Source organism: Cygnus olor, chromosome 6 (assembly GCF_009769625.2).
Source record: "Cygnus olor isolate bCygOlo1 chromosome 6, bCygOlo1.pri.v2, whole genome shotgun sequence".
Taxonomy (NCBI): Eukaryota; Metazoa; Chordata; class Aves; order Anseriformes; family Anatidae; genus Cygnus; species Cygnus olor.
The window spans coordinates 25,095,021-25,344,745 of NC_049174.1; the positions used below are offsets into that span (position 1 = coordinate 25,095,021).

The window sequence follows — 249,725 nt, forward strand, 5'->3', positions numbered from 1 at the left end:
ATATCATTGATGTTAAAAATCATATGATTTAGTTTTTCTCAGTTCTAAGTTTAAAACTGATACTTGCTTGCATATTGAACTGTCACTGGAATCCTATTACATGAATTCTTAAGAATAAAAGTACTGTACAATATACTGACACCTGCCCATTGCAGTTGTATAATTTGGAACAATTTCTGAACAGAATAGCATCTGTATATTGTTGTTCAAACCTGTGCTTCATGATGAAAACAGGCTAGGTAGACATTCTTTTTTCCAGCCCATTTACCTATTCTTGACATAAAGTAGAGTCAATGAACAGTACTGGCCACATTAGAAAGAAGGGTTGAGGTCTCGGAGAAATTCCTACAGCTTGAGTCTGTGCTTATCTTCAGACCACCCACAATATGTTCTAATCTCATGCCCAAATAAATGAGGAGGGGGGCATACACAGTTAAGATGAAAACATTTGAAACTAACTTTCATTAGTCATCTTGTACAGAGAACACTGCTTTTTCATCCACGGTCTTTTTTTCCACCCTTTTATATATCAATGACAGCTTCTTCAATTTCAGTATTTCATGTCTCTGTATTGGATTCTCTTATTAGCTCTGGGTTTCAGAGGACTATTTTGGACTATGCCGAGATAGTCAGTGGAAGGACCAAGACCATGTTTTATAATGGCTTCACTAATTTAGAGAGCATAGATAATTCAGAGTTCTGGATTTAACACTTGCATGAATCACGAAGGCCTCAGAAAGTGAAATGTGCACTGTGTGGTCTGAGGCCAGTACCTAGATGTTATTCCCCATTCTAAGTAAATAATGCAAAGAAAGAATGCTAATGTTTGTCTACTGCACCTGTTGTAATAATAACAGGGTAAAATATGTTTGTATACTGATTTATGAGGCTACATTTAAAATCAGAATGTATGTGAACTCTGTGCTGAAGAACTTTAGATCTGTGCTTCATTTATATGACTGTACTTGGTTCTCTCACATCTTCCCTGGAGAGTCTTGTGGAGTTGATATTCTAGTAATTTTGTGGTAGCATTCTCTCAATCTACTATATGCCTGCTGTCATTTAGGTGTATTTTAAAGCAGAGAAACAATGGCTGAAGGAGGGAGAAACCCAAACAGGTAGGGTTCTATTTTGATCCAGAATTTGATTAAATTGTGATTGAGGGAACCTAATGGAATTTCGCTCCCCATCCTCACCCTACCTCCTCCCTCATCCCCCCCACCTCCCAAAAAACAAAAACCAGCTTTTATGATTGGCTGAATAGAATTTGGGAAGGCTGTACTAGGATGCAAGGTGAAACATTAGCTTTTCTAGATAAGAAGTTTCTTTGCTTCAACATTACACAGTAGTGATATTTGTGCTTGTTAATCTCTTTAAACAGGGTGAAAAGCTATAAGTGAGCTCTCTTATTATAATTTGTACCTTAATATTACGATATTGTACTAGTTAGCTTTCTTATACTGCGTTTCCAAGATATGAGATACTAAAAATCTTAAATGCCTACTTTTAGGCATTCATGTTAATGTATGTGTGGTATCTTGCATCTTTTGTGTCACAGCACTGTGTCCTCATTAGTGCCCGATTAACTGGCTCTTCTCTTTGCTTCTAATACAGAATCCTTATTGTTTTCTCAAGTCTACAGGTTCCTTGAAAACTTTCCTCCAGGTGCTCCTTTACCTTTCTTTTAACTCACCACCTCATATCTACCCACCTGTTTTTAAAGTTACAAACTTTAGGCTGAAGACTTTTCTCCCCTCTGGCAAGGATGAAGGTTGAAAGCTAAGGAATTTTTTTAAAAATACAACTTTGACGTATTCAGCTTTAACATCGATTTTTGTAACCTAAATAAGCAGAATGATCACTAGGTCAAATAAAATGACATAGTATAGAAACACGAATGATGCATTATAATTGAAATGCTCAGTTTCTCTTACCTGTGGAAGTAAACTTTCTGGAGAAGGGGCTGTAGCTTAGTGTGCAGTGAAATCCTCACGGGGACTGAGGCTTCTAGAGGCTGTTGTGGTGTAAAAACTAAATAGGACCTGACTTAGTCCCAGTGGTGAAACACGGGAACCTCAAAACTATTTGTCCCATTACCTGAGCAATGCTCTGTTGATACCCAGAAGTGGAGGTTGTCAGATGTAGGTGGATCAGGTAGAGGCCTGCTTCTGACCCCTACCTCCTTAGTCGTTTTCTGTCATGTGGAATTACTTTGAAACTCGTCGAGAGCCATCCTTCTCCCTCCACTTTGTTTTACAGTTGCAATTTTTTTTTGAAAAAGTGAGGTTTTTTTCCTAGTGGTTTGGAAAGACCTCCAAAAGGGGGCTTTGTGCACAGAGCAGGACCCGTCCCGCCTCACAGCGCCCTGGAGCATCCTTTCTCTGTCCATCCCCAGCCCAGTGGCCGACCAGAGTGTTCCCGAGCCCGGTGTCCCTCCAGCAGTGGCAGTGCTGTGGGACAGCCCCAAAATGGCGCACTGCTCTCCAAGGAAGGAGTTATTTATAAAAAACAGCTCCTGTCAGGGAGGGAATCGTGAGGGCAACCTGTAGCACAGCACCTGACAGGCCCGTGCCACGTCGGTGAGCATCACTGTGAGAACTGCGTGCGCTTTTTTGGGGGTGAAAACCGTTTATCCGTGCGTTTATGACAAGGGAAGAGGCCGTGAGGCAGCGCCTCGTCAGGATGGGGTGGGGGGGTGCTCACGCAGCGCCTCGCCCTCCCGCGGCACCGAAAGGGTTAAACCTCCTCCCTCCTCCCGCGTTCATTGGCGGGCCGGCCGCCGGCGGCGCCCAATGGAGGCGTGCGGCGGCGGGGGGCGCGCCAATGGGGGCCGGCGGGGGGCGGGGCGGGGGCCGGCGCGGCCGGCGCCCGGTTGAATGGGGAGTACAAAGGGGCGCGGGGCGGGCGGGCCGGGCTGTGCCCGTCCCTATCCCGGTCCCCGTCCTGGTCCCGGTCCCCATCGCGGTCCCGGCCGTGCCGCTGCGGGCGGGCGTGCCTAGCCCTCCCCTCCCTGCTTTATTTTTTTTTCTTCCCTCCCTTTTTCTCCTTTTTTTTTTTTTCTTTTTTTCTTTTTTTTTTTTTTTCCCAGCTTTGCCTGCTGTATGTGCATGAGCATTGCGGCTGCCGCCCGCCCTGCCGTGCCGCCGGGGCTGCTCCGGCCTCGCCTCGCCTCCCAGCGGCGGAGCAGCGCCGCCGCCAGCGCCAGCAGCAGCAGCAGCAGCACCACCCGTCGCGGGCAGGCTCCCCCCGGGCAGGGGATGCTCCCGCCGCCCGCCGCGGCCCCGGGAGCCCGAGCCTGAGCCTGAGCCTCGCCGCCTTCCCCGCGGGGCGGCCGCCGCCGCCGCCCGCCCGCCTGCCCCGTGCCCGGCCCCCAGCGGCGGGTGCCCGGGGCCGGCGCGGCGCGGCGAGCTGCCATGCGGCTCCCCCGCCGAGCACCGAGCCCCCTGCGGCCGCCCCGCAGCGGCTGAGGGCGCCCTGCCCCGAGGAGGGGCCCCCCGGGTCCGCTCCGTCGCCCCCCCGGCCCCCCTCCGCCGCCCCCCGGGTGTGGAAGCAGCGGGGCCGCCGATGGAGCCGGCGCTGCCCTGACGTCCCCCCTCGGGATGCCCCGGCTCTAGGGGACGCTGCGGAGACTTTGGGGTTTTTGGTTGTTTTTTTTTTTTTTTTTTCCCCTCTTTCCACATCGATTTCCCCATCGACTTCCCCATCTTTTTCTTTCCTTTGTTGTGTTTTGGGGTTTTGTCCCCTCTGGTCATCCCTTTTGGTGTGGGGGAGCCCCCTGCCCGCTGCCCCTTCCCACAGGGCATGTCCCGGTCCAACAGCGTCAGCCCCCCGGGCTTCGGTGGCCCTGCGCCCTGGGCGGGCACTGAGCAGCACCGCTCGGCCTGGGGCGAAGCAGAGGCCAGGGCCAATGGCTACTCCTACCCGCCGCCTCCGAACCGGTCCTCGGGCAAGAAGGCCTCCCGCATGGCGAGCAGGTGGCGGAGCGAGGAAGACTACGAGCCTCAGGCGAGCCGGAGCCGCGGGGAGAGTGGCTGCAGGATGATGAGCTTTAGGTCCAAATCTGCCTGGCAGGAACACGGTGACGAAAGCCGACGTCACCGGTCCCGCCACCAGCCCGGCGGTGATTCCCCCGCTGCCCCCAACAATGCCAGCCCCCGGCAGCTGGGGGAGCAGGGGGAGGTACGGCCCCGGTCCGTGGAGCTGGGGCTGGAGGAGAGACGCATCAAGGCCAAGATCGAGGAGCTGGAGGAGGAGGACGGGGACGAGGGGGGCTCCGAGGCGGCCTTCTCCATGGGCAGCTGTTGCAGCAGCCTGCTGCAGATCTTCAGGTCCAAGAAGTTCCAGTCGGAGAAACTGGAGCGCCTCTATCAGCGCTACTTCTTCCGACTCAACCAGAGCAGCCTCACCATGCTCATGGCCGTGCTGGTGCTGGTCTGCGTGGTCATGCTGATCTTCCATGCTGTGCACGGCCGCTATGAGGTATCCTACGTCGTGGTGCTCTCTCTGGCCATCCTGCTGATGGTGGTGCTGTGCATGGTGTGCAACCGCAACGACTTCCACCAGGACCACATGTGGTTGGCGTGCTACTCTGTCATCCTGGTCATCCTGGCTGTGCAAGTGGTAGGGGTTCTGCTGGTGTGGCCCAGGAGCGCCTCGGAGGGCATCTGGTGGACCGTCTTCTTCATCTACAGCATCTACACGCTACTGCCAGTGCGGATGAGGGCCGCGGTCATCAGCGGGGTGGTGCTGTCCGCCATCCACCTGGCCGTCTCCCTCAAGATCAACGCGGAGGATAAGTTCCTCCTAAAGCAGGTAGGCGAGCCCTCAGCCTGTTCATTCGTGTGCGCGCTTGGCAGCCCCGAACTGCCCTGGAAGAGCGAGGACGGTGGGTTTGGCTCTGTCCCCAGCCCCGAGTGACCTGCTACTCGCTGGGATGTTGTGCTGTCTGGCGGTACCCTCTGCCCTTTTTTTTTAATAGCTGTTTCCTCAGTGCTGGTGTCTCTAAGGCTCTGAACATTTAGGAAACCTGTCCGAGGGTTTTCCAATGCCCGCTGTTGTGGCGCACGGCCGGACAGCCCCCGGTGCCCTTCAGCTGTGTTTAGTGTCAACAGCTCTGTGCTGCATGCACCTGTGGCACGGTGTCCCGCAGGCTGCCGGGTCACCAGGAAACAAACATGTGGAAAGTCTCGTGATTTCTGTCGGGTAGAGGCTATCCTCGTGTGTAACTCCAGGGGCTAAATTCACATCAGCGCAGGGCTTGCTGAGGCATCGGGGAGCGTGCTCCAAGGAAACGTTGAATAAGCTTTTGGTTTACCAGGAAGGTGTTTGCTCTGAGATGTGCTGGAAATGTCGACGGTGAGGAAGCCCAGAGTTCATGTGCAGCTAGCAAAAAGTAAAGATGTATAAAAGCAGATGATTATTTAGCCGTGATATCATATTTAACTGGAGCAGCTCAGTTCACAGGGACAATAAGACTACTGCTGAATGCATTACGGTGCAATTTTTAATTACTATATCTGTATAAACAACAGCAATACAAGGTGCCACTCTTCTTTACAAAGCAAAGCAAGTGGCCGTGGGGGTCACACGCTACCAGCTCCATAGGCACCATGGTGATCCCAGAACCAGCAACTGAAAACGTAGCAATGTGATAATCACCAGCCCTCTAAGGAGCAGGGGTCTGAGCAAGCAGGAATCTGTCGCAGCCAGCCTGGATGCTCGTGTATTTGTTAGCACCAGGAGTTCAGTAGCCTACCGACCTGTCGCATCACACAAAATTCAGCCTCGTGCTTGCAGCACCTGCCTCTAGCCTGACCGTGAAGTTGCTTTGAGTTCCACCGATTGCAGTGTCAGGAAAAGTTCTAGGGCTTATTTCCCCCCCATCAATAAAACTTCAGTATGCTCAGGCTGTCACTACTTCGCGTACAAAATATCCCTTGAAATTATTACTGCATTCCCCCCCGCTTGCTCCCTATTCTCTTCTCCCCCCATCCCTGCCCAGTTAAGCCTGCTCGGACAGTTTCTGGCTTTGTTCTTAGCTTGTTACAGATATTTTTATAAACTGCACATGGCATATTTTTCTTATGCTTGATATAAATGGCTTTTTGTGCATTTCCAGCAGAGCATACGCTGTAAACGGGACTGTTACTGTTTTTCTGCTTGACTTGGAAAAGTTTGCTAATGCCAGAAATTGCTCACCATCACTCTGGCCCCACAAAGCCTTGTGCATGCTCTTCCCTGCATACACTGAGACTTGTTCTCTTGAATTCAGTATATTCAGAGACCGTGTTCTTACATAGGAAGGCAAAATGATGATGAAGGCCAAAAGACTTAATCTGTTACAAGTTGATTTTTGAGGGTAGTGATGAGCGCATAACGTATTTTTACTGTGGAAAGTATTGGTAACTGTGTCTTAATGGGAAGGAGCCTCATTTGATCGATTCCCTCAGTGGAGAATTTGGGATGTTTACAGCTCAGGATCGCTTATTTGCAGGTTTATTTGTAAGAGGCTGAGCACGTGAATAAATGTGAACTTGTTGAAGGTAAAAGCACGGGCAGGAGGGGATGGTGCAGTGTTCACAAATCTGTGTGCCACAGTTGTGTTCCCTTTTGTGCCAAAACTGGGCTTTACTGCAGCTTCAGAAAAGTGTTTAGTTGATGAGGAATATCTTAGGAGTCCTCTTACTTTGTTTTCAAAGACAACATCTCTCTCCACGTTGCACTTCTTCCTACTTACCCCAAGTGCCGGTCTCTATCTTACTGTGGTCTCCGCTGGCACAGCTCTGCTGAATCCAGCGGGGCTGCACAAGGCCAAGAATCAAGATTCCTTGCACATTTGCGTATGAACGTGAGCTGCTATCTCTGGCTGATAGAAAAATCTGTTCCTACAGAGCACATTGCCTCACAGCTACGAGCAGGCCTTTCTCACTGGGGCTGCGTTTGTTGCCATGGAAATGTGGCATGTTCAGCTCTGCCCCACTGAAGCACATAAGCCCTATTTTTCCCTTCAGACTCATATGGGTGAAGGTGGATGAAGGCCGGATAAAATCGAGAGGAGAGGGTTAAGTTGTCTTCAGTGGCTGCACTCCGACAGTCACATCATCCTGGGTTTTGTGGAGCAGAAGTGGATACGAATGCATCTGTGACTGCGTGACCAGATGGTTCTTTATCCATAGCATTCGCAGGAGAATGGCTGTTTGGGATGTGCGTCCCCCAACCTCTTCTTATCATGGCATTTTTAACCATAGTACTTCAGCAAGTTATTCTTTGTGAGGGCTTGTTTTCCTTTAATCTTCTCCCAGGTGCTTCCAAGCAAGGAAAAATCAGACACTCTATAATTCAAATCTCAACCAGGGTGACTCTTGCATAGACTTCTGCGTGCTTTTATGAAGCTCAGGGACCCTGTTAAAAGCCTCGCTGCTTCTCTTGAGAAAGAGGGTGAAATTCTTGGTTGTCGGTCCCTTTTGGGAGAAAGGCAACTTGCTGGATTCCCTCTCTGAGGATGCACGATTTTATTTGTCTGAATGGCCTTGCTCCTAGCACTCCTGGACTTCTCTGTCACCAGATGTTGTGGTCTGCGATGATGCTAGTCAGGCTGGTGTCTTTAAAGGCAGAGCCCTCCTCATCCGTTGCTTCAGGAAAGGATTAAGGCACACCACTGTTTCTGAATTGGTAAAGTGGCAGGAATAAAGGTAGCTGTGATTGTTCCCTCTCAGCTGAGCTGCTTTTTAACAATTCTGGGGTCAACGGACTTTGAAAGGCAGCCCTGGCTTCTGCCTGTTGACTGGAGGAGTCTGGGGCCTGCCTTTCAAATGAGCAGCCTGACTACCCCCGGCAAAAGCAGCGGGTGTATGTGTTCCCTCCATGAGTCTGATCGGGTACAGGCGATGATCCTGACTTCATGAACTAATGTTGGACTGGAACAAAACATGACGATTAGTGTGAATTATTGCATTAGTTTCAAAAGTTATCCCTGCTGAGTGAGGGGATAAGAAGAAATTGTTTGAGAACTTACCTCCAAAGACTGCTGCTGGAAGCAGAGCATACTGAATGTCTGACAGTCCTCCAACTACAAATCTTGATCACTTACAGGTTTTTGTGTACCTGGGATCAATTAATTCCAGAAGGACTGGGTTTGGATTCACTGGGGAGGGGATGACTGCATTTGTCTTCAGGTTTGTGTCCTTGTGTTATTTTGGGAAAGATGGGGGTTACAAATGTGTTTCAGTGCACACTGGTCTGTCTTCCCCTCTCTGTATTTATGCTGTATCTTTTTAGACTTTTCCATGTGGTGGTTGTGATACGTTTCTGGGCTCTGAAAGTAGTCAACTCCAAAATTCATGTGAGAAGTAAATGCCAATAAAACAGTCAAATACTTACCTGAGAAGGAAACACACTATTTATCAATACATTGTCTTGTATTCACAACAAAGTTGATAATGAGGTTTGTTCCGTGTTCCAGAAGAAACAGACCACCTAACTAATCCGCAAACTCTGCACGGACACATGGGGGGAACTTGCAGCGTATGGGTTGCAGATGCTTCACTGCGGTCATGTGAGTGGACCAGTTGCCCTCAGCACAGCAGGTCTTGAGTAAGTCCTGGCATTTCTGTCAGGCTAGGGGCTAAGGGACAGGGAGTTTCACAACGGAGTTTGTTGGGCTCTGAATCAGAGTTGAAAAGGGATGGGGATGGTGTGTGGGAGGGATGGGGGACCAGGAGTAAAGGATAAGAATGCATATACAAACATCAAACAAACCTGTGGACTGAGGTTAGATTTATTCCTGTTTTCCCATCCAAACCTGTTCTATTGTAACTTTTTGAGGTTCCTTGTTCAAGGATACAGTTAAGGCTTTGTAGTTTATTAACTCAGTGTGAGTGGGTGACTGTTAAGGTACCACAAAAACAGAAGACTGGGAAAGATGTATACAAGTTTTTTTGGGTGTGTGTTTTTTGGGTGGTTTTTTTTTTTTTGGTCTTGTGTCTGTAACCTCACTGAAAGAGAAACTGAAAACCTAAGATCTCTTTCCTCCCCAAATACTACTGCAAACCTTCTGCAAAGGCTTTCTAATAGCACAGTTGGCTGCAGCTGCCCCAGCACAGGGCTCTTGTTTTTGGCACTCCAATTCAAGGCTCCTGATGTTGAGCTCCTTGTTGCTCGGTCCCTTTCCATATGCCTCCATAATAACAACATCACATGAGTACTCCTCATCCTTCACGTCTGAGAACTGTGTATGTGTTGGCCTTTCTCCATGTCAGTCCATGTTAATGATACACGATTGATCCACAGCTGCACAGTGGCTCTCGAAACTGTGGTGTTTCAGTTTAACCATTTCTAGGAAGATGTTGGTATGAAAATGTGTCTTTTTCCTTTCCCTAGATAAACTGTCACTTCAGTAGAGCTAAAAACATCTTACTGTAATAGGGTATATTGACTTGTGGATATCTTCTAGCATCTCGTAAAGATGCTTTTCAGATGCAATTCAAATGGCATTCAATGAGAAGCTAGTCACATAGCAGGAGAAGTAGTACTGCATGTTCCAAATGAGCTGCAGCATGCGTAAGATATGTAGATAATGACTGATTTTGAGACTAACAGATTCTCAGAAGTGTTACCAAGTCACTGTATTGCATTTTCATTGTCATCTAGTGGCAGTTATTCACAAAGGAGGAGAAATGTGCTACCTCAAATGCAGGTAGATCTGTATGTCACTTTTTTATTTTTTTTAACAGTTGCATGCTGCCTCTTTTACTTTTGTTTGCCTGGAAAATAAATTTGAGTAATGCTTATTTAGGATGTGATCTTACTGTGTGCCTCGCAGCACTTAATGTCCTGTTCTGCATAAACACAGTAGAGCTGCTCGTGCAGGGAGATGTGCTCCGGCAGCACTAACAACTGAAGGCTGACTGAGCTGTGCTTGGACTGAACTTGGTAAAAATTGACCATTTGAGGCCTTTAGGTCAGGAAAAAAATGGCAACCTGAAACATTCAGTAGCTGTTGTATTGATAATTGCCTTCCCTAGTGTAATTCGCTAACAGAGGTAATTAATTTAATCCCTGAGGTATTGTATATCAATTAGTCTTTATTAGGAATATTGTCGGTATCTCTTGGGAATGACTGTGTTGCTTGAGGTTTATAGAGGCATGTCTGCTTCTCTTATCTTCTAAATTACCCTGTGGTCCTGCCACCTCCTAATCTTCCTCCCATGCTTCACTTCCCTCCTTCCCACCACCCTGAATTTTTTTTTTTCATTTCACTGTAGCATTCCCCGACACCCATAACTGCTCACGTAACAGTGTTTACCGAGGGCCATGTGCCTAATTTCTCTGCGTTCCTGGTAGGTTCGTTGTCTCAGTAAACTGACCCATTCAACTCGTTTCTCTTGGCCCTGTGGTAGCAGTCGCAGTCCCATGGCTGGCCTGGAACTTGTGCGTTGAATACGAAACTCGGTGGGGGTGATTTGGGTGCCTTGCTGTGCCAGGTGTGCTAATGCTGGCAAAAGGCTTGTCCTGCTGAGCGTCTGATGGGCTGGAAAAGTCAGGGAGTGCTAGTTTTGTTTCCTTCTGGGGAGGCAAAGATGTTTCAGCAAAACGTCAGCAGATTTCATCGAGGTGCAGGAGGCAGAAGGACAGCTTTGGGTGCTGTAACCCCACAGCGTGGCTGTTGACTTGACCTCATGCATCCTGGGCTGGGGGCTTTGGTTTGAGCCACACATGACCCTATCCGAGTCAGGACCTCTTACTGATGTGGTCTTTTGTTACTAACTGCATTCAGGTGATTTATAAACCTGACCTGCAGTGGAAACAAAATGCTGATTATCCCCATCCTAAAGACTCACTGAGGCTGGTTGTGCCCTCTCAGAGCCGGCGGCAGCGCTTCCTAAACGTCCTTACGGTGCTGCTGAGCTCCGGGGTGGAAGAGGACTGGGACTCTGCCCAGCTGCAATGTGAACTTTGGACACCAGACAGCTCTCCAGATGTGCTCTCTCTCTCAATTTGGGTTTGATTAGCTAATCTTTCAGTCATGCACCACAGCTCCCTTGGAATCTTTTATGAAAATTGAAACAATTGCTGACTTTTTTGGCCATTTCAGTAGTGGGAACAGTTACGGTCTTTTGGGAATAGCTGGGTTTGTTTTTACATTTTGGTAGTGGGCATTACTCTCATCCTCTCATCAAACCAAAAGACCTTTCCTTCTGTCCTGGCACAAGATACAATGAAAAAAATCTTCAGCAGCAGCTGAAACATTGAGAGGTGAAAATCAAAATTATTTTGACAGTAGCTTCCATGTGTGTGGTAAAGTGGTCCACCCTATAGAAGTTGGTTGCTTCTGAGTGAGAACCTGTGCTTTGAAAAGTTCCTGTCCTCCTCTTTTTTTGATTTTTTTTTTTTTTTTTTTTTCCCTGTGCAGGTGGGTGCGGTTCAGAGAAAATACCCGCTTTTGTTTGGGGAGGTGGAAGACAGGGCTCCAAGTTTTGCTACCCTTGGGCAAGGTTTATCTTGCTGTCTGCTTTATACTGTAGGATTTACACGGCACCTTGCATGGGTAATATGTACCCAGAAAATGCAATGCAGACGGAGCTAGAGCGCAGCAGTCTCCCCCCAGCCTTATAGCTGCTCCGAGATTTCATGATGTGCTATATGGCTTTTTTTCATGGCCTGCAGTGGTAGGATAGTGACAATGTGTGTGTTTGTGAGGAATGCAAAAATTCACAGCTTCTGGGAAGTGGGTGGGGTTCCTGTGTAGCTGCTGAGTGACTTTTTTTCATCTCCTGTGAGTCCTGGGTTTTGATGTGGGATGCACTCAGTGTTAGCTCCTTTACTCCTTCTGAAGTCTAGCCTAGCGATCCTAGCTTGTGATAGCTTGCATCCAGGGGATGCTCTTTCTTCTTTTTGTTTTTAAATTGGTTATACTTTAAGAAAAACCTTTTTTGTCTTTACCCGAGATGTATCCTCCTCCTGCCAGGAGTTTAAATTGATTCATTATTATGGAGTCCTTAGGCTAGGTAAAAACCCAAGGGGAAATCTCATGTGAGTGAAAAAACACAACCCCAAAGATATTAAAAAGAATAATCTAGTTATGAGGGGGTGTGAGAAAGAGACAAGAATTTTAATATTTGTCTCCTGAACTCCAAGATGTTCTCACCTTATCGTAGAAAAGCTTGAGGTTTCAAGTACTTAATGAGATCACACATAAAATGGCTGTCAGGTCAAGACAAGAGGCAAAATGCTTTTTAGCACCTGCGACTGGACCACTCCCAAGAAAATCTGTACTTGATGTTTTATGATGTTGATGAGCTGCCAGCCGCGCTGCTGGCAGGTAGAGGAATGGCATCGCTGATCAAATCTGCGGCAGAACCTAGCATGGGTTGGTCTTGCTCTGATACTCGGAGCAGTGGACTGAGCACAGTTTAAAGCTCTGCCTTTAGCTTCTGGTTTCAAGCTTGCGTTTGATGATGTGGGAAGCCCTTCTTTCTTCAAAAGCCTGGTGGTTAGACAAGTTTGAGAACTGTTTCAGCCAGACACATTCAGTTTTGCACTGCAAAGGTGATGCATTTACAAGTGAATTTAGAAGAATTCATGGGCAGCTTTGGCATCACCAACAGTATCACTCCTAGCGCCAGGCTTGGCTTGCTGATGAAAAGTAGGATTTTCCTTTCATTGTTAGCTGTAGAATGCTTCATTGTATCATCATGCTTCGTTCTGCAAATAAAATGTTTATGTGTGCTTCTCTTTATATCTATCATAAGTGATTAATGCAATTGCGATGCATCTTTTGCTCTCTTCCCTAGTCATCAAGAACACAAATCACGTTTGTGTGTTTAAGATGTTATCTGGACTGTCTGTCGTAAATAGCATCAGGCAAATCCAGTGTGCACTGTATGGTCAAAGTTTTATGGCTTCTCCTGCTGCATAGCAGCAGAGATGACAGAAGAGAAGTGTGTTTCAAAGCATCCTCAGTCCTGCCCTGGTTTTCCCCCCGTCGCCTTTAGCCAGACTGATTCTTCTGCAGTTTGATGGCTTTTCAGATGAAATGCTGAACTTTTGCATCTCTTCATGAAAAGTTTTACGCATCCATGCAACGCCCATAAAAGTTTTTACTGTGAATTGGGCTTTTATGGCACTGCAGTGCTTAGCTGCCATGCTCCCTCCTCCTGGGAAACTTTACTTCTGGGGAGCTGAGTTGAGTTGAGGATTAAAGCTGCACTACTGATTTAACATACACATTCCACTAGTATCAGAGTGCATCTTTGTAGACAGTAAACAAAGGACTGTGCTGATGCAACAGAGGAGGAATATATATGCAGAAAGTTGCTCTTCCTCCCCTCCCAGACATTAGAATTTGATCTCTTAAAGCAGCAAATTATGCAAACTGTTTATTCCTTGAACGTGTTTGCAGCTTGTATAAGACATTCTGTCTCACTTCATAGTCAAAAGAAAAGGCTATGACATTGCTTGCAAGAATCTGTCATAAAACATTTCTAATACAGACAGTTCCCTGGCTGTGTTCTCCCCTTCAGAAAAAGCCGTGGCTCCTTCCCTTTATTCCCTTCTCTAGACTAAATGTTACAAACACTGATTTCTGTGTACCTCAGAAGCTGGAAACTGAATTCTTAGAGCTAGCACTGTGGTAAGGGACTACTCAAATCAGTATTTCTAAAAACAGTAGTTTGCCAGTCAGCCCACAGATGACAGAGCTGCTCAGACATGCTTGCTGAGTGATGAATTCTTTCCATTTGCTGGGAGGTACCCGACAGCAGCTTTGTCTGTGTTCTTGCTTAATGTATGGGGATTTATGCACAGAATTACAACACAAATGGGTGGACCAAGGAATACATTATTAATGAAGATGTTTCCAACTGAATGGGATTTCTTTTTTTTCAGGCTGGTGGTTACTAGTAAGCTCACAGAGGAAAGGAGGCGATGCTGTGTGGTGCCTGCAAAGGAAGATGCTATGCATTGCCGTGGGAGACTGTGTAATTAAAATGTCATTCTAGCTCTTTAAAAGCTAACTGCAGTCTTTAAAACCGTTAAGCAGGAGGGAGGTTCCTAGTGTGGGAACGGCTGTTCTGCAGTGAGCTCGCTGATGGCGAGGCCGGGAAGGACTACCGACGCTGCTTAGCGCAGCTCGGTGACTGATTCTTCTCTTACGCTTACTGACTTCTGTTCAGATGGCATGGAAAATCATTTTAATGCAGAACGCACAGTATTTGCCAGCTGAAGAAGGAATCAGCAACAGTCTCTGAACTGAAGGTGAACCGAACCTCTGCTTCCCCCACCTTAGTAAGACAGGTTTATAACTCCCTGTGGTGGAACATATTGGGGGTATTTTCCTACTTCGGGTGGCATCGTCTGCCTGAAACATAACACAGATGGTCGTGTTAGTTTGTGAAGGGGCTCTGACATCATGCCCAGATTTCATATTGGGTAATTACGTTCTTGCCTTTGTAACTGTTGTTGAATATGGCATTTTTCTTTGCTGCATTTCTGTTCTCGACTCTTTAACAGTACATGAAAGCACCGTCATGTAGCTACTGCTCATATGTGGGGTTTACTACCGTATCTGAGAAATTTGCAAGGTTGTTGAAAAGCCAGAATAAAATGAGGGACTAGAGCTCAGGCTTGTGTCTTCTTAGTCATGTTAGTGTGCTGGAGCAAGTGCCATCCCACTGCTATGACAGATGCACTGGCAGTTTTTGAAAGCTGCAGAACTGGAGATGATATGGTTGAAGGATGCCTCTGGAGGTCAGCTACACCATCCCAATCCATCAAGACAAGACTAAGTCAGCCTAAACTGTTTGTGGCAGGTACTGATCACATATTCATCCAAAAAACACCCGTCCTTTGTATCCCTGCTTTTTGGAGTCATGAAGGTGCCGATATGCTTTTTCGGTTTTGTGCTTGTTTTAAGCAAACAAGCAAGCACAGCCCTGCATAGGCTTTGATGAGCAGGTAGTAGAGATGCCCATGATCGTAGCTCTGTGGCTGCTTGTAGCTGAAACTGGCTCTTAGCTTCCTTGTTTCGCTTTCTTTAGTTCCCACCCCACCCCAAGCCTGCCGCTCTCTCTCTGTCACAAATAGTACATTTATATGACATCTGGCACATAAATGAGGTGGTCCTGAAAGTGCTGCAATACCAGCAAAAAGCTTGATGCTCAGCTCCTCTCACAGGTGACTTCCCTTTCATCTTGTAGTCCTCCTCAGCTGGTGGAACAGGCATCCTTAGTTAACTACGTTCCTGACCTGTTAGCACTTCAGGGCTGCTCCAGGGGCTCTTAGGAGTGTGTGCTTTTTGCAGCCACTGTCGAAATACTTGAGGAAGTATTTCCTGAAAATGTTTTCATCTCTCATTGGATAAAGTTTGGAGACTGCAATTTTCCCTTCTAAACTAATGTAGATAATGATTATCTGGCTGTAGTCATGACACTGAAGGTTTGTCCAAGTAGTGATGCCCCGGAAAAGTAGCCATAGGTGGATTAGTTAAGCCACAAAAAAATACTACATAGAAACTGTTGTCCACTGCTGAAATCACCTTATTCAACTATTGTAGATGCAAATGGACCCAGTTAATTTAATTCACTTCCAGAGGGAATGCAAACTAAATAAAGTCATGCTCATTAAGAGGAGTGTTCACACAGGTTTAAATAATCTTCTTCAATTTATTTTGATGAACTTTTCTGAGCAGACAAATCTTTACCATAATTTCTCTAGGGTAAGATTGGAGCTTGTGTAAGACAGGAGTACTTAATAATATTGGCTTAGAAAATGGCATATATGAGAAACGCACAGTTAGAAGAGTGTCTCCCTCTGTGCTTGCCCCTTGGTGTGGGATCTCAGGTTGCCAAACTGTGAAGTGGCAGCCAGTGATGCTGTTCTGGGTCTCACTTTGGAGAAGCTCCCCTGGTTTCCATGAGCTCTTCCTCTGCTTAAGCCACTTACAGCCCTGCATGTACTGTTCACCCAGTGCCTTGCTGCAACGTGAGTGTATCTGCTGCGTGTAAAACCTGAGGGGCTGACAGCCCCCCTGCCAAACCTCCTGCTGGGGATGGGTGGAGAAGTGTCATGCTCCATTCAGGTGGGTGGCATGGTAACTTTGGCTTGGTGGCCAGTGGGTCAGGATGGAGTGGGAGAAAGTGACAATGTCCTTTCAGTAGAGAGGAAAAAGCCCGAAAGGTGCCTTCTGCACAAGCAGGGGTCTTAGGTAGAGCTGCAGTTTCCTGGGCTGAGTTAAAGAGCTTTTGAATCTTAATGACCAGGCTACCTACTCCTCCCTCTGTTATTGCCTGTCCCTGCCAGATCTAATAGGAATCTCACCCCTGTTCTAACCATACCCTAAATCCTTATTGCCTTGTCTAGTTTGTATTTAGCACCAGAAGAAATGAATGGGAATCTAAATGTGTTCTGCCAGTCACCAAAAATACCTTTTTCCCTCTGGCTGCTTGGGAATTGCCTTAAACTCCCCTCAGGGCTTTTCTGTATGAAGGGACAGCTAGTGACTGATTTACACTGATCAGTCTTCACCTTTCTGAAAGGCATCTGTCTTACACCAGCCACCCTGCAGTGCACACCTTTCAGAGCGGTGCTGGTGGGAGATGTCTGCAGTGTCTCTAGTCTCTCCCCAGCCTGACTCCTCTGTAGGTCCTGGGGAAAAACAATAATAAAATAAATAAATAAGAAAGAAGAAATACTGTAAAAACTTAGTGGTGAGAGGTGCATTTTCCTGTTCTTCACCCACATGGCAAAGGATTACTGAGATTTGGGTCTTGCAGAGTTTTGGTTGCATGTCCTGTAGCAGCAGTGCTTGCCAAAGAGACTATCAAACTCAGTAACTGAAACGTTTTTGCCCCCATCGTAGTTTCAGCCCAACTCAGCTGAACTTAGTTTAGTCCATTTATTTGGACTAAAATAGTCTGGGAGGTGCACATATGCACCTGAGCTGGCAGAAAGGCAGCTGGTCATCATGTAGTGAGAAAGTGATGTCAAGGAGCCAGGAGCAGACACACATGCAGCTGAAGGAGGCTGAGAATAACTGGTTGAAAGCTTCCTCTTCAGTCTCTAATAAATTTCAATGGATAATTTTATGAAAAAAAAAAAAAAAAAAGACACTGCCCCAATTCCCTCCATTTTGCTTTGGTAGGAATCGAGTGTGTGGTTGAGAGCATGACCCAACAAGCACTGTTTTGGAAGCCTCACCTACTGCATGGGATTAGAGTAGTGCCTGCTCCCTTGCATTTCACGTGAGGGCAATTAGTGCACGTGCATGGCAATTAGTGCTGCAAATGAAGTCGACACTGCTGTATTCTGCCTCTTTAATGGCTTGCTTTCCTCCTCTGCCAAAAGAGCAACCAGGCAGTCTCAAAGGAACCTGCTGCCTTCTGATATTTAATTTGCTTCAGGCTTACCTTGGCATCTGCCTCTTTCTTCTGCTGCCCAGCCTGGCCCACCTGCCTGTTCCTGCTACCAGCACTGGAGAGAAGCACTACACATTTCTGGAAAATCAGGCTGTGACTTGCACACCATGCTGCAGTCCTCCAGCCCTGTGTCTCCCCGGCGTGTTTTGTCATTCTCCATTTCTGGCCTGTTCTCAGCACAACGCTGGGGTGGTTTCTGATGAGCTGCACTGGAAGTGGTGTCACTGAGCAGGGAGACATGCAGGTGGGAAGTTGCAGAACAATTCGCCTCTTTTTCATGTAGGTATCGTGGTGATGAGGACCTTAAATTACATGTGGCATGCAGCATTCATTTGTGACATGTTACTATCTGAAGCGTACATATCCTGCAGTATAGTTGGATTGTGTATAAACTCTATCTGTATATCCATCCGTGTCTTAACTGGAACATTAAGTGCTCCAAAAGATTTTTAAAACAAGAGACTGGATGGGAAAAGGTCTGGCAAATAAACATGTGGATGAGTACCCACCAACTATAGGAAAAGCTGGGTGTTAAAATACTAGAAGAGACCTCTCAAGCTGCTGACAGTGGGAGGAGGGCATGGGAGGACAGGTGGAGCACATTAATTTGATCAGGATGTTTTGGTGCAGGCCTCCTTGTATGGCTTTCCTTATTGCAGCAGAGCACCTTGCAACATGGACCACCCATCTAGGTTTGTTTTCTGAATGCCTTACAAGTGATATCTGCACAGTGATTCCTAACATGTCTCTTAATAGGAAGCTGGTAGTTTATGAAACATTTTTTAGGTGGAAGTAGGTTTTTTCCACAGGGCAGGATTGCTCTTGGGCAGGAGTATGGAGTAATCAGCTTTGCTTTTGAGTGGATGCTGTAGGCAAGAAGAAAAAGGTTGGCGTTAGTCCCTCCAAAAGAAAAATTACCTTAGAGGACCCCTCCACTGAGGATGGCACACTGGACTAATGGTGCTTCCTTGGGAGCCTTTTTCTTCTGCTCCCCTGATGGTGGAGACAGCTCAAGTGTGGGCCAGTGTTTCTTTCTAAGTAGAACTTGCCTTCACAGGACAACAAGCAAGCTGATGCTTTCTAGATAACGTGGGTCAAGTGCTGCTTTGCTGAGGAAATGGGGAGGATTTTACTTAGCTAGTAGTAATACACAAGTTATTTCCTAACCCTCTTGTGCTGAGAACTTACACTGTTTTTCTGCTATTTCTTTAACATAAGTGAGAATCAAGCCACGATTTTATGTCCTCAGGACTGGTGGCTCAGGTGATTAAAAGCGAAGAGCTCACAAGGGTGTGCAGGCCCATCACTGTGGCTGCCATCAAGGCCAGCTCCAGAACTCCCGAAAAGCAGCTGCCAGAGGCACCCAGTGACTTTTGGGAGCAATGGGGACAGGCAGACAGAAACTGTATATAGACGTGACTGTATATGCCTGCTCTATGAAGTCGTGAACATATGGAGCAGACAGTTGTTTGGGAGGTCTTGGTGGGTGGAATATTAACCGTGGTGAAGACAATACCGGAGGAGCATGCATCCACCCTGGCACTTTGTATGCATGTCGTCATGGAATTTCCAAAGACGGCCCTAAACAAAACTGCATTATAGGGGAACAATAACGCATTGTCAGCAGTCGCCAAGGATGCTGGCCTGGCACCTCTTTCCATAACTGTGCCCTAAACTGTTTCTTGTTCACAGTGTTTCTGGGGCTGTTGCATGCACAGCTGTATGTTAGCTTCTGCCTTAAATGGTTTTATAAAACTGTGCTATAGAAAACAGTGTCTGGGCTTTGTTGGGCTATGCTGGCTTGGGGTCAGTGTCTGCATTTGGGATTGTTTAAAAATAGTTACTTTTCCTAAAACCATATTTTTTTTCAGATCACAATAACTTGTCCCAAAAGGAAAAGCATATGGATCCAAGAGATTCTGTTTGAACACCTGCGTTCATTAGTGTTTCCTTGCTTCGAGCTTGAGAGACTGTATTTTAGCTACCTTTCATGTCTGTGTGCCTGATCCAAGGTTTGTGTTCTGGTTTGATCGAGGTTTGACAAGCCCCTTGAGCAGGCAGAACCCCCTCAAAGCTGGGGCGCTCAAGGAGCGTGGTGAGAACGGTGATCTGGTCCTCCTGGATGGACATCTGTCTTGATCATAGTGGGGACATTGTACCACGTGAGAGTGGGTTTTAGTACATGTCGAGTGTCTGATGCTTGTCACAGTGAACCCATGGGATAGCTGGTTTGACCCAGATACTTTTACAGCGCAAGGGAAATGCTTATGGTTTCCTGGAGTCCTTTCCAGTCTCAGTATCTGGAGAGAAGGATACAGTCTGAAGAAGTGATCATCTTGAATTGGTTAACCTGTCAGTGTCCCCAGCTGCTCTTTCATATAGTGCTTAGGCACTCTACATGGGATGCCTCAGGCATCTGGAAGCTGAGTTAGCTATAGGCTCCCAAGCGGGTCTTCTGTAATTAGGCCTCTAAAATCACCCTAAACCACATTTTTCATTGACCAAGTGGCGTGAGTCAAGTCGTGCCTCAAGTCACTTCCACAGAATAAATGACAGTCTTGTGGATTTCTGTATTTATTACTGTTTGGTCAAACTTTCAGAGGTAGCTGCTCTTGAATAGGCATAAGCTGCCTGACCAATCTCACGTACCCCAGCAGGCCGATTACTTACGTGATCAGCAGTGCAAATAGGTGTGGTAAAGCAGAAAGGATCCTCACAGAGCCTTTGGCTAGGCTCTGAACAGCACACTTGTGCTAGGAAGGAAAGATAGAGTATACTCAGAGGCTAGGTGTCTGTCAGGTTTTGTTAAAACACATAAATATTCCAAATGGGAATACAGCTTTGAATTTGAATGCTTAGAGAGCAAAAGTGAACAAGCTCCTTGTAAAAATGCTTTGTGTGTTGGCCTGAAGAGGAAGGGCATGGTCTGTGTTGTGCAGATGAAAGGCAAGCACCGAGGGATGCTAACGGTTGGGTTCCAGCTTCTTTTTTGAATGGGTTACAGCTTCTTTGTTGAATTCTGTGCTTGCAGTCCTGCCTGTTTTCTTCACTTCTCCGCATGCCTTTTGCGCTATCCATGGCAAGAGAATGGTGTTGGCAGCGTGATGTTGAGAGAAGGTGGATCTGGGGAGTTAGTCTGCAGAACCTTGGGGAGGGTCGGACTGAAATGGACTGTGAAGGAGAGCCTGTGTGTGCGGAGAGAGCAGGCAAGGTGACGGAGGTGTCTTGTGGGGACAGAGGGCTGGAAATAAAACCAGGAAAATCAGTGGGATGGGGCCTGGAGGTGAGGAGAGGCAGCTGTGAGACATCACTTGAGGTTGTTATTTTTTGGTGTAAATTTGTTGTTATTTTGAAAGCAAGGATTGCTTTAGATCTGTACCAGTATTGTTACCCAGACCAACCACTTCTTAAATTTTCTCCTCTCTCTTGAACAAAGAAAACATTACAAAGAACTTGCAATTAAAATGAATTGTGAAGTGTTATTTGGTGCCTGCTGAGCAAAATATCATGAGCTAGCTGAATTAGCAGTCTGGGAGTGTGCTGTGTAGGATGCAGTGAGGCACAGAGCCTCGGCTGTAGCAAAGAGATGGCATACTTGGAGCATTTTGGTGCCCCCAGGCTCTGCTGCCGCCTTGGCAGTGGATATGGCAACAGGCTGGCAGGTAAGGGTTGCTTAAAATTGGCTGAAGGGGACTGCAAAGAAGAGGGGGAGGAGAGAACAAGGGGCTAGAAGAAGCAAAGACAGACTCTGAAGGTGAGACCCAGAACGTCTTGCCATGCATCTTACATAGGGGATAATGCTTTACTGAAGTTTTCTGGTATGCACACGTTGGTCCCCTGTTTCATGTGCAACTTGTCCATAACAAACAGCTCTCAGCTGGAACTGACAATAGAAAAATTGTAGGAAACTTTCACCAAACAACTCACTGGTAGGTCTGCCTCCTGTTTTGTTCCTGAGCTTTTCTGTTTTAAAAGAACCAGCTGCTGTGTAGCTGTAAACATAGCAGACTTTGCTAGCAAGTTTTATCTTTGGAGGGTCAGCATCCATCCAATGCAAACTGCTGTCAGGCTCGTTTGTCCTGCCTCCACATTGCCACCAGCACCACTCCTTCCAGGCTCAACTAAGTCTGCAGGTCACAGCTTCCCACCGCGTGGTGATGGTGTGATGCCCACGCAGAATGGCTGGAAGCAGACAGAGCCATGGATGGAGGAAGCTGGTGTGTCACACCATCCCGCGGGATGTTAGTGCAGCTCTGACGGTGAAGCAGGCTCAGCAGCTGAGTGGGTGCATTTCAGTTTCTCTTTGCAGGATATTTTACAGGGTCTACTCATCAGGAGATCTTATCTTCATCAGGCAAAGCAGAGCACTGTGCACAATCCTGCTTGTCTCTGTGTGCTTTGTCCAGTGGCACAGGTCATCCGTTAAGTGAAGAAGTGGTTTTCCTAGGGGATGGGGTCTTACGTTATAAGCATATTCTAATGTTGGACATCTTTTGATGTTGCGTATGTTCGGCTTAATACGACTTTTTTCTTATGCTTTTATTGAAGGCATATTTTACCTTTCAGAGCTTCTTCCACAAGAGAAACGTGTAGGCTGACAGGGCTAGGTGGAGAGAAAGAGAGATGCTGAGGACTGAAGGAGTAAAAACTTTGTTCATTACTGTAGGGAACACTGAGGGGGGTTGCTGGAGGAAGTGCTGATAGTGGGCATGCTGTACCAGGTGCAATTTCTTCTTAGCAGAAAAGAAATCTTCTGGCTTGGTTTAATGCACGGTATGATCCTGTATAGCCTGGCACAGCTACCGAAAGAAGCATTTGTTGTGGCAACACAGTTATCTTTGTGGCATGTGGATGCCCAAAGCTGGGAACTGACAGGATTTGAAATTACCTGGGGAAGGGGAAGGCAAGGAGGACACTTGTAAATAGTGCAGGGGAAGGCAGGACAAGTAGCAAGCTGATTAGTGCTTGTGGGGGTGAAATTGTGTGTGAGTTCAGTGTGGGTGAAACAGGCCAGAGCACAGCTCTTGAAGGGCTTATTTCTGGTTTAATGCATCCAACAAATGTGCCCTGAGCTGGACCTCATTGGAGTAAAAGAGGAGAAAGCAGCTGGCACATCTGCTGTTAACCGACTGTCCAAATCACAGGGCTGACAGCCTGCGGGGCCCAAGTCATGCCTGAGAGATGTTTTGAATCTCTCATCTCTAGCAACTCAATGTATCAATATCATCTTTGTTAAACCGATGAGGAAATTAATGCATGTTTGTAGAGACCATACCACAAGCGATATGAGGAGCAACTAGTTAATGTTTAGCGAAGTTCTTATGAAGATGAGGAGTGGTATACAAGCCCCGTTCTGACTGTCTCAAGGTTACTCTTGAAAGAAAAATGCTGTTTTAGAGGAAGCTGTTGTCACTGTGATTGCAGTAAGCCTAAAATATAGCTGTACATTCATCCATTGCCTGGCTGACTATATATAGCATTACAAGAGCATGTCGGGTAGAGATGTATATCCCTATAAGCTGGAGAGATGTAAGTCAGGTGAATGAAGCCAGGAGAAAAGCCTACCTAAAAAGCGTGCTGAGCTAAGTGACTCAGATGGCAGCATGCCCCAAAGGAAACTTTCAGTGAGGGTGATTCATTAGCAGTCAAACACTCCTTTTTGTTTTCCTGCCCTGCTATGTTTACATTTTGAAATGTATGCACATCTCACTGAAATGGCCTTGCTAGCTAAAGTGTTCTTCTAAATGGGAGAAAGGAAGATTTTGTGTTTAATGTTTGATCGGCTCTGAGGCTTGGACTACAAACAAAAGCTGTATTTAGCAGGATTCATGTATATAGTCTGTTAGGTACTGCTAACATCTTATGCTGATAGCATCATGGTGTTTTGGGCTGTGATTTAGCCCTGCCTAAGGAGACCCTGAAGTTTCAGGCCTAGATAGCTGTCTTATGTGTGCAAAAGGGGGAGACCTCGAATTGGTCAGATTCCACACACATCCCAACTTGTTTAGTGTGTGTTAAGACATCATAATACTTGTGACCCCTCCTGCATCCAGAAATCCCACTGAAAGCAAGGGAAACGTCCCACCAAGGGGGAATCCCACTGAAACCAAGGGGGTGTGCTGGTCGTGTGAGCTACATGGGCTGCTGTGACCCACGCTGTGTCCTGGGGGAGAGCTGCTGTCCCGTGCAGCAGCAGTGAAGCTCTGCTTTCTGCGTGGCACTGCTGGCTGTATGCTGTGTCATGCTTGCAAGGCTCCTGCTGGTACTGTGCAAATAGGATGAGGTTTCCTGCATCAGTGTTGTGCTGGCAACAGCCACCAGCTCCTGATTCAGTTAAATCCAGGCATGATGCGGGCAGATTGGTAGTTGTGATTTACAGGGCTCTGCTGGAATAGAAAGCCTGTTGTCTATCAACACATTGTCCAGACAGCACAATAGGGCAAGGTAAGCACTAGAAAAGCAAGGTCAAAGAGCTAACAATACCATATTGTATTGCCTGACCCTGGACAAGTGGTTTACATGCCTTGCTTCTGCTATTCTGTGTGAAACCAGAGTAGTGCTTGCTTTTGTAAAAAAAAAACAAAACGCTTTATGGTCTGTGGGTGGAAAGCATTCGTCTGAGTGTGAAGTATTTCTGTTGTAGAAAGAATTAGTCTCATTTGCCTTAGTTTCCTGTTCCCAGGCCTGGTATTCAGGGAGATCACAAATTCCTTTTGAAGATGGAAATCTCTTTGTAGGTGTTTTGAGTTTCATTCATCGCGATCCATCTGGAAATGCATTTTGGAACAATCCGTTTTGTTTGTGGCTTTGGCTGGCTTTGCATTCTCCGAATAGCAGAGTGTGGTTTGGGCTTTATAATGGGATATATGGTCTCTCTGGCTTGGTTCCAGCTCAGGCTGGGAAGGACTGAAAGGAATTACCCTTGGGTCTGTAAGGCAGACCTCTAAGGCAGTAGCAAAACACTAGGTATCTAGCAGCAAAAGCCAGACAAGCAGCCTGTGTGGGATGGTTTGGTGGTCGCAGGCAGCCAAAGACGCTGCAGAGTGCCTTTCTTGGGGAGGGTCCCAGCAGGCAGATATGGTCGGCAGTGGAGAACCAGTTACTGCTTCAAGTCGCTCTTCACAAGTGGCCTCCTGCTCCGTATTGCTGCAGTGGGTTGTCAGCTTCCATGGCATCGTTTTCTTGCTCCTGCTAGTCTGTGACCTTTCTCTGAATTCACAAGCTGTTGCCCAGTCTGCCAGACTGTATGGGAATGGCACGTGTACCTGCCAGGTGAGCCAGCACCTTTTCTTTCTAGGCAATGTGGTGCCTAAAAGAATTGCAAGAATTTAAGCCTGTTAAGCCACAAACTCTCTTAGAAGTTTTTTTTTTTTGCTCCTCAGTGGGACAGGACCAGATATTATAATTAACCTCCCCCCTACCTCCCAGCTAGCTTTCCGTTGAGCGTCTGCATTTTTAGATTCCGCCTGTCTGCGGTCCAGCCCCAAGATAGTTAAACGTAATAAATAAATAATGATAAAAATAGTCTCTGAGGACTCGGCAGGCAGCAGGCCAAGGAATCTGGGCACGCTGCCAGCAGCTCTTCCACTGGAAATCTAAAGTTAACGCAGACTACGGGCTTGCATCGCTCTGCTCAAATGATTTTTTTGGGAAAAGTCCCTCTCCCTTCCCCACCTCAAACAGTACCCAGCAGCGTGGGCTTCAGGGTTTCGATACAAACATGAACATGGAGCAAGGGTTGCGGCATCCGTGCTGCCCTGGTGAGGGCTGGAGTAGCAGCAGCAGGGGCAAGGCCTTCAGGCCTCGGCCCGGGGGAGCGGGTCAGCTGCCAGACACCAGCATAGAGGGGCCTGCCGTTCACGGGGCTGACCCTAAAGCCTGCTCGGATTATGTCCCACCCCATTACATCTTAGGGTAGGAGCTGTCACACCGCATGCGTTTGTACTCCCGTTTCCTATCATGCTGTATATCCGCAGAGTATAGCTCCGGGATCTGAGAGAGATCTACCTGCATCCTAGGCAGGCAGTTACCACTATCAGGAATATCTGGGAAATTATGTATCCTAGGAAATGCGTGCCCTGTGGTGAGGAGCAGCCTGCCAGCAGGTGGGAAGGTTTAGAGTAAAAGAGCTGGGATTCCCCTTTAAGGAGAGGCGAGGGGCCCGGAAGAGTGAAGCTTTCCAAACTTATCTGCACGCAGCAATCGGCACAGCTCCTGCAATCGCGCCCAGCACAGAGAAGTCGAAAGTACAACCCTAGACCTGTGCCTCCTCACCCTGCACTGCCGGGAACACTCCCCGCACCAGCCCTGCTTCACTCGAGCCGCTTGATAAATGTTTTAAACTGTCCAGAAGGTTCAGGCTTGCTTTTCTGTAGGCATGTCGCTAACAGAGCGATTGCAGGAGGAACTGGTAGCAGCCGGGTTCAACGCTGGCTCCCACACGCTTTAAAACCCCTAAGTGTGGGATAATCAAACATCCCCAGATTGCCACACACCTGCAGCGTGGAAATTCCAGCAAAGGCTGGTTTGGGGTATAGTGCCTTTGTTTTGCAGGCAAGGTTGGGCACGGTGTCAATTTTGTTCCTAGCTTTATCATCTGTATTAATGAAGTGTGACCTCGAGACCTGGTAAGGTAGCAAAGATAAATGCGCTTTTCAGATTTGGTGCTGTGCAAGCCAGTCCCTGTGGATGTGCCTGTTGGTGGTCTCACCTGGAGCTGGGAGCATAAAATAGCTGTTCACAGCGGGGGGGGAGTGGGCAGCAGGTGATGGAGAGGGGATACCTGAAATACCTCTGGCCCCAACCCCAGGGACAGTCTCCAGTAGCACATGATAAATAGTGAGAGGAAATCCCCTTGAAAATCTGAGACATCTGCTCCATTTCAGGCTCTCTGAACTGGGAAGCTATCACACACCAATCCTCCTGTCCAGGGCTTTGGAGTGCAGGATTCGGGCTTTCCCTGCTATCGTGAGCTGAAGAACCTCTAGAGGGGCACCGCCAAGGAAGATCTGTGATTCTATACAGGCTAGAATTATGGTTCTCTTTTATTTGCAGTTATTTTCCCCTAATTCTGCACTTTTACCTAATTCTACACTGTGCCTGCTTTTATTGATCTGCCCACTTTTTTTTATAGAAGAAGCCTGCCGGTCCATGGCAGAGGTTAAAGTGGACTCTGAGTAAGACTTCACTGCTTGGTCTTTCTGAGGCAAATGAGTCAAACTAGAGCAGCCCTAAAGAGTCAGCAACCCAAGATGTGTGGGGAGAGGCCCATAAGTAAAGGGCCTCTGGGATGCTTATACTGTCAGCTACCAAATTTAGAGAGGGAATTTCCTAGCAGTTGCAGCAAACCAGCACCACTCATGCAAAATGCAGATGCAGAAAGAAAATCAATGGCTTTAGATACATCCCTGGAGCTTCAGTACATTTGAACTCCATATCCCCTTGCAGGCTGACAAAAAGCAAGTGTTAATTTTGAGCTCTTTGTAAATGCTTTTCTAAAGGCAGAACCCTTCATTTTTGTTCTAAAGCTCGAATGTCTGCACTTTTTTTTTTTCTTTCCCTGGCACCAAATGCACCTACTACATAAGTGCAAAAGTGAGCCCTCCTTTAGGACAGTGCAGTGTTGATAGGGCTGCTTTCTAGCTGGAGCAAGTCCATGCAGCTGAGAGCTCCAAGTGTGTCTCATCTCAGAGAGACTTTGTCCACAGTAGAAATCCCTTCTTGCCCTGTCGCATTATTGGACCGATTTGTCATGGAAGTATATGAAGTTCTATAACTCTGGTCATGACCCATGACCCCAGACAATGCAGAGGGTGATGGATTTCCTTTGGTTCAGGAGCTGTCCTAGAGGAAATATTTAAATACGAATTCTCAACTGGCTAAATTACTTTTTCTGGCTGGCTCTGACTGTATGTGTTGCAGCAGCTCATTCTGGTGTTAATCTGGGCATATAGCAACCCTGGATTCAGGCACTTGTTTCATTTCAGGTAGTTAATAGGTAAGTACTTAGGTTCTGTAGCAGTGACTGCTTCACTTAATAGCTCACTGACTTCAGAGGATTTTGGATAACGCTCACAGTATACACTTACAGTCTCTATTCCCTGCATAGCTGGACTGAAATCCTTTGTGTAGGTGTGGGAGGAAGGGCTATATGGATTTTTATACCCAGATATAAATTAGTTATAGAAGTAGGAAATCACATGAGTAGTTTTGTTGATTCAGTGAAGCCTATCTAGTCTATAAGAGCCTTGAATAAAAATACCCATATATGCCTACATGCCAGGAAGGTCTGGTTCCTGCCAGGTCAGCACGCAGGGCGGTAACGGGGAGATCAGCAGTCTGTCAAGCACAAGACAAAGCAGGCAAACTAATTACATCTTGGCAAAAAAGTGTAATTAGGAAAGAAAGGCCATTGCTTAGGTGGCTGAGTGCCCGTGCCCCTGCAGTGTATCACAGTCCTCTTGGGTGGTGCTCCCTGGAGATTCCCGCTGTGGTTTGGGTCCAAGCACGGGGCCGTCACAGCAGCCCCCGCGTGAGTTCTCTCTTCGGCAGGAGACACTTGGAAGCGGGCTAAAGGAAACAGCTTGTTCCGACTTCAGCTCCCTGTGCCTGGTGAAGGTGCAGCTCCCAGAGGTGACGAAGGGCCGGCTAATCCCTGGGATAACCCCAGCAAAACCTGGGCCGCTCTGGGTGTCTTGCTCTTTACAGAACTGTGGTGATCGGCTGCTTGAGCTGCCTCCTTCACTGAGCCAGGTCACCGCTGCTGTGAAGCGAGCTTCAGAGACTGGCAAACACATTTCAGCTGCAACCGATGACCACTGCCTGTATTTCCCCTGACAGATCCCATGTTGTTTTCTTGACGGAGTTGCCACCACTTGCGCTCTTGATTCAGTTAACTTTTTGCCTTATTTCTGTGCTGTTTTTACCATCCCTCCCTCCAAGAGCATGGTCGGTTCTTCCAGCTTGTCTCTTTGCCAAGGTATTGCTGCATACATGGAGAAGGGAGTGCCTTTGCTGTGGCCCATCGCTATTTTTTGTTGTTGTTGCTTCCTGTAGCTCTGACTCCTTCCCTGTAACCAGATATTTTTGGTTGAGACATCCCCTTATCTACTTGCAGTGACAATTTTCTCTGGTTGTCCTTCTCATCCCAGTGTGTCTTCCTGATACCTCCAGCCACCACAATTTTGCATTGTTGGATTTGTTTCTCTGACCATTAGATGGTGGGTAGAGTCCATTGGAACAGGGATGACACCAGAGGTTTTATTTAAATACTTGTGGTTTAATGCCTGGAAAGAGGAACTGTGGCTTACAGTGGATGGGGACATGGGAGACACTGGTTCTCTTGCTGTCTGTCTTACATTCAGTGCAACATTCCTCAGGCATCCCTATCTGCAAGACGAGGGAAATTGTAAAACTTTTTTTCTACTAGTGAAAATATCGAGTTCTGCTGTGCTTAGGAAAAGAGTCCATTTTGTCTTATGATGCGTTGGCAGTGGTGGGAGCGATCCTTTTTTGCTTAGAAAAGTATGAGTTTTAAAGGATCTAAAACGTTGGCAGCTTGCAAAAGGCCGTTAGAATGCTGCAGCATCAAACACCTATTTTTCAGTCAGCTACGTCGTACTAATGAAATAATATCAGAGGTTCAATGAGAGCCTCTGAACATGTGCTTGAAAGCTGCAGGTAAAACTGTTTACCTTTCATTAACTTGTTTAGCTTTTACAAATCACGTGAAACATGAAAGTGTGTCTAAAGAGCAATCCTTTTAGATATGAAATAATGTTTGAGTGTTTAAAAAATAAAGTAGCTTTTAAAAATATTTATGTCGAGGTAAGCAAAAAATACTCTTGTAATCTCTTGCTTCTTTCTCTGTGTGTCAAGTTTGCTTTTGTTTTGCATTTGACTTGGCTGTTTCTACTCCAAATTTTTTTGTGTTTTGGCTCTGTTAAATACTTCCTTCTTCAATTAATCTTCACATTGTGAAAGAAGTTGCAAAGCCTACACTCATTCTGAGCATGCTGCGCAATGCTTCCGTCTCATATCAGTGCTCTTCATTTAATACTTGAGGTAGTGTTAACTTTCTTCCAGAGAAATTAAATGAAGTTTGGTAACCCAGCTTTTGCTGTCTGGAAGTTCCTAGAAGATGTTTTGATAAACGTCGTCAGCGTTTCATGAAGTCCATGTACCCTCCTCCCATTAGACTTGCTTTGCAGAGAACAAGGAGGGAACTTGTGTGAGGCGCTTCTGGCTGTGGCCATGACACTGACCGAGTTCCTTGTCCTCATTTCACTTTATTTTCCATGTTTGCATTTTGTTTTCCAAATTTATTTTCCATGTTTGTTATCCGGGAGCACTATGGACTGGTAAGAAGTGAGGTGGCAGGTTTCTCTAGAATTTCTGAACATCATTTGAATTTATTTTCTTTGTTGCTGGTGACTTGGACCCCTTTGCCATTCCACCCTCAGGTATTTGTGTATCGCCACCACCACACCGCTGCCTGTCAGTCAGAAGGAACAGTAGTGCAAAGGCAAAATCAAGAGCTAAATTTCACCTGACAGCACCTCACTGCTGGCTGTGGAGGGATAGGGAAGTGTCTGTAATTCCCCCAGGTTTGTAGGATGGCTTGTCCGCTATTGGCCTTGTGGGAGAAGTTGATAACAAGCTAATTAGTAGAAACTGCATTATTAAGAGCCTGTTATTTTTTTTCTTCCTATCTCCTGTATCAAAAATGAAATTCTGAATGATACTTATCAACGTTGTATGTCTTAGTGACCTTTGTTAGAGTGAAAGAAAGATACATGAGGAAATAAATAATTAGAGACTAAGCTAGATCGGTCTTAAAACTGGCGGAAGTCTGTGGTATCAGTAGTTTCTGGTATATTGATCAAAAGGTTCAGACACCAGATTTTCTATGTGTGTAGAGTCTGGTCTGAATGTTTTTGTATAGGATACAGGCAGATGTTAGAGTACTTATTGCAGATGCTGTGCAATAGATTTCCCTCTCAAGCCAGTATGCGTCTTGCATGGGCTTAAGAAGTAAACAGCAGAGGAGTTATTTCAGATTTACACTGATGCATTATGCAAATGTGATCTAGTCCTCTCCTGAAGTCAGTAGGAATCTTTCCATTGCCTTTGTAGGAAATCGGGCTACCCCACAGAGCAGAATATTTCCTGTTGAAATTTGCCACCCTTTACTATTTCTGTGGTTCATTAGTTTTCCCGAAGGAGTGATACGCTGCAATGGAGATGGAAATTTGGAACTCTGCTGAATGCCGTAGGTGCCATTTCCCAATTTAGAGCTCCTGTTTTTGGCTCTGTCTGTTAATGGTTGCACATGGATGTAAGTATACCTTAATTGTCCTTTCTATAATAATCTGTGCCAAAGTAGGCTGACCTGTGGGACCTTCACCTAAAACTACCTACTTAATAAGGCCTTTTTCAGATGAATGGAGCAATTTCAATCAGAAGCAAAGTACTGTCTACACAACAAAACTTACAGGCTTTGGATGGTATCTAGTTCATTTTGTTGACTTTCTGATGCAACTGGCAAATGTATTTGTTGTGGATTGTGGTATTTTAATTACTAAGATTCTTAGGACAATGGATAGGAATATTTTAACCCCCAAATATGTAAAATAAGTAAGGAAATATTGGAATAACAGGGCTATTCTTAATGGAAATCTCTCTATTAAATATCTGAATCTGTCCTGTAATGAAGATTTTTAGTGCAGTTGCATTTTTAGGCACCAAATACTGGTGGAAAAAAGAATGGTGGAAAGGTCCTTATATCTCAAGATGAAATCTGATGAACAGCTTGGGTACCTAAGTATTTGTTTGCTCCCCAGAGTGGAATAAGAAGCCCAGATTTAGGCATCTTGGGCTCCTTGTACAAAGAAAGCTGCAGGTTGATGCGGACAAGTAATTGCATGCTGTGAAGACACTTACAGAGCTTTCTGTATTTAAATACCTAATGGAGAGGTACATTTAGGCACTCGCACCAGAGCACAGCGTCCATTCTGAACCACGCACCAATATGTACTCTTTAAAACACAGTCAGGGAGAAGGCAATAACAGCCCAGTGCAGTGGCTCGGGGCAGTGGCCTCCCATCTTTTTTTTCAGCCTGTGAACTTGAGAAAATCCCTTGCTTCCATGGGAACTGTGGAAGGAGTTTAAACCTGCTGACTGCAGGCTTATGCTTTCTCTATGTCTTTCCATAGCTCATCAAGGCAAGGGTGCCTAAGAGCCAGAGCAACATCAGATTTAGTAAAATTCCTAAATCTCCTCTTCAATCACTTTTTACAGGTCTTTCAAAACAGCTTCTCGTTTGTGCAAATATCTCGCACCAGGCACTTTTTCTCATGCACAGGTTGTTTTTTAGGTATCTCTGGTTTCCAGGGAAACTAGCTAGGTTGCTGCCAGCCCAAGTTGTTAGAGGTGAACCCAGAATAACTCTTCAAAAAACAGATTTGTATTTGCATCTTTTCCTAATTCTACTACTTAGGGCAAACTCTAGAATGGATGCGCTGAACTTCATGAACTTTTTGAGATAAATATTTTTAAACTTCCTCTGCTGGAGGAGGAGCAGTTCCTAAATATCACAGTTGGCAAATTGCTGTCCTTGTGAAAGCGGGATTTGGTGTGAATTTTCTGCAAATACCTCCTTGCAATCAGTTTGAGAAATTTTATTTTGTTCTTTTAAATATTTGACTTTAGTCACAGTGCATAAATATCCATTTTAAATGGAAGTATTAAGAAAATTGTGGGAGTCTCTGCTCACGGTAAAAAGAAAAAGCATTCCACCTACATAAATAATTTAAATGTGTTTGGCTTTGAGATTTGTTAGGCTTGGCTTTTACCTGGGATTCCTAGCAGTTAAATATTTATTTTGAAGTATGATGATGGTTTGTATCAACATGGCTCTTAGCTTGTGCTCACTTGTGTGACAGCATGCAGTGCCTTTTACAGAGAGGTTTGTGTCTTCTGCACAGAAATAAAATGTTTTAAATGTACTCATAGTAATGTAGTTTCATCCATGCTAGGGAATTTGCACTGCTTTTCATGAGAGTGGTAGAGCTAGGTACACACCGTTGGGATGTTAACAAAGCTTTTATTCCAAGCTATTGACTTTTGAGTTGTTTTTGTTTCAGGAGCAACTGCGTGACCCCGTATTACATTCAAACCTTTGGTGACCCTCTCATGTGATGAGAGAAGAGATCAATGAAACTGCCAGAAAACTATTTGTCATGTCCTCGGGTTGAGAATCAGTGCAGCAAGCACTGCACATCTCGGTGTTGGTAGGGGCCATTTTCTTAGAAGACCCATTTGCTATCAGGAGAAGGCTGCTAGGATGCTTAGTGTGCTAGCTGAAACCCTCTCCTAACTGTGTTGGTTCTATTTGCGAGGTCACTGAGGTACTAGAAGAATGGAAAGTATCAGAACTAATGCTGTCTTTCCAAAATAATAAAAATAAAAAATAAAAAAGGGGGTGTGTGTTGGCTGGAGGCAGGGAGAAGTGTGGGGGAATTGTAGATCCATCAAGCTTCACCTCGCTTCCTGGAAAAATCTGCTAGAATTAATAGCACAGTGTGCAAGCAGCTGGGACATAACGGGGATATGAACAACAGCCAGAGTGGCTTTGCAGAGAACAAATGGCATCTAACCAGTCACACTTCTCTTCTGCTACAGCAGTAAGAGAAATGATAATAACAGTGATTATAATAATAACTCCCTGCGTCTTGTAGTTTGGCTTTTGACACTGTCTCATATGACAATCTCAGAAGCAAACTGCATCGAGACTGTGTTTCCCTAATATGGGGTCAAGCAGAAGAGAGAAAAGTGACTGTATATCCTAGTGCAGCTATAAAGGATTTGCCGTCAAATGGAAAGATGCGTTGTGTGAGGGTTTGTAGATGTGTTTTTTCCTGGGTCTGCTTCTACTCAATGTCTAGCAGAGGAGATATGCCTATTAAATATGTAGACAACAAAATCCTGGGAAAAACTGGAAGTGTATCTGTACTGGTGGTGATACAGCAGGCCTCTCCTCGAACCTGAGCTGTCCCAGGAACGAGCATTTCCTCTGGCTTTTATCTGTAGGGCTAGGCTGCAGTCACTGCAACCGGTTGCAGTCACTGATGAATCTCTGTTGATTTTGTCCCAGGAAAGAAGTAGAGATTTGGAGCAGAGGTTAGGCAGGCCTGCTTTCTGTCAGGAAGCGAGAGGTGACCTGGAGGTTCCTGAGCTCCTCATTCACCCTGCTCCTTCCACCCTTCACCTCTCCAGAGCAGCATGTGGCTGATCCATCCGACTTCCCATCTCGTGAGAGAGGGCACATCAAACAGGCTTATCCCTACAGGCACAGAAATACAATTGCAATAAACACTTCACACATCTGGTTCTTAACTTTTAATTTTTTTGAAGTTCCAAATTGTTTGGTTTTATTAAACAGTTGGAGTTTTTTTTTTTATCTACAGCTGGTCTGGGCAATATGCCTTAATTAAACCGATCTAAGCATCATGGCATGGGCTGCCTGAAACAATTATCATTTCTGGTCACTGACAGTCACCCTTTCTGACAGTTTGATCCTTAAAGCCATAACTTCAATGGGTACAGAAGAAACCAGTCAAATGCCATATATTTCTTCACACCTTTTATGACAAGCTAGAAATAGCTCTTTCACATGCTGACTTAATATTTGTCAATTTTCTTCAGCATTTGGGGGAAGCACAAACGACAAATACAGATGGGTAAATTAATTTTGCTCTAATTGCCTCCATTCTAATTAGCATATACGAAACAAGATATTGAAAGCAATGCAACACAACAGATTTCTAGGGCATTCTTAAGGGATGGTCTTCGGATTCACAGGCCCAGCTTACAGAGCTGGAGGTGATCTAAAGTATATAATGTTAATATGAATAATCTTGTGCTATTTTTGGTCTAGCTTGCAATGGAAATGAGGCTTAAACAGTCTTTCTCTCTTCCCTCCTTCCTTGCTATAATTTTCAAACCTGCCAGTCAGTTTCAACCAAACATGACAGAGATGCAGCAGCAGCTTCAGATGAAGTTTCATGAACTTAGGCAGGTGGGGGACAGGACGTGCCAGGTATTAGTGCCCATTCAGATAGATGACAACACTGCGATGACAACACAACTTGACCTCTGTCATTTCTGGAGAACCCTTGGAGAAGAGGATGTATCCTAACTGCAGAAAAATCTTGAATCGCCAACCTCATTAAACTTCAGAGAACCAAACCGTAAATCTATAGGAAGCCGTGTTTATTTCCCCAGTTTATGGAATTGCTGGTTAATGTCTACAGACAGCTGGCTGTACTGCAGAGTCCTCTTTCCATGTTTGCAGAGCTGGGCTTCCTTTGAAATCCAGAAATTATTTGTAGGCTGATTTCTTTGTGTCTCATGCAGTGACTCCATGAACTGTGATGGGGCTCCCAGTTGTGCTGTTAGCTCAGAGTGGTGTCCCTAGAGACACTGCTGTTAATGTCTCTGTTTTAGTGATCAAATAACTTCTGAAGAAGCTGCTGTGAAGGTATCAGAGGGATTTCTGTGTGGATCGCTTGTTCCCTCAATGCTTATATCTGTTTATTTTTTGTCCGGTCTATAAGAACTTGAGGAGAAGGTACTGTAGGTGGTGTAGAGGTATTTCTCTGAACTCTTAACGTATAATGTCACGCTATTGTGTTAAAATTGTTCCCATTTTTTTCTTTGTGCAAAAGTTGAAAGTGGTACTCCTTTTGTCTTATAGCTCTTTGTGTACCTCAGGAATGAGGTATATTGGAAACATCTGTAATAAAAATTGACATTTAATAAGTACTGAGTGTAAACTGTTTCATCTTAACAGAGGAGCCTACAGGTGGTAGCAGTTACACCTGAAATAATATATGTACCTTTGCTGCTTCTGTTAGGCTCAGAGGCGATTGTCACTGAGGTTAACGTGGTGCTCTGTCCAGCCAAGGGACATCCAGCAGTCACCAACCAAGCTGAGAACGTCAGGCTGATGGACAAGGCCTCCGCATTCACCCAGCTCAGACTCTGGCACATCTCGGAGCACAAGTCTGCTAGGTTTGCCATCCTGAGGGCCTCTGTCCCCAGACCTGTGAAGCTGTCCCGCTTGAGCCAAAATATTTGGTTTGATGGGTTTTACTTCTGGAGCAGGCACCACTAGATGGGGGCAGAAGGCCACGGTGGGTGTGTGATTTCCCTTTCTCTTCCCCCTTGGCCAACCCAAGGAACTCTTACCATTTACTCTGCTTGTGCACCGTAATCATAACATGCCTTCCTTTCTCCCAGAGAAAGGGTGGAGGGAACTACTCAAAGGAGAGAAGGAAACAGCATTAGGATGCCTTGCCTTTCTTTACTGTACGCAATTTTGCGTGGTTGAATGTGATGCAATTACCTAGAGAGCAATAAGCTTTCAACTTTGCCACCTGTAGTTGTTCAGCCTAGATTAGTTGCTGCTGAAAGTTTCTTTTCTCCTCTGATGGCTGCTTGTGGGTATAGGCTACATTTTAGCAGATAACAATTCATACAGAAGACTGATGGCAGTAATGAAAGTAAATTGTTCATACTGAGGTCCTAAAAGCTTGGCCCCTGACTTTATTGATAGAGGGAGAAAGCAGAGCATTCATGAAGTGTGGGTAAGAACCTAATAGACTGGCGACTAAACCAGAGATGAGTTTAAAGCAAACCTATATTTATGTATGAAGAAGATGATGACTGAGTGTGATAGAGAAGAAAAAGGTTGTCCCCATTTCCCAAAATTTGACTATGTTGTTCCCCTAGCTATTTAAATTAGGCATTTGGAGTATCTTTCACTACAACAAAACCAGATTTTTTTAAGCTTGGAGTATGTCTTTTTCTTTTAAGCCTGGGTGGGGCATATTTATGTACTTGCTGGTTAATATGTAAACTGAGAGGGTGCATGTTGCAAAATTTAACCTCTGTTTACAAAGTAAGGAAAAACAGATGCCGCTTTTGGGGGACAAGCAGGAAGACAAGCTAGCATTGTCCCTGTTAATCTACGTGGAAATGTATTAAAGCAGCAAAACTGGGTAGCTCATAGTGATGCTGTCTTAATGATGCTGCCTTGGCACTTGGACTTTTTCATGCTTCCAGTCAGTGGTGGATCTGGAAAGAGAGTGCTCTGGCTTCAGTTATCTCTGGCTTCAGTTGTGTGTTGCAGCTATTAGTGGCTGGTAGCTCCCCTTATTTGTGTTACTGGTGAGAACAACTAGTAAACAGCACCTTGCTAAATATTACCGATTCTGAATAAATCTTACCCACGGCGTTTTGACTTGCAAAACAGAGGCTGTTGAAGAATGTGTGAGTCAGGCAAGCTGGAAGAAAAAAAAAAAAAAGCCTTCACTTTTGAAATAGATCTGATCATACGATCTAATTAGGGCAGGTCATTCCTTTGGCTTTCTTAATTTCAATGTATGACTGGCTTTTATTTCCTAATAATCTGTCATTTTGTAAGGGTGAGGAATGTGGTAAATGGGACCTCTGAGCTGCCAGCATGGAAAACATGCAGTAGTGCAGTGAGGTGGCTCTTACATATAAGGGTACTTACACTTTCCTTTGAAATCCAGAAAAAGCACCAGCTCTAGTCCTTGCTGCAAGGTCAATGAAAGCCTAACTGACGAATGTTGTTATCCTTAAGTGTTCCCAGCACTTCCATTTGTTTTTAACTTTGATGGTAGCTTCAGCAAACTGCCTATATAACGATTCTTTGCAGTAAAAGCAGATGAAGGGCATGTCTGTCACTCACACGGAGAATTGGTGACAGTCCTACAGTTATAAACCACACAACTATTTATAGGTTTTGATGCTTTGTTTGGTTGCAGATCAAAGTCAATGCATTTTGCATTTGCTTTGTTTAGAACCGTAGAATTATTTTGTAATGCAAGACTTCAACTAAAGACCCTTCTTCACTCTTTTCTGGGTGCTCAGATGTTATGCTGTTTTTAAGGAATTCCCCGCTGTATACTCCAGCTGAGGACAGGACAATCTCCACTAGCCAGCCAAGCAATGCTCTTTTTCCAAGGTCCCTACTAATATCTTCCTGATAACAGCACTTTCTCTCCCTTTGTGAGGAAAAGGTCACAATGGTGGAAATGGTGTGTGTTTATTCTCTTGTTCCTAAGCCGTGCTCTTCTGTCGTTGTTGTTGTTGCCTCCGACAAGATGGTTGCCAAGCCACTTTGTCATCACCTCTGCATCTTGACAGAACCCAGGAGCTGTCCCAGATAACAAGAATATGTCCTTCCAGCTAAACCTGAGTGACTTGATCCAATCCCGGATTTAAGCAGGCCTGACATCTTCTGACCATGTTTATAAGCAGGGTACTTCAACAGGACTCTGCTACAGAAATAGCTACACTTCTCTTGCTAGAAAAAAAATGTTTTATTTTGGTGAAACCAGAGCTTGATGCTGATGGCATAATCAGTAATGAATCTTTGTAATGAGCTCATGCTGTTTATCTGTCTTAAGCTTCTGATATTGCATTGTGCTGCATGTTGAAAGACAACATACTAAACAGAAACTGTCTGCTGAGGCTAGTAGACTAAATTCAGTCAATATAGTTTTGCATTGCATTATGTGTATAGTCACTCTAATTGCGGGAGGAGAAGGAAGAACAATGAGTGAATATAACAAACTAGTGCCATCATTATCTTCTGTTCACATCCCTGTGCTACAGCCAATTACTTTAATGCTAATGGTAAGAGCCTCTTTTGATGCTCTTATCACTCTGCATGCAGTTCCTATGCCCTGACGACTCCCAGCAGTCCATCGAAATGCACGCTGCGTGTGCAGCTTATCGTTTGCTGAAGTCATATCCTTTCCAGTTTTCCTCCTCCTTGCATGTACAATAGTAAAATATATCCATTTTACTTGCATATGGATTCTTGGATTTGTCTGTTTGGCTATTGGTAACTTAAAGCTCTGTAAAAATGGTATTTCAGAAGCTTCCTTGTGTATCTCAATCAGGACAACACAGGGAGATGCTGCTTCCATCCTACTCAGCCACACAGCTCTACTGGTACGCTACCAGATGCTCTAGGTGATTTTATGCTCTTGTGGTTGCTCAGCCATGCTGCCTCCTTACATACAGTTGCTAATCTCAGAGCTATGAGCTGCTTTTAATGACACACTTGTTCTTAGAGATTGATTTTGCTTGGCAGCTGTGTCAAGATGTGGTGCAAATCGTCAGTGCTTACACCAAGCCCTATTTGTCCCTTTGCTTCTGCTACTACTAACAAGGGAGAAACCGTCTCTGAGATAGGACAGACACACTAAAAAGTCTAAAGAAAATCTAGGTTGTTTTTTACAGACCAATTCTTTTCAAAATCAGTGTATTTGAGACAACCATTTTGGATCCCTTGTTAAGCTTAAGTCTTTCTCTCAACAGCTTGTCAAAATTCAACATCCAGTTGAGTCAGGCTTCTAAAATTGTTTCAGGAGGTTTTAAAGAGATGATCAAATAAGAAGATTTGTACTGGCAAAATGATGAGACAAATATAAATTGAAGCAGGGCAGAGAAGAGAAAATAGTATTCAGTAATGCTTTTCAGTGTTTTTATCTTGGCATCTCATTAAGTGATGTAAATATCCATAGCAATACAGAAGAGTGGAGAGAGAGCTGCCTTTAGAAAATGAAGACGACTCATCACATGCTAGTTTATTACCATCATTCACCAGAACTGCGTGCTTCAGTCCTGATTTTTCAATAGTCTGTGCTATTGCAATAACCACGTCCCTAGAGAGGAGAGCTGGGTGAGCCTAGACTGAGCTCCAGACTATTCAGATGTTTTGTTCTTAGGAATGAGACCTTGCATCTAGATATCCCACTTCCAGGACAGTGTCTTAACCACGGGACTCTGGTGTCATATTCTGCTTTTTTTCTCCCGTGCTGTTGGACTGCACTTAGGGGGTGGCATACTCTGTGCAGACCAGCCTGACAGTGCAGTGTACTAGCCTGGGAGGTGGGTATGGCAAACTTCAGTGTTCTTTAACTGAGTAGGACATATAATATATTTTCCTGGCTGAATACTCTAAATCGTTAATTAAAGGTGATCAGGGACAGCATTTTTGTATACCAAACATCTCCTATTAGTGGGATGTAGGTGAATCCCTGTTATGGCATGAGAACCCAGGGTGCCATCTTTCTGAGATACCCAGTTCCCATCAGTGGCTGTGCCAGGAGCCTGAACGTCTGATTCTGCTCTCTGAATTGCCTGAGCCAAGGCTAAGTGCTTATCAAACACGCTGGTCTCTCTTAATGTCAAAGAGGACAGAGGAAGTCCCAGCTGGTGATTACTTACTTGACTTCACTGCCTCGTGATGTCACAGACCTCCTGAGGGAATGAGAAGTGCTCTGAAATAATCTCATGTTTAACATCAGGTGGGGAAGATCAGGAATGGCAGATGTGACATTGCAGTTTGGGCTTTAGGTATGAGTTTGCACACGAGTGTGAGCAGGCGGGCTCCGAGCACTCCAAAGAGGATGGGAAGCACGTGGTCTGAATGGAGGCTTTGTCGGTCCTCTCCCACTGAATGCCTTAGCACCTTGGTTTGTTTCATCTGTGCTTGGGGGAAAACCTGCTTCGTCGGTGGCGTGGGCAGCGTGAGCTGGCGAGTAAGAGTTGCCATAGGAAGACACCTTCCTGGGGGATGACATGGAAACTCAGGCTTTGAGTTTCAGAACAGGCTCTGGCTAAGGACCTGCCACTTGTCTCAAAACCACCTTGGGGAAAAGGAGACTGTTTTTGTTACGATAAATGCACTTAAGAAGCAGCACTTGCTTTTCTCCTACACCTGGATGTTTTAAGTGGACAACAGTCATATTCCTCTCCCAGACTATCCATCCATACTCTGAGTTATCAGTTCTCAGTGGCTGCAGTGGAAAGATTGTCCTTGGCTTACGGATGACTTCTCTGTTACCAGATGAGTTGGTGGACTGTTCTTAAAACCTGTCTTTTGCTGGGTGAAGAAATGAGGTTTGTGCAGATCCTTGTTTTGTATGAGTACCTGAAAACTTGAACTGTTAAAGCTGCACAGTCCTTTGGTAAAATTAAGGAATAAATTAGGAATAGCCAAAGTCTGTGTCTTTTGACAATGTGGTTGGCTGAGGAAAAGTTTAATCTTCAGGAACACTTGGGTGCATATGTGAATTACTATTTCTATTCAAAAATAAAATCGTGCATAATCAATGGGCAGCATTTGTGTATCAGAATGGTGTCCAACTTCCCTAGGAAATGTCATCAAATCGGATATTCAGACAATAACTTGGATAACTCCTGCTTGTTAGATAGGTGGAATTCAACTCTTTCTGGAGTATAGCATAATCTCTAATAAGAAGGAACCTGAAGTTACAAAAAGAAACAAGAAAGCTGTGTTGTTTTGACCAACAAGTGGAGGATTGTTCCTCTCCTGCCTATGGGAGTCTTTAATAAAGAAGTAGGAGTATTTGTGATGGCAGGCTGACTGTAGTGAAGCATCACAACATTTTACAGTGGAAAATGTTACTCTTGCAACTCAGTGGTGTTTGGTGAAGCTTGGAAAATAGGATGATGTGGCATTGTCTAGTCACAAGCAAAATGGAAGTCATGATTGCCCTGCTAAGTTTACCGAAGAGCAGCCTTTCTTTTGGTTTGTTGGAAACTGTTCAGGGCCATATCTTCTTCAGAGGATTCTGCAACCCAGGCAGAGCACTGAAGGGCTGCTGTTCTTGGACAAGCTTTCCCCTGTAGCAAAGCAATTCCACGCTGAAGGTATTCCTGTCTGTCTAGTGGCAGATCCAGAGTCTGTTCTCTGGCAGTGTAAAGAAGCCCCAAGCAAAGCTGCCTTGTGTTGGTCCCCGAGGCAATAGGCAGTAGATAGTGGTCTCTGTTCTGAGCATTAGACCCAGGATCTTTTAATACTTTATATTCTGCCATTGGTTTCACCTAACAGACTTTTCTTTTAGCTCACATAAAAGATGCTTGAGACTTTGTTAGCTTCGATATCTGCCTGGTAAAGTTATTATCTTACTGCATGTTGGTAATTTAGATGGCTTGTTGTGGTTGCTGAAGAACATAAATTATTCTGCAAAGCTGCCTCCATAAAAGTAAGTTACATGTGTTGGATGATTCAGAGCTTTACATGATACTAAGAGCAAGTGACATAGGAGGGGCTTGGGAAGTAATTCCTTTCTTCTGGGTTAGAATGTGTCTGGTTGACTTTAAATGATGCTGGTTCATCTTGACATCAAAGGAGGAGTCACTCTGCAGAGGAGAGAGTGGATGCTTGGCAATGCAAAGACATTTTGATCTTTTCCTGTTCCTTCCTAGCTCCAAGAACTGTATGTGCAGGCAAATGACAACACTTGGCAAGCTTGGCTATACATATCTCCGTATATTTTATTTTTACACTCTTCTTTTGTGTTCTGTGGATTGTTCATATATGGCAACCAGATCAGTGAGGAGCACGCTGTGTGACTTGTTTACAGGAAAGATATTTAAAAAAAAAAAATCTTAGACCATCCAGTTAGATCAGTCCAATACAAGTCATTAATTTGTCTGGCTCTTTAGCAGCATTTCAGTGTAGGGGCTATCTCTGTGCTAACAGTGTGCTCAAAATCCAGTGACATCTGCTCTCTTCTTTCTTTCCTCCCTGTTGTGCTGCCATAATACAATACAACATGAAAAAGGGATGTGTGCAATTATTAGAGACTTCTGCTTGAGACAGTGAAGGACAAATACTTTCTGCTGCTTGAGTTTCTCTGTTATCTTATGCTCTGAAACAGAACCTCGAATGGGTTTTCTTCTATGCTGGCACTAAACTGAATGTTCATTTTGGAATGTGTTGGGTTTTAGCCTTGTTTCCATAGGAAACAAGCATATATGATGAAGCTGTTTCTTCATGGTTTTTTTTCCTTTCCTCTTCTTTTCTCCTCTCTTTTTTAACCTGTTGTCCAGTAGCAGCCAAACTTTACAGACTGGTAGAGGTCTCGAGAATAACTGCATTACTGCAGATGAGCTTTTTCGTCTAGACACCAGAGAATCTACCCAAGACAGACCCCTGAGACGTGGTTCCAACTGTGGGAAACATCTCTTACGCTATGAGTCATTACAGAGCCCAAGATGCAGATTTGCAGAAAACTAGACTTCCTTAATTCCAGGGAATGACACATTTTGTATCCACAGGCAGCACGTCGCTGGTCGTAGCCGAGCCTTACGTTGGGGTGGCATTTCTGTGCAGCACTCCATGGGGTGAGCATCTCCTGCCAGAGACTAGACTGAAAGCCCCTGTTGCCTCCAAGGCCGGGGTCTCAGGATGGCCTCGCGCATCTGTTTGTGCTGCTTCTGTCTTGTTCAAACAAATAAATAAATCTTCCTTTAGCTGTTCTTGCTGTTGACAATCTCTAATTCTTGTTACGACATTTTTATCCTCTGGAAACAAGAAATACAGCCGAACAGTTTTTCAAAGCACAAGCAATCCTAGTTAGACTCCTAGGCTTTACAGCCTCATTTCCATGATGCATAGCCTCCAAGTGATGTCTTTTGGTCTGTTTTTCTGCCACCCCTCCTTTGATATTTTGAATAATTCCTGTGATAGTGAAGTTTTCACCAAGCCATGCTGCCTTCAAGTGTGAGGTATTTCACTGAAAAAGCAAATCTTGCAGTTCAAGTAGAAAAAAGCTGTGGGATATTTTCCCCGGCTTTTTCCTCTAACTAGTCTGTATCTACTGAATTATAAGTAGTTGGAGAGATGTTTTAATTGTACTGTGCTTCAGGCCTAAAATGCTGTGTAAACGTAAGACTTCATGAGCAAAAAAGCTGATGTTGGTGGCATGGTCTAGTAGGGTTCCCATTCGATCAGCATTGCTGGCTCACCGGGGTGCTGGCGTGATAGCAGATCTGTAAGCCAGTGATTAGTGTCTACCAAATACAGTGTAGCTGGGGCTTTAGCTCATGGTGCTGTTCAAACTTAGTATGATCCAACTTAATTTCTTTAGACCTCCCTCCTTGCGTTTCCCACTTCTCCTCTTTGCTTAATTTTGATCTCTGCCTACAGTTGCTTCATCCTCACATCCATTCCACGTTGATCAATCCATTTTCAGCTGTTCCTCCATCCTGGCCACAGTTTCCTTACACGCTAGCTGTGTGAGCTGCACAGCTGCCTCAGGATGTTCTGGCCGTAATGGGATTAAACAGCCTCTGTAGGAGCATAAGCCTCGGTGACGTAGGAACATGAATTTTGAAAGAGAAGACTAGAATGTCAAAAGTGTCTCAAATGTGAGGCTAGCAAAAGTCTGGGACATATTGGAGTTGTGCAGTGGGGAGGTTCCTTGTAGCCTGTTGCACTGTTTCCAAAACACAGACTTAGTTTTTTTCCTTTCTCAGTGAGGCAAGGAAGGTGAAGGAAAGCACACAGAAGCACTTTGCTTCAGGTGATCTTCTCTGGTTGGTAACCGTATCAAAGACATCCAAACTTGCTCAGTCCTATGATACTTTAATTATGGCATCATTCTGTTACAGAACTCCTAATAAGAGTGGGTATTTAAGAAGTCAGTCCCCCCCCTCAAGGTGAACAGAGTGGGGGAGCAGATTCTGCCTTCCAGCTTCGGTCTGCCCGGACAATGCTGACCACAGCTAAGTCAATCGCATCCCTTTTTTTGTAGGATCTTGCCAATCTCTGTTGATAGAGCTTTAGGATGAGTCATGGGGTGATGTTCTGCTCTTAGTCCTAAGAGTAGGACGGATGGATTTTTCCCTTCTGCCCTCCTGGTGAGGTCCCTAGCAAAGCTCGGCCTCACTTTCTTGCTGCCCCCTGGTTAAAATCTCCTTCGTGTTTCACTGTGCCTCAGCAGAGATGTCCTGAAACGAGAGTGAAAGAACTCGTGCTACTGCACTGCGTGTATGTGCTTGCACGTGCTCAGCGGGGTAAGCTGGTCATCCTTGCATCACTGGTACAAACAGGTGGTGTTTCTATTTCTGTCCTACCGAAGGAAAAAAAAACATTCTTGAGAAGCTTTTCCTTACCTTCTAGTGGGGAATGTGGGGCTCAGAGAGGTCTTGTGACTTCAGTGCTGGTTTTGAGACACAACAGCAGCAGGAGAAAGGCCAAGTGTCTTAACTCGTAGTTTCTCTCCACTTGTTTGCTTAGTGGTGAGCTCTGCTGCTCATTGTCAGGTTGCATGCCCTCACTTGAAATTTCATCTTGCTAATGCCTGGCGAACAGCCTTACGTTGGGACCTCTGTGCGATTGCAGCCTTCGTGACACCCTTCGTGACACCTTGCCAACTGCCTACCCACTTCTTCATAACTACTGTCCTCTCCTGGTGCACATGCAGGTGTTTATTTTCTCTGTGGCTCTGCATCATTATTCAGCTGCTGCAAGCACAGCCTCAGAAAACAGTACGTAGTCTGGTGTAGTGGGAGGACCCACCAAATTATATTATTTAAGCACGAAAAGTTTTTAAATGCGATATTCTTATGCTGGATGAGCTGGGTATTTTTCTCTAGAGTTTTTAATGACTGTATCTTTTGAAGTTTTAATGGGGAACCTGTTCTATATAACAATTAGATTGAAGTTTTCAGAGGGAGAAGGTCATGGTTTACTTAAAATGTCAACATCTAAAACACACTGACATTTTGCTTTAGTTTTTGATGAGTATCGCTTTGTGTTTCAGCTTTTGGGGATCTTTTCTTTTAATTTCAGTGTCACTGTGGCTGGCTCTCAGCCAGCTTTGGCAATTTCAAAGGAGTCATTAAGACGAGCATCCTAAAGATAATAAAATTTGAGATAAATTAATAACAACGTGGTAAAAAGTTTTTATTGCATAAGGTCTTAGAGTAGCGTATTATTTGCCAGCAGCAAAGTTGGTGCATTGTAGCTTATTCCGAATGATCTCTAATAAAAGGAATGTGAACCCCACAACTGCATGTGTAGCTTATAGGATGGATGTGTGTGGTTTATCCAGTACTTAGAAAGGAGCACCTTTAAGTAGTGCTACATCTTTGTCATCACTTCTTGAGCAAGCTAGTTTGTCCTAGTTCTGTTATATCCTGCTACCGTAAGAAAAGAGCAAAAATACAACGTTTTTCTAGAGCCTGAAGACTTCAAAAATGTTCACGTAAAACTGATTTGTATAGATGTAAAACTCGCATGTGCTATTTTGCATCCGGGTGTAAATTTTAGACATTGTTCTGACCACAGAAAGTTGGTAGTATAGAAGCCACAGTCTTAACCTGCGAAAATGTGAGGCTTCTCCATCTCAGCTTCTACAAGGTGCTGCTGGCCATGCTTAGCGAGTAATTATGGAAAAGAAAATGAGAAATGTCTAGGAGCCCACATCACTTTTTGGGGATAAATCAAACATTTATCGGTACTGCTGCTGGGAAAGAGCACTGTGCTTTGCCCTGGGGATGGCGGCGGAGGAGCAGGAGCACTCTGTGCAAGGGGAGCCCCGCATTCAGCTCCAGCATCTCACCTCATCTCGAGGCAGTGTGGGCAGGTTTCCCTGCCTGTGCCAGCATCCAGCCTTGTTCAGCAGCAGCTATCTCTGCACAGTGAAGGGAATGTGCCTGAGGATGATAACAGCTTGTTTGCATATCCAGGGAAAGCTGCACGTATTGATTGGGACCAGGTGGGAAAGCCCTGCAAAGATTAAGTCACAGTTTGTCATGGCTATCTTCAGGCTTAGAGTTTTACCTCGTATGTGGCATGTTGTGTGGCTCCAGTGATTCTTGCATAAACTGGGACGTGTACTGATGAATACTCGTGAAAAATATTCAGTCTTAATTAAAGTGGGCCCTAGGTGATAGCTAATTATTGTTGTACTCAGTAAACCATTACAATAAGGAATTACCTTTATGATAAAAGGTGCCTTTTGCTTCCAGCTTGAATATCATGTTCCTCAAATTCTGATCACTGGAGCTTGTTTTGCCTTTATCTGCATGACTAAGAGTGTTGTGGCATCAGCTCTCTTTTTTGTGCATGAACAATTGCCTCCCCATCTTGCTTTTGTTAAGCTGCATAAATGAGCTCCTTATGATCTGTTCTCAAGACCAGATCATTCTAATAATTTATTCCTGAAGCCATTCCAGTCTTTTTTCACCACATTGAAGCACGCAAGACACTCGTCAGGGGTGAGATCCTCATAGCAGAGTGGGGAATACTACATTTCCAGGAAAGTCCATATGATTTTTTTTTTATTATTAGCATTATTTTAATAAATTTCATTCTATTTTCACCCCACTTGGGGAAGATGTCACCTGCATTATCAATTCAGCATACAAACGGGTGTAATGTTGTTGTTTCGGCTGACTGCAGGTTTCTAGACAGCATTTCTTTCTCATCATGGTAAGTTGTTGTTCAATGGGAGCTCTTACAACTTGGAGAAGATACTCGATTTGCTAAACAGCATTATCTGCAGGTCCTTTTCATGCAAGGTTTTGATTCACAGGTGGTTGGGACAGCCCTTACGAGGCACAATATTGATCTTGGTGAATTTGTGGAACTGTTTAATAGTAAGTCTGTGTGGAGTTATGAGTCCTATTGGAGAGATGGAAAAAAATCCTTACAAAAAACTTACCTGTGCATACCCCAGCCTTAGAGTACTGAGCAATAAAAAGCAGTTTAATTTAGGTTTCTAACATAATGTTACAATTGTACTGCTTGGAAAATCTGTGTTAGATTTTTTTTCTGTTCTATTTCTCCCCTTTCCTCTGTTGGCTGGCTGCTGGCAGGTGGTCATTTGAGCCGTGATCTTTATCAAACATGGAAATGTGTGGGTGATTTCCTTTCCAAATGGATTCAGAAGAGAGCTTCCACCTACTCAGAAGTGACAGTCAAATACTTTTATTGGCCTTTGAGTTGCCTGAACTTGCAGCCCCTAGTGGTTTCCCGAATTGCTCTTTGAAACAAAAAGAAAGGCATTAGGATGTTTGCCTAACTAAGTGATTTGAGCAATTGAAGGTGTTTTTGTGCTTCTCCTCCCCCTCTCTGTCCTCTCCCTAAATAAAGGAGCTACTTATCCCACAAGTATATTCCAGGCTTTTAAAGATCTCTGTGGAGTAATAAGAGCCAGCGCTGCCTTTTATGTGTGAAAATAACACAGCAAACAATTGATTCTAAATTAAAGTTTGGAAGAATGAGTCAAATCCCTGTAGAAAAATAACATGTGGCTGAAAATGCTTCTTTTGTAACAAGGTGATGTCAGAATTCAGAGTTCTGAGTCAACGAAATTGTCACCGAGTCAACAAAAAGTGCCAGACAAATGTATTGCCTTACCGCTTGGTTGCCCTGCTTCCACTGGAGATGTATTCTTAAAAGCAAAGTACCACCTCCCTCCCCAATGCCGATATTTCTCTTAAAAGAAATTTGTATCTCATTCCAAGCAAGCTTCCAGGCCAGCTAATTGGAATTAATTTCCTAAAGCACAAATATAAATTTTAAAGATGGTGTTGTTCAGGAGAGGCAGGATCCTGCAGGTCTGCTGCTTATTCTGAGAACTGGGAGAAAGGTGTTTCATGTAAAGACAGGGTAAGGAGGATGTTGAGCAGATGGTAAGTGGCAATGCCTTTTTAACAGTTCTGCAAAGGAAGATTAAATCCTGGTTTTATGGGTGAGGGGGGACACAGGCATGGACAAATGAAGCCCTGCAGCAAATGAAGCTTACGTTTGAGATGCCAGATCTGTCTGGTGCTGTTAAAAATGTGTGGCTTCCACTGTTTCAACACTTGATTTTCCCAGGTTTTATTTGCCTAAAAAACTTCACAGATTTTTGACAGTTTTGTTTGTTCAGAAATCATGGTTTTCTATGAATAGGTTAATCTTTCTCCCTTATGTCCATAGTGGTTTTACTTGCTCTCCAGTCAAAATAGTTGCTTTGAAATGCAGTACTTCTTGTTTTTCTGCCGTGTCAAAATACTAGGGAAAGCTCCTGGGCAGTTGCAGAGATAGCTTCATCACACCTAGAGCTGCACAGCAGGCAGAGGATGTGGCTCTTTCAGTCTTATGGAGTTTTGCTACATCTCCATGATCTTTCTATTGCACATTTCTGTATGGAGAAGACGTCAGGATGAAAAATATGTTCCTCTGGGAGGAAGAAAAATGAACTTTCTGGCACTGAGATAGCATGCCTTTTGCTGCAAAATCTCTCCGCTCTGGATTTAGAGACTGAAATTAATGTCTTCATAATTGGCAAATAAAAATATGAACTCCTTCTTGCAACATTTTTAGATGTAAAAATACTCCTTGTATGGTCGTGCTTGTATTCATCTTCTAAGGAAACATGGAAACCTTCTCAGTGGTGAACTTGCAGCCCTCTCAGCTCTGACCGGAGGGCTGGTCAGTTCTAACCATCAAGTTCCCGGCTCGACACTGCTCTTGTAGCCACTGTTGACACATGGGTACGTGAGGAGGGCAGGCAGCACCTGCCGTCTGCTGGTAGGATGGAGAATTCAACTAAAATGCCTCCTGGGGCAGAGCCGATGGCCCTCGCTGGCAGGTGGCTGCGCTGTCCCTGAACTCCATCGCGCATCTGCTCCCAGTGCAATGTGTGAGGTGAGTCTTTTGGCCAGCAGAAGTCACAAAGCAGCCAGTCAGGCTTGCGAGGCGTTGAAAACAAGTCATACGTTTCCTTTTGCAAAGCGTTTTTAAAGCACTTCCTTCCAGGTTGGTGTTGGCTGGGCTCGCCTCAGGACAGGGTGAAGGACATGCATGCTCTACATTGTTTCACGCCTTGGTATTTTATGATACAGCACAAATCACGCTCAGTCCCTACATCCTGACTGCACCCAAAATACATCAGTTGTGGCACTGTATAGATATACACAGGTGTATTTCTCCCCTTGAAGTGACTTGAAGTACCTACAGCAGCATGTTGAGATGTTTCCCTTGCTCAAATTGCATGTTGGAGAGAACATCTGCAGGACTGGACCTTGACATAAGGCCTATGGAGATGTCAAGGACACTACAACACCCCAGTGTCAATTTATTAAAGTATGTGCTTTTCCAAAGTTCAGGCAGCTGAAACAAAAACAAATTGTAGGAAAGGAGTAGGCTGTGTCCGGGTGAATAATGAAAATGTTCTACCTCATTTTTCTTTGAGTGAAGTATACCATTGCTTGCAATTGCTAACCAGCAGTTCTTCCAGATTACAATGGGAAGGACGATGCTAAAATTATTAGCAGTGTTAGTGCAACATGTCACTGCTGCTTTGTGATTATATTTTCGTGTGCGTTTCTTTCAGGTGACAGTAGGACTTGAATTATACAAATAAGTAGTATCCTTAAGCTATAAAGCATGTGTTGTTGGTAATTTTGCTTATCAGCAGAGGACAGTTATGACTTGATTTATTACTTTAACTCAAGTTGTTTGGCAGCAATGTTGAAAGGTACTGTACACACTTGCCAAGCTCCCCGAAATTATGAGTGTTGTAAAACAAATCTCTTCGGTTGCTGAGAGAAATAATTGGAAAATGAAAAGGTCAAAATTACAGTATGAAAAGCTATGAACATATTTTAGTAGGTTTCATGTGCTTTGGTGAACATGTCATTGTGGTATTTGCTTATAAGCCATAAAACAGAACTGGTTCTGGTTGGAAATAATTCACTGTAGTCATTTTGAGAGTAGCTGGTGTATCTCTGAATTTTTATACAGTAAAGCTTTAAACACACCCAGCGGTGGTTATGGCACTGGGAACGTATGCTTCACTTCAATTCTGAATATAGAAATGGGAGAGGATGGGTAGGAAGAAAAGCACCCTCTGTTATCAATGAATATGGAATTACATGTTGGCTTCTATATGTGCTACCACAACATGTGTATCTTGGTTAAGATCTTCTGTGTTGTCCTTTCATGTGCTGCTCTGTTCTGAATTTTCGGCACTGTGCCCCTAAGTGGAGTAGGTCTTAAAGAATTAACTTGTTAACATGCAGTTGGCTCCTATTGTTTCTCCTCCAAAGCTTACAAAACTGTTTTCTCAAGAGAGCCTAGACTTGAAATTGAAGGCTGTGAAATGTGATTTCTGGCTTATGTAGAGGAATTATTTCCACAGGACGAGTCTCAGTTGAGTGGAGAAGCACTGCGGGCTTCCCTGTGCTGATCAGTAGCATATTCTGCTGGAGGTTGTACTTCTGACAAAAGAGGTTTTACAAGAACAAACCTTTAACTACTGTGCCAGAGTGGATGTCCAAGTGCTCCTCTTGCCAGTGATGCTGAAGTCACGAAGTCTAGGGGATTTACTTGGAAGTGACTTAAGATTCAGTTACTATCAAACCAACCATCAACACCCTCCAAATGCCAACAATTCTGGTCTTTGAGCCAATGCTGTAGATGTGTGCATGCAGTACTGCAGTGATACAGCTGAAATACTTGACGCAGAAAACGGTCAAATAGATCTGCAGAGATTTTCGTTTCATTCTGCTGCATGGTTTATGTGCTTTTGCTCCTTTCATTTTCCTGTCTCCAACAGGTTTGGTTGTTGAAGGCTGTTTCTAGAGGAATAAGGCAAAATTTACATTCTTTGTCATCGTTGTTTCAGCAAATACACCGTCTTTCATGCGTGGTCAGTCTTAACATAACTTCTTGTAGGCACAAAACCATCTGGTAGCAATGAAATGGACTGAAGTGATGAAGGATAGAGGGGAGTCGTTTTGACTGAAGCTGCTGGAGGGCGGCTCTTTACCTGGAAAAGCAGATAACTGACTCCTGTGACTGTCCTTCAAATGAAGCTTGAGGTTTCCTATTACTATCTCATATGTACAGCTGTAAACGGAGCATGTGTCCCCCAAGTGCTGATGGGGAACCTAAAAGGACCGAGCAGTTCCTGGGAGCCTCCTTAGTGTGGGTAAGCACATGCCAGCATGTGGAGTTGTATTGGACTATTTTTATCAAAATGATACAGGGAGATAACAGCAGTTATCAGGGAGATCAGAACATGCAGCGATTAAACTTTGGTAGGGAAAAACGCAAAGGAATACCCTATTCCACAAGACAAATTGTTTGCACTTAATGGCCTCTATGTTGCCACGATAGAGATTACAAGGAATAGATGCACACGCCCTTTTCCGTGTAAATGCATAAGATGTAAGATTCAGAGGATCAAGACGAATTACTCAGCTCTTTCTACTGGCGTTTCTTTCATTGTAAAATTCACCCAATCTGGAGAAATTTCTGAATAATGTACTGATACAGAGGAGATCTTATAACGGACTCCTCTGTCTTGCTTGACAATTTAATCAGTGCAGCAAGGTTTTTTTAGCCCCTGTTTTGTTTGTTTTTTTTTCTGCTGGTGTCTCGCTAGGTTTATATCTGCCACTTTTTACCTGGGGAAACTGTCTCAAAAGCCATTTCTAACATCATGTTTACAAAGGCTCCCTTGGAGGCACGGGGATGTTGGCAGCAGGAAAACAAGCCCGAAACATGGCTGTATCTAGAAACACACCAAACCTGAGATCCTGCCAGCGCACAAACCCACTGGATTTATTGCTTAAGAAAGGAGAATCCTGAATAGGAACAGGAACAAGCATCCGAGGAATGGACTGGCACGTTACTGCCAGGGAATGTGCAAAATCTTGTGGTATAAATTCAGTAGATTTATTTTCTCAACTGCAGTACTGGACTTGATGATTAAACTCTGTCCTCTTTTGAAATGTTATTGTTTGAAACTCTGGATGAAAAGAAAAAAAAAAAAAGCACCTCTGTCCCTACAAGCTTCCTTTCTTGCTTCCATTTTTTCATTGGGAATCTCTCTTGTTTTTACTACCAAAGAAACAAAGTGGATTTTTTCTTGTTTACTTCCTTGTGTGGTGTTATCTCCGCCTGTAGTTTTGGGAGTGTAGCTGAGCTAACTGAGCCTGCGTGGGTGAGACAGAGCATCGAAGAATCCGATACAGAGCTGTCATTTGTTTAAATAGTCCTGACTGTGCCGCAACTTGAAGTCTTTACAGCTGAAGGGGTGTGTCTGTGGAGAGAAGAGTGTGTTCCCCGAGCTTTTATAAAATCATTTTTCTGCCTCGGTGCCAAAATTCCTTTCCGAAAGGAGCTTTCCTGGTTTTCACCAGAAGAAAGTGTGAAGTTGTTGTTAATATTTTTATCAATGAAGAGAGCATGAAGATGCTGATGGAGGTGGAGCAGACAAGGACTGAGCGTGGCTCTCCAGGACTGGAGGGATCTCTGGTGGTAGATCTGCCATTGACCCCCCCTGTCATTTTGGACAAGTTACTTGAAAATCTATACCTTTTTTGATTTTACCTATTTAGATAGTGAGTTCCTCAGGCCTTGAATGATGTCAATGTGATGATGTATTAGCTAGGAAAAATTCCTAATGTTGGTTCCGTCTCTTCGTTGAACATAGTATTGATAACTAGTTAGGATCCACAGGTTACTGCAAGAAAGCAACATCAGAGAGGCAGCATTTGTGTTTCTGGAAGTGTTTTTCAGAAATACTCATTTTTGACCCTGCTCTGCTCTCACTTGAAGGCAAGAGGAGATTTGCCTTTGACCTAAATAGGAGAAGAATTAGGCCATTGGGGAGTGAATTTTAAAATGTTGCTTTTTTGCAAGGCAGAAAGAGTCCTGGTGTGCCTAGAAGACAGCTCTGTGGTGATCTATTGATGTGATGGTATCCTTTTTTTCCTCCCTTAATTTATCTCTTTCTCTTCCCCACCTCTCTAACTAGAATTCAGGGAAATATTCACTAGGTAGCTAAAACCATGGCTTTAAAGAAGCAAGCAAGAAGTACTTGGCAATGCTAATTCCACCCCTCCCCAAGCAGTAGTTGCATTAAGAGTGCAACTTCAGTAAAAGCCATCTCTCCTGTCAGTGTTCTTCTCCTGGTGGCAAAAAATAGACTACTTAAATTTATTCAGTTGGTTGAAATATCTAGTTATAACCTTTTATTGATCTTTTATGTTGCAAACTCATTATCTTGTTTACAATAGGTGAAAGTACGAGCGCATTATGTCGCAGCATGCATCTTGTCTGGTGGGTGTGATACAAGAGCCAACAGATAATCCTGGGGATTCCTAAATGTGTGTGTTTAACATAGCAGAGATGATCAGGAAGAAGTACCTGTTTCTTCACAAACTGCAATTTCTTCACACTGTTTGAAACAAAAATGAGGTGGAGCAGGATCCTTTTTGGGGGCGTGTGTGATAATCTATTTTCTGATAGAGTTTTACAGCATTGCGCAATGCTGTTACAGCTACACAAAGCTTCTTCCAGGATTTGGCAGCTGGGGCTGGAATTTATTGTAATTAATGACTTTTTCTTAATGCCTGTGACATGTATTGGACTGTCCCCTCGGGCAGCTGGAGTTAACTCAGGCGACACAGCAAGGCTGGCACACAGAGGGGCAAGGGGACCGTCTCCAGGTGTCTGTGACACAGTGTGTGCTAACACTGACCTGCAGCAACGAGCCCTGAAGCTTCAATTTCCAGACCCCCTCAGTCCTCAGGCAGCATTGCTAACCAGAATGCCAGACTTTTTGGGGGGACAGACAGGCCACCAGAGCGATGCTGGGGATCCTGCAGCGCGTCTGCACAGGGCGCTTGTGATGCCTAATCCGGCCCTAATTCACTTGCTGGGATTTGATATCCTTTTTCCATGTTGTGGAGTCATTTTCTTTCAGAGGAACACGTAAGATAAACACACTTGAAGGAAAGTGCAAGACATTGTTTGTGTTAGGGGTGTTGCCAGCAGTAATACAAGCATATCCATTTCTCTTGACAAAGTGCAGTCTCTCATGGATTTAGCCCGTTTAAAGAACATATTGGGCTGCACAAGCCATTAAAGGTGGAAATCTCATAATGCAAATGACATATGCTACTTTTTAAAGTTTTTTAAAGTTTTCTTGATAATCTTTACCTCTGAAATTTCAAGACTGGAAAGACGGGGGGAAAAAAGTTAAAATCTGGGATTACTGGAGTTTCTGTAGCTCTCTGGATTGTTATTTTGCAACAGTGTGTGCTGTGAATAACTGTCCGCTATATTCAACCAGAGCCTCATTTAATAGAGCTCTGCTCATGTCAGGGGAGTTCAGCCAAACTCATCCTTTGTGTGTTTTTAGTTAATCTGCACTAAAAGCATCCTTTTCTGTGGCCTACAGTGGGGCTGTTAGCCATTGTCCTGCTGTGCTATTTCATCCACTACTTGAATGAGTTATTGATCCACAGGCTGGCGTGACGTGATGTAATTGTCCTCAGCTCCTCCGCTCGGCCCTTACAATAGGGACCGGTCACCCTGTGCTAGGAACATGGGAAGTCCCAGGGCGGGCTCGGAAATGCTGATTCAAACCTCGCCGTGTCACCAAACATATCCAGCTAGTTAGGTAGCTGTGGCTTCCAGTAAATTTAGTCTATTGAAAACTCTTGAAGGAGAATAAATTGTGAATATTAAAAAACACAGTTTTAAAAAAAAAAAAAAAAATCCATATTAAGGATTCGCCTTCTGTAGCATCTTTAAAAAGTTTTGGTAGTCTTCTATCTGCATAGCGTACATTAAGCTGGCAACCTTTTTTTTTTTTTTTGGGGGGGGGGGGTTGGTTTGGTTTGGTTTTGAATGGACCATTAGAGTTAGTTCCAAATTTTTGAACAGTTTTAATTAAATGTTTCAGGACCTTATTTGTGGAATGGGGATAATACTTTCTTCAATGAGTATGTTAACAAAGTGTTTTGAAACAGAAACTTTCACAGAACGTAGTCATTGGAAATTAAATTCAGTTTAGTGAGCTTCAATTCTAGCAAGTTCTGAAGCATCCTGTTGTTACTTTGATCCCTGTTGCCCACTTTCCTCTCCTCTGTTGGTCATATATCCATATATATTAAGCTCTAACTTACTGCAGAAGACACTGATGTTATTTTATAATCCTGCAGCGTAATGTAAGATCCTGGCCTGGCTAATGGCTTCTCTGCAAAACACTGATTTGTATTTTACTTGCGGATAGTATTAAGGATCTCTGAAAATTAGGCTGTAAAACATCTGGCTAAATGAATTATTCAGATATGGTCTAACATATCATAAGACATGTCTCTCACTCTTTTAGTCTATCTTCTGACATAATGCTTTTCCATCTGATTTGTGCAGAAGTGTTTCTGATGGGAAGTTTGTGTGGGCTGTGTGATGGGTAGATCTCTGCTGACGGCAGGGGAGAAGGCAATCAAATGCATTAGGCATCGAGCAGTAACAGCCGATGATAATACGCCCATCGTAAAAACTGACCAGCTGTTTGCATCAGCAGTGGCATAACAACACCTCGTGATGATAAAGTGTGGGAACACACAGTCCGATGCCACGGAAAGTGCTGGAGGGATGGGTAGTAATGATTGCTGGGTTTAATCTGTGGGGCAGTTGGGATGGATATGGGGACAAAGCAGTTAACTTTGCTTGGAAAGCTATCAAAATAATGAACCCAGCAGGAGTGGTTTGGCCTTGCTGTGCAGATGTTTCATTTGCCATTTGATAAAGAAACTGCCTGCCTGTTCAAAGCAGGGATGATGCTTTCTCAAAAGAAATGAATACCAGGTCTGCTTTGAACTGATGAGCTATTGGAAGCTTCTTCAGCAGAGACTCCTTTCTGGGCGCATGGTTAACTTCACAAGACAGAGCTATAAGGAAATACATTAACGTGCAGGAAAAAATGCTCCTCAGAGTAACGCTTTACTATTTTTACCCTATGAAGATTTCCAGAAAATGCTTAGGAAAAATGAACTTTGTCAAACTTAAGGAGTCCAGAGTAGAGTGGTTAGCTTCAAAGAATATTAGCTTAAAACAGTCCTGTTCCCTGGGACATGAAAGAGATGCTCAATGGTAACTGTGACTATTGCCTTTTTAAAGAGGGTTGAAAGTGGAGGGCAAAGGCTAGTGATGGGTTTGAGTTCCCACAAATGAAAGACTGGATTAGAATCTACCCCAAGCATTTTGTATAGCCCACTGTCCAAAACATCATCGGGAAGGAAATGTATTGATAGGAGTGGTTTTCAGCTCCTGTGAGGTTCTTGGTTTTGAGCAGCTTGTTAGTCAGCTGGGCTTCAAAAGCCGAGGAAAGGTCTTGTATAGGAAGCTGGCACAGGAGGGTGAAGAAGGAAGAAAATAAGATTGTGGGAGAAAGGGAAGTCGCTTAAAAAGGACATTTGAAGACGGAGGAAGCAGAAGCTAAGCTTAGTGCAGAGAAATGGGGAAACTAGGAATATGATGAGGAGGGGAGAGTAACCTGATAAAGAGTAGGATCTTACTACTGGTTTTAACTAGCATAAATCTTGTAGTGTGCTGTCCTTTATTCAAGTTCATAAAATGGAGAAGTAGTACCTTTTCAGCTTCTTTTTGTGTATATTCAGGGAGATATTTCCTAAATAAATAACAGAATAATTGATGTCTCCTTTAAAGCCTCAAACCAGCAAGCAGGAATTTAACATTGATGTTCCCTTTTTACTGAAAGATTTGTCCGGCATGAAAATAAACAGACCAGTCCAGATTTCACAGGTATTACAAGCCTACCACTTATTTCAGCACAGATTAATCTTTTTAGATCTCTAGTACCTTGAAGGATTTTTTTCACCTCTACAAAGACAATGCCAATCCTCTTTTGGTGGCCTATATATTTGGCTGGAACTTAAACTGCATGAATGAGGCCTCTAGAGGAATGAATATATTTTAGGTATCCATTGCTTGTTGTACTGAGTTGCATCATTTATATAGAGAGAAATACTTACAGTTGTTTTGGAGGAATACAATTTTTAGATACCAAAACAACCTAGAAGTCACAAGACCTAAAAACTTTGAAGTTCTCTAAAATAAATGGTGTTCAGAAATAATTTATTAGTTCCTCACTCCTTTTGCACCTTGGTCAGTTTTATATCTTGGATTGAGTTGATTTCATGTATTCAAATATTGGAAATATTGTGCTGCTTGACAGTTTGAATGAGGATGCAAGCTTACCACCTTCTGGAGGTCAAATAGAAGACCCACAGCTGAAATCTCTTACAGTTTCTTGTGGGTCTGTGGTTTTAAAAGCGTTCTTCAAAGTGCTTTCATTTTTTATTTTTTTTTGATTGATCCACACTGCTAAGGTCAAATATCATCAATCAGTTTTGATATCAAAAGAACTTTTGAACATGAACCAGGCCCCTTTATCTTTCTCATCATAAGTGCCCATTTCTCTCTCTTGTGATGTTTGTGACTTTTAAAGATGAGAGTTTTTGTCTTTTTATTGTTTCGAAAATTATGTTTGATATATTTGAGAAATCAGTTTAACTTTCATTGAGTTGCTGCTCTACTAATCTGGTTAACCATATTTATGTGGGCAAATGACTGTAGTTATATGTTGCATGTAAATGAATTAATATTCAGTTTGGTAGTCAGGGAAAAGTTTTATTTTAAGCTTTGCTACAGAATTTTCTGTTTGACTGGATGACCTCTAGACAAGAAAAATGTTAATGTTAAAAAAAAATCCTTCGTTTCATTTAAGAAATATATTTGGAGTAGACTCATTGAGATCAATTTCTAATCCAGATTAAATCCTTAGTACAAATGTACAAATCTCTCTTTCAAGCCTTTCAGCTGGTTGAGATAGCAAAGGTTCATAGGCGACAGTCTCTGAATCTCAAATTATTCAAGGATGGTAACAATTTTGGACAGGTAAAATTCTTGAGCATATGGAAAGAAGCCTTGTTAAAGGCTCACTGGGGGCAAAACTGTCACTGTTCTGCTTAATGGGGGATTTCTAAACACCATATTGTGTCACTTGAGTGCCTCAGGACCCATACTGAAATCTGGGCTTTATATCTTCACTGTCAGCAATATCACAGAGAAAAGCTGTATATGTTTTGGCATATTTACACTTAAAATAAATGAGAAAGAGTATGATAGGCAAAGAGTGAAGTGATTTTCCTGGAGGAGCAAGCAGAGCTAACATTCAGTACTATGTGTTCAGTGCCTAGTCCAGTGCCTTATTGTGGCAGGATTTTTTAATCCAGTGGTGCTTGTGAGGTTCAGAGCCTCCTCAGTTTTGGGAGACCTCAGAAGGCTGTACTTACAGTCTGCTCCTTGTTCCTTAGAACACCTTCTCACAGCCATGGGAGAGCAGGGCTGCTGTTTGAGGGGTTTGCTTGTACTTCTTTCCAAAGGACGGATGGCAGCCAGGCTTATCACAAAAAAAAAAAAAAAAAGACTCAGTGACAGCAAAATACATCCAAGTGTGACTTCCAGGTTCTGGTAACAACTAGTTTGGGCTCAGTGGACTTGGAAACCTGATTTCAAGGTGTCCAAATTCTGTATTGAATTAGAGTGAGAATTGAATGTTTCCCTGCCTCAGGACACATAAGGTTTTCTGGGACTGTTCTTACTGTTCCTACTTTTACCCCCATTAACAATGAATTTTGGTAAGTATATAGCCCAGAAAGGCTATGCTTGAGTAGATTAAGCTTGCATGTATTTTGTCAGATTTGCATAGACAGGTGTGACTATATTCCCTGATGCACATGAATTATAATAGTTTTTAATTGTAGCTTCATGTTATACTTTGCGTAGTGAACTGAATGAGTCTGAGCATTCAGCATTGTGTTTGTAAATGCCATTTTGTTGGCTCTTTTGGATTAAATCCTTGCCCTTTGACACTACTCTAATCTCAAAGTGCTACAAAGAGCTGTAAATGCCCTAATTCCTTTTGTGGCTGCAGCAGGATCTCTCCAGCATAAAAAATTCAGAAGGCAGCGATTGTGTAGGACGTCTATAATCCATAATGCAATATGTGGTCTGAACTTTGGTGTAGCCCGTGGGACATCCTTGCAAGATTACCATAATTTGGAAAGGCTCAAAGGTCTAGGCAGCTAAAGGAGAGGGTGAGCAAGAGTGTCAACAGGTGACACACAGTCTCTTCAGTTTGTCCTGTCCTTGCACTCTGATTTCTGAGCTGCTCCTCTTTATGGGTGTGGAATGAAATCCTGCCCTTATTTCATTCCCAGAATTAAGTATAATGCTGCAAAATGCCATCAATTTCTGTCTAAAATGGTTGCGAAAGCCTTATCTGTGATAGCAGATAGAGTGCATCACTTAAAAAATTCATCCTGTGCACAGAAAAGGTAGGAGTTCATCTTGTGCTAGCAGATTTAAAATGGCTTGTATGACTTCTTCCTATTTAATTAACTTGGTGTTTAAGTGCATATGAGAAATCAAAGTGTTTTTTCTCTGACACAGGGCTTTTTTCTTTTAAGAGCTGGAATATTATTCATGTGATAAGCTGTAACAAATCTGTAATGAGAGAGATGAATATAGAACAGTTCATTACTTTCCTTTAAGAGCACCGATACTGTAGATATTTGTTAATTTAGACTGAAAAATTATTTTTGAGCTGTGTGCAGAGAAGAGCAATGCAATCAATCTTGTGCCTTTGTGCAGGGCATTCCTTTCAAAGTCAGCAGAGCGTCAACACGATACAGTTGGTGCTGGAAAGAAAGCAGGATCCAGCTATTGTGTGTCCATATCTGTATTTTTCCTTCTTCACAGGTAGCAGTTGCAGTCCCTGGAAAAGCCGCTGTATTCATCACACGTGTTGAATGTGCAGCTTGTTGCTTCTCGAAAAGACCATTTCAGTTTTTTTAATGAAAACAGTTTTTTCTTGTGCAGCCAGTGATCACATCGGGTATTGGGGACGGATTCAAAGCCTGCACTCTGTGAAACTTGTAATCTAAACAGTGGCTTGGGAATTTTAGAAGGCTCAGAAGGGCTTTCCCCAGTGAGAGTCTGTGACAAAGCTGTTCAATAATAATTAAGGGATAATGTTAGAGACCCACAGCTAATCTTGACAAGATGGTATTTTTTCCTTCGTGCTCTGTGAGCTATTTGAATGCAATTCCTTTTTCCCTTTCAAAAATTATTTTTATTAGCATTTCCAAAATATACTATACGGGAGGCTGTAAACATTACAGAATACCAATCTAGCTGTGGTTTGATACAAACTAAAATTACCATCATCAGCAATCAGCAGGGAGACCATAAAAGGGAAGCAGAGCAAGGTCGAAGGTGAGAGATGCTCCAGCCTCTGCTGAGGAGGGAGGATGTGATGGAAGGGATGAGGCACTGGGATTTCATAAGGCTCCAGTGAACGTTCGGAGGGAAGCCAGAAAGACAAAATACTAGCTCTGCTTTAAGGGGAGAATAATTCAGGTGGGATAAGCAGACAGCGTCAGGAAAGTTAAATCCTTCCATTTTTGAAGTGGACAGAATGATTTAACCTACCAGGACGGGCCTGTGGGAAGGAGTAGTTTGTCGTGAGTCATCTTTGCTTTTCCATTGACCGACCTGATCTCCTGGGCAGGCCTTCTGAGGCTGCTCCGAAGGGCAAGATGTGTGCAGGCGCCCTGTGGATGCCCAGCACCTTGGTACCCGTGGTGCTGCAGCAGGTGGGAGGCTCTGGGGGTCAGGGCTGGCTCCATGCTGCCCATGGGCCTGATCCTGCCTCCTCAGCAAAGGCAGAGCTGCAAGCCCAAGGCTCTCTAAATCTGCATGTTCTGGAGCATCTGTGAGGGCTCCACCTGCCTCTGCGAGGGGAGAAGTTCACTCACACAGGCATTTCTCCTGGGGTACCCAGGGACAAGGTATGACTGGTGACAAGTGGCGATGGAAGGTGGCACTTCTCATTGCAACAGCAGGCTCTAAGAGGTGACATCTTTCCATAGCCAAAGTTTGAGACCCTCGGATCTGAATGAAGATTTAAAGACCTCTCTTCTGGCATGGGGAGTGGGAGATTCTGTCGTCGTCTTCTTTCCTGTAAAACCAGAGCAAGTTTTTCTGCGAGGGGAAGGTGACCCAAGTAGTTGTTGCCAAAAAAAGACCACTTTGCCAAAGTAATTCTCTCAGTTCATATTCTGAAATGGGTTTTACACTTTAAGACTCTGCCTCACTCCAGAAGAAAGGCTTTGCATAGATAAACCTTCTGAGGGAGAATAACCGTAGAGATACTGAAACTGGAATAACCAAAAAGGTCACAGGAAAGCTAGAAAAGCAAAGGGAACAGGCTGAGACAGCAGTCACTAGCACGAGACACCCAGTGCTCAGTGGAACATATATTGTACCGCTGATGCTTAGACTAGTTTGTACAGTGTCTCTCAAGCATCCTGTAATACGATGATGAGAAAAAAACATAACAATCAATAACACAATTATGTCTCAGCCTGCCATAGGTAACTCGTCTTTAACTGCAATTTCATCTCTGTGTGCAGGTGTGCTCACATCCCGCTAGCTGGAGGCTCTGTCCTGGGTGCGTGATGAGCGCTCTCTCTTGACTTTGCACTGTTTGCTCACTGGATAGCTCAATGTTCTCAGAGTAGTGGATTTAAGCTCTTTTTTTTTTTTTTTTTTCTGTATATAGAGAAAGAAGAAGTAAAGAAGGGTAAGAGAAGTATTGGGAGAAGCATATATAAAATTGGACTTGAGGGATGTTTTCAGGTCATCTGTTTGCTGCTGAATGCTTACTGCTGCTCTTCCAGCCTCCTGAGAAATACGGCTACCCGAAGACCTTTTTCACTGCTGGGCTGCCTCATCACTGCTTAGTTTGTGGCTTTATTTTACTGCACCTGTCAGCCATGCGCCCACCCCTACTCCCACACACAATCACAGATACAAAACGGTTCTGCTAAACAGACCCAGATTGCGTTGCAAACAGACACACTAAAATTACAGTTCAGCACGGCGCAGATGATTTGCAGTTACGGTGCAGTGGTCTGTGATTTAGAGTTACTGTACGTGTGTGTTCCTGGAGGGATTTGAGCTGGGGAGCAGTTAGCACACATGTGCTGTCACAGGGAGCTGCGTGCATGCTGAGCTCCTGCTTACGCCAGCTGCCTGGTCCAACGGCCTTCTAGTGTTGTGCCCAGCGTGTGAGGGCAGAATGGTATACAAGCAGCTGGATCCCCATCAGTTTAACTTGCCATTTACAGCCAGAAACCCATTGCCAGACTCTGCCAACATCCCTCCTGGTCCCCATGGAAGAGCCAGGGATTCGAAGAAATAACTTTGTTTTCTGGGTGGTGTGCTCAGGTGGTTGCAGATAGTAGGATCAAACCCAAAGACACATTACAGGGAGGTTAAAGACCACAACGTTACAGAGACAGGGCTAACAACTCACGTTTACTGATGCTCTGTGGTTCCTGACAGGTTTCCAAGGTCAATAGATTAACTTCACACATTTTCTCAAGACCTAGAAGGAATTGCATCTTTAAATTGCATGTGATCGCTGTCAGTTGCAAGGTCGAACTAGCCTAGAGGAGACTTTAAAACTGCCACTGCCTGTGGATAAGGGGAGCTTATTTTTTTAGAGTTGTGAGTATCTTATTTGTTCTTGTTTTTATTTCTTTTTGATTATTATAAAATTTTGTTTATTGTAAGAAAAAATATTCTTATTATTTGTTGTATCAAACACTGATGCCAACAAAAGATAAAAAGTACAACATTTTTGTTAAATATACTCATATTCAGGTGTCCAGAGAAGACTGTCACTGATTCAATATGTTACTTTCAGTCATTAGCCAGAGCTTAAGGAAAAACATCGTTTTCCTTGGTTAAATCTGGTTCTTCTGTGCTTGCGTACTGTGCTGTAGTAATAACATGCTAGCTACGCTGACAATGAAGGCAAGTGATTGACGCTGACAACTTCTGTAGGATGGCTTATAGCAATCTGCACAAGATGTGTTGATGGTTTACTAATGTGAATAGATTTTCTTTAAACACTATAAAACCTTCTAATTAGCTTGTAAATAGAGCACTGCATTTTGAATAAGGGAAACGTTAAATAAAACATAATATTTAAACCAGATTTTATTTCTGGCAATTACCCAGGCTCCAAATATAAATTCTCTTTTTATTAAATTACATTGAGGGCCTATTATTGCTAGCCTTTGTATAGACATGTACTAAGCTATAGTCAGAGAACGACAGGCTAGAGAGAACAAGAGCAATGTGTCGAAGGAGGCAGCACTGATAGGGGATTGTTGTGAAATAGAGAAGTTTCGTTAGTATAAAGTAGTCCTCGAAGGTTATTGGCATTGCTGCTTGCATTGTGTTTACCTCTCATTATCAGTGAAATTCTGATAGAATTAATTCCCCTCCTTCCCAAATGAAGGTGGCTATAAAAACAGAATAGCTCAGATAATGCTAATTCTTATGGACCATGCCTGGCAGCTGCAGTGTGTTGGCAGCAGGGTTGCATTTGCTTTTCTTCCTCTGAGGGAGCTTGTAAACAAACAATCCTTCTAGCAGAGAGCTGGCAATACCTGTGCCCCCGAGAATTCACACGGGAAATACTTGATAGCTAAATGGGGAAGATGGAAGTAAACTGAAGAAGTCAGGTGCACAAGTACGTGTGCAAGTCTGGAACTGTAAATGTGGAGGAGGGGACCTGACACTGCTCAGGCTCATTAGATGCTAAAAAATGCTTTCAGAACAACGTGTAGTTTCGTCAGAGGTTTTCAAGAGGAAAAGTCTTAAGAGTAACTTCCAAATGTGTTTCTAACATCGCGTATAAGTAGGATTAATCCCTGTTTCGTGTAAAGCTAAGTGATCTCAGGTCATCACACAGCAATGGTAGTCCAGCCCTCAAATATAAATGTACTTTAAAAAAGCAAGGAAAACAAAGGCCTGGGAGAACCAATTAGGGCAACTGCAAGAAAAACATGAAGAAAATCTTTCCCTGTTAGACAATTGTGTTTCAGGATCTGGGTTGCCACAAGAGAACACAGAGATTGGAAACTGCTTCTGGGATTTTTTGTACCATGGAACTTTCACTGAAAGCAATAAAAGTTTGTTTTGAAGTTCTCATGTCAGAAATGCAGCCTAGTTGGCTTTGCCAATGTGTGCCAAGTGTTTCTGCAGCTAGCACACAGACACTTTCCTCCCTCATTTCTCCCACGAAGAAATGTAAAATTGGGAGAGTATGGTTTTTTGCCTGTGGTCAGTCTGGTGATTGTTCAGTGTCCAGCAGCATGGATATGGTGAGTGGAATTTGTAGATGCGAAAGACCTTTTTTCCTGTGATTGCACTTAGGCAGGTGCAGCCGTTATCCCAGTGAATGATACGGGCTGGAGTCTCTGCACACTCACCATCATTTTCTGGCGTGTCTGTGGCAGTACCTGCCAACTGCTCCACCACTAGGTCTGCAGTGCTGTTAAATAAACACTCCTGTGCTGTAGCCTGTGTGGGCTGAGCCAAAGCTTTTTTAGCTGAGCAGTCCCTTTGCAAAATTGTATGCATTCACAGCTCAGCACTTCTCACTCGTGGAGGTAACACCTGTCACTGAATTGTATGTCTAAACAGATGCTTAATTTTTCATTGGAGTAAATACTAACTTAATCCCTGTTTCAGACAGCTCCTACTTACTCTAATGCAGAATAATTTAGGGTTAATGTTACTTGCTTGATTTGAGAATGAAGCGGTTGTTCAAGTTAGGGTGAATAATTCATTTTTTGGAGTTCTTCTAAAGGGTAGATGTTAATATTGTGAAGCTGCAGCTGATGTTACAAAAGCCATTCGCATTATGAGAACAAATTGCCACTTGGCATGCTGAAAAATTAACCCAATTTACAGCATGGGTGAAGATGAACTCTCTGGCTAAAGCTATATTTAAATCACCAATGAGATAATTATATCTTGGCCTCCCAACACATCCTTATGTGGCACAGATGTGACTGCTTTTTCCTCATAAATGAATTCAGCTCTATCAACTTTTGAACAATTGTTTGTGCTCATTTTTCTAGATACCACTTTTATCTGGAAATATAACAAAAATAAATAAATAACGTGAGACATGAATACATAACGTGCCACCTAAGGATTAAGCAACAAGATAGGCAAAGTAGAACCAATGTGGACTGTTTATTCATGAAAAAAAACTGGGAGAACTGGTTCAAGTCCTATTTCCAAGCAGGATGAGTATCAGTTGTGGGTGCAACTGCTTCTGAACGTAGGAATCTAAGTGGAAACCCCACCTTTTGCTTTAAATTACCTTGCATGAAAAAGTGAGGTAGTTACGTGGATAAATTAGGGTCACTTCAGTATGATGTTAAATATAAGGCCTATGAGCTCTGTGTCTTTGTCACCGTACTTTTGAGCGTGGGGCTTTTATTTTATCCGTTTAAATTACTTGCAGGACCACACAGTGCTATCCCTGAAATTGAGCTGAGCTTTCCTGAGCAAACAAATTATCCACCAAAACAACGTCTTTGTGTTTCTAATGGAGCTGGAGCAAACACATCTCTTTTGTTCCCTTGTTTGTGCATGATCTGTGTAGAAGATGACATCGCAGAGCCAGGCATGCCTTTCGTTTGTTAAAATCCAGCCACAAACCAGGCTGCAGAAAGATCCTGGAAGTGCACACCACCCTGTATATCCTTTTGCCTCCCATCTCCATTTTGGGGGAAAAGGCAGTGCAAGTTTGATATTGCATGCCAGGTGAGAGCCGAGGGGACGCACTGGCACCCCATGGCATGGCGTCACCAGGTCCTGCCCAGGAGAGCTGAGCTGTCACTGGTGGTCACAGGATGGAAAGAGAACAAAGAGGGGCAGGGGCATCCCCAGGGAATTGTGTACTGTCCTGAATTTTCCTCTCATCTTTCTTCCCTCAACTCTTTGGTCTCACAGCTGCCCTTCCACAGGTGTCGGTAAGCTTGATGGCCTCCAGGAGTTCCTCAGTACTCAAGTCTTGCCCCTTGCTGAAACTTTCCTCTCTGGCACAAACTGGTTCATATTGAGACCACGGATTTGTCCATTTGCTGAGAAGATAAGAAATTATACTTCCCTGCAGAATGCAATAAGGTTAGACAAACAGATCATCTTCCTGTATGAAAATCAGCCCCCTTGGTTTAAGCAAGCTGGGATGCAATTGCAGGGTGAAAAAAAGCTGCTCTGTATTCATAACAGAGTCCAATCCTCCAACTTTTCAATTAAAGAGCACTTTCTATACTCTGCATACCTTCAAACGTGCCTGAGATCCTGTTGTTTAGTTCGTGCTTCCAGGCTGTGTTTGGGGAACGAGTTTTGTGGCACATCATGCATTTGCATCTATAAAAGGTAACTAATCTAAGGTTTTCTGAGAAAGCTTTGGGAAGCTGTGATGCATTAAGGTACTCTTAATCTCCACATGGTGCAACTACATAGTAGCTCTTAGTCACATGCACCTAATTAAATGCTGATTTGTTTTCTGTGTAAGTAGGAAGGTAAAATTGAGCAGAAACTGTTAGTGAACATCTTAAGCTCAAAAGGATGATGAAAACGCAGCTTGTGAGGTGGAGCTGTTGGACTGGTCACCAGATTTATTCAGTTTTATCTAAGAAGAAAAACAGCATGAGAGATCTCAGTAAATTGCATTTTCTGTTTTGTTTTGAAGTGGTGTCTTTACCTCTAAATTGACCTGAGTCTTAAAAAACGATCTGGATATCTGAAGCTAACAATAACAAAGCAATCACTTTGTCAACCTCAACAAAAGGAAAAAAAAAATCCTACTTTTGGGTAGGATTCTCATTCTCAACTTGATTATTTGGTTAGAGGTCTTTCAAAAAAGAGAAGACTTATTTCATGCAGGTCCATACCTAATTGAGTGACTGAGTGGCCAGGGAACTTACCTCCCAAACTGAAAAGCAGAGGAGGATGGACTCGGAAAAGAGTTGTTCCCTTCAGTTTTATTAATGGAGGAACAAACACAAGGGCAAAGCGGTATATGTAAGGTCACACCACAAGTCGGTGACAGAACTGAAAATGTCACGCGTTTGAGTGTCTTGGTTGCTGCTCCCTCTTGCCTTTGTGGTATAAGGAAACACCTGCCTGTGGCTGGTACATGGAACAGAACTTGCCTTAATGCCTATGCCAGACCGTATTAGAAAGATCATATTAAGGTTTCTTTCTCCTTCATTCGATGCTATGATAACTCTCCTACCTCCTCTCAGCCATAGAGCCCTGGCAATCATTCGTACAAAACTGAGTTTCGTAGTGGTGTTGACTGGTTTTAATCTCTTAGTGCTACTTAGTGACTGCAGGTTAGGAAAAGAATGAATACTCTGTGGTTACCTGTATCGCATTAGGTGTTCTCCATTAAATGCAGATACCTATTGACTGCAATTGTGGGAAAATCAGATTTCTAAGGTTTCAAGTGCTAGTTCTGAGACCTGCTATTCAGTTGGATATTGGTACAGGTTGACACTAAAGGGAATGCTTTGCAGTTCCTAGGTGCCTACCTGTGGGAAATACTGGATCCCAATTTCAGTCATGTGGCCCACTCAAACACGGGAACTTATCTAATAAATAAGGATTAAAAGCATTACTAATGGAGTGAGTTACTGGACAGATTTGGTGGCTGGGTGCCGGAAGTATTCTTTGACCTTGTGAGTGCCCTTTAACTGCTGTGTGCCCATAAAGTAGGCATAATTGCTCTATGCCCATAAAATGGGTATCGGAGCTATCTCACAAGGCTAATTAATGTTGGTAAAGTGCTCTGAGGCCGAGAGATAAAAGGGGTCATAGACTGGTGGTGCTGAATACTGACATCTGTTTATTGATAAAGTAATCTCCCTCAGTTATTGCACTCCTGTCCTATTGTCTAGGATCAGACTGTTTTTTGCTTAATTATTTGCACGTTTGCAGGTCTGGAGACAGATAGTTTGTCTGCTATAAATCACTAGTGATAATTAGTGATACTGAATAATCATTGTTTATAAGGATTCCCTGAAACTGCTTCTTTTTAGGTTTGAATTGTCCATGCGCTTAATTGCAGGCTGGCACGATGAAAAGCTTTCATTGTGATGAGCAACTGGAAGGACAAGCCATCTCTTCTTCCCTCACCAAATGGCTTAGTCAAACGTGTGACATACAGTCCTAAATACACAGGACCCCTTGTGCCATAGACAACCTCTTCCCCTCCCCAAGCACACATTTCCAAGCTTCCAGGTGAACCTTACCTGTTTCCAAATATGATTTGATGCATGTTTAAAGCAGAAGGTTGTGTGGATTTAAATACTTTGTTGATTCTTGCTCTAAGACTTGATGGCCAGAGGAGACTTGCTACTCCCCAATGCAATGAATTTGCCCTAGTTGTCTAGGGGTTCAGAAATGATTAATTTCTTACAATGATGGTCAGATGGGAGGGTTGCAGGCTCCTTCACAGGAACAAGGTGGGAATGTACAAAAAGGCCTATCAAGCTGCATTTCCTTAGCTAGCATCTTAACCCCTTTGATTTCCTCTGGAGGAGCTGTGGTTGGTGTTTAAGCTGAAATTAGATCGTTAAAATAAGAACGGTTTTCCCTGTGCTTTTTCCTCACTTCTTGCATAGCTCTTGATCTATTATATTTCTGCACCTCCAGCCAGCACCAGCCAGGATCCAGTAGTTCAAAGTGCTGCCTATTTTCCACAGCTCCCTTCGGTGGCCCCATCAGGTCTCTACTTGCATTGCTTCCAGCTCTGTAGCCATCCTGCTTCAGGGGGATGGCCAGGGGCTCAGAATCTGAAGGCAGATGTATGTCGGTGGTGCCAAAACAAGCAAACAAACAACCCCCCACCCCAAACCCACAAACCCCAAGTGCTGCAGTCATTCAAGTAACAGGATGAAGGACTCTGGCAGCTCCCATCTGTGGCCAGGAGATTGAAAGGGATCTGCAGACAACCTTTAACTCTGGACAAGCAAATTCTGCTGACGAGTGGTAAAGCTGCTACAGTTAAATGCACAGCAGAACCCAGCAGGCAATGGCAAAAAAGGCAACAGAAGGAAGAAACTGAGAGAGGCTGAGGCAAGGTGAGAGGAGGAGAAGAGGAGTAAGGGTGAGCTGGTGTCTGTCTGTTAGCAGGCAGAACTGGCAGCACTGTAGCATTTAGAACAGTAAAATTTTCTGATACCCTCAAGGGATCTGAACTAATTCTCCTAGTCTCTGATATGAACTACCAGAGGAAAAGAACCCCGCTGTACAAATAGGGAAAAATTAGTCCCAGCAGTGCCAAGCATCTAAAATTTAACCCAGCATTAATGGGAGCTGCCGGTGCTCAGCACCTCTGCAAGGCAAAACTGCATAGAGCTTCTCCAGCTCACAAAGGGCTTTGGTGGTCATGCTTGCAATAGCCCAAATCATTCTTGCTCCAGTCCATAATAGCTGTCTTCCCTTGGAGTTTCACAGACGAGTCTAACACTCCCATAAACCAATTTTTCCATTTAAACTATAGCTGCAGTAGCTGCACATTCCCATCACTGTAATACCTGAATCACAACCTTCAGCTTGCTTCCCTCCATCTCCTTTGGAAGGGAAAAGCCCTGGGTTTGTGTTTGGCACAGCTGAGGCACAGAGAAGCTGAAATGACTCACCTGGAGGCAAAGCCCAGAGTCATCCCCAGCTACTCCAGTGACTGGATTGGAATCAAACTGCTAAAATATCCCATTTGCTTAATCTATCTTCATCTGTTATAAGACATAAAGGCCTGAGAAAGCTGAAGTAAAAGAAGGCAGCCTGTCTTGCACACACCTGGCCTGCTGGCAAACCAGAGGAGTCAGGCTGTTGGTCTGTGTGCGTGTGTGCGTGCACGCTTGTGTGTGCACTTGCAAGAGGAGAGGGTGAAGTGATCAAAGCAGGAATTGTTTTAGGATCGTTCTGATCACGGTGGATGGGAGATTACAGAACTGCAGGAAGATGTGTTCCCATGGCAACCGAAAGCTGTTTTACCCAGAGGATGCTGTGCCTTTCCTATGGGCCCTTACTACAACTTCTGTGGCCAACATTAAGGGCTCATTAAATCTGAATTGTATTGATCTGGGTGCAGGGATTTTTCAACAAGAGGAGGAAGGGTAACCTGGTCTCTGCTGGCTGTAACAATGCTTGCTGCTGGAAACCACATGATTCTCTGTGGGCATTGGGGTTTTTAGCAATAGAAACGTATTTACGGTACTGTTGTGGGCTGTGCAGCTTATGCATTTCTTTTTGTTTGCTTAGAATATGAAGCAACAACTCAATCGGGGTCTTGTTTGAGCTTGGGAACTTTGCACCATCACCTTTATCTGCTTTGGCATTATGCTTTCAAAACTTCCATGAGTAAAGTAATATTTTGCTGTATATGCACCTAATATTTCAGGATCTCAGCCACAGGGGAATAAAGATTTAGCTATTAGCTTTGAGAATGAGCTCTATACCACTGTCATGCTGCGTGTCAGATAGCTACCTCCTACCTGAAAAACTCTAGGTAGTGTCGTGTCTCAGTAGCATCCTTATTCTGGAGGCTAGGAACTGGCTGCCCACATGCTTCCCTTTGCAGCCAAGGCCTTCAGCTCTAAACTCTCTCTTGAAGGACAACCATCCCTTCCCAGACCTTAAGCTCCAGGTGGAAGAGCCAGAGAAAGTGGAGCTGCCACTTCTACATGAAGAATCTACTAATGGTGCACTTGTGTATGAAGTGACCTCAGCTACAGTGGAGTTAAACTCGTCTCTAAGCAAGAAACAAGGTGGTAGGAAATATTTCCTCATTTCTGCTGGAGTGTGTCACTTCACAGAAAAGGGAATTATTCTGTTGCACAGTGTTTGAGGGGACTCACCTGGCCCAGGGAAACACAGGGTTCTCATCCCTTTTGTCAGAACTACCCATTTTCAGTTAAAATTGTTGTTCATTTCTACTGTTTGTTTGTCATTGGCTCTCACTGGGAGACAACATGCTGATTACACACCCCAAAATCATTCTTTTCCCACTGCCGAAGCACTATGCTGTGCACGGTGGGATCTGGTAGTCATTTAGGAGTGCTGAGCTGCAGGTTGCTCTGAAGCAATTCAGAATGCACAGTGAAGATGAATGCCCTCCCCTGCTAAAGCTGGGGGGGGATTTACTTTAATCAGAATTAAATACTTGGAATGCAACCTCAGTCAGGAATGAATTGTTTACAAGGATTCCTCTGGCATCTTTGGCAATGAAGTTGTTCACCTTCTGAATACATTCATTCTAGCATCTGTTTTCCTTCTGCTTTCATTTCTCTCCATCACTGCTGAGACCACATTTATAATGCGACAACTTCCAGTGTTACATTGGTCAAGATCAGTTTTAAGTTAATCTCTCAGGCATTACATCTTATTTTAGGGACTTGTGTTAGAAATCAACTATGTTAGTTCTTTTGAATTTGAATCTTCCAAATACAAGAGCTATGCTTTCATGGTGGTGATACATTTTGCTTTATTTTGTATATACTTTTCCTGTCTGAAGGTTTTGTGGAGCCTACACAAAACTAGCCTGTTTGTCTCTCTAGCCTGTCTTGGAAACGGTGACTGGGAGAAGTGGAGCGGACACTTTTGAAAAACTGAAAACTCTTACAAAGCTGTAAAAGGTTTAGTGCAAAACGCTCTCATTTCAAATCTGTCCACCTACCTGAATCTTATCTTTCCAATTTTTTTGAAAATGCAGAGGAGGAACAAATCTCACTTTGATGAAATTGCTTCATCTTGTTCCTTAACCAGCTGAGTAACTCCGTATGCTAAAACTATGCTAGGGAAATATTAAATCAGAAACAGAAAAAGAACTCAAAAAGTTGACAGTGATTTGTGCAGCCTGGTGCACACGCATTTCTGTATAGCCTTGAATTATTGATTAGATATTATTTCAGTAATTGATTTTTCTGTTTTACACTGCCCTTAGAGAAACCTGCAAGAATGAAAACATTAATTTGTATCCTCGAAAGAACCTAGTATGTCTTTACTGGCTTTTATGAGGTGATTCAGCCCTTCTACAGCACTGCTGATCTATAGAGATTCAGTGCAGTTGATTTAGTTTATGCCGATATTTATGAAAGAAGTTGGGGCCTTTCATTGTTTTTATACATTTATTTCCCCCCTCAAGCAATAGCTCTTGTGCATTTAACCAGATGTTTTTCTTGTACATTTAAACATATAAGCATTACTATAGTGTCTTGCAAAGCTTTTGTCATGGACTCAAACTTTCAAGCAGCAATAAATTTACCCAAGTGGCTTTTGAATCGTATAGAAATTCTCAGATTGAAGACAATCCAAAAGTATAGCTAGTTACTTTAAATAATCACTGTTTGTACTACTTCTGGTAATTTCTGGTCACTCTGTCTCACTATAAGGAAGGAATTAAATTTGGGTTTTAATAAGCATCAGATTCTCAAAGACAAATTAGTTCATTTTAGAAGAGCATCAGAACAGCTATACTGAATCAGAGCAAAGATCTGTCTGATCCAGTATCCTGACTCTGACCATAGCTCGGTCCTTCACTCTCTTTTCCCAAAGCATCTGCTCTTGGTCAGTGCAGAGCAGCATCCCTTCCCGGCTTCTGGCAGTCGGCTCTTTGGGTACTTCTTGAGCCAGAGGTTGTATCTGTGTCTTAATAGCCCTTGATGGACCTTTCTTCCATGAATTTTTCTAATAGCTTTTCTTATAATCCATTTATGCTTTTGGCTTTCAAAACATCCTGTGGCAATGAGTTCCACAACTTAATTATGTAGTGTATAATAAAAAAAAATAAAAAATAAAATTGGCCCCTCTTGTTTTAAACTATCTGTTTGATCATTTCATTTTGTGCCCCCTATTTCTTACATCATGCGAACAGTTGTTCCTATTCACTCTCTCTATGCTGTTCATGATTTTTGACCATAATCCTATTCTTCTCCACAGTCATCTCTCTTGCAGGCTGAAAAGTCATCCTTTGGATAATCTCTTCTTGTAAAGAAGCTGTTTTGTACCTCTGTTATTTATATCTTCCTTTTCATGTCTTTTCCTAATTCTTCCAAATCTGTTTTAGAACTGTGCATAGAACTGAAGATGTGGGCAAAACCTCAGTTATAAGGAGAGAGACGGTATTCGCTGTTCTTTTTGTAATCATCCTTGACATTGTTTTTCCCTTTTACCATCCCTGAGCATTCAGCCTGATGCTTTCAGAGAACTGTGTTATGATTCCAAGATCTCTTTCCTGAGTAATAGTGGGTAACTCTGCATTCACAAACTCAATGGGTTTTATCCATGTACAGCACGTTGCATTTACTGACACTGTATTTCCTAGCATCCCGAAGCAACTTTCTTCCTTTATGCTGTTTATAGCATTTATGCTTTCATAATGGGTGGAACTGAGCAAATCATCTGTCTGAAGGATTTTTGCCTTGGTTGTTGCCTGTTTCAAGTAAATTGCAATTGCTTCAAATTCAGATTGTGCCAGGGCTGTACAAAGCAAAGTTGAGAGATAAGGGAGAAAGGAGACAGTAGCTTGAGCAAAGAACCACACTGATCTGCTTAAACTTTTCCAGGTGCCCGAGCTATGCTGGGACTTCTTAAGCAGCCCTGCACTGTGGAAGTGTGTCTGTGCCCATATAGAAACTGGCCAGAGAGAAAAGCACTGCTCAGAGCCAGTTTTCCTATCTCAGTTGTAAAGATCACAATTAACAATAGGTAACATTTTTTAAAGATTGTGGCATATATGGGGCCATGGTACAGCCATATACATTCCTTCAATAAAAAGATTAAAAGTGAATGGAGGACTCTTCATGCCATCCTTCACAAAGCTCAGGCAGGAGATGCCAAAGGGGCAGGAAAAGTGATCTGTAAGCAGGACAAAAGGTACAGAGAGGGACCCTTCTTTCCCCGAGTGCCTGTGTTGCATCCCAGTGCTCTGGCAGGTCTTCATTGTTCTTTAGTCATTTTCTCTTTCCAGTTTCTTTTAAAACAAACCAACCAAAACTAAATACAAAGGTGAAAATCCATTTTACTGGCATATGAAATGCTGAAATTGCAGTATTCCTGAAAATGGAAAGCTTGTGTGCCGTGACTATTTGATGGAAAATATAAAGGCTGAATAGCTTTGGTGAAAATAATAATAATAATAATAAATACATTAAAAGAAAATCCAAATAATCTATTTTCTCTGAAGCACTGGCTTTCCTAGTAGTAAAGCAATAACCAGACTTGGTTCCTTAGAGGCTTGCATGACCATTAGGTATTTAGTATTGAGTAAATATTAGCTTTCATGGTCTGGTGGATTTGTGTCACTGTGTGTGATTATCATTTTTTATTAAGAGTTATCTTTAAACATCTGCGTGATAAATAACTGCAGTGTTATGTCAACTTGTATCTGTCATGTGAGCTCACACACAACCAGAAAGGCAGTCTTTCTTCCATGGCAAATGCACATGTTTTTGATGTTTTTTCTTCCCCAGAGAAACAAGCAGACTCTTGTGCTCGGCAGCTCTGTGTTTATTGTCCTGTTTCTGTATACCAGAGCCTGAAGTGAAGGGAGTGTTTAAAATTATTATTGCTATCTATTAATTTGTTTCTTCACCCATCCCCATTGTTATCCAGAAATAAAAGTTAAGACTTCTTGGGTAGGAGCAGAAGGTATAAGAGGGCGATAGTGACTGTAGGTGGGCTTGCTTGGAGACCAAAAGTAAAACTGATGAATGCATAGCTAAACCTGAAACACCCACAAAAGAGATCAGGCAAAAACGTCAGTTAAATACTGACCTGAGGAAATATCTGGCAGAGCCTTCCCTTTTACCTACCTCTCGTCATTTTCAGAGCATCCACTGAAGATAAATTTAAAATCTCTAATTCTGTTTATTGTATGATTTTCTGTGTGTGTTTGTGTGTCTGTGTGAAAGTTGGTGTTGGAAAAAATGGGAATGCTTTCATTTCCACTTTTTGGATGGAGAAAGGAGGAAAAGAAGAGCACATTTAGGCCTGACTGCATGTGAGAACAAAAACAGTTTGCTGTATCCAAGAGTCTTTTGATAGCATATTAGCCAGCTAATCCCTTGTGGATATAACTTGTATTGATCTCATTAATGGACCTCTAACAATGAAACTTCCCAGCTGCAGATGGCTTACATACAAGTGGAAAATATTCAAAAGAGATCTACCTTGTTGACTGTATTCCATTATATTTTAATGTATTATTATATATAAACATAGATGGATATTTTTGAATCCTGTAACCCTTGAATAACTAAACTGAATTTTGATAAACTGGTAGAGGAAATTATTTGTCAAGGAATGCTTTTAGATTATTTTTGAATCACTAAAATTTTAAAATAAAATTGAGAATCTTTTAAGTTTACATCTGTGAGGGATGGCACAATTAGTTTGTATTTTAGTCTAGTAAGTATTCAACATACCCTTTGAATATCATCATAATGTGAAATGGAAAAGCATATGTTGAGAACAATTGAAAGAAAAAAATCAGCATCATTTTGAACTTGAACAGGTCTATATATAGACAGTGAATCATTTCACCCACCTCTGCAAAGGAATGTGGCCACTTGCTAGCAATCTATTGCACCACTGTGCAGCAGCTCAGGGCAAGGAACGAGGAGCTTCACGGATAGATAAAATGGGGCTGCATTGCAGGTAGGGTGCAGCTGGACATTTGGCTGACACCTCTCCTTCCTGGTGAGCTCTGCTCTGCCATCGGCAGCACCTGCAGATTTTCCAGGGCACAGCTATAAATCGCTGTCAAAGATGGGTCTTTTCCAGTACCCTGAGCCTCCTGTCCTGTGCCTGCTCTGCTGCGAGTGCACAGGGAAAGCTTGCCACCTGCTAGCAGAGCACTAGCTGCAAACTTCAAGCAGAGGTTTCCCTTCCTTTGCACTGCAAGATCAAAAGCTTCCCAGTCTGAAACTCAGAGTAGATATGTATTTCTTAAAACAAAAACTAAAAGATGAAAGAAATTCTTCTAGGCCAAGACTTAATTTTGCATGTCGTGCTGACCATCATGTATTTCCTCTGAGTCAAAGTAAATTAGAAAGTTTAGAAAAACACTACTGTTGCAAAAAATAAGATTGTGTGCTCCTGGTCATGCTGATGGAAATACTGAACATGCTTTAATAGCTGATCTAGATTAGATTCACAGCTCTTCATCATTTTCCTCATATTAGGAAGAAGAAAGACTAATAACATCAGAGTTAATAAGTGGATATGAACACAGTATGGGAGAGAAAGGAAGAAAAGAGTCCTTAAGAGAGGCTTCAGAAAATATTCAGTTACGGAGGAAGTTTCTTTGGATCCAAGGGTGATTAGCTGCTGCTCCTGATCCACATATTACAAACATTCCTGTGCATTATCGTAATTCAATACAGAGGAAAGTGTCACCGGGGCAGTACTGTTGGGCACTGAAGGTTAAAGTTAACAAGATGAGCTGTGACTACATTACGGTCTGAAAGTGAATGATGGTTGGTTATTTCAGTTCAAACCACAGACTTGTAGGGAATATTTCTGCCCAAGTGAATTATGTGAAATTATTCACAAGGTTGACAATTATTAGTTGCAGACCTAATTGGAACATCATGGGAGGAATGGAAATTTTTGCAAAAGAGGCTGAGCAGTTTTGTCATTTGTATGCCAGTAAAATGCTTGCACTTTGGGGATCCAAGACTGCATATGTTTAAACGTAAATGAAGCTCTGGTAGCATTGCTGTATTTCTGTAAATAGTTTGTGAATCCCCAGAGCTTCACACTGTATTACTTTTGAATTTTTCCAGTACATTCGTGTATTACTAGAAGCAGATCAGTGCTGTGTTTTGTTCGTAGCCACGTCTGCAGCGTGTGTGCAGCAGGACTAGTAGCTGGGACTCAACTAGGCCCCGGGGTTTCTTTATGCTTTTTTTTTTTCCTGAGGAGAGCAGACGCACAAGGAGAATGTGATCCCCTCTGGGAGTGGAGCAGAACAGAGGAAACTGGAGACCTGGCAAAAGCAAAACTTGAAAGTCCCCCTGCACCTGCTGGATCTTGAGATACTGCTGGGTTGTGGTTTGAATTTCATCTTTAAAAGAGGGAGAGGATGGAAGCGAGGGGAAACCTGTTTGTAGAAAATATTTTGGGGGTTGTCTTTTGGTCTGAAGTTGTATGGTTTTTACACCTCAGGAGAGGACTGGTCAAATCCTTCCTTGTGCCTGCTTGTTTTCTCTGTAATACCCAGACGCTCCTCAGGGACATGGATCCATCTGTTTTGGGACAGGATGAGGAGGACACAAGCTCTGTATTTCTGAGAGGTGGGAGATGCATTTACCTTCAGCATAGCAGTGCACATGGGATGGGGAGTAACCAGGCCAACTCCTGGTGCTCCTCCTCCTGCCTGGCACTCTTTCTCTTAAGCAGATCTTAGAAACTAGGAAATGCTTTGACAAGCTTTCTGTTTATATTTGGCTTTTTCAGCCTGGTTTTCTGAGGAAACAAGGCTGCGTGATCACACTGTCTGTGAATTCGCCTCACTCCCTCACCAGGACAAATTTAAACTGGCTCACTGGTTTCCACCAAATTTGACAGGGCAGAAGAGGTCTCAAAGGTTACAGAGTTCCCAGAAGTTGCATAAAGGAGCATCTGGTCAGAAGAAGGAAACCCAAATTCATGCCCTACTGAGGGGAAGGTAGATGAAAATGAGGGCCAGAAGCAGCAGCTGCTGCCCAGCCTGAACGTGGTGGTGGTGGTGGCCTGGCAGCCATCACTGGGAGCCAGCCCTGGCAGGTCTCTCCTTGCCAGGATGTATGGGAAGGGAAGGAAGTTTGGGAGTACCACAGTAAGAGAAGGAAAGAGAGAGGTACATGTCGGTGCATAAATCCCTCCTTGCATGGCAAAGATGTTTTGGTTCACTCTTCAGCCAGAGACTGTGAGGCCAAGAGCTGGCTGTTTCACTTGGGACAGCAGCCAGGCTGAGACCTACATGGAGTATGTCCCAGTTGCATTTGCAGCCTTCCTCATCAGCATTTCCCATGCCTGTGGTGTCAGGCTGATCCGTGACCTGTCGGTGCCAGTGGGAACAGGGCTTTTGTGACACACCGTGCTCCAGAGGACAGCCCTGGAGACCTAGCCTAGCGTCCTGCCTCACAAATGTGGGTAAGTGCCTGTGCTCACACATGCTTTGCTTTATACAGAGCTTTTAAGAAGCTGAGTTTACTGAAAGTCAGACTTTGGTGCTTAATTCACATGAGGTGCGGCCTTGGGACATGAAGGAGATGGAGGAGAAGTGAGGTTTGTGGTCCTGCTCAGCCACCCCAGCTCCTCGCCTCCTGTCACAATTTAAATCACCAAAACCGAGCCTTCAAAGCAGGAAGTGTGTTAGAGTGGTGGAAAGTGCCCAAATCCAGACAAGCTCTAATCATTCCCCTGTGTTCACAAGATAAAAATCCTAGCTCATGCAGTGAGGTACCTGTGTCACCTAGCTACCAGTGACATAGGGTAAGTGTATGACAATAACCCAGGTACACAAGACTTCTTTATTTCTGAATTCTGCTGAGCATTGGTGGAATGCAGTTGTATCTTTGCTGTTAATCTGTTCCCGTAACATCTGCTAGAAGATAAAATATTATTCCCTAGGACACAAGACAGTCGCGTGAAAGCCCTGTTTGCATCACAGCTTCCAGCAGAGCGCACGTAAATCTCCGTCATGCGTTCCTGAAAAGCTGAACGTGACGTTCGCATTTGTTGCCTGTGACTCCCCTGGTGCTGTGAAGTTTGTTCTTGGCAGGCTACGTGCAGATGCATCCTCTTGGGGAAGGCAGATGTGTCCCAAAAAAGGCTGTGGTGGTGCAGAAGCAGGGCAAGGCTGTGAGATGGGACCACAGTTTTGTCCCAGGGCTCTCAGCCGTTTGCTCTGAACTTAGCAAAACAACTTCAGTGTGTCTTGTTCTCTAGAAGCAACGCTCCCTTGCTCTGTGTGGGGGACATGGGACCTGGAGCCAAGCACCACCACAGGGAAGCGCCTGAGCATGAGTGGCAAGGTTTCCAGGAGAGGGTGCAGTAGAAGGAAAGCGAGTTTGTAGGAAGTGTTTTGTTTGTTTGTTTGTTTGTTTTTAACAGCTGTGACTTTTAGCAGCTGCTTTCCACCAAATTCTCTCCAAATTGCAAAGACCTGGCAATTGTTTGTGACCAAAGCGATGGAGGGCATCTGTGGCCAGTGCTGCTGGTGGAATCAACATTTTCAAACTTCAGGGAAGAGAATATTTTGCTAATGCATTGCTATATACTGTTAGCCAGCCAGGAATGTCTGTTCTTCAGTTTAAGTGCTTTTCTGCAAAAATAAGCAATATGTCTTGTAAGTGAAGTGAGTAACTGAAAAGATCTTCATCTGTGATGATGCATGGGGTGTAGCATCACTGCAAATTTTTTCCCCAATCTTGTTGAACGCACAGAAAGCTTCCAGAAACAATCATTTATTTTGAAAGTACAAAGTAAAACAACTGTTACTGCAGAATCTTTACAGTTAGTGAGCATCTGCATCTCCCAGTGGCGTAACCTGAAGGTTAAGTTATGGCACTCAAAGCTGACAGATATGGGGAAACAATGACGAATTCTTCTCTGGGGCATGCTTTTTTCTATTCAGCTGTAAAATAGGAATTATATTTACCTAAGTGTTTTAGGACTTTTCTGAGATTAGACATGGGGAAAGCATTTGGAAATCATTTAATGATAGAAAGCATTGATAAAAGTTTTGTAATAAATTCTTTTTTTTTTCAGAGATTGTGGTTGATAGTAGAGTAAATCTGGCTATAAATCATCTAATACTTTGATACTCTAGTATCAAAACCCCCATGGCAATGTTGATATGGTAGCTCTACTGTACGTTGCCTCTCCAATGAGAGGTGATGTAGACTCACTTTGTACTGGCAAACTTTCTAGATTGTGCTGTGTCCATCCTTCAGCAGTCACAATGGATTCCACAACATCTGTGAGGTCACAGATTAGGGTGTACGAAAGCATTTCTAAACTCCTCTGAAGAGATTTTTGATGCAAATTTTAGAATATGAAACATCCTGAAGGTGCTACATGTATGGCATCTTCCCTCAGTGAATTGAACTGCAGTTCATGAGTAGGACTTTTTTCCTTAATGCCTAAGATCACACCAATATAACTGCAGTTGGTTTTGGTACGTTGTGTGCAAATTGTGAAAATTTGCTAGTTCAAGAAACTATAGTGTGAACTCAGCTCTTGAGAGGCACTTCTTCAAAATAATAAAATAGCACAGATAAAATGACAGTATAGGTAGGTAGGAGCCACTGTAAGTGGCTATTGCAGGAACTGGGCACCTTGCTGGATTTTGGTCCTGTTCTTTGACAGGCATATTCAGTTTGCATTCAGTTTGTATTAATTTAAGGTTTCTGTTACGCTGTTCTGTAAGGTATGTACTTATAATTCCCTTTGTTCCCTTTAGCCAAACCATGTACTGGAGAGTTTCCTCAGGAAGCTTTTCTAAGCATTTGTGTTTCAGGACAACTATAGGAATACACAGAGCTGCTGATGGCAATGGGAGTACACTGAGCGTCTGTTGTATTTGGAATAACTGTAGAGTAGCATAGTAAAAAAACAGGGACACAGCTTGAGTGATCCAAAATGAGATACAGATCTCAAGTCAGCCTATAATTCAATTTTTCTGTCAGTTCATTGTATTTCACAGTAAGAATAGACAGAAGAGAGGGAACACAAAACAGATTTACTTGTAGCTTGACGTTCTATCTGCATACAAACTAAACATGTTAAACTTGGCACACAGTGTGGATTCACTATGTTGTAGCTGCATGGCTTCATAAAAGAGTATTTACAATACATGGTTAGCATTAAATTTACCAAAGCCTCAGTCATCTGGAATATGTTCTTCTTTCCACATTAGCAATCCTGAAGTTAAATTTCCCATAAGAGTTTTGTTTCTATGCCCTATTAGTTTTATGAGCAGCAAACCAGCTATTGGAGGACTGGTTCCAATTGCTCACTCAAAAATACCTTTGCGTCAGCCTTGCAATCTTGCAGCAGTTCTCGCTGAGCTAGTTTCACCATATCACTAGATCATGTTACTCCAATTTTTTATGATATATATATATATATGTGTGTGTGTGTAACTAGTATAAACCTTGTAGTAGTCAAGGAATTTTTCCACTCCACCATAGGGCTTTTTTTTTTTTTTTAGCTATTATTAGAAATATTTAATAGCTCTGGGCAGAGCAAAGATGATCCCTGACTCCTGCAAGTAGTCCAGGCAGGAGCTGGTAGTACAAGTAGCATTCTTCTTTACTCAGGTACAGTCGGCCTTCCTTGTTACAGGTAATTTTACGATGATAGTATAAGATACAACTTCTAGCGTAGATTTTCCTCCTCCTGTTACAGGATCCTGCCCCTTCCAGAACACATTATTATTATTATTATTATTGTTATTGTTATTATTATTTTATTTCACACAAGGAGAAATTTATCTTCACTGTGATGATATTCTTCCTTTGCCAAGAAAGGAAAAGGTTCACTTTAGAGCCCTTCCACCAAAGAGTATATCAATAAATTTTGTTGTCCAGCTGATAATAATAAACAGCACATCTCTGTCCAGATAGCCTTTCCTGTTTCGTTGCATCATCTGCCTCCTCTGGGAATGTCATGCTGTTAGATGCTAAAAGGACATTAACTTCTCAACAACATGCCTACTAAATTTTAAGAGCTGAATTTAAGTATAGACTTCCCTGACTTCCTAGCTGTATTTCTGTAGGCGGATGCAAGTTTACCTCAGGGCAAGGACATACTGAGAGGCCTGTAGAAACTCCAAATAATGTGACAGGCAAGCTCTGGGTTATCTGGTGTACAGTACTTTATTCCTGCAGGTTAAGTTGATGCATTTAGCTCTGGTAGCCATTTGCCTTGATTTCTATCCTATTTGTCCTTAGTTGTATCCAAACAGAACATTCCTGCTCCTCTCCCCTCCTTCTTAAAATTTCTACCAATTTATTTTGTGGTAAATCTCCATGTTTTAGCACTGCTCCTTACAAGCTGCATGGTTAATTTTGCATGTTTTTGCCCTTAGTGTCAGAGTATTACAAGTCAGTCTTTGCTTCTGTGGCTGTCAGCTACAAGGGCTGCTCTGCATGTGGAAGATGGACTATCGTAATCCTTTATAGACAAGGCACGCAGCGAATGAACAAAGGCTTTTTTGGAGCATGTTTTGCAAGTCATTTCTCTCAATGGCAAGGTGAGTTTCTGTTCAGTTGCGCTAAAGGCCACCCCCGTTATGGCACAGAAATTGCTGGTGGCGATTGCGGATGCCAGCTATCATTGTAAATTTTCTCCACATCGGTGCGTGTTACCTCAGTGATGCTCAGGCAAATGAAACCTTTCCCCAGCTGCGGAAGATGATTAAATGCAAGGTTGTATAAAGTGCTGTCTGGAAGTGCTCCCCCTAGAAAGAGAACTTTGGGTTCACGTAGGCAATTCATGGCTAATATGGGTCACGCTTGCTGGCTGCAGCGTGGGCAGGGTTTTATTTTTCAAGTGAAATAGCACCATTCTGAGCTGTGTCATTTCAAGAGCTGAGAGTAGTATTCAGGAAGGTTGGTGTAGCTCTGAAGGCTGTTTTCTCAGCCTAATGAGTCAAGAGGGAAGGAAAGAAGTAGGTTTTTCTCGGGGAATTCAGAGCACCTACAACAAAGCTTCAAGTATGAATCACTGTCCAAAACCACATATTCTTCCAAATACACTTGCAATGTTATTTTAGCTTTTCCAAAAGAACCAGACATTGAGAGACTAACAGCAACCTGGATGTGGGCTTTGCTTTTTGCTTCTTTGTTCTTTTTTTTCTCCCTTCCCAACATCATCTCAGTTTTGTTCTTGAGGCCCTATGGAATCACAAAAATGTAATGTAGCCCTGAGAGGGACTTCAGGAAACTATCTAGCTTTATTTTTCATGTCTGCTTCCCCTTTTCTCTGGCAGAACTAAATATCCTGAGGCCAATCCTGATAGCTGTTTTCCTGTTCTTGAGCATCTTTAGTGGGGATGGTTCCACAAGTATCCCTGGCACTTGTTCCCATTCTGAAGTATTCTTACTTTGGGGAAAAAATCCCTAGTGTCTGACCTAAGGAAACCTCCTTTTCTGCAAGTGGAGCCAACTGCTTGTCTTCTGCTCTCTAAATGTGGAGAACAACTAATTGTTGTCTTTAAATATTGCTGTCATTTATGATAAGCCATTGCACTTCAGTCACTTTCCTTTTTTCCTAAACTAATGCAGATCTTTCACCCTCTCCTTTCAGTAGTTATTCCGCGTCTTTGTTTTCTAGAGAGGATTGCAACACTTTACCCTCCCACTTAGCTGGGTCTTTAATGTTCACTGTAGATTCTCAAAGACATTTGGCAGTGGTTCAAAGATTTGGGATTTGGGGTTGAATTCACTATTGGATTTTATTAGAAATGCCAGCTTGACTACATTTAAACTGCCTTATATTTTTCAGCTGCTTCTTTCCTTATTCTAGTCATTCTTAGAATGGTGTGAAGTTTCTGGTCACAACTAACCCTTTTTTTTTTTTGTGAAGACCTGGAGCCATGAAAGCATAGATTACTTCAGCCTCTCTCTGTCATGAATTATTTTCTCTTCTTTCTTATTAAGCAGCAGAGCTGTACCTTCCTTCTGATATATTAAAAGAATATTCTCTTTTCATCTTTCATGTCCCCTGGTACTTGTAATGCTCTTTTTGGTATGTAGGTTCCAATTTTGTCACAGGAGAGCTCTGCTGTTATTTTATATTTATTCTTAGCCATAAGAAGTTGTTTCCATGTCAGACTTTAACTAATTTTTAAACTGCTAATACAACAGCCATCTTCTCTACTGACCCATTGCCAGCCTCTTGCAAGTTTTCAGTGTGATTCCACTGAAGTTTCTGTTGGAGGAGTCCAACCTACTGGTTCCTGAGTTTACTAAACCCTCTTTAAGTCCATCATTCTCATTCTGTTGCTTTTACTGTTCTCCCCACACACTCTCAGAGTGTTTTCTGATAACATTAATGTCAGTCATCTTCCCTTTCTGAATTCTTGGAGGGTTTTTCCCTGTAAATCAGATTTTTTTACCTAAATTAATCTCCATTGTAATTTTCTCCAGTTTTGAAACCAAAGTCCCACCGTAAGCAATTCTCCTTCGAATAAATGGTCAAGAGGCTAATATTCATTTTATCTAAATTTAGATATTGACAATGGTGGATACCCAGTTTTGACCAGTGCTTCAAGCGGTAAGAGACAGGCACCAGCAGAGCAATGCATCTCCTCTTCGGAGGAAGAAATTCTGCTGGAGGTTTGCAGGTCTGAGGGCAGAGACAGAAGAACAGTTCATGTGGCTGAAAGCCTCTTTTTCTCCTGTGTCAGTCAGTCTAATTAGACATGTTCCCTCAGCTGGCCAACCTTGCCTTACCTTTGAGGAAGGGCTTCCTTCAGCCCACCTCCAGCAGCCTCAGCCTCTGCCCTTGCCTCTGGGAGGCTGTTGGCTGGATACCCCTGCGAGAAATTCCCTGTGCACATGGTAGCCTGGTCCAGCAGAGGAACTGCTGAAAGCGAAGGAGCTGCTGCTGTAAACTGCGGGACTGAAAACCTGGGCAAAACCTTCTGCCGTTGTCCAGGCAAGGAGAGCGGCCGGTGTTAACCAGCTGCTCTAGTTTACCTAAAGTAGGAGCTAAGTGGTGTTTAAAATGTTAGCTAATTCCTTTCCTAAGCACGCCTGGTCTGGTTTGTTTAGACAAGACTGGCCAATGTCTCCCTTCATTGGAAATGATTAGTCACAACTCAGAAAAACTCATAAACTCAGTTTCTCATAAACTCCTCTTGGTCCCAGAGGGGATCCTCAAACCTTGGTCCAGAACAGGTGGATGGTGCTTACAATTACCCTTTTAATCTTTTCATGTCAGTTTTGTGGGTTTGGCTTCAGTAGGAATTGTGCATTTTCACTGCCCCTCGATGTTATTTCAGGGTCCTTCACTGTGTAGCTGATGTATGAGAGAACTTCTGAGGGAACTGAAATGTTCAGACATCTCACTGCAGTTTTGGAAGATTTTCAGGCAGCTGGCTTCTTCAGCACCTTCCAAATAACTTACACAGAGAGATTGCTGTTTCCCGGAAGGCTGGTGCTTGTTTTGCTTGAGTTTATATTACTGCATGGGCTGGAGCACATGAAAAATGGAATTTGGGGCCCTAAACCAATGTGGGACCATGGCAGAACATATATGATTGCAGGGAGGGACCTGCCCAAGAACTTCACATTTAAACACTCAGCTAAAAGTTTGGAGTTTTTCAGATTTGCACAAGGATTTGGTTTATTCTACACCTGGTTTGCCATCAGCCTAAATCTCTAGTTTCCTGCTTTTCCACAGCTTCACACAAAAGTAAACACATTATTTTTAGACCAACAATAATTTCCTTATTTTCCTTTAACTTTGAAAAATAGGTAGCGCAGCCTTGACTTGAAACTTTCATCCTCAAAGTATATATCCCCTCTATGTCATGTCTTTCGTTAAACTAACTTTCTTCCTTTCTTCCTTTCCCTTTTTCTTTTTCTTTTGCTTTTTTCACCTTTGACTGAACATTTATCAAGTGGAGTTGTATGTCACCAGCTAGACTGAGCTGGGTCAATAGGGAATGCCTACCTGCAGCATTCTTAATTTTAAGTAAAACTGAAACCCAAAAATGAAATTCTGTTGAAACTGTGAAGTCTTGCTTATGTTGTGTCCTGTGAGCAGAGAACCAGCCTGGGATGCCAGCTAGGTGGGTTTCGTTTCAGTGGTTGCTATTGGCCTGTTGCACCACTACAGGCAACTTTCTTCCCAAACTTTCTTCTTTCATTCCAAAAATGGGGCAAGAGGGGAAACTGTGAAAAGAGCGAAGTGCTCAGAAGCCTTTCTTTGGAAAAGCACTATGTGCAAAACTGGTTATTTACAGTGATATGTCTTTCAATGCCAAAATCAGTAGTTGACTGCAATTTTCCTAAGTCAAAGTCTGCATGTAGTTAAGAGCTCACCACCTTATAGTGAACTCTCGCAGGACTTAAACTTTTTTCTTGACAACAACAGAAACATGAATTTTGGGAGGAGTGGGGGAAATGTTTCCCTGACCCCTACCTTCCTAGCTTACTTGGAAGTGTTTGTGAGATGCTGATGAGAATGTTTCAATAAGTTTATGAACATCCCAAGTCATGCCAAATCTGAATGCCTCTCTCTAATTTTTCCCTGCAGCTGCCTCAGCAGGATTTTTGCCTTCTTTTCATCCATCTTTCAGCAAGTGTATTGTGCAAGAGTATGTAAATATCTTTACAGAGAGGGTAGCACAAACTGCACACATGGTACTGTTTAGGCAACTGAGACAGATGGTGCGAGTGTAGTTACAATGAAAACAATTCCTTAAACATGGGTGGGGGAACATTGCACGTCTCTTTGCTCATGTGGAAGCTCTAGCAAGACCTGAGCCTGGGATCGCGGTAATCCCTCAGCTCGGGGCATTGCTGGCAGAAAATTGCGTTATGCAGTTCCAGGTAGCTCAAGTCCCGTACTATTTCCCACCTCAGCAAGGATGCAAGATGAAGAGGTAGTGCTGTCTTGGCTGCTTTTCATTCACATCCCTTCCTATTGTTGGGCTGGCAATAGGCATTTTTATTTACCCTTTCCCAAATGAAAACATGAAACAATGGTGGGATTTGTTTCTCAGGCCTCAGATCCTCTGTTAGTTGACTGCAGTGCTACAAAACACTTTCTGCACTGCAGATGCATGCTGCTTTATGCCCTCTACATGCCTGCGTGAACACCAAGAACCCCTTTTGGAAACAGGAACTGACACCAAAGCTTGCCAAGTCAGACTCCCCTGTAGCATGAGATGGGTTGTGTCCTCCCCATCACTGCCCGCCTCATCCCCTCACACTATTTTCCTACCTTTCTGTAGCAATGCATTTAATCTGGGGGCTTGGCAATGGGGAAACAGCTGGGGCAAAAGGAAAAGCAGAGAGGGCACGCACCTAGTGGTGATTGTGGTAAATCTGCGCCCAGGCTTTTGTTCGATAGCTCTCCAAGCTGCTCGTCTAGCCCTGGCAGGGTTCCTTGGCTGCCAGGTTTTGGGATGCAGAGGCTCCTCACAGCACCGCTTCGGCTTGCAGCTTCCCCACTCGCTGTCCTGCCCCGGCCGCACAAGAGCACCGCGGCCCTGGCTTCCCAGCTGCTTCCTTGCGGAGCCCCCAGATGACTGCTATGCAGAAATATGCATGACAGACAAGACCTTGCTCAGTCTAGCAGCTGTTGCTAGGGAAGGATGTGACATTTAGTGCTAGTACAGAGGGTCAATTAGATAAGAGCCCTAAGGATAATTTCTGTAATAAGGGGGTTTGGTGGTTTGGAGTCAGGGAGAGAGCTGTAGGAATTATGCAGCTACAACTAATCTGGTTGGGGTGGGATTTTTGTTGTTTTTTTTTTTTTTTTTTTAAACCTTGCCTCAGAGAGCTCACAGTTTCACCAAGACAGATGTTACCACCTTCAGATATTAAAGACATGCTTAATCTCTATGGAGACATTTGCTTCACCTAATGAAATGAGCTGCAGCAATCAATTTCATTCTGTGCCTATTGATCATGTCTGTTTTAGGGAGACAGATACAAGACAACCTTAATTAAGAGGATCTATCTCTTGTTTTAGCAGTGCTTTCCAGCAGGAAGCTTTCACATCTCATATTGTATTTTTTGATAGAAAATCTCCTTCTACTTGAACCAGGATTAAATTGAAATCAGAAGCTCGTATTTCTATCCCCTGTACAGATTTTAAAGGAACAAAATGGTCTGTATTTTTTAAGTACTTAATTCAATTTATTTAGATTTATTATCCCTCAGGAATTGGAAAATCAATAACTTCAGCTACCAGGTGCACTGTTTATTTATATATATTTTAAGGCTGCAAATGTGGGTGACATCTATCTGTTCTGAATTGAGTGGCTTTCTTTTAAATAAATAAAAAACAAAGGATTATTTTTTCTTTGGCTTTGGCTTGAGGGCAATCTCCCTTGGTCTCTTTCCTTCTTTTCCTGGCCTTATTCCAAGTGCTGGTTTCAAACTAGTCTGCCTTTAGCATAGTCATCAAGGAGAGGAGCTTCAGGAAGTCAAAGGGATGTCATCAGTGCTGTTGAGGGAGGTCTAACCCACCAGCAGTCCAATTTCTTAGGTGAGATGTTGGTGCCACTGGTATAGAACATGCTGCTTTTGCATCTGAGCTCTCAACAGAAGTTAAAACTCTGTTGTGCAGAATGATAAACCTGGGCTCAGGGAAGAGACCTCTCCAAGCTCAGCATATAGCAAAACTGGGAAGAATGCGAAACCTTGTCCTCAGTCCCCTGCACCTCCAAATATAAAAAAAAATATCTTTTTTACCTTTTTTTTTTTTTTTTTACCTTTATGTGTGAGCTGGCAGCTCAGCATTTATAGGGCTTTCTCCTTGCTTTGTTCCAAACTGGTTAAGCTGGGCACAGCGCAGAAACCTGGAGCACCTCTGGCCCACAGGTACAGCGTTTCACTAGGGTTAATGGTCCCTGACTTCGCTAGGGCGCTGAACTGCAGCGAATTCCATCGTGGTGTGCGTTGGAGTCACTTGGATGCGATGAGGCTGCGTGTGGGCGGCCTTAATCCCAGAGCGGTTCTGTAGGAGCAGTGCTTTACCCAAGTGCTCTGGGTTGAAAACTCCTCTTCTTTGCAGCACCGCCTGCCCTGCTGACTTCCCGGCACCTGCATAATGTTAAGGCTCATCCAGAACAGCATCTTCCACTCTTTCAGAGTTTTGCTCCAGGTGCTACTCAGGTCAGGGTCAAAAAGATTTTTTTATTTTTTATTTTTAATTCTGAGCTAAAGTTAGCCAAAGTAGTTTCCTTTTATGGGAAAGCTATGTATGGCAGCTGGGGAAAATGGGTCTTTAACACTTTGCAATAAACAAAGGGAATAATTTGATTCTTCAGTCTTTGAATCCCCACTTTCTGTAATGCTCATACCTCTGTTTTTGGAGAGTAGTGGTTGAAATAAGTATATGTAGAAATCATCTACTCAAAGCAACAATGCAAGTGCTTTTACTGAACTAACACTGAGAACTTTTTTATGAACAAAGATGCGTTTACGTAAGCTTATCTTTATTTACACGAAGTTCAATAAAATAAGCAATTTCAATCTATTGATATTTTCCTCCTCCTCCATTCTAGAACATAAACTTGATGTTGTTTGACTTTCTTAGACATTTTTTGCCCCTATAAGGAAGTTCAGCATCTCAAAGCAGTATGCTTTGCTTTGTTTTAGTTCTCTGCTGGATCTCTGGGTGAAGTTTGGTGTCCTTTAGATAGTGCTCAAGATTCAACACACCAGTTTGTTTATTTGTAGGAAAATGGTTGTTGCTGGACATCTGCTGCTTGTGGTTCATGCTGGAGTTAATACTGTTCCACTGCTCTGCCTGATTTAGTAATAAATACAGTTTGACCTACATGACTTTGAGAAATGGGACCTATCCAGGACCTTACTGAGAGTGGTATGAAATATTATATGGAGATCTGCACTGGATTTCTAAGTCTTGTGATGATGGATATTGTGAAGCCAGCAAGAGACTGCTGTAATTCAGGGTTCTTACTTCTCTTACTTCTCTTACTGCTATTTTTCTATGCAGACATTTGGTTGTCACAAAAAACAAACTTTAATGATTCATTAGTTTCGTGATTCAGCCAGTCCCTGTTGGTTCAGTTTAGACTGTACAGATTAAAGGGTCTCAAAGTAAGACCCATTCAGTTGGTCTCAGACAGCTGGGCTGCACAGGAAAGTGTTCTCCAGAATGCTTAGTTTGAGGGAGGGGAACTCCCTGGGGCTTTTCTAATAAACTGAGAGATCTTCTAAGGGCCTGCTGGTGAGACAGGAGCCCATTGTTCTTCCCCATCCCCTCCCTCTGTCTTTGAGCTCATAATTACAATACAAGTAAAGCAAACAAAAAAGCCGTGATTCATACACGAAGGCTTTGGAGAGATGTGTTTGATATCCTCTGAGATATTGATGCTTATATTGTCTTATACATAACAGATTGGAAAATGGTAGTTCTGGCACGTGTCGAAAAGGCAAGGTAGATTTATTCATAGAATTGTATAATGGGAGATGTTAGACCTGGTTAAGTACCGACTTAGATTATCGCTTTCAACCTACTTGGATTTCTACTGGAATTTTGCTTGGAGATCACGCTCTTCACTTCTTCCTCTCTGTTCTCTGTGTAGTTGAGCTGTCTTAGCCTTTTCCAGTGTGTTTGTCTAATGGCATCAGGTTGAGTGTATGTGTACTACATTTCTGTACTGAGAGCAGCAGTTCCTGTACTGATATCTCTGCAAAGCCTTTGGGATAATGGCTTTCTGCTGTTGTGAAATGTTTTCTTGTTTTATTACTGCAGTGATAACATCCTGCATTGCTTTTTCAGTAGCAGTATTGCACCCAAGAGGCAAAGGGTTCATGCTTTAGGAGCACTACTAATTAACACTGGTCTTCTCTTCCTCTTTAAAGTAAGGAAGCAGCATCACTGTTTGATAAACATGAATTTGTGGACGAGTTAAAATTTCCCTTGTAGAATCATCAGAAAAGCTATAGCAGTAAGGGATTCAACCCAGAAGGCAGTCTGTCATTGTATCTATTCATTCCAAAGGGCAGAAAACCTCTTCTTAAATTAATGAATTAGTTACAATAATATTCACTCATAAACAGCCTTAAGTGTCAAGGGTTTGCTGGTAATTCCAGTGACCTTGTTACACGGAGGCAACAAACTTACCTTTCCATCCTGAGGTGTAGGAATCTGGTAGATAGCAGCAGGGAAAGGAAAGACTTTTGTCCTTCTTAGTAGAAAGCATCAAATCTTTCTGTAGTTCACTTTCATTGCACAGAACAAGATAACTTTAAATTCATGGAAAGAGTTTGTTTTGAATGTGGCTAAGTATCCCGTACTGAAATAAGTGGTGAGCATTTAATAATTTTGAGGTTGGTGGCCAAACATGTTACATTACCCCTTAGTATGCAGTCACAAAGTAGAGTGTGCAAAGGCATTTGACTTGTGAACTCTGCTTACAATCGAGATGTTATTGCAACTTCAGCTTCCTAACTTGCTGTTTAATGGTTAAATAATGAGAGTGGCATTTGGTTATTGCAATACTGCATTGATTTTTAACCACAGGTTTACTTAAATGGTAATGATTCAGCTTTCCTTTTGAGGAGACTTAGCAGAAAGACCTTGTTCTTTGAGGAAAAATGCAAGTAAGTGGGCATTTTCAGGGCATCTCCATAGCACTGTTTCTGGAAACAAAGCAAAGGAAGCAGCATATGGTATTAAATCTGCAGACTGTTTGACAGTAACCAGTCCCAGGTACTTCAGAGGTCAATTTACAGAACCCAGAAGAAAGCAGTTAATCTGCCCAAGGAAGTTGCTGCTCTTAAAGCCAATAGCTTGGAGGTTAACATAAACTCCGAAGTGTTAGACACGTAACGCCTCCACTGCTCGCCCTTGCTGTCCTTACAGGACAGTGTTTCTGGACAATCTGACTGTTCTGAGCTTGGTCCAGTTTTCCCTCGAACCCTGATCAGACTTCGGCTTCAATAGTGTCATTAATACTTTGCAATTTTGCAAGCCTTACTGAGGATCTGGTAAACTTCTGAATAACCCATTTCACTTGAATTATGAGATAGAATAGAGGATTCTTATATATGTTCTGCTGATTGTTTGCGATTGTACATACTTCTGTCAATCACCTCTTTAGGTTAAGCAGGTCCAGTCTTTCAACATAATTTTGTGAGAAACCCTTCTGCCCTCATGCTTTTTGTCACTGTCATCTGTTTCTGAATCATTTTCAGTTCCTCAGGATCTTATAATGGAGGGAAAACTTTGGGATGCAGTCTTCTAGACGAAGGGGAGACACTGACTTGTGGAAGCTTTTGCTACAATTGTATGGAAAGGGAAAGGAAGCACTTATTAATCAGAAGGCATATGGGTTTCCTTATCCATAGTCCTGTCCTTAAACCCTCGCTATAAAATTCACATTTCAGATGCTCTGTGATTAAATACAAAGATCCCAGTGAAGCAGAGTCCTGTCAGAACGCAAATTGCAGGACGAAGATTGCTTTAAGTAGATAAATGACTTCTGGCCTATGAAGGCTTAGGTGTCTGAAGAGATTGCATTTTAGCACTGAACAAAACCAGTGTTATAAACGATGTAGTTAGGAAGACGAGTGTGTTTTTCACTGTAACATGAAACTGGCACATGAAAAACAGCCTGAACATTTAAACTAATAGAGTCATTCTTATTTTCCATGTGTGTCTTATTGTTTCACATCTGTTATGTTTGTGTAATTGACTTTTGTAGTAACTCCGTAATACAAGTAAATTGTCACCAACAAAGCAGATGGGATGAAATTCCTTTTGAATAATGTAATTAAAAAAAATGAGTACAACGTAGGAAGGAGCTAGTACGTTGCTCTCTCTCATAGAGCAGGAACTCATCATCCATGCCAGCCTCTGTTGGCAAAGCACGTGGGTGCTTTTTCTCTTCTTAAGCATTTGATTGTTCTGCTTGGTTTTTCTCTTGATTTTGTTTTAAAAAGCTTCATATGGATGATGATGTTTGAAATTACAGCTATCTCACTGAAATTGGTGGGAGTTTTGGCCTCTTTGAGAACACTGCCGAATTCCATAGTTATACAAGCAAGTGTGCATTTTCCTCTTAATTAGGAAATAAGTGTTTCTAATAAATAAAATGATTTGAGAATTTACTCAGTCTGTTTCATTCTTCTAGCACAAGCCAACTGAAATGTATAATCCTCAGACGTGCTAATTGATGCACCACGTTTATAAGAAACTGTGTCATTTAAAAAGTCGTGCTTATAAGATAATAATTAAAACAGCAAGTTGGAGGGATTAAGTATTTGCTCGTGTCATTTTTGACCTGTCTAAATTATTATGTAACATCTCTGGAGTTTGAGATTTCCCAGTTTCCCTAGCCAATCTATTTCAGTACTTAATTATTTTCACTTTTAAAAAGTTGTGTTTGGTACTTGGAAAAAAAAAAAAACAAAAAAAACCTAATGATGATAATTTCCTTTTTATTGTTTGCAATTAACTTCTTGTCTTGGCTAACACAGATATGAAGAACAGATGATTTTCCTTATGATTTTGCAGTAAACCTTCATGTCCCTCTTGCTTCCCTTCTCTTAATCAAGCACCCATAGTATGTACCTACTTACCTGTAGTCATCCTTGTTGTTCCCCTCTTGGAGCAGTGGATGGCAAGTGCTGGGTAGAGTAACAGCATTGCTCCGTGTGGTATGCAGATCATATTCCTGCTTGAATACCTGTCGCAGAATTCCTGTTGTTTTCTTAATACTTGAACTTCATCTCATCTCAACTTCATCTCCACGCACTTTATCTCAACACTTACATGTGATGAAAGTGTTAAATAGGAGTCAACTGTGTCATGTTGTTATGCTTAAAAGGGGGAAAGATGTTGAGCTTGAGTGTGTAAACAGGGAACAAATATTTTCCTAATTTAAACGCTATTTCTAACATTACAATTTTGCTGTGGTTCATATGGGGATCACTAGTAATTACTGACCTTCTCCTATTTAAGTGATAGTTGCCTGTGGCCACTGAGATAAATCAAAGAAACTGCTCATAATTTTGCAAGTGGTTGATTTATCTTGTTGCCTTCTGGTAAAAGCTGAATACTAGGCTTAGCCAGTCTCTTTCAAAGGAAAATCAAATGAGGTTGCAAGTAGAGTGGGAACAATGAAGGAATAAAGAGCTGGTAGGGAAGAAAGCTAGCAAAAATTGTAGCAAACTATCTTTGCGTTGTGTTTTATTAGTTCTGAATTGATTAATAATAATTATAAATAACTGTCTCACAGGGTCTCGTAGTAATGTGGTTTTGTTTACTCTTAATGGGGTGGAGTTAAGCGATGCTTTCAGCAGTGATCTGTGAGTTGTTTTCAGCACATTTTAATGCTTGGCCTAAAAATCTGGATCTTGATTTTGTTGAGCATCAGAAGATTTTTGTGATGTCATTTGTGGTATCTCAGTATTTATGATGTTTTTGAGATATATTAAACAGGAGTTTACAGACCCAGAAGGTACCTAGGCCTTAGTTGATTGACTTCACTGAATTGGAGAGAATGATAGAAACTTAAGATAAAGACTTTTTAATCCGAAGAGAGATCAACTATAAAACTGCATATAAGTGTTGCTATTGAAGAGATGAGGAAAAGCCATTTCCATCCTTCTGGTCAATTGGATCTTTCCATTTGTGGCCATCTGCTGACATCTAGCATATTCCAATCCACAGCTTAATTTAAGCAATCATTGTCATCTTACACAAACCTGCAAACTGTTGGATGCTCTGTCATATGACACTGTCCAAGCAGGAGATGGGGCTGTTGCAGAAGACCTTACAGTTTGCTTCTGTTGAACAGCAGGACAGTGCTGGCTGGTGGAATTATCTTGTAGGCAAATGCGTTATTCCTTTAACTAGTCTTGGGAGTTAACGTAATTGAGTTCAGCTAATGTTCGTAGGATCCAAGTGTCAAAAAGGAATAGATAATAGTTAATAGTCATGTGTTCAGAGTAACTGAAATGTCTTAGGTAAGTTATTTTTATAACATGCCTAAGAAATACAAATGTCAGGTACAGTCCTAATCTTTTTATGGTTTTATAACTCAAGATGCTGAAGACAACTCTGAGTGTCACCATTTCTATCATAAGATTAGTTAATTCTAGGTGATGCAGAAGAAAATGGGACTATTTGTATAGAAAACACAATGAGAACTGGTCTTTTTTTGTGTGTAATGTCAACAAAGAGAAGCATTCTGTGCTATGGCCATAAGGATCTGAAAAATATAAAAAATTAATGAATAGCTGTTGAACATTTTCCTGGTAAAATGTGTGTGAGCCTTCACATTTTCAGCAAGGATAGCTGTCAGGGAGTCAGTAAAGACTGGAATTCGAGCAAAACAATAGTTTTCTTCTTTCTTGGGTCCTTGGCTGTGGAAAGTGAAGGGACAGTCCCTGATAGCTCCATTTCCTCATTCCACAAGGCATTATGGTTCCCAAGAAGAAGTGCATAGAGGATAGCATACACAGCATCCACAAACATTTTCTAGCTGAAACCCAAGGCACAGAGGCATCAGCTGTGGGATGTGACATAACTTTGTAGTCCATTCCGGGAAGCATCTGCCCAAGTGTGGGAAGCAGCAAGGAGCAGAACAAGGGGAAGCACAAAAACTTTTGCTTGAAAAGTATAACAAATAATGAGGTGAGGGAGTGGATAGGCTGAGGGTGAATAAGACAGGATTGAGCAGATAGGACAGGAAAGGTCAGCCACGAAAGAGAAGCTGAGCTTTTTTTGTGTGCAGTGTGGTGAGTGTAAGCATTTTGCTCCATTCCTAGTAAGGGCTGTCAGGCAAGCTGCAGTAGTGCTTTGGCCATAAAAGAGGCAGAATTATAATTGTTAAGCCTGAGATGGAGAAGAAGCTGAGGATCCCAGCAGGAAGCCTAGATACACAGGTGGATCTCTTAACAGCAGTGTTTGCAAACATGTCCTAGCATACACTGTCTCGACCTTACAACCTTAAGCATTATAACAAATTCAGTGCAAAGACACTTGAGCTAACTGGATGCAGTCGGGTTGAATGTCACTGACTCAGAATTAGCATGAGTTCAACCTAATAAACTCACTGCATCTTAAACTAGACTTACTATGGTGGCTTTGAACTATGCAGTGCAGGCATATTGTCTTGTGCCAGCAATAGTTCTGGATTGTTGTGTTGTTTATATGGACTTATCCACCGCCTCACAGGTGTCTTAAAAGAAGAATCAACAACTTAGGGTTTCTGTGCACTGCCATTACTAGAGTAAAACTAAAAATGTTGGTTTTGTGGCAGATGTAAAGGAGATAAATGACTACCTGATATCTGTGGAAAAAAAAGAGTCTTTCATAGTGGCTTATAACTCAGTTAATCATTTTCTTTTGCAACTTCCTAAGCATATTCACTTTAAAACATGTCACACCCACACTACAGTTTCAGGTAGAAAATTGCATAGAAAAATAGATTAACAATAAAACAGAAAGAAATGAAGATGTTCAGACCAATAAAGTTATTGCTTATAACCTTAATAATATTTGCAAATAGCGCTTCTGTATTAGATCTTGTAGAAAATTTACTGTAATGCAAATGTCCTCATTACGTCTGAAAGATGCAAGAGAAAGAAAACAAAACTATAAATGGATAATTTTAAAAAATAAGGCAGACTTCAAACTTCCCATTAAGGTATTTCTTTAGAATTTCATTAATTCATTTTTCTGTAAAAAAAAATAAAAATAAAAAAAATCCCGGTGTAAAACTATTTTGGCACATCTAATATAATATTATTTTCCTAATGAACAGCTCTTCAAATTGAAGTTCATATTGATAAGCATGTTAACTCTCATATTCTAAGCCAAAAGCCACCAAAAAAGGCTTTCTCCCTTCTTGCCTTCAGGGTGCATCTTGGAATAGAGACCGTGTGGAAGTATTGAAATAGGGCATGTTATATTGTAGATTAAGAGCAGAATTTGAAGCTGAGCTGGGCACGTGTTCAAGCTTCGTAGCACTGCTTGGTTTCAGAGTTATGTACAAATTAGAATCTATACTGCGTACTGGTAAAGCAGCCCAAGAAAAAGGAGTTCGGATCATCTTTCATCTGAGACCAAAACACTTATCAAGATCTCAGCTTCCCAATGAACAGCTGCAGGACTGAAGGCTTTCATGGTTTCTTAGGAGCTGTACAGCCCTGGGATGTGTGCAGAACACACTGTGGTTACAAACCAGGCTCAGAAGCCGAAGTAGTGTGTCGTACTGTCATTTTGTAAGGAAAAGGCTTTTAGAACCAGGCAATCTAGCGTAATTTGAAATATGTTACCACTTAAGCAACAAAGCAAAAGCAGACAGGCACTCGCAGTCCTTATTGCTGAACCCGTCTCTGAAATGAAAAGCTTCGGAATACAAAGGGAGATTTACTGAGGAAAAAATCAACTGATGTATGAATTTGAAAGAGATGAGAGAAATAACATGGCCAAAAAAAATGTCTTGCCCACAGGAGGAGTAGCAGATGTCACTTGTATTGTGGTGCAAATTTTAAGAATATGTTCAGTTTTGTCCTTGCTGCCATTCAATGAAGCAGTACGTGCTGATGGACTGACCGGGAGGTGGCTGGGCGCACGTGGTGCTGGCACACCCAAAGACAACACTTGGGCATGAAGAGGATAAGGGAGTAATCCAAGCTTCTTCTCTTGTCATGAAATAGCATCTCAGAGAATATGGGTGGGAACCCTAACTGAAGGATTACTTTAACCATAAGGCCAAGAAACAGGAAACCTTTAGGAATACTTAATTTACTAAATGAATGATTGGCACTTCAGTGGTGGGAAAGAGAATGGGAGGACTGACTGCTCTTTATCCTGTCCTAGTTTTTTGTCCCCAGGTCAGCTTAACACCTGAGGTCAGCGTCTGAAAGAATTGTGTTAGTAAGTTCAGCAGAATTTATTGTTCAATGAAGAAAATGTTGTGTATTTTAGCCTCTCACATGTAGTCTAACCAAGGTTAGCTCCTCACCAAATATGCGTCCATCCTAGGACCCCACTCATCACCAGCTTCCAGAAGATAAGCTTGTTGGGGAAAATAGGTGGTTGAACACCTAGGCTACCTTTATGCCTTTGGTCTGTCCAACTACTGGGAGGTTCAGTGAAGTTTTCAGCACCCAAAGGGTCCTGATAGCAGAGGGCACAGGCGTGACTTAAATATTGGATTGTAAGCATCATTGTTCTCTATTTCTCTGAAGATGTTTGTAAAATTACTCACTGTCATTATTAGTCCTCTTCTCTCTCCAAATTGCTGCTGTTCCTAACTGTAAGATTACTTTGACAATAATACCAAGAAACAGGAAATAAAGATTTAGGAATATTTACTTATTTTGTAAAGTAAGTGAATGATCAGGACTTCAATATTTCATATTATGAGCCATGGACGATATGCATATAATTGGGATAATGAGGTGAAGGAGACATAGCAGAAGTTGAAGATTATAGGGAATTGTAGAGGTTAATGAAGATTAAGGAAGGCTAGGGCAAAATGAGGTGAATGGATGTGGTGGCACATGAAATGAATTTTGTCACAAGCTAGGCACAGAACAAAGAGTAACAAGATTGATTTGTGTGTGTTACAGGATTTTAAATTAAGAACCATCATTTGTGGGTGGAAAAAATATTGTGGGGAATAAAAATATTTATTCCCACAGCTTCCACTGTGGGAAGCTGAATGAACATGCCTGCTCAGTGTGTAGTGGTGATCTAATAGAACATATGCCAGGACTGCAAGGAAGAGTATAGCAAACACTTCCCATTGTTGTTAGCAGGCATTTTCTGTCACTGATCCCTCCTATTTCTGCTGCATCACTATGTAGATAAGTGAAGAAAGTGAACAAAATAATGTTGATCCAAGGTTTGGAATATGTTCACTGGTAGGCCGTCCCTTTTTTCTTTATATATAGAGAAAAAAAAATGCATCAGGCCATAAATTATGGTGAGTGGTGGAGCTTAGGAGAAAGCCTTTTTCTGTATGCAGTTTATCTCCTAATTTATGTTCTGAAGAGTTTCTTGCAGGTTCTGCTGTATCTGTTACCATTCGTTATCAATTACAGGATACTGAATGCAGTAATGGTTGGTCAGATTTGCATTGATTTTTATATTGATTATCTAGTAACACAGCTTTATGATGCTGCTATTACAAGTATTTTCATACCTGATACAACACAAAATCAATCTGCCTTTTGTTGGTGTTCAGCTGCATCAGCATCGTTTCCCAGTATGAGAAGAAAGAGCAAAGATCTGGGCACTCTGTGCAACACCTGATATTGCAGGACAGAGTTAGTGACCTCTGGGACCTCAAGCTCAGCTTTGATAAAGCTCTGTTGACAAAGGAGAGGAGCTGACCAAGCAAGTGTTATGGGCTGATTTCTGCATTGCACTACGAGAGCTGTGACTTCTATGAACACATTTCTAACTTAATTCTGACCCTGTTGACACGACAGGCAAATTCCCACCAGCTTTAACAGATGAATGTTAAGTCTTGCATCTACTGCTAATCAGAGCTGAGGGAGACACCTGCTTGATGAATATATTGACGGAGAGTGGAGAGAATTCCATCCAGCTTTCCTCAGCTAATAATAAAGTGGTGTTAGAGAGAGACAGCTGGTAAGGCAGAGGTCTGTGTGATGTAGAATAGTTAAGTAACAATCACAGATCCTAGAAAAACTTGAAATCTAAGGAATAAACTAAATGAGGAAAATCAAAACTGGACCCTATCTGCATGTATTCTTTAGTCAAGAGTAAAAAAACAAACAACCCCCCCAAAAAAAAACAACACATGGGGTTTGCATTCAATGTTCTGCAAATTGTGACAAATGCTTTTGGCCTGTTTACATTGGTGCAAATACTGAAGACCCTAACAGTTCTAGGGAGAGAAACTGGCAACAAGACCAGAAGCCAATTAAGATAGCTTAGCAATGGCAAGACAATGGTTTTCAGAGGATTTTTGTAGGCAAGTTGAAAGATAACAGCAGACAATGGGCATAAGAGTAACTGATGTGAAACAATCTTATCCCCACAAACTCTGTGTTTGTGTTGGGTGGGGGCTGAGGTAATTCCTGACTAGTTCCAAGCAGACCTTATTTTTCTATTAGACTGTAAGTGTGCAGTAACAGGGACCAGGACCTTAATGTAGTGAGGACTGTGAAAACTCATAACAAAAGATCTTATCTACCCCATCAGAAGGTAAGAGATGAGTACAAAGTAGTGTTAATGCTGCATTTGTTCTTATGTTCTGAACATGCCTATGAGAGCCACTGAATTAATGTGTCAGATTTTTCTGATTTAAGGGTTTCAGTGGGAACTCGCAGAACTGAGAGAAACTGTGCTTCAAAACTCCTGATACAGATAATTTCCTTAAAAGGTTAGCTATAGAAATAGGGCCTGGCTCATGAATCCTTCAGGCTCTTTGTGTATCATCCCATATTATACAGATAGGAACTTGGGCAGAGAGATAAGAACTTTAATTCTCAAATATGTTAGTCCATTATTTGTGCAGTGCTTAATTTGAGATACAGATTACCTGAAACTCCCATGGACTGTGGGGTTCCAGCAGGAACAGAACTGACCCAGATGACTTAACGTGGAAAAATAAGATTAGGTAAAAATAACATGAAGTTCCTTCCTGAGATTTGTTTGCAAGCTTTGCTTACTAACTATTCATGCAAATTCCCACTGAAATCCATCCAAGGTTGCATTGCACGAGGCAGAGCAGAATTGCTCAGAAAAGGTAGTAAGTGATGTGAAAATCTAAGCTATATTAGAAAAAAATGTTCCTCGAGGAGAGATGAAATGTGGTGTAGCTTAATGACACTGCTTGTTTGTAAAGATTGCTTCCTGCCCTTTGGCATAAAGTAACCCCTTTGCACGTGCATTTTTCCTTGAGGAGTGGTACTTAAAAAGGCATGTCCAGTTTCCACTTCTGTAGAAATGTAGTTCTTCTTGCCGTGATTCATGACCACCTGGTTTTAATTTTTTATCCTTAGAAAGCAAGGCACGTTACTAGCTCGCTGTTACAGCTGCTTTTCTACGTAGGTAGCCTTTTTCCTCTGCTGCTACACAATGTGAGGGTAGTTTGGGCTGCAGTTCTCTCTCCTGACTCCAAGGGCTGTCTGCCATCCTTTCTTTTTGGTCTTGATGTCTTCCATAACCCAGGAAAGTTTTCCATAACCCACATGCCTTACTGCTCGTTGTGAAGCTGCCTAACTGATTTGAGACAACTCTCTCTCTTTGATACTCAGCTTTTTTCGTCCATTCCTGTCCATGGATTTTTTTGTGTTTGATTCAAATATTTGCCTCTGCCCTTTTCCCAGCCTGCCTCGGTTCTGACATTTCATCAAGTTTTCACGTCTGTTTTTGGGGATGGATTTATGTGGACTAAATGTTGACAAGATTTTGACAGGTTGGCATATTATGTTCCTTGTGTAAACATGACTGTAATGATCTCTGGCCTGTTTTAAACCAGCGTTCAGAGCTCAAGGGCTGTAAATGAAAGTGAGTCATGGTGGTCTATTGTATGTAAACAGAACAGGAGCTTGATTGATTTCCAAGATCAGTTAACGTGACTTGATTGGGAAGGGTTGCCATGGGAGAAGGAAGGTGATAACAAAAGTAAGCAGCTTGTTTCAAAGCACGATGGCAATTGTAAGCTCTCATCACATGTAGAGTAAAATCTTTAGTAGGGTATTTTTAAGCCTTACCTTAGTCGTGCAATAATGTAAACATTTGTTGGAGTTCTGCCTTGGCTGTGCGAGAAGCAATATTTGCTAGAGAAAAGGGAATAAGGGGCAGGGTCAAATCAGCTATTACTTGGCACACCACAGCCGAGATGGTGTCTGATGTACCTGCGAGCCTACCAGTCCACTCTTGTTTTTCCTTTCAGATGAATGATCTCTGAGGCAGCCAGGTTTCTGTGATCTCTCAGCAGGGGATGTGTGGCTTTATGTGTGTGAGGTTTTATGCTTGCTTTGGAAAAGGTTGGCTTTGCATGCCTTCTCTCTCATTTTGGCTAAGTCCCTAGAATAGAAATGTGTCCAGTAAATATTTAATTCCAGGGATGCTGCCAAAAGATTCCATGCTCTGTGATTGCTTCGAGGTTCGTTAGCGTGAATCAATTTTTACTGTTTCTTAGCACTAAATTTACAGAGGCAAAAAAAAAAATAAAAATGGATCTGAGCCGTAATTGAGAACACAAGGAGAGCTGCTGGCCAAGGATTTCTACAGGCACGCAGTGCGGGCAGGCTGTTGGTACCCTGCTACTTCCTAGGAAGGGCACCAGGCTTGCGAGAGCTGAGCGCGACGGCCCACCTGCCTCTGGAGCAGTGGTTCTGCTTCCCTGCTCTGTTCTGTGCTGGGTTGCAGCAGGTATGGCTTTGAAGTGTTACAAACTCCGACTTTCTCCATTGCACTGTGTCATTTGACTACCCACCTAACTGCAGCACGTCTTATTTTGCCTGCCTGAGCATATTTACATAGATAAAAATGGAGCAAGGGAAGAACAGCAGCTGCCAAGGCCTGGTTTAAGTTTAAGACCACCTAGGAACGGATTAAAGGTGAATAACTGTTTTGCCTCGGGACAATATTTGAGCAGCAGGGGAGAGAGAGAAGGGGAGAAAAGGTGAAAGGAGATATGGAGATGTGGTGGTGCAATTGCCACATCTAAATGTAAGCAACGCTGCAAGTTTTTAGCATGCTCAAATGGAGGGAGGGCTGGAAACGAGAGAAGAAACCCTAAAATAGGCAAGCAGTTGTACGTTACATTGCAAGGAGTTTTAATGGATGCATCACGTTGACAGGATGCCATAGGTCTGAAGAACAGTGAATGCAGATGGATATCTGAGAAAGCAAATTCATCTCAGTGAACTGTCAGGGTGCTCTCAACTGATTTCAGTTGTGATTTCAGTTGACGAATAGAAACCTTGGGCTTAAATCTTGTTTTGCAGTTGTGCACTCTTTCTTCTTAGAGGTAGGGTCTTACCATTTTGACAGCTCTTAAGTCATGCTAGATTTAATTTCAGCTCTGCACTCAGCCTTCATCAGTTGGAAAAGACAGAGAAGGAGAACGACTGCGATGCATGAGTCAGTCCAACAGTGACTAAGCTGCTGAAGCGATGTAGCTGTGAAAGACGAGCACAACCCTGGGCCGGATTCAGTGAAGCGCTCCCAGGAGGAGAGGAATTAGTAGCTCTGCCATGCAATGAGTGAGTGAGACCTTGCAGTGCTGGAAGTACTGCACACAGTTCTGCTTAGCCAGGTTTGGGAATTAATTACTTGACGCTAAACATGTAAAAAGAAGGACTTTCCTCTTAGCAAAGGAATGGAGGGCCTATCTTACATAGGGAAAGATTAAAAAAAAAGAAAAGTAGGTTCTTACTTACAAAAAAACTAACACTGAATATTTTAAAATATAATAATTACCCTGTTTCATATTTGTGGACAAACTGAGACAGGGAGAAGACTGAGTTAAATAGGAGGACAGCGTTCAAACCCCAGATCCCTGTCTGTGCGCAAACTCAAGGTGAAGATTAATGTTCCTACTTCTTCAAACCACGTTATTTTAGGATAACTTGGGCTGGCCCTTTCTCAAATAAGTGTCCTTAAGCTAAAGTTCCTTGGTCCTTTAGTTACAAACAGAAATGTATACCTGAGTCATCACGCCGCGGCACCCGGCTGGCCAGCAGCTAGAAGCAGAGGAATAGCAGCCGAGATCGCTGCTGTGCAGAGCACGCACTCGGGTACGTTTCAAGCTGCTTCACTCGTGCGCAGTTGCTACACAAACAAATTCATCATCTGTCAGCATCATGACAGCATGCTTGCTTGCATACTTACTCAGCAGATTTAGGACTTCTCTAGCTTTGGAACAAGGTTTTCAATTAATGTACACAACTAAATCCAAGTCCAACGTGGATTATTTAAATACAGGGCTTTTGCTTCCATTTGCCTGTCAATACAAGCGTTAACCCAGCTAGCACAGGCACCCAACTGGAGCCACTTCTGTGCTAGTTTGATGGATAGTATTTATGATCAGTAAGAGATCTGCGTAGTAGAGATGAAAAAAGATAATTAGATTCAAGAGTTGCCTACACAAATCTGTGAAAGATTGCCTGCGACACCGTGGTCCTAGTTTCTATTTCATATTCTCTCCGGGCGTGAGTGGCAGGATGCCTGTGGCACCAGCTTATCGGACCATTTTTAAGGGGACCACATGCTCCATGAAAACAGCAATATTGCATGTGCTGTTGGCAGCAGATCTCTTTCCTCCTACCCCTTCCGCTATCATCCCTCTGATTTGCTATGTTGATGTTCTTTAAAAAAAGAAAAAAACACAAAAACTGAAGTCTTAGTCAACTGAAGTCTAATAATATGTACTGTCAGAGCAGCAGCTTTTTTTTTTTTCCCTCAAGATTTGTCTTTTTAGTACTGTTTTAGGTCACGTTGTGTCATTTTACACCTGTCCAACCTTGTGTAAGGCTTTGTTGGGGTTGTACAAGGACAGGCGTGGGTGGAACTCAGTGTTTAAAACCTTGTATGGCTGTTGACAATGTGTGAGAAGGGAAGAGCCCTCTGCTTCCCAGACCCCAAATTAAGCCTGCAGGGCTGACAGCAAAGCAATTCTTGTAATGGTACATGGAGCTAATTTGTTATGAAATCAGAGAAGCAATAAATTTTGAAAAAAAAAAAAAAAAACATTCCAAGTTTAGAGTAGTCTGGAGGGAAATTACAATGTGAGCTCTGCACTCTGCTGCTGCTAGCTTGGCATCTGGTAGACCTGGGTAGCGATAGGGTATGGTGGGTTCATCCCCTCACGTTTTCCCTTCCATGATATGGGGGGCATGCAGATTTCTCCACTGCAACTTAAAATCAAGTGAATTCTTGTGTGTTTGTTTGTTTGTTTTCCCACCCAGGGTTCTCAGGTGTGCCGCTCATTCACAGCCCAGAGCTGCTAGTTAGCGTGGAGTTGCTGTGATCTTTAAAGAAGGGCAGGCTCAGCTGTTCAGACCCTGACATTTCTTGTCCCTGCAACTCAGGGTGACCTGCTCTGGGCCAGCTGCTCACCGGCAGCAGAGGAAGAGCTCCCTGGCCTCAGCCAGAGCGAACTGAGCTACATCTGTGAGATGTTTTGCAGGCAGATGTGAGCCCCTCCGAGCCAGCGAGCAGCCACGTGGCTGCATCACCCAAGCCCGGAGCTCTGTGTAGGAGGGCTCACAACTATCTCTGGGGCACCCACGTGTCGTCCCGATGGTCTGCATCATCCACAGCACTTGTTTGCTCGTTATGCCTGCGAATAGCCTGCAGATGTGCTCAGCACAGGGAGCATGTGCTTTGTGGCAGCACAGCCCTGAGCAAAGTCGGCTGCTCACTTTGCAGCTGAAGTGCAGTGAGGAGGGCTTCAGGCTGCTGAGAGGGGTTGGGCACAGGGCAGCACAGGTTTCCTGTGACCTCTGAACAGTAAGCAACTTGTCTGCAAAATCTAGGCTTCATCAGCGCTTGAGTTTTTAAGGCATTGCCCATGCCAAGCTTTTTCTATACAGGCAGCAGCTGGGAAGTGCTAGTCAAATACAGGGTTTCTGTGCTCCTCTATTCATTGCAGGGCACAATTTTATTCAGCTCTATCGCTGTTTCTGAATTAATGACCAGAAAGAAACAGAGGTCCTGCAGATAGTGTAGGCTATGGGAAATTGCAGCAGTGCTGAGATAACATAGTTGGTACCAGTACATCCTGCTCTCATGCTTTCCAAATTACTTCTGTTAAAATAAACAAATAAAACAAGAAAACTCTGCTGGCCTGGAAACCCTTAGGCACACTTAACTATTTTGTGTTGAAAAATGTAAAGAAAAATTCATTGTCTGCTTGTTATTTTTGCTGTTTCTTTTTAGAAATTGCTTTATAAAAACAACAAAACAGTTTTTATTCATTGTCATAAGCAAATGTGTCCCTGGGGAAGACGAGGCTTGCATGGGAGGAGGAAAGAGTGCTTCACGTTGCCGTTGGAAGTTGGCCTTCACGGCCAGACTGGGACTCAGCGAGCTGGTTGGGGTTTGGTGTGATAGAGGGGATTCAACACCTTCTCAGTCTTAGAGACAGGTGATGAGAAATAACAGTTCTTTATGCTGCCATAAGTGCATTGATTTCACTTCTTAGAAATTAAGGGTTTAATCTGACTAAACTCCCACTGAAGGAACTAAGCTGGCGTTTGCCCAAGGGACAGGACTGCAGGATTAAATCATGAAGGGCAGTTGCACCGTGTATGCTGCACCTTCCACAAGCCTTTCCTACCTGCCACGGGTGTGCCATGTAATAAATCGGTATTAAGCTGTTCTCTCTAGGACCAGGACTGGAGCCACATTGTGCTAGATGCTGGGAAGCTGCATGGTAAGAAACTGTGACCTGTTCTGTGAGCATCCTGATGACACGAGAAAGGATATGAAAAAAAACAATCCACAGCCAAGCTCTGGCACGTGGTGATATGAAGTGAGTAGCTGTAGGTTGTGTGGTAGGTCTGCTGCACAGGTGGAAACTGAGCTGAAGTCTCCTGTGTTGTTATTATGTGCTTCAAAAAATTATCTTTCCTTTATTATTTTTGTTCTTCTCACTTGACTGCTCCAATTTATCCCGTCAGCTCTTGTGCAGAGAATGGTATAGATGAACCAGCAAGTGTGACTGGGTTGTCCCCTTGTCCCTCAAGACTGCTTGTTCTCAATCCTCTGCTATCCTCAGTAACGTAACTAAAGGACTGCAGGTGGCTGGATATTACACTGGCAGGAATGGCAAGCATCCTTGAGTCTGTTTCTTTTGAAGTTAAGCTTTTGTGGATAGCATCTGCATTTATGCAAGATACTTTCATATCCAGGGTTGCATTCATTCCAGTTTAACCTAAAGAAGAGATAGGGCTGCTTTGAAGGCATGGGTCTGCTCAGCCAGTTTTTTCCTTAGCTTCTTTCCTCTCCCTGTGTTCCCATCTTTTTGACGGAGAATTGGGAAGGACGGTGGGCTCTTGCCTGTACTGTACCATCTCTCCAGAGAAGCAGCAGTGGCCAAGGAGGTTCAGCACGGCTGCATTGTTTTTAAGTATGCAGGAACAAGAAATCCCCCAAAGTAACTTTTATGTTTGTGCTTGCTGGGCACACCGTAATAAATTAAAAGTTCAGGAATGCCTTGTTCGTGTGCAGCCTGTACCACAACATCATCAGCAAAAGCAAGGAATCAATCTTTCATCAAAGTACATGGTAGCCATGGCGCTCAATCTCTTTTCTGGTGATGTTTTGCCCTTCCTTCCCTGTTCCCTCTAACCCTTTGTTTGCTGTATTTGAGGGGCAGCCTGCACCTTGGTCTATGGCTTTGGGTCTTGAAAGGGTTTCGTGAGGCTACATTAGGGATCAGGGAAAGCCAGCAGGTGTCTGCAGTTGAATTCAGGGAGAAGGCATAGCCTGTGCCTTGGAGCCCCTGAGCCTGTGTGTGTGATGCAGAAGCTTGGTGTCTCTTGAAGTCAGTGTGCCAGGCCATGGATTAAAGCTCTGCAGACTTAGTGGGTTGTGACAATTGCACATTGGTGAAGGCACTTTGAAAGGGCTTTCAGACATGTTTTCTGCAAGTGCTGAACTTGATCAAGAGCTGAGACTGGTAGCATGAACTGTGAAGAAAGAGGGGAGAGGGATGTAAGAAATCATCCTTTGTGGCTGGCCGTGCGCTGGTGGGATGAGATGGTTCAAACTGGGGTATACTGGTAGTACCTGTAAGACCATGTCTTGCAATCATGGGCTCTGCGCACTCATTTACTCAGGCCACAGCTCTTGTCATACATGTGGGCATTCAAACAGCCATGTTGGAAACTGCATCCCATCTTATTATTATTCTTTCTTTTAAATGTTGTAATTCATCTGAGGGTAAAGAATCACAACAGAATTTGGGACCTCAAAATCTCTGGGACTGCAGGAGTCAGCACTTAAAGGCAGCTTTGCCTCTGGTCGTGGCATCAAGTTCCTTTTGAAGCCTTTGAAGTCATCAGGGCTGGAGGGAGAAAGCGTTGTGTTGTTTCTTTAAAAAGAAACACGCTTCAGTTATATTTGCAGCTGAGTTTTTAATGGCTGAGAATTAAAGCATGTTTTATTTGGCCTTTGATTTTAGTGCATTTTTCTCCCCTTAGGGGGACTCTAAACCAAGGCACAGCTTGAAACATGGCAGACTGCAGTGCACCGACTTAGCCGTCGCCAGCATGGTCTTTGGATGCTCTGCGGAGCTCAGCGCTCACGATTTGTGCTCCTGCTCTCCCTGGTTTACTTGCCTGGCACCTCTTTGCATGTGCCGTGCCGCAGCTCACGCAGCAACAAGTAGCCTGTGGCTGACGTTGTGGCTTGGAGTGAACTGGAGTAAACTTTGTGCATTGGCCCTGGAGACCTTCATTTCTAATCAGCTCCTATTAAATTACTATGAATCTGATAAAGAGAAAGAAGCTCAGTTTAAAAAGGCGCGGATAGGCACTTAATGTGATTTAATGTATGTCTAAATAGTTTAGCTGCTTATCTGCACATCTGGCCTAAATACTTGTGCAAATCTGACCTGTACTGTATTTTAACCATATTGGCACTGGAAGGAGAGAACGTAGATGATGCAGTTAATAGGTTACAGCTTGATCCCCAGTTGTTCCTGGGATCGTCAGGCTTCTTGCTGACTGTGCTGAGTACAAAGAAAAGTACTGGGACAGTGATGGCAGTGGCTAAGCAAAGTGCTCTACACTGCAGGTTTTTCCAGCAGGATTTAGTTCTCTGCCCTGCTGTTTCCACAGAAACCACTGCAGACACAGGTATTAGTCTCCTGAGTAAATGTTTTGAATCCACCTTTAGGCTCGTCCTAATTGTTGTGCAAAACTTGTGCTGCATGTATGCCACATGAGGAGGGGTGTGAGAGCCCTCTGACCAGAGAAAATGGAGCGATCTTCTCAGCCCTACATTCGGTGCACCTTGCCTGGTGGAACCTTTAGCACACCACATCAGACGTGTGGTGTGGGCAAAAAGAAAGTCTGAGCAGCACCTTATTTTGTCCTTGTTTCATACTCCCTGCCTGACCACCAGTGTTACTACCTTTGTGTGATCAGCAGGACAACTCGGCTGACTCAGCTCACTCCAGCAAGCAAGAAGACAGGGTAAATTTAATTTATGTGTTTATGTGAATTGAAAGCAGTTTTAAAAGTATCTACAATGAAAACTTTTTAAAGTAGGGGAAGGGGGCATGTAATTTTATTATCAAAATTGGTCTTCAGAGGCTTGTGCTCATGTGGCAGATAAGCTTACGAACATCCTAGCTCCAACTTTCTGGATGATGTTTTCAGTGTCTCTGGAAAAAATTCGCAGAATTATACTATTACCTGGTTCATTGACTTTATGTGAATATAGTAGCAATCATTCTGATCCATAATCCTTTGGATACTGAGTACAAACTGCTTCATAGTTTCATTGAGATCATAAAAAATGGCCAGTGAAGTTCCTACAAGTCCTCCTCACACTTGCAGGTGGAAAGTTGTTTCATGCAGAATAGAAATAATTCTCTGATTCTTTTTATGAAGATGCCATTCTTTGGATCACAATGGATTTATTTCTTGTTATTTGAGATTTTTACAGCTGTCAAATGTTTCCAGCCCTTCATGTGTTTTGGACCTGGAATCACTTTCTCCTCTCGGAGTTCATAAAGGGAAGAGTGTATGGTTAAGGCAAATTCTTTGTCTTTCAGCATATCTGACTCCAAGTGACTTAGCAAGAATATTTTGCTTGTTTTTTCCTGCATGGCTGTTCTCACGGAGGCTGAGACAGAGAAGGAACTAGTGAATGCTTTCGTTAAAGTATTGGGCAATTTGGCTCTTGAGAAATCTGTATGCAAATCCTGGCTTTGCCTTTGGTTTCTTCTGTGACCTTGGATAAATTCTTTGCTCTCTCTGTATATATGAAACATGAGGGTAATATCTCTCTCATTTGCAAGGGCGTTATAACAATAGATCTGTAAGTATGTGAGGGGGCGTGGAGACAGTAAATGTCGTCAAACCAAACTTCTGCCATTTTATCACCACACTTCTATACTGCCGTAAAGAAGGAAGCTGAAAAACAAATGTTTTTTTTTTTTTTTACATCTCCTAAAATTCTGACAGTCCATATCTCCCATCTACTTGGTGTACTCAGAGCAGTTGGTTTTGGTTTTGCTGGGTTTTTTTAATTATCAGGGCACAGGTGACAAAGCTTGCAACATTCATTTTGCCTGAGCGTTGCCATGCTTCCTGCATGTGTTTTAACTCTTTAACCTTTTCTTTAACCTTTTCCCCTATCTGTCAATTCCCCCCCCGCCCCCCCCCAAATAAAAGCAGTGGAAAACAGTGGAACATTTCTGCTCTGTAAGGTACTTCCCCTCCCTCCCCTTGCTTTCTGTGCATGGGAAGATAGTGGCCTGCAGTGGATTCCCTGCAGCATCTGCGTTATTGCATACACATGCTTGTGACACTTTAATAGTAGCTGTCAGATAACATTAACGTATTGCTGCTACAAATAAATCAAGCAGGGCTACAAGTGAAGAAGTGAGCAAATGAGAAAGGACAGTCTCGTCCACTGCCATCAGACAAGGCCACCAGGAGCATAGTCTGCTCACTTCACCAGAGAAATTGTTGGCTATATAAAGATAAGCTCAGCAGGGACAGCCAGTCCCCAGCCAGAAGCCCTCCTTCCTGTGACTACCCAAAGAGCTCCATCTACCAGTTATTCAGAAAGTGGGGAAGAAGCCTGCTGGGATACCCTTGAAGACCCTCTCTTTTAAGTCCTGAGGACTGACCTCTTTTTGTGAGGAATGATCTCCTGAGAAAGATATGAAGTGTTTAACTGAAAATATTGTTGCTGCAGCAGGGTCCCAAATCTCAGGGTTTCTATCAGGTGGTTTAGCATGGTTGGTGTGCTAAATCCTGTGGCAGCAGAGGACACTGGTTAAAGACTAAGCAGAATACGTTGAACAGGAAAGGAACAGGCTTCACCCTGCAGCCTGAAACCCCTGTCCAGCCTCCAGACCCTCTTTCTAGGAAAAATGTACCTAGTGGAGCTAGCTAGCAGAAATCGCTGAGAGGGGATAAAAACAGGCTGAATTTCCTCCCACAGAATTATAGCCCTCATTTTTTCAGTGTCCTACCACTTAAGGATATCCGTTTTATGGCGCTCTTTACACTTTGGAGAAGTTCGTTAACTTGATACTGCTTGTAAAAGGCTTTTTTATCCACTAGTGCAGATGTTTCCAAACTCAGGAGTGCAAGTTGCACCTGGAATATTGTCCTCATACTGCTTGTAGAGATTATGGAAGTATTTCTTGCATTTGAACACTGTATTAGAAAAATCAGCCAGTGTTAACTTGCTTCCAGCTTAGATTGCTGTACACTTAATGTACTGACTTGTCAGGCTCTGCAGATACACTGGCAGTGAAAGTTTGGCTTTTGAGAGCTGGAATAACGTGGCTGGAAAATTACCGTGTTGGTTCTTCCTCTTTAATGCTTGTTGACATAGTTTGATTAGGTTGTGATAGACTACAAGGAAATATGGATTGTAAACTTAATGTATACCAGACCATTGCCTGGTTCCTGAAAAGCATTCAAGTGTCACTTTGAGTGACTCTGTGATTCAGACAAGTCCTTTGCACAGAAAGCTTAGAAAGTTTCAATAAATTTAAAAAAAGCACAAACTTCTTTCAGAAACAGTTGCTTTTACTGTGTGAAGGTGGAAAGTTATTTCTTGCAGATCCAGCTGTGCAAAGTAGCATCAGTACTTTTGTTTAATTTATACATGATTGTCATGTTCTTAAAATTCTCACTGTGACAAGTCTTTTGTATTTCCTTAAACTGGTGAAGGGTTTATTATGCTGAATTTGACAGGTTAATGATCAAGTAGGAAATCACATAACACTTGTTAGAGCAGTTTCTGATGATACAAAATTAACTCTATCCTTTCTACAGGTAAAAGCAGAAATTAAATCTAGAGTTTGCAGGTAGGGGAGAGATTGTAGCAGACAAGTACCAAGAAGACTGCATAAGATCAATACTCACACATTCCCTACTTAAGTGTTGTATTTAGTATAGAGAAAGAGATGTAAACCCTCATACAGAAGATTGTAAGTCAATACCTAACTAGTGGGATTTGGGGGGGTGTTGTGTGGGGATAGGTTGTTCTAGTGATAGATTGGCCTAATGCAGGATTTCTTGAAGCATCTTTCTCTGAAGTGTCAGGGTTGGAGTTTGCTCATCTATCAGATGGAGGGATATGTGGTGGTTTGTGTGCTAGTTTGAAAGACTGAGTCTGTTAGAAGTGGACTGCCACCCTGTATTTATTCAGTCATTAGCTTCCTTGCTGGAACCACTGTGAAGTGTTGGTTTGAAAGGAAACATTTGTGATTTGGGCATTCCCTTGATAGTATGATGAGGGAAGCGATATTGACAGCAATACTGACATGCCATTGCTAATAATAAGGATAATACTAAAAAGCAGTAAAGCAGTGATCAAAATAAAGGCAGTTGCTCTGGCCAGCATTGTTCTAGATTTGTGCTTGTCATTTTGACAGCAAAAGACCTCACAGCCTGTTTTCAGTCCTCGTATGGGTATGTATTTTAATAACATTTTTTTCCTGCTCAAGCAGAGCAAAGCCAGAACAAGCTGTTCTTCTGGATTCCTGTAGTTCATTTATTCCCAGTGGATTCCAGTGGGAAATAAAATCAACAGCCTCTCCACTTCTGAACAGTGACCCTCACTGCATTTGCTAATACCACTCAGTGTTTGTCTTCATCAAAACTCAGGATATAATTGCTAGACCAGAACATGCAGGAGAACAAGAACTGAGATTTATGAGATTCAAAAAAGTACATGAATTACATTTGATTTTGGGTGCCCAAAGACTGCACCTTACTTCAGGAGCAGCTCATTTGTTTAAACAGCTTTTAAGTATCAAACTTTTTATACAGATAGTTTCAGCTCCTAAAACCACGTCATCAAAGCATCTTAATGAGCTCGTACAAGTTATACACCTGAAAATCTTTGAGTGTGTGGGCTTAGATGCCAAAAATTGATTTCCCTCTGGGTCCAGGAGAAAAAAGATTTTTTTTTTCATCTCCTAGTTACATTTGCATTTGACTTACCTATCACTTTGTGCTGCTTAAATGGATTAGTGACTGAGTCTTGCAGCACAGGAGCTGGAGAGTATTTCCAATAAGTGTACTTTGAAAATGCACAAAATGATTTTAATTCACCTGTTGCAGAGCAATTAAAAGTGGGTTCTGTAACACACGTAGCAAGAAATAGAGGTAATAGCCAGATGACAGAAGGGAAAGGTCAGTTTAACAAAATAAAAATGGATAGGATCCCCGTCTAATATCTAGTTGAATAGAGGGTCTCCTAGAAGTGCTAAAATTGTGACTGAATCTTAACCCTCAAGGTCTGGACTGGAACTCCACTTTCTGTACGCCTTGACAAGTCAAGAAGGACTCGAATGCTCAGGCAGGTGGCGGGCCGGCAGTGGGCAGCAGCCGCCGTTTTGTCTCCTCCCGTTGCAGTGAGAAAGGGGCAAGGGGGAGCAGCGTGTTGTTGGTGCGCTGCGGTTCCTTGAATTCTGATTTTTGTGTGGTCCTCTATGGAGCTAGGAGTTGGACTTGATGATCCTTGTGGGTCCCGTCCAGCTAGGGGTATTCTGTGATTCTGTGAATTATACTCAGGTATGCAGACGACAATGTAGTTGGGGGCCTACAGATCAGAGCAAACTGTGGTGGAAGGGGAAGTATATGAAAAAAGGTATTTTCAGAAACATGATAGTTTCTTTAAAAGATAAAATAAAACCTGTATATGGAATTGTCACAACTGTTTTTCCCTTATTATTAGATTCTTCCAAATAGAAAGAAGATCGTAGGACCCTTGATTCCAACAAATAGCTAGACTGAATTTCTGTAAAGCATTCCAAGGTTTGGAAATGTGTAATATCCCTTCAATTCACTGGCTATTAATACAAACAAACAAACAAAAACAACAAAAAACAACCAGCCTCCAATTCAGTCATCTTTACTATACAGACAGAGGTAAATGATCACTTAAAGAAAAAAAAATCACGATAGTTATAAAAATTAGCAAAGATAGTTTCAGTGATTAAATAAATTCTGTTGTGTGAATAAAATACTTGTGGTGGTGCCAATATTTTATGAGTCTTACCACAAAGTGCTTGACTACTTGAGGTGAAAGGTGGAGAGAGGATTAATTAAATGTTTGTTGGTTCTCTGAAGATTCATGTAGCAATCATACTGTGGGGATGAATTATAGCACATACAGGTAACAACACATCTGTTCATTACAAGCTATTCAATGGTAGAGCTTCTCTTGCTCTGTTTTGAGAAGATCTGACATAGTAGAAATTGTAATGGGGAAACTCTGGTTGTGTCTTGTATCCTTGGGATGCCCCCAGCCCGGCCTGGCTTCAGGCCACAGCACAGTGTTGAAGCAGTATGAGTTCCTTGATCAGTGGCGATTACCACCCATTGAGCAAGTGTCAAGTGTGGGTGTTGAAAAATATTGTGGACATGCCCTTGGTACGTATTGAGAACAGAGGTAAAGGTAATAAATAGTCTATCACCGTTGTCCATTTGCCTAAAACCTTTCTCATGAAAGGACAAATTCCTATGTTGTGCATTGCCTTGTTGTGCCTTCATGTGTTGCATTCTTTATCGAGTATTCAGAAGTTTGGCATGGTGAAACAAAATAGTTTAGAGGGACCAAAGGTATTTAATTGCTTAGTGCTTACTGCTGATGAATTATTGTATGAGCTATGTCAAGGAACACTAGAGTACTCAAATAGGCACCTAACATATCTAAGATCAGGAGAGGTGTAGGCTACGTGCCTTTTTAGTCATGAGATAGCATGAAGAAATGTGTGCTGTCTGTTTGATACAACCGTTATAGACGGAGTAGTTAAAAGGGGGCTTGATTGAACATGTTCTGGGTGAAATTTAACTGTAGTTAGAATGAAGCAATTCTGCAGAGCTGAGGAAAAAAATGAGATGCCATGGCATAGGATTGTTCACCTCCCCTGAGGGAATTGCACCTGCTGTTATGAAGATGATTTTCTATGTAGGGGATCTTTGACTGCTTCCAGACACTTTACAAATAGGTATACTTGAGCACATTTTCCGTCCGCTTTCAGTCCGAGGACCAACCTTTTTCTCCTTAAAGTGGAAGCTGTTACTGCCAGGTGCATCTTTTGTTCCTTTGATACTGGAGCTGATGTTACACGCTCAAACTGAGAAGCAGAAGCAGAGCTGAGAAGGCATGCTTGCAAAAAGGCACTTCATGGTCAACCAAGTTTCTTCACTATTCAGTGTCAGGTACATTAACTTCTGCTTCTAATGATTTTGTTAAGATATTACATTCAATGGTGGACTTAGGACAATGCACTTTTTAAGTCTTTCTTTCTCTACCCTTCCCCTCTCCGAAGAAATCACCCTTCTTACAATAGTTGGGTTAAAGAAAGGAATGGGAAGTCACCCAACATTATATTCCTGTTTCTGCTGTTTTAAATCTCAAATTCCCTTCCTGAATTCCTTTGGATAGATAACTTCTGGCACTCTATTTCCTGTTGTTTAGACCTGATGTATGCATAATTGGATCAAATCATGATTAGATGCTAGCATCTGACCTGTATGCAGTGGTAGAAAACAGTGGGGAAGGTAAATACCCTCCTTGGAGTCCAAGTTCAGGTTATTTGCTTGTATCAAATAGGTATTGACAGTCCGATAAAACTCAGTGCTGATTTTCCCAACTAGTTTCTGTTTGAAAGCAGCACAGCTTGTTCTGAACTAATTAAACAGTCATTCATAGCAGAGATCTGCTGGGTGCCGATAATCAGATATACCGATATTACACTGTAAAAATGGTATTTTAAGGGCAAATTGAAGCTGTGAAGTTGGGCGTTCATGCTAGGAAATATGACATATTGCCTACTGAGCCTTGATTGAAGCTGATAAAAATTTGATTGTGAGCTGATGAATGTTATTCAGTATTTAGGTGACCTCTGTAACCTTAGTTCTGTTCCCTCACTAAGGCAGTCCCAGGACAAAAATAGTGTTTAATATCTGTGTGCTCTGCCAGCTAGGTGTTGCAACAGAGGACCATTTGGTTCTCTGCAGACCTGCCATTTGAAGGGGCTGTAAACCTAGTTTGTTATTGAGCAGAATTATTTTACAGGTGGAAAAAGCAATGGAAAAAATAGAGTTTTGAATTCAAGTTGTAAAAGAAAAATGTGTAATCATCAGAGAAAAAGTGTAAATGTTTGAGCTTCTCTTTTTTTAGTCATAAGTAAAAAAGATACATCTGAGATGGTGTATTTTGTTGCTTGTTTTTTAAGAGTTATATGATACTATTTTCTGTAACTTCTGATGAAAGCATTTTGAGAAGCTTTTCTACTATTTAGGAAAGATATATGACATTATAGTTCCCAAAAGAATAGTTGGTTTATTTTAAAGACTGTCTTGGAGACTGCAGTGGATGATAGAAGTCAATGGTAGAGAAGACCCAGTTAAATCTCTTATACATGTCTGTTCTGTTTCTGTTTTCTCCTTGGTTTGCACTGCCTATCTGGAGTTATGACTTTCTTCTTCTGTTTACTGTTATTTTACAAGCGCTGCAGCAGGATGCGTGTTAGAGCATTTGGGCCTTCTGTATACCAGCTGATGTACTCGTTATCATTGCGATCTGTCGAGGACCACCTGCTTTGCCTTTGAAGGGGTATCTCATGTTTGCTCATTATTGATTATCATAAAGCACTAAGAAGTGTTTGATGAGCTAAGATCGTGAAGATTAATTCAGCACTTTCTCTAGCTCTCTCTCTCTTAAGTTGATAGAGTTAAACTGATAAGAATAGAGAACTGGATCCAATCAAAAGCTTTTCTATCAAAAGCTACTTGGTAGCTCCCTATTGTATTTAGACCAACAAATGGTATCAGATTACAGTATTATGATTTCAGACTGCGGGCAGGGAACTGATTACATGCTAGGGCACAGAACTGATCACATGCTAAAATATTTCTCTCCATTTTATGCCATTTTTTAAATTATCATTATCTCTCGATAATTTTTTTTGTTTGTTTGTTTTCACATGGCTCTCATTTCTCAGACATAAAGGCCATAACCGCACCTCATTTTCAGCAGATAGCAAAACTTCTCTCAGCTATATTTTCCTCTTAAAGCAATTACTTGTCCAGTTACCTTCCATGTTCGAAGTATTTTTCATAAACTCATTTTGTTTTCAAGTGTACTAATAAATCTCAGAATAATACAAAATGACGAGTTGTGAAAGGCTTACTAGGCACAGGTACAGTATTCTTGGAAATTAAAAATCTATTGCAACACCAAGACATAATGTTTAAGCAGTGGAGCAACAGATGACGTTCACTGGGAAAGTAGACTGCAAACTGATTTATTCATGATCAGTATTACCCACTCCAGGGAAAGTATCTCTTTGGGATGTATAAAGACAAGTACTGTATATAATATAAAGGAAACAAGTAAGGCTATCCAATGCCATTTAAACTTCAACAGGATTGTTGTATCAGTTTTTGGATACCATACTTTTTGAGAGGCAAGTAGAGAACTACATAGTCCATAGGGTTTCTTAAGTTCCTTACTGTCCTGTTGTTACGTTACAAAAAATTCTGAAATTAAAAGAAAAAAGTCTTCCTCTTTTTTTCTCTATTTCTTCTTCAGATTAGGTTACTTTAAATATTTGTAATTCACTTTTTTTTTCAAAGTCCACTTCTATGATGTACACTATCCTCTTGGGGAGGTCAGTATGACATTAGGTCTATTTTAAGTTCACCTCAGAAAACCTATTCAGCTGCATAATCTCTGGTAATGATCTTTGGGAGAGTAAAAGTACATGCTCAATTACAGACTCAAAATTTTCCACTAGCTAAAGAAATTTGGATTTCTTTTCTTCATATCCTGCCCAATTCTCAGCAGACCCAGCTTATTTCATATGTCAGAATTCAAAGACTCTTCCAAATTGTGCATCTTGAGCAAAATTATGTTGATTTGTTTGTTTCTGTTAAGCATTTGAATTTTTACAGTATTGTAATACCGATATTTCCAGGATATCCGTCTTATACATTTGCCAGCGAGAGCAGAAGGTCCTAGCAAAAATAGCCATCAATTGTAGCATATCTCAGTTCAAGAAGCCAGCTTCTTGCCATTTCATAATGTTTAAAGAAATTAACGATGCAGTCTCATGGTGTGGGATTTGGAGAATGTTTTCAATACTTATGCCTTGAAAGTATAACTTGAATTTTTTTCCTTCAGATATTGCAAAGCAATTGAAAATGTGCCCTGCACTGCGAAAAGCACATCTAGTAGCAAAGTAACCAAGATGTTGGAACTATCAGAAAAGAATGAGGTTCATATTGGCTTATTTAAAAATACTAGTTCGGTTTGATCCTGGAATTGTGAGGCTGTGTGTTTGTGTGTATGTTTGGGGGAAAGACAGGATGGGGGACCTGAGAAGAGAATCCAAGGTGGACAGCAGTGAGAGTTACAGTACAAGTGAAGAATTGCAGGTCTAAAAGCAGAGGAAAGAGGGGCTCAATATAGTGAAATAAAGGCAGGCTAAAATATGTTGTGTAATTTGTATTACGCAGAGCTGGTTGTAAACATTGCTGTTAGGTTGTCTTCCTCTTGTCTGTATAAACAATTCTGAAGAGTCTGTTGGAGCTTCTCTCTAAAATCACTATTGTTTTTCTGTAGACCTTCGAAATTCGGTATGACAAAGCTGAAGGCCAAGGAATGTGCCTTCAAGCTGTCCATTGTGCTCAAATAAAATTTGATGAGAATTTGTCTACTTATCTTTTTTTTTTTTTTTCATTGCTGAAACTCAATCTGTATGCTCAACTGCTTATGAAGCCTGGCTGTAAGACACAGCAATGAACCTCAACTTGTATGCGTACCCCCCCCGATGCAGACACAAGCTTAGCTTAGTGTAACAGCTAGCAAAACAGCACATTGGCTTTTAAAGAAGGGTGTTCAGCTGGGATCCTCTTAAATCCCTCCTAGGTAGGCTTGTACGTTAGCAGGGGTTGTGCACGCTCTGTGCTATCTGTTAGGAGTGCTGCTCCTTTGCCGCGTGTGGTAAAAGTCACTGCTTCAGTTCAAGAGCAAAGACTTAGTGGTTCTTGGTGAGTTCTGTATATTAAAAATGTGTGTTGGGATATGGGTTTATGAGGAAGGAGCCTCGCTGGTGGGAACCTGAAGCAACAGAAGAAGGAAGGGGGTTGTCCTTAAAATGAAAACAACAGAAAATAATCCATCTGTATTCCACTCTTTCTCTCATCTTCTATTTCTTCCCACACAAACAAGCGAAACCAACCTAACTCACCACCACCCAAAAAACACACACTCAACTGCCTGGGAAATAATGATTTTTATATTTTACAGACTGTATTTAGGGCACTCATTTCTGCCTGCTGAGCAATTGGCAAATGCTCTTTTTTCCCAGATAAATAAGACTTTCATGTAACTAGATAAATATTTTTGTTTTCCGAGTGACCTGGAGGTGACGCCTGTGCTTAAATGACTGTGGAAGATAAGGGATGATGCACTGCCTGTGTCTGAGCACAGGGCTCCCAGAGATATTCCCAAAAACACTAAGGACTGGGGTGCGCCGTGTTGGGGAGGCAGAGGGATGTTGATGTTGAGGGATGTAATTTTGCTTATTTATTATGGGCATTTTTTCTCATAGCCACTGGAAGCAGCACAGGTCTTGGGAAACATGCCTCTGTGTGAAGTATGTTTGCTGGCAGCAGGCAGAGCACCCCATGCCAGGAGGATGGAGAGGGCAGGTGGTGGCAGCTGTGGAGGTGACCATGAAGAACTGGGATGGGCTGTGGAGATCTCCTCAGCTGAGATGTTGTGGGAAAATACTGGCTGCCATGTACAACCTGATCCCAACCAAAAAAAAATGCAGAAAAGCAAAGTAGGCAAAGGCCTGCTCCCACCACGGGACAAATCAAAATATGCATTTGCTTGCTGAGTTAGTGTATATTAAATGGAGTTTCATGCTTTTGTCGCTATAGTGGACTAATTTTAACAGGGCCTGATAGAAAACCTAAGCATTTGGCTTTCTTCACATCCCCTCCACCAGACAGGAAGGAAATATGATATAGGAGATAAATCAAGCACCTTTCTGGACCTTTCTGCTCACTGATTACAGCTTTCTCTAGCTGCAGAGGCAACAAGGAGAACCTTGAGAGTATAACCAGACTTCTTAATCCAACTTCTGTGCAATTCCAATTTTTTCTATTACACCCCGTGTCTTCTTTTCTCAACAGCTCTCCTGCCTTGGGAGTGGTAGGATTGGCAGGAAGTGTACCCAAAGCCAAACATGCTTAGAATCATTTGCAGGTTTTACTGGGATGTCAGGGTTTTGCTTAATTTTCTAAAGCTATAGTTATTGTCTAAATTGCCTAAGCAATCATGCATCTGGGCAAATCTTGTAGAGTTATCAAAATTATCATGATTTATATCACGTGTGAAAATGTCCACCCAATGACTGGTGAGAGTCATGCACAGAAAGACTAGGAGCTTTCATCCACTTCTGGGACCTCAAGGAGATGTACCTCGTGTCTGAAGTCCTCTTTGAAGAGCTCCTATTTCAGTGGGCCTGAGTTGGTTGCTCAAGCCTTTGACGTGAGATACCTCTGTTGATTGGAAAAAAACGCACGTCCAACACAGTGAATTCATGCACAGCACAGATGTGTTTTCACTAGGCTCAAGTCAGGTGGGCTGGCACGTTAAACTTTTCCAGAGCTGCAGGAGTCCCCCCCTCCATTTCTAGCACGTTTTGCCTCGTGGAGGCTGTCACAGCGCCTGGCGAGAGGTTGGCTTTGAAAGTGGCCAAGTGCACAGCTTGTGCTCAGCTCTCCTGCCAGTGGGCACGTGGTGAGGAGAGGCGTCTGGCTGGCGAGATGCTCAGATAAGGAGCTGGAGGAGACAGCCTAGGTGCAAAGACTTAGCAGAAGTGGCAATTTAAATAATAAGGTAAGGGTTGAATTGTTAATGGGGCAAGGGAAGGGAGAAACGTCCCTGTTCCCTGTTCGTCACACTTGGCTTGGGGCTGCCAGCTTGCTTCATCCGTTCTCCATCAATGTTCCTCACATGACAACTGGCCCTTATTCGTAGCTCACTGAGTTTGTTAAGAGTAAAGATGCATGGAAACTTGGTTGCTGTGGAGATTCAGTGAGGATGGACGATAGGACCTGGGGATCTCCTTCCCTGCTATTTTGTTCCTAGCGGAGAGCAATGCTTCCTCCCTGCCAGGTAGTGCCACCATGCAGAGGATGCTTTGCTGGGATCATGATAGAGTTCCAGGAAAATTTAGACACAGAAATACTTCTTTTAGTTGGTGTTATGCCAAGCTGTGGTCAGGACAGTGTATTCTCCTCCTCTGCACCTTATCACTCAGTAACTGAAGAAAATAGGATCTTGCTGAAATCCCAGTGGAAAAATTAATTCCAAAAAAAAAAAATAAATGCTGATGAGGAAGTAGAATTTATCAGTTTGATGTAGGAATGTTTCCTGTTGAGTTGCTTACTAAAAATACATTTGTTTGTAATATTTTTGTTCTTTAATAAAATTGTGATTAAAAGTTTTAGTTATAAACACAAATCATAAATACTGTCCTTTATGGTTCTGTATTCCATATGGCAGTGAGGATATCAGCAGGAGGGAGCACATGGAAGGTTTGCAATGACAGCAGTCAGTAAATGAATGAAAATCTTGTAGGACAGGGTGTGACGTTAAAATTAAGAAAGCAGCAGCAAACATTTGGCTGTCATCTGAAACAACTGGAAGAATTGAAAAATATCAAAATGTTAATTTTTTCCTCTGGATGAGGTATGCAATATATTATGTCTTTACCTGCAGGTATGTATTTTAAAGCTGATTTAGATATTAATTTTTTATTCTGAAGACTGAACTTACGCGGGGCAAAATAATTGTTTGTCTTTCCCCTGGGAGAAGAAGAGCATCACATATTGGGGTGGAAAGGTGAGGTGGTCACAGAAATATACAGAATGGGTAGCTTCAGTGTAGTGCTTCTATTGACTGGAATTCTTCAGCAAAGATATTCACAAGCGGCATGAGGGTTATTTCAGTGTTTTCAGCCCTGGTACCACTGCTTCACTGTCAAGAAGTAACTTTATGATGAATGTAGAATCTAGATGAAAGGTTGAAGTAGACACCTTGTGCTCCTTGTAGGCTTCCTAAATGGAAGGAATATGCAAAAAAAAGTGTCAAAAGAATTTCTACAAGGAATTTTTTTGTTCTCACCATTAACTGAGTGGATACACTGCCTATCTAGAGCATCACTCTTCAATAAATTCTGCAGATTTTGGATTGCTAAATTACGCCATGACATAGGGAAGCATTTAAATTTTCAGAGCTGGCTTCAGTAGCACTACTCATACATAAAGTGCACTTAGAGAAGTCTTTGGAAGATAGTGGCTATAATTCTGTTCTGCTTAAGATCCAAATAAGTGGTTGCTGCGCAGAAGTAGCAGTACAGAGAGGGAAGGCACCATTTAGCAACTTCAGAAAATGTGTTCTGAGACTGGTGTATTGATTTAATCTTTTGTTGTTGCTGTTATTTCAAGAACTCAGTAAAAGTACATGTCACATTTAAAATAGTAATAATAATAAAAAACTCTTCTAATTTCTTCACTAGTACTTTTCTTGTTCTTTACTGGCCAAGCATGAGGAGAGGACCACATGACTCTATTTAATTATCTTTTTAGCATAATCTACAAGTTTTCACTTTCTTAGTACTCTGTTAGTTGTAGCTTTGGGAAATGGAAGATGTTGTTGTATATCCAGCACAAATACATGAGTAATTAGATCTTGGAGCCAGCTGATGTTGTCTTTCTTTTTAATTTTCATTATGCCTTTGGCTGTGTAGCTGCTTCAGTTTTCTTGTTGTTGTTTGGTTTTAGTTTAGTTTTGGTTTATTATCCTACTAGATAGTCGTATATAAAAAGACAATACAGGGTTAATTGCTGTTCAGGGAAAGTGTTTAAAAAACAGTATCAGCTATACCTCATAATAATATTTTTTTCATGTTTGCACTTCTTATTTTTGAAGCTTTAAGTTGTATCCATATGTCCAATTCTGAATCACACACATAGGTGCTATAGAAATACAATTAGAGCTTTTGTACATCATCATATTTTTGTTCTTATATTCTGTTTCAGATACATATTAAAATTTTATAACAATTTTTCATTGTTAAAAAAAGGAACTCTCAAAAGTAAATCTAATTTCAGTGTTTGCCCCTGTAATTAATAGTTGGTCCCCTTGGTCAATTCACTATACAACCACTATAAAAAGTACTCTAGAAACTCAGTTGTTATCTGCTGTTAACCTAGCCGCTGCACCAATAATTGATTTAACAAAAGATTTCTTACTGGATAACTGTTATGAGAACTGAAAAGCAGAGGCAGAGCAGTGAAAAACTCCAGAAAGATGGGATACGTCATTTGGTTCCTCTAGGTAGTTTTCTGTGACTTTTTGGTCTCTGTGTGTCATAGAATCATAGAATGGTTTGGGTTGGAAGGGACCATAAAGATGATCTAGTCCCAATTCCCCTGCTATGGGCAGGGATGCTACCCACTAGAGCAGGTTGCTCAAAGCCCCGTCTAACCTGGCCTTAAACACTAGGCGCTTTTCTTCCCCTTGTGGCAGTTTTACTGTCCCACAGTAAAAGCTTGAAAAGAGGGTGTCTGCAAAATGGGACTTCATGAAATATCAAAATATTCTGATTTAAATGAAAAATAAATAGAAAAAAATATTGCTGTGGGGTGTTAGAAACTAGTAGAGAATGGCTCGATGCTGTAATCTCAGAACAGAAATAACCCTGAGCCTCTGAAAGAGAAGTTGACCAAAGGAGGGTAACTTGGAAAAAAAAAAAAAAAGAAAGTAAAAAGCTGTGATTATTATAATGAGCTGTGATATTCAGAGGAATATGGCCCGTATTTTCATGGTAGTAACCAGCTTTGTTTTCTCTGGCGGAGGTAAGGAACTAACAAAATTTATCTTGGTGCTATCCCTCTTAAGCATGTTGTTGTCTCTTCATTACATATTGAATAGCAGCTGGTGTTTGAAGAATAATCAAATAGAAAGTAAGGAGAAGCTGGGCGATAATGATTCAAGCTGATATTTCTTTCTGCTTGTGATGGTGTGGAGGACTCTTGGTGATCACTGAACCATCAGGGTTCCTCCTCAGTCTTGCCTGAAATGCCCAAAACATCAATTTTGTAACAATAGAGGCAGACCAGATTTAGCTCTCAATTTTGATTTTGTAATACCAGGTTTTCATAACTCCTAGAACACGTGGAACTAAACTGTTTCCATCTCTCTCTCTCTATTTTTTTCTTCCTTCCATTACCAAGGAAAAAAATATTGAAAACTGTTTCCTGCAAGAGATTCAACAAAAGCCTTACACTGCTCTGGTTGTGAGCTAAAATCAAAGTGACTGTCCACTCTGCTCTGTTGTTTGAGACTGAGGGATCTATTATTTCAGGGGAATGAAGAAGTCACGCTAATTTTTTGAGAAACCCTCCAAGTACTTTTTGTTAGATACTGAATTGCCTGTAAAGAGCTCTGCCTCAGTAACATCAGGATAATAGCGTTTCACTGCCACACACAGATGCTCTAAGAGTAAACATATTAGTTTATGAAACACTCAAATATGGCAATAGTGTGTAGGCCAGTTTAATAGCTTATCTAGGATTTATAGGTAAGTGAAGTGGTCTTTTATAAACTATTATTTTCTAAAATCAGAAGGGCAGGAAACTTCCTAGTTTAAATCTCTGGCTAGGCAGGGGAAGGAAATCAGCTCCAAAATAGCCAACTGTATTTTCCCATTGCCTTGAACAGCTCTTCAAGCACAGATTGTCTGAAATAGTTGCCATGATATGTTTTTACTTTTCAGGCCATGGAGCTTAGGGAATCAGTTTTTTAATATCTACATCATTTCTTTCCTCCTGGGACTGAAGCTGGTTACCATAGCAAAATGGCAAGGAAGCTGATAAGCTTGTAGTACCATTTGGCAAACAGGGTACAAATTTATTTTATTAAGACAGCGGACTGTGCAAAAATTGAGATTAGATATTCCTTTTTTTTTTTTTCTGCTTTAATATAGTTTAAAATACTCATGAAGAAAATTATTGAGAACACATATTGAACAAATGCTCTTGCCTACATAACAAGTGTTGCTGCAAATAGTAGGAGCTGCAGTTTTATATCTCTGCAAATTTTTGATACTCTCAACATTACACTCTGATTTCCCTCTTTCCCTCCCTATGGCATCCCTCAAAGGTGCCATACTGTGAATGAAATGAGCTTCTGTTTAACAGAATAGTTACAGGTGTCTGTCTCTTTCTACTTAAAAATTACATTGCCATGTAGTTTTTATTCCCCCTAGACAAAGCATGGTCATCTGTGCCTGTCTTATAAATCAGTCTGAGAAGTCCCTTGGATACACCCACGAAGGATATACCCACAAAGAGCTTGTCTTCAGAACTGAGCTGTTCCTTTTTTTCTGCTCAGTTAACTCCTGAGACGTTGCCTGGCATCTAAACCACCCATTGTCTGCTGTTCTGGGTGCAAGAGTTGAGTCACTATTTTGGGGAGTTTGCTTTGGTTTTGCACTACTAACTCTAAGTGAAATGAAGTCTCGGTTTCTTGGGGTTAAAAAAGAAAACAGAATATTTCCTGAAAGTCATTTGTGCTCTCATCTTTTTCCATTTTGAATATGTGATGCATGCTGTTTTATGTGCACTGACAAATTTTCCATTTACTGTAAAATTAAATAGTTCCAATAGAGAGGATTTGGGAGTCTTGCTGTAATCCAGCTGTGCAAAACATGCTACTTAGTGTTAACCCATTCGATCTCGTACTAACCATCTTGAACTTGGAGAAGTGCTGTTCCCAAGCTGCCAGTAATGCAGCTGTGAAGCAGGAATCAGAGTAATTCCCAGGAAAGCCTACTTCTGCTCCTTTTTTAAGATGTTTCTTCAAGATAATGAGCACTAGTATTTTTTAATACTTTGGAGGGATTTTTCATACTTAAAACCCCACATTTTTGCTCATTATAAGCAAAACAATGTGATGTAGCAGTGGATTAGGGTGCCTGGGCAAGATCTAGGTGGCAGCTGGCTGGTGTCTGATCAGTTTGGGGAAGAGATGTGGGACCTCAGACCTGGGAAGATTCAGACAGCCATAGAAAGAGCTGAGTAAGAAGATAATTGTAAGGGGAATATGTGAGTTTCGGGTCGGGGCTTATTGCATGTGTGTGTGTATGACCTGCGCCTTAGCCCTTTCTCTGTCCCTTGTGTGGACTCTCTGGATGGAGGGAGCAATCTGCAAGGGATGAGAAGTAGTTTCCTCCTTGGAAACCGGTTACCTGCAGATACTTGTAAGTGATACTGATGTTAACCACCCATGGGTATATATATATATACATATATATAACCTGTGGGTCACTGTGTTTTACTGTAATACCTAAGTGTGGGAACTCAGTGCAGGGATGTAGCCCAGAATGCAGCACTTTGATGCGGGAGCTTCGGGTGTTGCCATCTACTGGCAGCCATCCACCGAGAGAAGTCCCTCAGCAGTAGTTTAACGTATTGCTTCTTTTGAACTGAAAGATGGGATTTTTCTGTGTAAATCCTCTTTCAGGTCAGAGTTGTTAATAAAACAATTTCTGCTGTCCTCTCCGTATGGATGTAGTGAGTCCCAGCGGACTTTCTCTGAGACACTGTTGCTCTTCGGGATGTTAGTGTGTGACACGGGGACAGCTCCTCTCTCCTGCACAAAACGTGGTCTGGGGAGTCCTGAGCACCCACTGTGAGCTTGGGGCTTGACAGGCACCCACATGGGTGCTGCCTTTCAGAGCCTGGCCCTGTATTTTCAGGGAAGGGGTTGGTCTGGAAATTACTAGTAACAAAGGCAATGGGTATGTTTGAACTCATTGGAGAATAGGCCAAAGATTCCTATTTTTAAGAATATTGCAATTCTAACAGTCTTTTTTTTCCCCTAGAAGAGATGAGAGGTGTTCCAAATAAGTCTGTCCTCAAAGGGAGAGATGGTACAGCTTGTGCAGCTCTCCAGAAGTTGTATTTTGACCTCTGTCAAGGGAAATGTTTATATGATACTGTCAGAAGCTGTTTGAACATTATACATGAACCAAATGCTAGCAATGGGCATGTTTTTTTCCTTTTTATTAAAAAATGGTTAGGAAATAAAAGAGTTGCAACACTAGTTTTCAGCAGAAGTTATGTGATTGCTTTGTTACAAAACATAATCCATGTGGAAGCAGAAGAGCAGCATAGCTTTTCCCTTGTACTTGTCCAATCCAAATACACACCAGACTTAATAACTCTCTCTGTAGTCATGTTCATAAAAATGTTTAAAATGTACTTTTAACATAAAATTTTGTAACATAATTTTTTTAGAAGAACTATACATTCCAATTGCTCTTAAACCCTGTGAAAAAAAAACAGCATTTTCCCTTCATTATTTTAAGCACTATTTCAAAATAGTGGTTTAATGTATCTTTGGTATGTTTTCAGGCCAGATATGTAGGTACACGAGCACAGAAATATTTGTGTTCCTCTGTCAGGTCTGTCTTCACGAGTCCTAGCTGCGTCTTAGCTGACACAGTAGAAGCATTTTTAGATGGATTTTTGTCATAGTAGTTGCAAGGTACTGGATTACCAAAAGCAAGATTACAGTATTGCTAGTAGAGTTGTATTTTTACAGTGAAGCAATACACAGTGTTAAGAACGTATATTTAAGGCCATATATGGAAGTTTTGTATTTAAAAACTAGAGAAGTGAAATACACTGGAATTAAGAGCTTAAGGTTTAACCATGGCTTGGATCAGAGAGTCATGGAATGGGCTGAGTTCTAGCTGCGCTTTGTTACTGATGGCAGTTTTCCAAAATGTAATCAAGTATTTCTTTTTTTCTTTCTTTTCTCCTTTTTTTTTTTCCCTTCTGTTGCAGCTGGTCTCCAATGTTCTCATCTTCTCCTGTACAAACATTGTAGGCGTCTGTACCCACTACCCAGCAGAGGTGTCCCAAAGACAGGCTTTCCAGGAGACGAGGGAATGCATACAAGCCAGGCTGCATTCTCAAAGGGAAAACCAGCAGCAGGTAAGAGCAACAGTGGGAAATAAAAAATGAAATTGCTGAAATGGAATTAGCATGCAAATTGTTCCTGTAGGATTAGATTTGCAGGCCTCTTGCTTGATGACTGATGCAGGCAAGAATAGGCCGATAGGAGACGGCAGGCTTTTTAAAGGCTTGAAAGAGAACTCAGGGAGTATTTCCTCCCCAGTACACTGATGGATTTGTCCACAGACATCAACAAATTCTGTGGACTCTGCTCTGCAGATGAAAATTACATAGTACACAGAGAATGTGCACTGTTTTTTTGCACACATTGGAGCTGTGTGTTGAACATGGATTCAGCATACAGGCTTCAGGTGGACCCTCTTTGTGAGGACAAAGTGTGGTGTGTTTATCAGCAAAGCCACTACCAACAGGTAAGGCAGGTTTCTGAAGTGAAAGAGGTATAAATTTGGCCACAGAATATACTGTCCCTTGATGCTTCCAGAGAGAGTCCTCTTCCTGCCTGCTTGCACACCTCTGTGCACCATATAGGCCTCAAGTCAATTCTATTTTATTGAAAAGTAAGTTTCATCAACATGTCCAATGTTTGTGTGCTGCCAGTAAACAGCTTAGTTTTCAAGGGGACCGACCATATTGGCTTCCCTAATTCAGTTGTGGGTTCTGTGGCAATGAACCTCTTGTCTCCTCAGGATTAGATATGAAAGACCTTTTGGACCAGTGTGACTATTCCTTTGCTAATACACATCTCTAACCCGCAGTATGTCTTGCAGTGGTCTGTCCCGTCCAATTTGAAGGGAATCATGAAATGGGGCTTCCAGTCTTCCCTTGGGAGGTATCCTGGAGCTTGGTTGTGGTTGTGAACTTGGGGAAGAGGTCAGGGGAATGAATCGAGTGGAGCACCTTTGTATCTCTGTGGCAACACAGCTTATTTTTCCCTCATGTCCCAGCCCATCTGCATCTATGGATCCATCTTTTGGCAGCGTTTATGAGGTTCTTCTGTCTGACATACTTGCTCCTTAACCCTTACGGTTATTTTGACAATATATATATGAAAACCAAATTCACAATCACAGCTCTTTTTTCCTTTGTAACAAATGTAGTTTCAGAAAGATGAAACAAGTGGCCAATCCTCCTTTGGCACCTTGAAATGAAGGAAAGAACTGAGCCAAGAGAATACCCTATTTTATTTATTGATTACAGCTCTGTCCTCCCTGCTGAGAGGCTGCCTTTGCATGTCTCAAATGCATGTGCCGTTCTGGATTTAGGAGCTTCTGTGCCAGAAGTACCACATGAAAAATGTCCTTACAAGTGCCATAGTCTTTGGCCTTTTTTATCTCTCCCTCTTCCCCTCCCCAAAGGTACCATACCGTACAGGAGAAAGCTAGGACATCAGTAAAACACAGGTCAAAGCCAGTCACTAAGTTGTGCCCTCCAGTACATCCAGCAGGAACCGTGGATCCTGGCAGCTGGGGACTCCTAATAAGATTATTTGCTGCTACAGCCTGCACTGACATTGATTTCCAGGTTCAGTTCAGATGCATCCCTATGCATAATGCATCGAGATAATCTTGAGGTGACAGCAGATGCAAATACCGGCAGCTCAGCCCGCGTCTGTGAGAGCTGGTCTCCAAATAGGCGTGGAGGGAAAGAGCCCAGCACTCTTATCATCGTTTGCCTGTTTCTGGAGTCCTGACGATGTTCTTGTGTGCTGTTCTCTATTAAAGGCAGGCAGATTATCTCTAGCAAAGGAGTGTATATTTTCCCTTATTAAGCTTCTACTGGCATCCAAAATTAGAAAGAAAGTAAACAGAAATCCAAAGTGTCCAATCCAGAATAGACAATCCTCAATGATTTTATTACTTGAGGTAACTTAGGGCAGAATCATAACAGGAATTACTGTACCTTACACAGAATAAAGTAGTAGTGGATGAAAAAAAAATTATTCTCAATAATCTGCAAATATTTAAGATTTGAGTAAAAGAGTGGTTGTCAAGACTGCAGTTTTCCTTCTAGCATTGCTTGTCTTCTGTCTGTGAAGTCATCTTCTTCTTTACATCTCTGCGTCACTTAACTTGTGATGAATAGTGTTATTAAACCTGAGGACAAGTGGACAGATGTAGCACACTGAATATTTGTTAATGCTTTGGGGTCATCTTGGGAGAGTATGACATAAACAGTTAAAATTACTGTGTAGTATAGAGTCAGTGTACGGATGTGTGTGTTTTATATATCCACCCACGTATACATATATCCATGTGGATGTATGTAAATAGAGTAGATCTGTATTTTACTCTTTAATCTGTGCCTATTCTAGAGACTAGTGCTTCTTGGTATGCATTTGTTTAATGTATAATTCAGTGGAACTATACTCGCATCGTATTTTGAAGTGAGAATTATATATGAATTTGCTTTTGCTTTTTTTTATCAGGTCAGACTGCTGCCTTGTTAGACTTGTAAAACAGCAGTCCCAGCCACCTCACTTGTACGTAAGTGATTTTACAGTGAGGGCTGCAGTACATTCTAGTCATTACACCAAAATGAAAATTGTACTCTGGTGGAGACTTTAATTTCTGTGCTCCGTTTGAAATAAAACAAAGGGATTTTTTTTTGTTGTTTTGAAGGTCTTTTAGCGTGGCTTGTGCCTTACTAAAGCACTTGTTACAGCCTCCTCCTGGTAGTTTCAGAGGTTATTTTCAGTGATCGTGATGCTCCCAGCAAACAGGATGAAAAGAATGTCCAGCTCTGTAACACAGCTCAACCTCCTAATTAGTTGTTACATGAAGGATTGTTCCTGTTGCATGCATTCGTTTCACTTGTTAAGTCTTATTCCCAGTCGGTGATAGTTCAGAGTGGTGTTAGTCTCATGGAGATCTCAACTGTCTTGAAAATATTGGTGGTTTAATCTGGCAAATGCCTGTGGCGTCAGGAAGAGCAGGGGTGAGGGTTCTCAAGCACAAGTTATCCAGAAATCTACGTGAAAATCCCTTGGAGTACTAGTAGAAGAAGCTTACTCCCCCAAACATGTCCCTGCTTTTCAAGCAAGTAAAAAAAATCATCCTTCACTCTGGTGCGCCCACAGGGAATGTTCCAAACCTGCGGGTGCCCCTGAGCTCCCCGTTGAGCTCTGAGTTATTTAAAGGATGTGTAAAATCACACGTAGAGTAGCAGCTTTCACACATTTGAGGATGCCTATTATAATATGCAAATGACAGCAGTGTATACACCAGTTACCCTGATAAACATACAAAATGTGTTGCGCTTTTACGCTCAAGGAGTACACTAATAGCTGACAGAAGCCTGAGGACACGTGCATGATTCATAATCTTTATATATATATGTGTGTATATATATATATATACATATAAAATTTGGCAGTGTGAATGCTACCACATGCAGTATGCCAGTGAAGGTGAGAGTGCTTTAAAACACAAGTATCTTGTCAGGACTGCTGCAGTTTGGAGCTGGGGAGATAGACATCCCTCCAACACATCTTTTCCTGTGTTATTACTACCTCCTCAGGGACCGGAGGCAAGAATCAATCTCTTTAAGGTACACGTTGAGGGGAAAAATAGTAAATACTGGGCAATGCCTATAAAATGTCTCAGTGCATGCTGAGTACATATCCAGTGAATCCATCTTCATCTGGTTTTCCGAACGTTTCTCTCTCTCCTTAGAGGAAGAAATAAGTGGGGAACTTTCAGATAAAGCCAGAAATTAGAATCCAGGAATGTGTTTATAACTGAAGTGTGGGCAAGAGGTTTGGTGACGTGAGTAATTAATACAGGAATGCTGACCCCTCTGAGTCAGGGCTGCAGCTTGAGCCCAACTGCTCCCTGTGTTGTTGAGAATTAATGAGCTGTTAGATAAGGTTAGGCACCTTCGTTTATTCTACATTGTGTCTGTGTCATCAGGAAGGAAGGCCCTTTTCTTCTGCTCACTGCAGGGAAAGAAAAATAATAAAAACAAGAGCGGCGCAAGCTTTTGGGATTCTTCAGCTATTCCAGAGCACTGCTTGCAGGTTGAGCTGGAGCTGAGCCCTGAGGAGATGCTCCCCACCTTCTCCAGCCAGAGCAAAAACTTCCCCTGAACTGCAAAGGGTGTGAGTGTGAATAAAATTAAGGGATTGAATGGTCTGGGCAGAATTTATCAGGTGAGATTCCTGAAATACACAAATGTGTCCCTGGGGTGCATATTACCTGCAGGTTTAAATTCTATAGCTTTTGCATAAAATTGCCACCAAATTTAGAATAATAGCAAGCACGGGCTTTTGTGTGAGTTTTTAGAAAAATTACCAGAAAGTCATCATTTTGTCATGTAACTAATTTTTGCCTAGCATACAAAACTATATATGGAACGGCTTACAAAATGGTGTTATGAAAGTCACACTGAAGCTATTTTCAGTAAATAAAAGTGCAATTTAGTTGTTTCAAGGGAGGGTGAAGAGCAGTGAAATGCTGATGACAGAAGGTGGTTATTGGAAACACTTTTGTAGGTGAGTGGGTGGGTGTACAGGTCTTAATTCAATTGGGCACTAGGAGTGGTTTTAGGTGTAGAAGTATAACACCGCGTTGCATAGTTGGGCTAACTTCTCATGCTAGTTTTATTGGGGCATTCCTATTGACTTGTTATCTGCCAAGAACAGGTTTGTGCCTGTTGGGGGAATGTGCCTAGATGATCAGATGGGAAAGGAAGGAGTTGTAGAAGGTGCCCAAGGGTGTTGGGGTGTCAGTCCTGTAGGGCTGTGTGAAAGAGGACTTTGTGGTGGTGTGGAGAGGCTGTGGGGAAGGTCAGATGGTATCATTTAGCAGAATCATTCCAGGAATGCGTATGTGCAATTTCTGAGTTGCATGGATCCTTCATTTGCAAGAACTGGCATTAATCACAGGCCCAGTGCAGCTGGGATGAAAAATAATATTTTCCCCTCTAAAATCATTGAATTATTGTTTCAGGGTCAGGACAGAATTGCAGATGCCTTGACAGAGGGTCAACTGCTGGGTTTATGGATGTGGTTTCACTTGGTTGTACTCTTCGCTCCCCAAACTGACGACTTCATTTCTCCCCAGCGCGGAGCAAAGCGTGTTTGTTAACTGGGCAGCAGGTGTTTTAATTGCTTCATCTGTCTGACTCCACAGGAGCGGCTCCTGCTCTCTGTACTTCCTCGACATGTTGCCATGGAGATGAAAGCTGACATTAATGCCAAACAGGAAGATATGATGTTTCATAAAATCTACATCCAGAAGCATGACAATGTCAGGTAAGAAGAGCAGCCTATCTCCCAGCTGCCAGGGGAGGAGGGACCATCCCAGTACTTAGCACTTAAGGCCTGGGAACGAAGATGACAGCAGCACTTAATTCAAGATAAGTGTAAAAGCTCTAAAGTGCCACCAGTTGACTTTTGTAAGTTTGTTTATAGGACGGGAGGAGGATTGCCACATGTCTGCAACATCTTCATCTGATAAGCAGCTTTAACTGATCTCTTTCCTTAGCTTCTTTATTTTTTCTCTTTTTCCTCGATTGCATCTCGGTGGCTTTGAAAAGGTGGAATGTTTGAGTTTGGATATTTTTTTGACAGTAACAAGCACCCTTCTGATAAGCATTGAAGGGATGCAAGTCAAAGATTGACAGCGCTTTCCAGGGGGTGAGTTGCAGAGACCAGCTGAGGTTAAAATCACTTGGAGTAGTCCCTGCCAGTCTGTAATTACAAGCAGGGGGTCCATTAGTAGCAGCCCTTGGCACCTGCTCAGTCACCAGTCAGCCACCCAAGGCCGTGTCGCTCCTTGGTCTGCCTGGATGAGGGGACGAAATGGATGTCTGGTGTCTGGGAAGTGGTGCAGAATCACAGCCAGTCCGTGTTGCTGGGGCAGTCTGTCCCCATGAGCTTCGGCACATCACCAGGTTCCCTGCGTCCACTTCCCAGAGAAGAGGGAATGAACTCGTACTTGGTATTGCTGTTGATGTAGCTTGATATCTTCATGGGCTGCAATGAAAAGTAGTTTAACTTAATCTTGACACATTTTAATTCTGCTGTTGTACCTGGCCTCTTTGGGAATGACTTCTGTCTCTGCCAAGCCAGGTCCTGATGCTGTGTAACAGCTCTGTAAGTCTGTAAATACTTCTACTGAGACACGGGGCTGGGGTCGGAGAATCTCTCTCATTCCTCCCTCCCTCTTCCCTTCAAATAAGAGGTTTTCTTGTAAACTGCTTGTGTAGCCTTCTCTCTTACGTAGCTTTAAGTATGTTGGTGAATTATATTTTCTGATACTTAGTGCTCAACAAATAAAAGTGGATTTATTGCATCTCCAACATACTGCACCTGCGTAATCTCCAGTAGATGATGCAGTAAAATTTACTTAAAATTCTGAAGCATTTGAAGACTGCAGCAAATTGACATTTCCTTAGTGTTAGCAGTGGAGTAGAGCGGTAATGTACAAGCAGAAAATTGGGAAGAGGGACCTATAGGTTAGGTTTTGATTGTGACTGGGCAAAGTGATAAAGATCCCCTAGCAATACTGAAGACAAAAATGTTATCACCTGTAAAATGCTTTAATGGTTCTGTAATGAAAAATAAAGAATATACGTACAGTAATGAAGGTGAGCAGAAGAGGCCTCCCAGAGTGCCCACAGCAGAATAAGTGTTACAGTAGATGTTTTTTGTCTTTGCATCCGATTTTTCCTTAATAGCACTTGGCTTGTTCAAGTAGGTTTGTAAATTTCTCATGATAGATGGCATTTGTGTATTTTCCTAATAGAGGAATTACTTTTTTTCCCAGTACTTAAAGGTCAGCTTGACATTCAAATTGAATGCAAGTTGTTGGATATGACATGAGATTAATCAGTATGGTATTATATTCTTCCACATTAGTTTCCATATATCATTATTTGCAGGTCTAAAAGTCATTCGGTACAGTCAAATCTTAGTAAAAGTGATTATCTCTTTTGGATGATACTTCTTTGAAATTTTGTTTTAACTATATCACCAAATAAATAAAAACTAATTAAAAATAATATACTAAATTAGCAAATGCACAACAAGCATGGTATTCAATATATGCATATTTTTTTTTCTTCTTTAGTTCCTTCACTCTGCCAGACAATGGCTTCTTGTAGCCTTTACCCATATGTACTGAAAACAAAGAGAAGGTAACATAGGAACATCTCATCTTCAAATACTTTAGGGAAATGAATAACTAAGTATGAATATTGAAAAAGGAAACATGATTTGGAACAAATGACTCATTTCACACTAGGAGTTCAGCATGGAGCCTTTGCTCTTGCCTGGGTGCTCTGAAACCACCTCTGGTGGGAATTTTACTGTGGATGGTTTTGAAGCATTTACATGCACCCGGAAACACGCTGGTGGCAGGGGGTAGTGCCTCCATGATGGGGATTAATGAATTGGCTGAAGAAAAGCAAGTGCACACATTACTTTTCATGGGGAAATGCTCAAGGGGAGGTTTTTGAGATTAGAACACTCCAAGCAATTTTGTTTTGTTTTTGTCAGTATTCAAAAATGTCATAAGATCTGAGTTTTTATGAGCTAAAGGTTATTGTGTTAAGGCAATTGAGAAGCATGTGAAGTCGACGCAAGGGTGCTGTGCCCAGCCATTGAATCTGGTTTCCTGCTAATGATTTATGAGCAGAAGCATTTCCTTTCAGTTCTCAGAGGTGGGAAAGGTCCGTGTGTGTGTGCAGAGGTGTGCGTCTCCCTCCACCAGCGGCTGTATGCAACGGTTCTCGTTTCCCACTCTCCCAGGTTAGTTAAAAAGGCAGATTGTAAATGAAAGTATGACGGATGGGAAATTTTGTTCACTGCTGATTTAAACCTTTAAGTTTCTTTCATAGAACCTTGAGTTCAAGAGCTTTCATTTTTCTGGATGTTCAAGGTGCTCACTGATTTCCCAGTCTGCGTGGAGCCCCTGGGCCTGCCTGGCACTGGTGGTTTCCATCCAGCCGAATTTTGTTCTGTCCCTGTGAGCTCAGGAGGCTCAGGAGCAGAGCCATGCTCTGTTAGCCTGCCTTGACATGCTGTGTGGGAGAAGAAGTTTGCAAAATCCTGTGCCAGACGAGATTAAATATTTCAATTTTCAGGGATGATTGGGCCCGGGCTTTTGGGACCACCTCTAATTGAAATTAAAACACAAACTCAAACCACTCTACCAGCAGAAAATGTTACGCTAAAATTATGTCAAGTTGCTGTGTGGTTTTTCTTTCTATTTTGAAATGACCAGTTATTCTGTGATATGCTTGGTTTCAGATATTATATTACACACTTTTTTTCCTTAAAAAACAAAACAAAACTAACTAACATACAAACTATGTAGAAAGATCTCTCCCAGCTGCCAAGAGTAGGCCTGTAAAACACAGACATGATCCTTTCATAAGGGCAGGTCTGCCATGATATTGCTTACTATGTTACATTTATCTTAGGGGTTAGGTTATCTCTATGGGGGAAAGGTGATGTTTTTATGCAGAAGTAAAGTGGCCTGTCTGACCTGAATGGATAAAAGCAAATCTTTTTAGAACCTTATCAGGGCTTCCTGTGAATGAGTTCATAATCTCCTGCTTATTGTTATGGAAAGTAAAGTTCAGAGACTAATTTATCCACAATGAAAATATAATTTCCTGTCATTTTTGGCAGCAAAATTTGCTTCAAGACTACGTTCTGAAGAATTTAGGGTGATGAAGAAACTAAGATGAAGAGGTTTGGGGTTAATATTCTCTTTTGAGATGCAAATGAACAGAACCTTTGAATGGGGAACGAAACCATTTTCCATCCTGATTTATTGAATGAGAATTGACTTTGACAAATGGAGAACCGTAGAGCGTGACATGACCTTTCCCACGTATGTGTGTTAAATATAAAGTCTATTGTCAAATGCAATCAGGAAAGGAGTTCCCAAGACCATATGAGTAATTTTGGGTAAACAAGGTGAGTTATATAAGTAAAGCAGTTCACTTTATCATGAATGAGATTATGTCTGATAGAGAAACCTTAAAATACGCATAGATAATACTGTTTATCTGAAATGCTTCCTAGGCGGAATTTTAAATGTTTTACATTACTGTAGCTATTTATAGTGTCTTGCTGCAGTGATAGTGGCTTTAATGTTATCTAGGTTTGGCCAAATATAGTAATCTCTGTGCTATAAAAGAAAGTTTGAAGTCCTCTGTGAAGGGATCAAGCTTGGCTTTGTCATTGAAATTCCTTTGATGAACTGTTTCAAGCTTATTTTAGGGCTGGCATCCAAGCATGGTGAAAGTGACAGTTTCCTCTTTTCTACCCTTCACGTAATTCTTATGAATCATGTACTCAACAACATTAACCTGATCTCATGGTTTTCTAAACATCTTGACAACTCAAACCAAACTCTTTGCAGAAATAAAACAGTCCATTTGCTTTCGGCTTTGTAAATGAAACTCATTTTTAATTAGTCTTCTGATCAAATTACATTCTAACACCAAAAATTCTCCCCTTAAAAGTGACCAAACAGTCGCACTTTGGCTGAGTGTCAGGATATTCAGTCGGCCATGTCAGCTAAACCTCTTCATCTTATAGGTGATTTGATGTTTAATTAGTTGGTTATGAAGGGCATTAAATTCTTAGATTGCAAGATGCTATGTAATTGTATGTTATGGTTTGCAATAATTTCAACTAAACAAGCAACCTTCTCCTTCTTCCTGCCACTGTCCTTGCACACAGGACATCCAGTATGAATGTTTCTTGGGGTTAAAGGAGTTTTCAATATAAATAGCAGTATAAGGCTGGGCTCTGATTGCAGCTAGTAGGAGTGCTCCCAGAATAGAGCTGTAACGGGACATACCAGTGCCAAAGCAGTGTGCTGCTTAATGGTGTATTCTGGTTGGTGAGTACAGGCATGAGGATACTTTTCCCAACTTGCTAAAAGAAACATGCCTTTTGAAATGCCAAATGGGTTTACAATGAGGCATGTTCTCTCAAATCCAGGTCAGACATCAGATTGTCTTTGGGGGCAGTTATGCCAATTGGTTTTGTTCAGGAGCTCATCTGGATTCTGTTTTCATACTTTTTTTTTTTTTCATGAGATGTTATTGAAGCTAAGCAAAAAGCAGTTTCATTTTACCATCTTTAAAAAATAAAACTACATTGTGGAGTGTATAAATTTGTTACAGTTCTTCTCTGGATATTTTCAAAAATTCCCCAAATAACCTTGTTTCAGCCAAAGCTTTAATTTCTAGGCAAAGCCTTGTTGCCAGGGAAGGGCAGCACCAATAATTCTTATATATTTGCTATATAATTAATTTCCTTCCTCATCTTCTCCTCCGTTTTGGGAGAATGAAATATATGGTTTATGTTTGGAGATGAGGAGATCAGCATTAAGTGGGGAGAAGCCTAAAATCAGGTTTCATCCATGCTCTCCCTGCCAGTCACTGAGCTTCCATTTCCTTATGAAATGCTTTCATGGGTTGCTTGCTTGATTGGTTCCCAGCATCAAGTCCTAGCAAGAACTTTTGCTGTTTTTCTTCATATGAGGCCTATGCCCACATGTAGCAGCAAGTTATTTTTGGAGGTAGGTGGGGGGAAACTGTGTGGGTTTTGTGTGGGTTCAGGTGTCCTCCTCATTTAATTGCCATTAGTTCTGGTTCAGGTTGTAGGCTGAGAAAAGTCAGTAGGAGGGAAGTGATCAGCCTTCCCACGCCTTTCCCCAAGTGACAGCAGTGAGTTTTACTTTTTCAGGAACTCTTCTGTTTCTCTGTCAAGAGCCAGCTCTTGGGTACTTCACCTGTGTCTGCCTGGTGTGAATCTCAGCTTTTTAATTTTCCAGAAAATTTAATGATTTTTTTATAAGATAGCAGTAGTTTTTAGGAAATGTCAAAGTCCCTTTCACCCATGGGTGGTAGTGAATTACTTTGCACTTACCACTAAATGCTTGACTCTTCCTAGACAATTTGTTGTTTTTGAGAGGGAAATCAGTGTCTTTTGGAGAAAGGCATTCAAGCTAAAACATGTAAAGAAAGGAATTTTTTTATTTTACAGCCATTATTACATCTGAACTTGACATCAGAGCTATGCAATAAGCTTGGACGTTAATATTCAGGGAGGCATTTCATGCAAATATCACTCCCTCTTTTCAATATGTGTGTTGATGGTTCCGTCCTGAAAACTTTTAAGCTATAAAATAGCGCATGTTTATATATTTTATTGAATCTGCCTCTTTGCGTATGTGCACAGCAGCCTTTAAGAAGAACAAATACATGCTAACTTGCTTAAGCATTCATCTGGCTGTCTACAGATCTGTCTTTTTGAACTGGGAATACACTGTGATCTTGGTCCCTGCTGGGAACCCCTGGTGCCTATAGGGGCATGAGAGTCTTGTACCCTCCGAAGAACAAAACAGATAAATAACTGGTTGCAGGGAACCCCGCTGGATGCATTACTTAAACACATGTGTTGTAATAAAGACAACATCCCAGAAGTGCAGCGTGCCAGGTGACTGCAGATCTGCAGCCACCAGCAAGCCAGCAGCAATTAGGAAGAGCCTGTGATGTATAATTCACACCCTGCTATTCTGAGTGTACACAAGGGTCTGTGAAGTTCACAGGGTGATGGATTGAAGAGTGTTAGATGTTTTAATGATGAAATACTGTGAATAGTAATTTGGAGAGAATAATGAATGTGCCTGCAGAAGTTTACAGAGCAATATTTCAGCTCATCAAGGTTATTTGAATTCTCTTTTTTCTTCAGTAGTACTAGAAACAAATTACATTTTTTTAAAATGCAAGTTTCACTGCTGATTGCCCTGATAGTAAAAACAAATGCATTGAATGTATAGTAAACATACATATATATTATATATATGTTTATTAAGCAAATCCAACTCCAATCTTCTCTGTTCTGAAGTAACCTTGAGGGAAAAAAAAATAAAAATCATAAGAGTCATTTATGACCAAAACTTTACTTTTATAGAGGCTTGGTTATAAAGACTTTGTTAACTTTTACTTAATCACCTACTGCGTCATGTAGTTAACATGCAAAGTGGTTTTAAGAACATTGAGTTTATATAATATTTGAAGAGGTTCTTGTAAAAATCATCCTACCTTTTTGCTTCCTTCTTAAACTATAATGATTGAAAAGCAAAAATCAGTTAAGCTTCTTTGTTCTGTAATGCACTGAACTTTGCAAAACTATTTAAAGCACTCCTTTTACAGAAGCTGAAAGAGAAGCACAGTGTTCAATGGGGATGGGTTAACTTCTCTTGTCTGCTACTATGTTCACACCCCTCAACAATTGTTGCTAATGCATGCATCTGTTTTCACTGGTGTATATATCATTTTTACACTGGATAAATAATGAAGAGCCAAAAGCTGAAACCAATTAGTGGTGAAGAGCTCTTGAGAGGTCTGGTATCCTGTGATTCAAGTTAGTGCATTGCTAACTTGAGTCTGTCCTCCACTCTCTGAAAATAAGAGTGTATTCTTTAAAATTTCAAGTTTTTATTATTTTTGCTTGAAACTTAGAGGTTAAAAAGTTAGGAACAGGCTGGTACTGACTGTGTAAACTGCATGATTCCTTAATGGTGTTTCTATAAGAGACCAGGCTAAGAGCAGGTCGCTTCAGATAGACAGCTAAACAGAAATAAGAAGCAGCCCGAGGACTGCACAGAACAGCAAAGGAGAAAAAAGACCAAAGAGTCTTTTTTGAATTTCACAGGGCATTGGCTTTGTGGAATGATGGAGGTGATTTTTTAGAAATCTGAGATTTTTCTGTGTCCATTTGTGTTTCTGTTACAAAGACCTTGAAAGATGCACAAAGTTTCAAATGGTGCGATTATTAAGGATTTGCAAGAGCAAATACGTTGTGAGGAATTGGAAATTTGCAAATAATTTTCGTAAACCACAAAGAAATGCCTGCATTAGCTCTGCTTGATCAATGATCTTTTTTTAAAAGTCAGCAAAATACAGGAATATGTGTGTTTTCTTCCCCGATCCTTAGCCAGCAGGAATATTTGTCTGCTGTTGCTGAACACGTTTAGCAAGTACCTGAGGCCCTCAAAGGCACCGAAAAATTCTAAGGATGTTGCCATTCCTAGATGAATCCATTAAATACATATGAGGATACTCAGGGTTTGAAATTAGCTCCCTCAACGCCAGGTCTACAGAGCTGGCCCCCAAGACATGGTGCAACGACTCCTTGTGTTGGGTGCTCCACCACGTTCAGCTTCAATCTGTGTGACTATCAGCAAAATATTCTCTCCCACCCTCCTCTGGCAGAAACCACCCCAGTAAATGGCTGGTGACGCAGAAGGCTGGATGACCACAGCTTTGTTCAGCTGTAAGTTCATCCATAAATCCCTGTTCATCCCCTTCAGCTGCTGGAAGCACAACTTGCCCTCCCAAATGAAGAGGAAGGCTGAATGTGTGAGGCAGCTGGGATTTTTTGTTAAAAATGAGGTACAATAGAGAGAGTTTTTGTTGATCCACCAACGAAGACAGCTCACTTGTTTATTTGTTGTTGTTTTTTTTCTTTTGTGGTTGTTGTTTTGGGTGCTTTTTTTTAGCTTTAACAAGAATTCTTTGCAGAGTCTGATAAATACATCAGCACTATTTCACACTCATTGTGGGGAATGCGTTGCTAATAGGACGTTACTAGGACAACCCTCGTTCTTCTGACAAGCACTTAATTTCAGCTATCTCCGAGGCCTGGCAGCCCCATACATCAGTGCTGAATGCAGTAGCAAGTTGGAGAGAGGCATTGTGACATCCTGGGATGTGAAGGAGATGAGAGACATGTCACGGAGCTTGTGGGATATTTGTGTAGCAGGCAAAAATGACAGGAAAGACCGAAAAACCTTGGAAAGCAAGGAGCAAATTTAGCAATTGTTAGAATGGCTGGAGAAAAGGCAATGAGAAAATGGAAAAAAGCCACATACTATTTTAGATAGTGGACGGTTATGTGCCACAGTGGTGCTGGTGGAGAGCCTCCGACCCTGCAAACATGCACACCAACGTGCTGCTGCTTTCTGCAGGGGTTGTTTGCAAAGAATGAGCTAATAAGAATCAACTTGTAGAACAAAGCAAACAAAATTTTGGCTTCTGCTCAGGGGAACTGGAGCAATTCAAGTTACAGATCAGGCCACAACAGGAGCCAAATGGTGATCCATAAAAGTATAATTATTCTGTTTCATTTGGAGCCTTTTGTTCTGGATTATATTCAAAACTACTGTAAGCTCCTTTGTAAGATTTGTTTTCTTTCCAGGAAAGAGAAAAAGAGGCCTTTTGAGTTAATAGTTCTATTTTGTTTTAATTAAAAAGGAGAAAGAAACCACGTTTTCTGTGCCTTTCTTCCTTGAGAGTCTTGCCTTTTGCAGAGCAGCAGCCTGCAGGTCGCAGTTTAAGATGACAGGTCCGATGTAAGACAAAGTTGTATCATAAAACGTAAATGGTAAGTGAAAATCAGTTTTGAAGATCCAGTGCTCTTTGTCATTTACAGCTGCAAACTGAGTAAAATTTTGTTACGGAAATCAGAAGCGATTACAAATCTCTTGCAAAGCCCACAAAGCCTGAAATTGCAGCTGTGACTTTCCTGCTGAGCTCCTTTTCCTTGGAAGTGCGTAATGATGGCAGGAATAAACTGAAAATGGTGTACTCTCCCAAAGCTTAAAAACAGCTGGAAAAAAAAAAAAAAGGGAGGAAAAATAGTGTTGTCGAACAACAGTACAAAACTAAAGTTGTGTTTAAGGATGAAATGAGGGATTCTGGGGGGACCTGGGATTCTGAGAACAGCACAGGAGGGTGACAGCGTTTGCTCACACATTGTGAAATGTCATCTCTGCTGAGAATCATGCAGGGCTGCGCTTCTGTAATACAGAGTAACACCAAATAACACCAACTTCATTAGCATTTAATAGATCACTGTACTTCACTTACACCTATCCATTCCCTGGTTTATTTAAATGATTTTTTATGTGTTCTTTCATGTCTTTTTAGGTTATTTTATCTGCAGATTTAAGGATCATTTCTAGTGGAAGATCATAAAAGCTGTATTCCGTCAGTCTGTCATGTCCCGCAGCTTTTTATTTTTCTATTATAAATATGAGACCCAGAATTTCTTGGACTACTAATAACTGGACAAATTGTAAGCCATCTCACTGGATAACGTGCACTGCTGGGAAGCACCTCCTTGCATTTTTTAGGGCCTTCCACTCACAAACCCTTGTGTGAGTGTCCACGGCTACCGCTCAGTCCCATGGGGCAGGCTGCGGGTGGCTGCTTCGTTTAATTTGACTTGGTAGAGAGGCTGATGAGAGCTCAGACGTTCCTGGCTCCTGTTGCAGAAGCATCCTAATGAGCAGCCCACGAGGGCTCTGCTCCGGCCAGGCTGCAGAGGAGCAGTGCAGAGGCTGCAAGCGGGGAGCGTGCGCAAACACTCACGCTTTGTGCTGGGAGCCACTCACGATGCTGTGGCTGCAGAGGGACTCAGCGCTAAATCACAGGGTGGAAACCCAGAGAAATTAATGAATTCAGTTGATGTTCGGGGTGACAGAAAGTAAAACGCCAAAGTAGTGAGGGCCCGAAGAGACACAAGGGATGAGGCATCCCCTCCTCATCTGGGAGCGCTGAGGCTCGACCCACATGCCTGTGCTGGGTATCCAGGCTAAGTGTCCCCATGTGCAAGAGGGCATCTGAGGCCACATCTTCTAGGAGAACTGCTAACCAAATGGGGAGTCCTCATTTTCTTTTGTGAACTCTCCTTTTTTCATACAAAAGAATGAAACCCTGCAGCAGCGTCTTGAATCCCACTGTCCCATGTCACGGGGAGCACCGTAATCAGCAGGGCAGAGCGTGGTGCTGCCTGCCTCTGCCTCTAATTATTCCAAGTATTTTATACATAATGAGCAGCTGCAGCACAAGGTCCTGAGGGCAACCTTGTTTCTTATCCAATATAGCCTGTTGTCCAGTTCAGGCTAGATTCAGGCAGAGAGAAAATCAGACCTGTATTTGCTCACGTCTGTCATGCAGGGGGGTCTTAACAGACAGGTTCCTTGCTTGCCTTCTCTCTCCATGTATTTATATATAGCAGGCTTTTGCAGAATATCAAAGAATACAGGCTGCAAGTCACTGTGTGTGCTCCTGTTCCTTAAACATGTGCTGGTGTGCTGGGGAGTTTTAGCTGGCTGCAGTATGGGTTCCCAGCAAAGGTTTGGCAAGAGTCATCCAGCAGGCAGCGCAGATGTGGTAGGGATGTTCCTAAATGCGGGACACATCCTTTTCTGCTGTAGCTGCTGACTTAGCCTGAGCCCTGTCTGTATTTCTCAGTAAAAAAAAAAAAAAAGTCAACTATGCCTGTAAAATGCTAACGTGAGGCTCAGACTGAAGTGAAAATTCATCCGCTGGGGTTTTCCAGCTTCCCTAGTCCTTGATTAACCACAGAGTGTGCGAAGCAAGCAGGAGGGGCAGAGGCCAGTGTGATCCTGGGGATGATTTGCTTTTGCGTTTGACCACTGTTAACTTTTGTCCGGTCTGTTTGTAAGGACTCTGCTGACCAGCTGTTGTCAGCAGGATTTTTTTTGCAGTTGCATAAGGACTGGGAAAACAGTCTCCATCTGACTCTGCCACAGTGAATGGCTTTCAAGTTAAGCCGTGGCTGCAGTTATTGTACTCTAGCCGTGACACTATAAATAAAGTTATTAACAGCAATATGTAAATGGGTTTCTATTTTTGTCCCCTGTATTGTTTGCAAAATCTAGGGCAGTTATTCAGTAAGAATCATCTGCTGTTTAGCACTGAGCCTACCAGCATTTGATGCTGTGTGGGCTGTTGCTTTTTTTTTTTTTTTTCCTTCGCCTTTCTTTCTTTCTTTGCACTGGCTTTTAGAATCCAGCTCCTTTGCAAGTTTGTTTGTTGTGGTATATAAGAAATAGAGGAGCTGTGCTAAGCATTTTCAGGCTTCCGGAGAGTGGCTTGGTACTTAAGAATAGAGAATCATCTCTTGATATGTGAACTATAGGAGCATTAAAAACAGCTACACAAACATCAAATACCACAGCTGCTATTTGCCTTAGTGTGCATCTTGCAAATTCCAGTTTGTTCAGACATCTTCAGTTTGTGTTTCCTTCCGCTCCCCTCCCGTGGCTCCGGCTCAGGCTGGAGACGCGTGCCCCCCTCGCTGGCGCAGACCCCGCGGGAGGGCACAGTCGCGTTGTTTTAGAAACACTTCCCTACTGTCATGGCTACTCCTAACTGGAAGGGCAAATTATGCTAATCCGAGGCATCTGTTTAGGAACCTGAATGCATCTGTGCTGGGGACAGCAGCAGTATTGCCTTGCTGACTAGCAGCTACGCTGCACGGCACATCGCAAGCATGGCTAAGGCACACCGGCTGAAGACCTGCACACACCATTCAGTGTACCACACAAGGTGGCTTGTTCAAACTTCTTCCTGCTCTGCACATCTATTTAGCTCTGGCTTCCCCGAATCCCCTGCAAAGGAAGCCCCAACCTGCTTGTCCTGCACCTCATTAGCCACAATTTTGGTGCCAGCTGTGCTGGCTTGCAGACAGGCATGTGTCCTCCGAATGCCGTTCGATGCAGCGCTGAGAACAGCCATCCTAGAGCTGAGCCACCAGCAAGCTGTGTCTCCTGTTTCACTCCTAACATGCAGTGGTGATTAGTTTTATGGTATATATATCAGATGGACGTATAGCAGCGGTTTGAGGTTGTGACAGCTGCTATTGTACACTGGACGGATCCTTTCAAACGCCTGGCACTTTATTTCATTTTTTGTTCCTTAATCTTCCAGCCAAAATTGTTCCTACTCTAAAGGCTTAGAAAGTAAGCAGAAGTAAGCTAAACTGGTTTAACGTAGATGTAGAAAGAACCAGACCAGTAACTTTCCTCTTATTTTTACACTCTGGCATACATTACCATAAATATTTAATAAGTGGTCCCCAGGGTGACTTCCTATGCTATAGAAAAGATCTGGTCAGACTCTATTGATTTTATTGGTATTAGTTCAGTGGTAAACTAATAACTGTTTACAGGAACTTCATTTGGAGATGATATTTTGTGAATATTGAGAGTAGGAAGCAAATGGCTTAGTGAAATATCTTAATGCATTAACACAGAAATGAAATTTTCCAATGGAAAATGCAAGAGAAAAGCCATTTCTTTATATGCAGATCTATTATTCCAGTGATGGCAATTACAGTAATTCTCTGAAATCAAGTTAAAATTACATGCCTGCTTCATTATGAGAAGAAACAACTGATTGCAAAAATCAAGGGAGATTCGGCTGAAAGTTAAAAAGACATCCACAAGCAGTGGGCAGCCCTGCCTCACCATGCTGCCTGCTGCAGCATCTCAGGGGGAAGGCTTTGTGCAGATGTTCTTGGGATTCACGAGGTCAGGATTCACATTCCCGCTTTGCCACAGTGTTCCCGTGTGACTGACCCCTGTTATCTATCTTCTTTATATACCGTGCTGCTGTCTGGGTGAAATTGTGTGGCGTTGCTTTCGTAGTGCTGGTGAGAGAGTGGAAAGATTTGTGGGGTGCTTGCACACTGTGCTCATGGACCCACATTTGTTTTCCCTGTCTGCACACCCTTCCTCCTAAGTGCCTTTGAGGCTTGATACACACATACACATTTAGTGCCAACATTGCTGCAGGCTGTAATATGTCACATCTTGTGAGCCATGGTCTGTTTGTTTGGGTTTTACACCAACTGGAGTGGGAGTCAATCTCTTTAGTCTGTTTTCTCATTTATATTTGTAAAAAACAAATCTTTTTTTTTTTTCCATTATTTCCTCATTTTAGCCATTACCTAATGCTGGTTTGTTTGAAGACTTCATGCACTTATGAAGCCCAAGATACAGTGGTCCATTTTATTTTATGGAGAAAGAAATTGGCAGAGGCAGATAAGTGGCCACAAAGTCAAATGACAGGCAGTCAAAGATGAGACTCAAGGTGTCTTGATAGCTTGTATCTTGACCAGCATAATGAAACAAAATTGCTGTAAATGGTGTTTTTTTTTTTTTGTTTGGTTGGTTTTATTTGCATATGTAATCTAAAGGCCATAATGTAGATTTAAGACTAATTAGCAGGTACAAAATGACATCTATATGCAAAGTATTTGGAATATGAGGTCAGTTAGGGAATGAAGAGGTGCATGAAATTTAATGTTCCATGTTCAGGGATGATCTTTGCATAGAAATATGCAACTTAGTGAGCTCACCTATACTGATTGCCTCAGAAGGGGAAGTTTTTTTACTGCTGATATTGATTGCACAGTATTTCATTATATTTACATAGCTTCTCCACGGCAGCTGGAGTCTTCTGTGTCACCAGAAGGAAATGCAGCTATATGTCTGCTCAAGTGTCATTGATCTGTTGTGATGTGATAGTAGACTAATATCACACTATTAAAAAGAAAAGAAAAAAAAAAGAAAAAAAAACTTAAATTTAGATTGTAGCCCCCATAAAGTTGGGAGAAATTTGCTCATGACTTGAGCATATCTATTCATTACTGGTTCTTATCAGATAAGAAATATTAATATAGTGCACAATAACCAGATAACAGGTTCAATTTCCTGCAGGGTTTTTTCCCTTTCATTTAATTCTGAAATTACAGCCAATCCCCCTTCTCACTGAACATATCATGTGTTTTATTATTAAATTTATTATCAGTTTTGTTTATTAATTAAGAACAAGATGATCTCTCAATTAATGAGCCGAACCATTTTCTTTGGTCAGCCATTTTACCTTTCAGAACCCCTAACAAAGAATTATGTCTTAATTTAAAAGTTCTTCTCCTTTGACGTTGCATTGTTGTTTCTCAGAAAAGTGGCCATTAGGAAGCATTCATGATTAAGTTTCTCTGTATAACTTGGGTTTCTGTTTACAGTCTCACTGATGTCATTTAAAAAACACAAACACTCGATTACATTTAAAAATATAAAAATGAGGAGGCAGCAAGTCAGCTTGTGTTGGCTGTTCCAGAAAGGGTGGTAAGATTCATGTGCCTTTTCTCCAGCAATCAGTTCTCCCAACAAATGGCCGCTTCAGTGTTATCAACCTGGTAAGCTCCGAAACACGAATGGTAATTGCCTGTACAGAAAATCGCATTGCTTGTCTGTTTTCTGCTTATCTGTGAAACATTCTGAGTATTTTTGTACCTAGTCTGTGTCCTTGGAAAAAAAGCAGATTACTATAGCAAAGGCATAGTTGCTCCTTACTGATGTAAGTTATGGCATTTATATTTCAGTGCAGTGTTTTCATTATGTCATCACTTTTCAGAGGAAAAGTAGAAGACACCCCAACTTACAGACCTGGCAGAATAAATAAATCACCAAAGGACAGGATGCTGTGGAAGTTAGTGGAGGCAGTGAAGAAGTGAGGATATGTTCAAGTGACCACTGCATGCAGAATTCCTGCAGCTTTTTGGGTAGGGAGTGCAGAAGTATCATTATTTTGGTATCCATGATACCAGGGAAAAACAGAATGCGATCTTACCAGGTATGAAGAGCTCATTCTTTCAAAAACAAAGACAAAGAACTGAGTAATATGTAACAGAAAACACCCCATACTTGATTCAATACAACTTACTCCATCTCTATCCCTTATGCCTAACCCAATATTTCAAGATACACATGTGAAACTGTTAACTGTCCATGCCAGAACTTAATACTCTGTTGCCTTCTCTGACAACTGACTCACTGATTGCTGGCACACAGCCTCTATGCAATAGAGCATGCTTTATTTAATATTTAAGTTTTGAGTTTTTTCTTTTTCCTGTTGCACTGCTTCTACAACATTGGTCACTCTTGCAAGCAGTCCTCTTGAAGGAGGGCAGGCAGGAACAGTGCCAGACTCCTACAGCTGTGGTGGTAATGGATAGTCCCTTCTTGCAGAACGCTCCTAGCTCTGACTTCCTTCTTGTTGTTTTTTGGCAGGATTTTGACATCAAAAATTGCTCTAAAGCCAGAAGAGAGATTCCGAAAATGCTCACAGCAAAAAGCATGCTTCAAGTTTGAAAAACAGAATATAGCATGACTTACCCTTTTTGTTTTATATACAGTTGTGAATTTCAGGCTGTCTTGTGAGACAAATGAATCTGAGATTTGTTTTGGTGAGGGTTGGATCCAGCTCCAGTTTGGACAGACCTGCCAGCTGGTTTGCACTGGTCAGGAAGGCCTGGGTGAGTCTGGGCTTGCTCTGAGCCAAGGAGAAGATGTGGTCAGAGTCAGCCAGGTCTGAATTGGAGCTAGCATACCCTGCTCTCAGCATGGTTATTTATTCAGCTATACAGTAGATAAGACTCCTTTGCACCAAGTGTGTCCTTAGACTTTTCCTTCCTAAGCTTCCTCAGAGATGGAACAGATTTGGCATCCTTCTCACTTTCGTGTTTTTCCCCTGACCTCAGTGACTGGACATACATTTCTCATTTCCATCAGTTCCTTCTCAGACACTTGAAAAAGTCCCTCCTTAACAACCCCAAATCTCATTTAGGCTGCTTGGATTTTCTTTTCGCTGTTCAGCAGACAGCAGCATGTAATTTGGCTTGTGATGATGGAGTAATAAGATTCCTTCCGCTCACCTGAAAGACATCTATAATGTGCTCCACCTATAGTTTGGCAGATAGCCACTGCATATCTTTATTTGTTATGCCTTTCCCAAATAGTTTTTCTTCCCAACAGGCTATTTATTGCTCCTGTTCCCAGTGAAGAATCAATCTGGTTAAATATAGCCTGCTGAAATAGGAAAATCTTTTAACTCAAGATGTTTAGAGGGAGAGGATGGCGAGTTTTTCATGTTTAAAATTAAAAATGAGTACTGAAGCTGCTTAGCAATAAGTAATTTCTGATAATTGGGGTTGCTACTCATGCTTGTAAACTGCAAACCTATGAAGGTCATGGAAAAACTTTTCCCTGTGTGACTGGTGCAGTCTTCCCCTTCTGCTTGGTGATCTCAGAATCTTATTTCCTGCACTGGCAGTGAAGGGCAGACCACAGGTGTCGAGCTGAGGAGCACTGACCATGGTGGAAAATGCCATGCCGTTTTTCTCAGCAGCTCTTGGGAGCATGAGGAGGGCTGGACGCTCTCAGCCCGACGTTCCCAGGAGCACACAGCTAAAGCAGACAGCACAAAAACCACAAATGCTGGGAGTTTGTGCTGGTTGTATCCATCTCCCATCTGTGTCCCCCAGGCAGCTCTAACCTCCACTCAGTAATGCTCATCTGAGAGCAAACATTGGAAAATCAAGTAAATGGAGGGTTCTGCAGTTGGTATCTTTGCAAATGAGCCTTGGTCATCCGCAGTGGCTCTGCGGATGGCAGTCCGCACATTACCGCTGATGTCTCCAGAGCCATCTGGTCTCCTGCTTTTATGTCGGTTCTTTCTCTGTCACCAGCTTCAGTCGGTATGGCCTTGCAGAGTGAACTTCTGGAGTATGGAATGTGGTTTTGGTTTACATTTGTGGCTACTTTGGAAGAGCGACAGGGGCTTTCTGCCTTAACTCTTAAGAAAATGGTAAAAAGGCCCACAGTTTTCTGGGCTTTTGTTTTGGTAGGGTTTTTGTGTACATTTCTTCCTGGTTACTTTATTCTCTCTTTTTCTCAAGCATTGCTTTGCTTATCACAGCATTTGTGTATGTACGTGCCTTCTCACCCTCTTGAGCAAGTGGGAGCCAGCATGGCTGGTCCCAAAACAGAGCACTGTCGTGGTGCGTGGCCGAGTCCTGCTTCCCACGGGGGAGCCGTGCCAGCCGATGTGTCACATCATGCTACGGCTCAGTTACCAGAGGTGATTCCCAACAGTAAACGGATCTTCTGCGAAATGACCATAGAAGTTTAGGAAAGAGAGAGTTTATCTTTTTACTGTTGTTGTGTTGGTTCTTTGTTGTTGTTTTTTCCATGACTGTAAGAAAGGGAAATATTTTAACTTCTGTTCTGTCTGATGTCCTGCTGTTCTGGAGAATGTTTTTGGTATTACTGAGGCTAAGACCTTACCCTGTCGCATAGACATCCCTAGAGAGCAAGGCTGACGTGCTGTTGAGACATGAGTAAATCTGGAGGTAGCAAGCAGCCTTTGCTGGACCAGTCACTGGGCTGTTCGTCATCACAGTGATCTGTGTGGGCCACTTCGCCGTCCTTACGTGGGCTGTGCTGCCCTTAATGAGGCTTGTGTTGCTTTACCTAGACATGCTGCCCGACTGTGGTCAATTTGTACTGAGTCCTGCATCTGCTGCTGCAGACTTGTCCTCGGTTTGGTTTGGTTTGGTTTGTCCTTTTGTTGTTGCTGCTGTTAGATTCTTGAGGGAAAGAGTGTGATGAGATTTTCTCACTTTCCAGAAGGTGAAATCCTTTGTGTGCATAAGATGTGCATAGAAAAGAGCACACAGAGCATCTCCATGCCATCCCATCCCCATGGGGCTATAGCAAGGAAAGAGAAGACTGGGTGCATCTTGATACCAGATCTACTCTGAGAACTTCTAGAACTTATCACTGTGCAGAACAACAGCTTTTGGGCTTCCACTGCTGGCAAAGAACTGGCGTAAATGAATGTCCAAGTGCAAAAAGTGACTCATTTAGCAAACTGCTCAAGAGATACTCAAAAGCCGTCTACATATGGTTCTGGGCAACTGTCTGTAGACGGCCTTGCTTGAGCAGGGGATTGGACCAAATGATCCCCAGAGGTCCCTTCCCACCTTGGCCATTCTGTGAATCTATGCAAACTTTGGCGTTAGGAGCCTTCTGCTGAGAGTTTTGTCATCTTTACCTCAATACATCCCTCTTTTTCCTTCCTTGTTTGCAGTATCACTTAATAACATGCAACACCAATAGCAGTGGGTGGTGGTGCAGGATAACAGCAGCATTTTTGAGACACCATCCTCACCAATTAGCCTGGTGAATTCACGGACATGGACATGCTGGGTGTATAGCAAATGACTTTCTCTTGTTACACCTTTGCTCATGAATGCAAATTAGCGAGCTTCTACTTAGTGAGTGATGGTTATTTTGTTATGGTACATTAACTTTTCCTTTTCTTTTTAGGTACCATTCATTGCAGTAAAATACCATGGCTTCTATTCACATGCAGTCGGATGCACTTTGCTGTTTTTATGTCATTAAAGCTCACCGAGTCTGGGGTTTTGTTGTTTCCCATGCAGTGCCTGTGGTGTTCAGTTTCCAGTAACACATGGTGTTTATATTCATGACTGGCATTACCGTTGTGATGGTGATAGGGTTTGTGTTTCTTGCCTTGCTTGATTTATGTTGTGGCTGGCGTGCGTGGCACGCACATGTCTTGAAATAGAACACGACTGTTTTTTGTGTTTTTGAATTAAAAGCACTGATGATTTAATTTAGCATTTTGAACAATCCTGCATTTGCAGGGAAACCTGGCTGTGTTGTGTCCCTCCTTTGATAACTCTACTAGCTTCAGATATCTAAGGCTGCACTTCAAAATCACTCTCTGTAGGTGTTTGTGATTTTTAAAAATTTCATGTGAGTTTCCTGCTTCCCACTTTTGGCTTAGCTCTTCCTAATCCTTAGGTTCTTTGCTTTCTGGCAAGATCTGTCCCCTTGCCGTGCTCTTGCTAAGAGCCTCCTTTGCCATCCGTAAGATGCTGCAGTGCTTCTGCCTCGGGGTCTGTTAGCAATGCAGTCACAGCAAGGATTACCTGAGTTACAGGAACCAGTTTTAAATGATCTACAGTGGTGGAAGGGGCAGGGGGATGGACCTGGCACAGACATCAAGGGCAGGCAGGCAGCAGGCTGGCCTCTGTGCAGAGGGGAGGATGGCAGGATCTGGAAGCTGCTCGAGCTCCTTTTCATCTTTCCTGTCCAGCAGCCATGAGCCATATAGGGCAACAGGCACAGAACTCAGCTTGCCTTGTACAGCTATCAAGTCTTGAGCCAGTCCTTGATGGAAATAGGAGCTGAAATAGGAGCTTAGGAAAGTATTCACCTCTACCCTATAACACAATTTGTGGTACTTTTCGACCTAAATTAAATAAAAATAATTTTTGAGAAACCTTGTAAAATGAATGTTAACTCCCCATTTCTTGTCCTGCCTTCCCAGAACTAAGTCATTTTTTGGTCTTTTTTGAGGTCATACCCTGGTTGCTGCTGGCCAAAACCCAAATCAGATGGTAACTCTGAAGTCAGCGATGAAGTGGAAAATATATCAAGAGCTCTGAAGCCATTACAACATTTTAATTACTTGCGAAATGGGTTTTTCCACACAGCAATAGCCTTCCAGATGAAGGGACCGGGACTCTTTGCTGATAATAGTTGCTGAAGCCCAAACTGCAGATTGTGTGGTCAGTCCCTTCCAGTCAGCTTCATTTAATAGTCCTTCTAAACCACTCATTTATCTCATGATATTTTATAGCTGTAAGAATCATTTCATTTGACCTTTTGTTGACCACTGTCATTCACCCCAAATTTTGGCACAGGGAAGGCCGATTACTGGCATTATGCTCCCACCAGCAAGGAAATGCCTTGCCCTCTGAAGACTGACAAATAGTTGGCTTGAGTTGTGCCCTTCGGCACAATCATCCATCACCAGTGTCCTTTAATAAAATCTCCTCATTGCTCGAATTGAAAGGCTGAAGTGAACTCGGGGCAAGGACCTAAGGGTGGGGGGAAGCTGTGTGGGGAAGGCTTCCTAGGCAAACTGGCCAGACTGGGAGATGTTCCTGCAACCCCACTGTGCATTGAGGGTGTAAGGAAAACGAGTAGGCTGCTTTTTAAAGAAAAGCTCTTACTAAACACAAGATGAAGTTCATGTGCTGTTCTCTGGCAGCTGTTTTAAGAGAAATATTTTGTTTCTAGTTTTTGCTCGGCTGTTGGGTATTTTGCAAGGAGGAGGGTGAATTCCAGGGTCACTGGGGTTAATAACAAAAGGAACAGAAGTGGCACAGCATGGCACCTCTGATCCCCATTCCTCCCTTGTGGGCTGTTAGCAGTGTTGGGAGCGAGAAACCCAGTTGTTGTCTCTGCTGCTGGAGCAGTGCTAGCAGGAGGGTGCTCAAGGAACACATGAGGCAGGAGGAGGAAAATGTGATTTGGTGGCTTTCAGAGCTCTTTGTTGGCAGCAGAGGACAGAGAGGCTTCAGGCTGGGTTCCTGTTTGAAAAGGCTGTTTTCTCTGACAGTTGTTTGCTGCTCTTTCTCCAGTCTGCTGCCACAAATGTGTCTCTTCCCTCCCTGTCTTCCATTCCCAGTTCACTGCTCTGTCCCCTGCCATCTCCCACGTGGTCCTTTCGGTCCCTTGATGAGATTCTCTGTCCCCTGCAACCTGTGTGCCAGAAGAGGGACAGTGAGAGCCCAGGCAGCATCTTCTGCTGGCTCAGTGGCTTAGGTATGTGCTTGCAGGGCAGATCTTACATCTGTCTCAAACCTGTAAAGGAACAGGCTCAGGTGCTGCAAGAGGTACATATGCCAGCTGTCATGGAAGAGGGGAAGGGAATGGACAGTGCTCGGTGCAGGTAGATGCTTCTTGTTAACCACAGGGCACAAAAACTGAGTCATGTGAAGGGCTTACTTAAGATGCAACCAATTCTGAGCAGGTTTTCATATAAAAATCAAAAGGCACATGCCAGATGAAGCTCTTCCCCTTACAACCAAGCATCATGCCCATGTTCAAGACTGTGAAGAGACTGGAAGCATCTAAACGAGTACTTCCAATTCATTCCTTTACTTTAGATAAGCCAAACTTCTTTTTTCTTGACTTCCCTCTCCAAAATGATAAAACTAGCTTTGTTGAAATTATTTCACACGCCCCTCTTTCCTCAAACAAAACACACATCCAGAGAAGCATCTCGTGCAGTACATGTTGGCTTTCTAACAGAGATATCAGAAAATGTTGACTTCCAGATATTGCTACCAGCTCGTGTGCAAAATGCCTTTCTGCATCCCATCACGCAACCTTTCCAGGTTTTATTCTCATAATAAACCCTTCTGTAGTTGCTTATAATTCTAGTTTTCCAAAACTTGTCGAGAGCACTGCATGTGGAACTGCAACCGTGCTGTCCTTGGAAGAGCAAGCTGAGGCTCAAGCCGACAAGATAGCTGCTGAATTTGAAGAGCAATTTGCTGGTCAACTGCAGAGGGTTGCAAGTCTGAGAAAATGTTGTAATCAAGTAGTTTTAATTTGAAAAGGCATAAATCTGTGCGTAGGTTGGCTCCATAGGTCTCTGCTGATTACTCCATTTGCCTAGGTGAAAATATTGCCGCAATTTAACTTCTAGGAATATCTGATCCATTTATCTGGCATAATAGTATCAGTGAAAGGAGGACAACCTTCGGTCATTTATCCATGTTTATTAGGACACTATGCTGGCACTAATTTTCTGATTCAGGCATGAGGAGGCAGCTCGGTGCCTCCACAAGTGAGGAATTTGCAATTTGTCCCATGCTGGAACAGGAACAAATTCTCATCCCTCTGAATGAATGAGTTTGCACTGGTTTTGTGCACTTTGTATGTTGTGTCTTTTGTGCTGGACACATAGTCCACTCTTAAAAAGTTAGCAGTCGTGTTAAAGAAGCGTTATGTAGAATTTCAACAAGATACATTTTGTTACTGCCACAAGAGCTGGAGAATTTTCCTCTTTCTACATTTCATCTGAAAACATACTTAAGTTGCTTAGTGAGTGGTACAGACATCTCTAAGATTTCAGTAGGTTTCAAGTGTATTTCTTTAGGAGGTTTACTTCTGTTTGTAAATATGTGAGATGGTGATTTATGTTGTGTGTATTTTGTCAAGTGTTTTTAAAAATGGCAAAGTATATTTTGATTCAGACATCCTTGCATTCCTCTTTTGTGTTTTTCTTGTACATTTTCTCTGCAGTCAGGCTAGCAAAGAAATATTTAATGCAATATGTTTGGTTGATGATTTATGGGAGTTGAAATGTAGAAAAATATGAAAAGCATGCCAGAATTGAAAAGTGTTTCAGTATTTTTGCAAAAAATGCTTGTGAAAATATTTTTGTTGTCTTTCCTTCTTGTCTGAAGATGTTGCAGGGAATTATCACTGAAAACATAGTCTCTGCAATTGCCTAAAACATGTTAAGAGTTCTATTTTACAAAGAGGCAATTTTAAAGTGCTTGTTATTTACACTTTTATTTCTTTTTCTATTCAAGTACAGCTTGATGCAACTTCAGAGAAGATATTTGCTAGTTGAAAAATGTTCTAATAGAAAAAGATATACAAGTATAGCTTATGAATTTTATATTTATTTCAATGCATGTGCATATATACATTTTATCTTAGATCTGCATAGACATAATCTGGTGCTTATTTTACTGAACAGCTTCAGATGTATCATAATAACTATGTTTGATTACAAATCAGTGTTTCCAGTGTTGTAATTATCCCTGAGACAGAATTGTTTTCCAGTTAAAAAATGATTAATCAAAATCAAAGAATCATTACTAGTACAAATAATTTTTCAAATCATTCCATGCTGCTTTCAGAGGGCTTTCCTGGCCATTCCTGGGCTGATGCTAGCGATTCAGTGTCCCTGCTGCAATAGCAGAGGTTTCCTCAGTTGGCTGCAGAAAGCCGGGCGATGCCTGGCTGCAGCCGTCCGAGCGGAGCTCCTGAGCCTGTAGGGGTATGTTTATGTAAAGCATCTCAGGGGCTAAAATTAGAGTAGAGAAAATCAGCACAGATTTCCTCCTCCAGTGAATGAAGAGCATTAAAAGCTCACTGGCAGGTCCTCACCTATGTACGGTGGTGAATTGTGGCAGGACACGGCAGCCAGCCCTGCTGTGCTCAAGCCTTCGCCCCAACAGCACGTGGTGCTGTTGTGCCTGGCTTTGCTCACCGAGAGCTTTGTAGGAGTGTGTGTCCACACGTGGTATGGGCAGGGTGCTGCCAGCCCCGGGGCTCAGGTGTGAGCATGAAAGCCCACCACAGAAGCAGGAGTGATAGCTGTGGGAAGCAGGCTAAGTGTATTCACTAGAGAGAGAATTTATCTGTTGGCTGCACTTTGGCAGAGGAGGAAGCAGGCAGAGGGATTTTTATGCAGCAGAGTAGAGAAAAGAGCAATGTTATTGAGCTGAGAGATTGAGGAATGTGAAGAAAATGGTAAGTGTTGGCTTTCTGGCTGGGCTAACCTGGTCATTGTGTAGGAGAGCCTGGTTGTTAATAACGATCAGTAGTATTATCACACCACCACTAGCTCCCAATGTACTATACAGTTTCTGGGCACAGGGTTGGGGGGAAGAGAGGATTGTAGGGTTTTCTGGCCCTTTCTAAACTCTGTAGGGGAAGAGGTCATGTCCCTCAGGGCTTTATGTGCAATAGAGGCTGTAACATAGATGGTATTGGGGGTGCTGATCTCCTTGCTCCTGTAGGACTGGGACACCCCTATTTCACACGTCTCCCCATCCCTGGACTTCTACCCCAGATCTTACACAAATATCAGCAACAAATTTTATGACACTTTCATTTTTTTTCTCTTTTTTCCCAAGCATCCTCTTTGCAGACATAGAGGGTTTCACAAGTCTGGCCTCCCAGTGCACTGCTCAGGAGCTGGTCATGACGCTGAACGAGCTCTTTGCCAGATTTGATAAACTAGCAGCTGTAAGTTTTCTTTTATAATTCTGATATATTTTTTTTCCTGTTGCAAGAATGACATACTGTGCTGGTTCACTGGATTTCTGTAAATATTCACTGCCCTAAAAGGCAAGCTATTACAAGCATGAATATAAGCTGAATATTTCTCTCTCCTTTATTATTACTTTTTCTTTTTCTTTCTTTTTTTTTTTTTTTTTAAAGGAGAACCACTGTTTACGTATCAAGATCCTGGGTGATTGCTATTACTGTGTGTCTGGGTTGCCAGAAGCAAGAGCTGACCATGCACACTGCTGTGTTGAAATGGGAATGGATATGATAGAGGCCATCTCGTAAGTACCATATTCCCCGTGGAGAATTTCAGAACGAATAGCAAGTTAGATCTTCTGTACTTCAGTAGCAAGGTAGCCAAGCCAGGGGACTGATGCCAGCAGAGAGAGAGAACAGCTGGAATGAGAAAACAGAATGCAATAAAGATTTCACAGTAGAAAGACAGACATTTAAGTCCGTTACAGCCACGTGGAGATCAGAGCTCAATCTCCTAAACAGAAAGGCAAAGGTTACTGTAGTTAGTAGAAGTCTCATTCCCAAAGGAGGATTCCAGTGAATTACAGAAATGTGAAATCAGAGGATTAATAATAACTTCATTAAATTTCAATCACACTGCACTTATCTGTCTTTAAACCAGCTTTTTACTCACCTGACAATTACCCTGCTGAGGTCTGTCTTCTCTAGTTTAACTAATCCTTAGCCAAGTGTTCTGATACCAAATGGGTTAGATCCAATGCTTTCTGAATTTAGACAAATTAATTATTGAGGAAAACCACAAGCTTGGTCTGGCACAAACTGAGACAAATCCATGGTGCTTTCTACTTTATTTCTCTTTCCTTACTCATCTTTGGATTTTTCTTTTAAAATCCATTATGAAGATTTGCCTGTTTCTAAGGTCAAACTAACAGTTCTGTATTTGTCCAGACAATCTCTTTCTTTGGAGAGTGACAAACATGAGACCCATATCTAATAATATTACTTGGAGGACAGCACACAATATTGAATACTCTTTGCATCGGATGTAAGCTTTCACATTCCAGTTCTTTAGGAATGCAGGGAAGGGAGATTTATTTCGTCATCATGAATGAATGTGAGTTCAGGCACAAAGTTGAGTGAGCTTTGGATGGTAACTGAGCTGACCTTAGTATCTACACCATCCTTACTGCGCAGAGACTCTGGTTTTTCTTCCCTTCTTTTTTTTTTCTTTGTGAAAACAGCTTCTAAAGTACCCATGGTACTAACATGAGAGATCTCTATGCAGTTCTCCTCTCATTCTGTTCGGTAAATTGATCGAGATTTCACTTCATCTTGATAAAAACTAGAGGTACCTATTTGATGAGCTTGACACAGAACCTCCTTATAATTTGGATTTCTGCAAGGACACAAATAGTCACCCACTTTTCAGCCTCATTTTCTCCACACAAATACATAGTTTGAAGAGCAGCGTTTTCAACTAGGAGACCTCATTCAAAAAGCAGTAAGCAGCAGCATTCCCTTGCTTTGTATACAATGTATGCTGTCAGGGCTTACTACCTCTTCTTTCCTGGTCTAAACTGTTGCTTTGCATTAGTCCCCTTTTGGGCTTTGAATGTAAAATGCAAAATAAAAACAGTTGCAAGTAGTCCTTGAAAGTATGCTTTTTCTTCAATGTGAAATACACTTAAGTGGCAGGTGACAAAGTATCTTGTCGAACACAAGAAGCAGTGATTCTTATCAAATCAGCCCTATAAAGAAAATACTACGTACATTAACCAGAAGCGTCTCACTTTCTGCAGGCTTGATGAAATCCATGGACCTTGACAAGTTGCTCTGTAACCCCCACAAGGCTGGGTAACACCTCAGATGTGTAGACTTCATTGATTAACTGCAACCCACCTCACCTTGAAATAAACTGAGCTGAAGTGCACTCAGTGTTTGTTTACAAATAGCTCTTCAGCAGCCTTTAAAACTGGTTTCCCACTTGATGTGCAATGAATGCGTTTAACAATCTTATATCTTATTAAGTCTGGAAGGTGACACTGTTCTGCTTGTCTCTCCATCCCCCTCTTCCTCCTACCCTAAGGATCAGGACAAGAAGTTTTACAGTTAAGGTAACAAACATCTACTGAACATTCACCTGCAGGCTTTGCCAACACTGGGCCCTGCTTGTTGGCTCATTTCATCTGTACTCAACCGCAGGGCATGTTATCCCAGATCAGAAAGAGAATCATAGAATCATAGAAGTGCTCAGGTTGGAAAGCACCTTAAAGATCATCTAGCTCCAACGTCTCTGCCATGGGAAGGGACACCACCCACCAGACCAGGTTACCCAGGGCCTCCTCCAACCTGGCCTTGGACAGCTCCAGGAAGGGGCATCCACAGTCTCTCTGGGCAAGCTGTTCCAGTGCCTCACCACCCTCTGAGTGAAGAAATTCCTCCCAACATCTGATCTAAATCTCCCCTCTTTTAGTTTAAAACCATTCCCCCTTGTGCTGTCATTATCTGATTGAGCAAAGAGTCACTCATCTATTTTATAAGTCCCCTTTTAAGCACTGAAAAGCCGCAGTGAGTACCCCCCGGAGCCTTCTCTTCTCCAGGCTGAACATCCCCAGCTCTCTCAGCTTTTCTTCATAGGAGAGGTGCTTCAGCCCCTTGATCATCTTCGTGTCCTTCCTCTGGACCTGTTCTAACAGCCCCACATCCTTCTTGTGCTGGGGGCCCCAGACCTGGATGCAGCACTCCAGGTGGGGCCTCACAAGAGCAGAGCAGAGGGGGACAATCTCCTCCCTCCACCTGCTGGCCATCCATCTGTTGATGCAGCCCGGGATGCAGTTGGCCTTCTGGGCTGCAAGTGCACACTGCTGGCTCATGTCGAGCCTTTCATCCGCCAGAACCCCCAAGTCCTTCTCTGCAGGGCTGCTCTCAGTGAGTTCTTCTCCCAGTCTGTGCTCATCTCTGGGATTGCCCCAACCCAGGTGCAGCACCTAGATAGAATTATATTCATTTTACTGCCAGTATAAATCAACTTAAAAAACAAACAAACAAAAAAAACATAAGAAGACTATTCCTTTTGTCTATAAAGGGTAACCAAGCGTGTTTGTTTGCTGCCAAGTCTGACAAAAGTCACCTTCTCATCCACGACCATACTGGGAGAAGTACCCTTGTCTTGTGGCATGGCAGAGGGTGCAGTGGGGTTTGTAGCACTCATGCAGGGTGTTCCTCCTCCCTCCCTAGTGCTGCATGCACGCTTCAGCTGCTGTTGTCCTTGCAAAGCTAATGGCTGCAGCTGCATTTTCACTACTCCAGTTCCTGTTGCTTTCCAAAGTGAAGTGGTCAGAGCTCTTTCAGTTCAGAAGCCTGTGGTGCCTTACCCATATGGAGCTTCCATTCTCTCTGCCAGAGAAGCTTTGCAGCTTGTTAATAAAAATAATGGATGTCACTTCAGCTGGTAGATAATGAACCATAAAAAGATAGGGATTGTAAGGACAAAGGAATTCAAAGCCTAGCTCCTAGCTGTTTCAAAGAGACGTGGTCTTGAACAACTTTAAGGGGCATATTATACTGCAAGGAGTGATCTAGAATCCAGAATTGGTATATCTTTAATCATTCATTTTCATCAATAGCTAAAGCATAAATATTAGATCTGTGTTGATGTTAGGAAGTTAACAGGACTTACGTGTCCAGAGGATGTAATTTAGAAAGGAGTAGATGAACCTGAAGACCAAAAAGATTGAAATCTTGTAGATACAATGTATGACTTCATGCTTCGAAGTACTAACAACACAAAGGAAAGGACTGTCCTATGTAATAATGTAGGTGAATTTCCGCATGGAACATGGCCATTCTGGAAATTATGTGACCGGCAATAATGAGAAGCAGAGTTGTTCTGATGTCTTCATCAAGACTTTCCCCTACCCACATTCCTGAATGTATTTTCCATGTGAACAACTCTTGAAGTTAACTTTTGCCCTAAAAGGGCAAAACCCACAAAGTATTCCAGCAGTCATTTTGGGAGTAAACAGGGCATCCAAGACCTCATTAAAATCAGAGTTTGAGTATTTGTAGCTGCCTGTTTGGAGTGACTGCAATAGATGTGGTTCTCTGGTTTTGCTGCTCTGACTGCAGCTGTAAACCCCGTTCAAGCTTTCCAACGGCAGTGGGGTATTTCACACAAATATCATATTTCATCTGTGGAACAGTTGATGCATGGTGCCATACAGACAAATTAAGATCTCTGAAATCATTTCCTTTTTATTTTTGAAACATGCTATTACTCTTAATGATGCTGAGTGCAGGCAGGTTATGTCCAGCTTTGGTACGGAAATCAAAGACCAATGCTTTACTCTTTTCACTGTCCCCAAAGAAAATTTTTTATAAATTTTCAGCTTGGCCATGAGTTCAGAGGACATGCATTTACTCCAAGGGGTCTCCTAATCTAATTACTACTCTGCTTGCTCAGCCAGGCCATCCAAGTACAGTGCAGCCTGTCTGGTTTTGTTTTGTTGTCCTGTTATTGTGGATGAGAAGCACTGTGTGTATACATGAATAATTTATAGGTCGTTATGGATTTCTGTATTCTGGGCGCAAGTTTGTGTCACCAACTACAAGTGTGCAGTTCTTAGTGTTATCCTTTTCCTATATCTCTTTTCAGATTAGTCCGGGAGGTGACAGGAGTAAACGTCAACATGAGGGTTGGAATCCACAGCGGGAGAGTTCACTGTGGGGTCTTGGGCCTTAGGAAATGGCAGTTTGATGTGTGGTCAAATGATGTTACATTAGCCAACCACATGGAAGCAGGGGGCAAGGCTGGGTAAGTTGCTTCTTCAGAGCTGTTATGTTAATCCGTGCGTCGTTTTGTGTCTGACACTTCACAGTGAGGTGTGGAAATGGGAGACAGAGGTTCAGGCAGACTGTGTGCCTGCTGCAAAATGAGCTGTGGATATAGCATTTTAAACATATACAGATGTTAGCAAGGTTATTCAGTTCCATGTCTACATGTCTTTGGTTACAGAAAGACTACAAAATCCCAAGATGGGCATATTCTTCTGTGGTAAGAAATGAATTCCTTCTCTGTGAAACAAAGCTGATAGCTGCAGCAGAAAGGAACAGGTGTGTGTGAACACAAGCAGAGCTGGTCATGGTTACAAAGAGATGTGACTGTGTGTTAACAGTGCTTGCTGGAGAGCATCCCAGCTATTGCTGGATAATGTGAGAAGTGTTGTTTCAGACCAGCCTTTTGTTTTGAAAGACTCCTTTCAGTGAGCAGAATCAGTTCTTGTTTCACCACTGCATGGACCAGCTGAAGTCTGACTTGCTGCCAAGCTGTCCCGGGGAGATAATTGCTCTACACAACTTTTCATGTCTTCTCTGTTCTGGAAGAAAGTGCAAGACTATGGTACTTGGCAGGATACTTCTACTAGACACTCTTGTACCACAGTGATTAATGAGATGCAATAAAAACGTACATGCTCCAGTATATATTACATGTGTCTGCTGAATAGACATATTCTTGTGAAGGGCCTGTATTTGCCAAAAATACATATATACATATCTGCTGTGTGATAGGGTGAAGTGAATAGAAGAATGAGTGCTTTGTTTCTAAGGAGGTGCTTATAAATAGAGGTGTAACATGCTTCTCTCTTTAAGAAGATGTCCTGCTTCCTCTAAAATAGATGAAACTCCTGTGCCACGTCTGTAAGAGTCATAGCATGGCTAAACAACTTGTTTTTTGTTGCCCATTTGTTCCAGGACATGGAACCTGTCACTGACAAGAGCTGATCTTATAGATACATGATAACTTTTCAGAGGCTACAAAATTGTCTTGTCTTTTGTCTCCTTTAAGGCGCATCCACATAACAAAAGCAACCCTGAACTATCTCAATGGAGACTATGAGGTAGAGCTGGGCTTTGGAGGGGAACGCAATGCTTATCTGAAAGAGCACAGTATCGAGACTTTCTTGATTGTACGGTGCAGCCAGAAACGGGTAAGGTCAAACAAACTAATGCAGGTTTTAGATACTTTTAATAACAAGATGATCTCCAAGACATCAAAGTAGAGTGAACACCAGCTTTTTTAGATGAATGAGGACTGTGTGTGTGCAAAGCAATTGAATGTCTGACCTTCAGTGGCAAAAACTCCAATTTCACTCTCCTCTTCCTGAACTTTTGCATATGTAGAATGGAGTGTAGCCACCTTCTGCATAAAGTTTCTGCACCAAGTACTTTCTAGTTCTATCAAAAAAATCTGTCCTGAGTTATTTTCAAAATCATTTTTAACAATGTTTTTAATGTAGATTTGTGTGGTGGTTTATTTTTTCTATTAATTTTGATACTTGTGCGAGTTCTTTAAGCAACAGATTAAAAACACAGAGATGTTTTCTCCATCAGATTACAAACAGAGTTGGTTTTGTCCATTGGCTCACCATATTGCCATGAACATAAAATTTAGAGCAGTTCTTACCATTAATTTTCAGCCTTTGCTTCTGAAGATGGGAAAATCTGGCCCACTGTAATGATGGATGACCACTGTGACAATGGGATGAGATCATACCCATTGCTATGACACAGGTCAGCCTGCACATAATAAGGCTATAAGGGCACTACTGACTTGAACTTGCATCAAGTCAAACTCAAGCGGACTTCAGCCAATATATCTTCTTTTTATGACGCTGCCAATAACAGAAAATAGGTTGATGTTACTACTAGTTTGTATTCTTTTAAATAGTGGTAGACTTTAATATTAGAAAAGAGCCTTTTTGGTCATCTAATTGAGCCTTCCCAGTAATATTTCTCTAAGTAATTTCTGCACTATAGACACTGCTTTGCTATTCACATTACGGACAAGCATATAAAGGTTGCTCCAAACTGAAAATCATTTAAAATGTTTCTGCATCTAAGACCAATTAAAGCTTCCCACAGCCATAAATATGGCCACCATGAGATTAAATGAGTAAATATTTGTGACATGTTCCAATAGCATGGTTGCTATGAATAACTGTAACACCTATACAGAACTACTTTGCTACCATTGCCTCATTTCCTAAGAGAATATAAGCCTCAAATCTCCTTAATAGATATTGTGTAAAAAATCTCCAAGAAAAACCCTTATCATCTGCTAAAGAGAGAAGCTGATGTTTTGGTTTCTATCTGCTCATAAAATAAATCTCATTAACAATTGTCAATCTTCAAAAGAGGATTAGAGCTTGCAGTGCAAGTTTATTGTTTTCTGAGCATCACTGCCTGTCAGTGGACCAGCTGATGTTTATACCTAAACCACTTCCTCATTGCTGGGTACAGTTAAGAACATAAACCAAAATACCCTTATGGTCAGACTCTTATCTCCAGAGGTGGAGAAGCTATATTGACTTGTTAAATCATGCAGTCACTGACTTGTCTGCATGTTCTTGTGGAGAACTTAAGGTTTCTCTGGAGAGAAGAGGAAGACTTAAGGAAACATCAGGATTCTGTTCCTTGCTATTGTAGACAAAACACTCAACAGAGAACCAAACCACTTGGGTTTTGACATAGTTCTTGAACACAGGGCTGTCTTGTGACTGGGAAACTGGACAGAGACTCAAGAGATATGCGGATTCCATTCCAGAATTAGATTTTGGGGAAGTCACATCTTTGTGCCTTGATTTTTCATGTGTAAAATAAAATGTTCCCTCCCCTTACCCCCCTCTTCATTCCTGCATTCCTTCACTACTTTATCTGTATTTATTACAGCTCTGTTATGCAGTGTAGCCCTTAGCTGAAGTCTCCAGGCACTACTATAATGCTGCTGTAACATGCTGCATCCCAGAGTAGTTAAGAACTGGGACGTGCGCATGGCCTACGCAATTATTGTGCTAAATTGAAACGTAAAGAAATTGCTACCCAAGGTCATAGATCTTCATGTTTAGAGTTTGAGGGGCTCCTGGTTTGCCCGTACTGCTGCAGCTTTCTTGCTCCCATAGCCATTTTCTATCCCTTTGTGAGTTGTTTAAAGTTCACTCCCTCTATGAAAACTCATTTCACATAGTAGGAAGATCAGAAGCAAAAAAAGCTTTCTCCCATAGTCAGCTCAGTCTGCCTTGAATATTTTGCTAGATGCTAGGCAAAGTTCTAGCACTTCACTTTTTCCTTCCATTTCTGTTTCATTTTAATGACTTCCTGTAATGTATTTAGCCAGGTTTTCATTTGAGCCTGTTGCAGTAATGACCATAGAGTGTTCACCTAACTTAGTCGTGGATTCCTGTGAGTCGTGTCTGGGTTCCTGCCACCCTCAAACATAAGCCACAGGATTTTCTCGCTGTGTATGCCATTGTGATCCCAGCTAGCAGCATCTCTTCTGCTGGAGAAAACATAAATCATGTCTGTCTTTATTTTCTCCCTCTTGGGCCCAGGCAAGGGCAAGGGAAAAATTTCCCATACTCTGTGCTTGTTCTGTTCACATGGCTTTCATCTATCCTGCCCCTTATACCACTGGATGATGAAGGATATTTGTTTAAAATCTTGGCCCTTCCAGGTAGTAGCTTATATCAGGTTCTACTAAGAATGGTTTTTGATGGATGCTTTGGTAGAAGATTGTCCCTTGGATTCTGATTTCTGCAAGGTGATTAAGATATTTTAACATCTGCTTTGATCAGGCTGCCAGTTGCCTTCGTTTCACAACTGCACTAACTGTATACTTCTTGCAGAGAGTGAAAGGGGTTGTCCGTGTGTAGTAGACCAGTAAATGAGTCTGCTCCCAGCTTCAAAACAACATTATTCGTTCTTCAGTTCAAGCAGTACAAACTCATGCCTGAGGGCCTTAGACGAAAACCCTGCTGTTAGTTCCGGTGTGATCAGGTACATCTGCATCATGCTTTGCAATTCTGATGCCTTTTCAGAAGCAAAAACTGCTTAGTTGCAATTGGCATTGAGATAGTTCTTTCATCTTAAATGATGTTACTTTCTGAAACACCGACCTTTTGAAGCTGATATTTCTCATGCTTGGTCTCTGGATCTAGTAGAGCATGAATTTTAAACAGCTGTCACATCTGCACATTCTAATAAGATTGGTCAGTGGGGAAATACTGTTATTGACTTTGGATAGATATTAATACCTTAAGGTAGCAGTGAATAGAGCAATGTTTTTTTTATATACATATGGGCCATCAGATCTTTTTTCCTAATTCTTTCTCTTATATGTACTGAGAAAATTACGTTGAAATGCTGAATGAATGAACACAATTATTAATATATATGTAAAGAAATGAATTAAAGAATACAAAAAAAAATGGGAGCAGAAATACAGTTTAATTAAAGGTGTATGCTAGAGGATCTAACTCGTGGTGAGGATGATTTACATTATCCCAAGAGCAAATGCACAGGTGACCCGATTTACTGCCTGAGCTATTTCCCAGTTCACACAGGCAGTTTTAAATTACCCAAATACCTGGTCCATCAGTCCCAAATGTTGTCCAAACCCAACAATCTCGGGAGTTCCAGTGAATGCATAAAATGTAACAGCATTTATTGTCATACCCTTTCTGATTACTGTTGCCAAGGGGAGTCATAACTTTGAATTTCCTGTATTTTTTTGTTTGTTTTTACTGTTTCAGCCATGAAATTAATTCATCATGTTAATGCCATTTCCTTGGCACAGAGTAAATGGGAGGAACATTTATCCAGTATTTCGGTTCCATGAACTCAGACTAACTCCTTCTTTGAAAATAGCTTTTTTCCTTCTTAAGGATGCTGTTAACTAGAATATATTTATTTGAGATTTAGGAAAAAAATGCCTACATTTTGATCACTTAGGCTTTAAATAACATCCCTAGAGATGGAAATGTAGTCCTTGATTTCCTTCTGATACACAGAAGGGTTGCTTTCTATTGAAAGAGAATAAACTGCAAAATTTTGAAATCCAGTCTGTTTAGGTTTCCCTTTCCTCATCTCTATTTGCAGATGTTTTCACCTTTCTGTTTGCACTCTCTTCTGATGCTCATTCTCTTGTGGGTAAGCACTTCCCCTGTAAAAAGGGTAGTGACAGAACTGCTTCTCAGATAGCCCAGAGCAGGAGTGACTTATTTCATTATTTTCAGTTTCTTAAACTAGCGTTTTGAAGCCCCATCCAACCTGGCCTTGAGCACTTCCAGGGATGGGGCATCCACGGCTTCCCTGGGAAACCTGTTCCAGTGCCTCACCACCCTCATAGTAAAAAATTTCTTCCTTATATCTAATTTAAATCTACTCTTCTTCAATTTAAAGCCATTATGCTGCATCCTATCACTACACCCCCTGACAAAGAGTCCCTCTCCAGTTTTTCTGTGGGCCCCCTTTAGGTACTGGAAGGCTGCTGTAAGGTCTGCCCTGGAGCCTTCTCTTCTCTGGACTGAAAAATCCCAACTCCCTCAGCCTGTCTTTGCAGGAGATGTGCTCTGGCTCTCAAGGCTGTCCATGTCCCTCTGGATGGCATCCCTTCCCTCCAGCATGTCGACTGCACCACTCAGCTTGGTGTCATCGGCAAACTTGCTGAGGGTGCGCTCGATCCCACTGCCCATGTTACCAACAAAGACATTCCATAGTGCCAGTCCCAGTACTGACCCTTGAGGAGCACTACTTGTCACTGGTCTCCACCAGGAGACCAATTTCTTAAAACATTAAGAAAAGCAAAGCATGTAAGAAATGCATAAACTACAATGTAGACAGGAACGTGTAACTGGAAAAAATCTCTTTGGCCATCAAATCTACTTCAGTGCTATTTGAGGTAGTGCTGTCTAATATTTCTTTTTTGTTATCTGTCACATACTGCCAGTGCTTCTCTCATTAGCAAAGTCCATCATTGCTGCACTGGTGCCAGATGTGATAAAGAAAAAATTAATAACAAAATCTGCCCTAAGACTAATCACTGAGCAACTCTACCAGTAACTTCCCTCCAGCCTAATATATCTTCACTCAAAGCCATCTGTTGCCCTTTCACTGTAAACCAGCTCTTCACCCAGCTTCTAGTTCCCCAACTGTCTTAGCCCCAGTCCCCAGCACAGCACTCTCACAAATATTGTATGGAAAAAACAAGGCCAGTGAGAGCTACTGTACTTTTCCTGTTTAGGAAAGCTTGGATGCTCTCAGGGCTGTTAATTCAAGCCCAGCATTTTCTGCTCTACAGTTCAGTGTCATGATCCCTGACTAAATAGTTATTAAAAGTATCTGTAATCGGAACTGAATCGCAGTTGGCAGTTTTGCAGAAATCTGGGATGGAGGTTGTCCTTCTGCCTTCAGTACATTACATTTAAGTTTTGCTTCCAATTTATGTCATGTTTTCTGTTTATAACTATATTTTTATGATCCCTGTTCTCTTTTGCCTCGACTGGGGCAGTAGTGACTATCTGAAAAGAGAAACAATTTGTTCCTTCAGTTCTGGAGGAATGTAGATTTTTGAACCTCTGTTACCCTTGGGTGATATAGGGTGATTTATATAGGGTGACTTCTGCCCTTATTCACTATTTTTTTCTCATTTGTTTGTCTATATATTTCTATTGAGCTTAGCACCTTAGCATGAAATAAATACGGGAATTCTCCAAGGAGATCTTTGCCATTTCTCTATTACTGGCTTTGCATCTTCATTCTTTATCTGGAAAGCCAGTGTTTCCAGATAAACAGAGACTTACCAGCTAGAATTACTGCCTATTACCTAGTTTGTCACTGGTTTCTAAACTTAGCCCCAAGGCATTGTAGCAAACTACCTAGCATTACCCAGTACAACTTCATTCTTCTACAAAGTGGTTTGGTTTTATTTGTGTTATACTTCTAGGTTTACCTTGCAGACCGTAGCATTCCTAATGCACAGCTCTGTACCCCACCTCTCCACTTTTTTATATCTGTCCTTCTGCAGTAATGCATTTTATTCAAAACCTTTGTCCTGGTCATTACAGCTGTTCTGTCACATCCCTGCTATTCTTACATTATTCAGTTTAATTATTATCGTGGTAAGTGCAAGTTCTTCTTTTGCCTGACTTTCTGGAGTTTGTATAGGAGCATGTCATTTGGTGGCTATGGACAACTTTCTGCTCTTCTCTGCGATCAGGTGCTGCACTAGTTGATTTGCAGAACCAGCACAACATCAGTTCTAATCACTGATAGAAGCTTTGCTCTCTGAAGGGTGCAGAAGTCTGTGTTTGGTGGAGTGGGAAAGTGGTCTTCATTTAAGGTGAATAGGATTTTAACAACATGTTAGGTTTTACAGTCCACAAAATTGTTAGAAGGCTGGAGAAACGCTTTGCTTTGAACACAAGTGGAAACAAAACATGACTGTCAACTGATGAGCAATACTGCTGACTAAACACTGCACTGAGTGCACACAGTCGGCAAACTGAAAAAATGTTTATTTTTTTTCTAATGCCTTTCAGTTGCAGTAAATATGGGTGTTTCTTTAAACAATAGCAGGTACACAACAGTTTCAGAAAGAATTGTTGATGGTGGCCTTGAAACAGCTCAACAAAACTTTGGCTGTAACTCCTAGAAAAACAATTCTCATTCTTTTCTAAATAGCGTCCTGGAACTCCATCCAGCTGAAGAAACAAAATGGTCATTTAAATGTTGTGCATGTGACTGTACTAAAACATCATCAGTCTAATGTGATGATTCCTCAATTGAACAAATTTAATCACAACTCAGCGGGGTTCCACTCATGTAGATTTATGAAGGCAATGATTGGACCGTGTATTACTGCAAGAAATACCATTCACATGTCAGTACAACTTCAAGACAATTGAAGAAACAATTTGTAGCTGAATGAGAAATGTCTGATCCATGCTCAGGCTTCACCGCTTTGTTGTGCTGATAGCGATTGCATATGCTGGAAAATCCAATCATACACTAAAGAAGTAACAGGCATGCTTTATGCAACTGATAATTTTATGAAAATCCCAGCTATTTCTGCACTTCTGCTACAGTATTACTGTAGCTCAGGGTGTGGGAACTGGTGGTGGGAACACAATAAAACCTCTGGGAATAAGATTTACAGGCTCTTTGCGAGTCCAGATTTGAAAAGTTCCCACAACATCTTCTGGAGCGTAGCCACTCTGAATCTGAAAAACAGGCTGCTGTCAGAAACTTTTGCACCTGCTCCTGTTGTTGGTAGTACCTGTAATGAGAAGAACTGAAAGGCATTGTCTGTTCCTTTTCTTTATTCTTCTTTCCTGTTTTGTTATGTTTTAGGTAGCAGTGTGTGCAAGTTGTCCTCATGCTAGGGAGGACAGTTAGCCAGGAAGAAACAGAGTAGGGATCCTCTTAAATTTCCGTACAGGAGCTGTGATCCTTCTCATTCTTCATTTTGAGAGTTTGTTACTATCATCACCCATTGAACAAGTGATTTTCCAGAAAATAAATTAGCTCAACTTTTAAAAATGTCAGGTTTAAAAAAATGTTTTTGAATAAGTATTGATGTTAACAACAAAGTCCTACCATTCAAGATAATAAAGTAGCATACCATATAATGTTAGAAAGCAAAAAATCCACTATTTCTATATACGTGTGTTTTAATCTGATTGGAAATATTGCTGGTATGCAGTTCACAGCCTTTCAGGTAAAGAATTAAACCTTCTTAAGGGGGTGGGGGAAATACTGCCAGACTGCACGTAGCCATGGATAAGTTATGGTGCCTGACCTCAAGATTAGAAACAATCTCAGAAGTATGTATTTACCTATTTGTTCCGACCTTCCCTCAACCCAGACGTGCCAATATACATGTATGAGGTCTTTTATTCCCTTCAGATTAATTAAGTGATTGGCATGAAGTAAAAGTAATGTTTCAGAGTCAACCCACACTAGAAGCAGGTAGTAGGGTCACTCACTGGTCAAGAAGGTTTAGTACATCTGCTTGAATTTTTGGCTTTAAGGCTTTGCTCAAATTCTAAGCAAATTTTCTAGACCATGGGCAAAAATCTACTGAATGTACCTTTTATCATCTTCTGATGTAAAGGTATGTGTAACATAAGTAAATGGCTTTGCTTTTATAGGTCCCCAGACTAGTTTTAGTGTCTGCACTTCTTGATTGCTTCTGGTTGAAAACCCTTCACCAATTTGTAATAGAATAGATTGGCAGTGTCACGTCTATTAGTGAAGACAATGTATATTTGCATATAGATAATGAAACTCTATTTTCTACCAGTTTTCTGGCATCATATCATATAAAAAGGAATTATAACTATGAAAAAAAATCTGTAACTGAAAAAAACACAGAAAGTGCTGCAAATGATTGCAGACACTAAGTGTAATGACTTTTAAAAAACAAAACCTCAAACCAAATCAAGTCAAATCCGGACATCAGTGTTGCATCATACACGTGTATTTTTAGAAACGTTTATAGTGCTGCTCTCCTGGAGGTCATCCAGCGGCACTGTCATGATTGCTCATGTGCAGTTCGGCTGGTGCCAAGCAATGGAGCTTTCAGCACTCTCAGACGAGGCAGTGGTGGGTTTGATGTGGGGAGGAAGCAGTGTGGGAGGCACTTGTAGCCCTGGGGACAGGCGGTGTGGGATCATGTTGGGCTGTCCCCAGCAAACATCCCACCAGCAGAGCTCGCATCTCCTTTGGGTTTGCTCCCACGGTGCCACAGCGACTCCTTGGTGCTTTTTTAGTGACTCAGATGGCTGCTAGCAGGGCACTGAGTTTCCATGAGATGCTACGTCAGTCATTGTGCCTGGGTGGGAAGAGATCTTCGCTGGCAGCCCAGGGCTGCAGTGACCACTGCTTGTCACCATCACGGGTGTCCCGCACAGGGCTCCTGTCACGAGTGTCCCCAGCTGGTGGCCATGAAGCCTGCAGGACTACCTGCCCAGGAATATTTGGTGCCTGCCGGGTGAGCTTGCAGTCTCCTGGGGAATGTGTCATCAGAGTTGTCTCTTCTTTGCAAGAAAGAGATGATGAGTTCCCATGCTTGTCAATCAGGCAGCTTTCCCCAGCACTGACTTTAAACAGTTTTTTTTTCCTTTCTTTAAAAAAAAAAAATAAATTTAAGGCAGCATAACACTTGACATTTAACTCTCTGGTTTCCATGGAAATAACACCAGGTATTTTGCAAACTCCTGACAGGTACAAGTTACAGTGAATAGCACGGTATCAAAATAAATAGATAGGGAAAGCAGATTCCAGGCAAAAACAGCTGCAGACCAACCTGTATTGTCATGCAAGACTTAAGTGAAAATTCTAAGTTTAAAACAACTGATTCTTTCTTGTTAAATTATCCAGTTGTCTGAACACTTTCTGAAACCCCAAATTAACTATTTCATGTAAATTTTTTGGCAATCACATGGAAGCAGTAATTCTCTTGAAATAGGCTCACTCTCTCAAGTAATAAGCAGACAGGTTTTAGCCATTCATGCTATCCAAATTTGTCAAACTCTACAGAATTTATCTCTGTTTAAGTAAGGACGTGATAATTGCTGCACTTCTGTGCTCTTTCAGTTGTTATTGAACTTGAACGAAACCTTTCAGGCAGGTAGTCTACAAGCTTTGCAGTAAGATCCAGATACAACCAAGATTCAAAACCATCTCCAATAACATACCCAAAGACCTTGTCCAAACTTTAGGAAAGTTGTGCCAATGACAAAATTTGCAGCTATCGTCAGGGCAGAGGAGACCATTTTGTTACACTGTGCAATAGTATTGTCCATAGCAGTTACACAGTTCAGTTGTTTATGAGATTTACATGCTCTCCCTGGCATTTCTGAGACGATGCTCTCTTCCTGCAAGTACGGAAAGTGCCTTGCTTGCACCTATTGAGATGGGTGTTCGTTATTCCCAGAGCTTCAAGGTTCCTGTTCTTTAACCAGATCATTCTGCATGTTGTTTCTCTTGCAGACGCAACAATCTTTTTTTTTTTTTTTGAGGACACTTTTTGTAGCTTGAAAGTGCAATTTCATATCTGAAATTATTTGGTTTATTGAAAAGAAAATAGATACCTCTGTTTTGGAATGCCCCCTCTGTCTGCACAGGTTCTGGTGGCTATTCGAAACAAGAAAAGGAGTAATTAAGTAAAATAATGGGCTCCATTTAAGGTAAGTATTCTAAAAATTTTCGCCACATAGTTGTACATGGGGAAAAAGAAATATTGAGCTGGGCCTGCTCATGATCAGCAGCCATTTCACAGAGTTCAAGGTGCAAAACCAACAGCTGGCATGAGAGGTCAGAAGAGAGAGGTACTTGGAGGATGACTGCCTTGTACACGTTTCAAAATTTCGTCTGCATTTCTCTCTCGTGTGTATTTCAGAAAGATGAGAAAGCCACAATAGCCAAGATGAACCGCCAGCGCACTAACTCCATCAGCCATAACCCGCCACACTGGGGTGTCGACAGGCCCTTTTATAACCACCTCGGAGCTCACCAGGTCTCCAAGGAGATGAAGAGAATGGTAATGCCTTGCTTTATGGACATTAATGTCTTTTCTTCTCGATACAGCATTATATAACCCTCCCTGCTTTGTCTGAAGGTTTTTGCAGCCCTCAGGGCATTTTCCAAATGGGGGAAGTAAATTCTTTTTTGACTACAGAAGTAATAATAATTGGTACATCTGGAGGTGAGTGATTGTGAGATGAGGTGCAGGGTTGTTTGGAAGGAGAAGGGAGGCTGAATGGCACAAAGAAGGCTCTTTTGTCTGACTTGTACCCCGTTCTGAAAACTCATCCAGGCTGTTTGAGAAGATGTGATTAGCTACAAAAATTGCTCAGTAACCCAAGCATTCAAACGGCAGATGACATACATTTCTATTAGTTCATAACAGACTTCATCACCTGCAAAGGTTCCTTATTTTGATTATAACAGGCAGATGCTGTTCACCTTCTCTAAGCTATGTGCCAGCATACACTCGTGAGTCTCCAGGAATCATGCCACTGCATTTAGCTCTCGAGAATATGTTATAATGTACATGGATTAATTGGCCTAAGGTATCAGGAATCTTCATTTCATAATTATACCCTTCATTACTTCTAAATTAAAATGAACAATAGCCAGTTACCAGCACAATTGGGTTGAGAGCACTTTTGTGGCTTATTTTACATAAAGTTAGAGATGATATCTTTGTTGTCTGCAATAAAGACGAATAAAAGAGAGTTTCTATTATAAAGAAGGCTATTAATAATAATAAAAGTATTTAGCACCTATGTAATAATTTACATGGGTATGCAGATTGTTCTATGAGGTTACTAATCTTTAAATAAAGTTTTAAACAAATGAATTCCTTTTAACATTCTATATGTCAGGGTAATTTAGGACAAAATTAAAATATATTTACCTTGGTTACACATGGATATGTCTGTCAGATTGGTAATGTCAAAGCTGTTTGAGGACTGCAAACCACATTCTGTTAGTCATTCTGTATACACGATGTACAGCTGCATATCCAGCTCTTGGAATAGAGTTTGGGGATTTTTTTGTGTTCCCTCTGTGGTTCATATGGGCATGACTAAAAGTCCTTCTGCAAAGAGTTCATTATGCTGTTTTGGCCCTTCATACACAGTCAGAAGTGTATATTTGTTGCCCAAAGTCAAAGTTTTGCTACAGGTCACCAAAGGCTTACAGAACTTTTTAACATGATGCTCACAAACACAGCTTAAAATTTTTGGCATAGCTAAAGGCAACTGCATATGGTGTCTTATAATGGGAAATGCTGGCAGATTTATTAATAGTTGGTGCTAATATTATTCAATCATAATATTATTTTACAGTGCTAAACTAAATTTCTTAATCTCCATAGTAATATTTCTTTCATTTTTCAGATCTTCAAATTAGGGTTTCTGACATAAGCGTACAGATCTGTGGAACTGTGCATTTTTTATGTGGGCTTTTCAATAGGTTGCACTCAATAGGCATGACATTATTAGAAGAGCCTAATCACCCTAGCACATAATTATAATTATAAGTTTCTTTGAATAGCTTTTAAGGAGTTCTTGCATCCTCCTGTTCAGAAACAAGGTGTAAGCATGCCAAATGGTATTATGCTTCTTGGTGTTAATTACAGTTTGCGATGTCTAGCTGGTTGTTCCGTTGGAAAAACATAATTATTTATTGAAATACCGAGCTGAGTCCTAAAAACTTCACGGCCCTTCACTTTTAAGAGGAAAGGATTCACTTTTTTTTTTTTCGTCTTCTTCTTATTTTGAACCTTTCTTGTAACGGTATTTACCTTTTTATAAATTCAGCAGCTCAGAAAATCTTTTCCACTCAATTTGCTTCTATACTGCCTCTTGTAGCAAGCTCTCTTTTGAGAGGCTGATTTTGTCTGTGTTGTTTGTGTCATGCTATTTTCTGAAAACCAATTTAAACCTGTTTCAGATGTATTGTACTTATTTTCAGATAAACTTTCTGTTGTTCTTGAGGAATATTTTTTAAAATCTATTATTTACAGTATTTCCCACTGCTGTATCTCTGAGCTGCTTTAGTCAAAACAAAAACATGCTGCTCTCCGTGGACTAGAGACCATTTTAATACCTGCTAGATGGACATCTTATTGATTATATCAGAGGAGCAATTTCTTCTTCTCCTCTCTCAACTCTTTCTCTCTCTCTCTGTTAACTTTTGATATAAATGAGCATTTCCTTGCACCACACAGCTTTGCACAGTACTTTATTTGTATGCCATCTCTAACACTGTCTTATGTGGATGCTGTGTGTGCTTAAATGCATACACAGTGCACACTGTCTCCATGCACATGCACACTGCAATCTGCCTGCTTAGAAGTACAGAATACAGACAGAAGGGGAGCAGAACTACAAAGGCTTTTTTCAGCCTTCCTCTGGGATGACATGTCATTGATCTCAGTAAGCCGCACCAGCTTTCAAAGCTCCTGAAAATGTTCTCGTTCCACTTCACCCACCTACCCCCCAGCCCTCTTGTATGTCATTATACGTAGCCTTGTCTCTCGAAAACCACGGGCATGCAAGGCTGAGTTAGTCAAAGCAGTAAGCCAAAGGCAAGCAGTGCAGCATTGCCTTCCACTTTAAAACCTGGAGCTCCTTAGCCCTGTAACATCAAAACAAGTGTTTGTAAGTGTGGCCGTGAGCTAGTACTCTGTCAGGTGCAGGGTGATTTTGCTGTGATTAGCAGTTACGTTATATTGATACGTCAATATACATACATTTGTGTATAGGGAATAAAATGGATGGTTACAAAGGACATAATTGTTTGCCACAAGACTTAGAACGTTGCATTATGAAGGCAACCATATTTCCAGGAAAAAAAAAAAGAGAGTCAGTTTTCTGTGGTACTACTTAGAATTCCCCAAAAGAGAATATTAAAGTTCCCTGAATAGCATTTTTGGGAGGGATCTGTTTTATTTAAAAGAAAACAGAGTTATTTTGTCTTTCTTTCTTTCCTTTGAACACTGGCTCTGGTAGCTCTCGGTACTCTGAGGATTTATTAGTAGTTTGGGAGAAGACAGATTCACATCAAAGGTAGCTGCCTGCTCCTTTTTTTCCCCCTCTTTTGTCATGGCATTTTGACATGCTGCCGAGAGTGGGCATGGGCACGGCATCACACCGAGGTGGGGTCTGGCAGGGTTCAGGGGTGGGCACCCTGCCATCGGCCCCTGCTTCTCTCCGTGTTATGGCTTGGAGCTTAACCTCTGCTGGGTTCAGCTGACTTCAGTTGTTCCCCTGGGCACACAGGACTTTATCCAGGCACCCGCACACACATATAAATAGCAGAAAATATCAAACACATGTCCGCGCAGCAATAATCTAAACCATTCTGGAAAACTGGACTTATTTCCCTAGTCCTACCCTAGCTAGCTGGTGCCCAAGTCAGCTGAGGTCGCAGCAGCGCGAGCTCATCCTCTCTTGGCCAGCAGCCTCCCCATCTCCCGATGCCCTGGTTTGCTCCCAGATCTCTCTTTCCCCTTCCATCACTGGGCGGTGGCTCTCTTGCCCCGCCGAGCCTCCAGGGAGGCAGCACGCAGGAGGCACCAGGGTTGCCCCTTCTGCGCTGTTCATGTTGTACACAGGGGAACAGAGCTCCCACACATCTCCCTACACCAGCCACGTGTTCCCCACTGTTTCTCTGGCCCAGTTTGTAATTGCAAAATGTTGAGAAGTAAACTGACTTCAAAGCATTTGAGTGTACAGGTATATTTATAGCTATAACAATATTTATACGTTAAAGAAATACTTTGCTTTTCCCAGTATAGACCTCAGACTGCTTTTATAAATATTGATGAATTTTAGACTTCTGGAAATAATGCTTGTGCCTCAGTTTTCATCAGCAATACAAAACTATGTAAAAAAAGAAAAAAATGGGGATTGTAGTAGACTGTAAATTGAAAGAGGTTTGTTGTAAACAATGATCAAAAGGCAAATATCAATACCTTCCAAAACGACAGGGCTGTTCTAGATGACAGATGATTCTCCTCAGTGTTAGTAAGGCCATAGCTGGAAACCCATGTGCAGTTTGGGATTACAATCCTGTAGGAGAATATGGATGAACTGGAGATAGTCCAGTGGAGAGAATTACAAATGAGGAGAGTTTCAGCAGTATGACCTGTGCGGAAGGGCTGAAGTCTGAAGCATTAGGTTTGTTTAGTCTAGAAAGGAGAACACTGAGGAGGAACAAAAGTCTTCAGATACACGACGGCTTGCTTGTAAGGACAGGATATAATGATAAAACATTCTCCATGTCTGCAAAGTACAGGATGAAAAATAGTCGTCTTAATTGGTTGCAAGGAAGATCTAAGTAAAGAAAAAACGTAGATACAAGGAATAGACTATATAAGGAGCTTGTGAAACTCCTGGTTTTGCTGAAAACATTTTATTTCCTTCAAGGCTTTTCAGTCTGGAGGGTCATAAAACATTTTACAAATACAAAAACAACAAGAAAAATCAATATTGATATATGAAATAAGAATGAGAATTCATAGGGCATAAGGAATAGAAGATACATTTAAATATTTTATGAAGTTTCCGGTCTAGGCTGCACCAACCTTTGAGGCATCTATCTCCGTCTTTGGACAGGAGCCAGCTATACCCACATTTCTGACAAATATTTGCCCAGCCCTTGTTTAAAAACCTGAAAGGATGGAAATCCCACAGTTGTGCTGAGCATCCTTGTCAATGGTTTGATTATTTTTCTTGATCTTCACTTCAGATTCTCTCACTTTAGTTTTAAAACATGGTGCTGTATAGACTATTCATGGTAGATAGAGACCAGTTTAATTTTCTCCTCTTTGAAGTTACTTTTTCTGTATTCTTGCTCCTCTCTGAGCACTCGCCATTTCATGGATAGCAGGCAGTGCCTGCACTGAGCCCCATACTCCTACTGAGGTTTTACTCATGCTGCCCAGAAGACATGGGTCATTTTAGAGGCCTTACAGCCAGAGCTGCTCTCCTTATGCCCTGGCAGGAGTTTTGCCTCCTCTGCAACAGCACAGGAGAGTCCAGTAGAAACCCTGGCAAACTGAGTGCATCGTCTTGTTAGGGTTACCCAGGGCTGTAAGATTTGCCCAGGTCCTTCAGCCATATGATTCTTACCTCAGAATTGGTCTTATCTTTTATCAAGCATCCATTTCAGTACGGATCATCCATCCCAGTCAGCAGAGATCAGCACTTCAGCCTCCCAGTTGAGGGAGCGCCCCCAACACAGGTGGCAAGTCAGCCAGCTAAAACTGCCACAGCCAAATGCTGTCTGGCTTCCCAAAACCAGAAGCATTAATTGTGCCTCGAGGTCTGGTCAGCCATGCAAAGCCCTGATGTAGTTTCTGTCATACAGCTGTTGTATTTATTTTACACTGGCTGGCGTGGCCAAGCAGCTTAGCTTGTTCCACTGATACATGCCATTGGGAAGGTTTGCTTACAAGGACCTCTGAGTCCTTGTAATCCAACAAGAGCAGAGTGCTAATGGATTCCTGAGCCTGGTTGTAGGTGCCTGGCAGATTTCCTTTTATTTTTTCAGCTGGTGGAAAGGTCTAACATCAGGAAGTTTAGGAACAGAAAGAGGAAACCCTGAAGATCAGCGATGCTGATTTCAGTCTGAGCATGTTTCTGTCATGAGCCTGCATAAGACTTATGAAGCATTTAATTTGCAATGAAATCGTGTATGAGCTCAGCGCTAGTTACAAAGTAAAACAGAAGTGAAATTGAATAGAGTTTATGCAATGTGTGGGAAACATGACTGCATGCAGATGTTAAAAATGTGAGGCGAGGTTAAAAAGTGCATCCTGGGAATGTCTGGAGCAGTAAAGAACAAGCTCTGCTTTCAGGTGGGCACGGCCTGATGCCTCGTGGCACCATCCAGAGCTCCGTGCAGTCTCCTGCATGATACTTGACTGCTTGTGTGGTGTTTACTTTCTAATGAAGCATCACTTGTCTACAAGCCTGGTCATTCAAGCATAAAATATATTTTTTTTGTACTATTCACCCTGTCTTAAGCCAAGCAGCTCTCTGCATGTTGAATCACAAATACAGCTCACTTCCACCCTTTGTTGTCCCCAGGTTGCCCTTACAATAGGTTTTCTTGTTACTTGGAAATGAAAATTGGGAAACAAGTGCATCAGAGGAACAAACGCTATCCCTGGTTTTGTGCCAAGTATATTGATTAAACATCAGAAATGATCAAAAATGTAAAATAAAAGTCAGTGGGGCAAGTTTTCCTCAGTCAGTAGGGCAGCCCCATCAAAGAGAAGTGGATTTGACTCCATGAATGAGGCACACAGGGCTCGCCCTCCTTCTAAAGGTTTTCATTTAGCTCGGGGTCACTATTATCCTCTTTTCCAGCAATCATCTGCTAAATCTGGTAACAGCAACATTGACGTCAGCAGAGTTGGATGAGGGCACCCAATGGAGAATTTGACCCACTATTTTTTTGCTGCTATTGTAATATTCAGAACCCCCCGAACTCCTGTAATCAAGTAGGGAGAAACTCTAATGCAATCCACTGCGCTGTAATCCCCATCCACTGCTACAGACCTGGAGGAAATTGTTAATCTAGTCTGGGTTTTCTGTAGTCAATATGTTTAGATAGCTGACAAACAGCAAGGGGAGGAATCCCATCCCACAGTTATGCTGTATAATTGCTTTGGCACTTCTGAAAAGAGGATTTGTCTGATTCAAATGTTCCGTGTGATCTCACATAAATGAGTGGGAGCCATATAAAGCATTGTACGTTGCTCAAGTTGTCAGAGGCTTTGTACAGTTTTGTGTCCTCATCTGCAAACTTAAATTTTATTCCAGTTGATCAGGGCTTGCAATCGTCCCTGATTAATTTTTTTTAAAGAGGGGTAAGAGTCAGCAATCTGCAACTGCTGATCTGCAGCTGCATTTGTAAAATTTAGGTAGAGTTTAATATTTGCATGCAAGTCTTGCACTGATAATTTTCCCACCATCATGTACCCTGTTCTAGAGTAAACTGTAATCATACAGGAAAAGGCAGCTTGGGTCAAGACACTACTGAAAAGAGTCATTCAGTCTTTCAGTCCTGCTAAATTAAGCCTGCAGAAAGAAAGATACTCATTTGTATTTATGCAAGGAACACTTCCTCTGAAGTTAGTGGCAGCTCAGCACAGGTGGACATTGGAGATGAAGTTGTGGCAGGTCAGCAGCTTTGGGTCTGATGTTCAGAGGTGGTGAGCAGATATGGTTGGCACCGGTGGGTGACTTTGGTTAAGGCTGGTTACGTTTGGATACTGTTTGTCTAGGTCTGTGCATCTGATTAGAAGGCTATTCAACAGTAATTTCTGTAGGTTTTTGTTGTTTGTCATCATTTGGAGTGTACAGATGAAAGGACAGAGATTAAGGAGCCAGGAACTAAGTCAGAGCATTTCTACGACTACCTGTTTTTATGTCTTCTCTGTCTTGCAAGGTATGGTAACTGTTCACAAGTGAGGCACAGAACCATGTACCATTTCACTTGAAAATGTATCCTTGACCTGTAGAAATTTGGATTCAGACACAAAACTGGAAAGTGTGAGCAACCTGCACTTCTCCAAGGTGTGAGTTCAGAGCCAGAAGTTGATTAAAATTCAGGTGGGAAAACCTATTTCAAAGCTACAATTTATGTTCTAGAGAGTTTAAATCTGATGGGACAAATAAATCCATGCAGTTGGTCGGGTCCAGTCCGACTGCCATGGGCTGTGTACCAAATCATCTCTTCAGCAGAACAAAGTGAAGTGTTTCACCATCTGTGAGCAGTGCAGAGGAATGAAAGTCTATTTATCAAGTGGGGTGGGATGCAGAAAGGGAGCACTTCAGCTTTCCTTTTCAGTACTCATTAGTCTATGTTCCAGCTATAGCAGACACACTCATCATATCTGTTTCATAAACTGGTTTTGTGCCAGTTTGTTGTTCTGCACTTAGATGCTTGTTAAATACCCTTCCCATCAGACTGTGTATTTTATGTGCCAGTTCTTTCTGGACTCAGGTATAGAAATTGCATTATTTCTGGCTTGAGTGCTTTAAAGTCCTTCAGTTTTGTTTCTGCACTTACACCTAACAGCATCTGTCTTCCTAGCCTTGCCTTGTTGACCACAGGGACAAAGGCAGAATGTAAAACAGTACTGAAAACAGAGGTGAATAATTAGTTTTGCAGCAGAGCCATACCAGGTTTGTTTTTAACTACATCCACTCTGTGCCTGTCTGTCTCCTTTTGTGTTTTCCATGGTCACTGTCAATGTGAAGCACCTGTGATTTTTAATTGGCCTGACCTCTTACAAACCTCATTTTGTCCCTAATCTTCTTGACCATAAGTCTAAAGTTCTTTTGATTTCTGCTTTAAAATCATGTAAGTCCCATTTATTTGGGTCTTTGTGCTAGAGATGAGCAAAGGGCAAGCAAAATTAGTTTCTCTGACATTTTCGCCCTTATGATCTTTGCTGGAGTTGCCAACAAAGCTTTTAAGGTGGAATCCATGCGATCCAACTACGTTGCCATTAAGAAGGTCATAGAGCTCATCAGCCCCTCTACTATCTTATTTTCGGAGCTAAATGAAAAGTGAAAAGGATGTAAAATCTATTCCACTTCTCTTTGCATATTTACAATATGTTAATAATTACAGCTAATGTTCTCAAAGTTAGAATTATTATTTCTAATGGTTCTTGATTCAGCATTATGGTATAGCAGTCAGCTTGTCATGGCTTTGACAAACACTTTATCATTCTATTTAAGGAATCTGTATTAATCTTCAAAGAAAAGGGCTTAGTTAATTTAGAAGTCAAGCAGAGAGATAGAATTGAGCTTTTAGTGCAATAGATATTCATAAAATGTCCCTCATAAAATTGTAGACCTTTGGGACAGATGCAGTAATATAACATTCCCTCTTTTTTTCCTTCTGCACGTCTACTCCCACTGAGGATGGTCATTAAAAGCAAGTGCTTGTAAATTCAGAGCCACCTGACCTGCCATAAAATGTTTGTTTTTTAAGAATCCCATGTAGAAGAGAAGAAAGAGCAGGGCTGTTCGTTGGTAGGTACTATTGCCTGCGAGGGAGCTGATTCAGCTAAGATTAGGGTAATATTCCTGAATTCAGAAAGACAACTGTCTTAGTCTCAGAGCACTTATTAAATGCTTTTACCTTTACATTTGCAATCTAATGGCAGAATAATGCAGCCTCCTGAGGGAAGGGGAAAAATTCCAGTATCAGGGACATTTAAAATGTCATTGAATAAAAATTGCATGAGATCCTATATACAGAAGTCCATTAGCATGGCACTGTGATAAGACCCATCTCATGCCTTAGGTTTCCTTCTAGAGAAAAGGAATTCTGGCCTTAACAAGGGCTACTCCATCACCATGGTTGTGGAGCTATTCCTGAACTCCTGTGAACTCACATCTGTCTGATTCTTGAAGCCATCACCACTATTGCCATTTTCATTCCTGCTGACAGTTCCCAGCCTTTTCTTCATAGCACCCTGGAAAGCCATCGGCACTGCTTCAGCTTGCTGGGCACAGGTCCATGAGCAATCAAGAGGGGATTTACATACTTTACTCCAGGAATTGGCTTCTTCTCTTCCTACCCTCTTACTCCCTCTCTCCTACATGGTAGGCACCTGATATTTATTGGCTATTTTTCCTGGGCATTCAGGTTTCCGTATATGTGTGTGCAGAAATGCCAATCTTGGCATACCCTTGGTGAGCTCAAAGCCTGCTCCATACCCGCACAGGCTGGGTACAGCACTGCCCAGCACAGCTGCCCAGCCTCCAGCAACAGCACAGACAGAAGAGGTCAGGGCTGCTTGCAGCAGCGACCCCCATTATTTTAATTTCCTGCTTGAGCTCCTTTACATGGAGAAGTTTCTGCACATGTGATGGAGCTCCATGCAGAGATACCTAAGCAAGGTCGGGGGAATTATTCCAGCAGTGGAGGCAAACCAATGGTATGAGCATGGCTGGCCGTCCAGGATGGGAAGGGGAGGAAAGCTGTACCTAGTGTCTGTGCTGCTTTGCCTGTCTTGAGGAACTTGTGATTTGTGGTCATTTTTCTACTATACCATGAGTGTGTTAATTCTTAGGAACAAAGACAAATCCACGTAGCCCATATTTCAAGATTGCAAGATTGACTATGCTTAGTGCAAATCCTGTGTATAACAGACCATTCCAATTCATGCAAGCAGCCCTATGCTAAGCTAAAGGACTTTAACTGGAGCAAAACATCCAAGACATCAAGAAATAAAACTGTTTGCTAGCTGTGGAAAAGAGAAAAGACCAGTGTGCCATTAGTGCCCAAGCCTCTTGCAAGGGGAAGGAAATAATTTAAGTGACTATTTTCAAATGATTCTTATGGACCAAGCATGCCCACAAAGCAGGAGGAGGTACAAACACATTAACCAGAGCCCAGGGGGAAATTTCCTTCCCAACCCGAAACACACGAGCAGCATGACGCTGTGTGTGCGATATCTCCTCTGCTTAAAAGGATTCTTAGTGTGCAGTTGAGAGACTGATGCTTCAGTGGACAGGGAAAAAAATCCTTGGTCAAAACCAGATGCTTGAGACATTTTTTTGCTGTATCCTAGCAAAGTGTTTCAATGCAAATAAAAAAGATCTCCTGTAATAAAATATCAGTTTTTAAGAAGCTGTGTTTGTTTTTTGGTTTTTATGTTTTTTGGTTTTTGGTTTTGTTTTGTGGTGTTTTTTTTTCTTCCTAAAATAATCCTGCAGACCTTTCTGCATAGCAATTCCATTTTTGGAAATTCTGCTCAAAGAGACTTTCTCATGAAATGGGAACATTTGAAGTGAATCATTTAATTTGCTTAACTTAAAGAGGTTCCTATTACATTTAATTTTAAGCTGATTCTCTCTAATTAAAGTTCAAGTCACTCTTAAATATTTAGCCTTGTTAGATGAAGATCCAGGAAAGAAAATATAATAATCTTTTCCTTTTCCTCTTTTGCTTTACCTGAAATATGCTTATTGTGAGTTTTTAGTTTTGAAACACCAATTTTTTTTGAGCTGCCAGCTTGAGTAACTTCCAAGCTTCCAACTTTAAAGCATAATTTAGTATTTTAGATTGAAGAACTAGATCAATTAATTCTGTATTATTTTAGAAACTTTCCTTACAACAGTTTTGCTGGCAGAAAGAAACATGGGAGAATTAAATTAATGTTGATTAAATGATCACTCATATAAATGACCAGCTAAACATACAGCCTGCATGTATTTTCATACTTGAGATATTGTGAAATATTGGCATTTTTTGAGAATAAGTTTGCTGAGGTTTCTTTGTAAATTGACCTGTTGGCCTGTATCCTCAAACATATGCACCTAGAAGGCAGGAGTTCGAGATCTGTATTTAGTTTCAGGGCTTCAGTAGAATGAACAGTTTCTTAGCTGTCCATGAAAATCAGACCATTTTAGGGGACGCTCCAACTGCAGTCAGTCACCCAGTTCCCATGTGGATAAGCTAGAAAATGTGAACTTGATGGCTATCTAATAAGCACGTACTGTCTGTTTCCACATCAGTTCTCTCCCCCTCATTTGTTGGCTGGTAGCTATCCATCATCTGATGATTTTCTTATTTTTTTCAGCCTAACTGCCTATGACACCGGACAAATTACTGAGCATTTCGTCTCCGTGATTAATCAGTGAGCTTTTGTTTTTGGCACTGTGTTACAGCATTGCTTAGTGGATAAATAAATAAATAAATCAGATATTCAGACGACTGTAAAATGATAAAAAAAAAAAGACACAACAAAAAGTTGAATGATCCCTTCCCTTCATCACTGTTTAATGTGAAATCAAAAGTACATGTTTTGTTTGGCTTGGATAAGTGCACATGCTAACGTTGAATCAACATCACTGTTTCCTTCTTCCCACTGCACTTTAATCCACTGGTGGTTAGTATGCGGGACTGAGAAACTTCCTTCAGCTGAATTTCAGAAGGGTTAAGTTGGAGTTGCAGTTTCTATTTCGAAATGTGGTTTTCATTTGAAACTGAGGATGTAAAAATGGGCATTGCTCTCAGTGAATCGCAGTCCTACTTGTTGACCTTAGGGACCAGAGCCATTTTTACCCCTTGCCGAGCTGATGTCATTCAGGGACATTGTTGGATTTATTTCTGCCCGTCGCCATAATGCCACAGCACTGACTCGTTGCAAGGGCAAAATCTGTTCTCCTTTATGGAGAGGTTGACGTTCTTGTTTCTGATGGTGTCAGACAAGGCAGCTGCACAAAAACTTCTGCCCAAATGGTTTTACTTGTGGTTATGCACCGTCAAGACAAACCTCGGTTTGCTCCCCCCAGCGTGGGAGAGGTGCAGGTCCAGCAGCTGGAACATCTTCACATGCTCTGAGCGGTTTGGGCCTGAGGTCTCAGGGAGGAAAACAAAAGGAATGTTACATATCTCCCAGCTACATTTGTTTTATGTTTTGGAACACAAGGTACAAATCCCATGCCTGTGTATTTGACCCTGCGTGTTAAATATACAACTTTTCTTAAATTCACTTAAATTTAAGGCAAGATATCAAAGGGTAGATTTTGTCTCAGCCAATGCAAAATATCCATTTTCATGGCATTGGGTCTATTAGGTATGATAATGCTAAACATGTAAAACTGTGCCTCCATACGTATTTTTCTCTGAGGCCTTCCAGCCACTTAAACTACGAGTGACCTTTAAATACACACACTTGCTCAGTTCAGGTGGCCCTGAAGGAATTATGAACATTTGGGCTATTGCAAAAATTATAAATAATTCCTGCAGTCTTATTCAAGAAAACACATTTTGTGTGTGCATGCAGTGAGGGGAGATGAAAGGAGACACCTTAAGGTTCCCACTGAAGAAATGAAAAGCAAAATGCATCCAGCTCCCTTAGCCGAGTCCCGACACAAAAAGGTGCAATTCTGTTGAATGAAATAGTTGTCCCATGTTATCAAGCCTGAGTTTTGTCTCTCAAATAATGTGTGCCAGCAGTCAGCTGAAACATTCCCCTTATCTTCACTTCCATTCATTTATATCTGAGGCCATGCATTTTTTCTAAAACTCTTCTGTCTGCCTGACGACATGGCAGCACAAAACATTACCATGGGTTGGTAAGGCTCTCCATCCATGACTAACAAGTGAACACTGAAAACTCTTCTCCAAAATGCCGTTCTCAGGCATACTTTGTGTTCTTAAGGTCAGTCTGTTTCCTAACCATTGTATCCTTTTCCTTTCTTTCAGGGTTTTGAGGACCCCAAGGACAAGTAAGCAAATTTACTTCTGTCATATTCTGTTAATGTTTGCAGATTGTGTGTTTTTTTTCCTCATATTAAAAAGGACAAAAATTAATGCCCAGCAGCCAAGAATAATGCCTGGACTCCCCAGTGGCTTCTCCTGGAGGGACAGCCAGTCTGAGGACATGGGTTTGACTGTGGATTCAGAGCTGCCACTGCCTCCTAACATTTATTCATTTGTGTGGTTCTAACTGGCGTTTGTGATCGAAACACTTTTGCTGCTCTTGCCCTGCCACCACCCACTATCCTTTAGTATTTGCTGTTTTGACAATATCCCAAGAACAAAGTCTTCATGTACAGGATGTCTAAAAATACTGAATGTCTCCAGTAAAAACAAATTATTTATCTATTAAATGGCATATATAGTTCCTGTTTCATATATATATGTCTAATTATTACATATTACTTACTTCTACATATAAAAATAAACTCAGAGATGACAGCTTATTTTAAAGGGCAAATTCATACTTTCATGCTCTAAAATGCAAACATATAAAAGCAGCATTTTCATTTTTTTTTTTATACAGAACTTTAAAAAATGGCAAAGATAATTTAACAGGAGTGGTGTTTTGTTGTAAAAAAAACTACTTTTGGAGAAAAAAAAAAAAGGTCACTTTCTAAATTCCATAGTTGAACATAGCAAAAAGATTTCTTGTAGTGAAGGTATCTGTAATGATTTCACATTCATTTCTACTGAATGGCATTAATGTGAGCTTGCTCAGGGTGAGACAGGTGACAGTAAAGGAGACTGATGTCTGAAAGATGTCGCTCTTGCTCCTTATCGTGTTTCTCAGGCTGCCAGTGAGGACTCAGCAGCTCCCTGTCCGCTGGGTCAGCTGAATGCTTCTGTGGGCCCTAAGTCATCTACCTTTGGGAAAATTCAGATTATGATGGCAGAGCACTGATAGCAACTCCATAAAAGGAAAGGGATGTGATAAGATTGAACATGGCAATACTAGGAATCATTCTCTCCTTCCCTTGCCCTTCACTGCAAACTCAATTTAGTAACATTTAGCTCTGTGCACCCTGGGATGTTTTGCCGGTGGTACAAGGTGCCTAGGGAGAGTCTTACATCCATATCTGCTGTGAACTCAGTTGGTATTAGGTATACTTTGGAGAGAAAAGATCTAACATTACAAAAAAATAATCCTTAGGAATACAGAAATTTTAAGTATTCCTCATGAAATAGGATCTATCCTTATAGTTTGTGCAAGAGATCATAAATTCCCCTGCCTCAGTGTTGGCCCACAGATGAGTCACTCAGCGAGAGAGGAACAACACCTCCACAGGTGCTCCAAGGACTGTCATGTCTGTCCTCCATCCTGCAGTTTGCAAAGGTTACTTGAGCTGTTATGGCCAATAGTTAAGCACTGGAAAGGATTACTCTGTATTTACCGTGCTGATTCAGTGTGACCCCATTTTGTGGTACAGATTGCAGGCTTTTTGCCATTCTGCTCAGCACCAAAAGAAGCTCCTAATTGCCTCAGATTCTCTTGATCCAGCAGTCTGTTTAATTTAGGGACAAAGTTTTGGAGGAAAAAAACAAACAAACAAAAAAAACACCAACAACAAAAACTCTAGAAGGAAATGTTGGAAATGTTCATGGTGACATTGTCTAAAATCAGATGGCTAAACCATGTCAAGCATTCAGTCCAGTGCCTTCACATGCAGAAACACAGCTCTTCTCTGACAGCAAAGATGAGGCACCACACATCTCTGAAAACAGGTCCTGACAGTTACATGCCTAAATGCAGATTTAGTTATTGAATCTAGGCATGAAGCATTTAAAATTATGGCATACATGTAGTTTTGGCACTGGTTGCACTCTTCATTTGCAGAAAGTAACCGAATCAGCAGAATGTTTTTGGATTACTCCGAAGCCAGCATCTCTGGGTTAATTGCTGGCTTTCACATGTGCAAGCAGAGTGCAAAAGCTGCTCCGAGCTCTGTTCGTGCTGTTCCTGTCTCATGCAACCATTTTCTGTTGGCTGCATTTAGAGAGATCTCAGCAGTGTTTTTAAGAGGTCTTTCTGAAAGTTTCACAGGGGCCTGAAATCCCTGCTTTTCCCCCACACACTATCAATATATCAATAAGCATCTCAGCATACGAATCTCATTTGTCTATGGCAGTACCTCAGCTCTGACTTACAGGCACTGCCTCCAGGGCTCTCCTTAGTATGGGAAAAAATTGTCTTTTGATTTAAAACGTGCAATTATGAAGATGTACCCAAACTTTCTGTACAGTAATTAGTTGGGGTACAACAGGCAGAGTGCTTGGCTGCAGAGCCATCCCAGAAGCTAGGTATGTGTAGGTGATCAGTTTGTGCGAGTGTGACTGCCTCATGATGAGTGTCCCAGCAAGGTCACTTAAAACCTGTAGACATGCTTCTATATAAGCTGCAACCACAGACGTCATTGTAGTATGAGAAATACCCTCCGCAGCATAAGAACCTATTACAGAACTGGAGACAGACAAAGCCAAAACCCCAGCAGACAATTTTTTCTCCTCTCCATGTCTTCCTGACTGATGCTGTTGAACTGGAGCTCAAAATGTGACTGAGGTTCACCAAGATGCTGAGCTGACTCTTTTGTTCCACTTCTGGGGGAAAATGTATTGCCTCTCTCACATGTGGTATGAAAAGACTAAATGTGAATGGCCCACATGTGTAAATAGCTCGCAGGATCTTGGAAGACATTCTGTAAATACAAAGCCTAATAATTTCCTTGCTCATTTTTATTAGTCCAGAAGACAGACTTGTGAGGACTGAATGAAAATAAGCAGCCTCTTCTTGAGTGCTTAAGCAGATGTGCTTCCTCTGAGGAAGCATCTAGAAGTAAATTGAATTTCCTGTCCTTCTAGGGACAAAACTACATTTTAATTTCAAAGCAGAATATATGACCTTCAAGGAATTAAATAACTCTAGAGTCCAAAAATAAAAACAACTCTGGATGAGGTGCTGTTGTGTGGCCACTGATGGGACGCCAATGCGGCCTAGCTGTGGTGCTGGCACTTCAGCTCGCAGGTTGGGCAGGGGCAGGAGGGCAACAGGCCCATGGGCCTGGTCTGCCTTTCTCTTGGTGAGAAGTATGTGGCAGAGTAGGGACACAGAGTGACACTACAAGTCTGGCTCCATTCTGTAAAAAGCCTTTGGAGAGCCTTTCCTCTGAAAAGGGGCCCTTAACATCAAGCACAAAGTTACGTCCTGGTTTGCAAGCCACTGCAGCACAGCCTTGGGCATTGCGCCCTGTCTTGCAGCGCAAAAAAAAAAACAGAAAAAAAAAGCAGTGCAGCTTCCCATCTTGCTTGTCAGACCCTGGGACTTTTCTCCAGAGTGCCAAAGGTGAAGGTCACACAACATGAGCTAGGAGCTGCATTCCCATCATGGGATTTGCACACAGAAATAGTTATCTATTGGAATATGCCCCCGCGCAACTTCTGTGTCCTTGGCAATCCTGTAAGCAGAGCAGAAAAACAGCACTTCAGGATCAGCTTTTAATTTCTGCCTGTGGCTAGTTTTAAGGCAGGCCATTAAAGTGACAGCATCAAGTCATTAAAATCCTGTTAGATTTAAGAACTAGAGATTTTTGGGAAGTGCTTCAGGTTTCATGATACTCAGTGTGGAATGCCTCAGGGCAATTAAGTTTTCAGTGTTATTTTTTTTCAACAGTTTTTGAAAATCAGCCTCATTTTTCTGAAGCTGTAGCTGAGTATTGAAAATAAACTGGTGCTAAAGATTATAAGCAATTTAAAATTCTTTTCCACATATTTGGAAAGCAGAACCTAATTTATGTTGTATTTTCTTTTGCTACCTTTTTCCTATCTCAAGTGAATTAAGTAAATATCTTATAAACAGGAAATGTCATCTGGTTTATGTTTCTCTTATTCATACATAACTGCATAAAAGGGAGGCAGTGAGTAGTCAGGCTACATTTTTTCCTATGTTTGTTCTGTGAACAACTTTTTTCTCAAAAGTGGACAATTGTTCAAGTTCAGAAATATTCACAGACGTATTTATAGAAATTATTATTGAGAAGCAGTGAATGTGACCGGTTACATAGATTATTTTGCCAGTTCAGGCAATAACAGATAGGACAGCAGGGAAATGCAGGGAAGAATAAGTCCAAGGACTAGCGGAGGGAAACTACTGCCTGATTTTGAGAAGGAAGGACAGTAAAGAGACTCCAAAGCAAGAAAACAGCTCCCTGATGGATGTAGTACAGAAAATAAAAAAAAAAAGCCAAATAAATCCTTTCGCTGGTGGACTGGCAATGAGCTCCACAGCTGGTATAATTTTCCTCTCAGCTCATAATCCATTTTCCAGCTCAAAGTTGTCATAAGCAAAATGCCATTAACCTACAGTTTGTTATACAGTAAGATGATAACATGTGGTGAAGAAGGGGCAATTATCTTGTCCTCTTATGTTCTTTTTTTTTCACATCCTCAGGAATACACAGGAAAGTATGAACCCAGAAGATGAAGTGGATGAGTTTCTGGGCCGGGCCATCGATGCCAGAAGTATTGATCGGTTACGCTCTGAGCATGTGCGCAAGTTTCTCTTAACATTCAGGGAGCCTGACCTGGAGAAAAAGGTAATGCTGGCTAATGTTGCAACTTGTCAGTCAGGCTTGCTGTGAGTTTTAATTTTCCTGCATAAGGTCAAGCTTTCATATCTATAGATTAAGTAAGGTTTTAGGTGTTGGACATGGGACTGTGGTCTTAAAAATTCTGTGCTTCATCATGGAAGCCATAATATACGCATCCCTAGAAAGCCACAGTCATCTGCAGGGAGCACTGGGCAGGAAAACACATGACTGTGCAGTGATGAGCTGTAAAGGGAATACAGAATAAACCAGATTTGTTCCTCTGTTCTTTAGGCATCCAAACTGAGCTTGCAGTCACCCCTTATCTCCTTCAAGTCACTGGAGGAACCTGCTTCAGCCTGCCTGAGATCTGACTCACCTCTGGAGGGTCTTTTCCCTGCCACCCAGGGAGCCCCAGCTGCTACTGAGGTTCACTGGGATGCAATCCATACTCTCTTTCTCCTTGGGAACCAATTTTAAGCAACAATTAGAGTTCTCTTTCTCATACAGATTTGGAAGAGCAGAGTAGCAGACCTGGGGCTCCTGAATAGCTCATTGCTTCCTGATTTTATTCAGATATCTTTGTGTTGTAAGGCAAAGATCTTTTCACTTTCTGCATCTATCTAATAGAGACAACATCAGCTGTGGTAGGCAGTGAAGTTAAATTCAGTTAATTCCAGGGGCACCTGGCTGCTACTATTAAGGCTACCATATGAACGGTTGTTTTTAATTGCCCAAAGAAAGCTAAAGTTTACATTTTTATTTTTCCTTTTTTTTTTTAATCCAAATCCTTGGGATACTTGAGCGATATTCAGGTTAAACTCACCATTTTATGGATAAATCTTCAGTAATTAAGTTTGCACTAATCATTTCATTATTTTATTTATAAATACTCTTTCAATGACAAGAATTGCAACCTACTGCAAAAGCAGACTTTTTACGGATTTATAGCTGTTCAATGAATCTGCGTGGGATTGAATACAAGCACAAGCATGTAATTTACCCCCACTCCTCCCCTTCAATTTTATAGCTGAAAACTGCTAGGGAAATTAGTGGTTCACCTGTTCTGAGCACCTTTTATTTCTTGGTTCAAACATTGAGACCGTCTGTACTGAGAACCATGCTTCAAGCTAAATAAAGCATCTTTGGGAATCGGATGCAGCTCCCATGTGACTGATATGTTGGCAAGTAGTTGGAGTGAGTGACTGTGTGAATACTGCAGCATCCTTGCACTATCATTAGAATGAGCCAAGCTGTCTGCACAAAAAAAAAAAAAAAAAAAAAAAGGTTTTCTCATTAGCAACATTCATCCCTGTTGGTAGAAACTTCCCATGAAAGAAGTTTATGTCTGATGATGGTCACCTGGTATCCTGGTCCCACTTAATCTGTTTCTGTTCCTCGTGTCCAAGGATCAAGTTGTGAATCCTGTCTCCATCCAGCTGTGTGGGTTTGTTCCCTGGCTTTTGGAGCCCTGTAAGGGTTCAAGCCCTTACAGCTTGTGCAGAGAGAAAGGGAGTTTGTAATGTTGGTCTTTTCCTACTAACAGTGCTTTCCAAGGACCTAAATGGAAGCCAAGAACGAAGTCTTTGTTGGGAAAAGGCAGTCAGCCAAATTTCTCACTAACATAACGTTGCTTGCTTTTTTTGCAGTACTCCAAGCAGGTGGATGACAGGTTTGGAGCCTACGTGGCTTGTGCCTCCCTAGTCTTCCTCTTCATCTGCTTTGTTCAAATCATAATCGTGCCACAGTGAGTATCTTTTCATCCCTTTGCTCCCATCTGCTCCCCTCCTGTATTCTGGCCTACTTTTCTTTGTTTTTTTTCTTGAGAGCTCAGAGCACCAAGGAGAAAGGAAAATGCTTAAATAATTCATGTTCAAGTGATGCGTGGTGCTTATTGTTTTCACTCATTTCTAGTGCATATTAAACTTCCTCACTGGCACGTGAAGATTTCTGTTTGGCTAATGTGATTCCTCTTACCATTTACCTCCATCTTAGGAAATTCATTTCAGCACGTTTATAAGCCTGTGGAAAACAAATATCACTAAGCCGGAAGGATTGCCTACTAAGACATAATATGCATTCACAACATGAAGCTAGTCTGTCCTCTTATCTAAATGCAGTAGGACAGAGAGGTGAAAAGGCCATCACAGCCTCCTTGCTCAGAGTGCTGAGGTCTCAGGGTCTACTTCAAAGGTGATGTATAACCTGTTGTGCATTTATTCTTCTGGACTCAGACTAGCAATGCAAGAAGAAAGGTACAGAAGGCTACATGTGCCTAAGCTTTGGGTAGTTCATCCAGGGTTTAAGGGATGCAGTCATTTCTTTGCCCAGGCAAGAGAGGGACTGGAGTGGAATAAGCTCCTCGGGGCTGTGGGGCACAGTGCTGTTGGACCACTGCAGTGTATTCCTGTGTCTGAAAGGCACAGTGTAACCCACTGGATCTCTTCCAGAAGTGAGCTCTGCAGCCATGGTATTTCTTCTCAAAGAGCTCATAAAAAATTTCTTGAAATTAAAGCACATTGGTATTTCCTGTGCTCTCATCTAGTAGCAATAATATATCATTCACTGAGCACTGCTGTGTTGGAAATAAATTCAGAGTTAGTCATTTTTAATCTGAAGGACAATATCTCAGAAGCTCTAACAATGCTCCAAATTCATCCTCATTACAAGAAGACAAAAATTGTTTAAAGAGAGTTCCAATACTATTGTCTGTCATTACAACTGCTCTCTACTTCTGTTCACACTGCAGTTCTTTTCAGAGTAGAGATTGGTTAGTGCCATTCAGATGAGATATTCAGAAGGTCATAGAAATAGTGCATGGTCTGATGTTTGAGGTCATTCACTCTCCCAGGCAAGAGGACATTCACTTCTGCTCACAGAAGTATTGGATCAGCAATAACATCAGTACAAATGCACTGTGTAAACAGACAGCTCCACTTTGGGAATCTGGAGGTTCAAAACTGAAACCAGATAAATTCCAGCAATTAATGCTAATGGCCAAAAATATTCTTTGAGAGTTTGGCCTCTTTAGTAATGAGGCTTGCACTTTGGATCTGGTGACTGGATATTACTGCCTGGAGTTCGCACATGCAGAGGCCCTCTACCAGCCTTTGTTGTACTCATCAAACTCCCTAAGCAGCCACCAAACTGTCTCCATAAAACCCAGTTTAACATTTAAATGACAACTTGACAGTTTCTGTTCTGCAGCAACCATATGGCCGACTCTTTTGTATTATGCAGGAGCCAATCCCTCATGGCAGTGTGGTGTAAATGTCACACTGCTCCATCTCCTTCGTCATGGCCCGTAAGGGGGTGGTTATTTATTTATTTAATTATTTTGGTAAGTTTTTTAGCGTTGTAAGGTAGCTTGGCCAAAGATAATTGGGTTAGAGAGTAAATAAAATTTCGTGTTTTAACTGCAGGTCAGATACACTTTTCCTCAACTTTTGGTTTGTTTTTCTCGATATTTCAGTTGCATAGTTTTGGTCTTCCATTGAAGGTAACAGATAGATAAGCAGCAACAGAAACCACAGGAGTGTATGTGTCACCATCAGGGCTTCATCAAAGACACAATGTGGAATTCGAATCTGACACTAGAGACAAAATGGCAGTGGTAATTTATGATGATAAAGAGGAATAGCTTTAATGAATTTCACAAAGGTTCAAACAGTGAATTAGCAAGTACAATTATCTTAGTAGTCATGAGAGAACACAGAGACCAGCTGGCTTTGGTGTGGTTAGCCTTAATGTCACGTTGCAAGAACACTTCCTTTAAATTATGAACAAGGCAAACTCCTGGGAGGGGGCCTGTCCTTTCATACTGAGACCAATCACTGTGAAATTGTTGTTGAATATCTTCATGATCAAAACACATCAAAATGCATAGTACAAAGTTGGCCCTGGGGTCCTGTTTGTACTTCAAAGTTGAGAGGAACAGAGAAAACAGAAGAACGTCTCAAGCTGACCAGGCTAAAGCTGTTTTCCCTGTCTGTCCTCATGCCATGGTTGCTTCCATCCCATACACAGGACAGGGCGCAGTCATGGCAAGAATGGTTAGCTATCCCCACCAAGCTTTTCCTTTGTGCGTTCCCTCATAAAGAGCACCAGGTATCCCAGCAGTTCCTGAGGTACAAATAAAGGGCACAAATAAGAGGGTTTCATCAGCTTGACATGAAACGTGCCTCCCCTGCAGATTTCACGTGCACTCAGCCTCACTGCAGTGTGCAGCACGCTTTCCTTCCTGGGGTGCCCTGCCCACAGCCAGCCAGGGCTGACCCATCATAACAGATTGTTCCATCAACTCCTCAGGCATGGGAGATATTTCTCAATCCCTCTGCTGTCACCCTGGCAGGAAGGTGATTGCTGTGAAAGATACAGCATTCTCTGCTCTGCAGCCTGTGTGAGTAATTCAAATAGGGCAGAGTATCTGTTGGTATTCAAGGCACCTCATATCTCCTACTGCTATCCTAATTGGAAAGCCTGTGCAGTGTGTCATAGCTTGTACAAATGTCATAGTCTTGAGAGCAGAGCTGTAACTCTTCTATATGATGTGCATTAAAAAGAAACCTCCTTGCTTTCAGCTCTACATTTATGCTGGGTTTTTACCTGACCTGTTTCCTGATCCTGACCACAGTGGTGTTTGTTTCGGTCATTTACTCCTGTGTAAAGGTGAGTAACGTGGTTTCTTTGTAAAGTCCTTTGCCAAATCTAAGTGGTTCAGTAATCTGTTTCTTCAGCTAACATAGCATGTTTTGTTAGCCACCCTATCCACACTATGTGACAAGGGTTACAGAAAAAGCCTTTGATAAGACAGAACGAACTGCAAACAGATGTTAGGGTTGGCATCTCTTTAGCTCAGCAAGCAGTAATCACTCTGTGGATCTGCATGTCTATTAAGTCCCCTGCAGGCACTCTCATATTGATATAAGAAGAACACATTTCCCAATGTGGAACAAAACACTGACCATTCGTTTCCTCCCTGTAAACTTCCTGCGGCGTAGCCTGTGTACTGTCCCCTGCTGCATATGCATGTTTGGGTAGGCAGATTATCAGAAGCAGAATATCATCACGGAAAAATGTCCTGAGGGGAAGTAAAAGCCATAAACATATATAACTTTATCAGCCATTCTCAGATGACTATACAGAGCTTCCAGCATTTAGTGAGCTCTTTCTTGTAGCTGGTTTTGATAAGCAGAGAAATATGATGTGTTAAATCTGAAATTATACTAATTATTCTTGGCATTCTGCGGCAAAATGGCCATCAGTGCTTTGGAAAGGGTGATGTGCTCATCTTTTTCACACAAAGGTATTTGTATTAAAATGCTCGTGCTAGTTGATTGTATCTGCTGTTTTGGGGTTACTTCCATTCCACGCATGGAGATTCCATACATTCCAGTGTCTGAACCTGGAAAACATACAGATTCAGGCACCTCAGCACAAGTTCACCTTTGTTACTCAGAGCTTGGAATAAAATAGCTCAAAAGCATTAATTTTTCTGCAGAAGAAACGGGCAACGGATTATGTCAGACAGATGATTTGCCTCCTTTTAGTTATCTTCTCTGTGCCATTTTTAATAGTTGAAGGTGGGTGCTTTTGACAGCCTTACACCTTTCACATCTTTATGACTTTTGAAATTTAGATTTAAAGAATTAAGCTTTGCCCTCTCATTTAATAAGAGCTGTGAAAGAAGCTTTAGGTTGTATTTGAACTTAACAGCTCATGGGGCTTCCCTTGGGCTCACGACAATTTTAAAGGGAGCCACGTACAGCATCTCATGAGTCCTGCTTGTTTACCATCAATGAGACAAGTCAGAGATAACAGTGCTAATAGGAAGGCTTGGGTCCCTTGAGCTGAGAAATGGTATCCACTGATGTCTGGTTATATTTGGTGTGTCCATTACGTGTGAAGGTGCTATTGAGCGTCATTACTTTATAAACTGTGCAGAGCTGTGCTGGAGCCTATTTACACTGCAGTGTCACAGGCAGCAACATCCCAACACACTGCCAGCCAGGCAGAGCCAGACCAGCACACCAGCTCACCTGTGGTGCTGTGCAATTACTGGGGCAAGAGCTGTAGCAGACCCAGACCTCTGAAGGATTCGAGGTGGCTGACTTGCCACCAGGCAGATTTCAAAGCGCACGGTTGTTTGTTACACACTGGCTTTTACAAGCTTAGACTGCTTCCGTGTACTGACAGCAGCACTCACTTCTGGCATGATTCAAAGGTTTGACTTTGCTTTGGAGCTTTTTGGTTTATTTAATATTATTACTGATCTTAACGACGAATTTAAAAGGCACATAGCATTCTTCAGTCCCCGTGACCGTGAGGGATGTTCAGTCTTGCTTTCTTTGCCTTGACCTTCCAAGTTCCTGTAGAAGAAGTCTGTTCACTGGTGCCTGTAACCAGTTTTAGTCTGCCTTTGCCTCAGTGGACAGGCTTTGGAAACACAAGACATCCAAATGAATTCAGACTAATATCAGAATTTAACAGGATTTTATGAAGTGTTCTGAAAAGTGAATCTTCAGCATTCTGTCCTGGGCTCACAAGGTGCTTTTGTATAACAGTGAGATCAGTGCCTTATATGCACAAATTGCAAATGTTGAAAACAGAGAGCCTTCTAGCTCCAGTACCTTTTTGATTACCACATTTTAGTGCTCCAAATTAGCCTTGGCTGACAACATCTGATATGGCTTTTTTAGGGGACAGGTACTTCTGCTGTATGGTTGCGTTGTCAGCTACCTGTATGTTGGCAGCAGTTCCCAGCAGTTGCAGCCTACTTCTGTCATTGAAGATTTTGGTGTTTCACATCAGAGTTTTTTAATCAGCGTGTTTACCCAGCCCCTGGTTAAGGGGCATTACTTTATTCCTGTACTCCACATTGCTTCAGGAAGCTTTTTTACAAATACACACAAGGAAGGCAGGTGCTTTTACAGAACCTTTAGATAAAATTTTAAGACACAGAGATGTCAGCATTATTTGTTTTGTTTCACACTCGGATGTGGGATAGGAAAGCATGTATTTTACATACCAGTGGTTTCTTCCATACAAAGTTGGAAAGCAGGTGTCCTCCTCAGGATAACAGCATAACTTTTGCCTGTTTGTTGTGCTGTTACATGATAAGTGACTCTTTTTCCTTCCTTCCTTGTTTTGGCCTCTCCAACTCAGGCTTTGACAGTGGCCAGCAGGCTCTTTCAGGACAGCTTGATCATGTTTTATTTTCTTTTGCTGTCATTATTATCTTCTACTATAAAATTCTCCACGGACTAGAAGTTGATCCTGGACCTGCCAATGCAGCCAGCTTGGCTTTCCAAGTTTCTTCAGCTGTAATAAACAAGAGAGTTCCAGTTCTTCACTTTGATACTCCATGAAGACTTGGCCACCGTGAGATGGAGTTCCTTCCCAACAGAGTCTAAGGTCATGGGAACCAGGGTCCCTTTGCAAATACTCCACTGTCAGACATCTGTTTTGCTGCTAACTTATCAAGTTTGTGTTTCTTCTTAAAATCCTGAACTCCTGGTATATAAACTGCTGCGTGGAATTTAACTTCTTGCATGTTCCTGGGAGCACGTATGAGAGAAATTTCAAGTTATCCCTTAGTCTCTTTCGGAGAGTAAGATAGGATTTTGCGACTGTGGTTTTGCATAGGTACAGTTTGCCTACTTGTTTCTCTGTCTCCGAAGGCTGCACTAGAAGCTCCTAGTTATTTTTTTTTCTTCTAAGGCAAGGGAAAAATACTTCTGAAAACTGTACTTTTTTATAGACTAATAAATCTCTGTGAAATAAGTTACATAAATGGACTTGCAACATCAAGTTGCCTGGAGATATTGTCTTTTACTCCAGAAGCATCTTAATGTACTTCAAAATGACTCAAAGGCTTTTATTACAAATTGAAAAATCAGAACTTAAAGACCTCCAATTTTTTTTCGTCTCACAGAACAACAGCAATTATCTAAGCAGTTTTCCATGTCCACAATATATCTTAAGAAGATGAAAAGGACAAATATTACTCTTCTGTCTGTGATCAGCTGTTACTGCAAAGTACAGTTTTTATTTAGTGTATTTTTGTCATGCAAATGAATGGATGATGTGGATCGTTTTCAATGTAGCACTAGTACTTGTTGCTTTTTAAATTTGGATGTTCACCTGTACAACAGTGCCTGATTTCCTCTTCTGTATTCACTGTGTACTTGGATGCTCTCTCCTGTGGGAACTTAGGTCTTCCTGCAGCATTTATGCATTTCAGTGTACAATGAACTGGAATTGACTAGAGAGCCCAGTTTCCTTTTTCCCACTGTGGTTATTTTTCCTGACGTGGGGATTTTAAGAGGGCTAACAAGTGGTCTCAAGTTTCTGTGGCAACCCAAATGTGAATCTTGGATAGCCAAATGACAGAGTCCCCAGAATCACACTTCCCTTCCATGACATTTCCCAGGAGATGCATGTGCATGCTCAGAGGTGCCATTTCATCAGACCCTCCTCCCTTGTCTCATTCTTCACTCAGGCAAGATTTGAGCTGTATTAACAGGAGTAAATGATGCTGGACAGTACAAAACCAGAGGGCTGACCAGCAACAGGGAACAGATAGATTTTCAGTATACTATAACATCCTGATTGTTCTACTTCTTTTACTAGGACAGCAGGATTCCTTTTTTTCACTGGAGAATGGGAGGAAAAGTCATCCACTTTTCTTTTCTTTTTTGTTTTTCTCTTTTTGTCTTTTTTGGGACTGTTATACCCCTGACTTGTGGATGCTCTTATGGAAGGAGTGTTGCTAGAGCAGAGCTGACCTGTCAGAGCTGAGACAGGTTCCCCGTTTCTACCACAGAAGTCCTCCAGACTGCAAGTGTCCTGGTTGCTGGATCTGCCTCTGTAAAATGGGGAGAGGTTACAGAGTTACAGAGCCTTCATGAAGGCTGTTCCTAAGGCAGAGACTGCTCAGATGTGCGGCACAGCTGTGCTGCTGTGCTCTCCATTGCAATCCTAACCTCCTATGGTTTCTGGCATTCGTTACCTCCTCAGGACTTTTTCCATCTGCACTTGTTTACTGACCTACGATTTTCCCTATTTGCCTAATCTTGGTAATGAGAACCAAGATTAATACAAAGAAAACATGCTTTCATTAGACTTTAAGTGTCTTCCACTGATAGCTTTGCTTGATATCTCAGGCTTGGTTCAAAGTCAGGCTTTTTTTGGGATCATTGGCAGCAGGGGCTTGAGCCAAGATCCACAGCAAAGTGCTCCTGAGTTTTATTTAGGTGCCTGATTTCCCAGAGATTACAGAAGGAGGCTGCCTGAGCCTGAAGGATTGTATAAGTTTTCAGTGAATTTCAATCAATTCTCAACCAGTGCAAATAAGTTAGGACCCCAATTTCCCCTTTCCACCCTGCTATCCCAAACAGAGATTTGCCCTGTCCTCCCTCCTGAAGTTCACTGGGTTTCTATACATGCACTGGTGAAATTGGCTCCTTAAACTCTCGCCATGTCGGCCTCTCTTTCCCTCTGTAAAAGTCACCAGCTAATCAGTGCTTCAGTCACTCTAACGCTTCGTAATTACGTTGTAGGGTCGCTGTGTGGGAAGCTATGCATTGACAAAATGTTGCATCTCTGAAGATGTAAGAGTGAAGGATAAAAGGGAAAAGCAGGACTTTTAATAGAAACATTAGTCATAGTTAAATTGCAGTGCTGTGTCGCTGTGCTTCTAGCTTCTTTGTGTCTCTAAAAATACCCTCTAGTGGCTAGGTTATTCATGCGGTGTGCGGGTACGGAAAGGAGAGTTGGATTCTGGAAAACTTTGGCAGTCCTCAGCAGAGCCCCTGTCCCTGGCGCTCTCCGGTCAAAGAGTGGCTGTGCTCAAGGATGTTCTGTGTCCACCTCTCGCTGCTCCAGCCCTCAGTTGTGTGTTGGATTGCTGGTGTCGAATAAAGAGGAGTTTGTTTCAGTGTCTTCTGGACTTCTCTGGTAACTGATGCAGAGCAAGGAGGCCTCGTCGATGCTGAGGTGTGACCCTTGCTGCAAAGCACTCCTGGTTAGTCTAGCTTTAATGCAGAGCCTGTTTCTACCTAGGGTACAGTACAGCACCTGAAAGCAAAGAGTGCTGCAGGAGTACGGTTAGAAGGCAATTAGAAGAAATCTAACTTTGATAATAGCTAATCTCTGGTACAGACTATTTAGGGAAGCTCTGTGATTGCCCTTACCAGAGGTTATTTTTAGCCCTCTGTGTCTGTGGTGCCGAGTGTTGCAGATGAGACGAGGCCAGCTGGTTTCTCCAGTGAGGGTGTAACACAGCACGAAGCTGGCCAAGACTTTTTAAATGTGTTTCTGAAATGGCACCGGAAAGTGCTGTGATATTGCTTCTTCATCAAAGGGATATAACACATTTTTTTCATTTCTGCTTTTAAAAAAATTTAATTCAGTAATTTACAAGCTCCAGCTCCTTGTTACTTCAGTTACAGGTGGTTGTGGTTTGCTTCTCACAGCAGGATGAGTGCAGTCCTGTGAACAGTGCTATCTCGGCTCACAAACTGAGATCAGGCAGAAGCCTTTCCACTAGGAAGGAATAAATAGATTTGGCCACAAAGCTGTCACGTTCCTGCTCACCTTTGTCCCAAAGCTGCCATCCCTACAGCCATTCTCTGACCCCTGTGCAGCATCCACTCAGACATTGCACTGGAGGATGTGGGCAGTTTAAATGCAAGTTGTAATCTGTAAAATAAGCAATGATTTTACATGTTTAGATAATCTTTTTTTTTTCTTCCACACCCAGCTTTTCCCAGCTCCACTCCAGACTCTTTCTAGGAAGATTGTACAGTCCAGGACCAATAGTACCTTAGTTGGAGTCTTTGCCATTATCCTGGTTTTTCTATCTGCCTTTGTCAACATGGTATGTGCATTATTTCCCTTAACCCACTCAGTTCTTTACAGTTTTCTTATTAGTGCTCTGCAGCATTATAACCCTTACAACCACTGGGTTTAATGTAATCCTGCCTAATGCTTACAGCATCTGAGGTCAGTCCCCTTTTGCTTTTTGGGCACAGAAAGGAAATGGGAGCCAGGCAGCTGCATACCTATAGCCCATTATATGCCTGGTACTCATTTGTGCCCGTGTTCTTTTCTGATTCTTTAAATGCTCCTGCTACAAGTACATAAACCATGCCTGAAACGCACCCCAGCATGCAGGGCCAGCACGAGGCCTATGCGTCATTTAACTCCCACAGTACTGAGTGGGACTTAAGTGTTGCGTGGGCTTTGCACTGGCTGTCTGCACAGTACTGAATCTTGCTCCGAGTGTAGTAATCACTTAACAGGGACTGTAAAGGCTTTGCTTTAAGTTGCACTTTTGGGACTGGGGTGGTTTTGCTTCACATTCAAACACCACTGCTGATTTCAGACTCAGAGGGAGACCGGCTGTTTTCTAGGTCCCCGTGGCTGCTGGTTTCTCACTTGCACAAATGGCTTCAAGGCTGAATGCATTTTAAAGAAACCACTTTAACATTCTATACCCTGCATACATCTATTTCAATTTTTAAGAGAGGGAGAAAAAAGAGAAAGAGAGAGAGAGAGAGATGGTCCCAGGACTTGGGGGTAGCTACAAAGATTTCTCATGACTCTGCTTTCAGTTACAGCCTCAGCTGAGGCAATGCTGACTTGCACTGGAATGGAAAGGTTTAACACCTGAAATCAGATCACTATGTTCTCTTGCCTAAGCTTCCCTATTTGCATTGTGGAGATTTAGGAACAGTTTTGTGCTCTGTTGAGGTACTTGTATAGGAGGTGCCAGCTCAGTGGCGTTGGCACCCCACTGCCTTCACCCACAGCACACCTGCAAAGAGCTGGTGTGGGTTGCTGAGGCACCACACAGAAGAAACTTATTTTTCTGTATAATGTTTGATTCTCTGCAATTGTGAATTGCTTTTTGTAAAAATTTGCAAAATGGACAAATGGAACAGCACATGGAGATCAGAATGGGGCTCTACTGCTTCCTCAATATAACATAAAACCTTGAGTGAGCCTTGCCAGTAAAGTGTTTCCTGTACAAGGATCCACTGCAGAAGTGTTAGGGACTTCAAGACGGCAGATGAAAGTTACCAGTTCAGAAATTCCTATCAGTAGAAATACACCAGGACCTTATCACAGAAAATTGAATGTGTTTGTACATATCTACAATCCCTCTGCCTGTAAGCTTTTAGGCATAAAATTGTTCACAAAAGTTGAACACCAAACTAGCTTTCTAGTGTGCACAACCTGGGTTTTATTAATTATTATTTTGGGAGAGAAAAGCACAGCCATTGCACATCCAATAAAACATAGGTTGGTAATTTCATTTTGCACGTTGATTAATTCCCCTGCTGCAGCCATTTTCAAGAGGCTTTTTAATTGTTAGAAACTATTTGATTTTATTCTCCTTGTCTGTGCCTTTAATACCATCTTTTTCTTCAGTTCATGTGCAGCACTGTGGATCTTGCCAGCTGCATGGCTGCAGAATACAACATCACTCCTGACCGGGTGGACATATGCCTTATCAGCAATCTGACTTCCAACTACAGCCTGGGCACGTTGCAGGGGTTCTGTGACAGTCCTTTGCCTAACTGCAATTTTCCAGAGGTATTGCTTGAAAAAAATGGGCTTCAGAGCTTCATCTGAGAAGGGGCTATAAAACTGTGTGATAAATCTTGGTTGTTCAGAGGAAAGGAGGTTGCTCCTGACTGATGTTATAAGGCTGACACAGGCCACTATTCACAAACTTAGGTGGCTGAAGTTGTTATCAGGAGTCCACAGCCACATTTAAGTTCCTTCAGGTTGGAATAATTGGTAGGCTTTTATAATTGTTTTTAATGGCAAAAAGCAAATACATTTTACACAGTGGTAGAATACGTTGCCAAAATAATCATCCTTTTGCATAGCTATTCAAGACCTTTCTGTGAGTTTATGTGTCACGGCCACTCTGTGTGTTGTCTACTGCAAATGGAAAAGTGAGGGGAAAAATCTCGCTAGCATGCAGGCAGAATTTATGGCAAAACCATCTGGATTTATGGCATATTTTTTTCAGATTTATGGCCAATCTGTAGCCATACAGATGTCCAAGGTGCTGCTGAAAGCCCTGGTATCCCACTGAATTAGTTTCAATTTTATCTGATGGGAATATTTCCACAGTCTGATTCAGTGAGGTTTTCGAGACCACCATTACCGTGATTTTCAACCCCTCACAAGCACCTGGTGTGTCCGCAGAAAGACCCAGGAGCAAAATATGGCACAGTGGAAAACTGGAAATAGCCTGTACACATCAGAATGTGGTGAGGAGTGCTAGTTCAGAACAAGAGGGACTATAATCAATGGGGACCAGCCATTTTGCATGCAGAGAATGCTATCACAGCATCGAGCCAGCTCCTGCTGTTCAATGGGCGAAGGAGGGAGGAGTCCCTCCCCGTTGCTCTGCCGGGCAGATGTTGGAGCTGGTACAGGAGGTGCCTGTTGCTCCCAGTGTGCTTTCAGAGGTGGGGGGATCCTACCTCTCCGCCACAAGGAACACCCACACATTTTCTAGACACTGAAGAGTCAAATAACAAGCTGTACACGTGATTTTTCTCAAATTGAATATATCAGCAATTAACTATTAATAAATGAGCTCAGAACATGAGCATATTTATTCTTCAACCAGGATTTGCTTTTAACTGAAAAGATGGATACAGTTGTTAGGCCAGAAATAGGCCTGTCTGGACAGAGTGGAAACTTACAGCTTCATGGATTTGATAGCTGGAAGGCGATGAGCTGGATAACATACCTCCTTGGTTTTACATCTATAGCAGCTTTCCCAGGAGCAATACACAGCACTCGCAACCTGCAATCATATTGGAAAGCACTGGCATGGTAAACATTCAGCTATCAGATTGGCAGAAGTTCATACCCTGGTGACTGCTAAAGCAAGGTGTGGCAGCAGGCTGAGCTACCACACATACACACGCTGGTTCTGCAGCTGCTGGCAGAAAAAAAATGATCACGGTGTTGGGCATTGGTAGAAGCACGTCCAGCCCGTATTTTGCCAATGGGTTCAGTGTGTCACATCAGCAGGGGCAATACTTTCCATTTGGCCTCAAGTGGATGTCTGTAAGTCCTGACAGGGTGAATTCTTAATACCCCTGGTCCTGTGTAATGTGTAGTACACAGATTTGGGACCAGAATTTGACTTCAAAACATGGAGTATTCCAAAATAACTGGATGGGGCTTTCTGCTAATTTAACAGCCACGTCCAGGGTGAGCCTACACCACAACCTTGTGTCTATAGTTGTGAGCCCTACACCTCTTGAGTGTAAAGAAAATAATGCCTGATAAGGAATGCTAGATTTGATCTCTCCATCAGTTCAGATTTAACACTTAAATCTCCTGCAGTGTTGGAGGATCCCACAAGCAGAACTAAGTCTACGTGTTCATTCAGCCCAACCACATGACTCCCAATCCCTTTCTATCCCTCTGTTTAGTTTCCTTTGTTTTCAGTTTTGATTTATCCAGCTGACATTCATCTCTCTTCTGTTTTTTCCCCCTTTTTGTCTTTATACAGTACTTTACCTACAGTGTCTTATTGAGTCTCCTGGCCTGCTCTGTGTTCCTTCAGATCAGCTGTATTGGAAAACTGATCCTTATGTTATTCATTGAATTTATATATGTTCTCATTGTGGAAGTGCCAGGGGTGAACCTTTTTGACAATGCAGATCTCCTGGTTACAGCTAACACCTAGTAAGTGCCTTTCACTTCTGAAATCTTCACCTAATTTCTTTCACCCAGTGATTTCAGTGTGACATTAGGTGGATGAGCGTGCCAAGGCCATGGTGCAAGCAAGGGAAGTGCATGGTACCAGGGCAGGCAGGCTGTAAATTAAAGTCTGTCTATGCTGCTCTCCACCTCTGAAGATTAGGAGATCACAGGTCTCTTTAAGACCTTTTTATTCTGGAACTTGACTAATGAACCTTCTATTAATAACAAAATATAACTGCAATCAGAGTGGATCTGTGGTTTTTTTTTCTTCCAGAAATGGGGAGCTGCAGTTAGTCATTCTCACTTCTTCTGGTAATACACTCTCAATATAGAAATGTTTTTTTCTCAAAAAAAGAAAATTCCCCTACAAATTTGAGGTGGCTCAGGAATGTAGTAATGAACCACTGAGATATTTGGACCTCTGTTGTAGTGCACCCGAAAAATGTATTTGACATTTGGCTAGTGATCTCCTTACTGCTCTTGGACATGTGTCTACATTTGAAAAGCTGGCATCACAGCACAATTCCCCACTGAGGGACCTGGGCTAAGAGGGAGTGTCCAGTTACCTTTTCACTTACAAAAGGTAGGTTGTCTTCACCAGGTCACATATTAATCATGATTGCAACATCCATCCACTGACATGGATACACCTCTCCTGGAACTCATGTCGGGGAGGTAAATTAGGCACATTCATAAACACTCCCTCCTCCACTAGTTTCATTTCTCACTGGGAGTTTGCATTGGTGTGTTAACTACTTTTTCTTGATGATTTCCCCTCTTGGGCAACAATTGTGCTCAAGTGTGGGTAGAACATGAATTTAAATCACACCAAAGTATTTGCACAGACACTGAGATGGTAAGATTTAATGGTAAAGATTTGGTAAGCAACGGGATAACCCAGTAGGGCAATTGTAACATTTTTTTTGTAATTGTAACATTTCCAATCCTGATGGTTTAAAGGCCAATTTAGGTGAAACATCTGTAAGGACTGTACCTATGGTTGCTCCTGTCTTGAGACAGGAGGGTGGTTGAGGATATGCCCCTGGCCCTGTGCTGTTTTGTATGTTATGAAGTAGCTGATGCAATTGCTCAAATTTCTTGATGTTCATTAAACCCTACTGGCTGGATGCACCTGGTTACTTCTGTCCTTCATATAAATATTCCATGATTTTTAACATTCCTATGTATCCATTAATAATTAATGAATGTATGGCTTTTATATCCATTGGCAGTAATCACTTAAATTATTTTGTTAACTCATGCAAATGAAATTGTGTAGGAAACCCGCTGGAGCTTTCTGTAGGGGTATGGGGAGAATGAGGTTTCCCTTCCTTTTTTGCAGATGGTGTGTATTCCAACAGTGGAAGCTATTTATCATTTTCTAACACAATTAGAGAAATAAAAGCATTTTATATCCCAAATATCATTTCATTCTTGTAAGTCAAGCACTAAGTGAAATTACAGCACTTAGTAGTATAATTTACGTCACTCCACAATCAAAATGTCAGTAATAAAGTGGAGAAGGTTAGCAGGTTTTCCCAGAAATAACTTTCTGTGGCGCTGTATTCTCTCTCGTTAAATGGTATTTGTTTTGTCCTGAGAGCTCCACGGACTGCTTTTTAATGCCTCAAAGTCTGGCAGTCCATTTGTGCATTGTGCAGGATGGGAGCTCAGCATGTAACATGGAGTTCAGAGATGTACCTTATTGTCCAGCTGATATTAAAAAAAAAAACACATGACCTCATACTACTTTAATTGGGTGCCCGTTGTAGCGACATAATTACTGTCTGCTCTGTAGTCATTATGGTGCTCTGACTAATTAGAAGTGATGCAGATGTAGCTTCACACTTCTGTGTACAAACCAATGCAGCATGCAAGCAACTGAAAGGCTGATTGTAACACGTTGGGACTGGGTAGACTTGGCTGTAGTGACACACCAGCACGGTGACACATGAAGTGTAACTGGATGCACAGAGCTTCTACTGTCTTACCTTTTCCCCCCGCAGGAGATAAATGCATTGGTTTTAAAGATGTGATGGACCAGTGTGGTCTTCTCAGTTGGGTTTCTGCATAGCGGAGCCTAAAAAGCTTTGCCCAGCAATTTGTTCATCAAGCCCGGAGATGCTGTTGTCCTATAGGAGCTGTCCCCAAAGTCAGCCACTCTTCCTGCTCAAAAAGTGCATTTAATGTTGAACAGGAATGTATTTAGCAAGTTTTTTGCTATTTTATCTTCCAGTAATTAAAGAGCTATCTGCTACTGGAAACGTCTGTCCCACGGGGAGCAGTGCAACTCCCATTATTGCTTGCATTGGGCATTTTCAGTTATCCAAAGCTTTTGTATAAATGCTGGGTTTGCTGCATTTTACAGTCTGTGTTACCGCTGAGGATTTTAGAGCAAGCATAGCACCAACAGTGAGCAGCAGGCCCAGCAAAAAAGGTCAGATCTACCCCATCTTGTCATAGGCTGAGTGATAATGAGGCAGTCAGTCATCCTTGGCCAGGCAGTGATTTAGGAGAGCAGGGGACTAATGCTGCATGCAGTAAGTGTCTCCAGCTCCGACTAGCTCCATCCTTTAGCGTGGGAGTTGCTGGCCCCAGGGCTCCCAGCCTGGGTCCAGAGCCAGACACAACCTGGGCTTTGCTACGTGGTCAGTGCTGGAGCCGGCCAGGAGGCCTCGCAATAGATCATGTGCAAGACAACACGGGTTGCAAAATCTGTGTCAGAAGAAATTCCATGCTCAGAGATGAAAAAAATGTCTTGGAGCAAACAAGGTTAGAGAGCAACTATGGTTTTATTTTTTAATTTTATGCTCAGTTAGGCTCCCTCGGCTGTTTCAGTTTTGATCATTTCTGGCTCTGACACTGTAGAGAGAGAAAACTCTGGTCTGATGCTCTTCGGACAAATGTGAGTTTCCCAAGGTAAAGATGGTAGTAGGCTGCAAAGCCACAAGTCAGTGACAATACGGTAATTTTACCGCTGATTTCTTTCTTTCCATTTAAACAGTATTTTAAAAGATACATATACGAGGTTCTCAGTCACCTAATACTCCGCCCACACTTGAGAAGAAACCAGCAGCATTAAGCAATCAATCAGTCGGGAACTCAGCCAACTACTACCTACCAGAAAGCTCTTTTCCATCCTTTCACTGTAAGAAAAGCACACCCTCCATCTTCAGCAGCTCTGCTTCATAGGAGCCCTTTGCAGTGTAGTGAATAGTAACAGCAGTCTGCCTAAGGGTTTTCTTCAGTGCACTTGTGTGCAGTACCCATAGCTAGGTGCAGCACTGGAGATGAGCAACTTGCAGAAGAAGGGGATCGTGCCAGAGGTAAAGGAGCTAGGCATGCCTCCGGCTTACAATGTGTGGGGAAGAGGGCAGCTAACCCTCACAAGATGTTAACCAAAAGCTTCCTTCTTTAGATCAATTATTTTCTGCCTGACCTAATGAAGTAGTAACAGATGCACAAACATTTGCTAAATATCCCACACTGACATTCAAATCCCAAATGATTCTCTGACTCTCATTGCTCCTTAGATGTTTTAACTAAATTAACCATGTTGCACCATCACTCTGGATCTTCAGCATAGCTCAGACGACCTTTTTTCTCCCCCAATCTTTTTGCTCTTTTCCATTTTAAAAGGGCTATAGCCCCGCACAGCGTTAGAGGTGCCACATTGCAGAGGTACTCTTGCATTAGGTACAGAAGGACGAGTGCTCGAGGAAGCACACCGCTCTACTAACCTTGTCTGTGTTTTTTTGTTTTCTTTTCTTTTCTTTTTTGCAGCGTGTCAGCAAATGCAACGTTACCATGGTGAGTCACTTTGGCATGACATATTTTTATGGGTCTTTGTCAGAAGGGATTTTCTGTTCACAAGGTGCGGTATCAGCATGTTGATTCACCAGTGGTGCCTGGTACTTGTGTATGCACTGCTGTGATCCGGTGCAATACAGTACACATACCCGAAGTGGATTGGGTATTGCCCTTTTGTCTAAATAGCTCCTCTCAGAGCATCCTTTCCTGTGGGAACTTGCTTTGCAGAGTGTCTCATAGATCTTGTAGTTACAAATTAAAGGTTTTATCACAATGATATTTTCATACTGTAAAACTGTAATTCAGACAATTTTTATTTACTTGCTTGTCACAAGGGTTGGGAATGTATCTTAATGTTCTTTTCAGCTTTTAGATTTTTTATAAGACAAAAGTCATTAAAAAGTGTCTAATTAGCGAAGTAGGAAGTGTAGAACAGTTCCAGACTTTGGAGGCTGGGGAAGGCAAGGCAAGAGACACAGTAAATACAATCTAAAGAACTGTCAGCATTTCACTTTTGCCAAGCATAGCACATATGGCTATTCTCTTGAAAGTGGCTTTTACATTGATGTTAACCCACTTTAAGAAGTTGGATTAAATTTCTGATTTTGAAGTCCTGCTTCAGAAACCAGCACCTGTAAGTCAAAGTCCTAAGCTTATTTCAGGTATTGTTTTCCCTTTACCAACATGGTCTACAGAGGGAAGGAAAAAAAGCCTTTTCTTCAGTGGTTAGTTAGCCTTAAAGTGAGGACGGGGGAGTGTGCTGTGTTCCTCCACGCTAAGAATAACTGGGAAATTCTGCTCTTTTGTTGGCTGCAGCTCTCCAGTGATGACACGAGTCGCGCTGAAGATTGTCACTCCTGTCATCATTACAGTCTTTGTCCTGGCACTGTACTTGCATGCCCAGCAAGTGGAATCCACTGCAAGGCTTGATTTCCTCTGGAAACTCCAGGTTAGTGGGTGTTTGCTGTGTTGGAGGAATACACAGTCTTTGGTGTTAGCCTAAAACTATTGCGTTATTCACTATCAAGTTTCAGTGTTATAAAATGCCTTTGAATTTAATCTGAACCTGGCACATAACTGGGCGTACCAGTAATGTTCCTTTCTCCTTTTGTACTTCTCATTCTGAGTGCCTCTCATCCTGGTTATTCAATTTAACCCTTTGTTTCCTTGTAAGTGCACTTAGGATGGTCCCTGCAATAAAAGATCACAGATCTGAAGATCTTGGTTAACAAACTCAGGCACCTGAGCCTGTCACTGTTGCAGGAACCTGTAATATAACACAATCTGCAAATGTAAGAAGCTCATATTTGCGGTTGATTTGCTTCCCAGAGTTCAGTCAACTTTAGTTTGCTGTGTTTAGAGGTATGAAAGATTCACAGATGCAGTTTCATTCACCATCTTGTTAAGCAGTGAGAACTGGCTTCATGTCCAATCTTCATTAAGCCCCTAGGCAGCGGCACTGGGTAACCAACATGGTACAGACAATGCCTCTCTTTGCTTCCATTGCTGGGTTCAGCGTTAATATTTTTACTACGTGTGCCCACGAGTGATGTTAGGGTGTCCTATGTGATTCTCAAGTAAACAGGACAGGTCTCAGCTCTGCCCATGACTCATAGCTGGGAAACCACAGGACTGCAGGTTTTCTATAGATTTTTTTACCTTCTGGACAGTAGGACATCTTTCTAATAATAGGTCTCGGTGGTTTGAGTAAGAGGCACTGAGGAAGAACCAATTAATTAAAGCTCCTTGGGAAGCAGATAAACATTGTTATCCTCATTTATAAATGGCAAAGCAACGGTGGAGATGAGCTCACTTGCCTGTTCCAGGTTTGTGCTCAGCTGGCCGAAGCATATTGTTTCCCCAAGCAGAGCCAGATGTTTTCATTGTTCTGGCTGGACATACCTTCTTTTCGAAAGGTCCTTCTTCACTTAACCTCCCGTTTCAAATGTCCTGTTTTAGAAGCCAGCAAAGTCATAAAATGCTTTGCAACTATTGCTTGGCTCTTTGCCACCATGTGGGTAAGGGATGTTGGGGAGGTAATCCCTTCTGTGATGGCTGTTGCGGATGGCTAAGCTGTGTTTGTCCATGCCAGCGTCCAAAAGAGCCAGGACATTCTGCCCTTTTTTTTAACTCCAGCTCTCCAGCAATGACAAGAGGCACTGGAAAAATAATAATAATAATAATAATAATAGAAGAAAATCCATTTCAAAATGTTATACGTTGTTAGGGGAATTTTGACTGCTGCCTCTGCTGAAGCTGATCATGCTGTACACAGGGTGCTCTCCAGGGCTCCCATAAGCCAAATCACCCTACGTGTCCTCTGTACCAGTTGTGCAGTCTCCAGCTGTTGCCTGACCCGTGTTTGTCACTTGCTCTTTGCTCAGAAATATTCAAAATGGCAAAAAGTAAAACAAGGAGAAAAATACTGCAGCCATCAGGTAATTGGGGAGAGAAAAGTTATCAATACCCGCACCTCTATGCTCCTCCTGAAGCCTTATGTGCTTGTCTAGGAAAGCCAGCTATGTCTGTTCATGGGTGCTAGGACTGTAGTGGAGTTCCCCAGAAGGAACAGACCTTGTAGAGATTACCTGATTCAGTGCCTAGAAATATAGCAAAAATGGATTTTGGTGTTATTCTGTCTGCCTGTAGGGAGCCCCTTTGGCTTTTATATACACGTGCGCACAAAGACAAACATCTTCCACTGCAAAACACGTTCCTGCGTCTCTCTGCCTCTGCCCTTGTTTGCTGTTCCCCCACTTTCCTCCATTTCTGTCCTCCCTGCAAGTTCACATTCAGCTTTTTTTCTTTCCTCTAGAGCAGTTACATGCAGAATAAGCATGTCACTCTTTCTCCCTCCTAAACCAGGCCACTGAAGAGAAAGAAGAAATGGAGGAACTGCAGGCCTATAACAGACGTCTCCTCCACAACATTTTGCCAAAGGATGTGGCAGCCCATTTCCTAGCTCAGGAGCGGCGAAATGATGAACTGTACTACCAGTCCTGCGAGTGTGTGGCTGTCATGTTCGCCTCCATAAGCAACTTTTCAGAGTTTTATGTGGAACTGGAGGCCAACAATGAAGGGGTGGAGTGTCTGAGACTGCTCAATGAGATCATTGCCGATTTTGATGAAGTAAGTCACTGAAAATCCATGTGGCTAGAGCAAACGGATTCAATGAGTTTATTTGGGCTTTGCTGAACTTATGAAGGAAGGTGGCTTATCGAATCCTTGCGCCATGTTTCATTTCTCCCCATTCTAGAAGTCTTAATTCTTTTTTTCATTTCACTGCCTTTTCCCTCCTCTGTCCCCTTTCCTTCTGTACTTTGAGTAATGCAGACTGTCTAGAGTTTTGTAGTGCTCATACCAAGAGAGGACACTTGGCAAGGACATTAACAGCATGTATGTGTCTGACTATTCAGTTTCTTTGCACTTCTCGTGTGTAACAGATAATAAGTGAAGACCAATTTCGGCAGCTGGAGAAGATCAAAACGATTGGCAGTACATACATGGCTGCATCAGGCCTCAATGACTCCACTTACGACAAGGAAGGGAAGACACATATCAAAGCTCTGGCTGATTTTGCCATGAGGTTAATGGACCAAATGAAATACATTAATGAACATTCATTCAACAACTTCCAGATGAAGATAGGTAATGTCACTGCGTTTATGGGATTGAATATCAGTAGCGGTCATTCTGAGCTGGGGATCTCACAGAGAGAGAAAAACGTAGAGGTTACCTTAGCTGTGTAATTATGTTAATTGTTCTGTACCCAGTGACAGAAAAATAACAGTCTGCCTGCTCGGGCCGCTGTGAAATGTCAGAGCAGTGCTGTTAAGGCAGCAGTGTTATTAGCAAAGCTCCCTGGAGAACCAGGAGCAGTTGGGCAACTGACTTTGGTGCAGAGATGCTCATCATGGCATGGTCACACACAGTGGTTCTGCCTGGGCCCATTTCACCTGTGATGTGCTCCACTGCCCACATCCCCAGTGGTCCCAGGCTCTGCTGTTCAACAGCTGGTGTTGGGCATTAGGCTGTCATTCAAATCAGGAAATAGAAAGAGACGGGAAAGTAGAAGGAGATGAAAAGGTGAGGATGTCGAGTGTGGGGTTCGCACTTGAAGGCTGTCGAGATGTTGCAGTGCCCATCTCACATCCACCTGGCATCACAGTGTGCTGACATCCAAGTGAGCAGTTAGCTTGGCAACAGAGTGGCAAATAACACTTACCCTGCTATCTGGTACTGGAAAATAGCTGTGGATTGAGCAGCTGCAGCAAGTGCTGCCAGTCAGACAGTCATAACTGATAAAAGAAGCCAACTATTCTTTAAAGTTTCTTTCCCTGCAGTTGGCAACAACTTTATGTATCAGGGTAAAGCACAGCTAGAACTGATGAACCTCAGGACTTTTTGTTGTCTGAAAAATAACTTGCCTCACGCTTCATGTGGTTCATGTGTGATGGATCTGAGCATTGTGGGATTTCTTCCCTACTTCTAGGCCTCAATATTGGTCCTGTGGTAGCTGGGGTGATAGGAGCACGTAAGCCCCAGTACGACATATGGGGAAACACGGTGAATGTAGCCAGCCGAATGGACAGTACAGGGGTGCCTGACAGGATTCAGGTAAGGAAATCACTGGAAAACAAACTTACACTGCTTGTATCACTTACGGCTTCTGGAATGTATTTAGAACTTGAATTTTAGTTTAATTTTATTCCTTTAGGTCATATATTTATTTACACAGCACTGAAAGAAAAGGAAACTGGGGAATGCTAGTAGTAGCATCAAGTTGTGCCTTTTAATTTTGACCACCATATTAACCTTGGGTCAAAAACTTGCTGTTTAGTTCTGTAAGTGTTGAGCTGAGCTTCCTTCCCTGAGCGCAATGGCGTTGGGCACACCGTCCTGCTGGGATGCTTACCCACTCACGCTGGTGGCTTTGCTGTGAGGCTACATGCAAGGTGTGGGTTGTTTTCTTTTCCAAGGACTCATGTCAATGTATTTCTGTATGTCACTTCTCTGTTCACAGTGCCATCTGTGTTGTGAGGCTAGCAAGGAGCTAGACGTCAGTGGAATGAGAATATAACACTGAAGAGTGAGAACAGTTAAATAGGTTAATGGAACCTGTCTTGTAATCAAACATCTCCTTGGCGTTCAGGCAGTCACCTTTCCATTGATTCAGTTTCGCTGTCCTGCTTTTGCTGAGCCAAGGCCCACACTTACAGATTGTCATTCCCCAGGAAAATACTGAAGGGATGTAAAAATAATGAGTAACTGAGGTTAAAAATCCAAGAGGGGAAGCCATGCCATTTCTACCCAAGTAAGCTGTCAGTTAACTGGATCAATATTTATCCAACACCCTTTAAACTTTCCCACAAGACAGTCCCTGAACAACTTTCATTTGAGTTAAGCAAATCAGTACAACAACACGACAGCAGTAGGAAGCCAGAACTGGAAATATTTAAAACCTCCTGAAAAAGGATGAGAAATTACAAAGTCAGAAAGGCTTCACCATAGAAGCGAGAGGATTTAACAAAAATTTGCTGCTGTTTTTATGTTGCCCATTTGCTAGTGAAGTACTTAGAGTTTGTGTTTATGAGTGACTCAGACAAGACAGAACTGGACTTTCCCAAGATTTTTCTTCAGTTATTTTTTGGTTGTTTTTGTTTGTTTGTTGTTGTTTTTTTTTTTTTTTTTTTTTCTTTTGAATAGCAGCTGCTGTAACAGCCAGATACTGGGAAACTGAGAGAAGAGTAAGAGTCTATGATGGACCTGTCAGTGGGTCTAACTTCAAGCACTTTGAGTGCTATATTTCAAAAGCTTGGGGTGAGGTTAGTTAAGCTGCTTGACAGGATTTTGCAAATTAGGTAGCTGGGAGGAATGATTTACCCAAAAGTTTGGTTTTGTTCTCTTAAGCTCCAGAAAATACTGTGCTACACCTAGCTGCCTCATTAGGCCCTGAACAGCTCATGAAATCCGGCCTTTAACATTCTGTTATTCTGCAGCGTAATTATTTTTGAATGGCATCTGCCCAGAGGATCTGGATGCTGGCTAGTGTTCCATTCTTTGGCTCTTTCTCATTGCCTACTACCTTCTCCTCCATAAAACAGCCCCCTGAATGACTCCTGAATTATACATCCACTATGTAAATTTTTAAAGCCATTTTTGAGGACTTTTAAAATATTTTAACTGATTTTCCTACTACCTCTCCAGTGACATAATGAGTGCATCTGAGTATCCTGAACTACCAGGTACATTTTTTAAAATGTGACTCATTTCTTTCTTTTTATACTGTGACCTCCTCGAAAAATACGGTTCTCTTCAAATACCGTACCCTGCGTGGCTTCTGTAGTTTCTCAACTTCAAAAGTTGTTTTGTTTTGTAACTTGTGCCAATTCTTTAGTTAGTGATTGATATGAAAAAGTCATCTCAGAACCAAAACAATTGATCCTACTTTAATTTTACCTGTGGACTACTCCAGAAGCAAATGAAAAGACCGCGTGGAAAGCATGACAAGCGTATGCTTATTCTTGTTTATTTTGCAGGTAACCACAGACATGTACCAGGTTTTAGCAGCCAACAACTACCAGCTGGAATATCGAGGGGTCATTAAGGTCAAAGGCAAAGGAGAAATGACCACCTACTTTCTAAATGAAGGGCCTCCGGTCAGTTAGCGCCAATTGCAGCATCGCTCAGAGATGGAATTCGCATTACAGATTGTGAACCGGAGAAGAATCACTTTTCGGCAGTGAATCTTACAAATGCAACGCAGCTGAAATTTCACACAGTGACTCTAGAGCTGGTGTCAGCAAACTCTTTGGCCACCTATCATGAAATGCAATCAAAAGAAACCATCTTCAATTTGTTCCTGGCTGAGTGCTAAATCAACCAAAGATGTGTACTACGGCGTTCACAGATAAGACAAGATTTTGGAATTTTTAAAAAAGGCTGCTACCACAGGATGATACAAGAAGCTATTTAAGTATTTATTGATGCAACACAACATTTACTTGGTTGAAGGAATGTATGATTCACTACAAAGCATTATTTTGGAATGGATTTGCACTGCCATAATGTTTCCATCCCATACTGCCAGCTATTTGAAGTGTACCACTGTGCTTTTATTAGCTGTTTTGAATGGGCTTTCAAAATTGATACCCACCATTGCAACACACAAAAAGGCCTTTTAGAATGGCATCATTAATGTTTTAGTGTGAAAAGACGTTATAGCTCTGGCCTTCTCTTTCCCCTTCTTTTACATGGCTAAATGACTGCTCTTTTGAGTGGAGCTGGCACATCTTGCGAAGGGGAACATCAAGATAAAGAAAGATGGATCTACAAACGTATTTATTAAAAAGTCTTCTGTGCTCTTCTTTGGTATATATCAGTTTACATGGGAAAGACTAGATGTAAACAAGAGACATTGGGGGGGAAGGGAACTCCCCTGAAATTTGTTGTGTTTTTTTTTTTTGTATTTTTTATTTTGTAATATTGAAAACATGGAGATCTAACAGAAATACCAAATTCTATATTTTGTAAATTATATATAAATTAGAAGGCAGGCTGTCCACACCAAGGTGTGTTGGGAGGTGTATATAACCTGTTAGACTTTTGTGTAGTTTTTTGTGCATAATACTCTGAACACAGACTTGGCAGTTTTCAGATTATCACTATACAATCAAACAACAACAGGTGAGTTTCCAGGCTGGATCAGATGCATTTTAAAAAGAAAATCCAGAAAAATCTACAACCCCAAAGAGGGAGAAAAAAAAAAGATAGTCACACAGTTGTTCAAGGCAGCATTCATATAGAGGGTGGCATCTTAACAAATGGAAACAGGACCTACTAATTTTAGCTAATGAGACGGTATCTGTCAAGCAAGTTAAAAAGCTCTGAGCAAATCTTCTAATTAACTGTAATAGGAACTCTTATAAGAAAAAAGAAAAAAAGATTATTTGAACTTTTCTTTAAAAAAAAGCATTTTTCAGAGCTGGATTAATAGAATCCTGACAATATGAGAGTTGTCTGATATTGTAACTGCCATTTGACATTACAAAAAACTATGTACTGCAGCATCAAGTTGACTTTCCTGTAGTGAGCACTTAGTTAAACCGAGTCACATATTTTCAGTTTTGAGGAGTTAGGCAATCTTCAAAAAGAGGTTTTGATGGCAAATGTGTGTATGAGGTGAGCGACCTTAAAATACAGTGCCACTGATATCGTGTTGGACATCTTTATCACTAGTGGGGGTTTATGAATAGTTCACTGTTACCATTTATGTACCTTTTTTAGCTATTAAAGAAGAATCCCTTGATATTTTATTAAAAAAGAAAAGAATTTAAAAACTATATTTTTTATATTCTATGAGGGGAGAGTTTTGATATTGAATTTGGCTAGCACTAAAAGTGACTCCAATCTTTTGACGTTTAATAAAGTTCTTTTCCACTCTTCTCAGGGCAGAATTATTGTAGTACTAACAGCTTAATGATTGCACTGTGGTGGTAATTTATTTTTTTCCTACTTGACAACAAGAACAAGTGAAAATCCATGGGCCTGTCTTAATTAATTTGCCATATTGCTAAGCATAACCCTAGCATTAAGCCATTTAAGCACGAGCTTAAATGGCATCGCCCCTTGCCTTCCCCCCTCCACTAGGAAACATCTCTGAAAAGTATAGTATATTGACTTCTGTAAAACTGCCAAGTCTGCCCTTGTACTATACTTTTGCTCCTTTACATCCCTCCTGGTTTGCAAAATACTTAAGTTGCATCACACCATTTCGCATTTCTTCCCCATTCCACCCCTTTTATTCCCTCACTGAGTTCCATTACCTCCCTGCCATAAATTCATTTTTAGGTTTGCTTTCTGCTTTATGAAAGTCTGCAGTCTTCTTAACTTTTGATTCATCTTATGAAGTTGTGTTGTCAATGAAATTTCAAGTCCCCAGTATCTCTAGCTGTGATTGTTGACAGTGTGTCATGATCATTTCAAGGGGTATTCACACACTCTTTACTCTGGATCTTGCAAAAACGGATACAGTTATGATTTCCCATGGAAATTGAAATCTATTTAAGTAATTTAACTATATTAAACACTGTTTCACTGGTAAAGTGTCTCTGTTTTATTTTAGATGCAGCTGGCTAGTGAGGAGATCAGGTGGAAGTTGTGTAGATACACCCAGTTTGCACACAGAAAGTCAGCTCTTGGCTAGCACTGGATGCCCCCTGGGACCACACCAGTACTACGCAGAACCCAGTTACAGCTCCTCAAGCTCTCACCTGCATAGTGAACACCCCCAGCTTCCCTCTCATGCATGTCTGCTGTGTACCTGCTTATTTTGAAACATCAGCCTCAGGACACCTGACAAATCCACACTGTAGCACTAGGGATAGCTGAGGGGAAAAAAAAAAAAAAAAAAAAGTAATTTTGTGTGCTCCTGAGGATAGTAGCACTTCTGGTTTGAGCATACGTGGAGGGGGCTAAAAAGAGCATTCAAAATTGGCTTAGGACAAAAATCGCCAAGTCTGCCAGCTAAACCTAAAAGCACTGCTTGGACTGGGGTGGGGGGAGATATCAGAGAGCTAGCTTAGGATGCAGTCTGGAACGGGCCAATTTTGCAGATACTAGCTAAAAACAAACCAAAACAAAAATTTCCATTCTTTTGACCCTTTCTGTTACGAGTTTTTCAACTGACAGAGACACAGCACCTTACTCAGGGGAGGCAGAGCAGCTTTTTCTGCCACCTGGCAGCCAGCGGGCAGGCGGCTTCCTGCAGAGAGATTTATGGTTTCCTTCTTGTCCCTGAGCACCGCACCATCCCCTTACATCCCACTTTCCCCCGGAGCTCTGCTTTCAGTGTGGTGGGCAGGCCCTGCTACACCTGCTGGGTCCAGCTGAGAGCTGCCAGAAGAGCACTGAGAGCGAGGCGGCCTTGAGGCCTGGCAGCAGCTGGCCCCAGACCGTGCTGTAAACGCACTTCCAGACACAAACACCTACTGCCACCTATTGGTAACAAACCCGTGCAGCCTCAGCCAGGTGGCAGCTTACAGGTAAGCAAAAATAAAGCTTATAGATGAGCAAAATTAATCGCTGGGTTGGCCAGGTGGCGTGTTGCCATCCAACCCACACAGGCACAGCAGAGCAGACAGCAGGCAGCAGTCGGGCCCCTGCCAGGTGCTCCGATGCTGCTCCTCATTATGAGGGCACCACTGAAAGGCCCACGTGAGGCCTCCCAACCAAACCTCAAACTCCTTTCCCCCGCGTGGCACAGCCCCGGAGCCCAAGTTCCCACAGAAACCACTGCTCACACACACTTGGTGCTCTCCTGTCCTGGGAGGGACCACTGCCATTGGATTGGAAATGAAATAGGGGCTGAGGGACACCCTGCCTCTCTGGCCCTGCTCAGGCAGAGGCCCTGTGCCTGAGGGACAGGAGAGGACAACGGGAACTGGGCATCCAGCGGCACACAGGGGGCTCTCCTTCCACTAAATTCCACAGAAAAGTCAACCACCAGCAGCCTTGTGCGATTCAAACTACAATCATGTTGCTCAAGACAGCATTCATCGCCCGTAAATTCATCTCTACAAGTCTAACTCTCACATCTGGTCATACCAGCAGGGAAGCGCTGAACTAGAAGGTTCTCCAAATGCTGGATTTTTACAAGCAAACAGGAAACCCTGGAAATTTTCATAGTTTCACCTCTAACCTGGTCTGGCACATCTTGTTTCTCATCTTATGCAAAATTTCAGCAAGTCCTGATATTACTGTCACGCTAAAGCCCTGTTTTTAGCACATAGTAATATCAAGTGATGAAGAGCCGTCTTTACCAAACACACACTAACCTATCATTGTGAGGAGGGATTTTTATCAGTGCCATAAAAACAAGCACAGAAACAAAGACACAACTGTCCTCTATTGCACCAACAGCAGCATTTGTTCATTTTACCTGCTAGTCAGCAGTTAGCTTAATGCCAGCGTAACCGGAATGGAAGCGTGCCTCCACACGTTGTGGAAAGCTTTCAGTCCTCAAAAAGGCATCTTTAGAAACAGGAGGAAGAGAAGGAGTCTCAGAATACAAACAAGATTATCTGCTGACATATAAACCAAAAACGATACAACGGAAAAGCCTTCGTCTGCACAACAGCAGGAGTTGAAAGCGAAGCAGTACTTCAGGGGTTCAGAAAATAGCTTCCCTGCCTATTGAGCGGGGCAAAGTGAAAGGACAGACAGGACTCTTCTAGACTTTGTGAGCAAGATAAAGTCTGTTTTTATACCTAAAGTAAATATTCATACTTTTCATTGACTTAAAATGGTGAAGGACTGCTTTTCACCTTTTCTGGTGACCAGCATTCATGGAGGTGCATTAAAAGGGAAGGCAAGCAAACCTCCCTGTGCTAAGCTAAGGCTGATTTCTGTTCTTTTGGATCTTTAAGGTATTCGTGGTTTAAACATCCCTAAGACTTGTATGCTTGCATCCATACCTCCTCTTTGTCTCTTCCCCACTTTCCTAGTTCCCAAAACAATATCAGACCACGTTCACAAATGCATTTTTTTCCACTGGCTCAAAGTGGGAGGAAAGAGGCTTAGCTGCAAAGCACGTTTTCTGCAACACCAATTCTGGAGGCAGCACGCCCGGGTATCTTCATGGTCTTGCTCTCAAACACAGGTCTCAGAAACAAGACATTATGAAGAACGTAATACAACTTCTCCCGTTCACTTTGGATTACAATTTCATTCTCTAATTCTTCTTAGTTTTACCTTATTTTCTTGACTAAAACTACCTTTTGAAAAACTCTAGCTTCTTTCTTCTTGGTCACAATCTGACGAAATAGCTTACTGAACCACACGCCACATTTTGATACAAAGTACCCCAGGAAACTTGTCTGGAGCAACACTTCGGAGCACAGCAAAACTCCGCCAGTACCCAAATCTGACACCACAAGCAGCATGACAACCTACTAAAGCCTTTTTTTTTCCTTCTTCTTTTTCTCAAGATTTGAGTGAATCCTCACATTACTCCAGGTCACACAGAAACCCACCTATAACCATCTATTTGTGTATTATGGAGCATCACAAATAACCATCACCTAACTGCCACAAATAAGGCCAGTGTAACCGATGCCGGTAGTATACTGCTGCTATTCTGTGTTGTAAATGTTAGGTGTTTGCTGTTTGTTCACAAACTTCAGGAGTGTATGACGGTTCTTTTGAACACAAGTCTCTCTCTAAGAGGTTCTATCCCAACACAAAACAGCCTAAAGCCAGAAAAAAATAAACAATATTCCCGTTAGTTTTTTTAGTTTAAGCTAATCAGACTGATTTATTATTTTCCTGTCAGCACTTGTTTATTTCAGGTTTCAGCTAATCATTCACCCATTTCTAAAAGTATATAAAAAGAACAATAGTCCAACAAGTACAAGTTGCTCCAATTTACTCACCAGTCCATTTCCTTCCAACCTTTTCGCAGTTCAAACAGAGGAAGTGTGCAAAAGTCCTGGGTTAAGTGGCAGAACTTTCTGGACAATTACTAAAAAGAAACCCTGCCCACACAGATCACTTTCAAAAGATAATTAATAGAAAATCATGGTGAAAAAATGTGCAAGTATTTATGCCACTAGATGGAGGGCCACAGGTGCCAAAAAGCTGATCCCCAGAAACAAGGAGTTTCCAGGTTATGTCTTAATTAAGAAAACATTCATGCATATGTCAATGTGAAACAAAACATTCCCAAATGTAGTAGCTTACATATTCCAAATCTCGTTTGCTAATATGCAATAGCATTTTTTTTTTTTTTTTTTTTTTTATTAATTTACCCTATCCTCTACTGCCTCACAAAGGCAAAACTGATTTTGGAACTGAAGAGCTTACATGATATGCAGGACACATACTCTACACATTCCTTCCATTGCCATACTTTTGAGTGAAGCGTTTTCGTGCCACCAGTGAAATTCCCCGATCTCAGTCTCCCTGCAACATATATTTCACTGCATGATATGACCCTTTTTATCCTCCAGTTCTGTATGCTTTTGTGTCCTTGGTTGTTCTTTAAAAAAAAAAAAAAAGTTTAACCATCAAGTGAAAAATGTCCACAGGCATCTTACATTGCTTTATTAAAAAAAAAAAAAAGAAAAAGGAACAAAACCAAAAAGCGCCATCCAGACAGCTTCTTCTTTTGGAGAACAGCTTTACATTCCTGAGAGTATCTGTTGGAACAAGACTGCCTCTAAGTGTTCCAGGACTTGTCAGACATTGTAATCAGGGGACTTTCCCTGTGGTTGTCGCAGTCGAATTTGTAAGGTAGAAAATGCTCCCACAGTCACATGAAAGAAGAGCTGCCACAGGTTGCGCAGTTCATACAGGTACATGTTACACAGGCAAATTAGCCCAAAAGTCAGGAAAGATTTGGCATTCCTCCAGCCCGTGTAATACACAAACAGGTAACACTGTCAGGAGGAAAGAAGAAACCATATTACTGCATGGAAAACAACTTCCACCACCAAAATGTCTCTGATCATTAAGAAATTAAAAACAAAGTAAAACCCTAAATTAAACATGTAAGAACAGCGTCAATTTAGCAGTTATGGAAGGGTGAAAGTACCTGACATCAACAACAGTTCTCTCATAATAATTGATTAAAAGCTGCAATAACGAGTGACCCATGATAAAGGGAAGTGGATGTTCCTGGCAAACGCTGGTCAAAAATACACTCTTTGATCCACCTGAGCAGCAGAGAAGAAGCAAGAGCCAGTGTTAAGTCCTCTTCAGATGAAGGAGCGGGGAGAACAGGGAAAACACCAGGGCCCTGCAATGGGGAATACTCAGCACAAGGCAATCCCCCAGCTGCAAACCCAGCATCCTGCCAGAGTTAATCAGAGGATTAACTGGTGGATGCAGACAAGTCCACACACATCCACTGCCCTTCCTCGGGTGGTACAAAACGGATCACGTTTTGAGAGAAATGCATAACAAGTCTGCTTAACTCTACTGTGTTTAAAGCGTCTGTTTCTGCACACTGTGGTGTAATACGGAACATCAGGACTGCCCCCAGTTTCCTACCCTTTACCTTCTTACTACTGCAAGAGGAAATCTGCTCAAGTCTCTTGCCTCAGTTTTCTTTTCATCTCTAAAAGGACAGAGCTGTCCTGTACTTTCTTGTGGATATTACTTTTACTTCTCCTATTATTCACACTACTTCCTTGTGACCTCCACTCAAAAAAAAAAAAAAAAAGAGTTTGCCCCCTCTGGATTCTAGCAATTTCCATCTGCCAAAGAAAGCTCTTACTGTGCTTCCAGGTAGATAACATCACTTGGGCTTACTTTGTAATCCAAATCTGCTCCCAGAGAGTATATAACTGTTCTCACACAAATTTTTAACAGCATTTATCATCAGACTATGTAAGTGTTCTTCTTAAGCATTTGTTATCTTTTATTAGTGTTCGAGAAATTCTACTTAACTTATTTTAATATTTTATGTTCCTCAAAAAATGCCAAGGCATTGAACACTTTCAGCCAAACGATACAATTTATTGGGGTTACTTTATGGAAAACCTGCAGACATGAAATGTAAGCACAAAATATAAGATAGGAGAAGGAGATAGTGGAAAGTGGCTGAAAGATTTGAAAATGAAAGAGATGCACGATAACGTATGAAGTAGAGGAAAATTACTGCTTGTAGTGACTAGGTATTACTGTATTTGCTTCAAACCCTTCCAAATAAAAGGAGCAGTAAAGCATTTGGTCAGATGGTTAGATCCACTTAAACTAGGAAACTACTGCTTTAAGGAAACAATATAATCTCCATTGCTTGAGAGTTCTGCAGACAAACTACACTGTATCACTCAATCAACTAACTGAAAAAAAATGTCAGCAACAGAAAGTGTATCGTATGAGTCTACAGTATGATATTTTATGATCAATGCATTAAAATAGAGCAGAAATTATTTTGATAACCACTCTATTCAAGTATCTGTGACATTTACGAAAAAACGATGACATTTATGCATGACTGAGTGATGTTTCTAAACGAGTGAATTATGCAAGCACAAGAACGCACCTGGTACAAACAAGCCGCTGTTCCAAGAAAAAATGCAATAACATAGCTGAAATCTTCACCTTCGTTCTGTGAAAGTAAAACAAAAAGCAATCACAGATGTTTTCCAATGTTTCATTGAACATATACCAAACACATACAGCATGAAAGTTATTCATTATTACATGTTAAAATAGTCTTACAGAGAGGTTTATAAGAATCCCTATAATAGGCTAATCCAAAGAAATTAGCACTCATCATTGCTTATTTATATCTAATAAACCACTGTGATCTGGAACCTGATTTGAAATCATGAAAATGTTTATTCACAGCAGATAACTAACACTGAGATTTTCAGAAGCCTTAGAAGAATCCTAGCTCTAACACTGGAGACCTACCTTCTGCAGATGACTCTGAAAATTAACTGCCTTTGATATCAGCTTTGTAGAACTGTGCCTTCCTGCAGCTTCACAAAATGGAAACAACGCAAAAGGGAAACAAACTGGCCACTAGGGTGTGGTAAAATTCTACACAGAAAATAATGCAGGCACCTTTGCCTCAGTGGAAATGAGAGCAAACAAAACATAAATTTATCAGATTATTAGAAAATTCAGTTTTCTTGAAGGAAAATATGGAAAAAGTTGCTTGAAGTGATAGAACTTTCCATTGTGTTTTAAAACAAAACAAAAAAAACACATATTACTTTCAACTTACTCAAACAGGTTGCTTTTCAGTTCCTTTATATCTAAGCAGAATAAACCTACACACTCGGTGATATTCTAACTGCATTTCAAACAAATACATGCAACGGTCAAAAACTTTCCCAGGCCAACAATGGGTACGGTACTCATGCCAATGTCCCCCCTTGCCAGCAGATTTCACTTTGGGAAGAAGGCAATCCATTCGAAGCTACAACTTGTTTCTGCTCAGCGTGTTCAGTGTGAAGCATTTCCGTTTACAATGCTGACTAGAGAAAAGTCGGTATGTCTGCACCTAAAACTTACTGGCACAATGCAGTACATTCCTAAGCCACACACACGTGCAATGGCAGTGAGGCAGAGATAATACTTGCTGCAGTATAGCTACACATCATAACAGTTTTTCTAACACCTAAGTAAAATACTGATTATAAAGGGAACAGTAATTCAGGAAAGAAGTTTTTGAATGACTTTTCAGAAGAAGTTTGATTAATCATATTTTGGATTATTTCTATTTTAGAAAAACCCATAAGATATAAAGTAAGCTTTATGGATTTTTGGTGTGCATCATTTGTCAGAAAGAAGGAAAAAAACTCTTCCATCTGTACTGCCATCTATTACATCCAGATGCAACAGCATACAGCATAAAATGAATTGACCGCCCTATCATCAGTCAAACACATTAATCTAACATCTGCATACCCTTCTGCAGCTGATTTTCTTTTTTTTTTTTTTTTAAGAACAAAAACCAAGTTATAGAACCATTAAAGAAAGTCGCAGAATTCTGTTCAGTATTATTCCTACAAGAGGGTACTTTAAATTCTATCCTATTTATAAACTGAGAAAAACGTGCATAACAGAAAATCGTAACTAGGAATAATGTAAAGATATGTTCACTATTTCTTTCGTTTTTTTTTTTTTTTTGAAAAAACAGAAGCCTCCGCATGGAACGCTTTCATTAACCTTGCTCTACTATTCATTAGTCTTCAGGAGATGCTGAGATATCAAAGAATAATTTTTATTAAATCTTTACACATTTCCGTACCTATGTAAACTACTGGAATAAAGGTCATCTTCTTTACCCTTCTTCCATGCAAATTCCATTAGCTAGCAAACCCATTGCAGTCCTCGTCTTTGTTTTATACAAAAATACTTGTTGACGAAGGAGGAAGATATCCCTTCTCTTTCTGAAAACCTCCATGGAATTTTTAGTTTCTACAGCCATCAGCACAACAGTATAAACCTGTTTAATGTTAAGTAAATCTTTTTCATAGTAACATACACAAGCATTGTGTGCATAGAAAGAAACTGAAGGTCCATAGGGAGGGTAAGAGCAGAGTTCAGGTAAGTAAATAAATGTTTGAAGGTTAGGGGTGGTACTTTTGGTTTTTTGTTTTGTGTTGTTTGGAAACAAGAAATCACCCGACAGTTTCTCTCACGTTGATCCTTTCAGAACAGAGTGAAATAAGCACTCTGTCTAAGAAGGTTTATTAAGAACAAATAAGCAGAAAAAAAGTATTTCTAAAAAAGGATTTTCCTAAATCTCTTTAAAGACCCCTTCTTCACAGACCTTAACAAACATGTGGCCAGATTTTCAACAGTTCCCATCATTTCTCAGAACTGTTTTTAAATAATATCTATTAAAATTGTTTCATATCCTGGCATAACTTTAGAGAAAAGAGCAAGACGTTCACATAATCACTGCTGCCAAGGTACCTAGGGAGGGAGTCGGACACCCACCTTCCACTGCTTTTGCAACTTGCAGCCTTAACGAATGATGCATCAGTCTCAAGAAGGATACCTAGATTATACGCAGGAAGAGTTTCACTAACAAAGATCTGACCTCACAGACAGTATTTGTGAAAATAAAACTGGCAAGACTCAGCTCATATAGCAAGCACTTCTAAGATAACAGTATAACTATGATGATGCAGAACTAAATTCATAAACATGATACAATACCTGCAGGAGACTTTCTATGGCATGAAAGCCACGAATTAAGTTCAAAGCCCCACATAACAGACTAAGTACAAATGAGACGATCCCTGGCAGAGTGACAGGTTCCAGACGCTGATGAGGAGCTGCAAATCGAAAGATCAAAAAAAGGTATCAGAAGTCAAAGCAATATCTTAAGAAATACAGAAAAATATCAAATCTCATTTTTTCCAGTGTCTTCTATTTCAAGAGGTAACTGAAGCAAACCCCGAAACAAAATTTTGTTTCTTAAAGAAGAAACATTTTAAATATATCAACACCAAGTTTGGAAAGGAATTAAAGCATGTTTTTCTTCAATGCATAACTGTCTTATTACATTTAATCTAACTCAATACATCCAATTTATTCAGTAGGGTCCTGAAAGCTGCTTAAAAGCACCAGGAAATCAATGGCAAATGATGCACTTGCTGGTGAAATTTGTCCACAATTAGTAGCCAGGTAATAAGTCACATACTTAAGAGCTCCTCTCACAACCTCCATTTTTCTTAACACTAATGCATTAGAAGAATTATCAAGACTTATTTAGATTGCTCACTGAATGGAACACTATGAGGTAAAGCCTATTACATTCCCCTAACTTAAAAAAACACAGCCAATGAGTACTACCAAAGAAGACTGCTCTGAAACTACAGCTAATACCCATCTTAGATCCTTGTACAGACCTTCCAGATACTGCTTAGAAGTCTCTCACAAAATATGTTAAAATTAAAAACATACTTTCTTTGCACAGCAACTCCTTCAGGCTTATCTAGGGTCACAAGAACACAACAGTTGCTTATGTTGCTCATTACTGTCCCTTTCCATAATTAATAACAGAAAGAAAATATGAAAAAACAATGCAAAACTCTAAACAGTCCAAGCAACACTGGGAAAACAACAGGACTACTGAACCATACTTAAATCACTCTTCAAATCAACGAAGTGTAAAGATATGAACAATGACGTTAATGAACTGTAACATTAATAGAGAGGGGGGTGTCAATCCTGGCTGTATGCACTGAACAGATCCAGGAAAAGGCTTTCCAGTTTATGAAGTTACAGAAACTAAACAAACAAAAAAAAATGACAAAAGCTATTTCACACTGATACGACGCAGGCAGGGCTGTCCGATTACCAGTGTGCAGTAACTTAAAAATAAAACAAAATGAGTTCAGTTAGCTCATTTGTGCTGTATTTAATAATGAACTTAGGGGAACACTACTAGGAACGATCACTCCGTTACAGTTATATATGGTATGTGCATACCACTCAGCAAAGGAGAAACTTTCAAGTCTAGCCAACAGAGTGGGTAGTAATATCCAGAGAGAGTTCTTTTCAAGGATGGAAAAAAGCAATGATAGTGAAGAATTACACAAGTATTAGCGGACTTGCTAAAAAGACAGTCACATTCAAGACACTATTATTCAACAGCATCTAAAATTTGAAGATCTGAAGAAGGAGGAAAGTGCAAACCTCTCATAATGCACAGCCCATGGATGGTGAGTTTCTACAGCAATTCAAGGAAGGGAGTGGATAACTGAACAGAGAGATGCATGGGAAGGAACAAACCTTTCAAAACAGCATGCAATAGATGAGTAAAGGTACGTACGGTACTGCTTAGAAGATTCTATTCCTGTAAACAATATAAATATCTTCACACTTTTCTCTTCCTAATTTTCCAGGATCTCTAGTACTCTTAAATAGTAAATATTGAAATTTAAGTTATTTCTACACTGTTTAATAGCACCCAGAATTCTCAGGATCAAGGCCCTGGCAGTACAGATAGGGCACCCTAGCAATTTTGTTTCTCATTTTTAGTTTTCAGTCTTCTAAAGGAATCCTTAGGAATAAGCAATGTAATTAGGACGATACCGCAGTAAAGAGATCCTATTAAAAATATATACCTGCACAAAATTAAGCTGATTTCTTATATGAAAGACTTTAGCAAATGTTTAGCTTTACAATTGCAATTTCCACTGTAAAGTGAGTGGCATTGGTATGCGCCTGCCCAAGATAAGCAAGGATTTGGGAAGTTTCAAGTTTTCTGGCATGCTGGGAAACATGTAAATGTGGGCCTCAAACTGATTCAGGGCATTCACTTAATACCACAAACCTTAAACCCTACTAAAGTTTTACCCCAGTTAAAAACCACACAATGCCACATGCACCTCCAACATGTGGTAAATTAAAGTTTAAAAAAAAAATTCAAGATCACTGAAATGAATGTCAAAAGTTTACATGAAATTGCTATCACTGACCTCATACACAAAGCACTTATTTTAGAGAATAGTTCCTTCAGACACCACAGCTCTTTGGAACTTCACCTTCACAGATGCTTCCTAAAGCAATGCCCCTCTCTCCAGCTGCCCTAACTCATCGCACTACGCTCTTAGCTTTTGTCACTGGATCTCACTGGGCAGAAACAATCAAAATTTTGATAAATATTAAGTGATAAAAAAAAAAAAAGAGGATTATGTTAAGTGCTCGTCTCGTTTTGCCTATTTTCATGTGGTTATTTTTCCCTTCAATAACCTGTCCATTGAATAGGCCCTTTTTATGCTTTAAGAACACCACAATGAAAAACTTTTTTTTTTTAAAGAAATAATGTCAAAAGAAAGATTAATTCTAGCACTCTGCATCTGTGACATTTAAGGATACAAATATGAAAGTCTGAAACTTACCTGCAGATATTTTACCAGTCCCCTTATACTCTGCTGCAGATAGATGTGCAAACCCGTTAGCTGAGCCAAGTTCTGACAGGGAAATTTGATAAGGTGGCCTCAGTTTGATTTCTGTCTGCATGTCAGCAAGATTCATCTTTGTTGACAAAGAACGCGTGTTGTTGTATCTCTGTTTGGTCCTCTGAATGAAATTATCTGTGTAAAATTTAAAATAAAAGTTATAACTCTATGGACTTGGGTTAATTAAGTAATCTTAAACCATGCAGTTTTATGTACTACATACTTCACAAATTTAAATACACTGTTTGAAACGATTACATTTATCTTGGAACATTCTAATACCATTTCTGTTTTGTGACTAATATATCATGTGCTACTTTATTCTGCAGTCAAAAAATCAAGCTCTAGAAATCTAATTACTTAATAACTGTGAATAAACTAATAACCTTTCACTGCATGAGACTGAATGAACTGCTAATACAATGGATTTACTGCACTTATTCTGGCTTTTCTGATAGGTTAGTAAATATCCTTATGAAAAAATCAACTGCATTCAAGTATAAACTTACTTTGGCATGAAATGTGACTGCAAAATATTCAGGCTGAGAAAATATAATATCATACTATACAAATATAAAGATTGCAGTAGACCTATATTCTATATTAACAGCTAGTAAAACAAAGGCATACAAAAAGGATTGAAAGAAATATTTATAAGGAAGACAATGTCATACAAAAATTGTTAATAATGGACTGACTGAATTACAGGAACTAACTAAACAGAGTTATTTCCTTTATATTAGTTTTATATATATTATAATTTCCTCTACAACTGCAGTTTGTTTTAGTCTAATGCATTTTATAAGAATACTTAAAATAACTGTGTAGTATTAAAGCAACAGATATTAATAGAATCCATAACAGCTGTTATCTGGTATACATGAGATTAGCTGTATTTGGAGCTTGCATAACAGAGGACTAAATGCCTCAGTATATCCTAAGACAAATAAAAATCTCTCCCTTTCATGTACTGAACATAAACTGCAGCACACCTAAGAGCCAACATGAAATTGCAGTCTTTTACTTCAGAAACTAATGAAGCTCAATGTCTTTACAGGTTACGTATTTCAACAGGTATGAAGTCAAACTGTTCCATGTATTATTAACTAGGTGAAGCCAAACTCCAGATTTGGTCACACAAGGCTTAAACAAAAACCTACCTGAATAAACAGAAAGACTATAAACAAGTTCGGATAAAACTCTAGTAGCCTAATTCAATGTCCAAAGAAGTATATTTTTATTGACCCTAATGGGAGTTAATTAAGATTCTAAATCCACCTGAAGTACAGCTATAAACTGCCTCGCACAGTTTTGTTTTGTGTACATTAAGTTGCACATCTATTTAAATATTCATTTATCTTAGTATGAGAACAGACATGAAAGGAAATCAGGTCTTTACCAAACTCTATAAAACAGTACGGTCTGACAGCAGTATTTGTCTTCATCATGTTGTAGGTAGTGATGAACTCTTTCTGAAGCTCATCCAGGAAGCAGAAAGCCAGGACACTAGGATAATTTTCAGTGCACAACATCATGTAACTTACTCCCAGAGAACTGATAAAACTGTAATTGAGAAAAAAAATAATCAAAATTTCAAATCTAAATCTGGGTAACGCATACCTTCACTAGTCTGATCTCGTATTCTGTAATCAGAAAAGCAAAAAACTGTTGTGGGGTAGCACAGAATTAACGATTAACTGAAAAGTCAAATGGTATTCTAGCAGAAGATTAATTTAGTTTTAGTCAAAAAGCAAAAGCTTATCTTCAGAGAGCAGGGAGGGGCAGGTGGTTCTTGTTAAAATACGTTAGGACGACACAAAACTGATCCAAAAAGTAACAAACACCTGATTCTCCAGAGAGAGCAAGGATGACCAGAGATGGCAAATACAAAATCAGAATTTAATACACATAACCCTACTGCGTTTAGGCAATTCATTAGACTTCACTTTTTCATGACACATATTCAAATTTCTTCAAGATCTTGACATATAAAACTTACACTATTAAAAATACTTAAAGGTAAGTCATAAAAACCTCTTGATTAAGCCTTACGTCTCATTCTCCAAAGTTTTTTTTAATCCAATCAGTTTACAAGCCAACAACAGGTGAGGCTTAAAAAGATTAACTATTGACTTTCTTCAGTAACAGTTCCGCATTTTACAGATAATTAAAGGAATGATGCAACACATTAATGTATTACAGGAAATATTTACTTTTTGTTCCTTACTTATACAAAGAGAACCTACATTTGTCCTGTGTTTGTACCTGCAATGTGGAAGTATAACAGAAATTCAGAGCAGTACTGATACTACGTACACAGTTTGTAATGTCTTTACTCTCGTTTACAGAATGATCGTATGACATGATGTTTAAACAAGAAAACGCGGATGATAGTTGGGAACTTATTTTTAAAATAAATCAAGTGTTCAGCCTTGGAAACCTCAACTCATCTTAAAACATCAAAACAACAAATGGAAATAACTAGAAGTTACCATTCAACAACCAGGTAAAACACGGCTATTGACCATGTTTTCTTGTAATGAGCACTGAAAGACTAGCAGGCAAGAATACAGAAAACATTAATTTCAAGCATGAAAATCAAATTAAAAAGTCTACTAAAACAAAGGGACGCACAATTTCTTGCAACTGATCCGTCAGCATACTTTGAAACTGCTTTTCCAAGAATGCTCTTGCACTGACACAAGGAATCAAAGAAACATTGACTGGCAAGGTTTAGTCCGTGCTGGCCCTGATCCTGAGCAATGGAGGACACTCACACATACATATGGGATATGACAGACACTTGCATCTCACATGGGAGATGGAGAAGGCTGAGGAGAAAACCTTCTGGGACCACGGAAAGGTGGGAGAACAAGATGAATAGTTTGTCTGAGAATAGAAAATCACAGCATGTTTTTAACCAAACTCACATCAACGTATTTGATTTAGATTCAGACTCCACATGCTGCCAGTCGGGATAAAAAAACTGTTGACACAACCAAGGCATGAAAAGGTAGGAAGACACAAAAAGGAAGATGCAAAACTCGTTGCCTCTACTGAGAGCACAGTATGAAATAATTATCATGTTACGCTTCTTTTTTAGGTTATGTTTTCTCCGAAATCAACAGAAATCCTGAAGTTACAACAGAAGCTGTGTAGGGCCTAATTCCATAACAACATACACATGAGGTTTCAAAAATACTGGGTTATAAGTGTATTTGGGTAATTTTTAAATTTGTGTAGACTAAAAAGAGAAAACAAATACTAGTTGAACTAGCATGAAGAATAGCAAGTCTGACGATTTGCATGTGAAAAACAACTTTGAAATTAATAAAAATGCTTCTATTAGGTCAACAACTTCAGTATTTATAAAAATGTTGTCTATTTCAAACTAGAATTTTCACTGAAGTATGGCTAGGCTTCAATCTCTCTACAAATTCTCCATTTTTAACTTCTGATACACAACTACTGCCAAGAATTACTCTTTATTTGATTAATCATTTCTATCGTACAACTGTTAACTTTAAACTACAGACAGATAGATATAAACACGGATATTACAAATACATAAAAGAGAAGTCTTACTTTATATTATAGTGCCCAGTTTTCAAAGTACATCTATCAGGAAGCTGAGAAAGTTTCTTTGAGAGCATTTTAAAATACTTTCTACATTCTTGCACTCCTGTGCTTTGATCGTAATCAGTAGATGCAGACAGTGGGAGTCCATCCCTCACACGGACCACAGAGGCAGATAAAATCATAGACATTGCCAACAGAGTTAATGACAACCTAAACAAAATAAATAAAATAAACTTAGAAATATAGTTGAATCAGAATTGAAGTAAAACTAAAAACAAAGGAGTTAACTGTGATTAACCAACCTGTGCCAACTGTATACTGGCTGAAGCCTAAAATGGGACACATGGACAATTTTCAAACTTAACTCAGATTAAAGCCCTAACAAAATAGGATCCATTACTCTATGTGAAACACAAAGTAGCAGCAAATTTAGTGTCACATTTTCAAATATGTATTTTTTAATCTGAATTACCATAAATCCTGGGTGATACACTATTATTTAGCCTTAGCACTACTGTACTTACATTCTTCATGATGTCTTTTTTTTAATTATTTTTCTTGTTTTTAAACGAGACAGCAATTACATGCAAACAAACAAGAACAATGGCTGGAGAGGAAAAACATTTACTACAAAGAAATACCAAATGGAAAATTTATACAGCTCCTGATCAAGTAACAGTGTTGATGTTCTTTCAGTGAAACTGTATTACTGCTTAAGTATTTTGACAAACAGAGACTTCGACAGCAAGAAATGTAATCCAGCTCTCCTAAATTACAACAGAATTTCTTAAACATGAGATGTTTCATTTTTATCTGGTTCTCCCTCTTTAAATCTGCAAAATGTGTCTATCAGTATTACACAAATACTGGGCAGGTTGAAACGGCACTTGCAAAGCCTATGTGCTTTTCCAGTATTTATCATTTTCAAAGCATAACAAATAAAACTTTGTGAAATCTAGCCTCCTAAAGAAAAAAAAAGTGTATTTAAACATTTCCCACACAAAAGGCAAAAAATTCTAGCAAGCATTTAACAGCATAAACACCTAGCCTGTAGACAGTCTTTCAAGACAGAAGACACGTTTAAAACTTTCAAGTTCTTCAAATCTTATGTTAAAACAAAACACCCAAAAGTTTAGCAAGACAAGCTCTATGTAGATTATTTTAAGAGGCTGATTACTCTGACAAGTGGGCGAACTGCTAGAATCTATATGAAGCCAACAGCAAACACTTCCTTACACAACTTCTATCACTGCTCTACTGACTCCTACCACTTGCTACACCTATCACTTCAGAAATTATGAAAAAAATAGTTTTTGCCTCCCTCAGATGATGCTCCTGAAGTTTCATATAGTCATAAAATGAAACAGAAAACAGATTCATGAATACAGCTGAAATATGCTTTAGCGCCCAATACTGACGTGTTTATAGCACCTTTCAAACCATGACATTAACGGCGCTTTACAAGCCCTAGCAACTCAAGGACTGTATTCTGAAACTTCGGAATCCAACTTTTCCCCAAATAGCACTGCCTTGTCATAAAAGAAAGGAAATAGCTGTTTTTCCCCCGAACTCTCCCCTCTCTGATTTCCCACCCCCCAAAGGTTATACATAGGGATACTTACTAAATAATAATCGATAGTCAGTTTTTTCAAGTACATTTACAGCTCAGAAAGACACACGTACTAATTCCATGTTGTAATTTCTGATTTAAGAAACTCAGCTTCATCAGCAAACTTCAGCCTGCTCTGAGATGCAACAAGTCCACTGAGTAAGTTCCAAATGAACACCCTTCTTCCAAGGTTCTACTTCCACAGCATATCAGCCTTCCACCAAATTCATAACAGCGGCACAAGTCACCATTGCCTGTAGTCTTCTCAGTGCCTTGGGGCTTTTATAAGGTATGCTTGTCTTACACCGCATCCCTAGAGAATTCCCTGTTGTACAAAACGCTTTGATCAGCGGGATAACCAACAAAAAGCAGCCAAACGGAAGACACAACACCTTCAGGACTTCCTAGAGGTAAGCACTCTGGAAATTTAACCTGCAGTCCTATAAACTTTTACCTATCTGTGTTTAAGTTCACGCGCACACACCCAGCAGGACAATTCACATGGAACACACACAGCACCTATTTTCTTAATTACACCGCTAACCGTACAACCACGGCAGCAGCTCCAGAGCATGACAAAATTGCAGAAGAGCTCTCCACAGCAGCAGTTCTCAGACGATAACCACTTCTACCACTTGGGGCCCAATTCTGGGAGGGAATTCTGGGAGCTACATCAATATAAACATAAGAACAGTAACATGAGAGTAAAGTTTAGAATTCCCCTCATTAACTTACTTGCACAAAATGGAATTTCATGAATCTGCATTTCCTCTGACGAAGCAAGTAAGTTCATTAGCACCTAACATGAAGAAAGGAACATAACTCCATGTCCTATTTCAGGAACAGGTAGCGAGTATGACAGCACTGCAGAAGAATCTCGGAATCCTGTTGCCTGCTCTCAGAAGGAAAAATATTGTTCTGGTCACTTCTTAAATGACCTCGATCATTACAGTTCATGTTGAGCTATCTGATGAGATAAGAACAAACAGAAAAAAAAAATAATGCATGTATTTACTGCCTAACAACATTCTTAAGCTCTTTTTGTGAGGTCATACTTACAGGAAAGGCCTGAACACACCCCGAGGAGATTATTCGGATGTACTCAAGCGACGAAAAAAAATTAAATAGAATAACAGAAATATTTAAGTGTTTCTACATTCCTTAAGAGAAGCTAGGGAATCTCCATTACTTCAGCCATTTACAATGGGAACAAACATGTATCCATTTGCACAGTATGCTACTAACTTAAATAATGTAGCCTTTTGACTCTGAATCCTACCATTCACCTCGTACACTAAGTTTAATAAATTTATAATCCACCCCCATTAGAAACCCAAACACTTCAGGAAGGTAACACCACACAACCATACCTATATTTCCACAGCATTCGGATTCTCAGTGTTCAGTCTAACATCAGTTGTTTTACAGTTAGGGACGAGGAATATGTCACTACCAACGGGATATACGCATGGGCAACAAGGCGAACAATAAGGACCGCTTCAGACCCCCTTCCCATAAATATTTGCATAAATATAGAAAATAAATACTTAATTTCTTCAGAACTCACATTTAGAGAAATTACTTTTCTAGAGAAGACAGGCCACCATTAAAACCTGCCGGTTCTCTTCATGTACTATGAAATCACACAAGGGAAAAATCGTGTCTGTCTTAACACTAACAGATAACCAGCTTCTCTTACTGTCATTTAAAAAAAAACCACCCTGTGAAGAGATATAGTTCTTTCTCAGCCTCCTTAAAGCAGAATCAGAAAGGTACCCAAGAAATGAAGTTAATGAAAGAAATACGACTTTGGTTTCAAGATCACATGTATGTACAGAGATATGTAGTATATATACTGTAACAGAACATTCAGTCTCACTTGAAAATGCGTTCATATAGAAAAAAAGCTTACCAAATCTTCAAAAAGAAAAAGCTACTTTACTCAGTTCTCAGAACAACAGCACTTCACACAAGGCATCAACAGGTAAACTGACATAGAGCTTGAATAAAGAGCTTTAAAGATATGGGACTGGTTTTAGAACTAAATTTAAATGTTTTTTTAATCATCTATTCAAAACTGCAGAAATTAACTCACCCTAACATCACAAATTCCATAGTTTTTCCTCAAAAAAAGCCTATACCCTTTGAACACTTGAAGATTACACTTCCACCACCACAAATGGCCTATAAATCCATCACAGGTACAGAGAAATGAAGAGGGACTGGGTTTGCTACCATGTTCTGTGCAAGAACTGAGCGAACGAGCAGTGCTAGGCTCACAGGTAACCTACACGGTTCTTCACAAACCATGCAGTTAGCCAGAGGAACTGCTCGCCGCAGAACTGCTGATGCCAAAATGCTATGCAAATTCAAGAGGCAACTGGAAAAGTTCACAACTACACAGGTTATTGAAACTAAGCCACTTCCCCTCGCACGGGGAGATTCTGAGCCCCAATGACCGACAGGGAGAGTTTGGTACAGAAGCATCCCTCTGCGCTTGTCCTGCTCTTACCTTTGCCTGTGTGCATCTGCTTCTGGCAAGTCTACTGATTTGCCCTCACACCAACACTCAACGGCCCTTCCTGCAAATGGAAATTGGCAAAACTCAAGAAAAAGAAAGACACGGAGGAACCTGGCCCCAGGCAGGAAGGAAAGAAGCCGACTGGCCTGCCTGGTGCTGTTCCAGAACGGTCCAATATAACACACGTCAGCCTCCACTGCTCTCACAAACAGGAGCTGCCACGTGTGGCTGCAGCTTCATTTCTTCCCATGAGACGGATGATGGAAAACAGAGCTTGTCTTACCATGACTTTTTTTAAAGAGAGATGCAATTATTATCTAGTTTATTTGCGTGTCATGGTGGCACTTGGTCCCAAGGCAGCATCTGTAAAAGCCTTAGGAAGAGTACATATAGCAGTACTTCTAATAAATCGATCTTCCAATTAGTGATCTGATAATAATTGCCTTACACTTATCCGAGGTCTCCTTGTAACTTCTCAGGAGAAGGCAATCACCTCCATTTGATCTAAAAACCAGCCCAGATCCACAGATACCCCACAGACACGGCAAGCAGCCCTCGAGCCACAGCAAGCCTCCCCTCCTGCCCTGACAGCCCCCAGCACCCCCACAACCGAGGCGCTTCTTGCCAGCACGCCGCCTCCCGCGACACGTACCCCCCGCACCACACAAGCGGGCACGGTCCCCGCGTCTCCTCCAGGCCCTCAGGGCAGCCCCGGGCACCTCACGGGCGGCAGCCTTCACCCCCCCAGCACCCAGCCCGCCTAACGACACCCACCGCGACCGGCCCCCGCCACCTCAACCCAGCCTGGCCGGGCAGCGGAGGGCTGCAGGGGCCAGGGAAGCCGGGTCAGGCCTTACCGGGCCGGGCCGGGCCGGGCCGGGCCGGGCCCCGCAGGCCCCGAGCAGGCCCCGAGCAGGCCCCGTTGCCTAGCAACAGCGGCAGGCCCCGCGGGCAGCCTCACCGGAGCGCCGTGGCGGCGGCCGCTGCCGCGCTGCACGCTGGGTACCGGCCACGTCCGCCGGCGGCGGGAGCGCCGCTCACGTGACGCCCGCGCGGCCCCGCCATTGCTCCGCGGCCGCGGCTCCCCGGGGCGGGGCTGGGGGCGTTGCCATGGCGACGCGCCGGGGCCGGGCCCGGGCCTGCGCGGGGTGGATGCGGGCGTGGGGTTTGGGAGGTGCCGTCCAGCCCGAACCGCCCTGGGGCTGTGTTGTGCTCGTCGTGTGTCACCGTGCAATAAAGCCGTGGTTTCCACTCAGTTTAATAAAGGCTTGTGGGACGTGGCACTGCTTGGCACTGAGGTTCGTGAGGTGCGCCCTCCCAACGGAGTGGCTGACGTGCCTGCGGGGCAGGGAGAAGCGACACAAGTGTCACCAGTGCTCCTTTTGCTCATTCCCAGTCAAATAACAGTCAAATGACTCTGAATGGCGATACGAAAATGGAAAATCCCATTACCAATCCTAAAGTGAGACTCCTATTTTAAAGCTTTCCTCACCAACACAAGAACATTTTTCTCCATTACTCTTTATTGTTACTGTTTCCCTGCCATATCATGCAGTTTTAGTCTGCCAACTCAGATCTCCAGGGGAAGCAGCCTGTTTCCTTGCTAACACCCTTTAAGTTCCCCGTCCACTGCTGGTTGAGCTGTACAAGTGGCTGCAGCACCGCATAGTGCCAGGTATAGGCACCGTGCCTCACGCTCTGGGCTTTCTGGTTCTGCTCAGCCTCACTCCGGAGCAAGGTGGCCAGCAGGGCAGCACCAAAACACACGAACACTCTCCAAATTCAAGTCTGCCTTCTCTAGGCAGCGTCACTTGTAAGTGGACACCCACAGCAACCCCAGGTGCCAGTGCTGTGGTAAAACCATCTCTCACCCCGGTCTTGAGGCAGGAGGTGTGAGCCCGGTGCCCAGTGCTGTGGTAAAATGGCTCCATGAGCAGCCTGCCATACATTGCTTGTGTTGCAGCTTATTTGAAGTTAGTATCTTGGCCTACCAGGAAGAAACGGTGTCCCTGCTGGGCTTTTGTAGAGCTCAGCACAGGAACATCTCAATCCTGACTGAGGAGGCACAACTGCAATGTATGTTAGGAAGATAATACACTAATCTAAATAATTTCTAGAGAGTCCTTATCCTGTACAAACAGAGTGCAGAGCATTACAAGCTGCTACACAATTTAACAGGGTATGATAGCATCTACCAAATGCTGAGAAGTAGTGATTGCTTAATTAGAGGCTGCCGAAAGGTCTGTGATAAGTGCATACGTGTGTCATTTTAATATTTCTAGTTCTTGTGAACTGTTTGTCTTTCAACCCTAAAATTCTCCTGACCATTTGTAAATGCTTTGAAGGCAAAATGACAAGCATTTTACATTTATACAAAAAGAACTTAAAAAATTATATACACATCTATTAGTTAATACTTACACATTCTAGGGGAAAAAAAAGGTAATGTTCTTTATTTTCAGGTGAACCTGGCCCCAGGAGGTTCAACAAATTTCACAAGGTCACTGAGGGAGGCAGTGGCAGAGTCAGAAGTGAAGTTACAGCTCGAGTGCTTCCAGCTCTCACAGTGAACTTAAATCATACCTGTTATTTAAGAATTTGCATGGCTAACAAGCCAGATACATTTTAAATATCTTTTTTTTTCTTGTCCCACTGGCTCCCCTAAGACAATGAAGCAGTAAAACGTTGTTAGAGGGTACCACACAGGGAATAAATTAGGGAAAGCTGAAGCAAGAGATAAAAGTAAGATTTGTAAGAAGTAAATCCAGTCGGTACAAAGGCAAGTCAAGTGAAGGAATGTAGGTGTTGGGAAAGGAGGAGAGAGAAAGAGGTTAAGAGGAGCACAAAAGTGGATATGGACAGCACCAGAGGTTGAAGAGAAGTGGTGCCAGGTACATCCCTGTGGTGTCAAAATCCTCAGAGATGGCAGTGAGGAGCCTTTTCATGGGTGCAGCAAAATAACAAAGCCTGTGATTGCTTAAAGTGCCATCAGCCAGCTGGAGATAAAAACAACAGCCGAGACAAGTTAGGATGGGATTTTTCTCACCGAAATTGCCCATTGTGAAGCTGTTTGTTGCTTTTGCCCCTCAGTCACCACAGGGGGAGCCAAGAGGAGCAGCCTCATTTATCCACTGGGGTTTTGGATGACTAGAGGTAGGGAGGATAAACTCGCGGGCTCTCTATACAGTGTTTAAGCACGGTTTCTAAATAAGGTTTCCCAGAGGGAAAATACCCAACCTGAGGAGATGGCAATGGTTGTGCTGCAGTGATGGAGTCACAGGAGAGGCACAGAGGCCAAAGGACCCTTAAAGGTCACTCAGAAAATTCTACCTCAGCTTTCTTTGTAGCAAATTAAACTATTAAAAACCCAGTGGGTGTGGAATATACCAGATCTCTGATCCACTTTGTAACCCATTTTTATGGGGAAAAGTTCTACCATATTCCTTAGCCTTCTCTGATTTAGACTAATCAAATCCAAAGCCTTTCATCTTTTCCTAAAACTTATGTTTACCAAACATCCTTATAATTCTGTTGCTCCTTTCTCTGGACCTTGCCAACTTTTTCTATATCTTTCTTAAAGTTTGGTGCTTGAAGCTGGGGATTTAGCTGGAAACCAGACTAATAATGCAATAGTGTGCTTCCCATTTCTTCTACAGAAATGCCAATTCTCATGAAAACACAGATATATCAAATCAGTGTCTGTTAGTTTATGTTCAGTGCAGCCCAACTTCATCACGAGTGCTTAAAACTCTGAATCAGGCTCCTGACATCACGACATGGGCTAAGAACGCATGATATTCTAACAGCTTTGTACTTTAAAAAAAACTACATCTGATCTGAAAGGTTTTAGACAAGTTAATCACATGAGCTAAGATTATATTAGTTCAAATGACTAATAAGAAATTAGGAAAATTAATACCAAAGCCATTGCTTTCCAGGCTTATGAACTGCTCTTGCTAACAGAAGTGCGAGCAAGGTCATGAAAACTATCAGCAGAATCTCCGTTTTCCTTGCTTCTGTTTCCTTGCTTCTGTTTTAAATGCTTCTCCACTGATTCAGACTTAAGGGCCTGTGCTGGGCACAAGAGTTTCTTTCACGCAACAATAGTGTTTAATTCTCAAGGGCTTTACAAGTCTGAGGCCACCTCGTAACGTCACATAAAGTATCTCAAAGGTAATAAATGCAGATGATAGAACAAAATAGCGTTATCCCAATGGCCCTTGTTGCAGTAGGCCCCAGCATGATCTCCTGAATAAAGAACATCATATTTCTGAAAAGTAATCTTCATGCTGCATCTCAATTAGTTTGAAAAGCAGCATGTTGTTAATGCATTTTTATTTACAAGGCCATCAGCACTTTGGGTTTAAGAAATAACACGAGTGAGCTTTTCTGATGATCATGTCCCAAGCCATTCCTACAGTAATGATCTCTCTTTGGGGCTTTTCTACTTTATTCCCTGTCTGGTAGAAGAAGCTGATCTGGAAAGCCACATGAATATACTCCTAGTAACATATAATCCCTTTAGTTCCCTACATGACTGTAACCGAACACATTGCAGACTTTGTATTTAAATATTTTCACATGACGGAAAGTCCTTCCAAGCTGATCACTTAATGAGGCCAAATATTTCATTAGGTGCCATTTAAACAATTATAATAAATAAGAATATTATTATTTGCTAGTAAAATTGTGCCATAAACACTCTTGTTTATATTCAAGGAACTCTTAGTCCCTAAAGAAATTTGTCTTTATGATAATAGCTACAACAAACTTACTCGAGTAGGAAATAAACACATATGGCTTTGTAATCCACAGTTAGGATGTTCTATTTGAAATTTAATTCAGAAGGATATAAAGGTTTCTTAGGACTGAAAGGATTATTAGGGACTGTAATATCTAATGCGATTATAAGATAGAGGTGGTAGCTCACTGTAACAGAAACTCGGTAAGACACAGGAATATACTAAGGCATAGGCCCACAAGGACCTTCTGGGTTATCGAATCCAGTCCCCGGTTACTACAGGCAACTGGATCAAATAATCTATTTAATACATTTTGTGAGCTTCATGCTAAAACTAGGTATGTTTTTTGTGCCACAATTTGGTACTGGGCTGACGTGGCAAGGGTTTGGTAGCAGGGGGCTGCAGTGGTGGCCTGTGTGAGCAGAGCCCAGCAGCTGCCCCATGTTACATAAGGGCCAGCTCCAGCTACTCCAAAGGGACACGCTGCTGGCCAGAGCCAAGCTATGAGTGACACTGGTTGGGCCTCTGGGAGAGCAGTTAAGAAAGGGGAGAAAAAACATGCCGTGCAACAGCAGCTGGGAGAGAGAGGAGTGAGAAATGTGAGAGAAGCAGCGCTGCAGGCCCCAGGGTCAGTGCAGCAGGAGGGCAGGAGGTGCTCCAGGCACCCGAGCAGAAGTTCCCCTGCGGCCTGTGGAGAGGCCCACGGTGGACAGGTGGATGTGGCCTGAAAGAGATCTGCAGCCCATAGAGAGGAGCCTGCGCCGCTCGAGGGGAGGAGGTAGAAGAGGGTGGATGGGGGGAAGGTGTTTGTAGTTTTCTTTTAGTTTCTCACTGCTCTCGTTTGTTAGAAATAGACAATAAATTATAAACTCCCTATGCTGAGTCTATTTTGCCCACGATGGTAATTTGTGAATGATCTCCCTGTCCTTATCTCAACCCTTGAGCCCTTCCCATTGTATTTTCTGCCCCTCTTCCTTTGAGATGTGGGAGTGAGAGAGTGGTTGTGGTGGAGTTCAGCTCTCCAGCTGGGCGAAACCACCACAAATTTTTACATGCTCAGGTGAATAAACAACACAGAATTCACAGCACAAGTTATTTGTGGTAATTTATATCCACTTGTTCTTACACCAAGGTTGCCCCCTAGTTTTAGTATTTCCCTTACCAGAGGTATTTAAGAGAGATCAAACCTCATACCAACCATCAGCTGCCAGGCTAAACGAGCACAGTACACACACTTCCATTTCCTAAGAGGTTCTCCAGTTCCCTGTCATCTCAGCAGCTCTTTTCCTGTACCAGCTTCAGTAAGAATCCAACTTTCTTTAATATGGGCGATCATGGTTGCGTATTATCCCAAAGTCTTTCTGTGGTCCTATACAAGGGCATTCTGCTGGAGATGTCTCTCCTACCACGTTTTAGGGTTTCAGTTGCCTTTTCCATCCCCACACCAGATTGGGGCAAAGAGAAATCTTTCTGCGTAGTTGCTGGTTTCCTGCAGGAGTTTTTCTGCTGTCAGCTCTCTGACCTCTCCTGTCACCTCACTCACAGGGACATTTGGTTCTTGCTGTATGGAGTTGCAAACCTTCCCTGCACTGATGAAACCTCCTAACTCGTGACTTTAATAAATTTTAATTATCAGACACCTCTGTTTTCCACATTGCCACTAGGGAAATATTAAATAATTATGAGTCCTAGGAACTCCAGATAACTCCCTTTCAACACAGCTCAGCTTCTCTTCTTCTAGCACCCTGCGTGCCTTGTGGGTGCTCTAAAAATCTCGGACTTTTCCAGGTAGGGGATGTAATTTTACACACAGCTCCTAATCAGCTACTTTACTGAAGTCTGGACACCCGGATTTTCCTTTTGTCTAGCTAATTAGTTACTATATCAAAGACAGCTATTGAGCTAGTTTGGTATTATCTAGCCTTAGTAAATGCCAATTCCATTTTATTCAGTTTTCCATTAACTGCCCTGACTTCTACATTTCTCTCCTACCAGTCATTCCTAAAGCCAGGCATAAAACATTGATGTACACAAAACAAAATACATTGTGCTTTTTGAATGAAATTCATGTTTTATTTGTCTTCAGAATAGATTATTTATTTACATCAATTTGTATTTTTGACTAGGAGGTACGCTTGAGCAGTGATTGTAAACATACTGGATGCCTTGCTGTATTCACTGGCAGAAATGCATATGCATCCTTTTTACTTTATTCTTAATATTGCTAGTAACAATTTTTAAAAGGATCAGAATACAAATTCAGCAGGCTGCTCCAATGGAACTAGGCCTCGTATAAAATAGAGCCTTTTCCCTAGCAGGTTGGTAGTCCAACTCAAAAATGATGCATGTTGCAGAAAATCAGAGAACAAAGCGTGCAGTAACGTGACTTGTAAGGTGATGACAGGTATAAGGCATGAAAGAAATACAAGTTTTGGAGAAACAGGGAAAAGCGAAGGAGGATTTGGCCCAGAGGTACCGACTGATTGTTCCAGATAGAGATAAATTACACATGGTATTGTTGTCTTTGTGCTTCATTTTTATTTTTAATTATGTTGTGTGCAGTACACAAATTGAAAGAACTGGTAAGAAACTAAATCGAGACTTGAATTTCAAGTCCAGCACTGACCCACAGACTCTGTGTGTCCTTGGGCAAAATGTTTTTTTTTTTTCCCCCCTCTCTCACTGCCTCATCTGTAAAACAGAGATAACACCACTTCTTTTTTCCCAACCTGACTATTTACATAATAAAAGCCTTTCCATGCATGACAGTCTCTTATATATTTGTACAGCATCTAGCATAATGAGGACCTAGATCTTGGGACTACAATACAAGCAATACACAACAATTAAGATTACACATCTATCCAAAATAAACCTAATGCACTTAATACTATGGTACCTCACTGGAGAGACACGACTATTACACAGTGAACTCTACTTCTGCAGTCCCTCTTTTTGTTCTGCTCTCTCACCTAAAGAAGGCTTTGGCAGAGAAGTAGATTTTATGAACAGAAGGAGTTATCCTGTTACTATCTCCTGCAGAGGTGATGGACCCATAAGTCCTAAGGGACCTCTGCTGGGAGTTCGGCAGCATCATGCAGAGGCTCTGTATTTCTGCAGCAGCACTCCCATGGCTCCCTGCATCAGGGAAGATCTACCTCAAAGGCAACTTGCTCCACTCTGGAAAGGGAAAAAAGGCCTCAGCCCAAATTGTCTTCTCCACATCGTCACTGGGGAAGACCACATCGCCTCTGCAGGCCAGCCCAAGCACAGTTGCCCTTGCTCTCATTCTTGTAAGCAAACCCTAGGCTGTTAAAGAGGTCTTCGCAAATTCTGGGGATGCAATAGGAAATGTTGGACCTGATTGCCCTGTTCTATGCTCAGAGAGTGGGGTACATGAGTAAAGTGTCCCTCACCAGCAACGTGGATGCTATAGGAGGGTATAGTTTATTATTATGATGCACGTTTTCCTAGGAAGTCTTACCCTATACACAGCAGTTTATGCTCAGCTTGGAGAAAGTTGGCTTCCCACAGCAGAGTTGTTGGAAAGAGACAAGAAGAAAACACTGCAACTGTGATTCCTGACATGACAGAAATATGGCGTGAGGAGAAAAAGCACCCAACTTCACACAGCTGTGAGGGAGAGCTATTGCTAGCCAGTCACTGGATATTTTACCCAGCAAAAGTTCTGAGATTTTACCTCATTTCACCTCAGCCCCTACTTGTTCAGCAGACCTGTCCATCCCTGTGTGCCCCCTTGCCCTCTCAACTGTCAAGAGACCCACACCAGGGTAACAGAGACGCCCCAAGAGCCCCAGACCACCCCACTGCTCTCAGCACCACCACCTACACAGCCTGCAGAACCCCTGCCTATGGGACAGGGGAAGCTCTTTCCCCATCGCCTGCATGGCCAGAAGATAATGCCAAAACCTTGCTCTCGGCAGAGATCCAGCTGGGCCTGTGCTGGGATTCCCCTGCACGCCGAGAGGAACTCGAGGGGAGGGCGCCTTGCTGCCCTGCGCTGGCAGGCCCGGGCCTACAAGCCTGGCTGGCTCTGCAGCTACTTGGCACCACAAGAAGTAAAAACACACATAAATTAGAAGCTCTTCAGGCCAATTTTCTTGTTTTGTCCCAGCGTAACTGACTGAGGGCACTTAATGTCTGCAGCAGTAATCCAGCCTCCCCCTGTGCAGGTGACAATTTTTTAGTGCAGCCCATGTGTGGGCAGATACACGGCTGCATTCATTTAATTGGGTAAGGCTGCTCTGGCTGAAAATACATTTTTAAAAAAAAAGTCATTTCAGTTTTTTCTCTTCTTTCTCTTCCCAAGTTTGTCACAAAAAAAAAAAGACAAGAAAAGTGATGGCAACTGGGTTATTAATAATACATAGTTAGCAACTGATTAATTTGGTTTCATGTGCTGTGCAAGGAAGACTGCACTGTTAGGGCTGTTGTTTTATGGGAACTGAGACCAGATATCATACGTCTTTTACAAATGTTAGGCACAAAATTAAACACCCACACATACTAAAGGACCATCAACACGGTGGGAAGAATTATTAATTTTGCAAGCAGAAAGATGACAAAGCAGAGGAGTGATAAATGCTCCAGATAGATCCAGAGCTCCAATTTAACGCACACGATAAGGTCCTCTTTTCACAAGTAAAGTCTCCAACTCCCGCCGTGTTTTATACTTCTCCATCATTTAGCTGTGCACATATTTGGCATTTAGAGTGTGACGGATTTACACATTTGCTACCAAATGAGCTGCAAGAGCTAATCAGCTCACGCAGAATTGCACATATTAATGAAGAAGGCTCTTCTGCATGCCTGCGATGTAGACACCCACTTAACTGGTGCACCAGAGACTAATTTGAAAAGATTTTGTTCACGTAGAAGCCTTTTTCTTATGATGAATGCTTGAAGGGAATTGTGTTGTAGACAGGGAGGGAGCAGTATCCGCAACATCTGACTAACTGGTACTCATTACTGAGTGATTCAAGAGCAGTAGGAAGGATAAATTATTAGTGGCCAAAATCTAATGAGAATAATTAGCACTGTGATGCTTTCCAAGCAGGCACGCACAAACTGTTCCTTAAGGAGCATCATCCCCTGCAAGAGAGGCAAGTACTCTGGGCAGAAGGACAGAGGAGTTCCAGGGCAGGAATCTCACAAACCAAGGACCAATTCACGCAGCCGAGTGGTAACACCTAGACATCCTCCTGCGTCAAATTACAAGTTGGCATTGGAGCAACAATTGCCTAAATCTGGGGCTGACACCTTTTTTTTCCCCCCAATGACCTCAGAAACAGCTACAGCAGGCTGATGAGTGCACAGAGTTTACAGTTCAGCTTTACTCCTCAGAAACTACAGCCTGGAAATCGCTGCTTTAGATATTGCCTTGTTCTTTGCAACATTGCATCATATCCACACACAGTACCTGCCAGAGCCTTGGCAAGAGCGGGGGCAGTCAGGGCTGCTTCGCAGGGAGTATTCCAGCAGCACTGGGGCAGGCGTTCCAGGAGTCGTGCTTGCCAGCAGATAAAACGGTACTTGGAGTCATTTCCTCTGTAGAAACACCCAGGTATCCTCCTTTCTCAATCAGTAAATAAAAGCAGGAGGCACAGAGAAAGCAGAGCATCTTCTCATGACATGCCAAAGAAAATAACAGGAGGCGTTTGGGTTTCCAATCAGTTATGTACACAACTGGATTAGCCAAAGGGCCATGCACCCGAGGCTCAGCACTGCTTCTGCCCGCTTCCAGCGGAGCCGTGAAGCACTCACTGATGCTGGGCTGCCAAAGGCAAAGGAAATGCCAGCATTTGGCCCCAGTGCTCAGCACCTGCTGATAAAAGCTAATTTTTTCCCTCTCTCAGTTTCCAAAATTTACTCCCGCAAATCCCAGTGTAACATTACAGACCCAATCACACTGAAGTAAGCCTATTAAATTAAAATGAGGTGCACGTGGACAACAGTCCCTGCTCCACTGAGCATCGTTCTGACTGAATGGCTTGTTTCATAGTTTGTAAAACGCAGTTGGCAGGGGTTTAGTATTATTCTAGGAAATCTATAAAAGCAACATTTTTTTTTCTCTTAACATAACACTATCAAGAATATGGAGAGCAATTTTGCTTTTTATTTTTTAAAGTAGACTATGAAAACACTTGTAGACTGAGTCACCACGTCTTGAATTTTCTTTTGAAAAGCTGTAAATCTTCAAAAGTAGAACCAACCATGAAGCAATTCCATCAGAAAGGAGACTCGGTCTGAAGCATTCTCTTAAAGCTTACTCATAATAGGAGTTGCATCTCCCTTATTACTCCCAAATTAAATGCTGTAAGAACACAAACCTTGCCCCTGTAATCTTTGACCATTAATATGAATCCAGCTTAGTGGATGGCTATTGAGAGGAATTTAAGTCAGCAAAATTTCAGGGGCTAAT

The 249,725-nt window shown here is 42.0% G+C and overlaps 2 protein-coding genes across 24 annotated transcripts; one reads left to right on the top strand and one right to left on the bottom strand.

The window, feature by feature from the left end:
• The first annotated feature begins 3,448 nt into the window (after positions 1 to 3,448).
• On the top strand, positions 3,449 to 219,496 carry ADCY5 (adenylate cyclase 5). 2 transcript variants are annotated; one of them, XM_040562145.1, is made up of 21 exons: positions 3,449 to 4,812; positions 127,903 to 128,052; positions 133,164 to 133,285; positions 157,484 to 157,595; positions 157,791 to 157,918; positions 162,268 to 162,426; positions 163,459 to 163,600; positions 173,851 to 173,991; positions 187,209 to 187,231; positions 191,707 to 191,851; positions 193,492 to 193,589; positions 196,423 to 196,510; positions 202,605 to 202,721; positions 204,278 to 204,442; positions 206,394 to 206,569; positions 210,371 to 210,397; positions 211,214 to 211,346; positions 213,263 to 213,526; positions 213,841 to 214,045; positions 214,890 to 215,014; positions 216,937 to 219,496. In XM_040562145.1, exons 1-21 carry the CDS (start codon positions 3,802 to 3,804, stop codon positions 217,063 to 217,065), a joined length of 3,660 nt encoding a protein of 1,219 aa, XP_040418079.1. In that variant the 5' UTR covers positions 3,449 to 3,801; the 3' UTR covers positions 217,066 to 219,496. The 2 variants fall into 2 exon arrangements, with proteins under 2 accessions (XP_040418079.1, XP_040418080.1); XM_040562146.1 differs by lacking the exon at positions 3,449 to 4,812 and adding an exon at positions 17,322 to 17,655.
• A 3,985-nt stretch (positions 219,497 to 223,481) lies between these two features.
• SEC22A (SEC22 homolog A, vesicle trafficking protein) lies at positions 223,482 to 239,653 on the bottom strand. Of its 22 annotated transcripts, none has more exons than XM_040562162.1 (11): positions 239,503 to 239,586; positions 238,692 to 238,914; positions 238,533 to 238,602; positions 236,756 to 236,987; positions 236,034 to 236,345; positions 234,418 to 234,621; positions 232,232 to 232,395; positions 230,773 to 230,967; positions 228,080 to 228,198; positions 225,444 to 225,509; positions 223,482 to 223,833 (listed from the first exon to the last, which is right to left on the bottom strand). In XM_040562162.1, the coding sequence occupies exons 6-11, from the start codon at positions 234,597 to 234,599 to the stop codon at positions 223,633 to 223,635; spliced, it is 927 nt and encodes a 308-aa protein (XP_040418096.1). In that variant the 5' UTR covers positions 234,600 to 234,621; positions 236,034 to 236,345; positions 236,756 to 236,987; positions 238,533 to 238,602; positions 238,692 to 238,914; positions 239,503 to 239,586; the 3' UTR covers positions 223,482 to 223,632. The 22 variants fall into 22 exon arrangements, with proteins under 22 accessions (XP_040418096.1, XP_040418092.1, XP_040418094.1 ...); XM_040562158.1 differs by having other exon boundaries at positions 238,688 to 238,914; positions 239,399 to 239,548; XM_040562160.1 differs by having other exon boundaries at positions 238,688 to 238,783; positions 239,399 to 239,547.
• Between the last annotated feature and the right edge of the window lie 10,072 nt (positions 239,654 to 249,725).

What these genes read in the sequence shown, in the direction of transcription:
- ADCY5 (XM_040562145.1), top strand. Translation starts at nt 3,802, where the DNA reads ATGTCCCGGTCCAACAGCGTCAGCCCCCCGGGCTTCGGTGGCCCTGCG. An exon ending in GATATGATAGAGGCCATCTC is followed by an intron (nt 157,919 to 162,267) that starts GTAAGTACCATA and finishes ATCTCTTTTCAG; the next exon opens with ATTAGTCCGGGAGGTGACAG. An exon ending in GGGTGCCTGACAGGATTCAG is followed by an intron (nt 215,015 to 216,936) that starts GTAAGGAAATCA and finishes TTTATTTTGCAG; the next exon opens with GTAACCACAGACATGTACCA.
- SEC22A (XM_040562169.1), bottom strand. Translation starts at nt 234,599, where the DNA reads ATGTCTATGATTTTATCTGCCTCTGTGGTCCGTGTGAGGGATGGACTC. An exon ending in GTACTGTTTTATAGAGTTTG is followed by an intron (nt 230,968 to 232,231) that starts GTAAAGACCTGA and finishes AATTTTACACAG; the next exon opens with ATAATTTCATTCAGAGGACC. An exon ending in CCATAGAAAGTCTCCTGCAG is followed by an intron (nt 225,510 to 228,079) that starts GTATTGTATCAT and finishes TTACTTTCACAG; the next exon opens with AACGAAGGTGAAGATTTCAG.